Source organism: Sus scrofa, chromosome 7, assembly GCF_000003025.6.
Source record: "Sus scrofa isolate TJ Tabasco breed Duroc chromosome 7, Sscrofa11.1, whole genome shotgun sequence".
Taxonomy (NCBI): domain Eukaryota; kingdom Metazoa; phylum Chordata; class Mammalia; order Artiodactyla; family Suidae; genus Sus; species Sus scrofa.
The window spans coordinates 71,067,690-71,356,047 of NC_010449.5; the positions used below are offsets into that span (position 1 = coordinate 71,067,690).

At 34.2% G+C, this 288,358-nt stretch overlaps 1 long non-coding RNA gene across 1 annotated transcript; it reads left to right on the forward strand.

Moving 5' to 3' along the window:
• LOC102165728 lies at nucleotides 651–169,889 on the forward strand. The gene is made up of 4 exons (XR_002345876.1): nucleotides 651–882; nucleotides 129,266–129,313; nucleotides 129,967–130,067; nucleotides 163,887–169,889. It is a non-coding gene; the product is annotated as an uncharacterized LOC102165728 (long non-coding RNA).

A 288,358-nucleotide genomic window follows, 5' to 3' on the forward strand; every position in this document is an offset into this window, starting at 1 on the left:
AGTGAATATCCACTTTTCCCAAGACTGGTTTTTGAAGAGATTATTCTTCTCCATATGTATGTGCTCTTGGAACCATTCTGAAATTCATTTGACCATATATGTAGAGGTTTATTTATGCAGTCTCTATTCTTTTTCAATGGCTTTATGGCTAATTTTACTCCATTTTCATACTGTTTTGATTTTTGTAGCTTTGTAATATGTTTTCACATCTGAGCATGTGGATGCCTCCAACTTTATTCTTCTTCCTGAAGATTGTTTTGGTTATTTGTGGTCCTTTGTGGATCCATATAAGTATTAGAATTGTTTTTTCTATTTCTGTGACAAATTCCACTGGGATTCTAATCAAGATTATATTGAATCTGTAGACCACTCTGGGTGCTGTGGACATTTTAACAATATTAAGTATTCGATGATGAATGTGAGATATCTTTTATTTGTTTTTAAATTACTTTGATGAATTATTTCTAGTTTTCAGGAATAAGTCTTTTATCTCCTTGGTTAAATTTATTTGTAAGTGTATTAATCTTTAAGATACCATTGTAAGTGGGATTATTTTCTTAATTTCCTTTTCAGATTGTTTTATGTTTTGTATATCAAAAGGCAACTAATGTTTGTATATTTATTTATATATTGCAACTTTACTGAGTTTTTTTAGCTCTCACAGGATTTTTTGTGGAATCTTTAGGTATTTATGCATATAACATCATGTCATTTGCAAACAGAGATAATTGTAATTCTTCCTATGTATTTGGATGCTTAATATCTTTTTCTTACTTAATTTTTCTGACTAGGACTTCCAGTACTGTGTTAAATAAAAGTGGCAAGAGGAGGCGTTCTTGTCTTGTTCCTGATCTTAAAGGGAAAACTTACATCTTTTCACTGGTGAGTGAAAACAACCTGTGGGCATGTTGTGTATGGTCTTTATTATGTTAATTTCCTTCTGTTCCTAATTTGTTAAGTGTTTTTATCATGATATTATTTTTTTCAATCATTTTTTTGCATCTATTGATATGATCATATGTTTTGTTTTCCATTCTTTAAATGTGTTTTTTCACATTGCTTGATTTTAATATGGTGATCCACTTATATTCCAGGGCTACATTTCACTAGATCATGGTGTATGATACTTGAATGTGTGGTTGAATTCAGTTTGCTAATACTCTGTTGAAGATTTTTACATCTATATTCATCAGGAATACTGGCCTCTAGTTTTCCTTTTTGTAGTGTCCTTATCTGGATTTGGTATTAGGGTAATACTACTCGTCTTATAAAATGAGTTTGGAAGTGTTTCCTCCCATTCAGTTTTTTGGGAAGAGTTCGAGAAGTCTTGGCATGAATTTTTCTTTAAATCCTTGGTAGAATTAACCTTTGAAGTCACCTTTTCTGGGCTTTTCTTTTTGTTTTGTTTTCTTTACTAATAAATCTTCTTACTAGTAATTACTCTGTTCATATTTTTAAATTTTTCATGATTAAGTCTTGGTAGATTTTGTTTCCTGGAATTTATCTTGTTCTTCCATGTTGTTCAATTTTTTATGTATAACTTATTCATAATAGTTTCTCAGGCTCTTTTCCTTTATTTAATTGTTGGTTTTCTTTGAGTCTTCTATTGCTTTTCTTAGTCTAAAGTTTTGTCAATTTTGTTAATATTTTCAAGAAAACAACTTCTAGTTTTATATTTTTCTGTTGTTTTGCAACTCTCCATGTGATTTATTTCCATTCTAATATTTATCATTTAATCTGTTTTGTAAGTTTGAGCTCAGTTCTTTTATTGTTCTCTCGAGGTCTGAAGTTAGGTTTTTACTGGAGGTAATTTTTTTATTTTTTAACGTAAGTATTTATTTTCATAAACATTACTAAATACTGCTTTTGCTGCTTCCAACAAGTTTTGGTATGTTATATTTTCATTTTTGTCTTGGAATATTTTTAATTTTTCCTTTTGATTTCTTCTTTCATCCAGTGTTGGTCAAGAGTATGTTATTTAATTTTCACATAAATGTGTTTCCTCATTTTCCTTATATTATTGAATCATAATTTACTTCATTGAATGAAAAGAAACTTGAGATAATTTCAACTGTCAATTTATTAAGACTTCTTTTGTGATATAACACATAATCTATCCTATGAAATGTTCTTTGTGTGCTTTAGAAAAAATACATATTCTTCCCCAGCTCTGGGGAAGAATGCATTGTAAAAGATTGTTGGCTTAGTATGTTGCTGTGTATTTCTCCTTTCATATTTGCCAGTGTTGCTTTATATAGTTGCTCTGATATGGGATATATATATGTTATAATTGTTATGTTTTCCTATTGAATTGACCCTTTTATCATTATGATGGCTTTTTTTCTTGGGACTTTTTTACTTAAATTCTATTTTGTTTGATATAAATATAACCATTCCTCATCTATTCTGGTTACCATTTGCATGTAATATCTTTTTTAATGTCTTTACTTTAAGACCATAGTTTTTCTGTCGTCGTTTTTTCCCTTTTTAGGGCCACACCCACAGCATGTATAGGTTCCCAGGCTAGTAGTCTAATCAGAGTTACAGCTGCTGGCCTACCCCAGAGCCATAGAAATGCCATATCCAAGTTGCATCTGTGACCTATACCACAGCTTCTGGCAATGCTGGATCCTTAACCCACTGAGTGAGGCCAAGAATCAAACCCACAACCTCATGGTTCCTAGTCGGATTCATTTACACTGTCCCATGACAGGAACTCCAGATCATGGTTCTAAAGTCTCTTGTAGATAATGTGTAGGTGGAATTTACTGTTGTTTTATTTCTTTAGCTACTTTATTTTGATCATGGAGTTTAATCCATTTACATTTAAAATAATCATTGATGATAAAGTTTATTATTGCCATTTCATTAATATTTTTTGTCTGTAATACAGTTACTTTTTTTTCCCTTCTCTTCTTCTCTTGTCTTCTTTTCTGATTTGGTGATTTTTTTAAATATTGATATGTTTTGATTCTTTTCTACAGTTATTTTTTGTATCTTCTTTGAGTATTTTCTTTGTGGTTACCCTGAGTCTTACATAAAAGATCTTATAACAGTTTATTTTAATATAATAATATTTTAACTTTAATTATAAACAAAACTCTACACTTTTACTTCTACCCTATTATAACACTTTGTTGTTGATATCATAATTTACATCTTTTTTTTTTTTTTTTTTGGCTGCACCTATGCATGTGAAAGTTCTTGGGCTAGGGATCAAACCTGAGCCTTAGCAGTAACAACGTCAAATCCCCAAATGGTAGGCCACCAGGGAACTCCTGTATCTTTCATATTATACTTACACTACCAGATTTGCTTAAAGTTATTATTGATATCTTTATATTCTGAGTTTTATACCAAAATTAAAAGTACAGTGTTGCTTCATTTTATATTTGTCTATATATTTGTCCTTAATGGTGAGATTTATACTTTCATATGCTATTGTTTTGCTGTTTAGGATCCTTTCCTTTCAATCTGAAGAATATTCCTTAGTAATTCTTGTAAAGCAGGTCTAGTAGTTACAGATTCTCTCAGTTTTTGTTTCTCTGGGAAAGACTATTTCTTTTATTTTCATTTTAAAAAATTTTATTGAAGTATAGTTGATTTATGATGTTGGTTAATTTCTGCTATCAGCAGAATGATTCAGTTGTGCATGTATACATATCTATTATTTTTAAAATTATTTGCCCATATAGGTTCTCACAGAAGATTGACTAGAGTTCCCTGTGCTATATAGCAGTTCTCTGTTGACTGTCCATTTTATATACAAGGGTGTGCATAAGCCATCCCAAATGCCCCACCCATCACTTCTCCCAGCCTTTCCTCATTGATAAGCATAAGTTTGTTTTTGAAATATATGAGTCTCTTTTTTGTTTTTTAAATAAGGTTTTTCATATTTTTTTTTAGATTCTATGAATAAGTGACATAATATTTATTTTGTTTGACTGACTTTACTCAGTATGATAGGTCCATCCATTTTACTGCAAATGGCATTGTTTCATTCTTTTTTATGGTTGAGTAATATTCCATTGTATTATGCACCTCATCTTCTTGATCCATTCCTCTGTAGATGGACATTTAGGTTGGTTCCATGTCTTGGCTATTGGTAAATAGTGCTTCAGTGAACATTGTAGTGCATATATCTTTTCAAATTATGGTTTTCTACAGATATTTGCTAGTTACTTGTTTATCTGTTCTTTTATAGAAAATTGAACTTCTTTAAGACCATTTAAAAAAAATTGTCAGGCAATTTGTAGATCTCCAGTTCTACAAATGGAGATTAGTTACTAAACCTCCATTGGGATTAGTTACTGAAGTTTATTTTATACCTTTGGAGTTATGCTTCCTTATTCTTCATGTTTTTTATAGCTTTGCATTGGAGTATGCAGTTGAAGTAGTCACTTCTTCCAGTGTGTATGGCCTGATTTCAAGAGGGAAAGACATACACAAGATATCTTGGCTAGAGATTCTGGGTATCTCTCAAAATTTTTCTGTGGATATCACCTCTCTACATGCTCCCTCCTGGGGAGAAGTCTTAAGGTGGTATTTTTCTCTTAAACCCACAGATCTGTGCTGAGTCCTAAGATCCACCAGCTCTTCTCTAGGGTATTCTCTAAAATTCCAGGGTGTGGGTACAAGCTCCAATTCTCTCTCTATCATGAAGAAGATGTCTAAGGAACATATACCTTTTCCCTACCTTCCAAAACTGTGCCTGGTGTCAGCCATGACCTCTTCTTTTCCCTAAGCATTACACCAAGATCATGGGAAAATAGTTGGATGCTCCAACATTTTCCCTCTCCTGATGGAGCTATTCTAGTGTTGTGTTCCTTCTCTCAATATCACAGAGTTGAACTGGCTGCTGAGATCCACTCTAGCATCTGAGAACCACATGTCATTGGTGGGGATGTACACATGCCAGCTTCAGGGGCACCTTCAGACTGATTTTAGGGTACAGGGTGGGATAGCTGCTGAAGTATGTAGACAGTTCAGCTGGTAGGGTTCATAGATAGTCTGGCAGTGTTCACAAACTAGTATTTGAGATCCACATGGCAGTTCCTGTGAACTCTTACCTCTTTTCTTTGATCTTGGCTTCCCCAGATAATATAGTTATGCTTATTTCCTCAGAATTCTGGATAAGGTGAGAGACAGAAATAGACCTCTTAGGAAATGTCCTGAAAGACTGAGGAAGTTTGATGCTCAATTCACTCTTTTTGCCCTGCAGGAGAAAATAGCCAAAAGGGTCCCTCTTGGCATTGTACTATGGTGGCTTGGGGGAGGCTTGACATGGGTAAAGTGGAACTGTTCTTAATTTTTCAAAGTGGCTATTGTGTGTGTGTTCTTCTAAATGTTGGAATATTTCAGCTGTGCTCCAGTGCTCTCATAATGGATTTTCAAATATGGAGAGTTGTTAAATTGGGTTTCTGAGGGTGGATGACTGTTGGGACCTCTGTTTCCAACATTTTAATGATTTTAGTTTTTGCCCCCTTTTTAATTGGGTTGCATTGATGATTAATGTATATCATTATTAATCACTTCCAAGTATATATATGTGCTCTTACATTTGTCATTTTCCTTAGTAATTCATTTATATTTTCCCTGGTTGTTTTGTGTTGAAGATTTGAGTTTATTAAAGTTAAATTTATCAAACTATTTCTTACAATTTTTTTTTCTCCTTGTGTCCCATTGAAATTTTTTATAGTCCTAAAAAAAAATTAAAAAAAAATTTTTTTTATAGTCCTGAAATATCAATCTATAAGTTGATTCTAATTTCTTTCATAGGTGTAAAAACTTGGGTCCTCATTCACCTGGATTTTTTCTTTGTATATTGTATATGGTAGACTACATTACATAATACACACAAGAAATTTAGGATGATTAATATCCCTGGCTCCCATCTTCAAAATACCTGCCATGGTCTCAGTCATTTTGACAGCCAAACCTTGCTAAAAGGGTGGTGTTAAATATGTTTGAGAATCATTTGCCCAAGTAATCCAGAGGCTTATGTTTAATGCCAAGATGTGGACAGGTGATGAAGCCTTGAGAAAAGTTAAGATAAGAATTCAGCACGGAGATTCTCATTTAAGGCTGTGATTCTCAAGGGATACAACTTTAATGAAAGACTGTAAAAGGAAATATATCTACACTTCAGTAAAATGGGATGATAAGGAAGGTGGTCTGTTTTGGCTGTGCCCTGATATATTTCCCCTGAGGTTCTGAAACCACATGCCTTATCATAACAGATCTGGGGTTAAATTTTTTAACACTACATGATTTGTTACCCTCTGGGCAAAGAAATTAATGAAAATTTCAGACTAAGACCACTGAGAAATTTAAGGTATTTTTTAAAAAGGAAATGCATAGCTATTGCAGAAGGAAAAACCCTAACCCCCAGTTGCCCAGTATTCTTACTTCAATATTTATTGAAGATGATGCCATTTATAATCTCAAAAATACAATGAAACTGTTAATCTTGAGTTAGAGTATTAAGATACAAATAACATCAGTATTAAACCACCATGTACATCAGAAAATAAGTTGTCTGTTATGCATGAAATAAATACATAAAAAGAAGAAATTGAAAACTTTAGCAAACCCCAGAAATTATTAAAAAGGCATATATAGAAATATATATTTATAGAAAGAAAACATGTAATAATTGGAATTAAAAATCCAATAAATTAAATAATAGATTAAACAGCTAAGAAGAAAATTCATAAACTAAAGAAAGATGGCAGAAAATCATCCTAAATGCAGCACATCTATATAAAGAAACACATGCTAAGAGAAATGAAGAATAAACAGAGGTGGTTTAACATTTGACTAATGTGAATTCCAAAGGGGAAAATAAATAATAGAGAAGAGCTAATATTTGAAGAGAATAAGCAGAGAGCTTTCATATTTAAGATTTACAACACAGTAGTCTGCATCTATTAACCCCAAGCTCCCACTCCCTCCCCCTCCCCCTTGGCAACCACAAGTCTCTGTCTAGCCACTTATGTTGGAGCTTGATAATGTGAGAAAAAAGAATGTATACATGTATGTGTAACTGGGTCACCATGCTGTACAGTAGAAAAAAATAATGTATTTGGAAAATAAAAAAATAAAAATGAAAATGTATCTTAAAAAAAAAAGATTTACGATGCATATAGAGTAGAATACATAAAATAAATCCACAGTTAGATGATCAGAGTGATACTTCAGAATATAAACCAAAAAAAATGTCTTCTTGGAACTAGAGTTAAAACACTGTGCTGTGTTTTAAAATAAAAATTATCCCCTCACCCCCACAAAAAAACTCTCACCCACAAAAGCAGAAGTCAGAAGACAATAGAATAATATTAACAAAGTAATGATAGAAAATGGTGACTTAAATTCTAAGTTTAGTTAAACAGTAATTCAATATAGAGAGCAAATAAGATTCATATTTAGACAACCAAAAGCAGAAAGAATTTGCCACTAACAAAACTTCACTGGAAATACTGCTAAAGCATAAATTTAGGTAAGATGGAATTTCAACTGAGAAGGAATAAATAAGACCAAAAAGTGTTAAACAAATAGATCAGTAAATATGTGAGTGAGCTGATCTAAAGAGAAATCAGTTGTATAAAATAACAATATACTGGACAGTTTAAAACAAAATGGAAATAAAATACTGTAAAACAATAGTAGATAAGATTATGATGATGGTGTAGGAGCAGGTTGGAATTAAAACATTCTAATGACTTTATGTCATTTGGGAGAGAAGAATATCAACCTATTTTCAGTCAGTTTAGAGTAAATTCATAGATATACAGCACAGCTAACTATTGCCAATATCCTGGGAAAATAATATTTTTTAAAATGTGTGTGTACATATGACTGAGTTATTTTTATGCACAGCAGAAGTTCATACAATATTGTAAATCAATTATGCTTTAATAAAATATTATAGATAAAAAGTGTTATAAGTACCAATATAATGCGTATATTCAAATTAACAGAGTGGAAAGATGAGAAATAAATAAAGCAATTAATTGAAGGAAGAGATAAAATAGTAATACAACAAATAAATCAATATATATGTAAACTATATATTATATATAATCACAAAAATATAAATGGACTAATAAGCTCATATCTTAAAGGACTCATATTTCCATTAAATTATTATGTATGCAGAATCTAAATTTTGGCACAAATGAATCTGTTTATAAAATAGAAACAGTCTCATAGATGTAGAGAAGAGACTTGTGGTTGCCCAGGAGGAGGGTGAAGAAAGTGGGATGAACTGGGAGTTTAGGGTTAGTAGATGTAAATTATTTCATTTAGAGTGGATATACAATGAGGCCCTACTGTACAGCACAGGGAACTGTATCCAATCCCTTGGGATAGAACATGATGGAAGATAGTATGAGAAAAAGAATATATATTGTGTATATATATCTATGACTAGGTCACTATACTATACAGCAGAAATTGACACAACACTGTACTCTATACTCTAATAAAATATTTTTAAAATGCAAAAAATTATTATTTGCAGCAGTTATTCCTAATCCATTCATCTGTCAATGGACATTTGGCTTGTTTCCATGTCTTGGCTATTGTGAATGGAGCTGCAATGAACCTGCGGGTGCATGTGTCTTTTTTTAAGGAAAGTCTTGTCCAGATATACGCACAAGAGTGGGATTGCTGGGTCATATGGTAGTTCTATGTATGGATTTCTAAGGTACCTCCATACTGTTCTCCATAGTGGTTGTACCAGCTTACATTCCCACCAAAAGTGCAGGAGGGTTCCCTTTTCTCCACACCCCCTTCAGCACTTATTATTTGTGGACTAATTAATGATGGCCATTCTGACGGGTGTGAGTGGTGGGTGTCTTGTGGTAGTTTTGATTTTCATTTCTCTAATAATCAGTGTTGTTGAGCATTTTTTCATGTGCCTGTTGGCCATCTGTTGGATTAAGAAAATGTGGTATATATATACACAATGGAATACTACTCAGCCATAAAAAAGAATGAAATAATGCCATTTACAGCAACATGGATGGAACTAGAGACTGTCATACTGAGTGAAGTAAGTCAGAAAGAGAAAGACAAATACCATATGGTATCACTTCTATCTGGAATCTAATATAAGGAACAAATGAACCTTTCCACAGGAAGAAAATCATGGACTTAGAGAAGAGATTTGTAGTTGCCAAGGGGGAGGGGGAGGGAGTGGGGTGGTTGGGGAGCTTGGGGTTAATAGATACAAACTATTGCCTTTGGTATGGCTTAGCAATGAGATGCTGCTGTGTAACACTGGGAACTATGTCTAGTCACTTATGATGAAGCATGATAATGTGCGAAAATAGAATGTGTACATGTATGTGAAACTGGGTCACCATGCTGGACAGTAGAAAAAAAATTGTATTCAGCCTCTAGCCTTGGAGCTTCCATATGCTGCAGGTATGGCCCTAAAAAGACAAGATAAAAAAAAATTATGTATTCATTTACTTTGCACTCACTTTTGTGTTCCAACTTTAGCATAATTTATTTTTCTTGTTAGAGTTTCAATAGTACCTATCTACACTACCCTTCTTTAAATATATGCCTAAAAATTTTGTAAATGACTGATAGTCTGAAAGTGCCACATAATTCAACTTTAATACTTCTTGAATGCTACTTATGTGCTACCTAATGTGATAGAAATTTTTGCATGTATATTTTGTTTAATCTGTGCAATAATCTAAAGGCTGATAATCATCTCTCTTGTATATATTAGAAAAATAACATTCAGGAAAATGTGACTTAATCAAGGTCTATTCATTATTATTGTCAGTGTGCTTATCACTGTGAAGACAAGAAAAGACTTTATCTTTTCCCATGACCTCTTAGTTTAAAAGGGAAATTTATAGGCAGTGTGAGAGGTCCTGTGGAATCCCAGAGGAAGAGGACATTATTACTCTATTGGGAAGACTTAGTAAAACCTTCTCAATGGAGGTAATGTTGGATCTGAGATTTAAAGATTGTGTTACAGTTTCACCAGATAAAGGAAGGAAGGCACTCTCTACAGGAAGAGGGTCATTCACATGCATGGCATAGACAATGAAGTTTTTCTATGTAATTAGAGCACCAGTTCTCAGGAGGCAGAATCTTGACAGAATGGTAACAGAGCACTACAAATTAAGTGGAATGGTATTTTGGATTCTATTTTATAAGATTTATATTTTACTGTGTAAGAAAATGAGGAATTATTAAAAGTTTTTAAAATGAGGGATGCAAAAAGATCATGATTAAGTTTGCATTTTAGAAAGATTAGTCTGGGATGGTGAAAATATTGAGTAGAATATGAAAGGAATGAGAAATTTAGAGGCTAGATAAACTATTATACAAGTTGCAGAGGTACAATCAATAGAACTTGTGATTGAATACTTGAAGAAAATGAACAATCCAAGATGACCTAAGGAATCCACACAAAAAAAACATATTTAGAATAGGGTTAGCAGAAAAGGGAGCACCTATATATCTAAGATTGATAGAAATAGATTCTAGATTGCATGTACAGTTATTTTTTCCTTAGATATAACTTTAGTTACTCATAATGCAGTTTGAAAGCATTTCTTTTTAAAAATTTAGAAAGCAACAAATATAGAGGATGATTGTTCATAAAGAAGGTTAAGACATTGCATATGTATTGTGATGTTGCAGATTTTATAGCCCATCTCATATGCAAAGACTATCTAGGCTTTTTATGGATAAAACTATATAATCCATATGATGATGGGCTTTGAAAATTATGATCAAATGAAGCAGGTCTATATAATGGTAGATATTTTGACTAGCTTTTTGTTCTTTTTCTCTCAGAAAATTATTGCATGCATTTCATGATTTTTTATCAATTTAGAAATTCAAATGTGTGTTTCCAACCCACTGGAATTTACTAATTTCTTAAAAATTTCCTTCCCTGAACACTACTAGTATTTTACATTTAGAAAATAATATATTTAATGACTTTATGCTTAATTGTGTGTTTCATCTTTAATCCTAATAGGAATATTTTTTGGGTGGGTTCCTATACAAAGCTCTGCTCTTTCCTACGTATGTTTTGACTTAATTGAAAAGTAAGACATGCTTGTGATATCAAAAAGTATAATTTCATTACACGTAAAGGCAAATTTAGGGAATGGAATTCAACATCAGAATTGGTTCACCAACACACTTCTCCAGAGCGCTTTAACAGTCTTCTAAGAATAAAGTGTCTTACTATGGAAGGATAACTCTTATCCATGTCACTATGGCCACTGGTCTTGGTGGGTAAGGAAGGAGAAAAAACACCAAATATCCTCATGCTCTGGGCCTCTGTTAGATTAGTTCTATTCACTACAGAAACATGGACTAATTGCTGTATGCCAGCTAACTAGGAGATTTGTCTCATTTCTTGGGGAAAATAAAAGGAGTAGGGATGTTTTGAAAACCACTCCTCATAGAATGAAACATAGGGGTGAGGCAGAATCATTCCCTCCTAATGGTTGTTCTATGGTATTTATTACAATTAAAAAAAAAATCTTGGCACATGTAGGCGGGCATTCAAATGAGAGCAGTTGGTTCAAGAACTTGCTGGATCCATAGGATTACCTATGGAAAAAAATTAGATATTCTCTTCCAGACTTAATAAATCAAAATTTTAAGTAGTACCCAGAGGATCTATGCTTTTGAAGTCTCCTCAGAAACTTCTGTTTTAGACAATTACTAATTTTGTATATCAATCTCCAGTCATATAAGAAGACGAAAAACCTTTTCTGGTTATCATTATAATCATTTGTTCTGCCTATAATTACCATAATCGCTATTGTTCAATAATTCACCTTCTCCCTATTGACAAAGTATTAAGAGTTTCCTCTCTCAGACTTCTCCTAAAAATGGATAAAGGTAGCCTAAGCCCAAAGAAAGACTTTGAAATTTATATATTTGTATAGATGTCATTGAACATTCCCAGTAGGTGTTTACATAGAAATGGGATTATTTTCACAGAAAGAATAATAATAAATACACAATTCAGCATTCCTAAAATTTAACCAGTTTTTCATATTATTTCACTACTGAATTAATCAGTTTAATCTTATGGATCAATTCTTGAGTAAGAATTTAAACTAAAATCAATTTTACATGACTTTCTTTTTCTATTCTAAACTACATTTCCAAAATATGAAGCATATGTTGTAAAGAATGAGTATTGATACATTTTAACCTAATATTGTGCTCAATCTTTGATCTTCAGGTTTGAGATATTGAATATATCATTAAGAAAATTTTATAAATAATTTCATAAATTAAATTTTTTTCTTTAATATTTTAAAGACTAAATATCAAGAATGTTATTTGAAATAGCATTAAAGATTCATGTGGCATTCTTTAATTTCATTTTTGTTTAACATATGATATGAGTTGACAGAAAGATTGATGTTTTCTTGAAAAGGCATAGTTTGGGCTGTATTTCTTCTGTCCACATTGTATTATAAAATAACTGTTATGATAAGCAAAGTTTTATTTTACAAGCTGATTCAGATATAAGAAAGGCTCTCTTTAGGTCTTACCTGAGATAATGAGAGAAAAAACTCTAAAAGTGACTTGTCTGAATACAAAATGCCAGGCAGAAATGTGCAGTCAAATAATAAGGAATGAAATTTGAATTATTGCTCTGCTTAAGTCAGAGCAAATATCTGTTTCTAAAATTTTCCTTTTGGAATCAAGCTATCTGTTATCAAGTTAATTCTTTATGGCATATTTTTAATGCAAATAATTTCAAATAATAAAATACATTCAACTATGGTAGGTGGTAAAAAATTACTAATGCCAGCTTTGGTCTTACATTGGCAGTAAGCCTGTAGGATAAGATCAGTTGTACATCCACATTGTTTTCCATAGTGGTTGTACCAACTTACATTCCCACCAACAGTGCAGGAAGTTTCCCTTAAGTGAAACAAGTCAGAAAGAGAAAGACAAATACCATATGATATCACTTATATCTGGAATATATGGCACAAACGAACCTTTCCACAGAAATGAAAATCATGGACTTGGAGAATAGACTTGTGATTGGGAACTTAGGGTTTATAGATGTAGACTATTGCCTTTGGAATGGATAACCAATGAGATCCTGCTGTGTAGCACTGGGAACCATATCTAGTCACTTATGAAAAAAGAATGTATACATGTATGTGTAACTGGGTCCCCTTGCTGTAGTAGAAAATTGACAGAACACTGTAAACCAGCTATAATGGGAAAAATAAAAATCATTATAAAAATTTTTTAAACACATTCATCTGTACACCTAAAAAAATATATATATTATCTTTTTTGAAGCTAGTAGGTTATGGGGAGAAGGTGTTAATATGAATTAAAGGGAGAGAAAAGGGAAACTAAGAACAAACCAAAAGAAATTAGAGCATAAGAAGAAGTTATTACACAAATTTCATTAAAATATAGGTATAACTTTTTAAAGTCAGCAAACTCAGAAGTTAGGTGTAATTTAAAATCCCTCTTTTTATTTGTTCAAAGTGTTAGGACTCAACTGAGTTGCATTTTAGTCATTTTTATTGGATTTTTGAATGCCACTAATATTTTAGGGAAGGGCACATTATATAATAATGGTAATATAAACTTGTCTTAATGAACTTCATGTACCTTCTCTAAATGCAGCTTCATTTTGGTATTAGTAAGAATAGCATTTAATTACAATGATTGAGTCAAAGCCTTTAGGATAAAGTTTTGGCATATATTGGAATGTAAATAAAGATTATTTGTATTATTTTTATTCTGCTAAAAAATGGATATCAAAAGGCAGTGTCAGAGTTCCCGTCGTGGCGCAGTGGTTAACGAATCTGACTAGGAACCATGAGGTTGCGGCTTCGATCCCTGGCCTTGCTCAGTGGGTTAAGGATCCTATGTTGCTGTGGCTGTGGCATAGGCCAGAGGCTATAGCTCTGATTGGATCCCTAGCCTGGAACTTCCATATGCAGTGGGTGTGGCCCTAAAAGAAGAAAAAAAAAAAAAAAAAAAAAACCAGTAAGATTGCATTCTAGGAATTCAATTCTGATTTGTTGCTGCTCATAACTTGTAGGAATTAGCTCCTCATAATCAGGTCAGCAGGGTATATTCACTAGAAAATTCATGGTATATTGACAGTCATTGTTTTTTATTCACAAATAGAAGAGTACATAGGCATTTCACAAAGGAAAGGAACATTTTTGATTTGTGGTCATGGAGGGTGTGGCATAAATGGTCCACTTAGCCCCTGGGCTATTGAATCTGTATCCTCCCGATTAGTTGTCAATGAGATTTCTCCAAGGTCAACTGCTGGGTAAGAAGTTTAAAAGTGCCCTATGATCCATTTATTACATAATTGTTGGGTGGGGTTTTGGGAGAGGGTGCACTTCCAGGGAAAAGGAAAGAAGGCAGGTTGGCTAGGTCTGTGTTTCTTGTGAATATGATAGCTGGGACACTGGGAAGGTAGAATAATGAAATATGTAAAGAGAGGACTCCTTATCTATACAAAGCTTTGAGCAGAATGTCCTAGCTTTGGGATTGCTTATGATAAAACAAACCAGCAGTCTACTGAATTATGAGACATGGCTCTCATATGATTCTCTGGGGTACTGGGGACATTTCCTGACATTAATGCTCTCTGTTGTCTGAGGGCCCTCAAGTACCTCTTAGAGAACTGTCATTTTGAGCACTTGGAAATGCATTCCTGATGCCACAAAAAAGGAGGTGGGAGTCACAAAGGAAGTCTTCTCCTTGCTTCACCCAGTCCTCTTGAATGCCTATATTCTTTAAGTTGTTCATAAATCTTGATACTGGGTAAGTTCTTTGAGCTATGAGAGTCTGATTTGACAAGTTGATCTTTTGTGTTGGCTCAACTGTCAAAAGCAAAATGCTTAGGAGTGACTCCTGCAACATAATTTGCATGGATATTTTTACTCATGGAACACTAGGTTTGTTAATAGCAGTAGATCTTGTTTGGAAAAAAAAACGGAGCATGAGATTCACCACTAATGATAGAGCCTATCATTATTTGATATGCTTTTAATATTTCTAGACCTAGTAATAGAACATAAAAATATTCTCTTAATCTTGACATTTCTCTTGATATTTCTAGACCAAGTAATAGAAAATAAAAATAGACTTGACACATCTATATCCCCTTGCTGATTAAAAATTATGGAGAAGTATATTGTGGTTGCAAGACATATGATCCTTCAAATTTAGCATTTTAATTCTTGATGTTGGTTGGTGCAGTACTTTTGAAGAGGAGACAAAAGAATTCAGACTGTCTTACCAGGAGGAAGGCTCTTGCTCTTCCCTTCTCCCCTCAAAAGAGTAATTCCAATCTTTCTTTCCAAAATCTTGTTCATTTTTCTTCTTTTTTACCCCTTGCTTTCAAATTCTACAACTATCAAGAGAGTGATTCTTTGAGTAAGATGTTCTGAAATCTGTCTGCACTCTGGCAGTACAAGGTGAGGCAAGTGTCAATAGTGCAGGCACTGTGCCTTGAGCAGGGATTCATTTATAATGTTTGCCAATCCTTGATTTAAGCCGATCGACACACGGCAAGGTCAGCTGGAATTAGATAAGACTGTTTCTAAAAAATGTGGCAATGCTACCTTCAAAGATAATCTATAAGCTGTCGAGCAATTCTTATTCTGATTTTCAAAGTCATAGACCTCTCAAAGAGTTAGAAGGGAAAGTAAAATAACTACTCTGATGGTGGAATTTTCAAAATAATTTACACAAAATGATTTGAAACAGCAAAAGATTTTTTTTCCTGTTCTCAAATGTCAGATATTTATACAACAAATCAAAAGAAGCATCTTGGGAAAGGAATAGTGCATATTATTGAAAAGGCTTTTCACTCAGCCTCAAGAGTCTGCTCAGATGATTCCTGTATTAGAAATTCCTTAAAAGAAGAGTCCTTTTGATGTTGGCCTCATCTTAATTAATTTAGAGCAAACCTCTTGAAACTGTAGCAAGTAACAGGAAGGGTAACTTCATAAATAGATATCGAAATTGTCTATAGCCTGCTGAAAATGTACTTTAAGTGGTTTCCTCAGAAATTTACTTCCTTGGAATATACTGAGGCACTTAACTGGTGATCTTTTATATTTTTTTACATTCTGAGAGAGTTGAAAAAGTAACCTTGTGTTTACTTGGTTTAATTGAATAGTCTGTTCTAAAATTTTGTTTCAATTGTTTTCTAACTATTTATGAATTGTGTTTAGTATCAGAATAAGATAGATTTGGTTCTAATCCACATTTGACTGGCTTCATGAAAATTACTTTATCTTTCGGAGACTAATTTTTCTATTCTGAAAATTTATGCTTCTGAAATACTTCCTCATAGGTTTATATGGGATTACATGAGATAAATTAATGAAAATAATATATCAAATACTTAGCACATGGCAAGAAATCAGTAAAAATTAGCATTTATTAGTGCCATGAAAAAATACCTCTTCGTTAAGATTAACACATTCAATAGAGTAGAAACACTGTATTTTTTAAAAAATATATTATTATTATTATTATACTTTTTAAGGCTGTACTTGCAGCATATGGAAGCTCCTAGGCTAGGGGTCAAATCAGAGTTGCAGCTACAGTAACATCAGATCTGAGACGCCTTTGTGACCTACACTACAGCTTATGGCAATGCCAGGTCCTTAACCCACTGAGCAAGGCCAGGGATCAAACCCTCATTCTCATAGATACAAGTTGACTTCGTTACTGATGAATCACAGCAGGAACTCCAGAAACACTGTATTAATTCAGAGTACACTCAGTGAGATCTCGGAAAGATAACATTTGCCAACCCCCTTGATTTTAGGGAAGTGGGTTAATACATTATAGCTATCATTTATTTTATTTTCATTTTTTGGATAATGCTAATAATCCACTGATTATCCCAATAACCAATGCTATAAACATGAGCGTGTATATAAATTTCGTGATGTAGGAGTTCCCGTCATGGCTCAGTGATTAACGAATCCGCTAGGAACCATGAGGTTGCGGGTTTGATCCCTGGCCTTGCTCAGTGGGTTAAGGATCCCGTGTTGCCGTGAGCTGTGGTGTAGGTCACAGACGCGGCTCAGATCCCAAGTTGCTGTGGCTCTGGTGTAGGCTGGCGGCTAGAACTCTGATTTGACCCCTAGCCTGGGAACCTCCATATGCCACAGGTGCGGCCCTAGAAAAGGTAAAAAGACAAAAAAAAAAAAAAAAAAAATTTAGTAATGTATATCATATACAGTAAAAAAAAAAAAAAAAAAAAAAAATCCTCTATAAATTAGGCTACTTTTTTCCTACTCTGGGCTAAAGGATCTTGTCCTGATTTAAGTACAGTAAGTACAGTCCATTACTAAAGGGATTTTTTTTTTCCCTTGGCTGCACCCACTGGCATTGGAATTTCCCTAAAACCTGAGCCTCAGCTGCGACCTATACCACAGGTGCTGTAATGTTGGATTATACCTAAAGAATTTTTTAATCAGGGAATTTATTTCAACAACTATATATTCATTACTTCTTTTCAATTAAATATATTTATCCTGCATCTCTTGTCAGATATCAGGCATACAGTGATGAGTAAAACATGGAAATAATTTGTCAAATGTTAAAAAAAACCCATAACATCCAGACCATTTTATTATATGCATCTAGTATGTATTGTATATAACTGGATATACACTGTATATAAAAAAGTATGAAGTTCTGTTACCAGTTGTTGCATATCCTTATAAGGAATTAATAATGATCTTTATCAGTGTTAGGAAATGGTGTTAGGGGTGTTCAGTTTTTATTCTTTTCTGTATCTTTTTTTCTATGGCTTGAAGTAGTTCATTTGCAGCTTGTATAAAGTGTGCCTGCATTAGCACCTTTTGTTCTGTCCCAAAAAGTTAGTTTTGCATGTCAACTTAAAAAAAAGTCTACGTAATCAGGTAGCTCTGTCTCTAACTCTCTCTGAGTCCTGTTTCTGGCAACTGTGCTGAGAATATTTGGGGGTAGGAAAACTGCACTATATGATTGCACTAATCTTGACTGTGGTCCTAGGTCATGTTCAATGAGAAGGAATTATTTATTAGAGTCTGAGCTAAAAATAAATTTCACCTTTATGAACTACTTAAGGAGACAAACAGTCCTGATTTTCCCAGGGTTAAGGAATTTCCAGTCATATAAGACTTTCAGTTTCGAACCTGGAAAGTTTTGGGGAAATTGAGATGATTTTGTCACCCCAGACATCTGTGACACTGTTTCTCTAGCATTAAAAATCCTTCTGGATATAAAAGACATACATAAATATAAATGTGTTAGTTACTATATGACAAGCATTTTCGGCTCTATCTCATAAAACTTGAAATGACCCTATAAGATGAATGTTAGTGTATTTTTAAATTGAGAAATGTAAAGCTTTGAGAGATTAAGTAACCACTGGCTTTTATCTGTGTATCTATTATGCTATATACTATATATATAACATATATGCAAATATCACATTTATCATACACAATATCTGTGGAACCATGGTTTCATGATATTGTTACCATTGTCATATGCTATTGGAAATTTTTAGAATTTTTTCTTCTTTTTTATGCCTAAGTAAAATTTGGTAAACTGCCTGCTATAATAGCCATCCCCTTTCCTTTAGAAGGAGAGTCTGCCTGCAGAAAAGTATCCCCTCAGTCCCACTTTTTCTAGGAAATTACTGGCCATAGACAACCCTTTACTTCTTATATTGAGGAGTCTTTCCTCTTAAAAATTGTCCCCGGACTGCTTGATTGCCCTATTTCAACCAACTAAAAACCAAACAATGTACTTGAAAACCAGTTAGCAAGTATTCCCAACTTCGAAAGATTAAAAAAATCCTCCCTTAATGGAATGCTTGCCTGATATCCAGTTTTCCTTTTTTTTAATTTGGTAAAATTTATTCTCCTTTGTAATACCTTTGACCCCTTGCTGGAATGAAAGTCATGGCTGAAAGATGTCCTTCTTGCAAATTTATGAATAGCCTTCCTTAATTTTGTCTCGGTCTTATTTGTGTCTTTAAGAAGTAAAATAGTGAGTTCCCAGGTGGCACAGCAGAAACAAATCCAGCTAGTATCCATGAGGATGCGGGGTTTGATCCCTGACCTCACTCAGTGGGTCATGGATCCAGCATTGCCATGAGCTGTGGTGTAGGTCACAGATGTAGCTTGGATCCCACGTTGCTGTGGCTGTGGCATGGGCCGGCAGCTGTAACTTTGTCTGATTCAACCCCTAGACTGGGAACTTGCATATGCTTGCTGTGTGTGGCCCTAAAAAAAAAAAAAAAAAAAAAAAAAAAAAAGCTGTAAAATAAATGAGAAGTAGATTTAGCTTTTTACGTAGTTCCTAATGTGTACACATTTTCATGTTTTTCTGAAATAGACCCAATAAATTACATTAAAGCAACCAACCAACCCCATCTACGGTTCCTTTCTATTTTCTCGAGGTTCTTAACCCATCAGTTGATCATTCTTTACGCCTCACAATCTCTCTATGTCCTATTTGGTTGTTTTGGGAGCACTAGTCTGCTAATGGTCATAGGAAGGATGCTGTGGTGGAGAGTTATGGAAAAGTAGTTTGGTGTTCTCCAAAGTGGTGTCCACTCCATAGAGGAAGGGTTGTGCAAGGGTTTTTTTTTTTTTTTTTAATTGTTATGGACTCATGGGAACAGATATAATACCTGTGCAGGATTGGTAATTTAACATAAATGGTATGTCTCTCCAAGCAAACCGTATTACTTACTGACTAGCCATTTACCTCCACGTGCAAAAACACAATGAAATGAAATTCAAACAAAAAGCAAAATTTGATAATCAGCAAAAAGTATAAAGATATACCTTTCATTTCCTAATGTCTTTTATTTATTGAAATTAAGTAGTTTTAAGTTTGCTGCTTTTTCATAAAGTCACAGATTTAGAGTTTTAAAGGCTCTTCTTGCTTAGGTTTCTCAATGAACAGAGTAGAAAATAGTGGACTAGAGATGCTAAGCTATTTATATAAGGATATAGAATAGAAAATAGCATAGGTGGGAATAGTATTGTCTTAGCCTAGTTCTCCAGAAGAATGGACAGAGAAAGAGGATTGTGAGGGAGTAGTTAATTTGGGAGGTGATTCCAGGGATGAGGAGAGGATTGAGAAGCAAAAGGTTGAAGAGTAGAAAGTTATGCAACATTTCCCAATCCAGTGGGCCACTGTTACAAGTGACTAATTCTTGAACATGTTGAACTGTGTACTCTGGGGGCAAAGAGGGCCAGTATGTAATGGCCAAATGTGGCCCTAAGAATTTAACTCCTTCATAGTTCTTTGATGTGTATCATGAGTGCCAGATTATTTTCCCAGTAATGTCTTGTGCCAGTGAGTCACAGATTCTTGAGAAGAATGTGAAAAAAATAGGAGGCTCAGAGAAAGGTGAAACATAGACTGGATTTATCTGTCAGAAGCTGGTTAAACCTGTGCGTAACTTGTGACTCTAAACCAGGGCTTGGAGTAAGATGTAGGGCTGAGAAGATTTGTGGTGTACAAGAAGTATCTGATCATTATCATAGATAAGTATATGCATATATAAATATATATATATATATATATATATATAATATCCAATGTTATACATCAAACTTTTTTTTTTGTTTATCATGCTGCATATACCGGATCCCCCAAACCATTTTCATTTCACCTATTGACAACTCAGCACATTCTTATTTTGAAATTTGCAGTAGAAATTGCAATAGATTTAATGTAAATCCTTAACTCATGAAGTAATAAAAAGTTTTGGCATTTTCATTGTGTATTTTTTTCTAGATATCAAAATTTGTATCAACTATGGCAAACTGTCAAATATCCAGTGAAATACTTTGCTTATTGATTTTAACTTATGCTGCATTTATTTTGCCAAAGTAAACCTTTAACATTTCTTTGTTTCTCACTGACTTCTGCATATGCTTTTATTTTGTGCAGAAGAGAAAACGCTAAATTGGTACAATCCTTCTAAGTATCAGAAACTGAAGACATTTATCTGTGTCAATTATAAGTGTTTTATCTGTCTAGAGATTCCCCAAATTGTTCAAATGAGACAAGTAAAATTCTCAGATCAAAATCTATATGCAAAAGGCAACCAAGAGCATTATGTTCTATTAGAAATGCAGGTGCTTGACACTATTTAATGGAACACAGTGGTCTACCGCAATGTCTTGACAACCTGACGTGTGCCTCCTGAATAGACTTGTGAAAGTTTAATTGGATAGGAGACTACTCCATGAGGGACCACTAGCACTTTAATAGCTAGCTGCAGACCCCTAGTGAGGTTGAATAATTACAATCAAGGAGCTATAGCCGTTTCCATGACTGCACTTATACTTCTGCAGAAAGGCCCATTTTCCCCTACATGACAGTTCACTTTGTATTAATTATAGATTACATGCTTCAGCCCTCTATCATTATGCTAGCATATTCTCATAAAGGATGGTACATTAACCATGAAATACTGTGTTCATTGCATGTATGACTGTTCAACTCCCTGCACTGGGTGTGTGTATGTGGAAGAAAGGGGAAAAGAGGTCATTTTATAAAAACCATTGGAGCCAGATGAGCAAATAACAAATCAAAAGGCAGTAAAGGAGAGGCTTGCACACTTTTGAACTAAAATGGAGCTATCATGTATACTTTATTCTCTACTTCCATTTTCTAGCCAAAATGCAGCAGGCTTGATATACGGTTAACATTAGATAATTGACTTACTAGAGTTAAGAGTGATCTGAAAAGCTGCTCCTAATTGTCACTCTTCAACCCTCTCTTTTTGTTAAGACCAGAGATCTTGGTCTGGGGAAGGAAACTCAAAGCAGATCATCCACTAAGTGCCCATGACTGAGGTAAAGCCTAAACCAACATGATTTCTTTATGAACAACCTTCTCTAAACTAGGACTTATTATACAGTAGAAATAAAGGGAAGCACGTTTAAGATAAAATACATTCTATGCCAGAATGTGGAGAGAACTGAATTTACTTTCCAGACCATTTAATGGCAATATCTCTGCCCCTTTTACCAAACTATCATTTCTCTTGTATAAAAAGATTGAGGGAAAATAGGGTGATACTGACAAAGTATTCCTAAACTAGTAAGTTAACTATTCATGATAAAATTGAGTCCTGATTTCTACAAATGGAATTCAGTAGATCAATTAGGTTTTCATGTAAATGTGTTATAAGTATTTCAAATATATCTTAGCTATTTCAGTGTAAATTCAATTAGCATCTCCTCAAACTTAAAAAAACACTCCTTTCTTTGAGTAATGTATCATGGTGACAGGTAAGTTGCTAGGTATTTTCTATCAACCTGTCTAATATCTTTTTTTCTTTCACGTTTTTGAATATCCATTTTCCAGTGAGATGTCAAAATCAGGTATTTTATCTTTTGAGAAAAATGATTGGTGAGTCAGCTATTAATTTTGTAATAACATTTGTTTCTTATATCTAGAAAATTGCTGTAACATTTTATCATAAAAATTTTTTGAAAACAGAGAGAGCATTTAATATTGATTTTCCCTTTTACCACTTTTTCCAGTTTTTAAATAATGAATTAATTCATTACTATATGATAGTATAATAAATTCATAGATTTATACATATAAGTAGATAATATTTCAGTCCATCATAGCTTTGTCTCTAATGATGCTCAAAATGTTCTAACTTTGTCCTATAGACACTCCCAAAGTTGTATCACAAGCCACTTGTCTATAAAAACAGTAGTCTTTTGTTACTTCCTTGATATAAAAGAAAGAATCCATGTTCATATTGTAGATTCTTGCTGCAGAGGTGCATATCAGCCATTTTGTATGAGAAGTCCTGGTTCTTTTTAGCTGAGAATGTGCCTAGCAACCAAATCCCTGACAATATGATCTTTGCTGATGTATTTATCATTATTTCCTAACTTTTCAAGTGTACAGGAATAGGATAGCTGTATTTTTTTAAGAAAAATATGCCATAGATTCCTGCACTTTTAGTTGAAACTTATGCCCACAAATATTTTGCTTCATTTCTTTTATTTTTCCAATGGCATTTATTTTCTTATATCTGAAAATTTTGTTTCTAGTTGCATTAACATAATTCATTAACACAATAAACATCATTACCAGTACAACTGATATACTTACTGAAAAAATATGAAGAATTTGAAGGTTTTTTAACTTTTAACAATCTCACTGTCTTATTGCAACTCTTCTCTCTATGCTTTGCCAACCAACTCTGTACACAAGTAGGTTCATTTATTTCATTTTTCTTTAATTTTTAATGTATTTTATGCAGATATATATGTTTGTATTTCATATATGTATAAATTTCACAAATATATAGACACTGATAGGTTCCAAATTTAAATTTGCAAGTTAAACTTTAAAAGAAGTCTAAGTTTTTATGCTTGACCTCTATACCTATACCTGTTTGTAGTCGTCTTCATAAATAACCTTTTTTCAGTGTTTATGTATTTTCATACTTTCTTAAATAAATGATAGCTTATTTTAGCATATACAATTTCCTCTACCTTGGAGTATTTCACTTATATATCCTAGAGGATCTGCACAGCACTAACTTGTTTCTTATTCCTTTTGCAACTGCAGAATATTATATGAATGTTTCATAGTTTACCAATTAGTTCCTTATTGATGAGCTTTTGAGTTATTTTTAATCCTCTTCTATAATGATTAGTTATTCCAGCAAACTTTATTCATCAGTTTCTTGACTCAAAATTCATCCAATTGTTTGTAAAGGCAGTGGTTGGTGAGGTCATCTAGGTTATCTAGATGGTGCGTTTCATTATGGCTTAATGACATGAAATTCAGCAAAGAATATTTCTGTAATCCTTGTTTGTTTTTACATTTACATATTGATATATTTGCTCAATTAGTAATGTAGAAATAAAAACTTCAGAGTTTGTTGGGCATTCTTCCTTTATTGTTATCAGAATTGCACATAGATGATAGCTAAAAGAGCCTATCCCCATTTTTTAATTTCCTAAAGCAGAGGAATGTGAATGTTAGAGAGGAAAGCTATATGTTTCTTGATACAGGGTTTCTGTTTCTTGAGTGGAGAGTCAAAGGATATTATAGACATAATAAATTTCTTCTTTCTTGAAGAAAGTTTAGATAATGTGTTTCCTGCAAAAATGGTTAACCAAATACTAGGAAAGCACTCCCTTTTTTAGATGAAGTTTTGTACTAATGGGTTTGCAAACTGATGATCTGATAGTCTAATTCAGCCTACAAACATAATTTATGTAGCCAAATATCCCATTGCCTTTTGGCAGAGACATTCTCTTCATTGGGTCATAGCCCTTGCTGTTCCCTATTGCTCACACTCTTGCTGCTTCATATATTTATTTTAAGTATCTGGCCTGTAAAGACTTTTGTGTTCCAAAAAAGACATCTGTGTTTATAAAGTATACTTGAAAGAATTAGTTTTTGCCCAGAAAGTGTGAAGTTATGAGATTATAAATTTAGATTTTGCTTTTCAAAACTTGATCCAACTTATTACATAGGACTTAGTGGTGGCACTTAAGGTGTAATTGTCATTGTTTTTCATAGAATTAGAGCCTGAGGGTGATTTTCCTTAAGCATGATGAATACACAATTAGCGAATTCTCTGGTTATTTGGTTATTAGAATGATTTGGAAATGTACTTGTTAAATCATATTTGTGAAATTGATTTTTTTGGCCACATCTATGGCAGGTGGAAGTTCCAAAGCCAGGGACTGAACCCTCACCACAGCAACAACTAGAACTGCTGCAATGACACCAGATCCTTAATGCATTGTACCACAAGGGAGCTCCAAAATTGATTTTTTACTATTATAATTGACATTAGACAATTTTATGTCGGTCACTATTCTAAGAGCTTTGCCTAAAATATTATTCAACCTAGCAAATCTATGAGGTAGTATTCCTTATTTTTTAAGGAAGGGAATAAAGTGTAAAAATCTAGATAAATTACCTATCAGTTGGCACAGCAGAATATTAATTGGATTTGAACTCATGTATACTTAATCCAGAATCCATGCTCTTAGCACATCATGCTGAGACCTCGTCATTTCTTTCACAGTCTCAAGTTAGAATAATTCTGATCAATTCTCTAAACATGCCAGTTTTCTTTCTTTATGGCTCTGCTTGTGAAAACATTGCTATAGCAACTGTGAGGTATGTGATAGGCGAATCTTCACAGATCCGACCCTGTTAATCCCTTCCTTATGTTCATGGTGTTAACATTTTAAAAATATTTCCATTTGGAAAATATAAGTGTTAGCAAGATCAAAGAATAAGAATTAGTTGCCGCACTTACAGGAATTTGATTATTTTACAAAAGCTTCTTGGAAAAAACACATTATGGCTTTCCTCAGAGTGCTCTCTAATTCATGGTACTTTATGTTATGTCCCAATATGAGCATTCTATCAAGGAAGCCCTGGCTCCTGATTTCTCTTTGGACCCATATTTCTTACTATGTCTCCATGTCACCCACCAGACACTGCCGCAACCCAAAGTGTCTTTTTTTCCCCTCTTCTGTATGCTTATCAATGTCTAAAACCATTTTTTGAAGTTTAGGGAACAGTCTAAACTTCATTCTTTTCAAGGCTATGTTATTTTTCCTCTCCAAAAATATTAGGATACATATAACTTATTTTATTCAATTATTTTTTTATCTGACAAATGAGTTTCTTGCATTTTTATTTAACACTTCTCCTCAAAGTGATTGTAGGCATCTTCAGATGAATGGATAAATTTTACACTTACCCTTTATATTCCGCTTACCCATGACTAGCATTGTTACTGTAATGAGATGTATTCACTAAAACATTAGTTTTAATTGAAAGGAAGATTATTTCCCAGTGAGTTGAATTAATTCTATTTCCGTATGGGGGGCAGATATAAAGTCTTGACCACAAATAGAAGATTTGCTTTTTGAAGGTGTGTTTGTGCATATCAAATTATTTGGTTATATATATATGTATAAAATATAATACTATATATTTACACATACTCTTCCAAAAAAGGTATATTTACATAAACTCTTTCAGAAAAGGTACACACACACACACACACACACACACACACACACATCTACCACACACTGTGTGTATTTAGGCACACACACATATACAGACACACGCATATATTCAAAGAACGGTAAAGGAGAATAGAGATTATGCCAGAACAAAGTCCTGGCAACTGAAAAAAAAAGAGCTTTTATAACTTCTTGTGTTGGCTATCTGAAAGAACCCATCTCTTTCCACTCACAGCTGCATTGCTAATTAAATTGAATGGGTTCAATTTTAACTGAACATTAATGGTATAATTGCATTGCTGTAAGTAATTAAAACCTTATCCTACTTATCCTGACAGATGGTTTGGTTGAAAGTTTCAACTGCAAAGGATAAAATTTATGTAAGTGGATTCTAGAGAATAGAATCATTTGCTCATATTTTGATTGCCTGGGAAATAATTCCATAGACCTTTATCCCACTGAACTTTGCTCTATGAGGCAGTTAGTAGATGAAAACTCCTCAACCAGTAGCACTCTATGGATAATCATTTTTTTAAACCTCAGTTGATTTTATCTGTTTTGATGGCTTCACTTATTATGATGGCTTAGGAAATAATTTACCTTTACACTAAAATTGAATCTTAGAATTTAGTTTAAGGTAAATTGTCTTATTTAAAGGAACAGTCAGTTTATTTCACATTACAAACACATTTTTGATTCAGCTGTTCTTCTAACTTGTTTATTTTAAACATGTTAAATGGGTTAAAGGAAAAATATACCTATGTGGTATTAATGAAACATTCCAGTCTCTGTGGAATTTATTCCTCAGTTTCACATGGTAGCAGATTTGCAGCATATCATTAAAGATGTTTTTCTACTTCATCACAGTTATTTTACAAAAATCTTAGATGATTTTTAATGAGACTTATCTACAGAGAGAAAAAGTAATTATAGCAAAGTATATGAAACCTCAGAATTACTTCTTGGTGTGTTGTGAGGGACTCATGTGTAACAGAACCAGTGGCAAATTCTCTCCCTCTCCTGTCTTGTTTTCTCTCCTGGCTTTTCCCCATTTCTTCCTTTGTTCTTCTTGTACTTTAATGAACTGTATCAGAATAAATGCTGAGAAACAAATCATGCCTTCCTCCAGGGACTTCCAGATACATCATAAAATTTGAATTGTGTGTGAAAAAGTGTGAAAAGCAAGAGAGACCATAGTGGTGATATGGCCATGTTCAATAAACACAAAGACTACAGAATTCCTATCCAGATCATTTTACATTTTTGTTCAGTGAAATCCTCTTTATACTTGGATCCAGTTTTCAAAAATCATGTCGAATTCTTGTTCTTGTTTAGACACTTATTAAGAATATCTATTAGAAAAAAATTGAAATAATTTGGCTGTATTTGAGTCATCACCAGGAATATGAAGTTCGAATAATCTAACAAAGAATGGGGTGATACAAAAATAAATAGTTTCTGTTTTAATGTCTTAGTAACTTACATTCTAGTTGTAAAAGAGTCTTTTATAATAGATAATTTCTCAGTATCCCTATAGACAAAAATTCAACATTTTATATTATTTTGCTAGAATTATAGGGGTTAATGGAATTTCTGGGTTATATTTTCACGTGATTATTATCTGAAGCATTTGGAAAAAAAACTGGTAGATGTAATAAAAAATTGCATAAAAATTAATGCATTCATCCCAAAGTATTTCAAAAACCATATGTGGAATGCCTATAATACTACTAAGAATACCTAATTTAATATGCTTGGATTGGGAATAAAATAACCAAATTTAAGCTTTTTTTGTTTCATTTTCTGACATGTTACCAAATAATCCTGTGTAAACAGATGGTAACTCTTTCTGCAGAAGAGGTTTTAGTAATGGGGAATTATCTGTATTTAATATTCTGCTGAAGGCAGAAAAAATGTGTAAATTGACACTACTGTATTAAAGCATCTCAGTTAAGTCCAAGAACAATAATTCAGGCATACTTTTTTTTTTTTTTTTTTTTTAATGGCTGCAACCACGGCATATGAAAGTTTCCAGGCAGGGATGGAATCTAAACTTCAGCTGAGACCTACACCATAGCTGTGGCAATGCCAGATCCTTTAACCCACTGTGCTGGGCTGAAGATTGAACTTATACCTCCACAGCAACCTGAGCCACTGCAGTTTGATTCTTAACCCCATGTGCCACAGAAGGAACTCCTCAAGCATACTTTTATCACAAAATTATACTAGCATCCACAGGCAGATGATTGTGCTCAACATGGCTAATTATTAGAGAAATGCAGATCAAAACAAGATGTTGTCTCACGCTTGTCAGAATGTCTAGCATCAAAAAAGTCTACAAAAATAACAAATGCTGTAGAGGATATAGAAGAAAGCACACCTTGTACACTGTTGGTGGGGACATAAATTGATGAAGCCACTATGGAGAATAGTATGGAGGTTCCTCAAAAAACTGAAAAATAGAACTACCAGGGAGTTCCCATTGTGGCTCAGTGGTTAACGAACCTGACTAGGAACCATGAGGTTGCAGGTTCAATCCCTGGCCTTGCTCAGTGGGTTAAGGATCTGGTGTTGCCTTAAGCTGTGGTGCAGGTCACAGACATGTCTCAGATCCCAAGTTGCTGTGGCTGTGGCATAGGCTGGCATCTACAGCTACGATTGGACCCCTAACCTGGGAACTTCCATATGCTGCGGGTGCAGCCCAAAAAGGACAAAAAGACAAAAAAAAAAAAAATAGAACTACCATATAATCCAGCAATTTCACTCTTGGGTATATATTTGGAAAAAGAAAAATCACTAAATCAAAAAGATACATGTGTCCCAGTGTTCATAGCAGCAATGTTTACAATAGCCAAGACATTTAGCATACCAAGTGCTGATCAAGAATAAAGATATGTATGTATGCAATGGAATATTACACAGTCACAAAGGAGAATGAAATTCTGCCATTTGTAGCAATGTGACTGAATCTAGAGAATATTCTGCTTAGTGAAATAAGTCAGAAAAGAAAAACACTGTATGTTATATTTATATGTGGAACATAAAAATAATACAAATGAATGTACTTGCAAAACAAATAGACTCATAGATCTAGAGAACAAACGTGGTTGCTGAGTGGAGAGGGAAGGGAGAGGGCAAATTAGGGGAATGGAATTAACAAATACAAACTACTATGTGTAAAATATATAAGCAACAAAGATATGTTGCATAGCATATGGAATTATAGCCATTATCTTGTAATAACTTATCTTGTTATAATTTATAATGGAGCATAATCTGCAAAAATACTGAATCACTATGCCGTACACCTGAAAATAACATTGACAATCAACTATGCTTCATTTAAAAAAAAAAGTTATATTAGCTCTCCAACCACCTATTTATTATCGTAATTATACATGAACTGTTAAAATGGCCTTTATGACAGGCGTAAATAATATGTATACCTGAGTTACTTTTCTGGAAGTAGAAATTTCTTGACTGCTTCTCATGACTTGGAGTCTTCTTTCCATGAGCAGTATACTGTTTTAACTATATGTATTTCATTCAGTGTTAGGCCTTCAAATTTTTCACTCCCATACAAGCATGAAGGACAGAAACATTGGCATGTTAGTGTCTATCTTTGTTCCAAAGGATTGTGCTACACTTATTAGTAAAGCAAATAGGATGTGTTTTTACTTCTTTATCCTTGAGTTGAATTGGAGCTATACTTTATTTTTAAAAATTTTATTGGAGTAGAGTTGACTTACAATGTTATATTAGTTTCAGGTGTGCAGCAAAGTGTGCATATAAATATATCCATTCTTTTTCAGATTCTTTTCTCATATAAACTATTACAGAATATTGAGTAGAGGCCCCTATGCTATACAATAGGTCCTTGTTGATTAAATATTTTATATATAGAAGTGTGTATGTGTTAATCCCACCCTCCTAATTTTTCTTTCCACCCCCAGTGTTTCTCCTCTGGTAACCATAAAATTGATTTTGAAATCTGTGAGTCTTTTTCCATTTTGTGTATAAGTTCTTTTGTATCATTTTTTACTTGTGTCCACATGGACATGATATCATATGATATTTGTCTTTCTTTGTCCGATTTACTTCACTTGGTATGATAATCTCCAGTTCTAACCATATTATTGCAAATGACATTATTTTGGTCCTTTTGTGGTTGAGTGGTATTCCATTATATCTTCTTTATCCATTCATCTGTTGATGGGCATTTATTTAGGTTGCTTCCATGTCTTGGTTATTGTAAATAGTGCCGCAATGAACATGGGGATGCATGTATTTTTTTAAATTATGATTTTGTCTGGATGTATGCCCAAGAGTGGGATTGCAGGATCACATGGTAGTTCTTTATTTACTTTTTTGGTGGGCGGGGGGAGCACAACAGCAGCATATGGAAGTTCCAGGGCTAGGGGTAAAATTGGAGCTGCAGCTGCTGGCCTACACCACAGCCAAAGCAATGCTAGATCCAAGCTGAATTTTCCAAGCTGAATTTGTGATGTATGTTCCAGTTTGTGGCAATGCAGAACCTTAACCCACTGAGCAAGGCCAGGGATTGAACCCACATCCTCAAAGACACTATGTTGAGTTCTTAACCTGCTGAGCACTTTTATATAGTTTTTAAAGGAACCTCCATACTGTACTCCAAAGTGTTTGCACCAAATTACTGTCTCAGCAACAGTGTAGGAGGGTTCTCTAGCGTTTATCGTTTGTAGATTTTTTGATGATGGCTTTTCTGACTGGTGTGAAGTGATATCTCATTGTGCTTTTGATTTGCATTTCTCTAACAATTTGTAATGTTGAGTATCTTTTCATGTGTTTTCTTTGTAGAAATGTCTATTTAGATCTTCTGCCAATTTTTATCTGTTTTTTTTTTAATTTAAAGCCACATGAGATATTTGTGTATTTTGGAGATTAATCCCTTGTCAGTTGCTTCATTGGCAAAGATTTTCTCCCATTGTATGGTTTGTCTTTTTGGTTTTTCATGGTTTCCTTTGTTGGGCAAAAACTTCTAAGTTTAATTAGGTCCCATTTTATTTTTATTTTATTTTTATTACTCTAGGAAATTTATCAAAAAGATATTGCTGTGATTTATGTCAAAGAGTGTTCTGCCTATATTTTGCTCTAAGAGTTTTATAGTGTCCAGCCTTACTTTTAGGTCTTCAATCCATTTTAAGTTTGTTTTTCATGTATAGTGTCAGAGAATGTTCTAAGTTTATTCTTTTACATGCATATATCCAGTTTTCCCACACCAGTTATTAAAGAGACTGTTTTTTCTCAGTTGTATATTCTTGTCTCCTTTCCCATAGATTAGTTGACCATACGTATGTGGGGTTATTTCTGGGCTTTCTGTCCTGTTCCACTAATTTATATTTGTTTTTGTGCTAGTATAATACTATTTTGATGACTGCGGCTTTATAGTATATTCTGAAGTCAGGGACCCTGATTGCTACAGCTTTTTTTTTTTTTTCTCTATTTAAGATTCATTTACCTATTTGGGATCTTATGTGTTTCCATATAAATTTTAAAATTTTTGTTCCAGTTCTGTGTTAAAAATCATTTGTGATTTGATATGGATTGCATTGATTCTGTAGATTACATTGGGTAGCATAGTTGTTTTAATGATATTGGTTCTTCTAGTCTAAGAGCACTATGGTATACTTTTCCATTTGTTCCTGTCTTCTTCAGTTTCTTTCATAAGCATCTTACAGTTTTCAGAGTATATGTCTTTTGCCTTTTGATGTAGGTTTAATTCTAGATATTTTATTCTTTTTGGTGTAATCACGGATGGATCGTTTCTTTAATTTCTCTTTCTGGTGTTTCATTGTTAATGTAGGGGATACCAGAGATTTCTGTGTATTAATTTTGTATCTTGCAACTGTACCTAATTCATTGATGAACTCTAGCAGTTTTTTTTTTTTTTTTTTTTGGTAGCATCTTGAGAATTTTCTATGTATAGTATCGTGTCATCTTCAAACAGTGACTGTTTTACTTCTTCATTTCTATTTTTTTTTGTCTTTCTTTTTTTTTTTTTTTGCCATTTCTTGGGCTGCTCCCATGGCATATGGAGGTTCCCAGGCTAGGGGTCTAATCAGAGCTGTAGCCGCGGGTCTATGCCAGAGCCACAGCAGCGCAGGATCCTAGCCGCGTCTGCAACCTACACCACAGTTCATGGCAATGCCGAATCCTTAACCCACTGAGCAAGGCCAGGGATTGAACCCACAACCTCATGGTTCCTAGCCGGATTGGTTAACCACTGAGCCATGACAGGAACTCCCAACTTCTTCATTTGTAATTTGAATTCCTTTTATGTATTTTTCTTCTCAGATTGTTGTAGCTAGGAATTCCAAAATTATGTTGAATAAATGTGCTGAGAGAGGACATCCTTGTCTTCTTCCTGATCCTAGTGAAAATACTTTCAGATTTTCAGCATTGAAAATAATGTTCACTGTGGATTTGACATATGTGGCCTTTATTATGTTAAGGTAAATTCCCTCTATGCCTTCTTTCTGGAGGGTTTATTATAAATTCGTGTTAATTTTGTCAAAAGCTTTTTATTCATACATTGAGATGAGCATATGGTTTTATTCTTCATTTTATAATATGGTGTATCACACTGATTAATTTGTGGATAGAAGAACCCTTGCATGCTTGGGATAAATCCCACTAGATCATGATGTATTATCCTTTTAACATATTGTTGGATTTGGTCTGCTAGTATTTTGTTTGGCATTTTTGCATCTATGTTCATCAGTGATATTGCCCTGTAGTCTTCTCTTTTTTTGTGATGACTTTCTCTAGTTTAAATATCAGGATTATGGTTCCTCACAAAATGAGCTTGGGAGTGTTCCTTACTCTGAAGTTTTTTGGGAGAATTTCACAATAACAAGTGTTAAGTCTTATATAAATGGCTGGGAGAATTAATTTGTGAAGTCATCAATTCCTAGACTTTTGTTTGCTGGACATTTTTTAATCTCAATTTCAGTTTCAGTGCTTGTGATTGGTCTATTCATATTTTTCTGCTACTTCCTGGTTCATTTGTAGAAGATTGTACCTTCTGAAGAATCTGTCCATTTCTTCTAGGTTGTTCATTATATTGGCATTTAGTTACTTATAGTTGTCTCTTTTCTTGCGCTACTTTGTATTTCTGTGGTGTCAGTTGTAACTTATTTTTCATGTCTAATGTTATTTATTTGAGACCTCTCCCCTTTTTTCCTGATGAATCTAGCTAAAAGTTTATGATTATTTTTATCTTTTTAAAGAACTAGCTTTTATTTACATTTATCTTTTCTATTTTATTTATCTTTATTTTGTTTATTTCTGCTTTGATCTTTATAAGGTCTTTACTCCTACTAACTTTGGATTTTGTCAGTTCTTCCTCTAGTTGCTTTAGGTGTAAGGCTAGGTAGTTTATCTGACATTTTCTTATTTCCTGAGTTAAGATGATACTGCTATAAACCTCCCTCTTAGAACTGCTTTAGCTGCATCCCACAGGTTTTGGATTGTCATGTTTTCATTGTCATTTGGCTTTAGGTATTTTTTGATTTCCTCTTTGATTTCTTCAGTGACCCATTGGTTGCTTATTAGCATATCATTTACCCTCTGCACATTGTGTTTTGGGGTATTTTTTTTTCCTTGTAGATGATTTCTAATATCATAGCATTGTGTTTGGAAAAGATGCTTGATATCATTTCAATTTGTTAAAATTTATCAAGGCTTGATTTGTGGCCCAAGATGTGAGCTGTTGTGGAGAATGCTCCATGTGTACTTGAGAAGAATGTGTATTATGCTGCTTTGAGATAGAATGATCTATAAATACCTATTAAGTCTATCTCATCCAATATGTCATTTAAGGCCTTTGTTTCCTTATTGATTTTCTTCTGGATGATCTGTCCATTGATGTAAGTGGGGTGTTAAAGTCCCCCACAGTTATTGTGTTACTGTTGATTTTTTCTTTTATGGTTGTTGCTCTTATGTTGGGTGCATATATATTTACAATTGTTGTGTCCTCTTCTTATATTTATCCCTTGATCATTATGTAGTGTCCTTATTTGTCTCTCATAACCATTTTTATTTTAAAATTATTTTGTTTGATATGAATATTGCTAGTCTAGCTTTCTTTCTATTTCCATTTGCATGTATTATCCTTTTAACATATTGTTGGATTTGGTCTGCTAGTATTTTGTTTAGCATTTTTGCATCTATGTTCATCAGTGATATTGCCCTGTAGTCTTCTCTTTTTTTGTGATGACTTTCTCTAGTTTAAATATCAGGATTATGGTTCCTCTCATTTTCAGTCTGTATGTTACTCTAGATCTAAAGTGGGTCTCTTGTAGACAGCACATCATCTACTAGTCTGTGTCTTTAGGATGGAGCATTTAGTCCATGTACACTTAAGGTAATTATTAGATATGTCTGTTCTTATTGTCATTTGTTAATTGTTTTATATTTGTTATTTTAGGTCTTTTTTCTTTTCTTCCTCTTTTGTTCTGTTCTCTTGTGATTTGATGACTATCTTTAGTGTTGTATTTGGATTGCTTTTACTTGTTTATGTGTGTGTATATAGTAGGTTTTTGATATACAGTTCCCCCAAAGTTTTGATACAGCAGTCTATACACACACAAGTTTTTTTGGGGTTGCTGGACTCTTAATTTCAAACTCATTTCAAATGGCCTGCATTTGTACTCACCTCATGATACTGATTTTGATGTCATATTTGAGTGTGGATGATTTCTGGACTTTACTCTGTTTTTGTCTTTACTAGTACACTTTCCCATTCATAATTTTATTTTGGGTTCTAGTTGTTGCATTTCTTTTCCAAATAGAAAAGTTCCTCTGGCATTTGTTGTAAAATTGGTTTGGTGGTGCTGAGTTCTCTTAGCTTTTGCTTGTCTCTAAAGCTTTTGATTTCTCTTTCAAATCTGAATTAGAGCCTTACTGGGTAGAGTATTCTTGGTTATAGGTTTTTCCTTTAATCACTTTAAATATATCATGCCACTCCCTTCTGGTCTGCAGAGTTTCTATTGAAAAATCAGCTGCTAACGTTATGGGAATTCCTTTGCGTATTATTTGTGGCTTTCCCTTGTTGATTTTAGTATATTTTTTTGTTTTAATGATTTTTATTCTTTCCATTATAGTTGTTTACAGTGTTCTGACAGTTTATACTGTTATAGCAAAGTGACCCAGTCATATATATATATATGTATACACACACACATTCTTTTTCTCACATTATTCTCTATCATGTTCCATCACAAGTGACTAGATATATTTCCCTGTGCTATGCAGCATGATCTTATTGCTTATCCACTCCAAATGCAATAGTTTGCATCTATTAACTTCAGACTCCAGACCATCCCACTCTCTCCCCCTCCACTTTGGCAACCGCAAGTCCATTCTCCAAGTCTATGAGTTTCTTTTCTGTGGAAAGGTTATTTTATGCCATATATTAGATTTCAGATATGAAAGATATCATTGGCATTTGTCTTTTTCTTTCTGACTTACTTCACTTAGTACAAGAGTGGCTAGTTCCATCCATGTTGGTGCAAATGGCATTATTTTGTTCTTTTTATGGCTGAGTAGTATTCCACTGTGTATGTATACAACATCTTCTTAATCCATTCATCTGTCTATGGACATTTAGGTTGTTTCCATGTCTTGGCTATTATGGATAGTGCTGCAGTGAACATAGGGGTGCATGTATATTTTTCAAGGAGAGTTTTGTCTGGATATATGCCCAGGAGTTGGATTGCTGGGTCATATGATAGCTCTATATTTAGTTTTCTGAAGTATTTCCATACTGTTTTTGATAGCGGTTGTACCAGTTTACCTTCCCACCAATAGTATAGGAGGGTTCCCTTTTCTCCACACTCTCTCCAGCATTTATTATTTGTTGACTTGTTAATGATGGCCATTCTGACAGATGTGAGGTGGTACCTCACTGTAGTTTTGATTTTCAATTCTCTAATAATTAGTGATGCTGAGCATTTTTTTATGTGCATGTTGGCCCTCTGTATCATCTTCAGAGAAATTTGTACTCAGGTCTTCTGCCCATTTTTTAATTGGGTTGTCAATTTTTTTGTTGAGAAACAAAAACAAAGCAGAAGGCATAGCTCTCCCAGGTTTCAGGCAATATTACAAAGCTAAGGTAATCAAGACAGTTACCAAAACAGACATAGGGACCAATGGAATAGAATTGAGAACAAAGAAATAAACACAGATACCTATGGTCAATTAATCTTCAACAAAGGAGGCAAGAATATAAAATGGGAAGAAGTATCTGTAGCAAGTGGTGCAGGGAAAACTGGACAGTTGCATGTAAATCAATGAAACTGGAATGCAACCTTACACCACGCACAAAAATAAACTCAAAATGGCTTAAAGACTTAAATGTAAGGCAATACACCATCAAACTCCTAGAAGAGAACATAGGCAAAACATTTCTCTGACATCAACCTTACAAGTATTTTCATAGGTCAATCTCCCAAGGAAACAGAAATAAAAGCAAAAATAAATAAATGAGACCTAATCAAACTGACAAGCCTTTGCACAGCAAAAGAAACCATAAAAAAAGAGACAACCTACAAATGGGAGAAAATAGTTTCAAATGATGCAGCAGACAAGGGCTTAATCTCTAAAACATACAAACAATTTATACAACTCAACAGAAAAAAAAAACAAAAACAAAAACCCAATTGAAAAATGGGCAAAATACGTGAATAGGCATTTCACCAAATGTTTTTTCTCTGCCTCTGTTTTTTTGGTCTGTTTAATTTTTGTTAGTATAATATGCCTCAGCCTGCGCCCCCTTGGGTTTATCCTGTATGGGACTCTGTCCTTCCTGGATTTGAGTGAGTATTTCCTTTTCAATTTTAGGGAAGTTTAAATTGGCCATAATATTTTACAAATCTGGTAGCAAAGGTGCAAATCTGCAGTTCATGCAGCCTGGAGAAGAGATTTCAGATCTTCTTGCTTAGTAGCGGGGTCCCTGGGCCTCAACCACAGTGGGAAACCCATCAGTGTCTGCTCCTGAGACAGCAGAACCACAGGAGCCTCTCCGGGTGGGTGGCAGGCAGGACAGAGAGGCTTAGTCCAGTAGTAGGGGGGCAGGAAAGCAATTAGGGTGTGATTGGGGTGTATAGGCCAGCCCAGGAGGAAGCCTCTCCCACAGCCTGCACAGGCAGGGGCCTTCATGGGAAAAGAGGCTTCAGTGGAGGCCCTGTCCCTTGAAAGCTGCTCACAAATGGTGCTTCACCATCCTGGCGGCCCAGGCTGCTGTCCCCAAACATTCCTGATTGTGGCACTCCACCATCTTGCCCCCCAGCCAACAGTAATCCTCTTCCTGGTCTGTTCTCCAAATGCCATGTTCTAGCTCTCATCCTCCACCTGTATCCTTCACATCCATCCCAGGGACACAGGTGCCAACTCACTTCTGCCTCTTTTTTTTTTTTTTTTTTTTTTTGTCATCCTGTCTAATTATATGGAGATTCCTTTTGTCCTTTTAGGTGTTTGAGTTCTGCCAGTGTTAGTAGTTGTCTTGTGAGGAGTTTTCCATTTGTAGATGTATTCCTGCTGTACTGGAGGGAAGAGGTGAGCTCTATATCCTCCTACTCTGCCTATCTTGATCTTCCTCTCTGAAGCATTCTTAATTCCCCTTTTTCTCCTTTTTGCTTAATCTATTTTCAGTTGCTCATGGAATTGGATTTATAGCAGTGATTACCCTACTTTTCTCTAAATATGATTTGTAAAAAAAATTAAGTCAGTATAATGAAATATTTACAATCTCATGATAATTTACCAACTATCATGAAAAATAAGTCTTTTTCTGAGTACTTACTAGTGAAAACCATTAGTGTTATACAAAGTAATGTGAAGATCAATGCTTGAACTATTGCTTTTAGATGAATCAGACATTTCATTTGAAACCACTTGATCAAAACTCTATTCCCATATGGATTTCACATTTACATAAATGATTGTTTGATAATTTGTACTTTAAAATGTATCATTTGAAATCTATTGTGCACCCGGAAAATATGATGAATTATAAAAAGGCAGTGTTATTTTATTAGTGTTCACATTCTCTGATCCATTTAACTGTTACCTAACATATGCTAAGATCCACCAAGGGTAAAATGGGAACAAGACAGACAAGGCCCCTGCTCTAGTAAGACTTAACTTCTAGTTGAGAATACCTTACCAGGTGTAAACATACAAAGGCTTAAGGTAGAAAATAATGAGGAGGAGTTCCCTTAAATATCTGGAGAGTAATAAAAGGATTCTTTCAGGGAGTTAGGTAAGGTGAGTGATATATATGTAAAGATGTACTGACTAATAATGTCTGTGTGAAGCTAAGTTTGAAAAAAGTTTGCTTGCTCTCAGAGGTTAAGTAAATTGCAGTTCTAATTTAATTAGAAAATGCCGGGAGTTCCCGTCATGGCGCAGTGGTTAACGAATCCGACTAGGAACCATGAGGTTGCGGGTTCGGTCCCTGCCCTTGCTCAGTGGGTTGAGGATCTGGCGTTGCCATGAGCTGTGGTGTAGGTTGCAGACGCGGCTCAGATCCCTCGTTGCTGTGGCTCTGGCGTAGGCCAGTGGCTACAGGTCCGATTCGACTCCTAGCCTGGGAACCTCCATATGCCGCAGGAGCGGCCCAAAGAAATAGCAAAAAGACAAAAAAAAAAAAAGAAAAAAAATGCCTAATGGAGGACATATATTTATATTCAAATGCTAAAAGTAATGATTACAAAATAAGGTAGATGTTGGGAAAAGTAAATGACAAGGTGTAGAAAGACTGATTTACGGAGTTTGAAAAATTTTTTAAGAGAGAATATAGATTTGTTTCACAAAGGAAAATAACAAAACAAAATGCAGTCTTATTTGGGGAATAGACAAATCAAGAAAATAGTGGAATATACAAGGACATTCATTATCTGTGTGTAATTTTCCATCAATAATATAAAATTATCCTTATTTTTCATAAGTGAAAATGACTAGATGGGTCATTCTGTTTTGTTTTACTTCAAAAAGCACTCTTCTAAATCACAGAAATAAATATATTTAAAGAAATTTCAGGGTCTGTAATAAATTATTTGAAAATGGGGATAAATTTGCATAAATTAGTTTATATATAATAAATTTATTGTAATGAAAGTTGCCTTAAATATCTTGTTACAAAGATAGTTGTGTATACTGACCAGAAAACCATTTAAAATATAAATGTGAGCATAATGATCAGAGGTGGGATAGGAGAATATTTTAATTGGAAAGACAACTGTGATGGGTATACGCATGAAAATCACCATAGTTACAGGATACAAAAAGACACTCTCTTTTACAGGAAGAATTAGTTATCAGATTGAAATGGTAGCATTAGGATCAGTTATGAGTGTATTTAATAACACGAGTACATAATGTAATCATGGGTGATCCTAAGAGTAAACAAAAATAGAGCAATTATTACATGGTCACCCAAATTAAAAATTGGGCTAACTAGGCTATCCTCATCAGAATAATCTGTTTATAAGTAGTGAGGATCCAGATATCACCTCAGGAGGAAGAGACAAGACCTATCCCTTAAAAAGAAACTGGCAAGGGATCTCAGGGACTCTGTGTCTACATTTAGCTCTCAAAAACAGGAGTCCAGGTATAATGCCTGAACCATAAGCAAAAGAACTATTAGCAGAACTAGATCAAGTGGTATGGTGGTTGTTGAAAGTGGTAGGGGTCTTCAATCCCAAATAAAATAACAGATTACACTAAAAAATAGCAAATTATTGAAATTTTGAATTTTAAGATTAGGGTAACATTTGACAATAATTCCTAGAATATGTAACTAAATCATCTTGAATACCTGTACTTTCAGATCAGAATTGATCCTAGGAGGTTGTCAAATAATTGTTTTCATTTTATTTTTTATAGGTTATACTCCATTTGAAGTTATAAAATATTCCCTTGGATATACAGTATATCCTTGTACCTTATTTATTTTATACATAATGGTTTCGTACCTCTTAATCCACTATCTTGCCCCACCTGGTCGCCTCTCCCCACTGGCAACCACTAATTTGTTCTCTATATCTATTTCTGTTTTATTTTGTTCATTCATTTATTTTTAGATTAAACATATAAGTGATAACATATAGTATTTGTCTTCTCTGACATATTTCACTAAGCATAATATTCTCTAAATCCATCCACCTTGCTGCAAATGGCAAAATTTATTTTAATGGCTGAGTAATATTCCATTGTAATGATATATCACAATTTCTTTATCCTTTAACCTCTTCATAGATACTTAGGTTATTTTGATATTTTGGCTATGTAAGTAATGCTGCAGTGAACATTGGGATGCATGTATCTTTTTGAATTAGTATATTTGTCTTCTTCAGACATTTATCCAGGTTTGGAATTGCTAGATCATATGGTAGTTCTTTTTTTTTTAATTTTTATTTTTATTTATTTTTAATTTTTTTATGGTAGTTCTATTTTTAGTTTTTTGAGAAACCTCCATTCTGTTTTCATAGTTGCTACAGCCCTGTGTATTCACAGGAATGTACTAGTGTACTAGAGTTCCTTTTTCTCTACATCCTGGCCAACATTTGTTCATTTGTTATTTGTTCGGTTTTTTTAGTAATATCCATTCTGACAGCAGTGATGTGATATCTTATTGTGGATTTGATTTGCATTTCTCTAATAATTGAGGTTGTTGAGCATCTTTTCAAGTGCCTGTTGGCCATCTGTATGTCTTCTTAGGAAGAAATCTGTTGAGATCTTCTGTCCATTTTTAAATTGGGTTGTCTTTTATTTATTTATTTATTTTTAGATACTAAGTTGTATGAGCCATTTATATATGTTGTATATGAACCTATTTTTGGTCATAGCATTTACAAATGTTTTCTTTCCTTAAGTAGGTTGCCTTTTTGCTTTGACAGTGGTTACTTTTGCTATGCAAAAGCTTTTAATTAGGTTCCATTTGTTTACATTTGATTTTGTTTCCTTTGCCTTAGGATATAAATACAAAAAATATTGCTATAATTTATATCAAAGAATGTTCTGCCTATGTTTCTCTCTAGGAGTTTTATGTATTCCAGTCTTACATTTAGGTTTTTAATCTATTAGAGTTTATTTTTGTATATAGTGTGGGAAAATGTTCTAAGTTCACTCTTTTACATGTACTTGTTCAGTTTTCCTAGCACCATTTATTGAAGAGATGATCTTTTCCCCATTGAATATCCTTGCCTCATTGGTCATAGGTTAATTGATCATAAGTGCATGTGTTTATTTTGGGGCTTTTTATTTTGTTTCATTGATTTATGTATCTGTTTTGGTGCCAATATTATACTATTTTAAGAAGTGTAGTTTTGTGGTATAATCTGAAGCCAGGGAGCAGGATACCTCCAGCTCTGTTCTTTTTTCTCAAGATTATTTTGGCCATTTGAGTTCTTTTGTTCTATCTTCTAGCATAGAAATTTGAGTTATTTATTCTAGTTTTGTGAAAAATGTCATAGGTATTTTGATAGGAATTACATTAAATCTAAAGATTGCTTTGGGTTGTACAGACATTTTAATATTAATTCTTCCAATCCATGTGTCACACACAGTGTAACTTTCCATTTATTTGTGTCAACTTCAATTTCCTTCATCAGTTTTTTTGGTTTTCAGAATGTCTTTCAACTCTTAAGTTGATTTCTATGTATTTTATTCTTTTTGATTCAATTTTAAATAGGGCAGTTTTCTTATTTTCTCTTTCTGACACACCATTAATAGCATATAGAAAAACAACAGATTTATGTATATTAATCCTGTATCCTGCAACTTAATTAATTTATTAGTTAGAATTTTCTTTGATGGAGCTTTAGTTTTTTATATATGGTATTATGTCATTTGAAAATAGAGACAGTTTTATTTCTTCCACTTTGGAGGTATTTTTTTTTAATTTTTCCTGTCTATTTCTGTGATTACAACTTCCAAATTTATGTTAAATAGAAGTGGCCAGAGTCAGCATCCTTGTCTTGTTCCTGATTTTAAGGAAAAGTTTTCAGATTTTCATGGTTACGTATGATGTTAGCTATGGTTTTGTCATATATGGCCTTTATGATGTTGAGATATGTTCCCTCCAAACCAGCTTTAATGAGAGTTTTTATTGTGAATAGATATTGAATTTTGTCAAATGCCTTTTCTATGTCAATTGAGGTGATCATGTGATTCTTATTATTTATTAGTGTGTATCACATTGATTCATGTCTAGATGTGGCACCATTCTTGCATCCCTCACTAAATCCCACTTGAACATGGTATGTGGTCATTTTTATATATTGATGAATTTGGTAATATTTTGTTGAAGATTTTTCCATCTATATTCATCAAAGATATTGAGCCAAAATTATCTACTTTTTTGTGATATCTTTGGTTTGGGGATTAGGGAATTGACGGCCTTTTAGAATGCATTTGGGAGTGTTCTCTTCAGTTTGGGGGAATAGTGAGAAAAATATATTTCAGCTCTTCTTTGCATTCTTGGCAGAATTCCTCTGTAAAACTGCGTGGTCCTGCACATTTGCCTCTTGGGGATTTTTTTATTACTAATGCAGTTTCATTACTAGTGATTCATCTATTTAGATTGATTATTTCTTCCTGATTCAGTCTGAGAAAATTGTGTGTTCCTATAAATTTGTCTACTTCTTCTACACTGTCTAATTTGTTGGCATTATGTAGTGTTCCCTTATGATTTTTTGTATTTCTATATATTTTCCTTTATTAGTGATATTTTTCCTTTCCTATCAATTCTTTTTTAGCTTTTTCTTTTCTGCTAGGAGAAGATCCTTTAGTATTTTGTTTAGGGCTGGTTTGGTATTAACAAACTCTTAGTTTTTGCTTGCTTGAGATATTTCTCTCTTTCAATTTTGAATGATAATGCTGGATAGAGTATCTTATGTTGTAGATTTTTTACTTTCTGCACTTTAAATATATCCTGACACTCTTTTGTTCTACAGAGTTTCTGCAGAAAATTTAGCTGCTGTCCTTTTGGGGGTTCTGTTTTATGTGAATTCTAGTTTTCTTCTTGCTGCCTTTAAAATTCTTTATCTCTAACTTCTGCATCTTAATTATGATTTGTATTACATGTGTCTCTTTAGTTCATCTTCTTAGGAGCCTCTGTGCTTCCTGTACCTGGATGTCTGTTTTCATCTCCAAGTCCAGAATATTTTCAGCCATAATTTTGTTAAATACATGTTTGACTCATTTTTCTCTATTCTCAGTTCCTTAAACTGTTCCCATTTATTTTTTTCCCTTTTTTTGCTCTTATTGTGAGATTTCCATTGCTCTCTCTTCCAGATCTCTTACGCATTCTTCTGTATCACCAATTCTGCTATTAATTCCTTCTAGTGTGTATTTCATTTTAGTTATTGTCTTCAGCTCTGATTCTTTTTTATATTTTCTAGTACCTTGTTAAAATTTTCACTGTGTTCATCTATTCTTTCCCCATGTTCAGTTATTGTTATTATTACTACTGCTTTTAACTCTGTATCTGGTACTTTATCTCTATTTCATTAGTTTGTTTTTTAAAGTTTTTTCTTGCTCTTTTGTTTGAAGCAAATTCCTGTCTTCTCATTCCTCATTCCTGTCTGTCTCTAAGAAATTAGGTGAAGGAGTTTCCATTGTGGCACAGTGTAAATGAATACAACCAATATCCATGAGGCTGTGGGTACAGTCCTCAGCCTCACTTAGTGGGTTAAGGATCTGGCATTGCTGTGAGCTGTGATGTGGTAGGTTGCAAACACCATTCAGATCCCACATTGCTATGGCTATGGTGTAGGCCAGCAGCTATAGCTCTGATTTGACCCCTAGCCTGGAAATTTCCATATGACACAGGTACATCCCTAAAAAGCAAAAGAAAGAGAGAGAGAGAGAGAGAGAGAGAGAGAGAGAGAGAGAGAGAGAGAGAGAGAGAAAGAGAGAAAGAGAATAAAAGAAAAGAAAAGAAAAGAAAAGAAAAGAAATCAGGTGAAATGTTTATTTAACCCAGTCTTGAAGGGTTATCTTTGTGTGGGTAAGCCCCTGTACAGTCTGCTTGTGCCCACTGGCTTTAGTGGAAGATCTAGATCTGATGTGAGCAAGAGTCACATCTTCTCCCAGGGTATGCTGGCAGCTACCACCTTGATGAGATGTGGGGTAGAAATGGAATGGCTAGCGCCAGTGCCATGTGTGAGCCTGTGCTTCTCCTATGTATGCTCAGTGAGTGACACCCCCTTAACAGGGTAGGGTTGGGTCCCAAAGTCCTGGAATATTACCTGTGAGGTCAGGTCAAAGCTGGTTCTATGACTTTAAGTATGTGCTTTCCTCCTTCCCAACATAAGCACCTTCAATATGGAGGGGAGCATCATTTGAGCAAGAGGGACTGGAACATGCACCTGGTTGGGCACTTGCTTGGGCAGACCTGGCACACCCATCAGAGTTTCAAACAAATTCCAGTCTGCCTCCTCCAGAAGTGCCAGTAATGGCTGCCCTCACCCTGTTCAGATCTTGTGCTGGGTCTGAGCCAGCTCCATCCTCCCACAATAGAAAACCTTCTCAGCATTGGCAGCTTTCTCCCCACTGGGGAGCTATGCCACAGAGCCAAGGTTAGCATACTGGGCAATGGACTTCTTGGGCCAGGATATATGCTGAGGTGGTCATGGGAAACTGGTCAAGGTCTTGGGCAGTCTCAATCTGCTTCCTCTGGCTTGTTTTGGGAGCAAGCAAGACTATGTGCACTCTTCAAAAGCAGAGTTCAAGTTTAATTCAGCCCCCCTTCCAGTCCTACTGGCTTTTAATCCAGTAAGGGGACTCGTCTTCCTCATGTAGAAACCCATGGCTGGGTTGCCCAACATGTGGTTCAAACCATTTACTTCCCAGGGAGAATCTCCCAGCCTATGTAATGCTCTCCCATTCTGTTCCCCCTCCTAGAAGCCAAAAATCCCAACTTGATTGCCTCTTTTCCCTTCCCACCTGAATCTGTGGCTGTTTCTCTACAGCCATGATTATTAAAAGGTTTTTCTGCCAATATCCACTTTGTTTTCAGTAAGAGTTGCTCCACATGCAGATGTATTTTTGATGTGTTTGTGGGTATGCATGAGCTCAGAGTCCTCCTACTTTGCCATCTTGATCAAGCTTCCATATTGAAGTGTGTTCATGAGCATTTTTGCTTTATCTTGATTCATTGGTGCATCTGTTAGCAAGATGTATCCTAAGGTAATTGTTTCCTTTTTTTTTTTTCTTTCTTTCTTTCTTTTTTTTTTCCCTTTTAGGGATGCACCCACAGCATATGGAGGTTTCCAGGCTAGGGGTCAAATTGGAGCTGTAGCCTCTGGCCTATACCACAGCCACAGCAATGTCAAATCCAAACCATGTCTGCCACCTACACCACAGCTCATGGCAATGCCATATCTTTAACCCACTGATCAAGGTCAAGAATTGAACCTACGTCCTCATGGATATTAGTCAGATTCATTCCCACTGAGTCACAATGGGAACACCTAAGAGAATTCTTCTTTTTAAATTTTTGACTGTCCTGCAGCATATGGAGTTCCCAGGCCAGGGATCAGATCCAAGGTGTAGTTTTGACCTAAGTGGCAATGCTGGATACTGAGCCAGGGATCAAACCTGCAACCCAGCTCTCCCAAGGCACCACTGATCCCATTGAACTACAGTGGGAACTAATTGTTTCTTCACTTTATGCCGTTTCAGCTTATGAAAGGTTTCACAGGAACCCTTTATCTTCAGATAAAAGGGGAAACCTATTTCTTGCTTTGTACTCAGTTGGAATTCTGTAAAATTCCTTAGTAGCTGTAGCTTTTATATCCTTTAATTTCCTAGCAAATATACATCTATGTGCTTAATAGTTCTGGGTAATTTCATAGCATTTATACAGCTCTAAATACTGAGGAAGAAAATCAAAGCAAATATTCCCTAGGAGAAGTTCCTCTAAAGAAAAACACTTTTTCTTCTTGAAATATAAATGCTTTCTCTCTCTTGACCCAGGAGTGTCTTAAGATTTTTTTTAAGGAGAAAAAAATGATTACTGAGATTAATTTTTTGCTATTAATATTTTGTAAAATATAATGAATGCTATTACTTCTTTGACTTCTCTGATATCTCAATATATACAATGTATTTAGTTTGGAAAAAGAGTTAATTCACATTAGGTGCAGGATGTAAACAATTGTAGTCTTACAAATATGTCTCAAGAATACATTAGAAGGTAAATTTACTTGATACATAATTAAGAAATGGGCAATCAAGGAAGTTAGTTTCCCCCCACACCCAAATCAGGAAAAGGGGAAACAGTGTTTTAAACATGTGCTTTAACTGTTCTGAGGCTCCAATTATCCAGATTTTCCTGGGACTTAGTAACAAAGAATGTTTTTGTGAAAACTATGGCTAAATCAACTGCCTATTGTTGCAGTGATTCTGCCTAGCAAACATCGACAAAATATGAATGGCATTTAACATTACACACTTACTTCTTAATCATGAGTCTGCAGGTTAGCTGATGTGACTGCCTCAAGCTGTGAGTTTCTGAGTTTGGCTTTGCCTTTTTCAATCCAGAATGTGGGCTAAAGAAGCAACAGCCACCTGGGACATATTCTTTTCATACCAGAGTTTGGACTTTACCAGAAGAATAAGCAAAAACCTACTCAACTTCTTAAGACTTAGGCTTGAGATCAGCACACTGCCACTTGCACACATATAGAATGAAGCAAAGCAAGTTAATTGCTTAAATCCAACTTCAATGAAATGGAGATGTGAATATATGCTAACCAATAATGTAATCTACAACACTGGTAAAACTGATATTCTAATTTGAAGGGAGATTTCTTTTTTTTATTTACTATATAGGCTGCTAGAAAAGTTAGTAGGTAGGTATACTAGAAAATTTTGTTCTTTGTGCAATAAACTTTTTACTTTTCATTTTTTACTTATAAGATTTTGGTACTTCTTAGATGCATTATTTCTGACTTAGACTTTAATTTAAAAGATTTTTTGATGTAGTTATTTGAATTCAATTGCCTTGAAGTCATCCATTTTTTTTTTCAATCTCTCATTTAACACTGTTAGGTAAAATATAGGACATCTAGTAAAATTTGAATTTCAGATAAACAATGAATACTTTTTCGAATAAGTATATTCTAAATTTGTGTTGTGTACCTGAATTTTAAATGTGACTGGACATCTTTTTTTTTTTTTTTTTTGGTGAATTGGTCAACATACTCCAACTTAATGCATTTGACCAATATTCTTTGGTTTACTTAAGTTTTTACCATGAGTCAGGCACTTCTAAGGATACAGAGAGTACAAGTTCCTGATCCCAAAGCTTAGTGTGGGCAGATAAATCCATGCTTACTTGTGATAAAGTCTGTGAATGGCTTAAATATGAAGAGGCACTTGACCAGAAGCAGGAAGTTTAGTTATATAAGAGGACTTTTTGATTTTTGTTTTTGTGTGTGTTTTTTTTTTTTTGGTGTAGATATTTAATGAAAATAACAGGACAAACTTAATGTCGGTTATAACAAGTACATGAGCCTAATAGGTGAGTATGTTCATGAGAATGAAATAGAATATGATTTCTAGTCTAGAGGTTGTCACTAAATGTTTATATGGCAAGGATATTTTGTTCCTAATTGTTTTAGAGAATGTTACTTTCTTAAATTGCTGAGGTTGAAGAATTTGAGTTCCATAATTTCAATTTCCCTTCTTATTCTTCAGCAATGCCATCTTTGTGTTTCTCCTTACTATGGTTTTTATTACCATTACTATTAGTCCCCACTTTACATTAAGTATAATATTTTAAAAACAATTTTCATTTACCTTATTCAACTGTAGATTATCAACTCTGGAGAAGCAGAGCAGGTGAGTATTGTTATGACATTTTATATTGAATGAATCAGAAGCCCAGAGAATTTTAAAAGACAAACTTTTAGTCTTAAACTTATATGTTTTAAGTCTTGATTTCAACTCAAAACTATCTGATATCATTAACTTTGTCCTTTATCTCATGTTGCAATGTCTCAATTCTCTCATCTCACACTATGATAGTCCTACAGATATGAATTATATAAATATGGGTTATTAGGCAGTATAGAGAATGGCTCAGTTTCTTTTGCTGTACTTGGTCACAGGCACCAAACACAATATGCAGCACTCATCAAAATAATTGAACTTTTATTAGTTTCAACTGCCAATCTCAAAGCAGCTTAGTTGGAACAAGTGTAGAAAGGAGGGAAAGGGTTTGTGATCTCATCAAATTTAATTCTTTACTGGGACAGGATTATTACATTTTACCATCTCCATTGCATTTTTATTCCCCTCCTGGATTTTTGTCTAATGTATTTTATGACGTTATTGCAGAATTGAGATCTAAAGAAATTATCAGAAGACTACCTGTAAAAACCAATTTTGAGTGGATTGCGATACATTGTCTTGAAATTTTATTTTAATTGCTGTCTGTTTTTAAATGAAATTGAGTTCCTCAATTTATAGAAGTAAAATCTAGAAATGTCATCTAATGTGTTTAATATTCAGCAGCATAACTTGATTTAATCAGTTGTGAGTGCTAGACATTCAAATGAATAAACTGCACATACATAATCAACAATATATTATTTCTAATTGAGTTAAATGCCAAAATGAATTTAGTTTATTCTGCAATGTTGAAAATGTTTGTAATTCACTTTGAAATGAATTCTTCTAAACTATGGGTAGAAGTATGAGAAACTAGATTTTGGTTAACCACATAGCACTTCTATTTTTTTCAGAGTGATTTAGTTAGTATCAAGAGCTTAAATTTTATAGAACATTGTGTGACACTTCTGTACATTAAATTGATTATCTTACCAGTAGCATCCATTTTTATTAAGATTCTTTAGTTTATTTGGGCTTCACTTAATTTCTCTTTCCTCCCTCTTCCTCTTCCTCCTTATGAACCTCCCACTTCTCCTCTTCCTTCTACTCTTTTCCTCCCTTTCCCTCTCTCCATCCGTGATCTCTGTATCCCTCTTTCTTCTGTCTATTTCTCTTTCTCCCAGTCTCCTCTTGTTTTCAAAATGTAGGAATTTAAAATATGAAGTGTTTGATCACAGATCTTGAGTTGGTTAAACTTTATAATTTCAGTGTTTGTTTTTTAACTTTTTTAGATTGCAGTATGTCCCTGTAAAAACAGAAAAATTAGATGATTGAGTAGGTCTTCCTCTTGATAAAATATGAATATCTGTTAATACCTACCTTTTTATCATTTGCAATTATTATCCTCCAAACATTGAAGTGGGGCAGACTCATTTCTTATGTTGTTTACAAAATAGTTATTAGCACTGTATTATGAAAGAATGATTCATTCATGAACAAAATGCTTTGAGCTCCTCTAATGTTCAATGTACAGTGGGACACATTGCAAGGAACTTAAAAATTAATAGAATATAGTCCTAAATTCATAAAACTCACATCCAGTATTCTAGTAAGTGCCTCTGCAGTTTGGAAGATAAATGCATGGTAAAAGAGCAGATGTGCCTGTGGAAATAATTACTGATTTGGATAAAGAGGCTTAATGTAAAGGGGGTAGTTTATATAAGTACCCTAGAGAATAACATATGCAGCATTTTTAATTTCACTGAGAATATTTTATGAACTAATGAGTAATGTTAATCAGAAAAAAAATCACTGAGTTTTGAGATATTAGACTATTTTTAAGAAACACTATGAAATTTCCTTTTAATAATTCTTAAAGGTTTATGGATGATAATTATATCTGACATTTATAAATTATTTACTTTAAAATATGTTTGAGTTAGACACTTTGGAAGTTATAAGGTTTATAAAAATGTCCTTTTTTGACCTTAAAGACTTGTAATATCATTTAAAAATACAGAAAATGAAGAAAATACATGATAATTTACATTTGAGTTCCACTAAAGTATGGTGTAAGAAAAGCTGTAGGAGATCATAGTATGGAAAAAATTGGAATATTATTTGCAATGTATTTATTAAGTGTATACTGTGTGCAGTCATTGAAATGGATGACGAAAAGGGTTTTTAAATTTTTCTAATGCACCTTCATCTTATGGATGACTGACTCAAAGATATTTTTCCACCAGCTCCCTATAAAAAAATTTGGTTTTGATATTAATGATAATATTGTCCTATTTAGGCTCTAAAAATCTGCACTGTTCCTAAAATCCTTAGATTAATTATTCCACCAGTCTTTCTTTCACATGTGATAGGAGGAGGTATCTAAATAAAGAAAAAAAAATAACTCTGCTATAGTCATTTTCACAAAATATATAATTTCCTTGGTACAGTAAAATCTCAGAGAAAATACTAGTGAGGTGGTCAGTTTCCTCTCAAGAGGGTGTTCACTGATAGTCCAGTTTTGATCTTGCGATTTGAGGGCTGGGCAGAAAGAGATCTCTTTTTAGAAAATTCAAAGAAAGCTAACATCAACAATCAGAGCTCAAAATGCACCATCTTCAGACTCTAAAATCAGTTACCGTTTTATTGGAGATCCTGATTTTTCTCTGACCAGGTACTTGCATGCACTCTCTTTTTCCATAGGGCTATTTTGAAGGACTCGGCAGTTCTATTTGGCATTCTAACCTGAGGAATGAACCAAGCGAAGAGACCTGTTTTAAGCTTGGTGGAGTAAAGTAGTGAGATAGACTTAACTAAAAGATACGCTAACATTAAGACTCTTATTTGTTTTCCTTCTTTGAGTACTGTCACATTACTCATTTTTTGAAATACTTTAATTTTACTGTTATCATTTAAGAGAATTAAAACAAAATTTTTAAAATGTCATGATAGTGATATTCTAGATGAAACATAACTGTTCCTGAGATTATCTCTTATTTCTAAACAGTTTACCTAGGTACACTTTAGTTAGTTATGCACTGTTTATTACACAAACAACCATTTTTATGCATTTTATTGAAACTTGTTAGATGACTACGATAAAACAGATCTCAAAATAATGGGAGTTCCCGCTGTGGCTCAGAGGGTTACAAACCTGACTAGTATTCATGAGGATGTAGGTTTGATCCGTGGCCTCACTCAGTGGGTTAAGGATCCCTCATTGCCTTGAGCTGTGGTGTAGGTCACAGATGTGTCTCAGATCCCACATTGTTGTGGCCATGGGGTAGGCCAGCAGCTGCAACTCCAATTGAACCCCTAACCTGTGAACTTCCATATGCTGCAGGTGCAGCCCTTAAAAACAAAAACAAAATTGCTCCATACTTGTACTTCATCAAATGGAAATTCCCTGAATAGAATAAACGGCATAACAAAGTAATTTCACCTACTAATTAGTCAGTGAAAATCAAAGGTAAGTGTAGTTGGGTTCTAGTTCTTACTGCATTTATATTAGTAAGCAGTTCTCCTAGGCTTCCATTTTCATCAAGAGTATTACCTGCATAGCTCAAGGAATTCTCAGTAGCAAATGTAATAATGCATGTTGACTTGAAAATGATAAAGTATACCAGATATACATTGCTGCCATACATAGTTTTATGCAAACTGTCTGTGGTATAGATCTTGAGTTAAGGTTTTAATAAATCTTTAACTTGTTTGTCAAGAGACTTACTAAGACCTAAAATGTGTGAATACTTTATATTATAAATTATATGTATATATTATATACATATATATATATATATATATATCCTGAATGCTGCCTTTTAATTTTCTTGCATAATATTACCCTCCTATTCATTGGTATAGAAGACTATAGTTAGTGCTATAAAAGAGATGAGATAGATACAAAACTTGCCTGGACTTTTTTCTCTTAATTATTTTTTAACAACATACAGTGCATTAAAAAGAAACTACTCACCTAACATTATTACTGGCTGTAATAATTAGTAGTGTTAAATAAACTCTAAAGCAATTATATTTATCTTTCTCTCTGGTGGTAAAGTGGGAAGATTTTTCAGGCTCAAACCATATCTAAGAACAAAAGCGTCATTATCTTCACTTATAAGACACTTCTGATATTTAATGGCTACACACACACACACACACACACACACACACACACATTCACATACTAAATATAAATTTAAAATTATTTAAAATTTTAGAAATCATAAACATAAACATAACATCAGCAAACAATACAAAATCTGAAAAAAAAACCACAATAACAAAATCTCTATTGAATCAAAATTTTGTACAAGTAATAGTGAGATTAAATAATCCATATACACGTAAAGTTTAATTTCCAGAGTCTGTCAGCGGTAATTGAAATTCTTGATTCTGATGCCCAGTTATCTTTTTTGCCGTTCCTTCTCATGTGTACCTCCATCCTTTGATCATCCTTTATATGATTATTTTCCAAGGACCCAAGCCCTATTTTCCCATTCATTCTACACTGTCTTTTTCAAAATTTTTTATTATGATTTATTTACAATGTTCTGTTGTACAGCAAAGTGACCCAGTTTATATATATATATATATATATATATATATATATATATATGTGTGTGTGTGTGTGTTTATATATATATATACATATACTTTTTCTCACATTATCCTCCATCTTGTTCCATTATAAGTGATTAGATATATATAGTTCCCTGTGCTATACAGCAGGATCTCATTGCCTGTCCACTCCAAATGTAAGAGTCTTCATCTACTAACCCCAGATTCCCAATCCATCCCAATCCCTTTACTTCCCCCATGGCAAACACGAGTCTGCCCTATATGTCCATGATCTTTTCTGTTGTGTTGATAGATCATTTGTACCATATTTTAGAATCCACATATAAGTGATATTATATCGTGTCTGTCTTTCTCTTTCTGACTTCATTCAGTATGAGAGTCTCTAGTTGCTGCAAATGGCATTATTTTGTTCTTTTTTATGGCTGAGTAGTATTCCACTGTATATGTATACCACATCTTCTTAATCCATTCATCTGTCAATGGACATTTAGGTTGTTTCCATATCTTGTCACATTCACTTTGTGAATAGTATTGAAATGAACATAGGGGTGCATGTATCTTTTTCAAAGAAAGTTTTGTCTGGATATATTCCCAGGAGTCAGATTGCTAGGTCATATGATAGCTCTATATTTAGTTTTCTGAGGTATTGCCATACTGTTTTCCATAATGATTGTACCAATTTACATTCCCACCAACAGTGCATGAGGGTTCCCTTTTATCCATACCCTCTCCAGCATTTATTATTTGTTGACTTGTTAATGATGGCCATTCTAACAGTTGTGAGGTGGTATCTCATTGTAGGTTTGATTTGCATTTCTCTAATAATTAGTGATGTTGAGCGTTTTTTCCTGTGCCTGCTGGCCATCTGTATGTCTTCTTTGGTGAAATGTCTATTTAGGTCTTCTGCCCATTTTTCAATTGGGTTGGGTTTTTGTTGTTGAATTGTATGAGTTGTTTGTATATTTTTGAGAGTAAACTTTTGACAGTTGAGTCATTTGTAAAAATTTTGTCCCATTTTGTGGGTTGCCTTTTCATTTTTAATGGGTTCCTTTGCTGTGCAGAAGTTTTTGAATTTAATTAGGTCTGTTGGTTTATTTGTGTCTTTTTGTCTTTATTCTAGGAGGTGGGTCAAAGAAGATATTGCTGTGATGTATGTCAAAGAGTGTTCTACCTATGTTTTCCTCTAGGAATTTTAGTAGTATCTGGTCTTACATTTAGGTCTTTAATCCATGAGTTTATTTTTATATATGTTAGAAAATGTTCTAATTTCATTCTCTTATATGTGGTTGTCCAGTTTTCCCAGCACCATTTAATGAAGAGACTGTTTTCCTCCACTGTATGTTCTTGCCTCTTTTGTCACAGATTAATTGACCATAGGTATTTGGGTTTATTTCTGGGCTTTCTATGCTGTTCCATTGATTTCATTTCTGTTTTTGTGCCAGTACTATACTGTTTTGAAGACTGTAGCTTTGTAATAAAGTCTGAAGTCAGGGAGCCTGATTCCTCCAGTTCAACTTTTTCTTCTCAAAATTGCTTTGGGCTATTTTAGGTCTTTTGTGTTTCCATACAGATTTTAAAATATTTTGTTCTAGTTCTGTAAAGGATGTCACTGGTAATTTCATGGGGATTGCATTGAATCTGTAGATAACCTTAGGTAGTATTCTTATTTTGACTATAGTGATTCTTCCAGTCCAAGAGCATGGTATAATTTTCCATCTATTTGTGTCTTTGATTTCTTTCACCAGTGTCTTATAGTTTTCAGAGTACAGGTCTTTTGTATCTTTAGGTAGGTTTATTCCTAGCTATTTTGTTCTTTTTGATGTAATGGTAAATGGGATGGTTTCCCTAATTTCTCTTTCTGATCTTTCATTCAGTATCTGTGTATTAATTTTGCAGTCAATATCTTTGTATTAATTTTGCATCCTGTGACTTTACCAAATACATTGGTGAGCTCTAATAGTATTCTGGTTGTGTTTTTAGGATTTTCTAGGTATATAATCATGTCATCTACAAACAGTGATAGTTTTACTTCTTTTCCAGTTTGGATACCTTCCATTTCTTTTTCTTCTCTGTGCATGGTGTCTTTAGTTGAGATATTTAAAACTGTAACTTTGCCAATGACTTCTCTGTTGTCTTTCAGACCAATGTGACTTAAGTTCTTAATATTTCTTTTAGGATGTTCTGTAGCACATTAATATGCCTAGAATGAATGAACTATCCTCCTTTAACTTCAAACTGCTTTTATTTCTGTATTCATATATTCATAGATAAATCTAATGCAGTGGTATTTAACCTGATGTTTTTGATAGATTCATGGAACTCATGAAATAGAAAGAATCTCTTTTAATCATAGGACAAGGGTTAATCACATTCTTAAAGAAATCCATGACCCCAAATTGTTTAAGAACATCTGTGTTACATAAATAAACCAGAAACATTGAACTATTTTACTCTACTTCATATTAATAAATCTCTATACTCCATCAAGTAGAAACATGTATGGATTAATATCTGAATGATCTGTTGTATTTATGTCATCACAGCCTTAATTGAAAATATCCTCACTTCTCATTTGGATTTTTCCAAATGTCTTCTGATCAATCTCTTTATATTTTGCTCCTCCAGTCCTTTATTCTGCTTCTGAAATGCCCTTTCTAAATTTTATATTTGGCTATGTTATTTCTGTGCTCAAAATCCACTAATAGATACCATTTAGCTTTATGAGAGGATTTTAAGTATCAGAAGCTCTGTGATGTCTGAGGTTGTCTCCTTTCCCCCACACTGTCAATTTAGAATCTTTGCAATAATGGGATATAGGTAATAATGAGCATATATATTTCAGGTGAGTTATATTGGGCAAAAAATAAAAGATGAAGTTATTTATATTATTGGACTCTTCCTATCTCTCTAGCTTTATTTATCACCATTCATATTTATACATTCTTTAATCCAGCACATTGAACTTAGTGAAGTTAATCAATTTGACCATATTTTTTCATTGATTTGCAATGTGTTGTTACCTCTGGCATGTCCTTTCCAAAATTGTTTATCTACCTGACTTATAATAGTTCTTTAAATTCCAGGTAAGATTTATTTCCTTTTCTTGTTCTCAGCATTATTTAGGGTGACCGTTTATGTGCTCCAAGAGCATTTTATGCATACTGGTACCATTGCATCTATTACTGTGATGTGATCATGAATTAATATTTTTTGTCCTTCAGTAGACTGTGCAGAATAGAGATCTTTTTATCTGCTGTAATGTTAGCACTCAATACATTTTTGTTGACTGAATTAAGGAAGGAATAAACTTTTGTTCTATCATTTATCAGCTCTGTGACCTTGGATAAAAAATAAACTAAATATACTCTGTGTTGTGTTATCTTTCTCAATGCTATTTTTTTTCTGTCAGTCATATAGTAATAATAATAATGTCTGCTTTAAAGAGCTATTTCAAAACAAATTAGATGATAGCCATCTATTATGTTATGCCATTACTTTCTAATAATGCTCTACAATTTGCAAGTGGTTTTTTACTACAAATTAGAATACATTCAAGATAATTATTTGATATTATCAGTCCTTCATATTCACATATTATCTGGAAGTGTGATGTAGTCAAATGCTAGATATTTGTGAAATGCATACCAGAATGTGCACAGAAACATACATAGAAACCTCACCCATCTCATACATCATGGCGGGGAAAAAATTATAACTGCTTGTCTGCTCTGTTATTGTGTATCTTAAAGTATATTATTTCCTCCTCTCCTTTATAGCTATACTTCAATTTCTTGAAAAGCATGATTATGAAGAAAATGTCAAGTTATTTTTAAGACATTATATATTACTGCATAAATATTTATATAAGAGTAGAGAGAGTTATATATGACTAACAAATGGAAACCGATGTTTACAATGATGTCTTTCTTAACTCTTAAATTATATACTTTAAATGTCAACAACTTGGCCAGGTAAGGAGATCCTACAAACTGTTCCAATTACTTCTGAATATTTGAATTTCCTTATAATTTTGAAAGTCAGCTTCATAAATAGTGAAGAAGTTTCTTTCATCTTAAGTACAGAGACATAAGGAGAAGATAGATAAAATGAAGGTGTTGGGTGAAGTACAACATGAGATAGGAACAGGATGAAGAACTATGTGGGCCTATTGTAGCGCATTAATACCTTGACGTAGGCCATGTGGAAGTATTTACATCATGAAAACTGACAAATGCTAAAATAAGGAATTCCCCTTCTCTCCCCAAAAGCCAGTTTGCCAGCAACATGACTAGCAACTGGGAGAAGAGGAAGGGACATTCTGAAAATGTATCCAAATAGCTTAAATGCTGCTGAATCTGAATTCTAGCAAACTTTGCCAAATAGATACTCTTGGCTTTTCCTACCTATGGATTTGTTGGTAGAAGCTATATAAGCTTTAAAATCAGGAATTGTTTGCCTGGTAATCATATCATAACTCAGACTAAATTATGATTTTTATGCATATGCATGGAAAATAAAAACTATCCTTTTTCTGAAGAGTTACGTAAAAGGAAACGGGGAAAAAAAAATCAACTGAATGATGTATCCTGACCTATGGTGCTAGTAATTACTATTTAGTAAGAAAATTATTTTTTTAAAGCCTTTTTAGGTTCACAGCAAGATTGAGCAGGGAGCATAGAGAGTTCCATGTACTCCTTGCTCCCACACAAGCATAGCCTCTCTCACTTCCAACATCCTGTACCAGAGCGGTACATTTGTTACAGTTGATGAGCCTACATGTCATCATCACCCAAATTTCACGGTTTCATTAGGGTTCATGATTCGTGGTTGTGTTCTTTGGATTTTGATACATGCGTAATTACATATATTACCCAATAAATTATCATATTAAATATTTTCACTGTCCCCCAAATCCTCTACTTCACCTATTCATCTCTCCTTCCTCTCACTGATCATTTTACTGTTTCTATACGTTGCCATTTTAAGAATGTCGTATAGTTGGAATAATAAAATATGTGTTCCCTTTTCATAATGGCTTCTTTCACTTAGTGATATGCATTTAAGTATCCTCTGTATCTTTTAATGGACTGATAGCTCATTTCTTTTTAGTGTTGAATAATATTCTGTTGTCTGGATGTACCACCATTTATTTATCCACTCACCTACTGAAGGACATCTTGGTTGCTTCCAAATTTTGGCAATTATGATTAAAGTTGCTATAAATATCTATGTTCCAGTTTTTGTGTGGACCTAAATCCTTAGCTCATTATAAGGAAACTCCAAGGAGTGCAATTGGTGGATTGCATGGTAAAGACCATGTTTACTTTTCTGAGAAAGAGTCAAGCTGTCGTCCAGAGTGGATGCACCATTTTACATTCTTACCAGCAATGAATGTGAATTTATGTTACCCTGTATTCTTGCCAGCATTTAGTGTTGTTTCTGTTCTGAACTTTTGACATTCTAATAGGTATATAATGGCATCTCATTTTTGTTTTCATTGTATTACCCTATTGACCTATGACATTAAGTGTTTTTTTTTTCATATGCTTAATATCTGTAAATATTCTTTGGTGATGTATCTGGTCAGATCTTTTGCCATTTTAAACATTAGTGTATTTTTAATTTCCTTATTGTTGAGTTGTAAGAGTCCTTTGCATATTTTGAATAACAGTACTTGATCAGATACATGATTTGCTAATATTTTTCCCCAGCATGTTTTCTCCTTTTCTTAATCCCTGACATATTTTACACTGTTTCAAGAATTATATATTTCTACTGTTACAGACAGAAAATGTTCCAGAGTATAATTTTAAAACCTTATTGAATACCAGAGTTTTAAACAAATAGTAGCTTCAAAACCAATTGTTTTTTTCTTAGGTCAAAAAGTGATAAGAATTCTTTGTGCTCAGGAATTTAATGTTCTAAGTTTTAGATTTTAAGATTTCTTGAATAGGTGACTTTTAGATTTAGGATGAGTGTTAAAAAATATGCTAAGGCTGTAGAATACTGACCTTTGAATTAGACAATTCTTTTTTGTACAGGGTTTCTTATGCTTGTAGGTTTAGCCACATTCCTGGCTTTTAGGTACTGTAAACCTCCCACTGAAAGTTGTGACAACCAAAAATTATCTCCAGAAATTGCCAAATGTCTCTTGAGGTATAAAATCATTCCCAACGGAAAACCATTGTTCCAAAGAAACTGTATTTTGCTTACGGCTTATTTTAGAAAAATATTCTTACCTATCACATACAAGAACATATGTAAATAATTTGAGCTCTTTCAGATCTTAAACAGATGTTCTCAATTATTAAGAATAAACCGATTAAAGCATTTAGCATCTCAGAAAAATGAGACTAAAGGGGTTGATAAATTTTGACAGTTATTTTTCCCACAATATACTTTTTTCAGCATTTTGAGATATTGTCAAATAAAATTGTAATATATTTAAAGTATAAAATGTGATGATTCGATATATGTATATATCAAATTTGAAAGACTCCTAACCATTGAGTTAATTAATACATCCATCACTGTACTATCAATAATAGTAACTACATTATACATTAGCAACTCAGACCTTACATTTAAAAAAAAGTTATTAAAGTACAGTTGATTTACAATGTTCCGTCAATTTCTGCTCTACATCAAGGTGGCCAAGTCACATACATATATATATATTTTTTTTTTTCATAATATCTCCCATCATGTTCTAACCGAATAAATCAGACATAGTCTCCTGTTCTGTATAGTGGGACCTCATTGCTCATCCACTCCAAGTGTGACAGTTAGCATCTACTAACCCCAAACTCTCTGTCCATCCCACTCCTGCTCCACGCCCCCGCAACCACAAGTCTGCTCTCCATGTCCGTGGTGTGTTTCCATTTTGTAGATAGAATCATTTGTGCCATATTTTAGATTCCATATAAATGCTATCATATGGTATTTGTCTTACTTCACTTAGTATGAGTATCTATAGTTGTATCCATGTTAGAATTTACTATCTTATAATGGAAAACTTGTATCCTTTTACTAGCCTCTCTCTATTATTTCTGTTCCATAAGACTCTGGCAACCACCACTCTACACTCTGGTTCTATATGTTCATTTTATAAATTTAAGATATCACATTTAAGTGATTAACTATAGTATATGTCTTTCCATGTCAGGCTCATTTCTCTTAGCATAACGCCTTGTCCCAAATGGCACAGGATTTCCTTCCTTTAAGGCTGAATGATAATATTCCATTGCATGTATGCACTGTATTTTCTTTTTCTTTTTTTTTATTTCCCCAATATTATTTTTTTTCTACTGTACAGCATGATGACCCAGTTACACATATATGTACACATTCTATTTTCTCACATTATCATGCTCCATCATAAATGACTAGATATAGTTCCCAGTGCTACACAGCAGGACCTCATTGCTAATCCATTCCAAAGGCTATAGTCTACATCTATTAATCCCAAACTCCAAATCCATCCCACTCCCTCCCCCTCCCCTCGGCAACCACAGGGCTATTCTCCAAGTCCATGATTTTCTTTTCTGTGGAAATGTTTATTTGTGCCCTATGTTATATTCCAGATATGTGATAACATATGGTATTTGTCTTTCTCTTTCTGACTTACTTCACTCAGGATGAGAGTCTCTAGTTCCATCCATGTTGCTGCATATGGCATTATTGTGTTCTTTTTTCATGGCTGAGTGGTATTCCATTGTGTATATATACCACATCTCTCTAATCCAATCATCTGTTGATGGACATTTGGTATGTTTCCATGTCTTGGCTATTGTGAATAGTGCTGCAATGAACATGCAGGTGCATGTATCTTTTTCAAGGAAAGTTTTGTCTGGATATATGCCCAAGAGTGGGATTGCTGGGTCATATGGTAGTTCTATGTATAGTTTTCTAAGGTACCTTGATATTGATCTCCATAGTGTTTGTTCCACTTACATTCCCACCAACAGTGCAGGAGGGTTCCCTTTCCTCCACACCCCCTCCAGCAATTGTTATTTGTGGATTTATTAATGATGGCTATTCTCTCTGGTGTGAGGTAGTATCTCATGGTAGTTTTGCTATGCATTTCTCTAATAATCAGTGATATTGAGCATTTTTTTCATGTGCTTTTTGGCCATCTGTACATCTCCTTGGAATGTTTCTTCAGGTCTTTTGCCCATTTTCCCATTGGGCTGTTGGCTTTTTTAGCTGTTGAGTTGTATAAGTTGCTTGTATATTTTAGAGATTAAGCCCTTGTCAGTTGCATCATTTGACACTATTTTCTCCCACTCTGTAAGTTGTGTTTTTGTTTACTTTTTGGTTTCCTTTGCTGTGCAGAAGTTCGTCAGTTTGATTAGGAGCCATTGATTTGTTTTTGCTTTTATTTCTGCTGCTTTGGGATACTGTATTGTGAAAACATTTGTAAAGTTGATGTCAGAGAATGTTTTGTCTATGTTCTCTTCCAGGAGTTTGATGGTGTCTTGTCTTATATTTAAGTCTTTCAGCCATTTTGAGTTTATTTTTGTGCATGATGTGAGGGTGTGTTCTAGTTTCATTGATTTGCATGTAGCTGTCCAGGATTCCTAGCAATTCTTACTGAATAAACTTTTTCCCGTTTTATGTTCTTGCCTCCTTTGTCAAACACTAATCGCCCATGGGTGTCTGGGTTTATTTCTGGGTTCTGTATTCTGTTCCATTAGTCTGTATGTCTGTTTTGGTACCAGTACCACACTGTGTTGATAACTGTGGCTTTGTAATATTGCCTGAAGTCTGGAGGAGTTATGTCTCCTGCTTGGTTTTTGTTCCTCAGAATTGCTTTGACAATTCTCGGCCTTTTGTGCTTCCATATAAATTTTTGTATTGTTCTAGTTCTGTGAAAAATGTCTTGGGTAATTTTATAGGGATTGCATTGAATCTGTAGATTACTTTGGGCAATATGGTCATTTTTATAATATTAATTTTTATAACCCAGGAGCATGGAATAGCCTTCCATTTCTTTCAGCCATTTTGAGTTTATTTTCATGCATGGTGTGAGAATATGTTCTAGTTTCGTTGATTTGCATGCAACTGTCCAGGTTTCCCAGCAATACTTGCTGAAAAGACCTTCTTTTTCCTGTTTTATGTTCTTGCCTCCTTTGTCAAAGATTAATTGACCATAGGTGTCTGGGTTTATTTCCAAGTTCTCTATTCTGTTCCATTGGTCTGTTTGTCTGTTTTAGTACCAGTACCACACTGTCTGGATGACTGTGGCTTTGTAATATTGCCTGCAGTCTGGGAGAGTTATGCCTCCTGCTTGTTTTGTGTTCCTCAGGATTGCTTTGGCAATTCTGGATCTTTTGTGGTTCCATATAAATGGATTGTTTGTTCTAGTTCTGTGAAAAATGTCATGGGTAATTTGATAGGGATTGCATTGAATCTGTATTTTCTTTATATCCATTCATCCATCCACAGATTCTGAGGTTGTTTGCATGCTTTGACTGTTACAAGTAATGCAACAATGTATGTGGGATTACAGATCTATTAGAGAAATTGGTATTATTTCTTTTCAGTGTATATATAAAGTTGGAATTTCTAGATCACATGGTAGTTCTACTTTTAATTTCTTGAGAAAGCCCCATGCTATTTTACGTGTTAACTTGACTAATTTACATTCGCATCAACACTATGCAAACTTGCTTTTCACCACTTCTTCACCAACATTTGTCCTCTTGTCTGCTTGATGATAGACATTCTCTAGATGTGAGTTAATATATCAGTGTGGTTTAATTTGCATTTTCTTTGTGATTAGTGATGCTGGGCACTTGCATGTACCTGTTGGCTGTTTGTATGTCTTACCTGAAAAAATATCTATTCGTGTCCTTTGCCCATTTTTCAATTTATTTTTTTGCTATTGAGTAGTGTTTGTCCCTTGTTTATTTTGGATATTTACTCCTTATCATATTTGTGATTTGCAAATATCTTCTCTTCCCATTCTATAGCTTTCCTTTGCTGGGCAAGAACTTTTCAGTTTAATGTAGTCCCATTGGTTTTTTTCTCACTTTTGTTGCCAATAAATAAATCGTCACCAAGTCCACCATCAAAGAGTTTCTTCCTTATGTTTCCTTCTAGAAGTTTTATGGTTTCAGATTATGTGTTTAAGTCTTTGATACATTTTGAGTTTATTTTTTTGTATGATCTAAAGAAGGTCTAATTTCATTCTTTTACATGTAGATATGCAGTTTTCCCAGAACCGTTTATTAAAGAGATTATCCTTACTCCATTTTTTATTCTTGGCTTCTTTGTTGTAAACTAGTTGACCATATACATGCATGGGTTTATTTCTGGGCTCTCTGTTCTGTTGATCTGTGTCTGTTTTTATGCCAATTTGCTGTTTTGATTGCTTTAGTTTATAATATGGTTTGACATCAAGAAGTGTGATGCCTCCCATTTTGCTTTTCTAACTCAAAGTTGCTTTGGCTATTTGGAATCTTCTGTGGTTTCATACATATAGTAGGATTGGTTTTTTTTTTTTTTATTCTATGGAAAAATACATTGGAATTGAATTTCAATTGGGATTTCATGTAATTTGTAGATTGCTTTGGACAAATAGTATGGACACTTTAACAATATAAATTCTTCAAATATGGGGACATGGAATATCTTTACCTTTTTTATCTTCAATTTCTTCCATCAGTGTTTTATAATTTTCAGTGTATAGATCTTTTACCTTATAGGTTAAATTTTTCCCAAGGCATTTTATTGTTTTTGATGCAGTTGTAAATGAAATCATTTTCTTCATTTTTCCTTCCAGATTTTCACTGTTGAGTATGATATTTGCTGTGGCCTTATTATATTGAGGTAATTTCTTGTATTTATAGTTTGCTGAGGGTTTTTTAAATTTTTGAGTTATGAAGTAGTGTTTAATTTTGTCAAATGCTTTTTTTTTGCATCTAATAGATGATTATACATTTTCTGTCCCTAATTTTGCTAATGTGGTATTCCACTTTTATTGAATTGTGTATGTTAAACCATCTTTGAATCTCAGGAATAAATGCTTCTTGATCATGGTGTATGACCCTTTTAATATTCTGCTGAATTTTGTTGGCTAGTATTTTGTTAAGAATTTTTACTTAAATGTTCATCAGGGATATTAACCTACAATTTTCCTTTCTTGTATATTTTTCAAGCTTTGGTATCAAAGTAATGCTGGCCTTGTAAAATGAATTTGGAAGTGTTCCTTATTCTACTTCTTGAAAGAGTTTGAGTAGCTTTGTATTAATTCTTCTTTAAATGATTGGTATAATTCACCCATAAAGCCATCCCGTGGCCCTGGAGTGTTCTTTGTTGGGGGGTTTTGGATAACTGACTCAAAATCTTCTATTAGTAATTGTTCAGATTTTCTCCATACTGGACCATGTGTATGGCCTGGAGTGGTGCTCCAATGCCTAATTAAAAACTGCTTCTTTATTTTCTATATTCCTGTAGGACTTGGAATGTACCCCCTGTTAGTTATCAGAGCTGGGTGATTTTGGATCCCAGACAGTCATCAATTCTGGGGTTTTAGATGTACAAACATGATCCTTCCAGAAGGATACTGGCAACCTGTTCTTATTGTTGGATTGAGCTAGAAAAAAGCAGACAGTGCCCATCAACTCTTTGGGACTGTGGGGGATCTCATCAGCACCTAAATGGCATGCTAATCAGAAGCCAAACCCTTAGGCTATAGCTTATAATGTATGCATCAAAGTACTGCTAGAGATGGATGTTTATGCCTGCTCTAGCTGTACTGAGCACTGGATGGATAGCAGTGTTGAGTACTCACGTCCCCATTTACAATTGCTTCTTTACTGTACAGTTTTACCTCAGAGGTATTGCAGGTTCAGTTCCAGACCATAGCAATAAAATGAATATCACAGTAAAGCAAATAATACATTTTTTTTTGGTTTCCAAGCGCTTATAAAAGTTATGTTTACTGTAGTCTATTCAATGTGCAATAGCATTGTCTAAAAAAAGTGTAAAAATACTTCATTGCTAAAATATGCTAATTGTTATCTGACAATGCAAGGTTGCCACAAACCTCCAACTGCAAAAAAAAAAAAAAAATGCAGTATTTATGGAGCACAGTAAAATAAAGTACAATAAACCAAACCTAGTCCTGTGGGCTTTCAGATCTGGGTGTGTTGATGGCTCATCCCTTGGCAGTGAGCCTTAAAAGTCGGAGCACTAGATCTGTGGTCTAAACCATTTACTCTTCAAATAAATATGGGAGTTTGGGGTTCCCTTCCAATTCTGTCATGCTGTGCTGGGAGTGGGGCTTATGGTGTGGGTATATCTCAGCCTTTCCTACCCATTTTCATGTGGCTATTTTCTCATTTTCCTTCTGTATAGGAGGTTTTTTTTTTTTTTTTCTAGTTTTTGCATCCCTTTCAGAGGAAATTTCCTCCATGTATACCTATACAGTCGATTGTCTATGGGAGGTGGAAAATTCAGGAGCCTCCTATGTCCCCACATTGGTTCAGAGTCCCACAGTTCTGATAGTAAGTGCTTGACTTTCATAATAAAGAATATTCTATCCCTTACCTGGCCTGCTTCCTAACTAATATTTCTATAGATGATTTTTCCATTAGTCTCAAGGAAGAAATCAATACAACTAAAATGAAATAAAAACTTATCATCTTTTTAAACCCCAACACTACAAGAATTTATTCTTAATGACAATCTAAATTCTTCTCTTATTTATCATACTATTTGACACATATTAAAAAAAAATACATGGTATTACTTCCTCACGGTTAGGAGCCCATACACTGTCATGGTTATCTCAAACTATATGTAGATATTAACAATGAGACTTGAGAGTTTTAACTATTTCTTGAAACTATCTAATTGCAAAATCTTTCAGAGATAAGGACACTGCTTTGTGGTCATTACTTTCAGTCCAACTAAGCCTTAATTTCCTTAAATTCTCCTTACCAAACATAAAAAGAAAATGATAGATAGGAGAATAATTTAAATATTCCTGTGGTGTTTCTAGAATGGCAGTGCTGTGCATCCTTATTTCACTGTAGACAACAATTCTGTATACCAAGAGGATAATTTTTTTTTTCTCAGTAGACTCCAGCAGATAAATTTTTATTGGTTTAAATAATTCAGCAGCCTGTTATAGTGAAACCACTTCACATTGAGCATTTCCTTGCTCTGTCTTAAATGCACACAGAGATATTCCACTGAATACTACTAATATCTGATGCAAACTGGGGGTTTCCCAGTTTATAATGAGTTGTAGCTCTTTAAGGAACTGAGCCCGTTGCTAAGGGACTTGGTTAAACATTTGCCAGAGAAAAGAAAAGCTAAGTAGAGTGAAGAGTAAAGGAACAAAGAAATAATAGAGCTTTGCTGGTCATTATGTTGATCTGAGAGCTTTCGTAGCACAGCACATCTGGAGGTTAGTTTTCAAGTTGGTCCTTCAGAGACCGTGAAGGAGATTAAAATTTATATAGAGCAAATATAATTATCAATAAAACTTAAGGGGCATTAATAAATTTCCATATTTGGTAACTTTTAATCACCTATAGAATAGAAAATAAAATTATGGAAAATCTAAATTATTTTTGAGACACAAAGGACAGTTCATTTAAAATGTGAAAAAAAAACTTTTAGTGGCACTTGTATAGAGTTCTTCCTGATTCAGCAGCTTAACTCTGTAAATCTTTTCTGACAACTTTTTCTTTGAGGAGGAAGACCATTCACCTATTGGCACCTTGTCCTTGGCTTGGGGTGCTCTCAGTCTTTGTGGCAGCATTCAGGCGCTAATTCTGAAGGATCCATTGCTAAGATGCCCAGAAGCCTGCCTCATACTGATTTTTGGTATATAGTAATTTGCATCTTGTTTAATATTTTTGTACTTGTCTAGTATCAAAGGGATGAATTCCCAAAGGGGAGATTGCAGCAAGCTCAAATATAGCTTATAAATATTTTATTCAACTCATAATTTAATGTGATATCTGGCTTATAGCTCTTGATGCCAGCTTCCTCAGCTTCCCATTAGAATATATAAGAGAGAAGAAATCAACTTTCCCAACCCTAAGGCTGACAGTTTACCTAAGGCTAAAAATCTGGAAGAAATATAAAATACATTGAAAGGAGGTGAAATCAGATTCAGAAAAGTATGTTCAGACCCCTGAGAAAAAGATACATCAGAATCTTCCTTTATTCTCTATATCCTGATTCAGTTTTTATCAACCAGAACATTGGACAGCTATACCTGTACCCCTCAGGAACCAATTCCTGAAGCAGTCTGATTAGTATGGCCCTCTCTGCCCAGCACTTATTTTTAATTGCATTACCAATAGCAAAAATATATTTTCAACTGTGAATTCATAGCACACTGTAAAGGGAAAAGTTTCACTTGCATTCTATTCAATTGTACTCTCCTACCCGAGATACTCTCTGTTGCTAATTTGGTATGTCATTACAGATCATTTTACTATGTATTTGCATATATATGAATATGTGTACATATGTAAACATGTGAAGGTATGTTTTTGTTATTTGTATACACACATATACACAATCATTCTTCGTTGTCATAAGTAAAACTATATAGTATGTATTAGTGTCTTTTTTAATTAATAAATATATGCATATGTATGTATGAGTCTTACAGAATCATTTTTCCAATAGAAAAGAACTTTTGCATAGTAGTCTATAATATTGATTCCCCATGGTTTCATTAGCCTCTTCACTGTTTATATAAAGACTTTAAGGTGTTACTATATTTTTAAAATTACAATTAAAGTGCCTAAGTCATGTGTTGGATCACATGCATGAATATTTCCTTAGGAAATATATCTGTAAACTGCTTTATCAATCTACCTTCACACCAGAAATGGATTATAGTATCCATTTTTCTATGTACTTACCAAAACAGAATTTTATGTTTTCTCAACTTTTGCCAATCTAAAAGCAATAATGCCCTGAATTAATGTCTTTGTCTATTTCTAATGAAGTTAAGCATCTTACCACTGATATTTCCTTTTTGCAATAGCCTGATATATTCTTTGCCTATTCTTTCATTGAATTATTTGCCTTTTTCTTGTTGTTTTACATTCTGCTAGTTATTTTTTATACCAATAAGAAACAGTAATTCTCAGGAAAAACTTAACAGGCAGTGGGAATGTGGTGAGAATTAACAGTGGCACATTATGCTCTGGAAATTTTAGCTTCACATGTGAAACATCACAAGTGGAGATTCAGAAGAACCAGAGTACTGATGGGGCTGAGAATTGAAATGTTTTATGAACTACTTTTTCAATGTATGAGAAAATCAAACAAGAGTGAAGAAGTAGATTGACCAGGTAAAACATATTCATATATGAGAATTCAATAAAGAACTATATGTATACATTTTCCCTCTGGCCATTAAACTAAGCAGGAAAGTCAGCTTTCACAAGCTAATGAAAGTAGAGGGCAAACCATCTTATTTATAGATTGATAAATAAAAAAAGAGTGTGAGGGGCAGAGTAAAAAAACCACAATATTCCAATAGGAATACCAATAAGGACTTAAGTTTTCAAATCTAAAATTGAATTTAATGCAATTAATATATTAGAGACTACTATTGGCTATATCATAATAAAATCAATGTCATCCATATAGGGGGAAAAGCAACATTTTAAAAGTCATTTTTCAGTTTTAATGACAGTGTAGAGAATTGTGATAAAGAAGATAACATTTAAGGAGCACTGAGCTATTGATTGTGGTGGTGGTGAAATGACAGAAGAGCTATACCTTAAATAAATATACTCAAAAGAATCAATTTCGCTCTTGAGTCTGATAATAAGAATAGAGATTCTCAAACATTAGCATGTATCAGAGTTACATTAGAGTTAATAAAGAACACAGAGACATAGGCTCATTGAAATAGGATGGAGGCTGGATCTTGCAGTTTCACCAGTTTTCCCAAGTGATCTGAACATACACCATGCTTTAAGAATAATTAAACTAAGGAACTACAGGGTTTTTTTGTTTTGTTTTGTTTTTCAGAATTTTCTAAGATCTTTTATTGCATGAACACACAAGTTAGTCAGTATTCTAAAGGAAATTTTTAGGTCCGAGTCTGGGTTATGACTGAGTTTCCTGGCCTTGTTTTTTTTTTTTTTTTTTTTTTTAATTACAGTTGATTTACAATATCATGCTGATTTCTGCTGTACAGCAAAGTGAATCAGTCATACATATATGTATTTATATACATTCTTTTTAAAATATTATTTTCCATCATGGTCTATCTCAGGAGATGGGAAATAATTCCCTATGCTATATAGTAGAACCTTGTTTGTTTATCCATTCTGAATGTAATAGTTTGCACCTACAAGCCGAAATCATTTGAAAATGTTAAGGGAATGTGGCCTGGGCTCCTGCTATCTAAATTCCCCACTCATATCATTTAACCCATGAATTTTACACAGCAATTAATATTTTGAAATCCAGAGAAACCCCACTTCATATACTTGGGGAGCTTTGGGTTTCTGTAAAAATAGCAAAAGTTGGCATGAAACATAGCCTTGCCTATAGCTAATCACATACTCAGGAAAAGAACTTTTTGCTGGATGTTTACCTTACAGTTTTCATGAAAGATGCTTTTCCAGTTTATTCATTATGTGGATGTTGTAATAAATTGACATCACAGGTGCTAAAGCTGGCATCTGTTAAAATAATGATGGGAGGGGGAGGGAGTGGGAGGGATCAGGAGCTTGGGCTTATCAGACACAACTTAGAATAGATTTACAAGGAGATCCTGCTGAATAGCATTGAGAACTTTGTCTAGATACTCATGTTGCAACAGAAGAAAGGGTGGGGGAAAAAATGTAATTGTAATGTATACATGTAACGATAACCTGACCCCCTTGCTGTACAGTGGGAAAATAAAAAAAATTATAAAAAATAAAAAAATAATGAATATTGTAGATTATAGAGTTTTAAATACTTTTTGCATAAATATCAATGGGGAGATGGTTAAAAATGCAAATTTCAAGATTCTATTGTCAAAATTCCCATTTAGTAGTCTAGATGGTGCACTCCAGAATCTGCATGTAAGAGAAAAAAAAAAAATCCATAGATGATTTTCAACAGAAAGCCCTGTAAATGAGGAGCTTCAGAAACCAGAGTTGCAGTTCATCTATAAAAGTAAACATTCCAACATGGTAATGAAAAAGTAATGTCAGTGTCTTGCTGTAAAGTTTCTTTTGAGAACTGAATTAGTAATTCTAAGCATCAATTCAAAGATTTTTTTTAACATAGGTAACAGAATACCAAGCAAGAAAAAAAAATATTAAGATTCAGTTTTAGAATATCTAGTATCTTTTTAAATAGAAGCTTAAATAGAAGCTCTAGCTCTACACCATCTAGTATGGTAACCAATAACCATATGTAACTATTTCAATTTAAATTAGTTAATATTGAATAAAATTTTAAAAATCAGAAACTAGTAACACTAGTCATGTTTTAACTGCCACGTGTGTTTAGTGGCAATTTTATAAGACCATTTACATTACCAAAATCCTGTTGGACAGCATTGCAGAAAAAGAAAGGAATAATTAAATATAAACAAACAATTTTTTAAAATACTGAATGGATGAAAATTTGACAATTTTAAATCTAAGAAGTCTTCCTTATAGCTCTGATAACTTTAGAAAGATCTACTCTAAATATAGGCAGGGTATTTTTTTTAAAATTAGCATTGTTTCTTTTGAAAAAGGAATGAATATTAAAAGCATGAAAAACTCATATTTATCATTAATAAATATGAGACAAATGTTGTGGTCCAATGAAGGTTGGAAAAGAATTTCCAGATGCAGAGTGGGGTTAAGAAAAAGATTAGTTTACAGAGACAAGAAACGCTACTAGCACAGTGGGCTGACTTCCTGATGATCAGAGAGAACTGACCCTGAGCACAAGTTCTTCATCTATTTTTATAGCCCAGGAAGAAAGAAGAGAGTAGTGAGCTTACAGTACATTTTCTGATTAGTTGAGGATGTATACTTTCCTGTAGGGTTGGGGAAGAGGAGTTTGCCAAATACCTTTCCTTGTAAGGGGCAGTAGCCAAGTAGGCCAGGTTGCTCAGTGAGGCTCAAGAACTTTGTAACTATTGGAATGAGATGGAAGGGGTGATAAGGATCTGGTAATTTTTATCCCAGCAACACTGACAACCTAAGACTCTTTGAGTTTATCTCATTGGAGAAACCTTTGAGTCCCACAGTTAATTTTGTGACTGTGTATTATTCATCTTATAATTATGAAGTAATGAAATTGAAGACAACAAGCCACAGTAGAATTTGTCCTATTGCATTATTTTATAGTGTTTTTCCCATCATAGCAGGCTCTGATGAATTTTAAGAAACCTTTTATTACATATATACCATAGAGAAAAGTACAGAAATCAAAGTACAAAAATCTCTGAATTTTAACAAAAAGAACTTATTCATTCATCCCTACCTGGATCAAGAAACAGAAGCATATCAGCAACATGAAATTCATTCTCATCCACTTTTTTAGTCACTAGCACTGGGAAAAGGGTCACCAGTAATTTCACTTTTAACAACATTAGTTTTGGCTGTTTTGTAATTTTTTTTAAATATTATTTTTTGAGATTCCTCATGGCATTCCTTACAGTAATAGTTTATATATCCTCATTACTTTATAGTATCCTATTGTATAAATATTTTTTTTTTGTTGTTGCTGTTGTTGTTTTTGTTGCTATTTCTTGGACCACTCCCGCGGCATATGGAGGTTCCCAGGCTAGGGGTTGAATCGGAGCTGTAGCCACCGGCCTACACCAGAGCCACAGCAACGCGGGATCCGAGCCGCGTCTGCAACCTACACCACAGCTCAGGGCAACGCCGGATCGTTAACCCACTGAGCAAGGGCAGGGACCGAACCCTCAACCTCATGGTTCCTAGTCGGATTCGTTAACCACTGCGCCACGATGGGAACTCCTGTATAAATATTTTTATCTAGCCAAATATTATGAATCTCAGTATAAAATATCTTTGCTTTAAATAGCCAGTTGTCTATTGAAGAAATTGAGAGCAGAAATATAAAAGCAAATATAACCTTCCATAATTATTTGGTATTTACTCTGGTCTTTTTAATTCCTTTTTGTATTCTGAATTTGCATCTGGCATTATTTTCCTTTAATCTTATGAAAGAATGTGATAGTGTACATCTGCTCAAAATGGATTATATCAGTTTTACATATTTGCGAAGCACTGTATTTTGCCCTCATTTTTGAAGGATTTTTTGTTGGCTATAAAATTCTTGTCAGAAAGATTTTGTTTTCATTTCAGCACTGTTAAATTCTACCTACTTGCCTTAGGGCATGCATTGTTTCTTAAGAGAATTTAGTCATTTTATTCACTTGTTTGCCTGCATATTCTATGATGTTTTTCTCTGATTGTTTTTATAATTTTCCTTTATTTATTTATTTATTTTTTCTTTTGTTCTTTTTAGATCCATGCCCACAGCATATGGAAGTTCCTAGGCTAGGGGTCGAATTGGAGCTGTAGTTGCTGGCCTATATCACAAACACAGCAACATGGGGTCTGAGTCTCATCTACGACCTACAGCATAGCTCGCGGCAATGCCCAATCCTTAACCCACTGAGTGAGGCCTGGGATCGAACCTGCATCCTGATGGGTGCTAGTCTGATTCGTTTCCACTGCACCACGACGGGAACTCTTATCTTTTCTTTTCAGAGCTCAAATGGCATGTATGTATGATTCTTCATTCTTGGGATTTACTTATTGGATCTACAAATTGTTTCCTCCAACTTTGGGAACTTTTTGGCAAATGATGTTTTATCAGATATTTCTTTTTTCTAATTCTTATTTTTCTGAAACTCTGAGTAGCATTTGTTAAAACTTTTCACTCTACTGCTAATGTATTTTATATATTTTCTGAGTGTTCTGATTTAATATCTTTGCTCCAGTTTAAATTTTTTATTGATCTATCTTCTAGTTGTATAATTCACTCATAAACATACCTAATCATTTTCTAATTTTATATATTATATTTTCTAATTACATAATATCCATATTGTTCTCTTGTCAATACTTTATTGAGGTATAATTTATATATAGTGAAATGCACAGATCTTAATAGATGGTTCAGTGAGTTTTGACAAATCCGCATATGCTTGTAAACCATGACCCATCAAAATATAGAGTATTATCTTCTCACAAATTTCCCCTATGATCTTGCCCATACATTTGTTTTTATGTGGGTTAAGGTAATTAAGTTTATATTTATTTTTTAGATACAATTCCCTTGTGAAATTTTCCAACTTTTCCTTTATATTATACATTTTTTTCCTGCATTTTCTTTAATAGTTCTATTAATGTACTTTGCTAATTCCTATATCTGGTTCACTTGTGGTCTTTTTTCAAAATTTACTTCTTTCGCTTTGTATGATTTTGTCTCTTGACATACCTATTAATTTCCTACTGGTGCTACACATTTTTTTTTTTTTGTAATAAAAAGTTGCAGAGGCTTCAGATGATTTTTTAAAATTTTGCTGGACGGTATCCTTTTATTCTGCTAGCCAGATAGAGACTAACCAGTCTTAATTCAGTTAAGGTTAGACTTAATTTGGTTAAAGTTAGAACTGTTTGATATTGGCCTACAGCTTTGGTAAGACTCAATATACCTCTGGTTTAATGTTAAACTAAAGACATGGCCCCACATACCTTTCGGCTAAAATCCTGGTATGTTCACTGTGTCTCTTTCCTCTGGCGCGTCCTAAACATAAATCCTTGTTTATAGCACTACAAAATTACCAAATTCTCAGTTCCTTTGTTTTTTTCCCAGAGTATGCTGCTTTGTTTTCAGCCTTCCTACTCTTTATGGCTTTAGAATTCTTCAGAAGTCTCTAGGAGGAAAAGTGTCAATGAATTTGAGATCCTCTTATCTTTAATTTTATCTTTATCCCCACTAGAATGTCAATATTAATCTGGTCTCTGTGCTCCACAAGTTACCTACACTTTGGTCAAAGCTTGGTTTCTCAGCCTTTTTTGTCAGAATTTGCAAATACCTCCAAAAAATGATGAAAGAATACAAGCTTATCTTTCACATTTCTTCACCATCCAGAGTCTTGTTCTTTGTAGTCACTGCATCTCTGCCTTTAAGCAAAGCATTTTGTATTTTACTATGCAATTACCCAGAAAAACGTGATTGACAGTTATTAACTCCAAGGAGAATAAAATTGAGGAGACACTCAAGCTGAATGAAAAAGAAAGAATGAATCCAAAAATAGTATGCTGACAATATTAATGAGCAATAAAACTATCACAGCATAAAATGTGTATAATATTTTAATAATATACATATAAAGGTAAAGATAGTTGAGATCATTTTTAAAATCAAAGGCATATTACAGAAATTTTTTTGTAATATGAAAACACAATTTTATAATATAAAGGTACAGAAGTCAAGGAAAAGGTGTAAGTTGGGTGAAATTGTGCTTGAAGTATTGTTTGCTGAGAGGAAGAAGAAAGGCTTAAATGTGTTGACTGTTCACAGTGATAGGAAATAAAGGCATTTTGCCATAAAAAATTAAAAATAAGACAAATGTGTTATTACCATTTCCTCTCCTTCTTCCTCCTGTTATTCTTATGATTACTATTAAGGTTTCTCCTGGAGATTTTTGTTTATCCTAATAGGGGAAAAAAATCTCTAATGGTGGGGAAAAAATAAAATATTTAATAATGTTATTGGTATATCATTTTTTCTTAATGAGAATCAACTATAAAGTTATTAGAAATGATAATATAAAATCACTATAAACAAAATATTTTTTAAAAACATGTAAACAGGAGTTCCCGTCGTGGCTCAGTGGTTAACGAATCTGACTAGGAACCATGAGGTTGTGGGTTTGATCCCTGGCCTTGCTCAGTGGGTTAAGGATCTGGCTGTGGTGTAGGTCGCAGATGTGGCTCAGATCTGGCATTGCTGTGGCTCTGGCGTAGGCCGGCGGCTACAACTCCTATTGGACCCCTAACCTGGGAACCTCCATATGCCACAGGAGCAGCCCTAGAAAAAGCAAAAATACCAAAAACAAACAAACAAACAAAAAAACATGTAAACGTACAAATAGCTTTGCAATATATGAGAAATAAACCAACAGTATTAATTGGAGGAAAATGCTAAGCATTTTAGAAAGAAAAAACCAAAATAATTAGAAATAAATGTTACAATAAATAGAACCATTATATAATTTTATTGTAATAAATTATTTACAGTAAACATAAATAAATGGAGAGACTTACCACTTCAATGAAAAAATTTATGAAGTCAATATTGTGGAGCATCATTAAGTTTGTGATTGATTTATCCATATGGTCAATTCAATTTAAGGATTTGTTATATAATTTGACAAATTGATTTAAAGTTAATCTCTGATTTATCAAGAGTATCCAATACATGGAAAAGAAAGCCTAATTAGGGAACACAATGAAATATCAATAAAACTATGAGTTAAAAATAAATTTAAGAAAACTACACACAATAAAATACAAAAAACAGAGAGTTTTAATACAAGAATACAATGTGAAAATGAAACAGACCAAAAAAGAAAATTTGGTATGTGGGATAGATGGCATTTTGAATTATGTGGGAAATGTTGGCATTTCCCAAAATGTCATTTATTTAACAGCAAAGGTAAACAAGATTATTTGGTATGGTTCAGAGGAGAATAATATTTAAAAACCTTTTGTTATTTTAAATAATATGTAAGAAATTTATATAAAATTGCCTCAACTCACCTATCCCCCCAAAGAATTAATGGTAAATTTAGAACAAGAATTTATTAAGAAGTGAGTTAAAGTTGAAAAAAAGAAAATATTAAATAAGCTATTGTGCAGATGATATGTATATATATATATATATGTTAAAATGAAAATTTGATGAAGTTTTAGAATACTTGCAATGTTTATTAAAAGATGCCATGATGAAGAGCTATCCATTTGGAGAAATGGTAAGTTAGGTACATAATTCAGTATTTATATCAATTAAGTTTAAGAAGCAATAAATTTCAAAAAATATCCATAATATACTATAAGCTAACAAAAACTGTAGGAGATTCTTGTTATAATCTTGGGAAAATATAGTATTTCAACAGACCTGAAACTTATGAGCCATGTACAAATATGTTGCCAGATTTTACAGCAAACATATATTTATTTATTATTTATTTTTGCTCTTTTTTGTCTTTTTAGGGCGGCACCTGAGGCATATGAAGGTTCCCAGGCTAGGGGTCCAATTGGAGCTGTAGCTGCCAGCCTACACCAGAGCCGCAGCAACATGGGATCCAAGCTGCATCAGCAATCTACACCATAGCTTACTGCAAAACTGGATCCTTAACCCACTGAGCAACAGCAAGAATTGAACCCGAGTCCTCGTGGATGCTAACTGGGTTTGTTACCCAGAGTCACGTTGGGAATCCATACAGCAAATATTTAAATAAATTATCTGAGAAAAAATATCATAAGCATAGTGAAAAGAAAAATATAAAACTAGGATAAAATAATTGCCACGCCACAGGTAAACAGAAGAGTAATTAATTTTTGTGTTACATGAAGAGTTCTACATGTAAATAAATAATTAAAAGAATGTCAGTATGGACAAGGGCTATGAAGAGGTTATTCACACAAAAAGTAAAAATGAAAACAAGCATTCAAAAGATATTCTGCCACACAAACAATAGAAAATGCAAATCAGAGTAAGATACTCTTTCACTAACAATATTAGGAAACATTACATTGTTAACAAAAGACAGTTTAGAAATGGTATGGAAACAGGTATTTTGGTGCAATGTTGATAGGGTAGATTATTGTATGCAAAGCAAAAAGTCTTAAAATTCATATATGAGATTGTTTTTGGAGGCTGAAGTAGGTGCACAAACCTAGAGATTTAACTATTTACTTCATACATTCTGCTTAAGGGTACTTTTAAAGTGAGAATTTGTTTTTTCACAGTTAAACAGTTTAAATCTGACAAAATGAGCTTTAAAAAAATGGGTAATAACATGAACAGACTACTCAAAAAATTAAACTTGGTAATGAATATGTAATAAGGAACTAAACTTCACTGAAGATCTATTGAAAGCAAAATAATACAGTTGAATATAAGTTTCAAGTAGCAGTTTATCAAAGACCTGCCAAATCAGGAATTTGTAATATTGCTATCTTGGTGGAAAGAAAGTAATTTTGTTAAAACAGTAAACTCAGTCTCGATATCAAGAAGGCAACTGACAAAATGCATAACAATTAATTTTATTATTGATTTTTAGACTACGTTTTCCTCACACAAAAGAGTGAAAGGAAAATATTGAGATATTTAGTATATCATTTTAGTTGTTTTTGGATTATTATGTAATGACATAAAAATTAAATGACATAAATTTCACAATTTATCCATTTTAGAATGTACAATTAAATGGGTTTTAGTATATTCAAAGTATACAATCGCCACTATTTAATTCCAAAATATTGCTATTGCCCCCAAAAGAAGATTCATATCAGTTAGTACTCAGTCTGAGGTACTAATCTACCTTCTGTCATTATGGACAGATATTTTTCTTATTTTATACTTTCATAAAAATGGAATCATACAATATGTGACCCTTGTATTGGACTTCTTTTTTTTACATAATATTTTCAAGTTCTTTTGATCCTGTGGCATATATCAAAGCTTCATTCCATTTTATGGCTATATAATATTCTAATATATGAATACAATCCATTTTATTTATTCATTCTTCAGTTGGTGAATAATTGGGTTGATTCTGCTATTGGCTATTATGAATATTGCTGCTGTGAACATTCAAGGAACTTTTTTTTACAACAGCTTCACCATTTTACATCTTCACTGGAAATGAATAAGGGTTTCCATTTTACCATATCTTGTATTGTTTCTTTTTTATTTTTATTAGTGTAAAGTGGTATCTCACTGTGATTTTGATTTGCATCTTCCTAATATTAAAAGATTTATAACATCTTTTCATGTGCTTGTTGTCCATGTGTATATCTTTTTTGGAGACATGTTTATTCATGTCTTTTGCCATTTTATAAACTAGGTTGATTGTCTTTTTATTATGGAATTATGAGAGTTCTTTATATGTTATAGATATTAGACTCGTATGAATTGCAAATATTTTTTTCTATTCTGTTGGGTGTTTTTTTTTCACTTTCTTGACAGTGTTTATCTTAGACACACAAATTTTTCATTTTGATGAAGTCCAAGCTATCATTTTTTTTTTCCTTTTGTTGCTTATGGTTTTGGCATCATAGTGAAGAAACTTTTTTCTAAGGTAATATAAAAGTTACATGTAAAATACCTAAGAATAAACCTACTTAAAGAGAAAAAAGACTTGTACTCTGAAAACTATAAGATGCTGATGAAAGAAATCACTTGAATTAGAAGAATCAATATAGTCAAAATGAGAGTAACCTAAGGCAATCTATAGATTCAGTGTGATCCCTATCAAATTACCAATGGCATCCTTTACAGAACTAGAACAAAATATTCTAAAATTTGTATGGAAACACAAAAGACCTCAAAGCCAAATACACACTGAGAAGAAAAAGTAGAACTGCAAGAATCAGGCTCCCTAACTTCAGACTCTACTACAAAACTACAGACATCAAAACAGTATGGTACTGCCACAAAAACAAATGAAATCAATGGAACAGCATAGAAAGCCCAGAAATAAACCCAAACACCTATGGTCAATTAATCTGTGACAAAGGAGGCAAGAACATACATACAGTGGAGAAAAATAGTCTCTTTAATAAATGGTGCTGGAAAAACTGGACAACCACATGTAAGGGAAGGAAATTAGAACATTTTCTAACATATAAAAATAAACTCATGGATTAAAGACCTAAATGTAAGACCAGATACTATTAAAACTCCTAGAGGAAAACAGACAGAACACTCTTTGACATAAATCACAGCAATATTGTGTTTGACCCACCTTCTAGAATAAAGACAATAAAGACACAAATAAACCAATGGACCTAATTAAACTCAAAAGCTTCTACACAGCAAAGGAACCCATTAAAGAAATGAAAAGACAACTCACAGAATGGGAGAAAATTTTTGCAAATGACTCAACTGATAAAGGTATACTCTCCAAAATATACAAACAACTCATACAACTCATAAAATAAAAACAAATAACCCAATTGAAAAATGGGCAGAAGACCTAAATAGACATTTCACCAAAGAAGACATATAGATGGCCAGCAAGCACATGAAAAGAATGATCAACATCACTAATTATTAGAAAAATCAAAATGAGGTACCACCCCAGACCAGATGTACAATTGTTCCAGCACCATATTTTGAAAAGGTTTTCTTTTGTCCATTAAACTTCTCAAAAATCAGTTTACTAAATATGCATGTGATTTTTAGATACTCAGTTCAATTCCATTGATCCCATATCTATCCTTATACCTTTACTACATTATTTTGATTATAGTAGTTTTGTAGGAATTTTTGAGGTCAACAATTTTGATTCTTCAAATGTGTTCTTCATGTTCAAGATTGTTTTGACTATCTGGAGTCCCTTTCACTTGCATTTGAATTTCATGATCAGATTATTTTTCAAAAAATCCAGTTGGAATTTCAATAGGGATTGCACTTAATCTGTAGAACCATTTGTTCTATTGCCATATTAAAATTTTGAGTGTTTTAATCCATGAACACAGTCTGCCCCTGAATTTATTTCTTTTTTAATTTCTTTCAACAATACTTTATATTTTTCAGTGTATAGGTATTGTACTTATTAACTTTATTCCTAAGCATTTTATTCATTTTTACATCATTTTCATCATTTTCTTTTCTTTTCTTTTTTTAAATTTAATTTTTTAATTATTTCCCCCATACAATTTTTTTTCTACTGTACAGCATGGTGACCCAGTTACACATATATGTACACATTCTATTTTCTCACATTATCATGCTCCATCATAAATGACTAGATATAGTTCCCAGTACTACACAGCAGGACCTCATTGCTAATCCATTCCAAAGGCTATAGTCTGCATCTATTAATCCCAAGCTCCAAATCCATCCCACTCCCTCCCCTTCCCTCTTGGCAACCACAAGGCTATTCTCCAAGTCCATGATTTTCTTTTCTGTGGAAATGTTTATTTGTGTCCTATATTATATTCCAGATATGTGATATCATATGGTATTTGTCTTTCTCTTTCTGACTTACTTCACTCAGGATGAGAGTCTCTAGTTCTATCCACATTGCTGCAAATGGCATTATTTTGCTCTTTTTATGGCTGAGTAGTATCCATTCTGTATATATACCACATCTTCCTAATTCAATCATGTCAAAGGACATTTGGTATGTTTCCATGTCTTGGCTATTGTGAATAGTGCTGCAATGAACATGCGGGTACACGTGTATTTTTTAAGGCAAGTTTTGTCTGGATATATGCCCAAGAGTGGGATTTCTGGGTCATATGGTAGTTCTATGTATAGTTTTCTAAGGTACCTCGATACTGTTCTCCATAGTGGTTCTACAAGCTTACATTCCTACCAACAGTGCAGGAGGGTTCCCTTTCCTCCACACCCCCTCCAGCACTTGTTATTTGTGGACTTATTAATGATGGCCTTTCTGATGGTATCTCCTGGTAGTTTTGATTTGCATTTCTCTAATAATCAGTGATGTTCAGCATTTTTTCATGTGCTTTTTAGCCATCTGTACATCTTCCTTGGAGAAATGTCTCTTCAGGTCTTTTGCCCATTTTTTCATTGGATTGTTGGCTTTTTTGCTGTTGAGTTGAACAAGTTGTTTGTATATTTTAGAGATTAAGCCCTTGTCAGTTGCATCATTTGAAACTACTTTCTACCATTCTGTAAGTTGTCTTTTTGTTTTCTTTTTGGTTTCCTTTGCTGTGCAAAAGCTTGTCAGTTTGATTAGGTCCTATTAGTTTATTTTTGCTTTTATTTCTGTTGCTTTGGGAGACTGACCTGATTTCTTATTTTAATTATTAGACTATATAATGCTGGTGTGTGTGTGTGTGTGTGTGTGTGTGTCTGGATATTTATAATTTCTGAAAATAAGATTATATCATCTGTGGAAAAAAATACTTTTATTTATTTATTTCTATCTGGATGATTTTATTTTGTTTTAGAGCCTAGATTCTCTGTTTAAAACTTTCAGTATGGTGTTGAATAAAAGGGACAAGAACAGATATCATGTTTTGTTCTATGTGGGAAAATTTTTGTTCTTTTATCATTAAGTATGATGTTAGTTATAGGTTTTTCATATATGTTTTTTATCAAGTTAAGTAAAATCTCTTCCTAGTCCTAGTTTTTTCATTGTTTTTATCAAATGATGTTGGATTTTTTCAAATGCTTTTCTACATCTATTGAAATGATTGCTTTTTAATCAGTATTCATAAGGAATATTCATCTGTAGTCATTTTTTTTTCCCCAGCTTCTCCTGTGACTTCTTCTTTGATCCATTCACTACTCAAGAATGAGTTACAGGATTAATAATAATCACCACAAATGAGATATGTTGAAATCCAAATATCTGCTTTCACAAAATGCGACCTTATTGAGAAACAGGGTTGTTGTTGAAGGTAATTAGTTAAATTAAGATGAGGTCATACAGAGTAGGGTGGGCTCCTAGTCCAAGGTGATCAGTGCACTTATAAGAAGATAGCCGTATGAAAACAGACTTATAGGGAGAATGCCTTTTGATAATGAAGTATTTATTGAAGGTAATAGCTGCAACTAAAGAAACACCAAAGAATGGAGTTCCCATTGTGGCTCAGAGGTAACAAACCAGACTAGTATCTATGAGGATAAGTGTTTAATCCCTTGCCTCACTCAGTGGGTTAGGGATCTGGTGTTGCCATGACCTATGGTGTAGGTTGCAGATGTGGCTTGGATCCTGCATTGCTGTGGCTGTGGCTTAGGCAGATGTGACCCTTAACCTTGAAACTTCCATATGCCATGGGTGCAGCCATAAAAAGAAAAAAAAAAAAAAGGAAAAGTAAAAAATTGCCAGGAAACCACCAATCACTAGAAAGATGCAAGGAAGGATTCCCCTACCGTTTTCTCAGGAAATATGGTCCTGATTTCATATCTCTAGGCCCTAAAACTGTAAGACAACAACTTCAGTTCTTTTAAGTTTGTAATACTCTGTTACAGCAGCCTAAAAAACTATTTTAGAACGTGTTATTTATTTATCTTTACAATCTTATTAAGGAGTAATTAACAAATATCATTGTATATATTTAAAGTGTGCAATGTGATGATTTGGTAGACATAACCCATTATGGAATAATTACCAAAATCAAGATAACACATTCTTCACCTCACAGTCAACTCATGTGTGTGCAAATGTGAATACTTAAGATTTATTCTCAACAATTTTCCAGTATGCTATACTGTGTTATTAACTATAGTCACCATTCTTTATATTAGATCATCAGAACTTATTCTTATAACTGAAAGTTTGTACCCTGACCAACAGTTCCCATTTCACCCTCTCCTCAGCCACCATTCTGTTTCTATGAAATTGGTTTGTGTCGGAGTTTTTTTGTTTGCTTGTTTTGTTTTTCTTGTTTGGTGGGTTCGTTTTAGAATCCACATATAAATAATATAGTATTCTTCTTTGTCTGACTTAATTCACTTTTTATTGTTACATACTTTTGATGTGTTCATCCATTTATCATTATATAATGTTATTCTTTGCTTCTCATAATGATTTTTGTCCTGAAGTTTCATTTGTTTGGTATTAGTATAGCCACATTAGTTCTTTTAGCTACGTTTGCATAGAATATCTTCTTCTGTTACTTTACTTTCAATTTATTTGTACCATTTAAAATAAAGTGACTCTTTTGTAGATGGCATATAGCATATTTATCCAATAGTTGCAGTGAATAAAAATTAACCAGAACATTTTATATTCAATTTCATAAATATTTGTATTGTTTGTTTTAATCAGCATTGATTATATTTATAGTAGGAAAATTAAAGATATTTCCATTAAAATAAACAGCTTCTAAAAACACAGGAAAAGAAAAAAGCAAGATAATATAATACAGAGAGCAAATGCTTGGAAACAAAGAGAGAAAGCATGGATGCAGGGTAGGAGCAACAAAGACTATGACAGATTTTGGGACCAAGTGTTCACACAAAAGCAGGAATACTCACTGTTGGCTAATGCCAAGGGAGTCCTTTATGGGGATCTTCAAAAGTAAATTTTTGGAATGTGAACAGATCTGCCACCTGGCCAATGACTGAAAACTTACTAGTTACAGTGATTAAAATGATAGGAGTATGTGTTTTATACCTATATTACTACTAATATCAAAAAAATCTACCTCTGTGATTTTTCCATTCCATTTTATAACTGCTAAAGATCTTAAGGGGATAGGTAACCTTTAACACTTGTGAAAAATGTGATGTTCTATATGGGGAGAATTGAACAGGTATGAGCTTCTAACTTTCTATATATTTTTGATATAATAGAAAAATAACTCTGGGTTGTTATAGGCTTGTTAATGAAGAAAAGGTATCTGAAAGTGCAAGTATATTGACTATCTACAAAGCCAGATGTTCTTTCTACTATTATGTTGTATACTTGATTTTTACCACTGCCATTTAACATGTTGCTACAAAGAATTTCTCAGATGAGTTTTAAATAAAATGTTATCTTTAATTTATTTCTTATATATATTAGTTGGTAACATTTTCAGTTTTAGGAATTAAAGGCTAGTGGACAAAAGACAGAAATCCGACATGTTATCTGATGCTAAAATTTTCCTGAAGTTTGTCTTATATAGATATATAGTCATTAAGGGGTAAAATATGTTATTGAACATTAAGAAAACTTACAATGGTAAATTTTACTATAAATTATAGAGTACCTAAATACATTAAAAATCATAAGCAATAGTATGGAAAATATCCATATAATTGTTATAATTTATTAAAATACTATAACAATTAAACAAAACATAGAAGTAGAATGTTACAGTAAACATTCAAGTTCTCTACTTTTCCCTTCTTACACATTATTCCTACCACCCTTAGAGGAAAACATTCTGATTATTCCTTTGTATACTTATCCAGTCCATTTTAAAATATGTATATTTATACCAGTTTTTCTACTCCTGTCTTCTACTGTTCCAAAAGCTAATCCAGGACACTGCATTTAGTCATATAGTCATGCATTAGTCTTCTTGCTCTCCTCATCTCTGTGACTATTTTTAGTTTTTCCATGTTTTTCATGACCTTAACACTTCTGAAGAATACTGATCTAGCATTTTGCAAAATATTCCTCAGATGTAAACTAAGTTTCCTCACAGTTAGATTGAGGTTATGAGTGTGTTTTTTTGAAAGAAAATGTAAAAGTTATCTATGTATATTATTTGCATTTTTTCTGTAATGAATATCTGTCTTTCACATGTTTATTAAATAATTTATATCAGGTATGCACTCATGGGTATTATTTTGTTATTTGGGATATAACGTAATGCCTTTATTTGGTTTGTTGACAAAATTGTTCTAGATTTTGCCATTGTGAAGTTTTTTTAGTTTGGCTCTTGTCTTTTTTTTTTTTTCTAAGTATTTCCTTACTTCCTGGCAGTACAAGATATCTCAAAATATCTGTATTTCACCTTCCACAGTGCTAGACTAAGCGATTTCTGCAAGAAATAACTGATTCTAAGCTTTCTTATTTGAAAGACTCATGAAATATATTTATTAACCCATGAATACACATCAGTTAATATTTGTGAATCTGTATAGATATTAAAGTAAATATGAATTCCTCTTGGTTTCTCCAACTTTAATATAGTTGGAACCACAGTTTTCTTCTAGCCTTTACCTAAAGTGGTCCCTGCTGACTTAGACAAAAATTCATTTCTGTGAGTTAATGTGGGGCAAAACCATGATTAAATTGGCTTCAAGAGAAAATAGAAGAATTAGATACAATGAGTATACAAATCTTTATTTCAGCTATATACATATTTACATTAACTATAATGCTACAGTAACATGATTATCTCAAAAAGCAGTGGAAAGTGTCTTCAATTATTTTAAGTGCTTTCTAAAAATAATGCCACAGATTTAATGAAAGCACTAGTCTAGACAGTGATTCAGGTTTCCCTAAATGAAGTAGGAAGATTTGGCACAAGCTTACATGTGAGTTTAAGTTTGGTGCTTAACTTTGAAACTAATGGGGAGAGGGAATTTTCCTCCTCTAAGCATCTTGAGTCCTTGTGGCTGGACTAATAAAATTGACACAAGACAGATTTAAAGGAGAAACAAATTGTGAGCATGGAAGTCTCATAGAAGTGGGACCTAAGAAGTGGACAAAGCAGGCAGCTTTTATATTTTTATAGGCAGATAATGAATTTGAGAGAAATTGACAGAAACAAAGAAACTTAGGTTTGGGTGCTTAATTAGTAAGGAATTTAAACAAAGTCTGGACTTGGAATCATAAATTAAAGAGGCAATAAAATTTGTTTATATAGTCTTGTTGGCCCCCAAATCTTTATCTCTGGTGATAATGGTGTCCTATCTCCAAATGCAGGGAGTATACCTTTCATATGACAGATTTATTTCCTGCTTTCAAGGATACAAGAGTATTAAAATGTCCCTCTTATATCAGCTCTTTCTTAAGGAACCTTAAATCAAAATAACAAATATACCATTGAGGCACAGTTTGGGTTGGCCAGCCCTGGGCTCCAACAAAGCCCTACCTAAGAAGCTTTTCATTGAAATAGGTTATAACCAACATCAAGTTTATCTTGGTCCAATTCATAATTTATATATTACTTTGATATCTTGGTCACTATAGTAATGGAAGAAGTTTAAAGTGAAAATAGATAAACCGGAAACAGTCAATAATTGAATTTTGCAAATATGGTCAGGTACTGATTATATGTGACAAGTACAACATTTAATTTCAATTACATACCTATTTTATAAACCATTCAAACCTTTATTTAAAAATAGTGAGTCAAGAAAAATTAAGTGGATATTTCAAAATAATTTCCAATGGTAGTTTACAAATTTTTGCAGTTTTTTTTCAAGTTATTTAAACTACAAACAAAAATAGTTCATCCATTTCTTCCATCCCTAAACCCCCAATGTCCTACCTCTGGCAGCCAGCAATTTGTTCTCTGTATCTATGAGCTTGATTACATATATAAATATATAAAAGAGGTCACATGGTGTTTTTCATTCTCTGAGTTATTTCACTTAATGCCATTGAAGTGCATCAGTGCTGTTGGTGCAAATGGCACTTAGATGTTTACATATCTTGGCTATTGTGAATAATGCTGCAATGAATATGAGGATGCTCATTAAATTTATTTCAGAGTTAGATTGTGGCTCAGTGGGTTAAGAATCCAACTAGTATCCATGAGGATGTGTGTTCGATCCCTGGCCTCGCTCAGTGGGTTAATGATTCGGTGTTGCTGCAAGCTGTGGCATAGGTCACAGTCATGGCTTAGATCCTGCAGAGCTGTGGCCATGGCATAGGCTGGTAGCTGCTGCTCTGAGTCGATCCCTAGCCTGGGCATTTCCATATGCCACAGGTGTGGCTCTACAAAGACCAAACAAAAAAAATTATTTCATTTTTAAACTTTCCATTAATTGCTAAAGAGTTGAAAACGCATAGTTTTATATAATCTTTATAGTATTACTCAAATCACGAGTATCTCTCAGATGCAAAATATGATATTTCTCCCCAGTATTGTGGTGTTACTACATTCTATATAAATAAAATTGAAGGTTAAAACATTTTATGAAACATTGAAAGTAATAATATAGGAGTTCCCGTCATGGCTCAGTGGAAATGAATCTGACTAGCATCCATGAGGATGCATGTTTGATCCCTGGCCTTGCTCAGTGGGTTAAGGATCTGGCATTGCCATGAGCTGTGGTGTAAGTCGCAGATGTGGCTCAGCTCCAATTCGACCACTAGCCTGGGAACTTCCCTATGCCACAGGTGTGGCCCTAAAAAGACAAAAAAAAAGTGATGATTTAATAATTTTAGGGCATTAGCAGTATTTACACTTTAACTTTCACATTGAAAATAAATATATGTATGAGAAATATGATTATATTAAGAGCTTTGAGTGAACACCTCTTATTGCTAACTCATTGTATTTGGTCGAGATACATTATTATCCTGATGTATTCATTTTTAAAAAGGAAAGCTGGGTCAAAGATTTATAAATGACTAAGATTCTTTATTAGCTAAGTCTAATAGATACACAGTTGTGCATATTTTCACTCTTCTGTGTTTAACCTCGTGATTCATCTATTTAACTAGAGTTGATTTATAAAATGAGACTGGGAAATTTTTTTCATGCCTTGTCTGTTCTGAGAGGACTAGCTTTGAATCCCACAAAATAACTCATGACCTCATCCTTAAACTACATATAGTAAGCTTTCTGTATCCACAGACATGAAATCCACAGATATGGAGAGCTGAATGTACTCATTGTACTGTGCCATTTTATGTAAGGAAATTGAGCATCCTCAGATTTTAGTATTCATGGAGAGTTCTGGAGTCAATTCCCCATGGATACTGAGGGATGACTGCATATAGGCATTTTATTGCCCTTCCCTTTATTGAACTTCACAGATATTGTGTGTTTTACAGATCAAAGGTTTGTGGCAACCACATGTCAAGCAAATCTATTGGCACTGTTTATTCAACAGCATTTTCTCACTTGGTGTCTCTGTGTCACATTTTGGTAGTATTCACATTATTTCAAATGTTGTCATTATTATTATTATATCTTTTCAGCAATCCATGACCAGTGATCTTTGATGTTACTACTGCAAAAATATCATGAATCACTGAAGGTTCAGTTGAATGTTAACATTTTTAGCAATACATATTTTTAATAAGATATGTGAATTCATGCTTAATAGACTTGAGTATAGTGTAAACAAAATTTTTATATCCACTGGGAAACCAAAAAATTCATTTGACTCACTTTACTGTGACATTTGCTTTTCTGCAGTGGTCTGGAACAGAACCGACAATGTATCTGAGGTATACCTGTACAAATAGAACCATTCTCAAAAAGACTGAATGCTGGACAGCTCCTTTGAGCTATATGTGAGTCAGGATAGTGATTACTATATGTTGGGGAAAAAAGAACAGGCAAATCAGGAGAAGAACTGCTCTAATTGATTATTGATCCACACATTTAAAATAATGTTTTTATAATGACATAGAGATTCTTAGTATTCTATATGCCTTGTGACTGATGCTTTAATTCCAGATGTTGCATAAAATAATTACTGTGGGCTTGTTAATGCTATGCTGAATTTTTAAACTATTTTTGAAAACCAAATTTTAAATTTGTGTATTTTTAAAAATCACCACTATGAAGAGAAAGATGCATAGTTTTATAATGAAGATCACACATGTATACACACACACATTTTTCCCTCAGAAAATTCAAGAAAAGATGGAATAACAAAAGCTTCTTTCATGAAACACTCATTATTTTGGCATCAATGCTTCAGTAATTCCTGATGTTTCTCCTGACAATAACTCAGATTGTTGCAATGAAGACTGTATGTTTGATTATTTGGATACCTGTCATGCATAACTGGAGGGCGGCTGTAAAAAACAGGATTAATCAAAGTAGGATTATAATTTTCTGCAACACCTGTTTCGACCAGCTGCCTCTGATTGTAGATTCTATTCCTCTAGTCCTCCCAAATTACACAATAAAGCAATTTGGAAATCAGTGGAGAGTCCAGTGTCACTGTGCCAGAATGGAAGTCAAACATTAGAGCAGAGGAACCTCTGAGCTACCTGATTTAATTTGTTTAGATTACTCCAGAAAGAGAAGAGCAAGCAGATGATATAATATATTGGAATACACCAAAAAGCTTTTGTTTTAAATTTTTTATAACATTTGCTTATTTGTTTATTGTTAAATTCAATTTGGTTTGAATTAACTTTGATCTCTTGTGAAGTACTATAAGGATATAAGTGAAATACACAACACAATTTCCATTTTGAAGAAGCTCACAGCATTGCTGGGGAAATAGTAATTTAATAGATATATCAAATATTCAAGTTCACATGTACCTAGAAATGTAAAAAGGAAACAATGAGTGATGAGGATAAATAAGTAAGATTCCTTATGTAAGGAGCACATTGTGTCTGATCTGCCAATGAAATGGATGCAGTGTCACAAGGAGCATCTCTTTGGCTCCTGACACCATAATTAAGGGTTCACTGTCACAAATAATTTAAAGTATATTAAATTATATGATGATTTCTGCCATATATGTGATCCATGGTATGTAATTCATATTTGATATATGTGTTTATAAAAAGAGGTATATGTATATAAAAGTGGCAGAAGTAATATTCATATATTTTAATTTTAAAAATTTTAAATATTTACATTTAATAAATTTTCAAGTCCCATAATGTTAAAATGTCAATCTTAAATTTATCTTGATTACTGGTTTTTTTTTTTTTGAGTTCATATCTTAATCTGGAAGGAAATGAATATTAACCATTTTTTTCTGATGAACTTCATTCTTTTTTTTTTTTTTTTTTTTTTTTTTTTTTTTTTTTTTTTTTTTTTTTTTTTTTTTTTTTTTTTTGAGTTCTATTATCTGTAACCTGGAAAGGAAATGAAAAAATAAAAAAATAAAAATAACCCAATTCTTTTGTTCTGAAATGAACTTCATTCTTATTCTTCCCTATAGTTTAAAATATGGACTAATATAATTGACTCTTTTAATATGATAAAAATGCTAATTATCTAGTTAACAAAAACAATGATTGGCAAAGAAATAAATATATTCATCTACTGAGCTAAGAATATTTTATTTATCTTATTAGATTAGTATTTGATGTCTTCTATTATAAAACTGTCCTTCATTTCTGTTTATTAGCCTCAAAGGATAAAAATGAAGAATTGTCTTTAGCATAAATGCAGTTAGTATTCTTATTTGCTCTCTATAGTTGCAAGTGCCATGGACTGTGAATAAAGTTAGTTGTAATAGTTGTAAATTGAAAACATAGGCTTGCAGTTGAAAAAATAATTTAGAACAAAATTCAGAAAACAATTTTCATCTCTATTTTAAAAATTAGATTAATGATATCATTTTAGTCATTTAAGTTTTCTAGTTTATTTTATTTTGTTTTTGTTTTTGTTTTGTCTTTTTTTGCTATTTCTTGGGCCGCTCCCACGGCATATGGAGGTTCCCAGGCTAGGGGTCGAATCGGAGCTGTAGCCTCCAGCCTAGGCCGAGCCACAGCAAGGCGGGATCTGAGCCGCGTCTGCAACCTACACCACAGCTCGCGGCAACGCCGGATCCTTAACCCACTGAGCAAGGCCAGGGACCAAACCCCCAACCTCATGGTTCCTAGTCGGATTCGTTAACCACTGCGCCACGACGGGAACTCCTCTAGTTTATTTTTAATATGAACAATATGGACTCCATAGTATACTTCTAACTTATAAAAACTTTTGTCAATTATTTTAAAATATGAGTTTGAGAAACAGACTATTACTGAAACTGTCTTGAACCAAGAATCAGGAACATAAAATGTTTGGACATGCTTAGGTAACATACATAGCGCCTAGTCGTTAATTATACAATTGCCTTAGGGAAAACCCTTGTATAATGAAAATAGAATTGCACCCAAAAGTTGTAAAACCTCTATTCATTCAGCAGACATAGCAGAAAGGCACAGATATTTAGTGCCTTTCATGTACAATGCACTTAGTCAAGGCAATTTGCCTATGTGTTTGCGTATGTGTGTATGAACTTTGGTTTCCTTCTGTATGAGGAAAAAAAAAAAAAGGGATTATACTTGAATGGCTCTAAAGTTGCCTGAATTTTATAAAGATGAATTTGAAAAACAGTAATCTTTTAAATCTTGTTGACAAATTAAATCACAGTTATGTTCTACCCAGATATATCTCTCAAAAATGCTTATTATATTCTACTCAGGGATTCAGGAAGAGAGAGACTATATTAAATGAGTTTCTAGAGTAATATGCAAAGGAAATGAAATATAGAATATTGTATGTGTATGTGTATCCATGTGTACATACAGTTTAAAACAATCATTTCATTGATATATTTTCTTATATTTATTTAATCATCATATGTTGCCTGTAACCAGAGTGTTTGGTCCTGCTAAATAAAAAAGGCACTATAGATTGGCTCCAATACATAAAGCTCAAACAGGAGGATGTCAAATGTGATGGACATGTCTACTAGTTAGATCATTCCTATAGTCTTCAAAAAGAGTTACTTCAAAATTTCTCTGCTTTTGGGTTTCTAACCAAAATAAGCTATTGACATTCTCAACAAATCACATTTTTTTCATTTTCAGTGAAAATTAAGATCTATAAGGTAAGCATTTTCTCAGATCCCTAGAATTTTCATGCTGTGTTCACATAAAAATATTTCTCTAATTTCAATGGTTTTAAACTTATTCAAATTAATCTAGCATAAAATCTTTTTTTTTTTTGTAAAGGTAGTCCAATACTTGAAAAAAGCATCAATCTTCATCATTCCTCAAAAATCTTAGATCCTAGTCAATATTTCTTTTCAATATTTCTTTCCTTTTTGTGGTTTGCTTGTATGTTTTTAAAAAAATTGTGATGGTAAAATATGTATACCATAAAATTCACCATTGTAACTATTTTTTAGTGAGCAGCTCAGTGGCATTTAATACATTCACACTGGTGTGCAATCATCACAAACATCTAGTCCATCTCCAGAACTATTTCATCTTCCCAAAGTGAAATTCTATACTGAACAAAACTCCCATTTTTTTTCTCTCAATCCTTGGGTATTACCATTCTCCTTTCTGTCTCTCTGAATTTGTTTAGTCTGGGTACCTCATATAAGTGAAGTCATAAAATATTTGTATTTTTGTATCTGCATAATTTTACTTGGCATAGTGTTTTCAGTGTTCATGCATGTTGTAGCATGTGTCACAGGTTTTTTTTTTCCTTTTTAAGGCTGTATAATATTCCATTATAAATATAAACCACATTTTGTTTACTCACCCTTTGGTGGATACTTGTGTTGTTTTCACATTTTGGCTATTGTGAATAATCCTGCTATGATCATGGGTGTACAAATATCTGCCCAAGTCCCTATTTTCAGTTTTGAGGGATATACATCTGGAATTAGAATTGTTGAATCATATAATAATTCTAACTTTAATTTTTGAGGAAACCCTATGTCATTTTCCATGATTACTCCCGCATTTTATATTACCCAAACAATCCAGAAAATATTCCAATTTCTCCACATCCTTGTCATTTTTCACTTTTTTATTTTTAATGATAGCTATCCTAATGAGTGTGAAGTGGTCACCAACACTTTCTGACACAAATTTGTTGACTTCAGTGTCTATTTAGATCATCTTTTAAAATAACTATACTTTTATTTCCTTCAAGAGATTTTAACTTCTTTCTTTAGCTTCTCACTGTTATGATCCATTATTATCAATGACTACAGCTTAATATGATCTTAGTCTAAATATGCCAATCTCTGGTATTTTGCCTCCTGCCTTTTCAGCTCACTCCAAGTATTTCAACTTCTAAAATCCTGAACATAAAATTTTTTATTTTATCATCTTTTCCCTGTCCTCATCCTTTACATAGTCTCATTTTTCTTCTTCCTTATCTTCAATTTCATAGATAAGAATTTATATCATCCATGGTATGCATATTTTACTTGATCTTTATTTGTTTTGTAGTTCTTACTTGACAAAGCCAAAACTCTGTAAAGTCAAACTCCCTGCCTACTTTGTGACTGTATATGGGAAGTTAAATATGACTAAGATAAAACATACAGTCACTTTCATTGGTCTGACTTTAAATTTGTGAATTCTGGTTTCAAGTGGACCATTACAGCTACTTGTCAAACTACTTGTTTCCTCTGTCCATCTGTTTTTTTTTTTCTTCTAGATGACTTATAACTTACCTTCTCTTTCCCCAGAGTTATAGTATTTGTCCATCTTCATGCATAATTTATGACTTTAATTCTTATTTTATGAAAATCTAATAGATTAGTTCCTACTGCTATATGTACTCCATATGTGCATCTCTACCCATATATTCTATATGGCCTCATGGAGAAATTCCCTTTGCTAGTATTCCAGGTCAACATCTTCACTACCATGCTAAATCTTCAATTGTTATTTTCCCCTCACAGTAATCAGTTATTTTCCCTCAAAATCTATTACTTCTCCCATATTTAAAAGTGACAACATACATTTCTCTAGTAACCCAATACTATTTCAACTACAATCCTGTGAATCTTGTGTTTTCTTACAACAACGAATTTTTTGAAAATTCCCATAAACTATGCTTCCACTTGACTTCCCATTCACTTATTTTTTTTTAATTAAAGTATAATTGATTTACAATGTTGTGCCAATTTCTGTTGTATCACATCCCCCTCTTAATTCTAATCAAGGAGTTCCTGTCGTGGCGCAGTGATTAACGAATCCGACTAGGAACCATGAGGTTGGGGGTTTGGTCCCTGCCCTTGCTCACTGGGTTAATGATCTGGCATTGCCGTGAGCTGTGGTGTAGGTTGCAGACGCGGCCGCGTTGCTGTGGCTCTGGTGTAGGCCGGTGGCTACAGCTCCGATTGGATCCCTAGCCTGGGAATCTCCATATGCCGCAGCAGGGGCCCAAGAAATAGCAAAAAAAAAAGACAAAAGAAAAAAATTAATAATAATAAAAAAAAATTCTAATCAAAATTTGCCCCATCGTTTTTATCGAGGTTACTGGTCAATTTTGCATTGCTAAATGTGTAGTAGTTTTTCAGTCTTCATCTTGTTTAACATAGCAGCAAAAAAAATGACAAAACTGATCCTCCTCTCAATCTTTTTTTTTTTTCCTTTGGTCTTTTGGGGGCCATACCAACGGCATATGGAAGTTCCCAGGCTAGGGGTCAAATTGGAGCTGTTGCTCCCAGCCTATGCCACAGCCACAGCCATACCAGGTCTGAGCTGCATCTGCAATCTACACCAGAGCCCATGAGACACCAGATCCTTAACTCGGTGAGTGAGGCCAAGGATTGAACCTGTGTCCTCAGGGACTCTGGTCAGGTTCATTACTGCTGAGCCAGGATGGAAACTCCCTCTCATTTGTGAAATACATTTTCAATTGGATTTTGGTAGACTTGCCAAGATTGAAAATTCCCTCTTTGGATGCTCCTTATCAGTCTCCATTGATGATAGTTCCTAATCTTCATGACCCAAAACATTTGTATGACCCATATATCAGGTTTTAATCCCTTCTTTTTATGTACTCTTACTTTGTTTATAATCTTATTCAATGGTTTTAAGTACCAGCTACATTCTGATGTGTGCTACGTTTTTATCTCCATCTTTGACCTCTCCCCTATACTATAAGTTTGTGCATTCCGCTAAAGAAAAATAAATATTGACTTGATATGCTTTAGACTGAGGCAAGAATAGTCATGAACACCCCTCAAGTTCTACCTTTTGAAGATTCCCCCTCTTACAGAAATGAGAACTCCCTTCTTTCTGATAATTGGGAACAAATCTTAGATTTATCATTTGAGTGTTTATCTTGTATTGAACATCCATCCATCAGTAAACCCTTAAAACATATCAGAATGTGACCACCTCTCATAATGTTTACTCCCATAACCTGTATAAATTAGTAATATTTTTTGATAATTGCAACACTATTTTTGATTTATTTCCATTCTCCCTCCCTTTTCCCTTTAAGATAAACCATTCACAGTTGTTATTTAAAAACACAATCCAGGTCACTCTCTACTCAGATCCCTTTAGTGGGAAGTGGGATCCTGGTATAATATAGTTGGAAGCTTGGCAAGTATTTTCCATAAATAACTATAAATCTGGACAGAATTTTCAGAAACAGTAATTTTAGTTCTCTGGAGATTGGATAAAGTCAACAAGAATTTTAGAAGCATTTATTCATGAAAAATTATTGAAGAGTATCTGTAACTTTCTTAACTGGTGCTGCTCCCAGCCTCACCAGCAGGTAGGATGGTAGTGTGAGGCATGCTGGGAAAGCCAGCAGTTTTACTGTTAGAAGGATTTCACTTAACTTGGAACAGGAAGAAAAACAACAGGAGTTCCTATCTTGGCTTAGCAGTTAACAAACCATAAGAAGGATCCTTGAGGATGTGGGTTTGATCCCTGGCCTCTATCAGTGGGTTAAGGATCTGATGTTGCCATGAGCTATGGTGTAGGTCTCAGACACAGCTCAGATCCCACATTGCTACAGCTCTGATTTGACCCCTAGCCATAGGTGCAGCCCTAAAAAAAAAAAAAAGAAACAAGCAAAAAACCCAAAGAAAGCATGTCTGGTGACATTATTGGTAAGAGATGAAAAGTGTTAAAAAAGAATCATGTGGAGATTTCGGATGTGGAAAATACAACAAATGATATTAAAAATTTAGATGTGTCTTAATATCAAATCTGAGATATCACAAGGTGGAATAAGTTAACTCAAAGACAAATAATTAAAAATTATTTAAATGGCCAAGAGAGAAAAGAAAGAAAAATAAACAGGGCCTTAGAGAGCAATGAGATATGGTCAGCATACACAATACATGCATTAGGAATCCAATAAGAAGAAAGGAAGGGAGAAGCAAACTATTCAAATAAATAATTGCTGAAATGTTCAAATTATGATTAAAAATTAGTCTATAAATGCTAAAAATTCAGCAAACTCAAAGAAGGATAAAAATAAAGCGATCCACATGTACACATAATACTTGACTGTTAAAAAGAGAGAAAAAAAATAGGATAGAGAATCTTGAATCTTTCCTTTTCAAAGGGAAAACAAACTTTCAGAAAGAATGAAGGCCTAAGAAAGTGGAATAAGTGAGTTCCTGTCGTGGCACAGTGGTTAACGAATCCGACTAGGAACCATGAGGTTGTGGGTTCAGTCCCTGCCCTTGGTCAGTGCGTTAATGATCCGGCGTTGCCGTGAGCTGTGGTGTAGGTTGCAGACACGGCTCGGATCCCGCGTTGCTGTGGCTCTGGCGTAGGCCGGAGGCTACAGCTCTGATTAGACAGACCCCTAGTCTGGGAACCTCCATATGCCGCGGGAGCGGCCCTAGAAACGGCAAAAAGACAAAAAAAAAAAAAAAAAAAAAAAAAAAGCGGAATAAGAGTTCAAATTCCTGAAAAAAAAAAGTCATTTTGGAATTCTATATCTAGTAAAATTGTAATTCATAAGTGAAGATAAAATGCATTCTCAGGTAAACAAAGACTGAGGGAATTTTTTATGCACAAACCTACCTTACAAGAAATACTAAAGAAAATCCCTGCTCCCAAAATATTCTTACTCTAGGTATCTACACGATTTTCATTAAGTATTTTTTCAAATGCCACATTCATAGTGAGGTCATGCCTGGAAAATTCATTTAAAATTACAATATCCAACCTCTGACATTTCCTATGCCCCTGCTTTACATCATTTAATCCTGTGCACTGCTGCCGTCTTGCATACTCTGTTTTATGACTCTCTCCCCAAATAGAATATGCACACTCTGAGGACAAGCTCTTTGTCTTTTTTTTTTTTTCCCACTTCTGTATACCCAGGAAGGAATGCTACAATATAAATGTCTGTTTATTTGTATATTTTTTTTCTATTCACCTGTATGAGTCATGCATTAAAAACAGATTGGTACACTCAAAAAGTTTAAACCGAAAATAATTTAACAATAGGATAAACCAATTATAGTGAGTAAATCACATTAACAGAACAAGTAAGAGGAAGTTCCCTGGTGGCTCAGTGTTTTAAGGATCCAGCATTGTTACTGCTGTGGCTCATGTCCTTGCTGTGGTTCAGGTTTGGTCCAGAAACTTCCTCATGCCATGGGTGTGCCCCCCCCAAAAAAAAGAAGAGAGAGAGAACAAGTAAGGGATAATGACCCAGAGATTAGGAACAGTAGGAAGTAGTTACCACTCTTATGGCTGAATGGACAAAGGGAGGGAATGACATAATGGAAGCAATATGGGATTACAGGTACAAAAGATCTGCCCAACAAGAGTTGTAGATACTTCTAGAGACCTGATGGACTACAACAGGAGAGGGCAGGTAAATATGCTAAGTGTTTACTTCTCCCTTGTTGGATCTCCAGCTGGTGACTTACACTGGCAGAACCTCATCAAAAACTTAATATGGGTGAAGTAGTCCTCCTGGTCATAGAAGAGGTAGAGAAAGGTAGAGAATGAATTTTGAGGAACAAACCAAGAATACCTATCACTTTATCTTTCCAGGGGATGAGTAGGATCTTATTGGCAAAGAATGATTTTAAAAATCTGATTATGAGGAGTTCCAGTTGTGGCTCAGCTAGTTAAAGAACTGGTATTGTCTCTGTAAAATTATAGGTTCAATCCCTGACTTTGCTCAGTGGGTTAAGGATCCAGCGTTGTCACAACCTATGGCATAGGTTGCAGATGCATGTGGATCCAGTGTGGCTATGGCTACGTTTCAGCAGCAGCTCCAATTCTACCTCTAGTCTGGGAATTTCCATGTGCTGCAGATGTGGCCATAAAAAGAAAACAAAAACAGACTGTGAACATCTTGAACTTTCAAATAAATGTATCAGATTTTAAAAATGAATGTATCAGAAATTATTCATCTGAATGAATATTGATGGCTTCAAAGTAACTGCCTTCTAAAACTATATGCTTACTCTAACAATCATCTCTTTTGTCAGTTTTTGATAATTTCTTTTCTTGTGTTTAAAAAAATCAGTTTTATTTCATTTGAATTTTTAAAAGTTAAAAGCATTGACTTAGAGGATAAATTATTTCATAAGGCCATAACATTTTATTAATAAAGTTATTAATTATTAATTAAAATAATTTCATTTTAAGAAATTATTTTTATGGCAAAATTTTGTATTAAGTAAATTGTGGTAATGAGATTGTTTCTCCAAGTCCCATGTAGAAGAGTTCATTCTATTTATAATTAAACTATTTTATACTATATAGTCATACTATATGAGAGAGTATGCTATCCACAAAATATTTTAATTCACTATATATATGTTTACATGGCAGAGGGGTCTAAATTATATTTATATTAATATGAATTTCCAGTTTCCATATTCATGAAATTTGGACCAGTATTCTGATTTGAAGTGTCTCTTGGTGGTAACAAGTAGAATCACCTTATTAACCTTTTAGAATTCATTAGTGAGATAATATAATTAAGAGGTATTTTGATAATTAATTAAATATGTATTCTCTAGGTGATTTAACCAACAACCCATTTAAAAGATGAATTGTTATATCTCAATTAAAAAATACATTATTTTCTTTGTACTACTCTAAAGTAAGAAATAATGTTTGTCATATGATAAAAAATTTAAAAGGCAATAGACTTGTTCAATATTGTTTCTGCTGCTTCCTAGCTATACGATTTTGGTTTGTGGCTTAACCCTCTCTAAAACTCAGTTTCCATATCTGTAAAATGAGAATAAATGACATTTTATGCCTTGGAGCAGTGTAGGGATTAAAGCATATAGTAAATGTAAAGCTCTCATAGTACTGCTTGATTTTTAAATTCATCTTAATTTTGTGAAAAATGCAGAATGGTAAATATGTCCAAACCCACAGATATTAGACCATCTTGTATAATCATCAAAATACTGATATTTATCTTCTGAATATCCTTTCTTTTGTAGTTTCAATTGGGTTCAACTTAAATAACTACTAATTTTTTGTCAGTAGCATAAATTTAATTTGTGAGACTGAGTGAATAAATTTAATAACAAATTCACTTTTTTTTCATTGAAGTATGGAAAGATTAGGTAGATTTTATTTATTTAATCTATTCTATATATAAGTTTTCTTTAAATGTATTTTCAAGATGAAATATCTTTATGACAAAATTGAGCTTTCAAAATAAATAATTATATATGCAATATAGCATCGTTAAAATAGCCACAGAGTAAGAAACCATTTTGTTTAGCATTTAATTTTACTTCTTCTACTTTACTTCAGACAAGTTATAAAACATCCTAGGATTCAGGTTCCTTATTTGTAAAATGATAAGTTGATTTCTAAGCCCTCTTTCTCTACTAACATGTGTAGTCATCAGGAATATGAATTTTAGATGCCAAGATATTCTAAAACTGTTACTAACTTAAGTAACTTCTAACAAGTGACTTAAAATAGCTGTCTAAGCCATGGGTTCTTTATTTGTGAAATGTGATTACTTACATCTCAATCACATTGGTTTTGAGGATGAAATGGAATTATATTTGGAGAATTTAAAGTGGTTCATGAAACTTAAGTGTTTTTTAAAATATCCATTATGATAATGATAATATACTGACTCCATCAGCCATGACTTTTTGCCTCCATTTTTTCTGTCCTCGACAGAAGATGAGTAAAAAGCAGAAGTACTCATTCTTTCAGATAGCCCCAAAGTAAATGAAGTTGGTGAGTTATCTTTAGGGTGCCATAGGTTGGACAGTTATAAAGTGTGGTATTCTTGGCCTTCAAATCCTGATTTTTTGGTATGGTAATGGAAATGATCAAATGAATTTTACTTGATAACTGACCATCTTTTAATTTATTTCCAGTGGTTATAGTTTTCAAATTCTTTTTAGCAAAATCATTTCATAAAGACATGAAAAGCAGTGGTAATAACAGCCATTCTTTATGAAGCTGCACATTTAGGGGAAATATCCAGATTCCCTCACATCGATTGCAAGATTAGTAACAAGATTCTGTTGAATGTATGTTCTAATGTTCATCTCTATGTCTATAGACAATAATGAAAATAACCACAATAATGCAGAAAAATAACTTATTTCCATGAAATACATAACCACTCCAAATCCTCTAGAAATTTTATTATGCCTTATTGTTCTAACTACCTTAATTATTACAAGTCTACAGCTGCATAATAACCAGGTGACTCTAAGACACGTATGTCATCTTCATTCATCATTCACATCATCCTTGAAAAATATGGATTGCCATGAGTTAGAGATTGATTATAGTTCTAGAGACACAGTGAATATGTTTTGACATAAATATTTATACATAAGCTTAAACATACATATCTGTATTGCTTTCCTCTCTTCATACCCAGTATTATATTTAACAGATTCTTATAAAGGTGAATTTTATGTGCTTTATCATTCTTTATAAAAAATCAGATTTTAGAAGTTTGATTCTAAGGAGCTATAAAGTTTCATTTGGTTATTCATTAGATGAGTATCACTATTATGTTTCCTATTTATTTTGTGGATTCTTCAATGTAACTTCTGGGAATCAAGCTTTTTCTATTTCCTATACTCACTCTTCAAATTAATAAAAGGTTAATAAAGGTGTTCACAAAATCCCAATTCTAATTATTTAGTTATCAGTGCCACTGATTTCCTTGGAGGCTACCAAGGTAACTATTTCCTTTCTTTATTTTTACATTAAATATCATTATAGTTTTTCTAAACTCTAACTTGTATTTTTTAACAATCTCTAACACTTCATTTATTCTTTCAGAAACTTTGGAAGCTGTATTAAGCTAAAACTTTCAGGGTAAATTCTTCTAACATAGCTCTGTCTTATGTAGATTATATATACATCTGTCTTGTCTGTTTTCTGATCTCATCCCATTGTCATTATGTTGTTGATACCTGGTAGTTTTCTTTCTTTGAAGTCTACTTAAATATAAATTTAGTTACTTCAACTTTCTTTGATGAAGATTTGCATTCTTTTGCCACAAAATAGGGTATCTCTTAGACCTTTCATCAGCACCTAATACACGGCCATTAAGAAAAGTTTGTACATTTTGTTTAGAGGATCTTCAGGTTTCATAACTGTCATGCTAGGCCATATTCTACTTTTGAGGATTTTCTAAATTTGAGTTGCTTTTGTCTTGCCTGCTTTTATGGCTTCCACCTTCTCCTCTCATACTCTGATGAAGGTGAAAGAGTTTTCAGGTCCCATCTCTCTTCAGAGGGGCTTCTTACCCTTCAGAATTTCATTCATATGTCTCCTTCACCAGCTCATTTCTCTAATATGCTAAAATGTTATAATTTGTAGATTCTATATGATTTTTCTTGTTAGAGGGAAAGAATAAGTTTCTGTGTGTAGATTGTTATATCCACAGTGGAAGCAAATATGCACACAAAAATATTCTTTCAAAGTAAAATTGTAATGTTATGTATTAAATTTGAATCAACTATGTTATCTTAGTAGTCTTCTATTCTCATATATTAAAAAGTTGAAGATAATAACAGTAAAACTCAAGAAATTTTACATTCATAAGAATTCCATCAGCACCTTCAAATCTATTTGTCAATAATATTAACAGCTAACACATCTGAAGTACCTACTGTTTGTGACACACTGTACATACTACATTAACTAAAAGTATCTTATCTCATCTGATACTACCAAAGGTATTCCTATTATTATCCTAACTTGAAACACTGAGGCTTAGGGTTAGCAAACCTCTTGCCTACACAATCATTAAGTGGCAGAGCTGGGATCTGAATCTGAAGATCTCCAGACTCTAAGTATAAAATAAAGAATATTGTCAAGCATACAGAGGAAGAATTTTGAAATGGAGGTCCTTGATTTGGACTGAAGTAGTATTGGTACAGAGATACTTTTATATGGTTAGTTGAGCACCAAGTCTTTCTAGCAATGCAAGATCTGGGCATTTTATCCTCATGTCCCTTCCCAGATGCCCAAAGCAGTGGGCAACTGGTATTATAATACATGTATTCTCCCAGATAAAGGGGGAAGACAAAGTTGTAAGAAAGCCTATTCTTTATTCTAACTAATGTATTGGAAATTTGGCTTATTATCCTTAATTTTTGATTCATTAAGATAAATATTCAAGTCATTTAGCTGCCAAACATGGACAAATAATTTTTTAAGGCAGTTATTTTCAAAAGTTTATGTATACTAATAATGGTAAGGTCTTTACTCATGATCCATTTCTCTTCTAAACCTGTAAATACCTATATAATAAAGGCTTCTGGAAATACTGGTTTGCTTTTCATAAATAGTGCATTATCCTGCTCCACTGAAGTTCATTATCAAAGTGCTGATTGCAACCCACTGAATTTATTTGTTAAAATTATTGAAATACAATTGACCTGTAAGCTTAAGGTATACAACATGTTGATTTGATGCACTTATATATTACAATTATGATTACCATCATAGTATGAGATAAGACCTCTGTCACATCATATAATTATTCTTTTTTGTGTGACTAGAACAATTAAGAAGTATTCTCTTACAAACTTTGACATTTATAATACAGTACTGTTGAGCATAATAACTATGCAGCGCATTAGGTCTACAGACTTATTTATATACTATTTGCAAATTTGTTCCCCTAATGAACATCTCCCCAATTCCCTCACCCAAGTCCCTCGCAAATACCACTGTACTTTCTGTTTTTATGAGTTCACACTTTTTAGATTCCACATGGAGGTAATATCATAGAGTATTTGTCTTTTTCAGTTTGACTCATCTCACTTAGCATAATGCCCTCAAGGCCCATCCAAGTTTCAAAAATGGCAAGACTCCCTTCTTGCGGCTGAGTTAATATTCTGTTTTTGTGTGTGAATATATATGTATACATACACACACACATACATATATATGTATATATGTGTGTGTGTGTATGTATACATATATATATATATATATATATATATATATATATATATACAGTCACTTTTTTTTTTTTTTTTCTGCTTTTGCTTTTTCAGGATGCACTCACAGCATGTGGAAGTTCCCAGGCTAGGGGTTGAATTGGAGCTACAGCTGCCAGCCCACACCACATTCATAGTAATGCAGGATCCAAGCCGTGTCTGCAACTTACACCATAGCTCATGGAAACACCAGATCTTTGACCCACTGAGAGAGGCCAGGGATTGAACCTGCAAGCTCATGGATACTAGTGGGGTTCATTTCTGCTGGGGAACTCCCTCAGTCACCTCTTCTTTATCTACATCCATTGATGGACATCTAGGTTGTTTCCATATCTTGGCTATTGTAAATAATAGTGCAATGAATAAGGGATGTATTTATCTTTTCAAATTACTGTATGCTTTGGATAATAACCCAGAGGTGGAATTGCTGGCAGTTCATATGGTAGTTCTTTTTTAAAAATGTAAGGAACCCACACTGTTTTCAATACTAGCTGAAACAATTTGCATAATCACCAACAATGCACAAGAGCTCCCTTTTCTCCATATCTTTGCCAACACTTGTTATTTCTTGGTTTTTTGATAATTGCCAGCCTAAAAGGTGTGAGGTGATATCCATCATGGTTTTGATTTGCAGTTCCCTAATGATAAGTAATGTCTAGCATCTTTTCATGTACCCTTTGGCCATTTGTATGTCTTCTTTGGAAAAAATGTCTATTTAGTTCTTTCACCAATTTTTAAATCTGATTTTTTTATTGAGTTGTCTATTTTTTGTTATATATTTTGGATATAACCCCTTATCATTGTTTGCAACTATTTTCTCCCATTCTGTATGTTTCCATTTCATTTTGTTGATTATTTATTTTGCTGTGCACAATTTTTTTTTGTTTGTTTTAGGTAATACAACTTGTTTATTTTTGCTTTTCTTTGTCTTTTGGTGTCATTTCCAAAAGAATCTTTGCCAAGATCAATTTCTAGCAGTTTCATCCCTGTATTTTCTTCCAGGAGTTTTAAGATATCAAATCTTACCTTTAAAACTTTAATTTATTTTGAGTTAATTTTTGTGCATGATATAAGACAGAGATTCAGTTTTATTTCTCTGCCTGCACCTGTCTAGTATTACCTACAGTTTTTTCAAAGAGGCTATCCTTTCCCCATTGGTCCCCATTGAACCAATGGTTCAATTATTAGTTGACCATATATGTGGGAGTTCTGTTCTGTTCCATTTTGTTTCTATTGCTAACGCCACATAATTACCCTTATAAAAATCCTCATGTATAGTTCACATATAATTAACTTTCCTTCCTCTATTATTCCCCCCCTTCCTTCATCCCTTCTTTCATTTCCTTTCTGTGCATATCATATATTATTAATGTTATCCAGTTTATCAGTTTGGCTAATGTAGGTGATCTAACTACACACAAAGTTGCTTTTTTGCTCAGTTTTTTTGTCCATCTTTGTATCCTTCTCTCCAAAACTTTCCCTCTCTCAACTTTTGTTCATTGCTAAACATATAGGAAAAAATACTACTTTTTCTTTGTAAAGTGACCATTCGTTGATCAAAAATAGAGTATAAAAAATTTAGGGGCCAACTGTGTTTATTTTGTTCATGTCACTGAGAAATATGCTCAATTATAAAAATTGTTTGTATCACAACTCTTGAATTTATATTTTCTGAGCAATTTTTTTTTTCTTTTTACAGCTGCACCCATGGCATATGGAAGTTCCAAGGGTAGGGGTCTGATCAAACCTGCAGCTGCAGCCTACATCACAGCCACAGCAACACCAGATCTGAGCTGCATCTGCGACCTATGCTGCAACTTGTAGCAATGCTGGATCCTTAACCCACTGAGCGAGGTCAGGGATTGAATCCACATACTCCCAGACACTATGTCAAGTGCTTAACCCACTGAGCCACAATGGGAACTCCTGCTGTGCAATTCTTAAAGATAAATTTCACAAAATATAGTTAGCTATAACTTTGTAAAATTTTGGTGAACCATACTTATGTGTGACCTTCAATAATATGGTAATTTATTTAAATGTGCTTTAGTAATTAAGAATATTTAAAATAAGAGTGCACTTAAATTACTCTTACCAATTATCTATATAAGAAATTATTGAAATGATCAATTACCATAATCAACAATCATTACTGAAATAAGATAATAACCATCTTCAAAATACCAGCTGCCTGAATTTTTTTAATGTTCTTTGGGGATTTAAATTTGTTTCCTAAGCATTTCCCTTTAGAAGATTTATGAACCATAGTATCTATACCCTAACACAAATGAAATATTCTAATAAAGTCATTATCTTTTATGTAAAAATAATACCATGCCAAAAAGGAATGTATACATTTTTTTGTGTCAAGTATGAGTTTTAGCCTCCTTATACTTGGGCAATAGAAACTGAAGAAATGACAGAGATTCTAGTCCCATAACCTCCCCAAAGCTTTCCCTTTAGGCAATTGTTGTAATTAAAGGAACGTTGCTGATATTTTTTTTTCATGGAGTTCTTCAGAGACCTAAATTTTATGACCTATATCAGTAGCCACTTAGTTACTTTTTTTCTTAGTCAACGACTTCAAAATTTTTTCTGAATATCTAGTGGAATATCATTCTCAATGCATTGTGTTCTCTTAGTGACTGTTATTACTATTATCATAACAAACAGTCTTTCATGAATTCCAAAACTAATTATATTCCCAACTAGCTTTCCTATTCTGAGCTACCCAAGTTATCATTTACAGCCTATCTTCTTGACGTTTCCTATTTACTCAAGTTTTTAAAAATCTTTAATGATTAAAATAACTCAATAGTAGATAATGAACCAACAGTGTAGCAAACAAGTATCATTCTAGATATTTAAAACAATGCAACTCCAAGGACAGAAGGCTTCCAAAAGTATTGGAAAGGAGTAGAACTTGTAAGATATCATCAGAGAATACCACCTGATAGCTACAAACCAGAGCTAAAAAGTTTCCAGAGTCCCCATACTACCATTTAAAACCATCTTTTAAGAACCTAGGTGCTGAATCTGAACAGGGTTTTTAAGTGTGGCTGCTGCACTTTCCTCCCTACTCTCACATGTCTACCTTGACAGCTGGCATCAGGAACAATAGAATATGGTTTCAATTTCACTTCCTAATTCTAAATATTACACAATATCTCTAAGAGGTAAAACTTATAAGAATTAGATTTGCTAATTTGTGAAGATAAGAAAAATATGTAACAGTTGAAAAAACTGCCCTAGTAAGGTAGAGCAATGGCCAAATTGAGAAAAAATGAAGAACATAGGGTCAACTGGAAATGTATTTAATGGGCATTCCTCTGTGACGTAATATGTCTAGCTCTGTTATGTTCAGCATCTGTATTTTATTGTCGTAAGATTAATGGGCTGAAAAATTCATGCAATGAATCAGTGAATATGGTATATTGACATAATTTTTTTATATGCCAATGATATTGCTATTTAATATAATAAAATATGCCAATGATACTAGCTTTTTAATATCATAAAAAAAGAGTATCATATTGGAGTTCCCATTGTGGGAATGTATTCTTATTGATGCAAGTGTAAATGTGATTATTTTCTTAATATCTCTGATAGTTTGTTATTAGTATATCAAAATGCAACAGATGTTTGTATATTTTGTATACTGCAATTTTATTGAGTTTTTTTATTCTAATATTTATTCCAGTGTCCCTGAAATAAATCCTACTTGATTATTGAGTTTGATCTAAATATATTGTTGAATTTGGTTTGCCTATATTTTGTTGAAAATTTCTGCATCTATGTTAATCAGGAATATTCTTTTTCTTTTTGGTATTCTTATCAAGTTTTGGTATCAGGGTATTGCTTACCTCATAATATTAGCTTGGAAGTGTTCTTTTCTGTTCTATTTTTTGGAAGTGTTTGAGAAGAACTGGTATTTTTCATTTTTGAAAGTTTGGTATAAGTCACCAGAAAAGCTATATATATGGTCTTGGACTTTCATTTGTTGGGAGTTTTAAATTACTGATTTAATCTCCTTGCTAGAAATAGGCCTTTTGAGATTTTATACTTCTTCATAATTCAGCCTTAGTAAATTGTGGGTCTTTAGGAAAGCATTCATTTCCTTCTGATTGCAAAAGATGTAGGTGTAATATTGCTCATAATAGTCTGCTCTGATCTTTTTTTTGTTCTATGGCACCTGTTGTAATGTCTCTTATTTATGATTTTACTTATTTTGAATCCTCTCTTTTCTTATTGATGGGTCTAATTAAGGATCTGTCAATTTTATCTTTTCAAAGAAGCAGCTCTTAGTTTCATTGCTTTTGTCTGTAGTCTCTATTTCACTTATTTCCACAGTGTCATTATTTCCTTTTTGCTACTAAATTTGGGCTTTGTTCTTTTCTGATTTTTTAAAGTGTAAAGTTAGATTGTTTATTTGAAATTCTTCTTGTTTTTGAGGTATATTTCTATGAAATTTTCTCTTAAAACTCATTTGCTGTATTGCATAAGTTTTGGTATATTATATTAATCTTCATTTGTTTCAAGTGATTCTTCAAATATCTCTTGATTTTTTTCTTTGCCCCACTGGTTGTTTAGTAGCTAGATGAAAGTTTGCTTTTGAGTTTATCCTAAATATTTATTTGCCACTGTATGGCAAAATAGATAGAAAATTTTATCTATCATATTAATTTTAGTGGTACATTACTTAGCATGAGAACCTATAAACAACTTAAATGTTCAAACAACTGGACTGCTAAAATAAATAAAGGTATATTCTTAAATTTATGAGATGAATTTTTAAAATATTTATAAAAATTTTATTGTTAGCTTAAATTGATGAAAATAAATATTCCAGATTAAAATCTAGATGAGATGAAAAACCTAATCATGAAGGAAGGGTGCTACATAGTCATATGGTAGAATGTGAATTATGAGATAATGTGTGTAGGAATGTTGGCTTGTTTTCACAAAATGAAACAAAACAAAGCTAGAGGTTCTTTTAATTGTCATATCTTTGTCAACCTTGTGAAGGTGAAAACAGCATCACTTTTTAAAATGTATTATTTTTATTTCAATTTTTTTACTGAAGTATAGTTGATATACAGTATTACATAAGTTACAGGTGTGCAATATAATGATTCACAAATTTTAAAAGTTATATTCCATTTATAGTTTTTTTTTTTTTAAATCTGTTATAGTCCCTATGTTGTACAGATGTCTTAGTAACTTTATACCTGATAGTTTGTAAACCTGGACAAGTCATGTATCAGTTACTTCAAATAGAAAATCTCAGTTGCAGTAGACTGTTGACTTTACAATTGAGTTCTAAGTTCCAGGAGATCTATGATTCTAGATTAGAATAACAACGGCCTTGGTGTGTGTGGGGGTGGGCTAAGGTTGATGGGATAGAGTGATTGACATTTCCATTTCCACTTCAGCCAAGACAAGTAACTTTTACTCATTTATATAGGATTTTTCTTTATATATGTAAGGTTTTTTTGGGGAGGATGGTATATCCATCCTCCCTTCAAATAATAGTCAAGAGTACAATGATGAGGATACTGGTGAGAGATTTCACACAAGAACAATTTTTATTCCTTCTTGAAAGTCATTCTAGCCCATTTCACCTCCACTCTAATAACTTATCCAACAGCTTGCTGAGCCTAGCCTGCCGATACAGGGATACTTACATTTTTGTAATTCTCTTCTTTTATGTTTTCTTGAGCTCTCACCCTCTGTCCCTCCATTTCTGTGGTCTCCTCTTTCTTTCAGTACAGGTGAAGGTAATTGAACTTATTAGTTTTTCATCATTTTATAATATAGGAAAATCTGAAGTTCAGATATAAGCCCCTTTTGCATCTATTTTAGTAGTTTTTCCTTCAATCACTCTCGGATTTTTATATCTATTGTTATGTTTTAATTTTTATTATTTTTTATCATGAAATATAATGATAAAATCACATAATGTAGTAGTGTAGGATTTCAGGGGTACTTTACAAACCCTTTTAGTCTGAAAATTAATATCCTTAAATTCTAGGAAATTTATCTAAACTCTTTTCTTAATAACTGCTACTCCTGTATATCTGTTTTTATATTTATTTCCTTTTATTTAGCTTTTGATACTTTGGGACTGATACTATAATTTTAAAAATTTTCTCTCCTGTTTTCCATTGACTTAATTATTATTTTAATTTTAAACATTTTTTTTTCTCTTCACTATTTTCCATTCTTCAATGTGTATAACAGGGCTTGTGAGTGGAAGTTTTTATCATAGCAATTTTTTTCTGATCCTTTTCACTGGGAGTTCTAAGAATTCACTATCTTCTTCAAAAAGAATGTCTCCAATTCCCACTTGCAGGATATAAACATGGCTTCCAGAATTATTTGAACATAATGGGGTAAATGACCAGGTGTTTTAGTATTAGGAGAGTGGGAATTAAATGAGCTTTAAATTCCACCATTCTTTGTCTGTGAATACTTAAGCTAGGTGACTATAGAATTATACTCATAGCAGAAATATGATAATTAGAAATTGTAGTCATTCTGAGAGCAAGAATAATGCCCTTTGAAATTGAATTTGAAGTTATGTTGAGAAATCAAGTGAGACTATCAATAGGCTGGAGTTAAGTATGGGTATGTGGGTCTTACTTACAAAGGACTAATTTTAAAAAGATGGCTATGCTCATCATTAATTACTATGGTTATCAAACTGTGTGTGACTGTTTTAACATCTAACCATATTGCTTTTCAGTAGATGCTAATGTATTTTTTTTTTTTAAAAAGCATGCCTATATATATATCCTGAGGGCCTTTAGGAGATATTTCTCAGAGTAGTATCTTTATCTAATTATACCAAAACTATGAAAATACTAGAAACAATGTTTAAGATAGAAATGTGCTGGCAAATTAGTGCAAAGACTTGTCCATTTAAGCTATTAATATGAAGACTATGGAGCCTTATTTTCACATGAAATGTTTAGTAGCATCAGAACATCAGGGCGGCATGCACAGAGGGCATTCTTCCTCAGCAATGAGGATTATCCTCTGCATTTGGCCACTGCTACAGTTTAGATGTTTGCTGTGATGCCATCTGTTAAGGTTGATTGTGCAGTGACCTTAGGCAGTCTGAAACCTGTTCAGTTGAGCCCATATATAGCATTCTGGGTGGGAACCAGGAGGACAGATGGTAGGGTTGGAGATGAGGAACTTGTTTGTTACAGCTGATGAAAATCATTCTTCTTGCCAAAGCCATTAAATGTGATATCCTTGGCACAGCATTTCTCAACAAATAGAGTGTCCCACTTGGTGGGTTAGCTGCAGGTGAATTGAAGCATGCAACAGTCTCTATTTAGGTTTGCCTAGTTCTTTACTTTTTATCTCCGATTTCCTAAGCTTAAGTCAATGTTTGGAAGCAGGGCACTCTGTGCTGAAGTTAAGTATGGCATTTCACATATGTAGTTTTTAAAATATACGTATATAGGAAGTAGTGCATGGTGGGCTATAATTCTGCAGCTAATTAAAGGAATTTATAAATATCCTTAATCAGATAACATCAAATAGAGAAGAAAACCTTCCATAAGACAATAAAAACTTTAAGTAAATCAACTCACTTTTCTTATCCATAGGAAGATTTTCAGTGTCAGTTGCTTAGGAAAATGTATTAAAATTATTTTATAGAAAATACACATGTAGATGAGCAGACAAGATAATTATTGCAAAGTGGTTTTCACAACCTGGAAAGCAGAAAATTTTGCCACCTACATAGGCTTCCCTCTCCATATTTGACAGCTCTGAAGATGTTACTCACTTGTAGAATTCTTATCTAACCTATGTAAATGAAAGAGTAATTTTAAAGCATTCTCTTCAGCAAAGGATGTTCAAAAAATCAAATTCAATATGAAAAAAAGGAACAATATATGTTACATCAACTTTTGTGGTATTAAAAAGAAAACAAGGTCTAGAAATGCCTTTCACTAGTCACATGTGTTTCCTTAGAAGTTTCACCTAAAGTATATCAGTCATATATCTTATTTTAAATATAGTTTAGGAAGTAGTATGAAAGCAGTCTGTGGGTAATATATTTCAATAGTTTGTATGTAAAAATATACATATGGCTACCAAAGAAATACTTTGTTTTATAATTGCTTATATAAATCCTTTTGTGTATATTGTTTGTCAATCATGTTTCCTTTTGGTTAACATATCTCAGAGACATTCCTGTCACCAAATTGAGTCCATACTTCATTCTTTTGAAAGGATGCATAAATAGCCGCCATAGTATAGATGTCTTGTGATTTATTTAGTCAGGTCCATGTGAACGGACGTATTAGCTGACTTCAGTAGGTTTTCTTCTTCCTTCGGTTATCATTGACCATGTTGTAGGAGTATTCTTATATAGGCTTATTGTACCCATTTTTGGATATTTTCTAGAGAATATATATAGAAATCTGATTTTGCTGTGAAAGAATAGGTGAACATTGAATATTAATATTTCCATATCTCCTAGCAAAGGGCTTTACCAATTTTGACTTTCAGCAACTGTGTATAAGATTACCAATTCCTGCAAAGTTGAAAACAACTAATCTCAAAAAATATTTTGATCTTTGCTAACTAGATGTATGACGAATATGTATATTCATGGTTTTAATTTTTATTTCTCTATCTATATGAATATGTTGCTTTTCCCTCCTTAATTGATTAATGTGAGAGAGTACTCATTTATTCATTAGTATGTGTATCTATTCAATAGATAGCTATTTACTACTCATTTTGTATTAGGCACTGATTATATTACAGTGAGTGAAGATGAGACAACACTTGACTTCGAATTTAAAATACAATGACAGGAGTTCCCGTCGTGGTGCAGTGGTTAACGAATCCGACTAGGAACCATGAGGTTGCCGTGAGCTGTGGTGTAGGTTGCAGATGCGGCTCAGATCCCGCGTTGCTGTGGCTCTGGTGTAGGCTGGTGGCTATGGCTCCAATTAGACCCCTAGCCTGGGAAATCTCCATATGCCGCAGGAGCAGCCCAAGAAATAGCAAAAAAAATAAAAATAAAAAAAAAATAAAAAAAAAATACAATGACAATTTTAAAAGTAAATCAATTTTAGTGATAATTATTATTTTATAAAAAATAATCTCCAAGTCTGTGGTTGTTTCCATTAATCATTCATTTATAACTGTGATTGTGCTATCTTGATTTAAGATATTCTGTGATTTTCAGAGTTCCCGTCGTGGTGCAGTAGTTAACGAATCTGACTAGGAACCATGAGGTTGTGGGTTCAATCCCTGCCCTTGCTCAGTGGGTTAAGGATCCAGCGTTTCTGTGAGCTGTGGTGTAGGTTGTAGATGCGGCTCAGATCCCATGTTGCTGTGGCTCTGGCAGAGGTCGGCGTTTACAGCTCCAATTAGACCCCTAGCCTTAGAACCTCCATATGTCCTAGGAGCAACCCAAGAGATGGCAAAAAGACAAAAAAAAAAAAAGATATTCTGTGATTTTATGTTCTTTAGAAATAACAAATTCTCTATTTTATATCTTATTAGTACAGTAATTAATGACAGGTATTTCTTGCTGTTTTGATTTTTATTATTTTTTACAATCTAAGTTTATGTATTTTATGTTCTTTCTCTAGTTTCCATAATTTAAAGCTTTATTTTTCTTTTGTGTTTTTTACTGTAAGCTTATTGTTAAAAATAATTTTTTAATCATGAGTTTTTTCATTGAAAATTTATTTAGTCCTCTAAATTTTTAGTAAATTTTGTGCTTTGGGTCTCTCTAGAGGTTGTACTCACTATGTGTGCCCAGACTGCAGTCTAAAGGGGCTAAAGGAACAAATACAAGAAAAAGGAAGAGATGAACACTACACTGATGCTAATAACCCAATCTTTAACATATCCCATAACTCTGCCTTATTCTAGTCCTCAGAAGCAAGTCACAATATCCTGTTCATTAAGTACCAAGAGGTAGGGATCATGAGAACCCATTCTTGAGGATACCTTCCAAAATATATATCAAAATTTTGCTTTTTTGACTCCTGTGAAAATAGGTTGGAGACATTGTGCTCCTTTACCTCTAAATATTTCAGCATGTAATTCCAGAGACGGAGGACTTTCTCTTATAGATCAATATTTACACTATCAAAATCAGAAAATTTGATATTAATAGAGCAGTGTTATCAAGTATCTCAATAATTTCCCTTATAGTGCCTTTAAAAAATACTAAATAATGCAGAAATCTAAGATGTAAAATTCATTTCAGTCATGCCTGTTTAGTCTCTTCTAATCTATTATACCCTTCCAGTTTTTTCTTTGACTTTCTTGACTTTGAAATTTTGAGGAGTACAGGCCAATTACTTTGTACATTGTCCCTCAGTTTGGTTTATCTGCTGTTTCTTTTTCATTCATTTCAGGTTGAATAAAATATTCCAATTCCAATTCTTGCCAATATGCATTTTGGCAAGAATACCACAGAGATGGTGGTGTTTCCATTTGGAGACACATGATATTAATTTGTCCCAGAAAATTAATGATATTAATTTTGGTAACATTCTTAAGGTGAATATTTTCAGGTTTATCTGCAATTTTATTTTTTCATTTCTCTAATAGATAATTTGTGGGTAGCTATTTTGAGACTAAGTAAATATACTGTTCTTTATTCAGTTAACTCACGTATTAGGTTTATCATCTTTTGATGGCTCTTTCACTTTTTCTACTACTGTATTTAGTATTCTAAAATATTCTACAGTAAGAAAGAGTATTCTTTTCTCCCACATTTAAGTGGTATTTCATGCATTTCTTTATGTTAGGTTGGATTCATGCATTCTTGTCTTGTACAATGGGTTATCATTCATTAGGGTAAATATTTAATCAAATTTCCCCAATTTTACGCAATGGAAGCTCCATTCAATGTTACTTTCATATCCTCTGTGTACATCTACATCATTTTTGGAGCATTTTCTAGTTTTCACATACAAAAAATTATTCCAGGCTCATTTTATACTTACCCTCTCTTCCAGGCCTAAATCAACTGGTTCTCAAATCCTTGTTCATTTTTGTGAAATGTAGTTTTTAATTAAGAAAAGCAAATGATTTTAACTAAAAAAAAAGTTTACCCAATTGTCCGAACCCTTACCCCCCACCTCTTGCAACCACTGATCTATGTATCAGTATCTTATCAGTATCTATGAGCTTGTTTTTTAAATCAGATCCACATTTAAGGCATATAATTCAGTATTTGTCTTTCTCTGATTTATTTCTCTTAGCATGAGGTCTTCAAGGCCCATCCATGTTGCAAATGGTAAAATTTCATTATTTTTTATAACAATGACATTCCATCATCTGTGTAGAATATTTTGAAATATTATTCATTCACATAATAGAATGTTATTTAGTTGTACAAATCTAAAAAAAAAGTGAACCTTTCTACAGAAATGCATGGACTTGGAGAACAGACTTGTGGTTCCTAAAGGGGAGGGAGTGGGAGGGACTGGGAACTTGGGGTTAATAGATGCAAAGTATTGCATTTGGAGTGGTTACACTATAAGTTCCTGCTGTATAGCACAGGGAACTATAGTATCTAGTCACTTTTGATGGAACATGATGGTGGATAATGTGAGAAAAGGAATGTGTATATATGTGTGTGTGTCTGTGACTCTGCAAAGTGTGGGTCACTCTGCTGTACACTAGAGAACTGACAGAATACTGTAAACCAACTATACTGGAAACATTAAAAATCATAATAATTAAATTCCCTAGGAGACTGAAAAAAAATAAATTTAAAGAATAAATAAATGCAACACTACATGGACCAATAGCAAAAGAAAAAATAGGTAATTAGTAAAAAAAAAAAAAAGATTCAACACAGAGTAAATTTGTCACAGATTCTTAAATATTTAATTATCATAGAAAGTGTGTGTTGAAGATAATGTCATTCAAATCATTAACTTCATAGATGTAGAAATTCAATGTAATAACTTCTATAGAACAAGGAAATGTTTGCCATGAGAATTCAAATTTCTTAAGTGAAGAATGGTATTCTAAATGATATTGAGAGTTTTAAAAGTTGAAACACATAATAAAATAACAATAACCAATATAGTTCAAAAACTTTACACTTTGCAAGCTTTTTCTAGTTAGTACACCTAGAAGATATGGCTAATCTTCTGTACTTTATACATGTCACTATTTTGTTAACCTTTTAAAACATATTCCACTGTGCTGTAATGTATTTGTCTCACTCTTTTTAATTAATACCAAGTAATATATTATTTTAAAAAATAAAATTAAAAATTAAAATTAAAAATCTCATATTTACTGACAAGAAATTGGTTGCACAATTTCTTTATTCATTTATCAATGTACACTTTGGTTTTTTCCATACAATGTCAATTTTAAATAATGCTTCAATTGTTACTGAACACAAGTTCATGTGTCCAATGCAAAGTGGGGCGGAACAAACTGAAACGTTGGTGTTTGGAACAAACTTTATTAGAAGACTGTGCAAGGAGACAGGTGGCTTGTGCCCCCAGATCCCTTAACTCTTTGAAGTTCAGCAAAGCACTTTAAACGCAAGATGAGGGAGGGGCATGGTTAGTTGTTGCAGACTTCTTGCTGCAGGAATCCTTTGTTCTTGCTGTGGTCCACATAGGTCAGGTTATGATGTTCTTATAAACCTCTAACAAGACAAATGTTATTCTCTATTGTGCAACTTTTTTATCTCTATGTGAATGGACTTTTAAAGGTCAAAGCCCTGAGAATAGGCTGCCCTGTATATTTCAGCTTATAGGCAACATTCTTTTACAAAAGATGCAGAACTAGCATGACTAAGCACAAGCAAAAGAACACAAAGTTTAAAATAAAAGGAACAGATTCAATATGGAGTCAGATTTGTTCTCTGTAACACCTTGAACAAAGTGGTATTTATATCTTTTCAAATCAGTGCCTTCTTTTCTTTGAATAATACCCAGAAGTGGAATTGCTAGTAGTTGATATGGTAATTTTATTCAAAAAATTTAAAGGAACCCATACTGTTTTAAATACTGGCTTAACTTCTTTATAGTCCCACCAACAGTGACCAAGAGCTCCCTTTCTCTTTATCTATGCCATATCTTGTTATTTTTTATCTTTTTGATAGTAGACACTCTAACAAGTATGAAGTGACATCTCATTATAGTTTTGCTTTGTGTTTCTTGATGATTAGTGATGTTGACTACCTTTTTATGCATCTCTTGGCTCTCTGAATTTCTTCTCTTGAAAAATGTCCATTCAGATCCTCTGTCCATTATTAAATCATATTCATTTTTTAAATATTGTGTTGAATTAGTTCTGTATATATTTTAGATATCAATCCTTTATCAGACATATGGTTCACAAATATTTTCTCGCTTCCATAATTTGCCTTTCATTTTGTGGAAGATTTCCTTTTCTATGAAGAATGTTTTTAGTTTATAGTACCACTTGTTTATTTTTCTTTTATTGTCTTTGCTTTTATTTTTGAATCCAAGAATTCATCACCAAGAATAATGTCAAGGAATTTACCACCTATGTTTTCTTTTAGGAGTTTTATGACTTCAAGTCTAACATTCAAGTCTTTAATCCATTTTGAGTAAATTTTTGTGTATTGTATACGATAGAGGTCCAGTTTCATTTTTTGCATGCGGCTGTTCAGTTTTCCTAATACTATTTATTTAACAGACTGATCGTCCCCATTGTATATTCTTGGCTTTTTCTGGGTCATAAATTAATTAACCATATATGCATGGTTTATCTGAGATCTTTATACCATTGATATATGCATCTGTTTTTTTTATGCCAATATCATATGCTTTTAATTAAAATGGCTTTGTAATGTGGTGTAAAATCAGGGAGCATGATGCCTCCAGATTTCTTCTTCTCTTGCAAGATTGATTTGGCTATTCAGAGGTTTTGTGGTTCTATAGAAATTTAGAATTGTTTTTTCTATTTCTGGTAAAATATAATTGGAATTTTGATAAAGATTGCATTAAATCTGTCTATTGCTTTGTGTAGTTTGGACATCTTCATAGTATTAATTTTTCTAATATATAAACATGGAATACTTTCCATTTATTTATGTCTTTATTTCATTATTAAATTTATTTTGAAATATTTTATGAATTGTTTTAAATGCATTTTTCTTACTCTTTCTGATACTTCATTATTAAAGCAATGCAACATATTTTTGTGTATTGATTTTGTATCCTGCAACTTTATTGCATCCATTTATTCAAACTTTTTTTGATTGATTTCTTAAATTTTTTAAAATATGTATTATCATGTCAACTGCAAATAGGGAAAGATATACTTTTTTTCTTTCCAATTTGGATGCTATTTCTTTCTTTTCCTTGCCTAACTGCTCTGTCTGGGACTACCAATATTATGCAGAATAAAATTGGTGAGAATGGTATCTTACCTTGTTCCTGATTTAAGAGGAAAAGATTTTAGCTGTCATCACTGAGTATGATATTAGCCATGGGCTTGTAATAGATGGCCTTTATTAATGTTGAATATATTCCCTCTATACCCACTTTTTGAGATTTTTTATCACAAACGGATGGTGAATTTTGTCACATGGATTTATTGTACTGTTTTACCCTCCTACCAATAATATAAGAGATTAATCTATATCCTCACTAAAAACTGTTCTGTCAGTACTTTCAATTTATTCATTCTTGAGTGCATGTTGTTTTAAGTCTTTGTGGTCCTAATTTGCATTTTTTTGATTGCTAATGGTATTTAATATCTCTCAATGTGCTTATTGGCCATTCATACTTTTTTTTTTTTTTTTTTTGTCTTTTTGCTGTTTCTTGGGCTGCTCCCTCAGCATATGGACGTTCCCAGGCTAGGGGTCGAATCGGAGCTGTAGCTGCCAGCCTACGCCAGAGCCACAGCAACGCGGGATCCGAGCAGTGTCTGTGACCTACACCACAGCTCATGGCCACACCGGATCCTTAACCCACTGAACAAGGGCAGGGATCGAACCTGCAACCTCAGGGTTCCTAGTCGGATTCGTTAACCACTGTGCCATGATGGGAACTCCCCCATTCATACATTTTTACTTGTGAACTGTTTGAAGTCTTATAAACTATTTTTAATGAGTTATCTGCTTTTATTAATTTACTTGTGGGCATAATCCATATATTTTGAATATAAATCTTTTGTCAGATACATATGCTGTAAATATTTTCTCCTTGTATATGGCTTGAGGTAGTGGTTGACATTCTTCCTAATAATAATAATAATAATTATGCTACAGTAATTTATCATTTGGTGAAGACCTATTATATACCAGGAGTTTGAATAAATACATTAGACACATTGTGTCACATAATTTTCACTATAATATCAAAAATTTTTTGATAATTTAGTTGAGAACATTATTTTTCTTATTAGTAAAAATTTGTTTATATTATTTTACTCATCACTTCTATATTTTCCATAATACTTTTTATTTTTAAAATATTAAGTTTATATATATATGTGTGTGTATTTTATGTGTATATATATACATAATATAATCATTTTGAGATTTTTTTCTCTTTCAGAAATGGCTAGCACATGAAATTTTCATGCTCATGCTTTTTTAAATCTTTCTTTTCTATGTTCTGAAATAGTTTATGATTTCATCTTCACTGCTTCCATTAAGTGTTGTTGGTAAAACTCCATTGAGTTAATTTCTTCAACAATCATGGTTTTCTTATGTGATCCTATTTTCTCAGTTTTCCCCCATAACTTCTCTTTTTATGTGCATGCAGTTTCACTTTGAATCTTATTGAAAATGTTCATTTTAGGAAAGTTTTCTTTTTCACTTCTTTTGTATTTTCAAAAATGGACATTTGTTAGGATCTCACCACTTAGGCCTTCCTTTTAAACTCCTCAATCAGCCTGCTACCTTTATTAGAAAAGGGTCTGTGATTGCATGGAATTTGGAATTGATGTGGATTTTCTTAGAGTCTGAATCTTGCAAAGGTAAAGTGAAAATAAGGCAATTTTCTACTGATTGTCCATCCATATATTTTATAGTCTTTACTAGGGAAGGCATAGAGGATACTTATATAGTATTTTTTCTTCTAGATTACCATAGAGGCCTAAACTAAATAATGTGTATTCCCTCTTTAACTGTCCTTATCAAGCAACATCCATGGGCAGGTTGAATGTTTACAAGAATGTCATTTATAATATGTGAAAAATGTAAGTAGTATGGAAGTAAAATATAGAATCTATCCAAAATAGTGTGCTTAGAATCGTTGTTATAGATTCAGGTGCAACAAAGTCCAACAGATCAAATATTTGCATCCCACTCCCTGCTTTATTTTATTATTCAGTTTCCCACTCCCTGAACTTTAGGTTTTGATTTCTGACATTATGTTAGGAAATAGCAGAAAAACACTTCATTAGTGTTAGAAAAAGATGCTCTGCTCAGATACCATCTGGGATGGTTAGGCTCTCTTCCTAAGGTATACAGGTTTGAAGTACAACCTAGATTTCAGCATCTACTCTGACTTGAGTCGGCACTTTAAAATCTAGTAGTGGGGTCTTTCCATTTTACCCATAGTACCAATACTAATTTTTAAGTATGTTATTTTTTCTCCTTAGCTGATTGTTCAGTCTCTCATTCTGGATTAATTTGTCTCCAGTTTCTTGAAATATCAATATTTAGATGATATTCTCTGGCTTCTTGTTGGAATATATAATTTGTCCTATTAAGTTTGATCATTTAATTGAGATTTAAACACATGAACTCATCCTTTGATTTTGAATTGAAAATACTTTAAGAAAACACATAGTGCATTTTATAAATATTTGGTTTTTGTAATAATTATATTTTTGAAAGTTTTGGACTCAAAGTTTGCCTTCTGTATACTATCATATTTTCTCATGAAAGTAGTGGGTTTTTTAGTGACTCCTTGGAAAAGGAAGGCTGTGCTTACCTAATTTCAGTTTATAGTTAAATAGGAGATTTGTGTAGCTTGAATATTTCAAACTTAAATGTAAATAATCTTTACAGTAATTTTGCTTTAATTATTATTTGCTTTATTTCTAAGTGGTGAGACCAGAAAGCTGAGAAAAGTGAGGAGGCAATTGGAACTACAGAAGTGTGTCAGTCTCTGTTTTCTGGGCTTTGTGTGAGCACTCACTGAAAGAGCAAGACTTAGTAGGATTGCTCTCTGTTCATGATGACCCTCAGCAGAAGAATAATATCTGGGATCATAGACCTCTGGAGGGATCTAAATCTTATTAATGTCCAGAGACAACGAGAATTGTGTATCCAAAGAACTCTGCAACCTAAACCTAACCCTCTGAATTACAAGATGTCAGCTAATTGCTACCAGAGTGTCTAGTAATGTAATTTGTAGCTATCCTGCTTATTCACACTAGGATGGATACGCATTAACCCATTATCAGCTGTTTGAATATAATCTAGCTGCATCAGTTATGCCAAAAATTCCTTAGAGGTTCTTGTGGATGGCACTGTCACAGTTCTAGCTCCTAGAAACTACTTGTGTATTTGGCTGCATTGGCAATAAAATATAGTGATTACATAGAACAAATTCTGTTAAAACAAGCACTGCATCAGAAGATAAAAATGCAAATGCCATGAGAAACTGCTAAGAAAATGTGACAAATTTCAATAAGAGGCTGTTTATTATTATAATAGAAGCCCTCAAGAAGAATTATTTTATTCTTTTCTACTTTGTGGGATTACCCAGTAAAAAAGGTTTGAGGAAGATGGAAATAAACATGCTTAATTCTTAGAACAAATTATTATTCAAACATTAAAATAAACATTAATCAAGAAAATTAAAGAAGATTTAAAGAAATGGAAAGATATTCCACGCTCCTGGGCTGGAAAAATTAATATCATAAAAATGGACATACTACCCAAGCAATCTACAGATTCAGTGCAATCCCTATCAAATTACCTGTGATATTTTTCACAGAACTAGAACAAATAATCCAAAAATTTATCTGGGACAATTAAAGATATAGAAATGCCAAAGTAATCTCGAGGAACAAAAACCAAGCAGGAGGCATAACTCTCCCAGACTTCAGGCAATATTACAAAGCTACGGTAATTAAGACAGTGTGTTACTGGTACCAGAACAGATATACAGACCAATGGAAGAGAATGGAGAACCCAGAAATAAACCTAGACACCTATGGTCAGTTAATCTTCAACAAAGGAGGCAAGTATAGAAAATGGGGAAAAGACAGTCTTTTCAGCTAGTGATGCTGGGAAAACTGGACCGCTACATGTAAATCAGTGAAACTGGAACACACCCTCACGCCAAGCACAAAAATACACTCAAAATAGCTTAATGACTTAAATGTAAGACAAGACACCATTGAACTCCTAGAAGAGAACATAGGCAAAACATTCTCTGACATTAACCTTACAAATGTTTTCTCAGGTTAGTCTCCCAAAGAAACAGAAATAAAAGTAAAAATAAACCAATGGGATCTAATCAAACTGACAAGCTTTTGCACAGAAAAGTCAGCCGTAAAAAAAAAAAGATGACCTACAAATGGGAGAAAATATTTCCAAATGATGCAATTGACAAGGACTAACATATACAAAATATACAAACAACTTATACAACTCAACAGAAAACAACCAAATGTCAAATATAAACATTTCTGAATAGACATTTCTCCAAAGATGTAAAACAGTTGGCCAACAAGCACATGAAAAAATGCTCACCATCACTGATTATTATAGAAATGCAAATCAAAACTACTAAGTGGTACCACTTCATAGAATGGCCATCATTAACAAGTCAACCAATAAAAAATGCTGGAGAGTGTGTGGAGAAAAGGTTACCTTCTTAGACTGTTGGTGGGAATGTAAATTGGTAAAACCACCATGAAAAACAGTATAGAGGTACCTCAGAAAACTAAATACAGAACTACAATATGACCTAGAAATCCCACTCTTGGGCATATATCCAGACAAAACTTACCTTGAAAAAGACACAGAGTAACTTCTTAATAATTATAACTGCCCTACTTTGGAATGGACTGTATTTTTAGATAATCATGAGCAACATGTTATTGGAAACATCCAAGCAGAGAATGGATGCCATTATGCTTGGTATATTGCTCTACTGGACTCTGTAGCACTGTAGAAGTTCAGCTCTATGACCTCACATGTCTTTGCTAGCTCAAATTCTCTGTGGTTCTATTTTAAAAGCCTTTGAAGCTCTGCTATTTATCAGCCAACGAAATGAGTTCTTGATAGCCTGGAAGGATTTAAATCTTTTCTTTTTAGAGTCCTTTATATATAGAAGGAAACAGTTTAAGAAAGATTTCCCCTTTCTTCACAATTAAGACAAAACTTTTAAAACCCAAAGGAAACAATTCAAGGTAATAATTTTTGGAAATCATCACCTGTTCATTACCTGGCTTGGCCATTAGTTGAAAGAACTTGGCCAAATTACCTAACTTGTTTTTCCCCTAGGATCTAAAATAAAATAAAACTGATATAATAGTATTGTTATTAGGACCAAAAGTCATAATACATGTAGAACTACGAAGATGTCATTCAATATACAACAGATTCAGACTAAATGATAAATAAGGAAAGGGCTTATGTTATAGTATATTATCATTTTAAATTGTATTTTAATGTTTGAATAATAATTTGTTCTAAGAATTAAGCATGTTTATTTCCATCTTCCTCAAACCTTTTTTACTGGGTAATCCCACAAAGTAGAAAAGAATAAAATAATTCTTCTTGAGGGCTTCTATTATAATAATAAACAGCCTCTTATTGAAATTTGTCACATTTTCTTAGCAGTTTCTCATGACATTTGCATTTTTATCTTCTGATGCAGTGCTTGTTTTAACAGAAATATATTGTGATTTTGCAAAAAAAAATACGTTTTAAAAGATGAACATCGTTTATTGAGTAATATTCCATGTTAACAATCTTGTAATTTTTGAAGTATAAGTTTATTTAAGATCTCACTAATGTTGGTGGCTTTCATATAGTTCTTGTAATGTTAAAGTGATCCTATATTGCTAGTGTACAAATAATATTATTTTAATCAAGTGCTCATTAATTTAAAAAGTATTTTAATCAGCCTTACACTATTTTTCTTTTCAAAGAGTGTAATACATTTATACCTAGATGTTTATAAATGTGCTGTATATTCATAGGGTAAATCATTATTATCATGATATACTTGTACTTAAAATACTTATGGATTAAATTTTGTAGTATTTTTTTAGAATATTAATATTTATTTTTCTTTTTTATTTTTGCTTTGGATTGTGTGAGCATTTAAACAATATTAATCTTTCCAAACTATGAGCATAAATAATGAAAAAATTAATCTTTTCACTAATTTTTATTTCTTCATTTTTTATTTTTTAAAATATTTTCCTTTTACGGTTGTGCCTGTGGCATATCAAAGTTCCAGGCTGTTGGCCAAATTGGAGCTGCAGTTACCAGCCTATACCACAGCCACAGCAATGTGGATCCAAGCCATACCTGCAACCTGTATCACAGCCTGTGGCACTGGTTGATCCTTAACCTGCTGAGTGAGTCCAGGAATCGAACCCACATCCTCATGGACATTATGTTGGGTTCTTAATACACTGAGCCACAATGGGAACTCCTCATTGGTGTTTTATAGTTTTTAGTGTACTGATCTTTCACCTTGAATTTACTAGTATTTTATTGTTGTTGTTGATAGTACCTTGTTATATATAGAAACACAACTTTTTTTGCTGTGGTCAGAAATGATGTTTAATATGATTTCAGTTTTCTTAAATTAGAACACTTATTTTATGGCCTAAAGCATAATCTTTTCTCTAGAATGTGTGCTTGAGAAGAATGTGTATTCTGTTGTTTTTGATGAAATATTTTCTTTAAATATTGATTAAGTCTTTCTGATTTACCATGTAGTTTAAGACACTTTTCCTTATTCATTTTCTGCTGGGGTGATGTATCTATTGATGTAAGTGGGGTGTTAAAATTCTCTGCTATTACTATGGAGATTATAAATAACATACTATTGAATAACCAAAGATCAAAGAAGAAATCCAAAGTGAACCAAAAATACCTTGACACAAATGAAAATAGAAATATAATACCCAAAAATTTAGAGGATGCAGGAAAAGCAGTTCTAACTGGGAAGTTTGTAGCAATAAATGCCTATGTCACAAAACAAGAAAAATCTCAAATAAAAAGTATTATTTTTCCTTCTTAAACTAGAAGAGTCAACAAAGGCCAAAATTAGTAAAAGGAAGGATATAACAAAGATCATTGTGGAAATATAGGAAGCTGAAAAAATAAAACAGAATCAAAAAGTGAAATTAAGTGCAAGTTCTTTGAAAAGATAAACTTACAAACCTTTAACTTGACTCACAATGAAGAAAAGAGAAATTCAAATAAATCAGAAATGAAAGAACTATCACAACTTATATCACAGAAGGACAAAGGAGTTTAAGAGACTATTATGAACAACCTAGAAGAAATGAGACAATTCCTAGAAACATGCAACCTATCAAGACTGAATCTTGAAGAAAGAAAATCAGAACAGACAAATTACTAGTAGAGATATAATCAGTAATTAAAAACCACTTCCCAGAGTTTCCATCTTGGCTTAGTGGAAAGGAATCTGACTAGCATCCATGAGGATGCAGGTTCAGTCCCTGGCCTCGTTCAGTAGGTTAAGGATCCAGTGTTGCTGTGAGCTGTGGTAAAGGTCGCAGACATGGCTCAGATCCTGTGTTGTTGTGTTGCAGGCTGGTGGTTACAGCTCCAATTTGACCACTAGCCTGGGAACCTCCACATGCCAAGGATGTGGCCCTAAAAAGACAAAAAATTAAAAAAAACCCACCTCCCTGCAAAAAAGTCCAGCACCAGATGGACTTAACTGATGCATTTAATATTGTCTCAGAGTTCTCTTAGACCGTCTTCATTTCTTCTTTCTCTTTTCTGTTCCACATCAGTGATTTCCACTCGTCCATCTTCCACCTAGCTTATTCATTCTTTTGCCTCCTGTACTCTGCTGTTGGTTCCTTCTAGTGAATTTTTTATTTCACTTATTTTATTTTGCATCCCTGCATGCTTAATCCTTAAATCTTCTATTTCTTTGCTCAGTGTTTCTTGTAATTTATCAATATTTGTCTCCAGTTTATTTCCAAGATCTTGAATCATATTTACTATGATCAGTCTCAAGTCTTTTTTTCATGGGGGGCTGGTACTCTCCAGATCACTTAGCTATTTTCCTGTTTTTTTTTTCTTTTTTCCTTATATGAGTCATAATTCTCTTCCTTTTCATTTTGCATAGATTTTTGGTGTGGTCTCCTTTTCTGCAGACAATAGGGTTGTAGCATGTCTAACTTCTGATGTTTGCCTCCCTTGTGGCTGAAGTTGGTTACAGGGATTTGCTGCAGGCTTCCTGATTGGAGGGACTGTTGCCTGCCACTGATAGGTGGAGCTGATTCTTATCTTTCTGATGGTAGGGCTTTGTCTCTGGGTATGATTAGAGGCAATTGTGTGCCTGGGGTGTGTGTGTAGGGGGGCTCTTTAGGCAGACTTTTGGCTGATAGGTGGTGCTGTGTTCCCACCCAGTTCATTGTTTGTCCTGGAGCTTCTCATCCCTGATGGGTAGGGCCAGATTTTTCCAAAATGGCTCATGATTACTACCAAGACCTTTGCTTCCAATGCCCTTCCCCTTCAATGAGCCACAGTCACCCCCTGTTTTCCCAGGAGATCCTCCAAGAATTGCAGTCAGGTCTCACTCAGTTTCCTATGGTGTCTCTGCTTTGCCCTGGACCCAGTGCACATGAAAGCCTAGGTGAGCCTTTCAAGAGTGGAGTCTGTTTCCTCTAGTTTGGTGGAGCTCCTGTGCACAAGTCCCACCCTGTCCTTAATGCCAAATGCTTCAGGGGCTCCTCCTCCCAATGCCAGCTCCACAGGCAGGGGAACCTGACTTGGGGCTCAGAACTCTCATTCCCATGGGAGAGCCTCTGAGATATACTTTCCAGTCTGTGGGCCACCCACCCACTGGGTATGTGGTTGCTTATACTATGTAATCACCCCTCCTACTTCCAACCCCTCCTATGGGGTTGCTTATACCATGTAATCACCCCTCCTACCATGTGGCCTCCTCTTTATCTTCTGGAGTAGGATATCTTTTTTGATAGTTTCTAGTCTATTAGTTGAAGCGTATTCAGCAGTTGGTTGTAATTTTGTTGCTTTTATGAGAGAAGGTGTGCTTCAGTCCTTCTACCCCACCATCTTGAAATACAGTTTTTATTTCTGGAAAACAATGTCAAAATTGGAAAAATGAATCAACTTTTAGCTGGGAAAATGAGATTTTTCAAAGCTCAGTCTCACTGTTGATAAATATTAAATTTAACCACATTATGTAAAAATATTTTGCACAAAAATAAAGCATTTATATAAGTTGCAATGTCACTCAGAAAGTTCTGAATGCTTTTAGTCAGTAGTTCTTGATCTCTACTGCATCAAGAGATATTTAGAATTACTGACTAAAAGCATTTAATCTGTATTTAATATAGCACACTACAGTTTGTGAATCTTCCTGAAGCACAACTTTGAACTGTTTGTAGTAGTTAATAATTACTTTAACCACCATGTTGTAAGTTTAATGTAAATAAGTTCCCAATTAATACCTTAGGTAAAATAACTTTGCAATATATCACCATCTCATATGTAAGGTAAAAAGATATATAATGCAATAACTTGGTCTGTGGTCAGGCTTCCTAATTTTAAAGCAATTATACGTAAATTTTATGGTGTATCCTAACACAAAAATAGGATTAACAGTTTTGTCTTTGTCAAAAATAGGTTAATTGTATGCAGTTGGTATCTAGATTGTTTTTAGCTATGAAAGTAAAGAATTTATGAATCAATGATTTTATACAACTTTGTCTTTATGTTCATAAACACATCTTCAGTAAGTTAAACAGCAGTACTTCTAGTTATATTCATATTTGCCTATACTTGTTACTGCTTTAGTCTAGGGAATTTTATAAAGTCATATTGTAAAAAAAGATTCTTATGCTTAAAGAAAAGATTGTTCATAACTTTCAAATTGAATGTACATAACTCACTTTCAGTATTCAAAAAATACAGAATCATTAAGAAATTAGATAGCTACATTGTTGGCTAAATAGTGACATAAATACTTCTATATGTTTTATTTAATAGTCAATATGATATGTAATATCTATATACCTATCAAGGTATTTGTCACAACTTAATTTTGATGAGTTTTTAAAAATTTTTTCCTACCTATGCCCTTTTGGTAACATGTGGGATATCATAAGCACATATATCCATATTTATTTTCAAGTTTTGTATTATAGACAGGGGATGCCAATTCAGGAATAATTGTTTAAAAGAAGAATATAATAATTGGTGGGTACCTGTTGAGAAAAGTTACTATTTTTTTTTTTTGTCTTTTTGCCTTTTCTAGGGCTGCTTCCCTCAGCATATGGAGGTTCCAAGGCCAGGGGTCTAATTGGAGCTGTAGACGCCGACCTCTGCCAGAGCCACAGCAACGCAGTGGCTGAGCTGAGTCTGCGACATACACCACAGCTCACAGCAATGCCGGATCCTTAACCCACTGAGCAAGGCCAGGGATTGAACCTGCAACCTCATGGTTCCTAGTGGATTCATTAACCACTGCACCACAACGGGAACTCCAAAAGTTACTAAATCTTAATAGGTTCTGTTAATGTGCTAAAATACACCAGCATTTATCACACATTTCTACTGATTTAGGAAATATTTGTTTGAAATTACAGAAAAAGCTAAAATAATTCCATTTAAGTTTTCTTCTTATATTTTCTATATAAGTTCTCTTCAAATTGAAATTTGATTTTAAGTTTAGGTTAAAGTACTTTGATTTTCACTTTCCTCACTAAAATATCTGCAGTTTATGTTTGACAAAGACTTTGTAGCTGATCACTTAATGGCCGGGTCTTAAAAAGAGTTTTTTCTTGAGTGTAATATTTGTCATTCAACAAATTTCCCATCTTAACTACGTCCGAAAAATTCCACCTGTTACCGCATATATAAAATACATACTTTTCAATCTTCTTACTAAGTGATATCTATCAATTTTTTACTATTATAAAATTATTTCAATACAAGACTATAGGAGAATTTTTTTTAATTTTTAATTTTTACATAATTTTACAGAAAATCTCATTAATAGTACGGAGTACTCAGTTTTCACTTTTCATTATGTCATCTGCTTTAGGCTTTTTAACTTTTCAAGCATATGTTTGTATAACATAATTTTTTTGTGGGGTGGGCTACTGTCTACCTTGCAGAAATGTAAATTACTTCCAATTGAAAATTAGACTCCCTTCTCTTTTTTTTAAATTTTTAATTAATTTTATTTGTTACTTAGTATAATGTTTTTTTTCCATAATAGCTGGTTTGCAATGTTCTGTCAATTTTCAACTGTACAGCATGCTGACCCAGTTACACATACATGTATATGTTCTTTTTTCTCACATCATGCCCCATCATAAGTGACTAGACATAGTTCCCAGTGCTACACAGCAGGATCCCATTGCTAATCCATTCCAAAGGCAATAATCTGCATCTATTAACCCCAAGCTCCCAGTCCATCCCACTCCCTCTCCCTCCCCTTCAGCAACCACAAGTCTATTCTCTAAGTCCATGATTTTCTTTTCTGTGGAAATGTTTATTTGTGCCCTATATTATATTCCAGATATGTGATATCATATGGTATTTGTCTTTCTCTTTCTGACTTGCTTCACTCAGGATGAGAATCTCTAGTTCCATCCATGCTGCTGCAAATGGCATTATCGTGTTATTTTTTATGGATGAGCAGTATTCCATTGTGTATATATACCACATCTTTTTAATTCAATCATCCATTGATTTTTTTTGTGTGAACCAGAATAAGTTGAATACATGACATCCTTTTATTCCTAAGTACTTCATTGTATCACTCCTAAAACTGAGCAAATGTCCTACATAATCATGATAATATTATCAAAATCAGAAATTTAACATCAGTACTGTACTATTATTCAAAGACTGCATTGACAGTTTGTCAGTTGTACCAATCATGCCCTTTACAACAAAATACAGAAAAGGTGTTAGATTCCAGTCATGTGTCTTTTGTCTCCTCTATTCTGAATCTTCTTTGAATATCTTGACATGGACCTGTTTAAACAATAGGGTGTTCCCTGGAGGCCTAGTGATTAAGGATTCAGCATTGTCACTGCTGTGGCATAGGTTTGTTCCCTGGCTGTCCCAGAAATTTTCCCATGCTGTGGATGTGGCAATAATAATAATAATAATAATAATACCAGGAATACACGTCAAATATTTTGTGCAGCTGCTCTCAATTTAGGTCTGCCGAATGTTTCCTCATGATTAGCTCTAGTTTATGCCCTTTTGGCAAGTGTACCACAGAAATGACGCTGAGTTCTTTTTAGTGTATCTTATCAGAAATCACTTGCTATCAATTAACCTCATTGTCACTAAAATCAAATTTGTCATTTGGTTATATCTGCCAATTTCTTCTTTACTCTGTCATTAACAGACATTTTTGGGACGATATAATATCCTGTCATTATGCAATACCTTTCCACTAATTATTGCATCTGTGGATGATTCTTACATAAATTATGATGATGTTTGAAAATAATATTACTCTTTCTACATTTCTTAGTTGATTTTCTACTGTTAGGAGGAGCTTTCCATTTACCATTATTGACTTATTAATTAATATTTCTATAGACTCATAGATTCTAATTTTATTATGTAAGGTAGAGTATATTATTATCATTTATAATTTTGTGGCTACAGCTATCTCATATTTGGCCAGTGATAACCTGTATAAACCACCTCCAGTGTCCTATTAAAATATACTTAATATTTGTTTCTTTACCTAGTAGTACAGAAAAGCATTTCAGGCTTATCTTATTCTCTCTCTTCCAAGTTCTGGTGTCAGTCATTGCTCCAGGAAGCTGTGAACATTTTAATGGAAGTGAGTATCAAGAAAATTCATATATATGTACACTTTATGTACTCATTGCTACTGGATATCACTGTTTCTATACCCTCAGAGTATAGAGTATATACATATATTCCATATTTATCTGAGACTCATGCTGAAATCTTCAATACCAGTTCAACACAGCTGCATTCTTTCAACTTCTATTAAGTTCCACCTTTGTATTATTTTCCCCAACAGTAGAAAACTGGTACTCATTACACATGAAATATTTTATTTGCTCATTTCTCAAGTATATTAAAAATGCTTTCTGAACTGCTCTTCCATACTACTGGGGGAAAAAAAAAAAGAGAGGGAGAGTGAGAAAAAAGCCTATGAATGAGAGTCACTATTTGTTTAAAGTGCTTTTTAACGTTATCCAGAGGGTCTATTGTCCAGATTTTTTTATAGTTATTTGAATTGTATTTATTTTTTATTTACTTTAGTATACTTATATTATTTATTTGAAATGTGGTTGTTTTCACATATTCAGTTTTGTACTCAAATTTTGGCTTTTTTTCCCCTATTGTGTGCAAATATGTGAATGGGTACGCAAGTATATAATAATATTACACATGAGAAGTGGTGATTGTAACTAAGTTTAATTTTTATTCCCCAAGTTTTTACCTTTTTTTCCTTTCTACAAGCTTTTTCCTATTCTACAGCTAAGAGGAAGAGATACTGTTTTCATAATAACAACAAAAAAAAAGATGAAAAATTGAAGATCGGCTTTCCACAGAAGATCTAGGTAAAGTCATATAACCATCCTGTAGTTCATATCCAAAAATTACGGGTCTGAATTTCTAAAATTTTATTTATATGCAACATTTTTATTGAGATAAGGTTCATATACCATGCAGTTTAACACATTAATTTTTTATTGAAATATAGTTGAATTACAGTGTCATGTTAATTTTTGCTTCACAGCAAAGTGATTTAGTTATAAATATATATACCCTTTTAAAATATTATTTTCCATTATGGTTTATCATAGAATATTGTATATAGTTCCCTGTGCAATAGAGTAGGACCCTGTTGTTTATCCATCCTATATAAATAGCTCATATCTGCTAACTCCAAACTCCTACTCAATACTCAGTCTTCTTCCCAGCCTCTCTCCCTTGGTAACCACAGGTCTGTTCTCTAATAGTCTGTTTTGGTTTCATAGATAGGTGCATTTGTATATATTTTAGACTCCATATATAAGTGATATCATGTAGTATTTCTCTTTCTGATTTCACTAATTTCTAGTTGCATCCATGTTGTTGCAAATGACATTATTTCATTCTTCTTTATGGTTGACTAGTGTTCCATTGTATATATACACATCTTCTTAATCCATTCATCTGTTGCTGGTCATTTAGGTTGTTTCCATGTCTTGGCTATAGTGAATACTGTTGCTATAAACCAGGGCTGCATGTGTCTTTTCAGATTATATTTTTGTCCATATATATGCCTAGGAGTGGGATTCCTGGATCATCTGGCAGTTCTATATTTAGTTTTCTGAGGAACCTTATAGTGGTTGTACCAATTTACTTTCCCATCAGTAGTGTAAGAGATTTTCTCTACACCTTCTCCAACATTTGTTATTCAGGGACTTAATAATGGTGACCATTGTGACTGGTGTGAGGTGGTACCTCATTGTAACTGCCAGACTGTTTTAAAAACTACCTCTATTATTTTACATTGCCATCAGCAGTGTATGATGGTTCCAGTTTCTCCACATATTTGGCGGCATTTTTAAATCTATTTTTTATTATAGCCAACATAGTGGATATCAAGAGGTGTTTCACTGTGATTTGCTGTAATTTTTTTAACCTGATGTTGAGATACTCAATTTGGAAATCTAAATTACTGCTACTGGATATTACAAAGTTCTTGTCATTATAGCCTTAGACTACAGGTATAATTAGTCTACATTCTCTCATTAAATTTGTTTCAGGGTAACCAGTAATGTCAAGATGAAATCTTCATGTATTTGAATTGTAAAATGAAAAAACAAAAAATTCTCCAATAATATTTGAATGATTAAAAGATAACTAAATATCTAGTGAAGTAACTAACACTTTTTTGGTATTGAAATAAATTTATTAAACCATTGGATTTCATTTTTTACTTTTTAATTGAAATGTAGATTATTTAAATGTTTTGTTAGTTTCAGTATATAGCAAAGTGATTCAGTTATACATATACATATAACCATTCTTTTTCAGATTTTCCCATATAGTTTATTACAGAGTATGAGTAGTGTTGCTTATGTTATACAGTAAGTTCTTTTTTATTATCTGTTTTATATATGGTAGTGTATATATGGAAATACAAAACTCCTAGTTTATCGCTCCCTATCACCTTTCCCCTTTGGTAACAATAAGCTTCTTTTTGAAGTCTGTGAGTCAGTTTATCTTTGTAAATAAGATCATTTGTATCCTTTTTTTATATTTCACACATAAGTGATATCTTTATGATTTTTGTCTTTTTGCATCCTACATCACTTAGTATGATAATCTCCAGGTTGATAAATGTTGCTGCAAATTATTTTGTTCTTTTTATTGCTGAATAGTATTCCATTTTATATATGTACCACATCTTCTTTACCCATTCCTCTGTTGATGGACATTTAGGGTTTCTTCCATATCTTGGCTATTGTAAATAGTGGTGCAAAGAACACTGGCTGCGTGTATCTTTTCAAATTCTGATTTTCCCCAGATATATGTCCAGCAATGGGATTGATGGATCATAGGGTAGTTCTTTTTGTAGTATTAAAGGGACATATATACTACTACAAATCTCCCTAAAAAAGTCCAGGGCTAGATGGCTTCACAGATGAATTCTACAAAACATACAAAGAAGAACTTATACTAATACTTCTTAAAATCTTCCAAAAGATTGAAGAAGTAGCAACACTCCCAAAGACAGGCTAACAAGTCACCATCAGACTAAAACCAAAACCAAATATACTACCAATAAGAAAAAATATAGATCAATGTCTTTGATGAATATAGATGCAGAAATTCTCAACAAAATTTTAGCCAACCAAATCCAACACACAGACAAAAAGACCATACACCATGATGAAGAGAGATTCATCCCAAGTTCACAAGGATGATTCAACATAAGCAAATGAATCAGTGTAACACACCACATTAGCAAAAGAAAAGTTAAAAAAAGTCATTTCAATAGATGCACAAAAAGAATTTGAAAAATTTAACATCCATTCATGATAAAAACTCTCACCAAAGTGAATATAGATGGAAGATACTTCAACATCATAAAATCCATTTATGATAAACCCACAGCCAATTCAATACTCAGTGGAGAAAAGCTGAAATCGTTCCCAATAAAATCTGGAACAACACAATGATGCCCACTTGCACCACTCTTATTCAATATAGTATTGGAAATCCTAGCCACAGAAATCAGACAAAAAGAAGGAAATAAAAGGTGTCTAAATTGGAAGAAAAGATGTAAAATGTAAAACTGTCACTGTATGCTGATGACCCCAAACTATGTATAGAAAACCCTAAAGACTCCACAAAAAAATTACTCAATGTGATCAACAAATTCAGCAAAGTAGCAGGATACAAGATTATCATTCATAAATCAGTTGCATTTCTGTATACTAATAATGAAATATTAGAAAAGGAATATAAAAAACAATATATTTTAAAATCACACCAAAAAATAAAATACCTAGGAATATACCTGACCAAGGAGGTAAATGACTTATATGCTGGGATCTATACAACATTAATAAAGGACATTAAAGTGGATTCAAAGAAATGGAAAAATATCTCATGTTCTTGAATTGGAAGAATATTGGTAAAATGGCCATATTTCCCAAAGCAATCTACATATTTAATGTAATCCCTATCAAATTACTCATGTCATCTTTCACAGAACTAGAACAAATAATCCAAAAATTTATATGGAACCATAAAAGACCCAGAACTGTCAAAGCAATCCTAAAGAAAAAAAGAAAAGCAGGAGGCATAAACCTCCCAGACTTCAAAGACTTCAGACAATACTACAAAGCTACAGTAATCAAAACTGTATGATACTGGTATGAAAACAGACATATGGATCAATGGAACAGAATAGTCCAGAAACAAACCCAGACACCTATCATAATTAATCTTCAACAAAGGAGGCAAGAATATAAAATGCGAAAAAGACATTCTCTCCAGCAAGCGGTTTTGAGAAAACTGAACAGTGGCATGTAAATCAATGAAATTAGAACATACCCCCACAACATGCACAAAAATAAACTCAAAATGGCTCAAAGACTTAAACCTGAGACATGACATCATAAAACTCATAGAAGAGAACATAGGGAAAATATCTTAAACTGTACAAATATTTTCTTAGATCAGTCTTCCAAAACAATAGAAATAAAAACAAAAATAAACAAATGGGACCTAAAATTGTAAGCTTTAGCACAGCAAAGGCAAGCATACACAAAACAAAAAGACAGCTTATAGAATTATAGAAAATAGTTGCAAAGATGCAACTGACAAGGGATTAATCTCCAAAATATAAAAATAACTCATAGAACTCTAAAACAAAGGAATAAACAACCCAATTGAAAAATGGGCAAAAGGCCTAAATAAACATTTCTCCAAAGAAGACATACAGATTGCCAATAGTCACATGAAAAAATGCACAAAATCACTAATTATTAGAGAAATCCAAATCAAAACTACAATGTGATACCAGCTCACAGAGGTCAGAATGGACATGATTAATAAGTCTACAGTTAAAAAATGCTGGAGAGGGTGTGGAGAAAAGGGAACTCTCCTACACTGTTGGTTGGAATGTACATTTGTACAACCACTATGGAAAACCTATGGAGGTTCCTTAGAAAACTAAGTATAGAACAACCATTTGATCCAGCAATCCCACTTCTGGGCATATAGCCAGACAAATCTATAACTTAAAAGGATACATGCACTCCTATATTCATAGAAGCACTATTCACAATAGCCAAAGCATGGAAATATGCCTAAATCAACAGATGAATAGATTAGGAAGATGTAGTACATATATACATTGGAATACTACTCAGCCATAAATAAGAATGAAAAAATGTCATTTACAGCAACATGGATGCAATTAGAGATTATCCTACTAAGTGAAATCAGTGAGAAAGAAAAAGACAAATACCATAAGAGATGTAGAATCTGAAATATGGCACAAATGAACCTATTTCCAAAAGAGAAACAGAATCACAGACATACAAACAGACTTATGGTTACTATAGGAGAGGGAGAAGAGGGGAGTGAGTGAGGCGAACTCAAGTTTGGAGTTAATAGATGCAGACTAATGCCTTTAGCTTGGATAAATTAGTTCCTTCTGTTTAGCACAGGGAACATATTCAGTTTCCTAGGATAGACCATGATGGAAAATAATATAAAAAAAGAATGTATATATATATGTATGACTGAATAACTGCTATACAGTAGAAATTGGTACATATAAATCAACCATAGTAATAAAAAGAAAAATAAATATTTATACATATTTGAGGCTTAAGGAGAAATTTTTGTTATCAAATGCATGTAAAAATTGGGCCACCTGTTTGTTTAGCAACATGTAATTTTTAGCCACCTCCATATATGTTAAGTACAACATGCTATAATCACAGCAAACTTCTGATTTTCAGAAACATCAGGAACATTCTTTCCTTTATGACTTCTTATGTGTACTTTACTCTTGTAATTGCTTTAATTATCATTCTTAAATTCTTTCTGGAAAACTCATACATATCATTAAATGCCATTTAAAAATTCTCTGTGGAGGCATCATTGAATCTCCCAAGTATAGTTAATTGCCCTGTATCTGGCATTTATGTCTCCAATTCAAATTTCTATCACCTAAGCATGGAAGAAAAATGTTATGCTTTGCTCCATACTTCTCATCACAGTTACTTAATAAATAATGAATTAAAAAATTTTAAAGGTAACTGAGAATGTAAATAGACTTTTGGAAGAAATATTAGGCATAGCTCTCTTACTTCAAATTTTAACTATTATGAATATAATGAAGTTCTAAGTAAGAATGTTCTTACATGTTATAGCTGTTGCTATATTTGTCTTTCTGTAGAAATTGTAAGCATGAATTTACTCTTGACATGAACTAACTCAAACATTAAATAAAGAATAATATTCTACATCTCACTAAAACTAGAGAAAAGAAACAGTTACAGATTAGCTCTACACTTCTCATATACTATACAAATACATTAAGGAGAATCACAGCTCTAATTTTATCATCTGCTTCTTACATTCCTATGCTAACAAAATTAAGTGGATGCTATTAAAAAAATCTAAAAGGTTTAAATTTGGGTACAATTTAAATTCATAGAATTAGAACAGATTACTCCCCAAAATAGAAACATGGGTATATAGATAATCAGTTCCAAGTAATGGGAAAATCAAGCCTTTTAATTTTAAATACAAAAATATTGGCTACCTTCTCCAATGATAAGTTTGTTTCATGGGGAAATTTAGTTTCACTTTAAACTGATTTCTTTTTTTTTTTTTACCACTCCTGCACCTGTGGCACATGGAAGTTCCTGTGCCAGGGGTGAAATCAGAGCTGCAGCTGGGGCTTATGCCACAGTCACTGCAACAATGGATCTGCACTGCATTTGAGACATATGCTACAGTTGAAGCAATGCTTGATCCTTAACCCACTTAGCCAGGCCAGGGATCAAACTCGTATTCCCACAGAGACAATATAGGGTCCTTAATTCCCTGAGCCAAAAGGGGAACTCCTAAACTGATTTATTGCTACAGATGAATAATAACATATTATATACCTAGGTACCAAAATTACATTTTAAAAATTATTCCTAGGCAACCAATGTAAACACACCTTTTATTTCACATAGTAAACCCAAAGTTTAAAGGGAAGACTTTTGATTGCATTAGATATATCTCAGTGCAAAATATCATATACATAATAAAGATTGACATGAAGGCTAATGAATGATGAAAAGGGTTATATCTATTGTGCACCCAAGCATTTCCATAGAGTAATAACAACTTAAATATCTATACATGGACATTTTAATTTGTTATCAATTAAAAGCCATTTTAGTCAAATTGCTATATATAAAACCTATACACACACACACACACACACACATATATATATATATATACACATGAATATACACACACACATGCATACATTCAGAGTCAAATGCCTATAACTCATTTGTAGGAAGGAGGAGAAAAAAATGTGGCTTTTTCTTATCTAGTTCCAAACAGATTCTCAGGCTTATCACCTCTGTGAAAAGTGAGATATTAGGCTGTCTTTAAGTCCAGCTTGGAGCACTAGCATGGGGCTTTTCTCCCCAGGCAATGGGTCAAAACCTAGAGATAAGTGTCAGAAAGGACAGAGAAAATTCAAGAAAGCTGAAGATATTGAAAAGAAGTTGGACTACAGAAATCTTTGGAGCTGTGAACAAAGGTGGACCCAGGCTATATTGAAGATCACTATTTACCCTGGTCCCTAAGAGGCCAAAAGACATTGAATGGATATATTGAATTTTCCATGTGAATGGGAACTAATGAAATCAAGGAACAGTGAAAGAGGGTATTCCCTTTCTATCATGATATAAAAATATTACATCAAAATTTTATTGATGAAGGCAGTAAAAGAGACGATAAGTAAGAGTAGAATAAGGGATTTCAAAAATTAGAGGGAATATAACAATTAAATTTTGGTCAATCATTACTTTTTAAATAAAAGAATAGTAAAACAATACTAATAAAAACTTTTAAACATATAGTAAGGTGGTAGAAATAAATTTAATGTGTATTGTTATGTGACATTTGAAAGGTTTGAATTTTCTTACAGAGGATATCATTATATGACATTGAAAGGTTTGAATTTTCTTACACTGCATTAATAAACAAAATGTGGTCCTGTACTGTTAAAAAGGAAACACTGAAAACAAGATAGTAGAAATGTTGAAAATGAGGAGATATACACAAACCCCTAGCTCCTATGATTTTTTATTCTTTGAGATATATTTGATAAACAGTATCAGAAGAAGATATGATTGAATAATTCATGGTACATTGATATCATGGTATGTTGCATCTGTTACACAAAATGATAGAATGCTATATTACTGACTGTAGGATTTTACCTAAATATTTTAGTAAGGAACATTTTGAAGGATTTTACCTAAATATGTTTAACATTTAGCACCAAAATATATAAATATTAACAAACCTTAACAGAGAAATGGGTAGCAATAAAATAATAGTAAGGGAATTTAATATCCAATTTTATCAATGGATAGATCATGCATAAAAAAATCAATGAAATATATTTATCTTAAATGACATTTTAGACCAAATTGACTTATTAAAAATTCATAGAAAGGCAAAGAGAATACACATTATTTTCGTGCACGTATGAAATATTTTCTAAGACAGATTATATGTTAGGCTACAAAACAAGTCTTAATACATTTAAGAAGATTAAAACCATACCAAGCATTTTTTCTTACCAAATGGCATGAAACTAGAAATCAATCTTCCAACTTCCAAATGCATTTTACATTTGAAACACTTCCAAATGCATTTCACAAGGCCAGCATTACCCTTGGTACCAAAACCAGACAAGCATGCCATAAGAAAATTACATGCCAATGTCTATAATGAACACAGGTGCAAAAATTCTCAACAAACATTAGTAAACTGAATTCAATAATACATTAAAAGGCTCATATACCATGATTCAGTGGGGTTTATTCCAACTATGCAAGGATGGTTCAACATCCATCCATCCATCGATCAATGTGATACACCATATTAACAGAATTAAAGATACAAATCATATGATCATCTCAATAGATGCAGAAAAGACCTTATATATCTTTTCATGATAAAAATTCTCAATAAACTAGGAATAGAAGAAATTACCTCAATGTAATCAAAGTCATATGTGGCAAGTACCCGACTAGATGACAAGCTAAAAGCTCTTCCTCTAAGATCAAGAACAAGATAAGGGTGCCCACTATTACTACTTCTAGTCTACATAGTACTGGAAATCCTACTCAAAACAATTAGGTGGGGGAAAAGAAATAACAAGCATGAAAATCAGAAAGGAAGAATCACAACCATCACAATTTGTAGGTGGCATGACATGATATAGAGAAAACCCTGAAGACCCTACCAAAAAAAAGTGTTAGAATAAACGAATTCAGTAATCTGCAGGATACAAAAACAATTTGTAAAACTATGTTCCATTTTTACGCACTAATGACAAAGTATCAGAAAGAGAAATTAAGAAAACAATCCCATTTACAATTGCATCCAAAAGAGTGAAACATCTAGGAATGAATTTAACCAAGGTGATGAAAAACCTGACCTGTACTCTGAAAACTATATTAATGAAAAAATGAAGACATATAATCTGAAAGTTATTCTATGCTCATGCATTGGCAGAATTAATGTGTACAAATTTGTATACTACTACTACTCAAAGAAATGTACAAATTCAATTAACTCCCTTTCAAAATTTAAATAGTACTTTTATTTATACACAATATTTGGGACTCTTCTTCTCTTAATCTCTATGTTTTCAGGTCACTCCTTCTCTAGCTATTCCAGTTACCTTGTTTTCCTTGTTCTGGATTTTCAGATATGAGGCATATAGGGTATATTATCTGAGTTTTAGTCATCTGCATCATGCTACAACAGTTGTCTGTCTTCAGGTCCAAAACAGGAAATGCACCTTGTAATAGTCCCTTTTCCAAAATGTGGACTCCTCTCCAAAAATCTACCTGCTTTTTAGTACTAGGAAGTTTCATTTTGTATTTTTTGTCCAGAGTTTTTATTTGTTCTCTTCTGAAGAATTGCTCTGTTAGGAATTTATTGCACGATACTGGAAACCAAAATCTGGGAACAATTCTTTGAAACTATCTTTTCTAGAGAATATGGCATTTTCCCACATGAATTATATAGGAAGTAATTTAAAAAAACTAGTATCATTTTCTAATGCCTAAATTGACCAGTGTTTCATATCTCTTGTAAGGTAATCTGTATATTGATTTTTTTTTTTTTTTTTTTTTTTTTTGCCAAGTGGCAATAAGAAATAGTAAAGCAATGGCAATCTGGAATGATGACAGTTTTGCTAATTCATTTGCTTTTTGAATAAATGTAATTATAGTCTCCTTAGCATAGAGCTACCTATATTTCTTTGGAATAATATTTCAATTCACAGTTTTCTACAGTAGCTTAAATAGTAAGCTTTAAGATGAAGCACCACAAACACCCCAGTGTTCATTGCAGCACTGTTTACAATAGCCAAGACATTGAAGGAATCTAAATGTCCATCTACAGCGGAATGGGTAAAGAAGATGTGGTACATATATACAGTGAAATATTACTCAGCAATAAAAAAGAATGAAATAATGCCAATTGTAGCAACATGGATAGACCTAGAGATTATCATACTAAGTGAGGTTTATTAGACAATGAAAGGCAAACATCATATGATATCACTTATATGTGGAATCTAAATAAAAAGGATATAACCAAACTTTTGAGGAACAGAAACAGACTCACAGCCTTTGAAAAACTTATGGTTACCAAAGGGAACATGTCAGGGGGAAATGGACTAGGGATTTGGGATTGGAATATGCACACTGAGGTAAATGCAATGATTGACCAAAGGGAACCTGCTATATAGCACAGAGAACTCTACCCAATATTCTGGGATAATTTATGTGGGAAAAGAATCTAAAAGAGAATGGATGTGTGTACACATTCAACTGAATCACTTTACTGCACAGCAGAAATTATCATGACATTGTTAATCAACCATAATAAATTTTAGAAAGTGAATAAATGAAGCATCACAAACATACTGCAATTTAGATATTCCATTTACCTACATTAATATAAACCACATACAAAGCTGAACTGAATATATTCAAAAATACATAGGTGAATGTAAAGTGATATAAGAAAGAGTTCTTGATGTATTACCATATTCTCTAATATTTAGACTCCTCTAGTATTATGTGGTGATAGATTGAAAAGTATCTGGAAAATAGATATGATTTTCAGTTTTCATATGTAAGTGGATTATTGTTAATAAAATATGAGATTATTTTTAGTGAACATTTATTTTTGTCCAATATTAAATTCTACAACTATATATACCAATGACTGTGTTTAAATTTTATACAGCTAATTTTCAGTTTTCTAGAAAATTATTCCTTATAATAATAATTTCTTCGTAATTTAAGAAAATGAATCAAGATTAAAAATGAAATGATAAGCCATATTTGAGCATAAGAAATTAAATTGAATTAGTAAACTTAAGCTATCCTAATAAAAATGTTTTCAATAAGCATTTCCTCTATTCTATTTAATTCTGTTCCAGTGAAATACAAAGTAAAGGCAGAATCAGATGATTTAAAACCATTAAGTGGGAAAAAGTCTGCTCATTTTTACTTGAGGTTGGAATTTTTAAACTTTATTTAAAATTAAAGATTATTTATAATATTGTGAGCAAGAAAATAATTTATCTTCTCGTTAAATAAGATCCCAAAGGCAGTGATGAAGTTGGATGAAAAATTGTTGCTTTTAGTAAGAGCTTTCTAAAGAGTAGACATATATAAAAGACAGATGGGTGAACTAACTGAACTAAGTGTATTTGCTCAGATATTGGTTGGCTGTCAGCCAAATACATTGACACTGGCCACCAAGTGCTAAGACCATGGTTTAAACACTCCATAAGTAAAATGGCAATGTATTGTTTTAAGACATAAATTGGGACAAAGCATGTAATTTATAGCATTTTTTTCAAGTGGTGGTTTTAGCTATGTCTCAAATGTGGCTTTTGCATTAAAAATTTTTTTTTAATTGCACAAACAAGCCCTTTACTTTGCCATTCCCTACTGTTAATATGCAGAATTTTTCAGCTCACCAGGAATAGAAATTGAAAAACATAAAAACTGGCTTTTTTTGTTGTGGTTTTGGTAGATGTAAAAATGAAAACAACCCAGCAATGAAAATAAATTGGTACAATTGGCCATAAGGTAACAACGGCACAAAGGGAATAGAGAATATAAATTTCTGCTCGAATTGATATAAGAAAGGCTAAATAGTCAGATAGACTTCATCTTCACTATAAGCATTCTTGCTAATTGGAAATAGAGTTTAAGTTGCTTGGAATAAGGTCAGGTTATGTGATCCAAACATAATGGTGTATAACACTTGAAAAAAACAATCTGCTTTCTAACATGGCAAGAATGATTTGCAGTTAATAATAGAGGGGAAAAGGCCAGTCTTTTCAGATACCCTTGACTTCACCTAGGACAAAAAAGAAATCGCTTCTGCTTTTGTGAGCTACTTACTTTCTTCCTGGTCATTATTGCTTAGTTATATTTTAGTGATGAAATCTATCATTACTGACTTTATTGACATTAAAGTTGATTTATTTGTGTGCCTGGTGAATAAAAAGAGCATTATGTCTGCATTCATATTGCTGAGTACTTGAGAAAACAAGTGTAGCTTCAACTTAATTGTCTTTTGCTGGTTCACTTACTCTCTAATCTCAGTTTGAAAACAAAAAGTACCAAATCAAGTGATAGCGGAGAACTACTAGCCTTAAACTGTTTGCTTTTTGTTATTTTTGTTGTTTGATGTTGTAGATCAATCAAGGAATTTAAACTCATAATTTTAAAATATTACCACCAGAAAACCATACTTATTTAAAACAGAAATCTATATTTTAACTATTTGTCATTTGTTCCTTGGATTTGATAAGAGGTAAACACAAAATTGTGATCAAACATCCCAATTTCTTTTCTTTTTTTTTCCTACCATTTTCCAAAAAAAACCCCAAATAAACCCCACAATAAAAAAGGCCAATTTTGAGGTTTCAACTTCTGTTCTTCATGTAAGTAAGCAAATGAATAAACTATTACTGAAATTTTCATTGTCTAGAGTAGGATTATTAATCTGTCAATTATTGGATTATTGTCTAATTGGATATTTTATCTCTTCCTATTATTTTTTTTTGGGAGGAAAAAATATTTCTAACAATATGCTTAGAGAACATAATTCCAAAACTAGCCAGTTTTGGAAACACTGGCAGATTTCATAACATATATGACAATGAAGAAAAATGATACTATGTACAGAAGTTATTTAAAAATATTTTTAGATTAAAAGGGAGGCACTGGAATAACTGGGATAGCCATTAGGCCATTGTATAAGAGTAACCATCCCTGTCATCCCAGCTCCCTCCCATTTTCTTATATAGGCTTTTCCTCTACTAAAATTTATTCAAATGTAATTCTGACTTGGCATCTGCTTTTTGATGGACCAGGACCAGCTCATCTACCATGCAGTATTGATTTCAAAGTCCCTAAGGGAAATCAAAAAACTAGTAGTGATATTAAAAAATATTAAACAACAGTTACAGAACAGGCAAGCAAGTTAAAGTGGACACCAACCAATCAAAACAAACACTAGCTGTAAAATATTCTGATGGCTGAACTGGTAAAGAATACCTTAAAAAGGAATACATAATACTGTGAGATTTTAAAATAAAAATGAGCAGGAAATACCGAACTAGTATTCATTCAAGTGACAGAATTTTATGCAGAATACCAATGTTAGTTTTGCATAATATCAATACATTTTAAGGAAACACTCTGGTAACTTGATTTTACTATATATTCTTTTATATTGTGCTTTAAAGTATCTACATTTAGTGACTTATTAGTTATTTCCCTATGCATTCATATATGTCTTCATTATTATATGGGAAAAAAGGAACAAGAACAGGAATGAATAAGAAAAATAAATTGGCTGCTTAATTGACATCAAAATTCATTCTCTTAAATCTTTGTTTACTCTTCAGAATGAAGCTGCCCCAATTATATAAATTTCTAACATAATTTCAGTTTTTGTTGAAATTTCGATTGTCATAAAACCTGAGAATTAGGCATTCACAATATTCTGTAATAAATAGAGCCCATGTTGTGAGATTAGATAGAATTGGATTGGCCATGCCAAGTTTCTTAGCTTCTCTATGCACCAGTTTTCTCTAAGTAAAATGGGGAAATAATATAACATGTTTTTTGGATCTGTTTTGAAGAGCAGAATAAGACATAATATTCATTTAACTTATGCTAGCTGTCATCATCATCATCAACAATATCATTATCATCAATCATTACATTAAGCCATCTAGTTGAAATATCACAAAGGATATTAGTCATATTTGTCAGAAATCTGAAATTCTTAGCAAGAAGCAACATTCTTGACTTCATTTCAGCAGGCTAGGGGAATAGCTACTCGCAATTTGTAAGAGGCAATAAAAGGGAAGTTCATTTTCTTCTATTTAGTGAACACTTTCTTTCACTTAAAAGAATTCTTAGTTAATTTACAAAGAAATGGTATTACAATTTTTATTATTGCTGGTTCAGACTTAAAAATTTTCCAAGTGATCTATGTCTGATTAAGGGAAATGGAGACTGGTGTTTTTAAAATGAGTTTTCTTAGACAACTCAAAAAAAGTTTGGGGAGTTCCCTTTGTGGCTCAGTGGTTAATGAACCCAACTAGGATACATGAGGATGAAGGTTCCATCCCTTGCCTTGCTCAGTGGGCTAAGGATCCGGTGTTGCCTGTGAGCTGTGGTGAAGGTCGCAGATGCAGCTCGGATCCTGCGTTGCTGTAACTATGGGGAAGGCGGGCGGCTACAGCTCCGATTTGACCCCTAGCCTGGGAACCTCCATATGCCATGGGTGCAGCCCTAAAATAGCAAAAAAAAAAAAAAAAAAAAAAAAAAAAAAAAATTGGTAGGTTTATTATTTCATGGCAGCCAGAATACTAGAAAATATAATCTTCCTCATAATATGTAGAAAATGGCTCATAGAAAATTATTTTTACAATGCTGGTATTTTGTAGTGCTATCATCTATAAATATATAATATTTACAGATATTTACACATACATAAATATATAAATGAGTGGGATGCATGGGCTTTTAAACAAGGAAAACACAAATTTGAATAATAAATATGAGTTTTTCTATACTTATAAAGGCTAGATCTCTTATCTTTTAGAATTATGCTTATGCTTTAATCTAAAATTAGTCTTAATACTTGACAAGGGCTACCCATGATCAAAATCTTGTTTAATCTTGAGCCAAAGCCCAAAGGTAGAATCATGTTCTAGATCATCCCTTTAAACTTAAAGGAGATTATAAGGCTGTTCAATTGCAGAATGATATTGGGCTTATAGAGTCCAAACTCAATAGAACCAGTTAGAGCCCACTGAAGAGGTTGCAAAATCGAGGGTGACAACTTGTTTGCTGGAGCTTCTCACTACTGCAACTTGACTAAATTGCTCCAGCTCCCCAAAGGTTGATTTGATACTGCCTTAACCTATAAGGAACCAATTACCATTTTCTCTAACATAATTTCCCACCTGGAAAATGAGAAGCTGGGCATGTCAGTAAATAGGCAACCAAAGCAAACATGTATAACAAAACAACAATCAATATTCACATTTTCATTAATTTATCCAATAATTCATGCAAATAATTTTGGACATTTTATATATGAAAGCCACTCTGTTGGGCACTGGTATGTCTTTTTATTGGAACTGGCCTAATTTGTATTGCTAATCAAACAAACAAAAAGAACTTAAATGAATGATGAGGTAAGACATATATACTGCAAACGAGGAGTAGTTGGAGAAGTCTGTAAGATAGGTATTTAATGATGAGAGGAAGAATACATATCAAGAAGACTTTGAAGAGTGACATAAGAAAGGTAAAAATGTAGATATGAAAGGATAATCTAGATTGTGAAATATTGACAGTGTGGATATTAATGCATATATGTCTACTGGATATATCATTTGATTGAAATACAAAATGCATGACACTATGATTGATCATTAAGGATTTTATTCAGAAGTTCCGGTCGTGGCTCAGAGGTTAACAAACCCAATTATCATCCATGAGGATGCAGGTTGGATCCCTGGCCTCGCTCAATGGGTTAGGGATCTGGCATTGCCATGAGCTGTGGTATAGGTCGCAGATGCAGCTCAGATACCACTTTGCTGTGCTGTGGTGTAGGCTGGCGGCTACAGCTCCTATTCAACCTCTAGTCTGGGAACCTCCATATGCCATGGGTGTGGCCCTAAAGACAAAAAGACAAAAAAAAAAAAAAAAAAAAAGGATTTTATTCAAGCTTCACTATCATCCTGAAGTATCACAAAAAATACTAAAAACTGTAAGAATTCTGTATTTTGTATACTTACAATGAGACACAAAAGGCTTTTGTAGACCATATTAACTTATGCTTTAGAAAGATTAATCTTGTAGCAGTGTGTTGGATGAAACTGAAAAGGGCAGAAATTAGAGGTAAGAAACATAGGAAAGTAATTATTTCCTTGTTTTGACAAAAACAAGGTTTAAACTTGGGTGATGGAAATTCCATGTTTCATGGATTCACATTTTTATATCTTTGAAAAACAATACAGCTGGTTTTTGCAGCTATATAAACCATTTGTTCTCTTATAAAGTATTGGCATCTAGAATAATGATTTATGTGCCTATATCTCCTAAGAGTAAGTGACACTCTCTAACCACTGGTCCATTCTCAGCCCTTTCTCCCTGGCTACCAGGAGGAAAAAGATTCCATCAAATCTTTCAAGTTCCTTCTAAGCACTGGTGAATGTAGACCTGGAGGAACAGTACTGACATGCAACTAACTATAAGACTCAGATTCAAATGCACTAGAGAAACAAAAGAGATTGTTATCCTGAGATACTACAGATTACTTTTGTTGCAGACTAGATTTAAACATTTTATAAATAATTCAAATCATGGTCTCATCTTATACATGTGAGGAACAAAAGAGATTGTTATCCTGAGGTGCTACAGATTCCTTGTGGTGCAGACTAGATTTAAACGTTTTATAAATAATTCAAATCATGGCCTCATCTTGTCTATGTGACATAATGCACCTGCCAACTCCTCTCAGATCTTCCCCCCAGGTTCCCTTCTGGGGAAATCTTGACAAATATAGCCTGATTTTAATATTCCACACATTATTTTTGTTATAATTATGTAAGAGGTATAAGGAAAATAATAATAGAGTTCTGCCTGTTTAGTCTAGTCTTGGATAAATTCAGCTTCATTGTGCAAAAGTCCAACTATGTTTTTGGTTTATCCAATTGAAGCATGAAAAAATACACACATTCTCCTTATTTTTCTATTTCTATACATGGTCTTGGTGATGTACGTAATTCCCTGCAATTCACTGATGTCAAAAAGACTAACCCTGACATATTCCCCCCACTCTAATATAACAAGTTCAAGTTTTGAATACTGTGTCCACCCTATGTTTAACATACCTTTAGGAATAGAGCCAATTTTGACTTTGTTTCATTTATTTTCCTTATTTTATTGTCACCTCTGATTACCAACATAAGAACGATGCTAATATCCTATTTTAGAATTATTCAAAATAAGTTACAGAAAATATACTCCAAAGAATTCCCCTGACACCTCTGGAAACAATATCTTTTGATTATCATAAATAATTTCAACCCACATTTATTTTTCTCTCATTGTTGTCAGAGTGACAGTCACATTCTCTCTAAATTTCCTCTAAATTTACACTCTCCACTCTGCTTTAGTAGATGGATTTTATCATTTACTTTTTGTTTTAGGTTACTCTAAAGTTTCAAAAATGTTTTAACCTGGACAATTAAAATGTCCTATTTTAAGATAGGAATAAAAACAATTTCCAGGTTGAACACTTTGCAATTTATTACATTATATATTCCAATTACCTCTTACTAAGAAGAATACCTAAGTAGATTTCAATTAAACACACAGGAAGAAAAGTGTTACTGGCAAGCACCATTTTGGAACCCTCCCTCTAGCTTATTAGTTAGTGCCAGGCTGGACCTGACCCTGCTCACCACATCCCCTAGGGCCACAGCTTCTCTAGGATACATCTCTGTCTACCAGAGGGCCCAGGTCCCATCCAAGAACTGCAGTGTAACCGCACTAGCTCTCAGCCCCAGGGACCTAAAGGCAGATCTACCAACCAGAGGGCCGTGGATGGTACTAGCCCTGGAATCAGCTCACCAACCAGTGGTCAAGCAGCAGCCCCAGGACATTCTCAGCCCCAGCTTGTCCACCATTGGCCTACACAACTCTGAGAACTCTAGGATCACGTAGCCAGAAACCATAGAATTCAGTTCTGCCCACTAATGAACTACAGTGAGACCAGGACACCTTAGGCCTTGACTCTGCCCACCCTATAGTGGGCCAAGACAAGTTTTATGACACCATAGACCCTGCGGCCATCTGTATTAGAAACCAATGCTGCCCACCAGTAGGCTGACACCAGCTTCTTGACCCCTGGTCCTGGCAGCCAGAGACCTCAAGACCCAGTTCTGACCATCAGGGGGCTGGCACTGACCCCGGAATCCAGCTTCAACCACCCAGGTGTGGGTAGTAGTCCTGGGACCCTCAGGAACCTGTAGCCAGAGAGGGTGGGCCTGACTTTGCCTGCCAGCGTAGCAGTACTAGCCTTAGGAATGCTGGTGCCCAGGCCTCATCCACCTGCAGGCAGACACAAGGTCTGAAACACTTTGGACCTCTCATCCAGCTGCCTGGGATATAACCTACCCACAAATGGGACAACACCACCTTTAGGATGCCCCAGACCATGTAGCATATCAGGGACCTGCTTCACCCACCACCCACCAGCAGGCTAACACTATATCCAGGAACCCTGGTACATAAAGACATACTCTAAAACATGGATCTACCCTCCAGTAGGCCAGCACTAGCCCTAAGTCACTTCTGAGCGCTGGAGCCAACTACAAAATGAGCTGACCTTACCTGGCAACTAACAGGAGTGGAGTCCAGCTATGCCTACTAGACCACCCACAGTAATCAGCTTGCCATAGCAGAAGGACCCACTCACCTGCATAGGAGACATCTCTAGAGCATTTAGGTCTGGTAGCCAGAGAGGAGTGCATTGTCAGGATGCATAGGACATCTCCTACAAAAGGCCACTTCTCCAAGTTGGGTAAATATAACCAGTTTAACAAATACATAGAAATAATATAGAAAATTAAAATAAGGTGACAGAGAAATATGTTCCAAATGAAGGAAAAAAGATAAAATTATAGAAGAAGAATTAAGTGAAGTGGAGGTAAACAATCTACCCAAAAAACCGTTGAACATCCTGAAGATGTTCAAAGAATTCTGGTGAAGACTTGATGAACAGTGGAAAGTTAGAATATTTAAACAAAGAGTTAAAAAATATTCAGAAGAACCATCAGAAATGAAGAATGCCACAAATGAAATGAAAAGTACACTAGAAGGAATCAAGAGTAGATGAGATAATACATAGTAGATTATATGATCAGTAAGCTGGATGAGTAGTAGAAATCCCTGAAACAGAAGATGAAAAGAAGGGAAAGAAATGAAAGTTTAAGAGACTCTGAACAATACCAAGTATGCTAATATTCACATTATAGGAGTCTCACAAGGAGAACATATAGAGAAAGGGCAGAGAACATATTTAAATACATAATAGTTGAAAATTTCCCTAACTTGGGAGAAGAAATATATCCAGAGCCGGGATTCAGAGCCTTAAACAAGATTAACCCAAAGGGGACCACATAAAGACACAATGTAATTAAAACAGCAAAACTTAAAGAGAATAGTAAAAATAGAAAAAGTAAAGTAAGATGTTACATACAAAGGATATTCTATAAGACTAAAAGCTGCTAAGATATGGCAGCAGCCTAAATACCTATCAATATGTGAATGAATTTAGAAGATATGGTATATGCACACACACACACACACACACACACACACACACACACAGAGTGAAATATTACTCAGCCATCAAAAAAATCATCTTGTCATTTGAGACAACATGGGTGGACCTAGTGGGCATAAATGCTAAGTGAAAAAAATCAGAAAGACAGCTAATGTATGATTTCAGTTATATGTAGAATCTAAAAATATAGGGACATATAAAACACAATGGAAGCAGAGTGCTATACAGAGTGTAGAATAGTGGTTATCTGTGGAGATGGAGGTAGGTATAGAAAGAAATAAGTGGGAGTTCCCGTCGTGGCGCAGTGGTTAACGAATCCGACTAGGAACCATGAGGTTGCGGGTTCGGTCCCTGCCCTTGCTCAGTGGGTTAAGGATCCGGCGTTGCCCTGAGCTGTGGTGTAGGTTGCAGACGCGGCTCGGATCCCGCGTTGCTGTGGTTCTGGCGTAGGCCGGTGGCTACAGCTCCGATTCGACCCCTAGCCTGGGAACCTCCATGTGCGGCGGGAGCCGCCCAAGAAATAGCAACAACAACAACAACAACAATAATGCTGAGGGAGCGGCCCAAGAAATAGCAACAACAACAACAATAACAACAACAACAACAAAAGACAAAAAAAAAAAAAAAAAAAAGAAAGAAAGAAATAAGTGAAAAAAATTAGGAGGTACAAACTTCCAGGTACAAAATAAATCAATTGCCAGTAGAAAATGTACAGTGTGGGGAGTATAGTCAGTGGCTAAGTAGTATCTTTGTGATGACATAACTAGACTTACCATGGTGATCATTTTGAAATGAAAAGAACCATTATGTTGTGTAACAGGAACTACAATTCTGTTGTAAGGCAATTATACTTAAAAACAAGCAAATATACATACAAACTTACAGAAAAATAGATTTGCGGTAACCAGCGGTAGTCAGTCTGGGCAGTGGGAACTGGATGGAGACAGTCAAAAAGTACAAATTTCCAATTGTAATATAAGTACCAGAGAGTTAATGTGCATAATAAATATAACTAACAGTTCTATATGTTATGTATGAGAGGTATGAAGATAGTAAATTCTAAGCAGTCTCACCACAAGGAAAAATTTTTCTGTATCTAATTTAATTATGTATCTAAATGAGATGATGGATGTTTATTAAATTATTGGAATAATCATTTCATTATGTATGTACCTCAAATCATTAAATGATACACCTTAAACTTATGCAGTGATGCATGTCAATTATATCTCAATAAAACTAGAAGAAAATTTATGTTTGAGAGACCAATAAGTAATTCAAAACACAAAACAAAAATAAAATTATATTGAAATCACAATGGAAAAGACAAAATTTAGATACAGATTCAAGAGACCATATAAAAAGAAAGAACAAAAATAAAAGGGGAAACCATACATAAAATGTAATTTCTCTGTGAAGAACTCTCTTAGAAACTGATTTTGTAGATCAAAATGGCTTACTGAGATCCGAAGTATTGATTGATAAATATATACTTCAGGAATTTTTTTTTATAATTCTGGTATATGCCTGTCTGTGTGTGTGTATATCCATTATATGCATATGTATGTTAATATATAGCCAGTACAGATTTCCTACAAATAGAAAATAGACAGTATCAAACTTCTCTGCAAATCTAAAAAACTATTTATAACAATTACTAACTATTGAGAGAACTCCATATACAGTCCATAAATCATTCCTTGTTGAAATAAAAGATATAAATAGACATGCAAGGGCCCAGAGAATACCTCATTTATTTCATGTGGGAAAATTCTTGATACACAATTCTTACCTAACTACACATGAGTTGGACCAGATACTTTGAGGTAGAGACGGCGATAAGACACTGGTGAATTATATAGTTTTATCTAAATCTGTCAGAGTATATTGAATTAAGTCAGGATTCTTGAAAGGAAAGAAACATTTTAAGAAAAATTCTAATAATAATAAGTACATTAAACTATCTCAGGATCATAGGAAAAATAACATACTTCAAATGTCTCATTTGTAAAGTGTTAGAGAAAAGTAGGAGAACATATTCTGAAAGGATTATTTTATTTGGGGAGGAAGCAAAAAGAGCAAATAGAGTAGAACACTCACAAGGGGGGAAATAATCAGTATCTTCTTACTATGTAATGGTAGAGAAATATATATTTTATAACCTCATATACTTCTCTTAATTAACACGGGGTAATTCAAGGGAACAACTTGATCAACTCAGTAAAGAAAAAAATTAAGAGAGTAAAGGAAAAAATCCTAAAAAAATACTAAGAAATATACAGTAAGAGGAAATGAATTCCCTTAAGGTAAATAAAAGTTGGCTGAAATTTCCAATTGAAATATTGGAACTTTGAGTTAAATTTAAAGACAACCCAGCTCTAAGTAACAGACTTAAAGAGATACAGAAAAGATGAAAATGAAGATGTGGACAAAGAGGTACCAGTTAAATGCAAAAAAAAAAAAAAAAAAAAAAAAAAAACCCAGAAGCAGTGATATTGATATTAGATGAGATCAAATCAAAATATAAATATGGGAGTTCCCGTCATGGCGCAGTGGTTAACAAATCCGACTAGGAACCATGAGGTTGCGGGTTCGGTCCCTGCCCTTGCTCAGTGGGTTAAGGATCCGGCGTTGCCCTGAGCTGTGGTGTAGGTTGCAGACGCGGCTCGGATTCTGTGTTGCTGTGGCTCTGGCGTAGGCCTGTGGCTACAGCTCCAATTCGTCCCCTAGCCTGGGAACCTCCATATGCCGCAGAAGCGGCCCAAAGAAATAGCAAAAAGACAAAAAAAAAATATATATATATATATATATAAGTCTTTTTCATTAGTAATAAACATTATATTTGTTAATTCAACAAATATTTACTGAGCACGTATTATAGTGCTAGGTCATGTTCTTGGCACTGGAGTTACATCTGTGAAACATATCAAAGAAACAAAATCTATATCCTCTTAGAGTTTACATAATAATATCATCATAAAGTGGATTAAAGATCAAAAAGGAATTTGCTTGTTTTTACAACAAAAAACGTGGAGGGAAGGTAGAGCTGACATAGTTTCATGGATTCATGAAAAAAATAAAGTATTATCTCAATAGATGCAGACAAACATTTGACAAAATTAAAAATCTTTTCATAATAAAAACTTTCAACAAACAGTAAAAATTACCCCAACATCATAAAGACCATAAGTGACAAACCCATCATGAACATTATACTTAAAGATGAAAGGCTGAAAATTTTCCTCTAAGATGAGGAACAAAATAAGAGTGCCCACTCCCACCACACCTATTATGCATAATACTAGAAATCCTACACAGAGTAATTAGGCAGAAATAAACTAAAAGGCATCCCATTTGGAAAGGAAGAACTAAAACTGTCATTGCAGATGATGACCTTATCTAGAGAAACCCCTAAAGACTCCACCAAAATTTCCTGAAAACTAATATATGAACTAAGTAGAGTTGCAGGATATGATGTAAACATACAAAAGTCAGCTGAGTTTTGACACATTAACAAATAATTATCTTGAAAATGAATAAAGAAAACAATCCCAATTGCATCGAAAATAAAAATAAAATACCTAGGAATAAATTTAAGCAACTAGGTTAAAATACTGTTCTCTGAAAAACATTACATTGATGAAAGAAATTGAAGACACAAGTAAATGGAAGGATGTCTCATGTTCATTTTAGAAGAAATAACATTATTAAAATGCCCATACTACCCGAAGCCATCTATAGATTCAATGTAATCCCTACCAAAATTCCAATGACATTTTTCACATAAAAAAAAAATCTTAAAATTTGTATGGAGCATTGAAGATCCCTAATAGTTAAAGCAATCTTGAAAAAGAATAAAGCTAGAGGTATCACATTTCTTGGTATGAGACTAAGTTCAAAGCTATAGTAATAAAAAAAAATTACAGTACTGACATTAAAAACAGATACATAGACCAATAAAATAGAATCAATAGCCCAGAAATAAACCCATACTTTTACAGTTAGCTAACTTTTGACCAAGGCAGCCAAGAATACTCAAGGGAAAAAAGATAGTTTCTGATAAATGGTGTTGGGAAAAAAAATGGATAATCATATGTAAAAGAATGAAACTACACCTCTATCTCATACCATTCATGAATATTAACTTGAAATGGACTAAAGGTATTAATATCAGGTTTAAAACATAAGATTTCTAGAAGAAAAATTCCTTTGACATTGGTCTTGGTGATGATTTTTTGGATTTATTTGTGTACACCAAAAGCACAGACCAACAAAGCAAAAAAATACATAAATGGCACTACACCAAACTAAAAAAAATGTTTGTATAGTAATGGAAACAGCTAAATGAAAATATTCCTATAAAACAGGAAAGAAAATCTGAAAACCATATTTATGATAAGGGATTAACATCCAAAATATATAAGGAACACATACAGCTCAGTCACAAAGAAACAACCTGGTTTAAAATTTGACAGAAGACTTGAATGGACATTTTTTCCAAAGAAGACATACAAATGGCCAATAGGTATTTGAAAAGGTGTTTAGCATCACTAATCATCAGAGAAATGAAAATCAAAACCATAATGAGATATCACTCATAACTTATAGAATGGACATCATAATAATTTAAAAAAAGAGGTTACAAATATTGCTAAGGCTGTGGTGAAAAGGGTACCCTTCTTCAACACTGCTGGTCGGAGTGTAAATTGGTAGAGCCATTATAGAAAACAGTATATAGTTTCCTCAAAAAATTAAAAATAGAACTATCATATGATTCAGAAATCCCACTTCTGAGCACATATCCAAAGGAAATAAAAGTCAATATCCTTAAGAGATATCTGCATTCCTATGTTACTATGGAATCATTAACAATTTATATGGAAATAAAATCTCTTGTCTATTTATGAATGGATGAGTGAATAGGTAAAATGATAGAATGATAGAACAATAGAATGATAGATAGATAGATAGATAGCCAGCCATATGGAATAAATATTATCCTGTCATAGAAGGAAGGAAATCTGGTCATTTCAACAACACGGATGTAGCTGGAAATCATTACGCTAAATGAAATAGGCCAGATACAGAAATACAAATACTGTATAATTTCACTTAGATGTGGAATCTAAAAAAGTTGAACTTATGGAACCAGAGTAGAACTGTAGTTGCCACGGAGGAGAGGAAGAAAGAATGGGGAAATGCTGTTTACTGAATACAAACTTTCAGTTATAAGATGAATATGTTCTGGGGATTTAATACATAGCATGGTGGTTATACTTAATAATCTTTTATTCTATACTTGAGAGTTGCTAAGAAAGTAAATTTTAAGTCTTCCTCACACACACAAAATGAGGTAACTATGTGATATGATTGATGTCTAATATTGATTGTGGTAAAAATTTCACAATGTATATATTGATATTAAATCATCACATTGTATACTTTAAAAAATTACATTGAATAGCCTAAATATATACAATTTTTGTCAATCATACCACAATAAAGCTATAAAATACAGTATTTTCTTCATAGGTGCTTATAAAAATCTATAAAACTATCAAAAAACTCATTTTTTTATTAAAGTATAATTGATTTACAATATTGTGTTAGTTTCAGGTGTACAACAGTTACATATTCATTCTTTTTTCAGAATCTTTTCTATTGTGTGTTATTACAAGATACTGAATATACTTCTCTGTGCTCTATAGTAAATCCTTGTTGTTTATTTTATATATAGAGTAGTATGTAATTGCTAATCCCACAGAAAACAAATTTATGGTTACCAAAGGGAAAGTGGGGGGGAGGGATAAATTAGGAGTATGGAATTAGCAGATACACTCATTTTTTTTTAAGCAAAGATTTTATAGCCCTATTCTCTGAACACAACCAGATATAATCAGAAGTGCATAAAAAAGGCAGACACAGAAAACTTTACTAATTGAAAATTAAAAGTAACCCCCTACGTAACACTTGGTTCAAAGCAAAAATCAAATAAGAAAATAGCATATCTCTGAAAGCAGTGAAACAAAATTACATGCCAAAGTTTATAAAATAAAGATCAGCCTATACTCAACTGATGTTTAATTTAAATAAGTGCCTTCGTTATTAAAAATGAGGAAGTCTTAGTGTAAAGGAAGCTGGTATTTGTCTTAAATTTAAATTACAACAAATAAGCAAAATTTAACTAAGAAAGATGATCTATTAACTTTTGAAAAAATACACTAGAAACAGTAAAACAGGCAGACAAAAATATTATGTATGAGAGATTAGCTAATGAAGAAAAATGGGACTGCAAGTATTTTGGAAATCAAAGGAAAGGAAAAGTCTGAGAAGTATCATAGAAAACGAGCAAAAATCACAAAGCCAAAGAAAGAAAGGGGAGAAGGAGAGGACAAAAGAAAGGCAGTCATAAGAGAATAGTTTCATAGTTTCTTGGGGGTGGTGTGGTGTGGACAAGAGAGTTTAGGGATATTATTAGAGGAAATTAAAGCCTATGGGAAAGACTCTGTAACAAAAAACTCATAGTAATTTATGAAATATATTTATACTAGTAGTTATTTTATGATGGATTAAAAATACATTTTTAATGAAAGAACACCATTTTCACAATTTTTATACTTAAAAGTTAGTAGGGAACCTTAGCGCCTCCTTCCTCCCCAAGATATATTTTGTTTCATGTATTGGCAAGAATTAGGGTGATAGTTATCGTGCCTTTATTTTGGAAAAGATAATAAGATTTGCTGAAGAAAGATAATGAACAGAATGATAACACTTTTACCTAATATATGTATATTTCATAAGAATAGCTTTATCAATTCATTTTTTATGAATATTTTTTTAATGTTTCAGAATAATCAACACATTCCTGACATGTTAACTACAACTAGAGTAGTCAAGGGAGGAAGTGAAATGATCATTAAACATTCACTGACCAAAATCAATTAGTCTACCTACCATATTAATTAGATGGCTGGCCTTGTGCAGTCAGCACCTCTTGGTACCTACAGTGTCAGAGAGTGGGATATAAGGAAAAAATATGGACTTGGTTGTCCAGCTAAACTCCTTGGAAAATGCTGGCTTAGCCTCTGAGAAATTGAACTTGAAAAATATGAAGTATAATTTATGAGTCATATTTTCTTTATCTTGAAAGATAATGACCACATCAGAGAGCAACTGTGAAGATTCAAGTGCTTGATCTGTTTTCTTTAGCACATAGTAGGTGCCTAATAGAGGGTAATGGGCCTTTTTCCCCTGCTGGTATATCAGTTAAATTAAGAATATGTCATTGGTAAAGATTTGGGTTTTCACAAAGAAGGAATTTTATAATAAAGAGGAATGACAATATGTCCCTCTATCTATATAAATTTCTATAAGTTAATAATATAGATAATGAAACACAGTGTCTGCATTTTTGTGGGATCATTCAGGGAAAAACTGATTTGTTTCTCAATTGCCCTCCTCAGTTCTAAGTGTTCTGAATTCCTCTCTTTGCTTCTTTTAATACTGTATTGTCAGTTAAAACCAACTTTCAGCCTTCTTGTTTTTGAAAGCACTGCACTGCATGAGACTGCACCAAAACCCTGCCTGCCCTAATTTGGTTTGGTGTCAAGGTTATCTTAGCATCAACTGTGCTGTCATTCCTCTTCCTAGACTTACCAGACAAAAATCCTTTAAATGCATTTATTAGACATTGGGTAATTAAGTAATCTATGAGAAAGAATCCTGCCTGACATTTTGTTCTCTGTCTTGGTTGAGTTTCTCTGATGCCTTCCTTTAAGCAATCATTCATCCTTTATCTTTCAAGAGTTTTGTGGAGACTCTGCATAAGAGACAGTGTATATAAAAGAAAATTGACATTTTTAACTCAACTGCACAACTTCTGTTAGTCTTCCTAATCCAATCTTAAAAGGATGGTTTACTTTCTAATTCACATGAACTTTTTAAACAGTATTGTAAAGAGAAATGAACAAAACTGGTTAAATTACAAGAGTGAGCCAGTTTCTTATAAGAAGTTTTCCAGAAAGTTGAAGTCTTAGTTCATTTCTGTGGGAATTCAAAAACACTCATGAAGATGCCAGGGAGGGAAAATAATTCTTTGCCAGTAGTACAGTGATATTAACAGATAGCTGTTCCAAGGGTCAAATATGAGAGTTTTACAAATTTTTTCATTGTATTTATATATTGGCAATGGTCCTATAACAGAGGCTATCAACCTCATAGCCCTCTTTGTAATCTCAGGTCTGTGATACTCACCAGGCATTATTCATTGGCAAGTTAGAATGTTGGGTGAAGTGTTGATGAAAATCCACGGTAATAAAAATCTCACAGATGTGAAGTCAATTACACTATCAAGTGAAGTTTGTTATGAAGAGATACTTGTTATTAAAGTATCCACGCCTCAACAAGGCTGACCTTCTCAAATGCTAGTATGTCACAAGGCATGAGATTTAAAAAAAAAAAAAATCCAATAACAAGTTTCCCCACTGTGGTTTCAATTGCCTTTTCAGATCTCCCACAGTGTTCTGTTTCAGTCTGAGATAATGCAGACAGTTCTGGTTCTCAGAGGGTCAAAGTGGCTTATATTTACACTAGAATAATCATGGAAAGAATTTCTACCTTGATCAAGTTATCTAGATATATTTTTACTGAAATAGTCCACTTGGTTTGCATAGACAAAGGTTTAAACTGAACAAATTGATAAACTTTTCATTTCTGTATTTATCCTACTAACATTCCTCATGTATGCCAGGGGATCAAAAAATATTTGTGCCATTCCGTTGAGGAAGTTCACAAGAAGACTTAGCCATTTGACATGTCATGGTACTGCATTAAAACGGGAATGATGGAGCATGATAATGTGAGAAGATAGAATGTGTACATGTATGTGTAACTAGATCACCATTCTGTATAGTATAAGAAAAACTGTATTGGGGAAATAACAATTAAAAATAAATAAATAAGAGAGAAAAAAAACCAGACATATATACACAGCAAAATGGACATGTCTTTTGTTTCTCCTGTTTGAAAAGAGCTTTCTTTCAAAAGCTGTGTTAAACAAAAAAATGTGATAGGGTATTTTTGAAATCAGAAAGTTGTCAGGTGTTGCTTGGAACACCTTGACTTTTACTCATCAATAGTATTTACATGCTCCTTTTCAGTACCACCTTAACAAACCAGTGTATGTATTTATAATAGCTTTCAATTTACTCTTAGATCCCAACCATACTCTAATCATTTGGAAGAGGGAAAATATTTTATTTTCTTACATTTTTCAAAATATCATGCCTAGCCCACAACAGTTACTTCAATTTTTAACATATTATCTTAGCTCTTAAAATTTAGAATACTATTTGTCTTGGTGGGTTTGGGCTGTGCTATAAAAAGATACCATACATTGGGTGGCTTAAAAAATAGATATTTATTTCTCACAGTTCTGATGGCTGGAAAGTCCAAGATCAGGGTGCTACAGATTAGGTGTCTTCTGAGAGCTCTCTTCCTAGTTTATAGACCATTTCTTGTTTGTATCTCACATGGTGGGAAGTGGAGTGGAGAGAGTGAGCTCTTGTCTTTTTCTTCTTATAAGTACACTAATCTCACCATGAGAGCTCTACCTCTGTGACCTCATCTAGACCTAATTATTTCCCAGTGGTTCCACCTCCAAATACCATCACTGGGATTAGGGTTTCATCATATAAATTTTGGGGAAGAACATAGTCATGCAGTCCATAACACCAGTAGATTAGTTAGAGTGGGATGTTGGATACATCTAGATTTGTGAACGTGTTTCTGTGCTATTCTTTTTTCTCAGAAAAGTACAAAGCATGAAGTAGACTCCTCAGTAGACTGTAAAGATGTAGCCGGTTTGAACTCATCGGATAATGGGACTTTATTCTCTCTCTCTTATTAAATCCAAATGACAATGGATTCCATAAGGCACTAACTAAGCCTGACAAAGTTTTATCCACAGTTGTTTAACCTCAGAGAACAGTGTTTCTCTCCAGGCTATAGTTTCATTGCTGCTGCTGTTCACTTTCTTGTGCTTATTCTCCAATTCTTATAAAATGACATATTCTACATGTATAATCATGAAAAATTGAAGGTAATAAATTTAGGCATACAAAAATATCAGTCATTGTCTTGAGCTATACAGTTACTATTGTCTATACAAAATAAAAATGCAAAAAAAAATTTAATTTTTAACTGTCCATGACTTTTTGAGTCTGAACTTTGTTTCTGATCAGAAGTAAGGGACATATTCTTGCCATTTTGGAGCATGCCCAATCTGATCCAGAGATATTTTACTATTTAAATATTTAGGAGATAAAAGATACTTTTGATTTACTAGAAGTTTCAGCAGTTGTCAATCTTATTGAGACATTTTGACCCAAAGTAAAAAAAAAAAAAAAATTTCCTAAGTCTTTTGTGAGTATTCCTCTAAGATTGAATTTTAAATGGATAAAGCAATATAATAAGCGAAATAAAATTTCACAATGAAAGAAAAAATTGAACTTGAGAAAGAAAAAAAAAAAAATCAAGATCTGAATGCAACTTTGCAAATACCTCCTTATCTGGGAAAACTAATGACTTGTGCCAGATGAGGAATAAAGAATTTCAACTTCATTTATTACTGCAGTTTACCTCCTAAAGGGACCACAGGCTGGTTTAACATGCAGTCAGTTACAAATGCAACATCTATAAACAAAACTCAAATTCTCCCAGATGAGACATTCAGATAAGGATTCAGGTAGAGAGTGTGAGGAGATGTACACAGCACCTCGTTCCTAATTCAAAGTAATAGTTTGACAGAGACAAAATCCCTTTCACATACAAAAGAAACAAGTGTTAAAAGAGAAAATAGGAGGTATGTATCTATTTTTCTGTATCTAAAGATGTTTAATAGAAAAGTACTTCTATATTTTTTTAGGGGTTAGGAAAAAACAAGTTATGTGGAAGTTAATGTTATATGTAAAATAAAGAGGATCTTGGAAACATTTGTATCTTATTTAATCCTTATACATCTTCAACTTGAACAGCTATGTGGCTGCCATTTTGAAACTAATGTCATCAATTATAAAATTGAAAGGAGTTGCTAGTCAAGAATTTTAAAATGCGTAGAATTATTTTTAAAGATTATTAAGATAATCATGATGATGAGAATGACTTAATTTTTTATTTAATATACATTAATTGATAGTGAATAACAATTAGTAAAAACTCATCTCTTTCTATTGTTTATTTCTAAAGGATGAAAAAAGTTCAGGAACTTGAAATGAAGAACAAAGTTTAATTATTTGTTATATGATCTAGACATTGATGACTAAACGTATACCAAAATCACAGTACTTTAATTACTTATGATCCTCAAAAATTGGAAAAAGTAAAAAAATATATATGTATGTATATACATTTATATATATATTCATTATGTATACATATATGTGAATCCTATCATACCAAATAATAAAGATAGTTTTAATAGATTTGTTAGCATGCTTTTAAAAGGGAATATCCAATTTGAAATTAATTAGGAATACTGTTTCATAAATTAATTCCCTACTCATAGTTTCCTATGTTTCTAAAACAGTAAAACCAATTTAACTATATCTTCCTGAATTCAAATCTGATAAGTCTGAAGGGAAAGTCAACTCTCAGATAGAGGCTGTTAGTCCTAAATTAAATTGTGCTGAGACCAGCACAGCTTTTGGTGGGAAGAGCCTTTGAAAAATATAATACTGGTCATCTACAGAAATTGCCAGCCCATCTTGACACACAACAACAGGGCTGGTCTCACAGGTGCTTTTTAAGAAGCCCCTGGCTGTAATGGAAAGACTTGATTCCAAGGTTGTCTCATCCAGAAACTAAGATGCTTTTATTTTATTATAGCTGAGAGAAGCTTAGTGTCCCTTCTAACAAAGATGGATGTTAATCTCAATTAGGAAGATAGTAAAATCAATCTGGGGAGAAGAATTTGACAGGTTAGTTTTCACTGAGAGTTTGAGGTAGTAAACTGTGGAATAAGCAGGAGTCTAAGGAAACAAACAGTCTCAGATCTTTTTCTCTAACCTACCAGCTAAATGTATCCCTTCCATATATTTCTCAATCCACAGAAATAAAAAGTAAAGAGGGAAAGAAAATTGCACAAATAAGCATTTGAGTTCAGGGTTTTTTGGTACTTCGTCAGACAATTTTTTATGCAGTATATTTTTGTAGGCATCTTACATATTCCATTGTATATTTTTAAGGCTAAAAGGAACAAGAAGTTGTGCTTTTACTAACCCTCTAAATCTGGCTTGTGAAATAATTTTGATATTTAAAAACATTTTGAAATGTTGATGTACAAAGTATATTAGTGTAGTTGGTCAAAAAGAGGAACCTGCAAAATTTCTTCGAATTCTATCAAAGTAGAGAAAGCAAGCCTATTTATTCTGTAGCACTGTTCATGTCACTGTTTGCTGATTTGCATGCTGCAGGAGCCCTGCATCACAGACCTCTGTATTTGGTGAATAACAAAGCCCTTTACCTAATTGATCTTATTTTCATCAATGGTCAGGATAATATGAAAATAAGTCATTTTTAACCAAAAGTCTGAGGCGTCCAACTTGGAAGAGTAGCCATGCAGCATACTGCCACAAGGTGGGAGTAAAACGTTTGATTGGCTCAAGAACTGGCCTTTGCTTCCCCCCCACCTCACACCAGCACAGTGTGAACAAAGACATAAAATCGGCTTGCTTTAAACTTGAATGAAATAACACTGGTTATTTATTCCTTGCCACTAATATGCATACCTTGAGAACTGGAATGTCTTTTTCACAAAAATTTGAAGATCAAATATAATAAATATCGATGAAGGAAGTGGTTTAATTCCAATTTCTTCATCTCCTCTATTCCTTACCAATCTTAATGCCTTTTCCAAACTGTATTTTCAGAACTATAAGTAAACCATTTGAACATAAGTTCTACTAAAACATTCCTCATTTTTTATACATGATAATGAATAATACTAATTACTATACTAATGAATATTTTGAAGATAGCCTCCTCCATAAATTTTTCCTATCATTTTATATCTGCATAGTAATGAAGGCAGCTGTGTAAATGGGAACAATAAACTAAACAATCCTAGAAAAACATATAATGATCTTGACCTTTCTAAGGAGTTGAATGATTTAAATGAGTTTTTAAATATTGCTTATTCTAGAATAAATACAATGCAGGGCCACTGCATACAATTCTATTGCTTTTGCTTGCTTTGTGTTTGAATAGATTGCACTAGTTTTGCTTTGTGTGATATGCGATTATTAAATTCACTTTGAAATACTGGATTCAAACTTGGCAATATCATTTGCTTATGTTGAGGATGTAAATATAAACACACACATGCCCTTTGAGCTAGAGTACCTGACACTTAGGCTAGCAAGATGAGACATCTCAAAGCAGCTGAGACTCACCAAGGTGACAGTGACACCCCCATGGGATCCTTACTGGTGCTGAATGGAAAGGGCTGCCATACTCCTTAAATAAAAAGACACAAAGATTGAGAAAAGGCATAAATTGCCTTGCCAATTTCAATTTCTTGCCTCCTTCTGCATATGAATAAAGAATGGGCTAGTGGATGGAACTCTTTCATTGCTACTGATGTTAGATTTTCTGGAAAGATTTACCCTAACAGGTCTTTATATACTACAGAATTGTGAATATACAACAAATCCAGAACCACATCACTTACATAATTTTTCAATTTCCAGTACCAATGATAACAATGGCAAGGAACACAAAGCAGTGCCTAAGGCCATGAAATTGATGTTTGCCAAATGGATGTGTAGAAACTCAAATAAAAAAATGCACAGGTCTCAAGCATAAATTTTGCTGTCTGAAGTCTGAAAGAATGTTACAGTTATATATTAAAAAAGTTTTTTTGACTGATTGAATATTTTAAAAGTATGAGATATACAGATAAAATCTATTTACATAATGAAAAACCACTTAAGTATATACTAGGTGATTTCAGATGTACTATAAAAATCTATTTGAGTATCTCACGGTTAATACTCCACAAAATTACTGAGTACCATGGTCTCACAATCTAGTAGATGTGATCTATTCCAAGACCACTGTTTTCCCCCTTAAATATGTTTTCTTAGAGAATCGGCTGATAGAAAATCAAGGAAGGAATTCCCATTGTGTCTCAGCGGGTTACAAACCTGACTAGTATCCATAAGGATGCAGGTTCAATCCCTGGCCCGCTCGGTGAGTTAAGGATCCAGTGTTGCTGTGAGCTATGGCGTAGGTCATAGACGTGGTTGGATCTCATGTTGCTGTGGCTGTGATGGAGGCATATGGCTACCGCTCTAATTTGACCCCTAGCCTGGGAACTTCCATATGCCATAGGTGTGGTCATTAAAAAAAAAAAAAAAAAATCAAGAAAAAAACGATTAACTTTAAAATTTTAGTGAGTGGCTAGGTTTGATTCTAAGTCACTCAGGAAGGATAAAGAGCATCAAGTGTTAGCAGTTATTTACAAAGGAATATTATACTGACTTATGAGTGCTTCCTAAATTCAACCCATTCTCTGGTACCCACTTACCATATTTACTGACCCTAAAATGTCATTAATAATAAGGTGTACCATTATTTTGTGTCAACTAAGAAAAAATATTAAAATGCTCCATCATTAATTGTAAGGTGAATCTTAATTTCAGATATGTGAACATGTAAAAAGAAGAAAGAAATGAAAGAAGGAAAGAAAGAAATGCCTTGGAAACCAAGAAGTCACATCACTGATACAGCCTGAAGTACAATCAGACTTTGTTGGATTGTTCCAAAATCTCCCATATTTTATATGGAGCACTTCATTGGATAAGAACTAAAATGGATTTGGGCTGAAGTTTGTGTGAAGTAATGGAGCATAGATTGTTCAGTGAGATTTATATTCATTTTCATTTAAAATTTTACCTTTATATCTTCAAAATTAAAATTTAAGAAAATAATATAATGAAATGTCCATGTGTTAAAAATTTCCATACAAGAATCTAAGTTTATGTAACTAAGTAAAAAACTCGATTGTAAGACACAATTTTAATGTACTTTAAAAACATGATGGTCTTGGAGTCAGGGGATCTCAGATCTAGAAGAAGCCACAAAGGGATAGTACCTGTCATACTTACGCTTTGTAGTAAAGGCTTTTCCAGTGCTACTTTACATGAATGCGTGATCTGTTTAAGCTGTATCATTATTTCTCTTATGTCAATTAACCTGTTATCTACATTTTAAAATTCCAATTACTTATTAATCAAGTAATGTATCACCTAATGAAAGTGATACATTTAAGAAGGAACAAAAATATTGAGTTTTTAAATTACATGCCTTGATATAAATTGCATTATACATACCAAAGAAAACTTGTACTAGATTAGCTGTCATTTAATTGGTTTACCAAGCTACAAATGATTTACTTTTATTAATAAACTCCATAACAAACTACTAGAGCCCTTGTATCTACCTTGTCATAGCTAAGTGAAAAGTCAAAAGTGGGAGAACTAGGCAGCTGAGTTAATTTGATTGTTACTGCTATTTTTGGCTTGGATTTTGCTAAGGTGGCTAAAAAAGAACCCAATATTTGTCTCAAGATGTTAGAGAAAAAATAACTCACATTTTATATCACTGATATTAGTGTTTTGACTTTTTATGTGAAGTAAAAAATATTCTTTATAGTTATTAAAATATCTCTTAAGACATTAGGTTATTTTCCCTAGCATTATAATTGATTCATCCACCAGAGGATGCAATAGAGCTTTTTGCAGATGAAAGACAATGGAAAAGAGCAAGTCTGCAGAAAATGAGAAAGTTAGCTGTCTGTCTATTATGTTATATATCTATCTATACAGATTCGTATGTAGAACAGATCAACTAATAAATAAAAGCCAAGTGACAACTCCCTCAGATATTAGATTTTGCTTAATCTAAAATTGCATGGAAAATGAATTAGCAAAACAATCATCACATAATTATTTTAAGTTCCATTTCAGATATCAGTTTCTTTTATGGCCAAGCTTGACTTACTAAAATTCCCTTTATATTTTTCACTCATTTGAATTACCAGAGATGTAATTTTTACATGAACCACATTTTGTCTCACTAGCAATTTCTAGCTCCTGTGGTCTGAATGTGTGAGACACATTATTTTTTGAAGCATGAGGACCAGAGAGTATTTCCAGGGTACCTTGGGAAGATATTTAAAGAAATCCTTTTTTATTTCTTCTCATGCAAAGTATTTGTGAATAAATAAACATGTATTTGTTAAAAAGAAAATAAAAAATTTGGTCCCAGCCCATATTCTCAAGTCATTTCCTTACTGTAAATTATCATACAGATTGAGTTGTTGGTATCAAAGCCTATTTGAATTTTTTTTTGGTAAAAAACTCACATCCAATTCAACAGGAGATATAAGATACATTTTGTGCTTAATAGTGTTTCTCTTTAAAAGTGCCTCTGTAATGAGCAATGGAATGAGAAGACAAAAAACTATCAAGTAATACAACACCTAGACACAAATTACTTTAATCAGAAATACTGCTGTGGACAAAAAAGAAATCTAAGACCGGAAGCGTTAACTTTATGTATGTACACAATAGCACTTTTGGATAGTTCCCAAAGGCACAGGGCTTACTACTTCCAAAAAGTACCCACTATTAAGGTGACATAGGTCTTGTCCCTTGAGCCTCCTTAAAGAAACAACAACTGTTCAGTAGCAGTGTAACAGATGTTAAAAAGAATCATTAGCAATCTAAATGTTTTTCTGAGCAGATGTCCCACTTCTGCTGTTGCTAACTTTGCGGGGAGTGAAGTGGGATGCAGTGAGGAGGGGGGGAAGGAAGAAGAGTTGAAAGGAATCAATAATAAGCAGATCTTCATAAGAATTACTTATCTAATTATATCAAAAGGAGGATTGAGGTGCTGTGTTTTTTAATTGCTGCTGCTTGATGAAGAAAGAAGGTAAACAAGCCAAGGGAAGAATTAAACTCACTTTGCTCCATTGACTTGGTGCATAGCTTTGGATCAATGTATAACAGAGAGACAAGCAGTATTATAAAGAGATTTAATTGTAAAATTGCAATTGTGCACTTTTCAATACATATCAATAGGGAATAAGAAGGAAAAAAGAATGAGTGAAAAGAATGAAAATAAGGAAAAATCAGTCCACCTACAAGATGAACCTATAAATGGGATAAGAGAAGTTATTAGATGAGGTGACTGTGGTGGTAACTTTATTTCCTTAGGGGCAAAGTAAGGAAGATTTTTCTCAGGCATTTTTCTTTTCCTCTGAAATACCTCAACTGGAAAGAATTCTCTATGTAGAGAAATTTATCCTCAACCAAGTCTTTCTGTATTTTGAAATTTCCTTTCTTCTCTACAAAGACAGAAAATAAATATACATGTTAATTAATTATTTGCACCTTCAAAACACCATCCCTTTAATGTTTGAGAGTAAAGGGAAAGAAGTATTAGAGGAATATAATCTTATAATTTTATCTTTCAAATGAGTAAGCAAAATAATTATAGGCTATTGTAAACTCATGGTCATTAATAATATAGGAAACTCAGTGAAAGTATAAATTATGCATTTGATATATTTTATGCACCATGAAATGTACTGGTTAACAGTTTGATGTTGTCCATATATACTCAGATTTCTGATTCAGTCATTTTAACAAAATATTTTACAACACAAAATTATGTGACAGCAATATAAATTACTTCCACGATTAAAAAGACATTTTAATACACTGAAAATATGAATTTAGTTTGCATTTGTGAAAGCTGAAAAACCCAAAGGCAAATCCCAGTTCTGTAACATAAGTCAGATGCTACCATTTCACTTTTTTGTCTCAATAATAAAAGGTGCCAGGCCACAGAGCCATGCTAACATTGTATTGGGGGAACAACTAATTTTAAACATCAGTTTTGAGTGGCAGATGACATTTACTCAACAAATGCTCATTGGAAACCTATTTTAAACCCAACAGTGTGTTAGATGCTAGAAATTAGAAAGATTAAGGAAATGTTACTACTGAAAATTAGTTTATAGTCTAACAAATGAGAAGCTTAGTCCCTAAGCAAGATAATACTATATATAAGTTATGCACCTAGGGATTTAGTGAGCTCTGACAATGCAACAGAAGGTTTGTTCCTACTAGAGCCAGCGAGGAAGGACTGAGAGAGCAAATGAAGTTTCATTTCTGGTAGTCAGCTGCATTAAAAGTTAGCTGAATTGTGGAAAGTTCTTAGAAATCATCATAAATAACATTAAATTAAAATGCATCAACAAAACTCATCAAAATATAATCTTTCCAAAGCCAAGTGGAGCTTGTTTCTTCTCAACATTGAAGTCTCCAGTAACACTAGCACAGTTTTGCAAACTGCCATGATACAAGGAAGCATTGGTGACATACAGGTGAGATAACTTCATTGTTTGAATTACCAAATCCTCTAAGATTTGCAACTTTGCTATATCTGCAGTATTACTATCCATAACTTAGAAAGGATAATGCAGAACCAGTCAGTTACTCATCTAATGTGGAATCTTAATGTGACATGATTTCTGAAACTGATATATTACTATACATAATTGGAGAATAATTTAACATTCTTAAGAATAGTGCATTTAATAAAAACCATTGTAATAATAACAACAGAAGCAAACACAGATATAATATTTGGCATATGCCATGTATCTTTCTTTATAGATAATAACGCATTTTACCTTCATGACAGTCCCATAATATAGGTGGCTACTATTATCTCCATTTTATAGATAAGTAAACTGAAGCAAAGAGAAGTTGGTCTTACTTGTTCTAGGTCACCTAGCTAATAGATGGTAGGGTTATATTTGAAAAACTCAACCTGGTTCTAAAGTCTGTGGTTTTAACCATTCCACTACATTTCTCTGCTCACTAAAAGATATAGGAATGCAAGTGGAAAAATATTTCTTTTCAGGTAATGCAGGAGAAAAAGGCAGGGGCAAGAGGAAATCTTCAGCCTATAATATTAAGTCCCACAATCTCTCTTAACCATCATAATTATTTAAAATATAAATACAGTAATGCAATATGTCAATAAAGGAAGGCCGTTCTTAGAAATTTTACATCAGTTCACTAAAGAAAGAACATAATAAAATACACGTCCTTTCAAAGTTAAAATTTGTGTACAGGCCCTAAACACTGTTTCTCTTCTCTAGTCAGAAATTCTTGAAAAGAAACTTTGGATCTTGAGATGAAAAAAATCTATTAGGTCATCTTGTCCATCTCACCGCCAGTAGAGAATTGTTCCCGACAGTAAAGAAGTTAACTTATTGACAGCACTCTTTAAGCAGCAATTTACCAGGTGAATCCCTAAAGGCAAGAATGACTTCTCTGGTTTATCTTTGCCTTCTTATCATCAGTATAGTTAGGAGACCCATTCAATCTTCTCTGCTGGATGAGGAAAGGACAGGATTCTTGAAAATGTTTCTAAACTGCAGTAGATTAGACATATAGCTAATAGAATTTTGATAGTTTAGGCTTGTATCACTGTTCTTCCTTCATATTTAGGCTGCATATGCATGCACATGTGTGCATGTTCATGTAAGAGATAATGACAATGGAATTCTACAATATCAAATTTTATTTTATAAATTGTTTAACATTCTGTTTAATGAATAAGAAAGTATGTGCAATGAGCTAACAGAAAATATGGGAAAAATGTGTGATCCTTAAATGTATTCAAAATAATGAAATCTCATTGTCAAAAGTGTATATTTTAACCAATGTCTTATTCCTTAGAATGATATACTTAAAAGGTAAGAAATGTACCGGGTCCTTCTTTCAGTTCAACATTTGTGCTGCTGTCATCATTTTCTCTATGCATATTCTATGGGATTATTTTGTACAAAACAGTTGTAAAGAAAATAGGTTTGTTATCAACAGTTCAATTAATACTAGTCTCTTTAAATTTCATGCCATTTTAGAAAAAAGGAGAGAGTACCTCAATCCTCTTACTGGATAGCCTAAGTTTATTGTCACTGTTTACATGTCTTATTTTAATTCTCACTCCTCTTCAGAAATTTGTGTTAACAAAAGAGCTAATAGTCTGTACAGTGCAAGAAGCAGCTATCTATCTATCTATCTACTGTCCAAATTGCCAAAAGGTCATCTTGCTTCAAAATATATTCTACTACCTATTTTTAAAGTAATGCATTATATATCTAAACACCACTGATAAACACAAATATTGTACATTGATCCCACATCCTCAATTATGGTAGACCGCTCTGTGACATCAGCAGAGAATGAAAAGATATCAGAAATGACAGAAGGGAGATGGATGGATGGAGCAAAAGGAAGATATGGTCAAGAGGTTCTTCTGAAAAACTTGTAGTTCAAATGAGTTTCAGAGGAAGGAGAGGAATGATGAATGAGCAAAGAGGGAGAAATGATAGTGTTAAGAACAATAAACAAAAACCAACTTGCTTGTATTTTATCCATACTTTGACATGAATGCCAGGACCTAGAGCCATGAGATGGTAGTCAACAGCTACTGATGTTAGAATGAAGGTTATGACTCTTTGGGACCCAATCAAACTGACAAGCTTTTGCATAGCGATGGAAACCAAAAAGAAACCAAAAAGACAACTTACAGAATGGGAGAAAATAGTTTCAAATGATGCACCTGACAAGGGACTAATCTCTAAAATATACCAAAAAACGCCAACAACCCAATTGAAAATGGGCAAAGGACCTTAAGAGACATTTCTCCAAGGAAGATATACGGATGGCCAATAAGCACATGAAACAATGTTCAACATCACTGATTATTAGCGAAATGCAAATCAAAACTACCACGAGATACCACCTCACACTATTCAGAATGGCCATCATTAATAAGTCCACAAATAACAAGTGCTGGAGGTGGTGTGGAGAAAAGGGAACCCTCCTGCACTGTTGGTGGGAATGTAAGCTTGTAGAACCACTATGGAGAACAGTATGGAGGTACCTTAGAAATCTATACATAGAACTACCATAAGACCCAGCAATCCCACTCTTTGGCATATATCCAGACAAAAGTCTACTTAAAAAAGACACATGCACCTGCATGTTCACTGCAGCACTATTTACAATAGCCAAGACATGGAACAACCCAAATGTCAATCGACAGATGATTGGATTAGGAAGATGTGGTATATATACATAATGGAATACTACTTGGCCATTAAAAAGAACAAAATAATGCCATTTGCAGCAACATGGATGGAACTAGAGACTCTTATCCTGAGTGAAGTAAATCAGAAAGAGAAAGACAAATAAATACCATAGGATATCACTTATATCTGGAATCTAATATAAGGCACAGGGAGCCTTTCCACAGAAAAGAAAATCATGGACTTGGAGAATAGGTTGCCAAGGGGAAAGGGGAGGTAGTGGGAGGGACTGGGAACTTACGGTAAATAGATGCAGAATGTTGCCTTTGGATGGATTAGCAATGGGATCCTGCTGTGTAGCATTGGGAACTCTGTCTAGTCACTTATGATGGAACACTTAATGTGAGAAAAAAGGATGTATACATGTATGTCTAACTGGGTCACCATGCTGTACAGCAGAAAAAAATATATAAAAATAAGTGATAAAAAAACACTCAAGAACTGAATAATATTACAGTGACTATAACCTGGAATATCTCCCATCTATGCGTATATTAAGACTTGTTTATTGGAGCAGGATTTTACTTGGTTTCACCTTGAATTTCTCTTTCATGACATTATAAACTTATAGTCTAATTGTACTTATTAACAATTTCATGCATATATGACATTGTTTCAGAAAATGGGTAAGGATTTTGATGTCATTGAAATATATGTTTCTCAGTGGTTATTTCCCCAAGTTTTCTAGGGGTTATTGCAACAGAAATATCATTATCATCTCTCTGTAGTCTCTGCACTACTGTTGATCTAAAGCAGAATGATGGCAAAAGGGGGATAAGCTATAAATAAATTTGTGATATCAGTATTTACTACCGTTCATATTTTGGGAATGATCTAGAAGAAGGGAGCAAAGACAGCTCCAGTTTCTCACCTTAAGTAAATTGCCTATTGTTAAGTCAGTATCAGTAAGTGAGGTATTTTTAAGTTAGTAAAGAAGGAGGTAAAAAGTACCTAATATCATGTTATATACCATGAATGTGAGGCTCCTAGAAGATAATCTAGATACAGTTTTTTTGTGGATATTTTATGATGGTACTGAAAAAAGAAATGGTACTAATTTAGGAATCACCAGCATACAGGAAAACATTGAAGGTATGTGAGATATAAGGCAGTGTATAATAAACCATTACAGTGAAAATATTTCAGATTAAGTTTCAGTGTATTAATAAGCATTCAGCTTCAAGTAAAGAACATATACAGGCTATATCTGACAATTTCAATAACTGGCAGGTTTTCACAATTTTTTAAAAAGATTATCACCCATAATGCTTTTAAAATCACAAATTCAGTAGAAATTCTTCCAGTGTTCACTTTGCAAAAGGGAAAATGATAGTTATGTTTCTGATCATGTTTTGGTGACTAATGGGACTTGGCACACATTTTTTATTTCTGTAGTGATAGGACATGTCACTGTGCTTTATTTGGAATCACTGAAACTTTGTATTTGCCACTTCAGCCTATTAAAAACCCATGGGGGAATCCTCCATGTGATGAATTAAATGTGGGGAAGGAAAGCAGTGCAATGACCAAAAACTCTTAGAATTTTGTCACTTTGTGCTCCTGTATTGCTTGCCATCCATTTGAAAGAGGGTTTTGGAACTGCACCAAGGTTAACTCTTAAGTGAGGGCATAAATCCAATTCCTGTTCCCTCTAGTTTAGATTCTAATGAGGAGAAGGTATTTGTTTTTAAAACGATTCCTATTGGAGGAGACTGAGTTCAACTGCAGACTTTGCTTTCTAGGTAAGAAGTCAGATTCTGCTGCTAAGAGAACAGTGCCAATACAGGTGACCTCCCCAAACACTGAAGGGATGCAGCACTTTAACATTTGCTGTGTGACTGTCGGTTCAAAGAGCCCCCTTTTCAATATGCTCAGAGATTAAATTCCAGTTTTGAATTTGTTCTATCCCTCTGAATTAGAGAATCGACTTACATTTGTCTGCTGAAATGAAAGTCAAAGTATTTACCAGATTGAGCAGTACAGCTATAGCTGGTTCATCTTAGTATTTTGCTGATGCCACCATATACGGATCATTGGTCTTAATCACTTTGTGCTCCAAGTATGGCTCCATTACTAAAATTTCTTTTTTGCCATTTCTTGGGCCGCTCCCATGGCATATGGAGATTCCCAGGCTAGGGGTCGAATCAGAGCTGTAGCACCAGCCTATGCCAGAGCCACAGCAACGTGGGATCCAAGCCACGTCTGCGACCTACACCACAGCTCACGGCAGCGCCAGATCCTCAACCCACTGAGCGAGGCCAGGGGTTGAACCTGTAACCTCATGGTTCCTAGTTGGATTCGTTAACCACTGAGCCACAATGGGAACTCCTAAAATTTCTATAAAATATGGCATTGTCATATTGATCCATGAAACTATGTATACATCCACATAACATCTACTAGTTTAAACATGGAAGGGTGGTGAAGTCCTTACTCTTGATACAGACATAAACTGACAACAGACCACTGGTATGGCTCATCTTGCTTAGGGTCCCAGAGCCAATATTTGGGAGACAACAACCCACTTCTAAACTTGGATTATTAGGTTTCTTAATATTATTAAAAGCCTGTTCAACTAGTTTATGGTAGAAAGTTGTGCCCAGTAGTATATTTGCTTAACAAGTATGTGAGCAGGATAAAAGGTGAGTATCTTTACCAAGTGTTTCATCTTTTTAAGCATAATATCACTAAAAAAAAGGAAACGACATTTCACATGATCACAGGCAGGCATTACATTTGTATTTTAAGTTGTCAATAAAACAAAACAGTTGTTATGTGACAGCACAGCATTTTCAGTATTAGTGTCCTATTCCTTCTTAAAACAATGCTCTTTTAATCTAAACTTTTGTGAACCCTAACAGGGGTACCTAACATATGAAATGTGAGCACATCATTTATGCTCTAGCTAACTTGTAGATACTAAACAGCTACTAAGAAGATGTCTGCCTGTATCCATTTCCTTTAAAGAGAAAGAAAAATACCTCTTTTTAAATGTGTTTATTTCTCATCATTTTTACAGATGTAAAAACAGACTATGTACTATGAAGCCAAGTATTTTTTATTCTGTCCAAAATAATTACCCAAATTATAAAAATTCTATTTTGGTCAATTTGCAAATACCGTGAGAATAAAAGTCAATTATATTAAATTCTGTGGTTTGTGTTGTAATTGACTTCCAGTTGGCAAATACGCGTTAATAGTAATTAATTATAATCAAAAAACACAGTTACCTATCAAATATGTCGCTGATTAACTGAATTTGAATATCCGGAAAGTTTAAGATTCACTAACATATTCCACATTTAATTAAAGAGCACTTTTTATGCATATCTTTGAACATTATGAGTGTGTAGATTCTATGCTTCTTTTTTTTAAGAGAAAAACTTATTGCCTTTCTCCTTACTGATTTAATCTGACAGTTTGTGTAATAAAGATAAATTTTTTTCTTCTATGTTCTTTATACATACACTTTTTTGTTATTTTTTCAAAGCAGATCATTTTATATTTATTTCTTTTTATATGGTAGGGGTTGCTCTGTATGAGAGTCATTTGTGTCATTGAACAAATGTGTACCTGTGAATCCAATCTGGAGTGAAAGGGAGGAAGAGCACAAAAGGGAGAGAATATAAAGCGTATCTGTGTGGAGCAGAGGACAATCAATTAGATTCATTATCTGCTCTACATTCCAGTCACTTCTTTAAAAGAAAGAGAGTACATAATACCATGGCAACAGTTAGACCTGCAGTCTGTTATGGTATATAATCATTAAGAGGTCTTCAGCCTCCCCTGAAAATAGATATGAAAAAAAAAAATCACAGTGGTTGCACAAACTCCCTACATTTATGCTGATTAAATGACAAGTTTGTAATTTACAGGTGTCTTATTGCCATGGGAATGCAATCATACAATTCCATTTTAGAATTCAAGGGCTTTTGAAACATGCTGCATGATTGTTAGCCAGGCTGCAAGCTAAGATTAAATTGAAAGGGTGGCATGTAGATTTTAGAACATGGTGTTGACATTTACTGGCCAATCACATTTTGCAACACTCCTGCATGACAGCAGATGTTGACCTTTCAAGCTTTCCCTATCTGCTTTCACGCATTACCTGCAGAAATTAACATAACGCTGCTTCCTGCTCTATGCTGCTATTAATGTCATCTGGGAATTGAGATTCATGAATTCAGTTATTACCCAGGCTTGAGACCCGTTTTATACTCTAAGCACAGAACTAACAGCTCCTGGGAGCTGGTATTTTTGGATGTTGCGTCAACTACCTTTGTGGTTGAGGGATAGCTGGAAGCGATGGAGTAAAAAAATGTCATAGGGAACAAGAGGAGAAATAGGCAAAGGAGGACAGTTTCAAGGAGAATGCTAAGGGCCAAATAATTGCAAATATATGGAATAGGAGAGCTTAAAACACGAAAAGGACACATTTTAAGTAAGTCAAATAATGGCATGAGTTTCACTTCTCTTGTTAACTGAACCATGAAAATGACACCCCTTAGAGTCTGTATGCAGTGAGCTCCAGGGTTTACTCCACAATGCCTGGGGCCTCTATTATCGATGATTTAGGAGGGAAACAATCTGAGGTAAAGCTGTCATAGGTAGCCCTTAGGACTTCTGTTCATAATTATGAGCCAAATTCTGTAGTGCTTCCTTCCAAATAAAAATCCTAAAATTCTCTATTATCTTGTCAGATATTTTTTGTTCCGTTTTTCCTAAACAGAGAGACTCTGCTTCTTAAATATTTGGAGGGGACTATTCAGTGGCGGAATGAAATTCTGACATATATTATTTTCTGGGAGAGGGATTAGCACCTCTTATAAGTCTTATTAACATAAATATCATTACAATAAATTATATCTCTAGAAATTGGTAGACAAAGATATGACATTGTCAAAATTTGCAGACTGTAAAGGAGGATTCTGAATTTTGTTTAACCTTTTCTCCAGGTTAGCTGTATGGATTTAGTAAATTTCCTGTCTCTCTGTCTTTTAAAGTCCTTGGAGAGCATCTATGAAATATCTTAGTCACGGTTCTGTGAATCTAGTCCTTTGAGATACAAGCAGATGCATTTATCTCAAATAGGAATTGATTAACAGAGCTCAAGATGTCATCAATGAGATATGCATATATAGGCTACTTCAATGGCATTGCTCTGACTTACCCTCCAGCAAACATTCTGTGCTGATTTGCATGTTTCAGCCACGGTGAATTTTCCAGGGGTTTGTCTGAAACCAGCACCTCTTACTGTATATATGAAATATACAAGCAGCATGATTTGAAAGGCCAAGAGCCACCCTTAAAAATATCTTTCCAGTTTAATTTCTTTGTGCTTGAGATTCTGTGTTTTGAAATTTATATGTATTAATGAATTGTTTAATACAAAGAAATGCTCTTGGGATAGGTGATAACAGTGTTAATAGTATTTTCCTGTAAATACACTGGCCTGGTTTCTTTCTTGTTTGAGAGGAAGGATGAGTACAGATACATATATCCAAATGCCAGATGGATATTCCAACTGAAAATCCTATAAGCACCTCAAATTAAGGATGTCCAAATCTGAACTGGTCATTTTTACCCCCAACCACTGAATTTACTTCTCTTCCTATACCAGAGAATGTGAGGTACACTTCCAGCTTTTTATACATTATACCATTTGGATTCTGAGAGGAATTGAAAGGATTTCAATTACATGATAACACCAGCTTTAAAGAAAATCATTCTGAGGGGTCCCACTGTAAGGATTTGGCATTGCTGTGGCTATGGCATAGATCATAGCTATGGCTTGGAGTCAATCCTTGGCTAGGAACTTCCATATGGCACAAGTGCATTCAAAAGAAAAAAAAGAAAACAAAAAAAAAGCAAAATGAGACCAAGTTATAGGGTGAAGAATTGGATGGAGATGAGCCAAGCATAAGAAGAATACAGGTAAGGGAGGGACATCTAGACTGTTATTGTAGTAATCCAGAATAGAGTGGTGATCATGAGAGGTGTTTAGGCTTAAGACTTATTAAGAAAGACTGAATAAAAATTGATAATATATATAAAGGATGATATGGGTGGAGGAGGAGTAGGATATAACTTTCTAATTTTTACTTCTAAAATATAGTATCTGCTGGTATTTCTCATTGAGGAAGAGAACACATAGCAAAACAGGTGTGGGGAAATATGTTCAGCTCATTTTTAGACATATAGTTTTGAAATCCTATAAGCAAACCAGCTGCACCTTTCTTTCAGCTTCTCCAGCCACATATGTGTTTTTCACAAAACACCACATAAAATGGAATCTCTAGCATTCTTTCTGTTCATGGTCCAAATTGGAACTTGCTTATTCCAGAGCCTTCTAGAAGAGAGCCGGTGGAGCAAAGAAGGGCTTGGTTTGTAAAATACTAACTAGTTGGGCCCAAGTCCCTGCTCTGCCTTTTGCTTACCAAGTGATCTTGGATGATGCACTTTGCATTTAAATTTATCTTTAAAATGAAGCTGTTAAAACCCATAGTGGTTTTTATGGGTTTTTACATATAATAAACATTCAAATGTGGTAATTTCTATTTTTAATACTTATTTTATTCTTACTCTGTTTTGTTTTGTTTGCTGCTTTTGTTTTCAGGCACCATCTCACCATTGACTTTTGCAGATGGTACAGTCTTCCTGGATAAGACCATCTATGCTCCCACAGGTTATCTGGGAAGTTTGACACTATTGTAGGACCCTCAATACATTACTGCTTAGTTACCCTCAACCCACAAAATAATGCATTAATGGGACTGGATGGGAATTAATCTGTGCAACTAGAGATCAAAGTAAGTATATGGGATACTGTAAATGTAGATTCCTAGCCCATTAAAATTTGACTGGTTTTTGAATCTATCCAAATGAGAAATTATGCTTCTGTATGTGAGTTTAAATTTTAATGTTGTGGTTACAGTTTTTCCTAATTTTTTTTCTGCTAAATAGTACTAAGAAGAATAGAGAGAACATCATTTTGTAAGAGGGACATGAAGATATTCTTTAAATTTAGAATATTGACCAATTTTTGATAAAAGACCAAATTGACAATTTGCCTTTAGAAGCTTCTAAAACATTTCTTTTTATGCAAAAGAGCCCCTCTTTACTTTTCTAGACCTCTTGATCAGGAATGTCTCACAAGAGAACTTGATTTTGGAAGGCAACTGATAAAGCAATTAAGGCAGAGCTTTAGATAGGTCAGTGTTTCCTAGTATAAAAAACAATCAGATTTGCATGATTTATCTTCAGAGTGGAATACACTAAGAAGTATTTATGAACAAAGCCCAAAGTGAGAATTTACATAAAAATAAAGTTCTTGTATTAAATTTTCAAAGGAAAATTAATTTTTGGAACTGAATTTCCAAACTGTCTCACACATACAAATGTTGAAATATAGAAAAAAAAAGAAATATAGTAAAAATAATTTGTATGGAACAAGTATTTATTCAGTGCCTATTATATGCCAGGTGGTAGAGAATGTAAATCTCATTCATTCTTCCCACATTTCTTCATTCTTAGGCAGAAGATACAATCCACATTTATATTCTCTTTCCCATGCTGCTTCTACACAGTCTACTCTCTTACTATATTCACACAAAATCTGATCTCCAAGATTGCCCATGTTTTATTAAATAGATCTTAAATATCGACGCCTATCTGCAGTCTCTTTTGTGCATTGTGTCTGCCATAGAGCCAGTTCAACTGGGCAGAGCCTGACCTTTTCCTTCCTCTTCTCTGTTCCCTATCATTCATGCACAATAGTTAAGAGGTCATGTCAGAATTTGCTTAGACTTGGCTATCTTATTGGCTAGAGAAAGGGGAATGGAAAGTATAGCAATCCCCACTCCAGTTTTATGGAGGCTCTGCATTAGGAGAGATTGAATACTTTCCCAGCCTTAAAGTATTTTGCTTCCATTTTATTATTGCGCTTTTTGAAAATAGCTTTCTCCATAGGGAGCTCCAAAAATAAAAGGGTTAAGTGGTAACGTCATAAAACATCTCCTAAACTTTTTATCCACTGGGTTTTATCAAGTGTTAGATGGAGATATTGAGGTCTAGAAGGCACAGAATGGTAGCTTATTCCCAAATTTTCCTACTTTTTTTTTTTTTTGGTCTGGAAATTATACAGAACCACACACTAAAATTGGAAAAAACATAAACTACATCTTCAATTAAAGTGCATGAGGAGACTCACTCTATAATTTAAATCTAAGTATGGTCAAAAACAACCAAGCACAGGACAAATGATGTGGGCAGTCATAGTTGTGGGGCCGTGTGTGAGGAAGATCAGGCTATGTGTAGGGGGCTCGGGTTGATAGCAAATATACTCTCCTAGAAAATATGTAATTTTTGAGCCTCACGTGTTGTGAGGGAGATTGAATCAAACAGTGTTCAATTTCTGGAGAAGTAGAAGCAGAGAAGAGAAAGTAAGGGTCAGGGGTCTACAGTTTTGTTCATGGAAGAAAGAAATGACTTTGAAAGCAAAGGGAACACCTGGAAGATAGCAACTCTCCCCTTTTTCAGACAGGGCTTGTGCTAACTTGGGGATGGAAGGTCCCCCAACCAGAGCAGATCCTGAGTGAGAGGTAAAGGTTACAGGTCAAACAGAACAGCCATCAATTAAAGAAGAGTTTTGGATATAGTGAAAGAATTGAGGCCTTCACCAGAGAAACCTGATAAAGTTCACCCTTCATCCTTTCAATAACATTTTATTAATACATGACCCAGGGAAATTCGACTAATTCAAATACAAGTAACAAAAGTATAAATACATTATTTCTAAAAAAAAAAAAATAGGAGTAGTAGATATGAAAGCAAAACTTACTAAAAAATTATTTCATATGAAAGGCATATAAAAGGTATATACCAACTATTTCAGTGCATCTATATATATATATATATATATATATATATACACACACACACACGCACACACACACATATATATATTTCTTAGTGAAATCATTACTAAGAATTGAGTCTTTAAAATAGAAATATAAGTACTCAGAAAAGATATGGCTAAATAGCAGAAAGAAGAAACCATTAAATTTTACAAAATAATTTAAAAAAATTAAAAGGTGACATTTTTTCAGAAACTGCATAAATTCAAAGTGGCAATATGGAGAACAGACTCCTGAAAAGCACAGGAAAGAATGTGCAAGGTAAGACTAGAAAAATTAACAAAATGAAACAAAAGAAGTGTATAAAGGATTGGTGGTTAGGAAGGATATGAAATTCAGAATGTAGAATATAAGTGAAGAACATGGATCTTGCACACAAATGGAATCTACAAAGAAGCAAATGAAAATAAATGTAATTCAAACATTTCCCTAAAAATGAATCTACATATTAAAAAGTCACAGAAAAATAAGCAAGATGAAATACATTCTAGTAAATTTATTAGGTTTATAAAAGAGGAAGAACCATTTGGGCAGCAAGAAAAATAAAATAAAATTCACTTGCAATGTAATTAAAATTATCCTGACATCAGATTTCTTCATAGCAACATTCAATATTATAAGACAGTGAAACAATCCACACATACTAAAGAAAGAAAATGTGAGATTTCATAAGCAGCCAATCTCTCTTTCAATCATATAAGCCATAGACAAACAGTTTTGAGCCTAGAAAAAATGGAGACAAGAATGATAAAATATGGTATAAATATTACTCATTCTACCAATTGAATAATTTTACTACTAATATATGATGAAAGAAATGGAGGAAATTTGTCTCATTTCGAGTAACTGGACATCTGTAACATAAATATATCTATGTATAAACCTCATATCATTTTAATGAAGATATGATTTAAGGTGAAAATAAGTGTAAAATTTTAAGAATATATAAAACACCAGGAATAATTATTTTATTAGCTAAAATTACATAATTAAAGAAAGAAAAAAGAGAGGGGTATAAAATGATTCAAGCTAAATTTGCTGTTGATGTTGGTCTATTAAGAATGTAATACTGAATAACAGAAGAAAGAAGAGGTCTGGTTTATTATATATGGTAAAAGACTATGTATAGACACACATGCATATGTATGCATAAACAGAAAACAAAAAATATGATAGAAATAAATTCAAACATATGTTATATAAATAAATGTAAATTGGGTTAATTTGTACATTATAACAAGATATAAAACTAAATTAAAAATTCATCTCACTACTAAAGTGACAAAACAATATAATTCATAAATGTTAAAAATAAAAAGAAGGCAAACATATACCCAGTAAAAGTAAATAAAAAGTAAGTTGGTGGAGTTGCCATTGTGACTCAGCAGAAACAAATCTGACTAGGATCCATCAGGTTGCAGGTTCTATTCCTGGCCTCGCTCAGTGAGTTAAGGCTCTGGCATTGCCGTGGCTGTGGCATAGGCTGTTAGCTGTAGCTCTGAATATAGAGTCCTAGCCTGGGAACCTCCATATTCTGTGGGTGCATCCCTAAAACAAACAAACAAAAAGTGAGTTGGGGCTACATCCTTAAAATCAGATACAGTAGGAGTTCCCGTCGTGGCGCAGCAGAAACAAATCCAACTAGGAACCATGAGATTTCAGGTTTGATCCCTGGCCTTGCTCTGGGGTTAAGGATCCAGCGTTGCTATGAGCTGTGGTGTAGGTCACAGATGCGGCTCAGATCTGGCGTTGCTGTGGCTCTGGAGTAGGCAGGCAGCTGTAGCTCTGATTAGACCTCTAGCCTGGGAAACTCCATATGCCGCAGGTGCGGCCATAAAAGGACAAAAAACAAACAAAAAAAAGTAGCTAAAATCAGATACACAGTAGAATTCAGTCCCAAATGTGTTAAGGGAAAAGGAGAGCACTTTATAAAGTAATATATACATTTAATAATAAATATATAATATTATAAACATCCACTTCCCAAATAGCATAGCAAAAATACTAAGTTCCAAATATTTGATAATAAAACAATGATGAGTTTCTAGGGAAACAAAAAATGGCCTTTAATTTACTGTTGAGGTGAATTTCAAATACTACATTTTCTAATTGAGATTAATTTGGCAAAAACTTTTAAAATTCCAATTACACTTTCATTTTTACTACTAGGTATTTATGCTACAGATATGTATTCATACATGAAATAATTTATCTATAATTATATCTATAATTCATTGTTATATTATTTGTAATAGCAAGAGACTGGAAAAAATTCAAGTACCCATTATTTGTAACTGGTGAAATAATCTGGCACATAGGAAATTCTCTAGGGAGGATATGGAACATTTTCTAGTGTATATATGGTTAAGCGAATAAAAAAAGATCAGAATAGTGTGTGTGTATATCCATGTATGTGTATGAAATATCTTACAATTTCATAAGAAAGAGGGAGACTAGAAAAATATATTCACATATTTTCATATATGCTTCAGAGGGATACACTCATATACTAATCAAATGATTATCTATGGAGTTAGAAACAATCTAAATAATCTGTCAATTATACATGGAGGTGATTATTTATGGAGTTAGAAACAAGGGGGATGGTGCAGGATGAAGCTAAGACTTTGCAATATATACTTTTCTTATGCCATGGTACTTTTTGAACCATATACTGTATTACTTATCTTGGAATTAACCTAAAAAAGAAAAAGCAAAATAAAAAGTATTGCACAGTTTAGGGGGATCACTAAGACACATATTTGCTTTTTTAACAGCATCTGTGTAATAAGGGAAAAAAGAAGTGATTATAAAACTTATACATGGTGAAACAAAGAACAAAGTTTTATGAAATTTCATAAGATGGGTAGTCACATCTGGGTAATGATAATAAAAATATTCTCATAGGGAAATTAGCATTTGAGCAGGCCCAGCTTCATGGAATAAGATATGTGCTATTATTCAGAAGAGACCTGAACTTGGTATAATGCTCCATTATTGCAATCTGGAAATTCCAAAAAAGTTTTAAATAAGGGGTCCTATATTTTCATTTTGAACTGGACACCACAAATTATGAAGCTAGTCCAGCACTGGAGACAGAATTTGTACTTAACATTTCCTGTTGTAATCCTCTCAGCCCTAGGGTTTCTGAGAAAAACTTCCAGTTCAATGGAAAGTTGTGATATAAAGAGAAAGCAAGCATATGAGATATTATAATTCACATTACTTGCTAATTCTGTTTATTATGACTTATACTTTAATATATGATTCTTGTTTTAAAATCTGCCTTACCCCATTCTATACAATACTTATGTAATATGACATAGTAAATGACTATAAAAAAATATCCTAGAGGAAACTGTCATTCTAACAATGGATATTAAAAAGCAAGAACTCAAATTTTATACATAGGTGATACACAGGGGCAACAATAGGACTGCAAGAGGTGGGTCTGCTGGATTTCTTTCAAAGTTGTATTTACCTGTGGTCAAGACCATCTTTAAGTTCCCTTCAGGTTAACTAAGCTTTAGACAGGCTTCTTCCAGATCTGGACCACGGACTTCACTTTTCTTAGAGAATTTACTTTAGAAAGGTTGTAATTATAAATTCTTTCTCTACTCCTCTAAGTTGTAAATCTTTTTAAGAATTTCTTGCCTGTTATACAACCCAGAAATGTCTTTCTCAAGGACCCCCTGGACCTCCCTTTAAATATAAACATCAGGGAGTTCCCGTTGTGGCGCAGTGGTTAACGAATCCGACTAGGAACCATGAGGTTGCGGGTTCGGTCCCTGCCCTTGCTCAGTGGGTTAAGGATCTGGCGTTGCCATGAGCTGTGGTGTAGGTTGCAGACGCGGCTCGGATCCCGCGTTGCTGTGGCTCTGGCGTAGGCCAGTAGCTACAGCTTCGATTAGACCCCTAGCCTGGGAACCTCCATATGCCGCGGGAGCGGCCCAAGAAATAGCAAAAAAGACCAAAAAAATAAATAAATAAATAAAAATAAAGGAGTCCAGGGCTCCTTTAAAAAAAATAATAAAATAAATAAATAAATAAATAAATATAAACATCAAGAAAGAGAGATCCCCTATTTTCCATTTTCTATATGGAATGTCTGGCTGCAAGTTGTAAAACTATTTTCTTTTATGAAGACAGAAGAAAGCTTACTTTTCCTTTGGATAAAGCCCATTAGCCACAAAGATGACTTGTGATCACCCAATACCAGCTCTTACAGATTCTCCAACTTTTTGTTTTGGTGGAATTGAGCTCACACTCAATTCTGATCTCTAAGCTCTACTGTAGCATCCATGAGAAAAGTCTTCTTTGTCTGCTTAATTCTTTCCTCTATCTGGGTAATTTCTCCTTTGACACTATATATTTTGCAAACGTTGAGAAAAATGTCTGTTTTCTATGTTGAAAGGGAAGTGGTGATAGAGTCGACAGTTTTGTAAAGCAATGTGGAAACTGGGCTAAAATTTTATCCCGGTACCTGATAATTCATTCCTTTGAGGGCACTAGGGTGAGATTCAGTTTTAATGGATCTAATATGCTAATAATTAAGCAAGTAGTTTATCAGTAATACAAAATAAGGCATCCACAATGTTTATGTTTCAAAGTAGATTGAAAGTAAAATGAGATTAGAAACATTGTCCCAGCCTTTATACAGATGGCCCCTTTCCTGGTCCTAGCAGCCTCAAGATAGATCAATGAGTTTTGTTTCCTGGCTTGCTCTCTGCCAGCGGTTGCCTGGTGGTGATTTAGCTTTCCTTTTTGTGCTTGATGTGATGCCATATTTTTCTTAAAATCCTCTACATCTCACATGTGATTTTTCAAAGCATTCGTTTTTCATTCAGTGCTTTTGCAGGCCCCCCTCCATTTTAAAATGCTGAGTATTATCCTCACTGCTCCAAAGAAATGGACCTCATATTTCAACACCTCATCTAATAGGATTTTTGTTTCTGCTCTGATGAAATGTGGCTTAGATGTATTTATTTTCTATACTCCTCTGCTTGCTGGAAAAGTTCATACTAAGTAATGTGAATGCATTCTTTGTTTCTGTATTGAAGAGTGTTTACAAAGAAAAAAATAAAAGAGGGCCTCTGTATGCAAATGGAATCTTTGGCACAGAGTTCCACCTAGTTAAACACCTAAATATGCCCCCTGCAGAAAAGTAGGTGCTGAATTGTGCACCGATGTCCTTAAAGGCATTAATTAGACCTTTAATTTTATCATGTGGGAAATGTGCTCAAGTCAAGAAACACCTGGTGAAGACAAATACGAAAGGAAACAATCAAATTAAAGTGTCTTGATAACAGCACCGAAATATTAAACAAAATGCATTGTGATTAAACAAACAGGGAACTACATACACAGAGGAAAAGGAAAGAAAACTCATACAGAGGCTTCTAACTTCAAGTATAAAATAGAAATGCGAATTGAACTACTAAAGTATTCCCAGAAAGGAAAAAAAATGCCCAGTTTTTTGAGGCAAAATTCACCATTAGCTCATGGAGAAAACATTAATACCTGGTATTGAATGGATTTTGGTGCACTCCTTAATTTAAATGGCCTTTTTAATGAAAAATTTACACAATATAAGTAGATGAGTCATTCCTACTGAACTTCACTAATATAGAAATTTAAGAAATTCTTCAAGGCCAATCATTCATGGTAATTAAATATTTCTAAATACAGTAACTAGTCAGGACAGAGTAATAGTAGAACTATTTTTTAATGACAGGTATATGCAAATATATACCTATGAGTATATATACATAGATTGTATGTATACATTACACATACACACATATGTGTATATAATTATTACTGGTTTTCACTGGGGAAAGAGTATATTTCTGCATATTATTTGATGCTCTAAATTGCCCCTCCCATAATCTACAAATCATTTGTAAGGCATTTCTACTGAAGGGCAGAAGCCATTCCAGTACTGGTACTCCTTAAATTACCTCCAATAAATGATAGTAGGGAAAGCACACAGGTATGAATCATAAAGTTCCTTCTCAGAATGTACATTTAGCACTCTGGAACTGTGAAATACAGACTACCACATGTCCTAGAAGTTAGAGAATCCCCTTATTGAACTTAGGATGTGGTTTTCTTCATTTTTTAAATTCATTTCCTTAATTTTCCCCAGAAGCCATTATTCCTTTTGTTAATTTATCTAAAATAGTGACTTCAGTAACCTCTTAGTATTGCGATTACTATAAGAGAATTATAGAACAAATGGAAATGGAGAAAACTAACATGCCTCATCTCAGAAAATAGAATTTGTAATCCTGTGTGAATAATATCTTTCGGATATTTGGATATTAGTAGGAAAACCTATATTTTAATATAACATGTTATTTTGATTGCTGTGTCATTTTTAGTAAGGGAAAAAAATACCTCTAAGCATGAACACACAGTTTTCCTTAAAAAGCCATATAACAGATACTTGAGGCTCTGAACCCCAGACCTGCTTTTGCTAACATTTGTTTGATTGCGCCAGGGATGTGATGAACAATGATGTGGGAAAATCTAGTTTTTCAAGTGATTCATTGCTTTGATCAAGTTGCTTTCCTAAAGACAAATCTAGCAGAAACTGGCTTAAATATCAATGTGTTAGATTTAAGTCTAAGTATAAACCCTCTACCAAAGAAGTCTACAATTTTGTTTTATTTCTTAATTGTAAATACATTGTATCCTTGAACAAAATTCAACAGACTTAAATATCAAGCCCTACCTGACTTTGTTCCTTTCTACTCCCCTGTCTTTCACTTAATACTCTTTCACTGAAACCTTTGTTTCATGATTCTATCTCATTTGCCCTTATTTAAATTGCCTTGGTTTAGCTTACACATGCCACTCCATGTATGAATATTCTCTCTACATGGAGTTAGTAGCATCATGAATGACAATACTAACTTCTTTTCATCCCACAATATTCTCTTTACAAGCTAACTCCACTGGAAAGAAATAATGTTTACAAGCTTCCCAAATTGGGTTAGGCACTTCTCTTGACTCCCCCCCCAACCCCAATCAGATTATTTATGGCTTTACATCTTATTTACAACAAACTAACAAACAAGAACTTTTAATTTTAGAACAGTTTCTGATTTAAGAAAAAACTTTGAAGGTAGTACAAAGAGTGTCCCCATATACACACTAAATTTACTCTATTTTTAACCTCATATCAGTATGGTTCATTTGTGATAACTAATTGACTATTATTGACTAAAGCCCACACTTTAGATTTTCTTAGTTTTCTCCTGGCGTCTCTTTTCTGTTCCAGGATTTTATCCAGGATACACATTACATTTATTTATCATACATCCTTAGCCTCTTCCTGGCTGTGACAGATACACAGGCTTTCCTTGCTTCTGATGACCTTGGCACTTTTTGAGAAGTATTGATGAGGTATATGACAGAATGTGCCTCAGGTGAAATTTGCCTCTCATTTTTCTCCTGAGTAAACTGGGATTATATATTTTTGGAAGGAAACCCATAGAGGTAATGTGCCATTTTCATCACATCAAATCAAGAATACATACTGTCAATATGACACCACTGTTGATGTTAAACTTATGATGTGGTTGAGGAAATATGAATCAGGTTGCTCCAATACTCAAGTTACTCTTTTTTCTTCTTTCCAAACTCTGTGGAAGGAAGTCTATCTGCACAACCCACACTCAAGGATAAGGAGTCATGCTCCATTTCCTTGAAGGATGTGGCAGGTACAACAAGGCTTCCCACAGATCTCCAGAACTATAAATACATTTTACATGATATATTTAGAGAGGAATTAAAGCTCAAATGGATTTCAGGTTGTTAATCAATTGACCTCAAAATAGGAAGAGTATCTTAGACAATCCAGCAGGGCTCAATTAATCCATGCATCCTTAAAAGTGGACGAGAGTCAAAAAAAGAGATGTGAGTTTAGGAGAAGAGCTATTGACATGCAGTGTTGCTTGCTTTGATGATGGAGAAAGGGGATAGAAGCCAAGGTATGAGTGTGGCTTCCAAAAACTTTAAAAAGCAAGGGAAAGGATTTACACTTAGGACCTTTGAAATGGAATGTAGTCCTGTTTACACCTTGAATTTCACCTGGGGAGAACTTCATTGAACTTCTAACTTGCAGGACTGTGAGAACACTGGAGTATCTATATACCTGTTATTTGAGATTTTTGTGCATGGGAGAATTATCACTTCTCTAGTTACTTATTTATGCAGTTATTTACATGAATGTAGACGTAGATATTTACATTTTGAGTTATAATAAAACACTATTTTATTTGTTTGTCAAACTTTCCAGTTTTTATCCTTTGAAGCTTTTTCAATCAGTTCCTATATCCCTTTGCCATGCTCCCATTAGTGTGTGTGTGTGTGTGTGTGTGTGTGTGTGTGTAAGTGTGGGGTGAGGATAAGGGTGTGCATATGTGTGTTTGGCACTTCCTCATGTCAGGAAGTACAAGAAATTTCAGGTTCCTCTTACATATATCCTATCTGAATCTTAGGATCAGCCATTCTTACAATGAACCCTGGTTCCTTTCACTGTAGAACAGTATTAAAATCAAGAGCTGGAAGGAAGATGTGCTTGTTGTTCCTGGGGTGTCCTTCCTTCTATGTTCTCTGCCTGACAAAGGATTTATATGTGTATATACTAACCTGTGTATATACTCATATCTGTAAATATTACTATATGTAAGCATCTATATAAGGTGAACATGAATTCATACCAGTATCTTCAGCCTAGATATATTAACACATGATTTTTCTAGCCCTTTCCCACTCCATCAGTGAGAAACCCCCATCATCCATCATCGATTCACGTACTTCTTTAATTCTAGTACATAAGTCTATTCGTATCAGAATTGTTAACTTATATTCTCAGTGGAAAAGAAAATTACCAACTAGAGTACAGTGCTTATGTGTAGTTTATTTTGCATTGAGTCTTAGAGATTCTACTCATTTCCAACGTTACTTATCTCAGCACTTTATTCCCCACCCTGATCTGTGAGGTGGTTTCAGATATATTTAAGTGAATGACCTTTTCAAATATAGCATGGTAAAACTGTATGAGATACTCTTACACTAAAAAAATATATCACTCATTGATTATCTGAAATTCAAATTTAATTCTGTCATGTTTTTATTTATTTATTTTTTATTTTTTTAGGGCCGCACCCATGGCATATGGAGGTTCCCAGGCTAGGGGTTAAATTGCAGCTGCAGGCCTATGCCAAAGCCACAGCAATGCCAGATCTGAACCCCATCAGCAACCTATACCACAGCTCATGGCAACACTGGATCCTTAACCCATTGAGTGAGGCCAGGGATCAAACTTGAAACCTTATAGTTCCTAGTTGTATTTGTTTCTGCTGTGCCATGATGGGAACTCCTGTCATGTTTCTAATATGGCATTCCTATCCATTCTGTTTCGGTAATGCCTGATATGTATTAATTGTACCTTCAATTTCTACCCTGAAATTCAAACCCCCACCCTAATAGTATCTATAAAACACTAAATTTTATGACATATGACTGAATGCAACAGGGAATCCTGACTAAAGACAGGGAAATTACTTAAATGTGATTTTCCAAAGTCTTGCAGAACTAGACTTTTTTAAAAAACAAACAAAAAAACATACCCAACCATAATTTTATCTATTTAGATATAAGATAATTATCAAGGAAATTAAAGAACTGCTTTCTTGACCAAGATATATGCAAATATGTAATATTGGTTGTGAAATAACACAAAAGGATATAATAAATTAATATCCCTAGATGAAGTTTAAACATAGCATAGGTCGTTAGAGTTAAAATTATTAAAATAACACAAAAGCTTTTCAAAGCATAAATTGATTGGTGGGAAAGTTTTCCCATTAAATAAGAAAGAATGTTAATAAAGTTCCCCAAAAATGTTTTAAAGCTTATTATTTCAAACATTTTGAAATAAAGCAATTACAACATAAATCCCTTTGTAAGTGAAGGGAATCAGGTGGAAGTAGGGAAAGTTATTATATTTTTAATGGTGTTAAAATAGTGTTTTGAATTCAGCAGGCTTTGGTGGCTTTGCTATTATTGTTCTAAGAAACTGGCTGATGTCATATGACTTTTAGATATTACTTTTGACCATTCAATGAGATGGCCTAAGACGCCTGAGAATGAATGTAGGTGACTATAAAATAGGAGTTCTGGTTAAAAAAAACCCCACTAAATTCAATTAATCAATGGATGTATCTGATCTGCAAAGATTTAAGCACAAAGCAATATAATTACATGCTAAAAAATAGAAAAAGCAATGAAATTTCAAATATATTTGAAGCTAAATAGAAATGTATCATGGATATTCAAAAGTTTTATCTGACTATATATTTCATTTTTTCCCCAATCACATGTTCTTATCTAAAGAAGTTTATTTGCTTTTTGTCATTTTAAAATTATTCTTGTTTTTTTAGATGACATCTAAAAATAATCAAATTGAGCAATCACATCTAAAGTTTTAAAATGTTCCATTTAAAATAACCTTTTCAATAATTCACTTACTTACATTTGCCTGTAAAATTCCAACATTGTGCAAAACAAACTGCCCATTTATCTTTCCCAGATGGAAAGTTGAGAGAGACTACTATTTAATGGCAGAATAACGGCACTTTTAACTTTTTTCTTTGACCTCATTATCTGTGGTGAGTCAGTAAACAATTTTTTTTAAATGATTGCTTTTGTTGTTTGATACAGGTATTATGTCTTTCTGATTTCTATTAATAGAGTGTAAGTGGAAGCAGCTAGGGACTACACATCCATGCTGTTGAAAAATATTCACTTTTTTCCTCCTTTTATCTTTGTTAAAATTGAAATACAGTTGATTTACAATGTTGTGTTAATTTCTGGTATACAACAAAATGACTCAGTTATACACACACCCACATTAAATGCATATAAAATATTTGTTTTCATTATGGTTTATCACCAAATATTGAATACAGTTGCCTATGCTCTATATAGTAGAATCTTATTGTTTATCCATTGTATATATAATAGCTTGCATCTGCTAATCCCAAATGCCCACCCCCTTCTTCTTGGTAACCACAAGTCTGTTTTCTACATCTGTGAGTCTGTTTCTGTTTCATGAAAGTTCAATTCTCTCATATTTTAGATTCCACATATAAGTGGTATCATACAGTATTTGTCTTTCTCTTTACATCTTCCTTTACGTAGTATGATAATCTCTAGTTCCATCCATGTTGCTTCAAATTTGTTCTTTTTTATGGCTGAGTAATATTCCTTTGTATATATGTGCCACATTTTCTTTATCCATTTATCTGTTGATGGACATTTAGGATGTTTCTATGTCTTGACTATTGCAAATAGTGCTACTATGAACATAGGGGTGCATATATCTTTTTGAATTATATTTTTCCAGATATATCCCAGAGTGGGATTGCTGGATCATATGGCAACTCTATTTTTAATTTTTTCAGGAACCTCTATTAAATTTTTTATAGTGGCTACACCTACTTACATTCCCACCAACAGTGTAGGAGGGCTCCCTTTTCTCCACACCCCCTCCAGCATTTGTTATTTGTAGACTTTTTGATGATGGCTATTCTGACTGGTGTGAGGTGGTATCTCATGGTAGTTTTGATTTGCATTTCTCTAATAAACAGGGATGTTGAGAATATTTTCATGTGCCTGTTTGCCATCTATGTGTCTTCTTGGAGAAAAGTCTATTAACTTCTTCCCCCATTTTTGACAGGGTTGTTTGTTTTTTATTGCTGAGTTGCATAGCTGTGCCTATATTTTGGAAATTAATCCCTTGGTTGCATCATTTGCAAATATTATCTTCCATTCTATAGGCTGTCATTTAGTTTATTTTTTGTATATGTGTAAAGCTGTTCTAACTTTGATTTCCATGCAGCTGTCCAAATTCCCCAATACTATTTGCTAAAGAGACTTTTTTCCCCGTTTTATATTCTTATCTTTTGTTGAAAATTAATTGACTGTAGGTGTGTCAGTATGTTTCTGAGCTCTCTATTTTGTTCCATTGATCAGTATGCCTGTTTTTGTGCCACTACCACATCACTTTGATCACCATAGCTTTGTAGTAGTGTCTGAATTCTGGGAGTGTTATTCCTCCTGCTTTATTCTTTTTCCTCAGGATTGCTTTGGCAATGTTTGTACATAAATTTCATGATTATTTATTCTAGTTCTGTGAAAAAGTCATGGGTAGTTTTATAGGTATTGCATTATATCTGTAGATTACTTTGGGTAGTATGGCCAGAAAAATATTCACTTAAATATTAAGGGCACTCACCAGATTTCCAGACTAGCCATGTTCTTTCAACATATTGAATATGTTAAACAAATTTTAAAGACTTTTTTTGGATGTTATTATTCAAGATTGAATTATGTCCCCCAAATATTCATAAATTGAAGTCCTAAGTCCCCTACTACTTCAGACCTTCTTTGGGAAAAGTATCCTTGTAGATATAATTAATCAAAATGATTATATTAGAGTAGGATGTGGCCCTAATTCCATAGGACTAGTATTCTTATATGCAGATGGTCATGTGAAGACTGAGACACAAGAAGGAATGCCCTGTGAAATCAAAAAATTGCAGTGATATATTTACAACCCATTAGTTGTAAGAACAACAAAAATTGCCAGCAAACCATAATCAGCTAGGAAGAGTCAGGAAGGAATCCTCCCCAGGTTTCTAAGGGAGCCTGGCGCTGCCAACATCTTGATTTTTGACTTATATCTACAAGAGCTGTGAATTGATAAATCTGTGTCTGTAATAGTTTATTATAGCAGTCCTAGGAAAGTAATTTGTGTCGGTATATTATGAATGGGTTTTTGGGCTTTCTAGTCTTACCACTGTATCTTCACATGGATAACTACACTAGATTAGTTATTACAGCCTTATGATATTTTTATATCTGTTTGAGTAAGTCCTCCAACCTATTTTTTCATCTTCTTCCTCAAGAGAAAGCCTTTCCTATTCTTGGCCCTTGAGGATTTTCTTTAAATTTTAGAGTCAGCTTTTCAAGTCCACAAAAAGAAGCCTATTGAGATTTCAATTTAGATTTCACTGCCTCCGGAGAAAATTGGGGGGAAATTGATAACTATACAATATTAAATCTTCCACTATAAAAAAAACTAATTTTACTTTCAGTTTATATCTTCTTTAATGTTCTATATTTAAATAATTTTCTCATGTATGACATTTGTTAAACTCACTTCTATGCAATTTATAAAGTTGATGCTAATTTAAAAAAAATCTATCTTTTATGTTTATTATTAATAGGTGAAACTGGATTATAGAAATATAGTTGATTTTTATTTACTGACTGTATATCTTAAAATTAATACCCTTTAGGTATTATTTTTTAAATTTATTTAAATTCTTTTAAGTTCATAAATTTATGTTCCAAATGTATATTTGATTTTCTATGAATCCAGTTATATTACCTACAAATAACGACAGATGGTTTCTTTTTTCCTAACCCAAAGCTTTCCCTTTTTTTCTTTTCTTAATGTCCTGGCTCCTACCTCCATTACAATGTTTAATGCACATGATGTGAATAAGCACCTTTGCTGGACTCTTGACCTCAAAGACAAAGATTTCAATATATGACCATACCTAAACTTTTCTCTCCTTTTGAAACTATTACATGTATTTCCAATTCTTAAAGTTTTAAAAGTGGCATATTACTGTTTCCTGCATGCTTTCACACTAATATGTATTTTTTAAATACTTTAAATAGTTCATATTCTTTATATTATTCTGATAATTTCAGTACCTGAAGTTTAAGGATCTATATTCATCCAAAGTTGAGGTTTTTTTTTTTCTTATTGTTCTCATTCTTAGTTTTTCTTTTGTGCTTACTGATATTTGACTGTGACCTGATGATTTTTCTTTTAAAAAACATTTGTAGGTCTGACCTCTTAGAGACCTGAAATCATGGTTTATCCTTTGAGAATGATTTACATTTGTTTCTTTCAGGCCCCTGGGTACCTGGAACCACTTTAAACTAGAAAAAAAATGGCTTACATTTTTTAACCATTTAGAAAATATTAATTAGGACTTTATGTGACTTCCACTGGTCAGTAAAATATAAGCAAAAGTGACCTATCACTTCTGAGCAAAAGCTCTCAGAGCAAGATCACAATCTGCCCTATCTTCCTTTCCCTCTGTCACAATAACCAACAATGTTTCTGACTGACCCTGCTCCATCAGCCTAAGTTCCAGTAGGAAGAAAACTTGGGTACAAACTACATTCTACCTAAAATGCCCATGTAGTGTAAGAAATCTATCTCCATTGATATAAGCCATGAGAAATTTGAATTGATTTGGTACTACCATATAACTTAGTCTATTCTGACTAATAGAGGCAGCTACTAAGGTCAATAAACAGGCACAATGGGATGAGTCTTGTTACTCTCTGAGGTGAGAGTTAATAGACCTCTTGCTATGATTTGGAATTATTCCATCTAAGTACAACTGTTTATGAGAAGATTGCTCCCTGAGTCTTGATGTTGTGTCATAAAATGGAGCTCCCAGGGCATGATTTATGGAGCCTAGGAGACTTATATGTTGCTCACAGGCAGGCTTTTAAAGCTGGAGAACTGCACTGCTCTTCCTGGGTGGTAGCTCGCTAAGGCTTAGCTCAAGAAACCTTCTTAAGCTTCTTCTGCATTCCTTAAGGCAGAGGAATAAAGCACAGAAAATGTCAATTACTTTGCCATTAAACAAAAAGGCATACTAATCATATTTCCTAACTTTCCATATAATGTCTCCCTAAAGCAGATAATCATCTATGAAGAGTAATGTCTAAACTATAAAACATTCATTTTTCTTCATGTAAGTATCCCATTTCCTAACATAATACTCTTTAAATCTCTAATTTAAATGAAAGTCTTTGGGAAAATTATTATCCTAAACATAAGCATAAAATATAAACATAATTTATGCTCAAGATATAAAGGGTCTTTTCCATTTTTTGGCACTTTCCTTTTTATTCCAATCTTTTCCTTTGCATCTATAGCAATGGCAATAAAAATCTGTCAATATATGTGATATATTTCTTTCTTTCGTCAGTGGCATGGCCTGCCCTTTATAAAAGGTACACAATACCTAGAATCTTAAGTACTGTGGCAGTCTGTGACCTCCATTCAGGTCAGTTTCAGGGATGCTTTTTCCAGATGGTTCTTTGAATTCTACCAGGCAGACTGGCACCCAGCCAGGAGAAGTCTATTCAGCTGTAGCATTAGACATCATCACTGGCTGCAGAATCACGGTGCTTCTTGTGGAGGCTGTCAACTGTCACCTTTTCCAAAGACCACTTCCTATATTGCTTTTGTTAGCAAAAAAATAAAATGCAAGTCATGCCTATTAAACATAAGTGAAATTCAACAAATGGCTTCAGTGATATGATGAAAATATCTACTCCATGGATGATATTTGAAAATAATAAATAGATGCAGAATGTAGCTTTTGGGATGGATTAGCAATGGGATCCTGCTGTGTAGCACTGGGAACTCTGCGTAGTCACTTATGATGGAACACTTAATGTGAGAAAAAAGAGTGCATACATGTACGTGTAACTGGGTCACCATGCTGTACAATAGAAAAAAATATATACAATAAAATAAAATAATATAAACTAAAAATGTGGATTAGAAGGTAAAATAAAAAATGACTTAAGAGAAGAGGGTTAAATCCATGTGTGTGAAAACACCTCACTATTCTTTCCTTTAAATGTAATCTGTGTCACAGGTGTAATTAACCTAAAATTCACTAAACTGGAAGAAATGATTCTGAAGGAAATGGTGTGAATAGTTACCCATCTTTATAGAGTTAATGTGTAGAAAAATCCTATACTTATTTCTTGTTTACATTTCTAACTAGGTACTACAATAATGTAATGAACAAAATCTGAAGAGAAATAAATTGAATTTCTAGGCCTAGAATTTTATATATAGTTTTATTATTTCTTCATTAAAATATATAGGTTTCCTAGTTTTAGATTGGATGAAAAGTTGTATACATGTACATATATACTATATCTATACTCTCTCTATATATACACATTATATATATTCAAATATTAAGCAGTAATAGCTATTAATTAATTAGGTTTTCTTAAGCATCAGACATTGTACTAAGCATGTTTTAGCTCTGTATTGGTGCAGAGACTCTGAAACCTATGTTACCTTTATCAAATTGCTTACTTAGTGTGATTACCATATATGACACATTCTGTGATAGCTGACTATGAAAATTATAGAGCAAATAAGAATGAGTCAAAAGGAAAAAGAAGAAGCTTCAAAAATGTGTTTCATTTTGTTATTATAAAAGACCATTTCTATAGACACTTCATTATTATAGTCCTAATTGAAAACTCTTTTTTAAATGCTTATTTTGAAGTCAAGATTTACATGAAGAAAATTTCCCAAGTAGACCTAATTTTTTACTTACAGGTTGGCAAACTAACTTCCTATGAATTTGCATTATAATAATATTCACCAGCTTCAGGATAAATTGAATGTAAGCCAAAGTAGTCAGTTAATCTCAACTCTATCATAATTTTTAATAACATAAAAAAGTAAAAATTTCTTCATATCTCTTTAAAATGGTATATTCTTGATGGGCTGAAGCTTATTCATCTGTGTCAGCAGTGTTACTAAAGATAGGAGAGTACAAATCATATCCTTGTTCAGTCACATATAGGCATCTAAGACAAAGATTTGGTCTTTCCAAAAAGAAACTGTGTTGTTTATAAAAGTTTTAATTTAGAAGGGCTTATGGTGACTACGTAACACTGATATAGGCAATTGTAGAGAGACAAGAAATTGTGTCTTTGTAATTCTAGTTCCACCATCCAACCTGGTTTGGATGGTGTTAATACTAGGAGCTGGTATACATGCCAAATGTACAGATAATGTAATGCCAGTAGATGCTACAACTGTCAAAATGGCAACCAACATTCATTTGGCTATCGCTATTAACTCTGCCAACTTGCATTCCTGCCACTCTCCAGATTCTAGTATCTTTCCTAGGAAATGTACTGTTCTGTCTATTTCTCTGCTCAATAGGCTGGAGCAATTGGTGGTGGAAAGCAGCACCAGGAGAATCATTTTAAAGTTCTAGCTAAAGAAGGGGAATGTAGATGTAAAAAGAACTCAGACTTTGGAGTCTAAATTTGTAATTAAGATTCCTGTTCTCACACTTTAAAAAAAAGTGTGACTTTGGATCTACTTGTTTGAACTACTGGTGCTTCAAGTCCCTCATCTGTACAATGAGAAAATATATTTATCTCACACTGTTTCCATGACAGATTAAAAAAAAAAAAAAAGAATATTACCTAAAAGTAATTGATATGCAAAACCAGTAATTCTTTCAAAGCAATCATGATGCCAGTTCTTTAATATGCCCCACTCTTGACCTGAAACATTATCAATCAAAGGTAGATATTTTATAGAATATATTTTTAGGAAAAATTGTAAATTCTCTAACAAAACAAAACAGGGATTGATAAGTTTGGGGGTTCATTTTTCTTTTTTTGTTTTTTATTTTTTATTTTTTGGTTTCTTTCTGGAAAGAAGGGTGAAAGAATAATGAAAAGGCAGCTAAAAGCTGGAAGGAGATTGGATCTCAGATTACAAAATAGATGAGGTAAATTAGCGATTTTTCTTTAGATAAAATTGTCAAGTATTCCTGTTAAGTTTTTTGTTATAAACCTTTACTATATAGGATATTGAATAAAGTTTAAGACACACGTCTTCCATGAGTATATACGTTTATGTGTGTTCATATGTGCACAGAAAGGAAAAGATTTCATTCCACATCTGTGTTTATGCAGTAAGGAACAGTGACACATGTGGGATGATGAGATATCCCTAAACTGAATTACTTTACACAAAGGAACATCTTGGGTACAGAGGTAACTGTGAAAAAAAAAAATCTTCACAGAAATCTTACATGAGTAATGGAATATACTTTGCAGTAGCTATCTCTAAATAGCAGTTTAAAAGCCTAGGTAACATTGAATCTTTTGAGGAGATTTTTCTAAATAAAGATTCCAGGCCTCAACTCAATTATCACAGTTGTGTGCAAGCAGAACCTAGAAATACAATATTGACTTAGCAGAATTAGACATCACCAGTGAAAAGACGCTCAACATCACTGATTATTAGGGTAATGCAAAACAAAACAATGAACTATCACCTCACACTTACCAGAATTGCTATTGTCAAAAAGTCTACAAACGGAGTTCCCATCATGGCACAGGGGAAACGAATCCGACTAGGAATCATGAGGTTGCGGGTTCCATCCCTGGCCTCACTCAGTGGGTTAAGGATCCGGCATTGCCATGAGCTGAGGTGTAGGTCGCAGATACAGCTTGGATCTGGCATTGCTGTGGCTGTGGTGTAGACTAGAGGCTATAGCTCTGATTCCACCCCTAGCCTGGGAACATCCATATACCGCAGGTGTGTCCCTAAAAGACCAAAAAAAAAAAAAAAAAAAAAGTCTACAAACAATGAATGTTGGTAAGGATGTGAAGAGAAGGGAATCCTTGTACACTGTTGGTTAGAATGTAAATTGATGTAGTCACTTTGGAAAATAGTATAGAGGTTCCTCAAAAAACTAAAAATAGAACTGCCATATGATCCAGCAATTCCATTTCTGGGTATATATCTGAATAACATGAAAACACTAATTCAAAAATATACATACACCCCAATGTTCATAGCTACACTGTTTATAATAGCCAAGATATGGCAGCAACTCAAGTGTCCATCAACAGACAAGTGGATAAAGAACATGTGATATCCAATACCACCTCCAGTACTCACACAGTGTAATATTGCCCTGCCACAGAAAATAATGAAATACTTCCATCTGCAGCAATGTGGATGGACCTAGAAAATATTAGGCTTAGTGAAATAAGTCAGAGAAAGACAATTACTATCTGATATCACTTATACATGGAATCTAAAAAATAATACAAGTGTTATAGAAAAATAGGAACAGACTCTTGGATGTAAAAAACAATTAGTTACCAGTAAAGAGAGGCACATTAGGGGTATAGGATTAACAGATACAAACTATTGTAGGTGAAACAGATAAGCCAACAAGGATATAAGCACAGGGAATTATACCCATTATTTTGTAATAACTCAATGTAGTATAAACTATAAAAATGCTAAATCTCTATGCTTCACATCTGAAAATAGTATAATACTGTAAATCAACTATACTTAAATCAGTCAGTAACTTCCTTGGTACTTCTTAATGTTAATATAGTCTCACTTATATAACAAAAATGTATCAATCATCAATTATCTATAAGGAGAATAAAAGACCACACATAGTATTAAAGATAGGTGGGATGACACAAGGCAGTTATTCCTGATCAAAAATTGCATAAGTGTTCTATCTCTAATATTTCAGAAAGCTGTTGCACTGAAATATATTCTAAATTCTTAAGTCCTGGTAGCCAAACAATCAGGGAAGTACATGTCAGAATGTTATGTAGTAATAATAATAATAATTCTGGTGATGATAATCCGTCATCTAATGATGACACTGAAGATGTTACTGGGCAAGAAATGGGGGAACCCTAAGGAAAGTGATGATAATGAGAGGTGGAAGGTGGAGGGTTGGAGAGAGAAGAAGTTACAAATAGAAACTGAGAAAAAGTTACAAGATTCAAGAACTCAGAAAGAAGGTACCAAGTTTTAGTCTATTACTGGAGTTTCTATTTTCTACATTTAATGTGAAAATTGATGGGAAACCACAAATGGTTTGATAAAGTATTAAGAGTGTGTTCTGTAGACAAGCATGTAGAAAATGATTCAGCTTTCCAAAGGAAAAAAAAAAAACAGAATGCTACTAGGATTGTACAATTAAATAAATACGAGTGAGATAAAATGATAACAATGGAATTTTCAGAATTAATTCATCAATTAACTATTCAAAGGAAAGAATAGGTCATTTACCCATTTAAATGGTACTTTCAGGCATAAGAAAATAATTCTGGTCTTTTAATCTGGAAACTCAAATTTTGTCCCTACTCAATCATACATATTTTCACATGAAAATTAATTTTGCTATACCTAATGTTGATTTATTGTTGTTTAAATAGAAGAGCCTTTTAGTTCTAACATTGTATATATAAAGTGGTAAAATTACAGGACAGAAAATTTTACATGTATTAAAAAGTGGACTTTAATTATAATGTACTAATATTTTCATTACTTGTGTTGAAAAATACTAATATAAGATGTTAATTATAGGAGAAATTGAATGTGAGGTATACCAAAATACTTTGTACTGTCATTTCAAAAACCATATAAATCAAAAACTATTCTAAATTGTTTAATTAAACATGATAGAGAAGTTAAAAAAGAAAAAGAAAATTAACTCACTTTAAGAAATTACATTTTAAATTTAACTATTAGGTAATAGCCATATTCTAGAACTTTGCCAAGTGTTACATATTTTATTCCATTCAACCAGCATCAAATTCATGAGTCTGTATTAGTTTGGTAGTGTTGCCATAGTAAATACTATAGACTGAGTAGTTTAAAAAAACAGAAATTTTTTTTCTCACATTTCTATAAGTTAGACACCAAGACCAACAGGAATGGTTTCATTCTGAAGATTTTCTCCTTGATTTGGAAATGGCATTCTTCTCCCTTAGTCTTTGCATGGTTTTCCTTTTGTGTGTGTCTGTGTCCTAATCTCTTTTATAAAGAAATTATTGGTGTAAATGTAATTTGGTGCAACCACTATGGGGAACAGTATGGAGGTTCCTTAAAAAACTAAGTGTAGAACTACCATATAATCCAGCAACCTCACTCCCACACATATATACCAAGAAAACTCAAAAAGATATATGTGCACCAATGTTTATCCCAACACTATTTACAATAGCCAAGACATGGAAGCAGCCTAAGCGTACATTGGCACAGGAATGGATAAAGAAGATTCAGTACTTACATACAATGGAATATTAATTGGCCATAAGAAGAACAATATAATAACATTTGCAGCAACGTGAATGGACCTAGAGATTATCCTACTAAGTGAAGTAAGTCAGAGAAAGACAAATATCAGATGAGATCACTAAAATGTGGAATCTAATAAAAAAAAACTTATTCACAAAATGGAAACAGACTCAAAGATTTTAAGCCAAACTTATGGTTACCAAAGAGAAAATGTTGGAGGAAAGGACAAATTGGGAGGTGGAGATTGGCATATACACACTACTATAGATAAAATAGGTAACTAACAAGGACCTACTGCATAGCATAGAGAATCCTAACTCAATACTCCGTGGTGGCCTATATGGAAAAATAATCTATAAGAGAAAAGACACAGATATCTAGATATCTATATCTATATCTAAATATACAGATACGATTTGCTTTGCTTTACACCTGAAACTAACATATTATAAATCAACTATATTCTGATAAAATTTAAATAGGAAAATAAATTATTCATACTGGAGTAGTGCCCATTTAATGACCTCATTTAGCTTTAATTACCTCGTTAAAGACTCTAACCCAGAGAGTTCCCTTTGTAGCTTAGTGGGTTACAAACCAGACTAGCATCCATGAGGATATCAGACATCGCTGTGAGGTGTGGTATAGGTGGCCGATGCAGCTCAGATCCCACGTTGCTGTGGTGCAGGCCGGCAGCGGCAGGTCTAATTTAACCCTAGCCTGGGAACTTCCACATGCCACAGGTGTGGCCCTAAAAAGAAAAAAACAAAAAGCAAAAAACAACCAAAAAAACAAACACTGAAGCATTGTCTTTGAAGTAGATGAAAGGATAACATGTTCAAAGAGAGATTAGTTTTAGAGATGAAACAAATTAATTTATGGAAACATATATACGGGCGTAGAATCTTGTAACCAGGAGATAAGGTGGTCAAGTCTGTAAAAGTTCTCTTTTGATTAATATCTTAATTCTCCTTAGTGAAGTACCAAACACTATCATCAGCTGACAGGGGATAACAAGGTGTCAGAGATTTGAGAGCAAAAAGAGAGTTGTGAAACGGTTATTTTTGTGGAAAGCACATTAGAACATTAGTGCATCAGTACATTAGGACTGTGTACCACCATTGACAGGTACCATTAAGGTTCATTTGAGGTTTGTGTTCATGACTTTAACTTAAGAGCAATCAATGTAGCTATGTGATTTCTCTAGTTCCATTTAACTGACTGAATGCAGAAATTCAGTAGATGGAGTTGGGTTGTTTTGTCCAGACAAGTAGCAGAGTGTTTGCACTGATTTGGGGATTTAAACTAGGAAAAAATGGGGGACGAGGAAATCAAGGGACTATGAAAGGGTGATAAAATTGGAAATAGTTGTGGATTAAGTGATTGCTGAGGATGGATTAAGAGAGAGAAAGTTTCTTGATAAAGAAGGTGGTGATGTGAGAGAGGGATGTTTGGATTTGAGATTATGGAGGGATGGAATTCATTAGAAAATATCAAGTCTAAGGTATGAACATGGCTTATGTGAGATAGAGAACAGTCATTGGAGGAGAAGGGTTCAAAAGGTTGATAAGCAAGCAGTCAGTATGTGAAGATCATCAGGAATTGAGAGAAAAATCATGTTGATGAGAGCACAACTGAACCAGGACCAGGCTGGTAGGTAAACGCCAGTAACAATGAGGTATAATTACTGATAGAAACTTTTGACATGATATGAATGTTTGTGGGTCCAGAGATGGTGTTGTAGACCTAGACCCCAGTGAATATGGTCTCCTTAATCACACTGTGGATGATCTGATGAATGTGGCAATGGGTCCGACTGGACAAGTCTTTGATTATTTTATTGACCATTTTTATTTCCCATGACAAAATACAGAAATATATAATTGGTGTCCCAAGGCCATGAATACCTTCTAAAGGCTTACAAAGCTTAAAAAGTCCTACATTTTGTAATAACTATTACACTGTTCTGGTTCAGACCCCTTTCAGCATCCTAATATCACATAGCTCATAATTAGTAGTGGAGGCTGCTATTCAGAGAATAGTCTAAGTTTTGCTGCTTATCATTGGAGTCCTATACAGAATTCTCACTCATATTCCAGGAAATACAAAAACAAACAAACAAACACATAAACAAAAACCCAAAAAAAAAGCAAAACCCATTTGAGGACAAAAATCTAGACTAAAACAAAGAAGACACTGTGAGAAATGGAGATCTCTGACTACAGATGATGCGTCAAAACAAATGAACAAAACTTGATTTTATACTTCCATTGAAGCAGTCTCACTAGTCCCTACTCAAATCCAAATCTCAACAACATTTGGCTCTTGCTGTGATGAACTACTTCACCCCTAAGCCTTTCTTAAACTCTCTTTTTGCTTTACCTTTCTGGCAAGATAAACTCTCCATTTCCCTTTCCCTTCCCTCCCCATTAACTCCTTCCAGTCTTTCCATTTATCACTAGTTAGAGCTGCATCAAGTTAAATCCCATTGAGCCCAAATATTTGATCTGTAAAATCTGTGAAATTATTCATTACATGAAAATGATGGCATGATTTAATAATGGAAGCAAAGCACCCAACAAAGAGCCTGGCCCATGAAACACACAATTCTATTTTCCTTTCCTTCCTTTGTTTATTTTCCTTTGCAGTCAGTTAGGTGTAAACATCCCCCATGTCTCTGTCACACCTGTCTTTTTCAGAGAACTGAGTTACTTGAACAGCTTAATTATTACATAAATATCAATGATTCTTAAACCTACATTGCCAGTTTTGACCCATAAGCTTTAGCCCCATAATCTCTTATCATTTGTAAGATTTTCACTTTCATACACCAGTCATCTTCATATTAATATTAAAAGTCAAATTAATAACATAATTTCACTCCTTTCAAATCAGTCCTCTTTCTCTTGTAAAGAGCTTATTTTTCTCAGTGGCACTCTCATACCTTACTTAACTCAGGCTGAAGGTCTTAGGTAACTTTCAGTTCTAAAGATGTGATGATTTTAATGAAAAAGAAGAGTGGTAGGATAGTTAACTTACATTTGCAGAAAAGTTAAACTTCCATTTTAATGAACATTGAATGTTCAGGTAAGTCAACGATTGAATGAAAAGTTAAGTATGGAAGGAGTACCTCATTTGAAGTGAAGAGATAACTCTGATACACTGCCTTTTAAAATATATGCTATCTCTTGAAGAACAGGGGGAAAAAGGGTGCCGCAGAGCAAAACAGATACCCTGCTGAAAAGAATATCCAAATTCAGAAATGCCAGGCTATACAGCAGTAAATACTCTGAAAAGACAATTACAGATAATTTAGAGGTATTTTCTAGTTTGTTGTGTAGAGCACACAATAACAGAGGCTTTGTGTGCATTTATAACTGCCTGGAGAATAGACTGGAGTAGAATGGTAATGTGTGTATATTATAACGAGCAATTCTTTTGATAAACCTGGGGAGGAAGATGGAGAATTAGAGAGGCAAATGAGAGGGCTTCTGTGTGCTGGGAATAGCAGATGTACGGTGCCACTATTGCTTCCATTTGGATAATAGGGCTATCTCTGACCGCTGTTATCTACTCTCCGGGCAGCTGGATAACAGGACAAAGGTAAAACCACTCTATTCCTGCATGACAGAAAAGTCTTTCTAAGCGCTTTCTCTAACAGCCATTGAGTCTTTCCAAATTGCAGTGAGAAACATCACTCATCTAGTACAAGCCTACTTGCCATACACAGTAGCTTTGAACAATTCCAATATATTCTCCTGAAACATACAGACATGTGCTCACTTCTTCACAATGCTCTATCATTAAAGGAAAGTCATGGAAGATAAAATGCAGAATAGATGGACCTATAATGTATAATAGCAGGCATCTCTATAATAGCCAAAGTGCTGCATATATTAGAAGTCATTTTCTGTAAGAGCTCACAATGAAAAAGAAGGGAAATTATAACATGAAAATGAAGGTGCAAAGTGGGTGATGCTTTAAAGCCAAGATGTACTGTTACATGTCATTGGTTGACCTCCCCTGTTTCTTTTTTAATGCAGAGTGAAAACTTAAAACATTTAATAAAAGTGACTGAAATGAATTCAAACTTTTTTCTTTTATTTTTCCCCCCTCCAACCTTATTATTTCTTCCTCCACAATGTTTATGGAATACCATATTTGGGAATGAGATAGGGAAATATTAATTCTTGTCCATATACATATTTATATGTATATATACCTTTATGCATAATTTATATACATGCACATCAACATTGCCCATTCATTTTATACACACAGAGATACACACTTTTTTGTGTGATTTTAGGAAAAAGAATGCTACAATGTAAGTTGAGCCTAATTAATACAATTGGACATTAGTTATTTTTTTTAATTAGTGGTAATAATAAGGGAGAAGCCACTACTTACAGGGAAATAAATAGAAAGTACTTTATAAATTTGAAGGTGTGTGAGGCTATTTGGTGTTACATTTTTAGAGAAGGCAATGTGGTCCCAGGGCCAGTTCAGATGGTCATCTAAATGAGGTGACTAGTAAATGTGATGTCATCTGCATTTAGAGGTTCATGAAAAAGCAAGGTTAGAAGGTACCAATAGGACTATAATCAGTAATCTATATATTTTTATTGCTTAAGTATATTATGATCACTTTTGATTTTACCTCTACATAGAAAAAGGTGAGATTATTATGGTTCCAATCTGAAACCACTATATATTTTGAATAACCATCAATAGTATTATTTACATATTATGGTCAACATTCTTCTGAAAATAAATTTTCAAGATTTTAAAGAAATCTTACTTTTATAATTATACTGTGTCTATTTATTGCCTACTGCTGAGACAATCTATTTTATATATCCCCTTTTATTTTTCTCTATCTTATTCTTCCTTTATGAAATAAAAAAGAATAGCCATGAGATCAACTGCTTTGGACATTGATCTTAACTGCATTTGAGAATGTTTACATTTTCCTTAGTCAATCAAATCACTCCATACCACAATTCCAATGAGGAATCATGTTATAAAACCAGACAATGTGAGTTAAGCTTAAAAATTTATTTCGTATCTAAAAAATTGGTGGTGCCTTCAAAAAACAACTTTTTAAATACTACACAAGCTCTTACATTAAGAGCAGGTCAGTATTTGAAAATATATATTCTTTCTGAATTTGGAAACTTACCTTCCACTTTTGTTGTTTAAACTCTGGCAAAATATTAAGAAGCCTCTGTTATTAGAGAAGACTCATGTTGTGGACCCCACTTCATCAATGAATGACTTAATTACAGTTTACTAAGAAAAAAAAATCAATCATTCCTAATATATATATAGTGGATCAGTGTCTAGTTTATAGAGTGTAGGTGATGAACTCAGAGGGTGGTTAAAAGTGAAAACAAGGGTCCATTAGTTTAGCTACAGAGAATCTGTATTCTTTAACAATTACCAAGTTTTTAACATCTTCACCCTAAAATTAACTAGCCAATTTCCAAACCTGTCACCATAAGTAATACTTATGATTCAGATTGCCTCTACCTTCTTCCACTTATGGCAAATCTACTCACTAGCATGCCCATGATATTTAAAAATTCCATCCCTGTAAAAACTGAATAGTGATCATGATCTTTCGACACAAAGACCACTAGGAGTTCTGACTAGCACTCAGTCATTCATCGTTTCTTAATCACTTACTATTTTCTGGGGACTGAGCTGACAGGACTCCAATTCTAAAATAGCAGATTTATTCTAATCTCAACTTTATAATGTAGAGGGCTAATTACTTGAAGAGATACTCACAAAGAGCTATAGACACAATTTTAAAACCACCCTGGATTTCTCAGGCATAACTTCTTTCAAGAAGGGACAGCAACAGATGTTAGCAGGGTATGATTAGCCAGGCTGGAAGAGAAGTTGGGAAATGGATATTTCAAGTGGAGGAAACAGTTTTGTGTACATGCATGTATACACATATTTTTTCCTTTTGTACCAGGAAAACATAGATGACTGGATCAAAGTAAAGGCTGTTGAATACCACAAAGCAACTTAGCAGCGGATCACATGTGTCAGTTTCCTCGTGGGCAACACAGTGAGGGTCAGATGTTCACCTGTGTGTGCAGAAAGAAACCTAAAAATTATGAAACCCAGTGTATAAGTGATAGTTCATATATCTGCCCCTTCTTTCCAGAGAGAGAGAGCAAGAATTAGAGACTTATTCTGGAATATAAACAAATCTTTTCCTGTTAGGGGGAAGAAGGGTCTCTGGAATGTGAGCAAATGGCACTGAGGAAGATAAGTCTCTAAATCTCTTGGAGCAATATATTATATCTAGCTTCTAAGGCATGGCTGCCATTCAGTAATCCTTTAACCTTGTTTTGCAGTGCTCTGCTTAGAAATCCTGGACTGTGTAGAAATGTGAAAATATTTGTGGAGAACTGTCCTCTCAACAGTTTTGCCACATGGTGAAAGACATGGAAGCTTGACATGGTGTTTATATTTAAGGAAGAGAATAGATTTAAATACTGACACAAATGATCCACAAGGTTTTTATTCCACTGTGAAATAATATTTGAAAGGAGAAAAGGAAGTTTATTTGACTTCAAATTAGAGAACATTTTTATTAATGTCATGATATTTTCTTATCTTTTCAAGTGAGTCAGTTACTCTATATAATACATAAACACTATCAGCCCAAATGATGCCTTCATCTTTGTGTACCTAACAAGTTAATTTTAAATTTACTTTTTATTTAATGACAGCAATTCTCATAAGACAATTGAAAAAAACATGATGTCATTTAATAAGTGAAAAGTTGAGAAAGGGAGAAATTCAGCCTGTGAACACTGGCTGCGGTAGTTCTTTACTATTAAATTGATAGGAATTGTATTCATAAAGCTGTCATGGTAAATGCAGGTATAAACTGTTAGCCTGGACTCCTTGATGTTCTTAGATCTGGCTTTCTTAGAAGATAAGGCTAAGATGTTAGCTATGTTACCAGAAGTATTTCCTTGACCCAGGCTGTGTGTTAAGAAAGGAGTGATGTTAGAGGTAGGAAGCAGGGTAGAATTATGATACTGAAAACCAGCAGACATAAAAGAGATTCTGACCTGAGGCATTATAACAGATAAGGTTATACAGAGGAAGCCATATCTCTGGGCAACAAGGTAAAGAGCAAAAGTTTAATCTTTACATCTGCTTTTTTTTTTTTTTTTCAACCCATTCTCAATTTTCTTTTCCTGAATCCATGCACTATTTCTGTTTCTTTTTATACTAAGATGCAGCAATGCTTGGGTAAAAAAGAGCATAGACCTTGCCTTTGTACTTAGATTTCCTATCTATGTGACATCAGTGGGAGTATTGATCACGTCTTCTAAAGTTGATATGAGAAGCAAACAGGATAACAAATATGTAACCAATATGCTGAATGAACACAACTCATGTGGTACATTATAAAGAACCACATTTTAATCTATAACCCTAAAATTGTTCACAGGGGTCCAGTCCGTCTGTTTCCCTAAATGAAAAGTTGAAAAAGGCCCACAATTTTGCTGTTTTCTTTAAATCAGTGGTTCTTATTGCTGGCTTTAAAGTAGAATCATCAGAGCAATTAAGTCAGTTTCTAGGTAAAGGGACCGAATATATGTGGATCTTAAAAACTCCCAAGTTGCTAAGATTGAGAACCATTGTTTTTACATAATAAATCATCTACCTATCACTTTCATTCACAAAATATAATTTTGATTCTGATATGAGAATGCACAGTCCAATATATTACTCAATATTCTGAACTGGATTTAAAGTTAAATCTTCTCTCCTCTTCTCATTTGATCTGGATATAAATGAGTAACTGAGTAGGGAAAGGGTTGTTATTTCTTTTATATCCACCTCCTTCCCCACTCCCAAGGTATTCTTCCCGACTCCTCCAGGAGTAGAGGGGAAGATAGGTGGTAGGGAAGCAACATTCTGCATAGACTGACATCATGGTATGGCCCTAGCTTGTTGTATCATGTTAGAGGCTTGGCAGGTATTCAAAGCTGGATCGTCTCTGTCAGTTATGTCATGATTGGTCAGAACAGATACATTTCTGGTCACTTGCTAATTTGTAATTTCCTTTCTTCTAGCCTCTATCAGTTAAGAGTTAACTGCTTTCTAGCCAAAGCCCTTTAGGCAGATTTTATAATGATGCCACACAGTTTCTAACTTATTCCTGGTTCTCACATATTTTCTGTGATATACTCAAACATTGTTTGCTCTGATAAGCCCCACTGGCCAGGCCCATCCTCAGTTCAGCCATTTTTTTTTTTTGAACTGGTCCATTAACATGGAGCCAGTTTCTCTCTGACTTTGAATTATCTAGGCAGGAATCAAATACCAGGTTACCCTTTATCCAAGTATTAAGGGGAAAATGTCAGGCTGAAACTCCTCTCACAGGTTTGAGGTGAGATCTAGGTAAACTCTACCCTTTCCCCTTGGGGATATGTATTACTGGGAACCAGAGCACATAAATTCCAAAAATCTGATTCACAAATCCTCCTCTTAATTATCGCTTCCTCACATTTACATAGTCTCAATGTGGATAAGGGTTTAAGAGTTAATCTTGTGCATTTTTTTTTTAAGGACATGTTTTTTGAGCACTAATTATTTTTTTAATATTCTTACTTTAGTATGGTATTATATTATAGAAACTAACCTGTAGATTTCTAGAATTCCTACCAAAATTTTCATTTAAACTCCTATAATGTATGGAAATTTATTAACAAATAATGTCATCAACAAATTTTAATTATTGACAATAATCATACTTAATATTATATTTTATCAACTTAGATACTGAAAATATTTGCATCATGAGTACGACTATCTTGTAAAATCATGGTGCTAGTGCCATCATAGGAAATAATATAGAAATGAATAAGCTTTATCATCAGAGGTTTATAAAATTCACCCAAAGATTAAAGGGTTAATATTCTGACACACCAGGCTTAGCTCTTTGGGAATCTCTTTTTGTTATTGAGTATTCCCTCCAAATATCACTGCTACCATGACATCCCTGCCTTGCCAACATAAGAGTAACCTGCCATTTTCATAGGCATTTTATAGACATTTTTATAAAATATGTAAAAATCTTTCTAAGATGTGAAGGTAAATGGAAATAAAATATCCACATGAGTTTTTACCGTGAAAAAGAAAAATTAGGGTATGTACAGGTATTTCTCTGAAGCATGGATGGAGGAAGCCTTCCAGGATTTATGTAAATTTGCCTAACCAGCTGCCTCCTTTTCCTAACTAGTTGATCCAAAAGTAAATTAATGTTATGTAAAGAAAGAGTAAAGGAAATAAGAATCCATTACTGTATACTTTGATATGACCATAATATTCCATATTAATCACTTATGGACTTGTACCAAGCGCAATTTGCTTTCATAATTAACTTTTTTTGTCCTTTCATAGTCTTTTTTCAAAGAAAAAATTTTTTTCTTTGGACTATTTTCCAGTTTATATTTTAAAAAGACAAAAAGGATGTTAGAAGATGAACACATAACAACAAGGTTGATATCAATACATTGTTAACATTCATGAAATTGTATTTGCCAGTTTATTAGTGGGAGGTCAAAATGGGTTGGACTAGATGGCAGAAAACAGAGAGAGCAATGGAGAATAATTAGCACAGGCACAGATTAGACTAAAAATTAATGACGCTAAAAGTGGTCACCATACAACCACTCTTACTCCATTTTGGAGGCATTTTGTTGGTTTGTAGCACTTGTTTATAGCGTCAGATCAAGGAGAATAAAGTAAGAAAGTAGAAATCATGTCTATAAAATAGTAACAAATACATAGGTTTTATTATTTTTTTTTTAGGGCCACATGTGTGGCGTATGGAAGTTCCCAGGCTAAGGGTTGAATTGGAGCTGCAGCTACCGGCCTATGCCACAGCCACAGCTATGCAGGATCCAAGCCACATCTGTGACCTACACAACAGCTCAGGGCAACACCAGATCCTTTAACCCACTGGGAAAGGCCAGGGTTCAAACTTCATCCTCATGGATACTAGTCAGGTTCCTTACCCCTGAGGCACAAGGGGAATTCCTTAGATTTGATATTTACATAATTTATTGAAGAGTGTCCTCTTTTTTCTCTCCTGGATTACAAGAGAAGTCACATAGCTATTATATAACATTTTTACAACTTATTTCTTCTTAACCCCTCCACCCTCAAATAAGGGTCCTTTACAAATTACTAACAGCCAGCATATTTCTATTTTCACTGCTCTTGAAAGCAGTGATACTTTGCACATGTTAATAAGTACAGTGAATTAATAAGCACATGCCATTGTGTCATATTAACTATTCATATTGTCACTTTATAATTTTCTATTGTCAATATTTCAAGAGTTTCTCATTTAATTTGTTGGTTTTCCTTTGGTGGATTTTTGCTGTCAAGGGTATTATGAGACAATGTGAATGGTTATTTAATTCATCACTAGGAATGTTTTGTATGTATAATTGACTATTGAAGTTTCACTGAAATAATAAGTAAACTCAGATACTTCCCTCCCCCCTACTTCCTCTTAGATGAACAGGAAAAGAAGATCTAGAAGCTAAGTATCCTTTCAAGTTTGTATCAGCATCATTTTAATCATGGATTTTTTTCTGCTATAGTGTTATTCTCTCATTATTTTTCAAGATGAAGATCAACAATCAATAACCACCCAATGCACAGTGTATGGAGTGAGGCTTCCTATATGCACCCAACTTTCTATCTGGGCATGTCTTTCTGATGTCCAAGTAGAAACAGGCTAACCAGTGTAGAACTCTCAGTCTCAGGACCCAAAACTCACTGTGTGCTCCTTTCACCTGAGAGCTTTGCCCATCTAGGGGAAGGCATTTTCTTCCATTAAATATATAAACCTACATTTGTAAGGTCATCACAACAAATGTAGAAAAATCTTTTGACAAAATCCAACACCTATTGGACAGAGCGGTCTCCTGAAAGTGGACAGAGAGGGAAGAGGGAAGATACCTCAACATAATAAAGGCCATATATGGCAAACCCATTGGGAATGTCATATTCATACTTGATGATAAAAAGCTGAAAGCATTTATGATAAGATCAGAAGCAAGACAAGGATGTACACTCCTACCATTTTATTCGACATAGTTTTGGAAGTCCTAGCCAAGGAAATACTGACAAAAATAAAGCAAAAAAAAAAAAAAAAAATTGAAAATGAGGAGTTTCTGTTGTGGCTCAGTGGAAATGAATCTGACCAGTATCCATGAAGATTTTGATCCTTGGCCTCACTCTGTGGGTTGGGGATCTGACACTTCCATGAGCTGTGGTGTAGGTTGCAGATGCAGCTCAGATCCTGCATTGCTGTGGCTGTGGTATAGGCTTGCAACTGTAGCTCCAATTTGACCCCTAGTCTGGGAACTTCCATATGCCATGGGTATAGCCCTAAAAAAATATATAAAAAAGGAATAAAAAATTGAAAATTAGGAAGTAAAACTGTTATTGTTTGCAGATGACATGATACTATACATAGAAAATCCTAAACTGTTAGATGAACTATTAGATCATTGAACAATTAGAGTTCATCAATGAATCCGGTTAAATTCCAGTATACCAAAATTAATAAACAGAAATCTCTTTCATCCTTAATACTAACAATGAATGATCAGAAAGATAAATTAAGAAAACAAAGATTTACCACTATATCATAAAGAATAAATTACCTAGGAATAAGCATACCTAAAGAGACAAAAGACCTGTACTTTGAAAACTATAATATGCCAAGGAAAGAAACCAAAGATTACACAAACAGATGGAAATATATAATAGGATCTTGGATTGGAAGAATCAATATTACCAAAATGACTAAACTACACAGGCAGTTTAGAGATTCAGTACAATCCCTATCAAATTACCAATGGCATTTTCCACAGAACTAACACAAAAAACTTTAAAATTTATGTGGAAACATGGAGTTATCTTCATGGCTCAGTGAATCCATGAGGATGTGGGTTTGATCTCTGGCCTTTCTCAGTGGGTTAAGGATCTGATGTTGCCATGAGCTGTGATGAAGGTCACAGATGCATCTTGGATCCCACATTGCTGTGGCTTTGGCATAGACTGGCAGCTGTAGCTCTGATTTGATCCCTAGCCTGGGAACTTGCATATGTCATAGGCATGGCTCTAAAAGGCAAAAACAAAACAAAACAAAAATTTGTATGGAAACAAAAAAAACCTTGGATAGCCAAAGCAATACTGGTAAAGAACAACAGAGAGCTGGTGGAATCAGGCTCCCTGACTTCAGACCACAATACAAAGATACAATAATCAAAATAGTAGAATGCTGGCACAAAACACAAATATATATCAATGGAACAGGACAGAAAGCCCAGAAATAAACCCACACACCTATGATCAATTAAACTATGACAAAAGAGACAAGAATATACCTGGAGAAAAGAGAGTTACTTCAATACATGGCGCTGGGAAAACTGGATGATACTAAACATCCCCTTACACCATTCACAAAAACAAACTAAAACGGATTAAAGACATAAATATAAGACTGGATTCTATAAAACTCTAAGAAATATATAGGCAGAACATTCCTGGACATAAATCGCAGCAATAGCTTTTTGAGTCCACCTTCCAGAATAATGAAAATTAAAACAAAAATTTAATAAATGGGATCTAATTTGAGTTCCAGTCAGGCACAGTGGAAACAAATCTGACTAGGAACCATAAGGTTTCAGGTTCCATCCCTGGCCTTGCTCAGTGGGTTAAGGATTCTGTGCATTGCCGTGAGCTATGGTATAGGTCACAGAAGTGGCCTGGATCTGGCATTGCTGTGGCTGTGGCTGTGGCTGAAAGCTATAGCTCCAATTACACCCCTAGCCTGGGAACTTCCATATGTTGCAGGTATGGCCCTAAAAATCAAAAAAAGAAAAAAAAAGAAAAGGATATAATTAAACATAAAAGCTTTTGCACAAAAAAAGAAATAGACAAATGTGGATTGGGAGAAAATCTTTGCAAACAAAGTGACTGACAAGGGATTAATTTCCAAAATGTAAAAACATCTCATGCAGCTTTATATCAAAAAAACAAACAACCCAATCAAAAATTATCAGAAGATCTAAATAAACAATTCCCCAAAGAAGATGGACAGATGACCAAAATTCACATGAAAAGATGGTCAACATCACTAAATATTAGAGAAATAGAAATCCAAACTAAAATGAGGTATCACCTCTCACCAGGCAGAAGGGCCATCATCAAAAAGTCTACAAACAATAAATGCTAGAAACAACACTGAGAAAAGGGAAACAACTATTGGTGGGAATGTAAACTGGTGTAACCACTATGGAGAACAGTATGAAGTTTCCTTAACAAACTAAATATAGAACTAAAATGTGATCCAGCAATCCCACTCCTGGGAGAAAATCATAACTGAAAAAGATACATCACCCCCATGTTCACTGCAGCACTATTTACAATAGCCCAGACATGGAAACAAACTCAATGTTCATCAAGAGGAGAGGTCTTGCAAGATGGTGGAAGAGTAAGAGGACATGCTCACCCTCTCCCACAAATGCATTAAAAAAATACATCTACATGCAAAATGATTCACACAGAACATCAAATGAATGCTTGCAGAAGAACTTAAACCTCCAAAAAGGGCAGGACACTCTTGACAGAACTGTGTAAAACAAAAGAAAAAGATATACATAGAGAGAACAGGAGTCAGGATGGGTCTAACACTCCTATGAGGGAGTTGTGAAGGGGAAAGGGAACCTACACCCTGGGAAGCCACCTAACCAACGGAAAGATCTGCCGAGTTGGAGGGAACTCCAAGAAGCCGAGAAAAGCACAGCAGCAGGGCTGAGATCCAAAAAGCAGAGTGAGAGATGCACAGACCATCTGAACAACTGGCACAGACACCAAAGAATGAGATGCTCAGTGAGGGCTGGGTGCTGAGACTTAGGCTCCGGAGGTCAGCCCTGGGGAGTGGGCTGGGGTTGGTGGTGTGGAGACAACCTAGGGGACTAGGGAGCAATGTGGTGCTGGTGGGGGAAGTGGTACACTAAGGGCCTGGACCCACAGGAGAGTCAAGGTGCCACTGTTGAGAAAGGGAGAGGAGAGGCAGGCCCCCATAGAAAAATCCTTGGGCTCCAGTGTGCATGCTTGCCCAACGGATGGCAGAGAGCTGAGCACTCCTTCCCAGCACCTGAGCCCCACCCACTCAGATCTAGCCCTGACAGCACCCTCATGAGCTCCTGGCACCCTCACCCAGCCTGCGTGGATCCAGCCCACCTTCCCACACTCCTGGGCCCAGGCCCTGCCATCACAGAGCCAGGCCTGCCAGACCACCCTGGACCATGCTAAACTACATTTTGGCTTCCCCAAATTCACAGAAAAAGAAAAACACGAGCAAGATGAAGAAGCTCAGAAACCATTCCCAGTTAAAGCAACAGGAAAATTCACCTAAAGCAGTCAACAGTGAAACAGACCTCTGCAGTCTGACAGGCTCTGAGTTCAAAAGGGAGATAGGGAAAATACTGAAGGAATTAAGAGAAAATGTGAACCATAATGCAGATTCCCTCAGAAAGGAGCTAGAAAATATAAGAAGGAGCCAAGATAAACTCAAAAATTCATTTGCAGAGATACACACCGAGCTAAAGGCAATCAAGACCAGAAGGAATAATGCAGAGGAACGAATTAGTGATGTGGAAGATAAGATAATGGAAATCACCCAAACAGGACAGCAGACACAAAACCAAAAGAAAAAACATGAAAGCCATATAAGAGACCTATGGGATGATACAAAGTGGGCCAATCTCCACAGAATAGGAATTCCAGAAGGAGAAGAGAAAGAAAAGGGGATTGAAAATATAGTTGAAGAAATTATGGCTGAAAACTTTCCAAATCTAAAGGATACTGATATCAAGATACAGGAAGCACAGAGGGCCCCAAACAAGTTGAACTGAAACAATCCCACACCAAGATTATATTATAATAAAAATAGCTAAAGTTAAAGTTAAAGAGAGGACTCTAAAGGCATCAAGAGAAAGGCAAAATGTCAGTTATAAGGGAACACCAATAAGGCTATCAGCTGATTTCCCTGCAGAAACACTACAGCCCAGAAGGGACTGGCAAGATATATTTAAAGCACTGAAAGGAAAAAATCTGCAACCTGGAAGACTCTATCCAGCAAGAATATCATGTAAAATAGAAGGGGAAATAAAGAATTTCTCCAACAAACAAAAGCTGAAAGAACACAGCAATATGAAACCCATTCTAAAAGAAATATTGAAAGGACTTCTCTAAATTAAAAAAAAAAGAAAAAGGAAGAACTAGGATGGAGGAAACCACAATTGGAAAGCAGTTACTTAAGTAAGCCAGCATACAGATGTAATCATGAAGATGTTAAAAAAAAAAAGATGACAAAATCATACAATGTGTGAAAGAAAAATAAGAAAATATAGATTATTTTTTTATTTTAATGATGTGTTTGAGCTTATATGACTATCAGGCTAAAGCAAGCAGATATAGGAAGGGGTTAACATACTTAAAAAACAGGGCAACCAGAAATCAAAACTGAACACTACTTCACAAAAAATGAAAAGAAATATACTCAAGCCTAAAATAAATGGAAACCATCCAACCAAAAAAAGAAGAAAAGATGAACATAGTCAACTGGAAAACAAGGCTTAAAATGGCAATAAATAAATATCTATCAGTAATCACCTTAAATATCAATGGACTGAATGCTCCAATCAAAAGACACAGAGTGGCTGATTGGATAAAAAAGCAAAACCTTCAATCTACTGCCTGCAAGAAACACACCTTAGGGTAAAGGATACATATTCACTGAATGTGAGGGGATGGGAAAAGATATTTCATGTCAATGGACAAGACAGGAAAGCAGGAGTAGCAATACTTGTATCAGACAAAATAGACTTTAAAATGAAGGCCCTAAAGAAAGACAAAGAAGGACACTATTTAATGATTAAAGGATCCATTCAAGAAGAGGATACTACAATCATCAATATATATGTCCCTAATATAGGAGCACCCAGATACCTACAACAAATACTAACAGACATAACAGGAGAAATCGATTGGAAAACAATCAGAGTAGGAGACTTTAACACCCCACTCACATCAATGGACAGATCCTCTAGACAGAAAATCAATAAAGCAACAGAGAGCCTAAAGGAAACAATAGAAAAATTAGACTTAATTGACATTATCAGGAAATTACATACCAAAAAATCAGAATACACATTCTTCTCAAGGGCACATGGGACATTCTCAAGAATTGATCACATAGTAGGGCAAAACGCTAACCTCAACAAATTTAAGAGTATAGAAATTATTTCAAGTACATTCTCTGACCACGATGGCATGAAACTAGAAATCAACCACAGGAAAAGCTATGAGAAAAAAACCTACTACATGGAGATGAACTAACATACTACTAAAAAAAACAATGGGTCAATGAGGAAATCAAGAAGGAAATTAAAACATACCTCAAGACAAATGATAATGAAGACAAACCACTCAAAATCTATGGGATGCCACAAAAGCACTGCTCAGAGAGAAGTGTGTAGCAATACGGGCCTTCCTCAAAAAAGAAGAAAAATTTCAAATGGACAACTTAACCCACCACCTAAATGAATTAGAAAAAGAAAAACAAGAAAGCCCCTAACATCAGCAGAAGGAAGGAAATCATAAAGATCAGAGAGGAAATCAATAAAATAGATATTCAAAAAACAATATAAAAAATCAATCCAACCAAGAGCTGGTTCTTTGGAAAGGTAAACAAAATTGACAAACCTCTGGCTAGACTCAGCAAGAAGATGAGAGAAAAACCCAAATAAACAAAATAAGAAATGAAAAAGGTGAAATCATAACAGATACTACAGAAATAAAAAAACATAAGAGAATACCATGAACAATTATGTGCCAACAAATTTGACAACCTAGAAGAAATGGACAACTTTCTAGAGACTTAGAGCCTACCAAAACTGAATCAAGAGAAACAGATCAACTGAAAATACTGACACTAGAAATGAAATTGAATATGTCATAAAAACTTTCCCTACAAATAAAAGTCCAGGACCAGATGGCTTCACAGGCAAATTCTATCAAACAACCAAAGAGAAACTTATAGCCATCCTCCTTAAACATTTTAAAAAGGTTGAAGAAGAAGGAACACTTCCAAAGAAATTCTATGCTGCCACTATCACCCTAATTCCAAAATCAAAGACACCACCAAAAAAGAAAACTATAGGTCAATACCCTTGAAGAATATAGACACAAAAATTCTCAACAAAATTTTAGCTAACAAAATACACAACACATCAAAAAGATCGTACACCATGACCAAATGGGATTCATCCCAGGTGCACAAGGATGGTTCAACATATGCAAATCAATCAATGTCATACACCACATTAACAAAAGAAAAGTCAAAACTGATATGATGATCTCAGTAAATATAGAAAAAGCAGTTGACAAAGTCCAACATCCATTCATGATCAAGACACTAGCCAAAGTGTGTACAGAGGGAACATTCCCGAACATATTCAAAGCCATTTAGGACAAACCCACAGCAAATATAATACTCAGTGGAGAAAAGCTGAAAACCTTCCCACTAAAATTGGGAACAAGACAGGGGTGCCCACTCTCACCACTGCTATGCAACATAGTATTGGAAGTCCTAGCCACAGCAATCAAACAAAAGAAATTAAAGGCATCCATATAGGAAGAGAAGAGGTAAAACTGTCACTGTATGCAGATGACATGATACTATACATAGAAAACCCTAAGGACTCAACCCCAAAACTGCTTGAACTGATCAACAAATTCAGCAAAATAGCAGGATATAAGATTAACATTCAGAAATCAGTCACATTTTTGTATACTAACAATGAAATTTTAGAAAAGGAACACAAAAATATAACACCTTTTAAAATTGCACCCCAAAAAATCAAATACCTCGGAATATACCTGACCAAGGAGGTAAAAGATCTACATATGCTGAGAACTATAAAACGTTAATCAAGGAAATTAAAGAAGATGTAAAGAAATGGAAAGATATTCCATGCTCCTGGGTTGGAAAAATTAATATTGTAAAAATGGGCATACTACCCAAAGCAATCTACAGATTCAATGCAATCCCTGATCAAATTACCCATGACATTTTTCACAGAACTGGAGCAAACAATCCAAAAATTTATATGGAACCACAAAAGACCCAGAATTGCCAGAGCAATCCTGAGAAACAAAAACCAAGCAGGAGGCATAACTCTCCCAGACTTCAGGCAATATTACAAAGCCACAGTCATCAAGACAGTGTGGTACTGGTATCAAAACAGACAGACATACCAATGGAACAGAATAGAGAACCCAGAAATAAATCCTCACACCTATGGTTAATTAATCTTTGACAAAGGAGGCAAGAACATAAAATGGGGAAAAAAAGATAGTCTTTTCAGTAAGTATTGCTGGGAAACCTGGACAGCTGCATGCAAATCAATGAAACTAGAACACACCCTCACGACATGCACAAAAATTAACTCAAGATGGCTGAAAGACCTAAATATAAGACAAGAGACCATCAAACTCCTGAATGAAATGAGTACTATATAAAATAAACCCAAGGAGGAACACCGAGACACATAATAATCAAACTGACCAAAATTAAAGACAAAGAGAAAATCTTGAAAGCAGCTAGGGAAAAGAAACAAAGAACATACAAGGGAACCCCAATAAGGTTATCGACAGATTTTTTAGCAGAAACTCTGCAGGCCAGAAGAGAGTGGCATGATATACTTAATGTGATGAAAGGAAAAAACCTCCAATCAAGAATACTCTACCCAGCAAGGCTCTCCTTCAGATTTGAAGGAGAAATAAAAACCTTCTCAGATAAGCAAAAGCTGAGAGAATTCAGCAACACTAAACCAGCCTTACAACATATACTAAAGGAACTTCTCTAGGCAGGAAAGAAAAGATCAGCAACAGGAAATAAAAATTCCACAAATGACAAGGCTCACCAGTAAAGGTATATATACAGTAAAGATACGAAATCATCCATGCACAATTATACCATCAAAATCAGAAATCATGAGAAGAGGTGGGCACAAGTGCGGGACACTGGAGATGAACTTGCAATTAAAAGAACAACAACTGAAAACAATCTCATATACATATAGACTCTTACATCAAAACTTCAGAATAACTTGCAAACCAAAAATCTACAATTGATACACAAACAAGGAATCTCTGGAGAAGAACTATATCTCATAGTAAATAAGTGCATAATCCACCATGAAGGGGGTCATTTGACATCATTCTTGGAATGCTGAAGTCTTCTTACATCTGATTCTGATTTCCTCTCCATCAAAGAACTTATGATAATTATAATTAAATAATGCCACTGTACAATTAAATAATACAGTTCTACAATTGTATTAATAACCATTTCTCTCCATGGTACAATGTAAAGTCTACAATGTTTTGTTTATCACCTCACCTAGAATGGTGTAATGCCTTTATTGAAGAATCAGTGAGATGGAACAAATTGTGAGGACATATTTATATAGTCATACTGCTTTTTAACCAACTTATGCATTTTATATTTTACGTATTTTCAGAGGGTGTATTATTTTTGTTATGCTTACCAGTTAAGTTATTCTTTTTACTATGCTATATAAAATATTTAATGGTATATAAGGCTTTCTTCTTTATAAATTTTAGTTGCATAATATACACAATTTTAATATAATGCTAATTTTTAAAGAAAAATTGAAATGTAATAGATAAAACTAAGTAGTAAAGATGAAAGCCATAAAATTGGGACAAAGTATAGAATAAATTTCCTATTTGTCTCAGCATATTTTCCATTCCACTTCTCCAGTGGGAGTCGCTTAATCTGTTTCTTAAGATCCACGTTATAATAATCTGTGTGAATGTAATTGTGTGTAAATGTATGTATTTTATTCTATAAAAAAATAAATAAATAAATAATTTTAAAAAAACAAACAAACAACTCCTGGAAGAGAACACAGGCAAAACATTCTCTGACATCCACCTTATGAATGTTTTCACAGGTCAGTCTCCCAAAGCAATAGAATTAAGAATGAAAATAAACTGATGGGACCTAATCAAACCGACAAGCTGTTGCACAGCAAAGGACAAAAAGTAAACAAAAAGATGACTTACAGAATGGGAGACGATAGTTTCAAATGATGCAAATGACAAGGGCCTAATCTCTAAAATATACAAACTCATACAACTCAACAGCAAAAAAGCCAATAACCCAACTGAAAAATGGGCAAAAGACCTGAAGAGACATTTCTCCAAAGAAGATATACAGATGGCTAAAAGCACATGAAAAAATGCTTAACAGCCCTAATTATTAGAGAAATGCAAATCAAAACTACCATGAGATACCACCTCACACCAGTCAGAATGGCCATCATTAATAAGTCCACAAATAATAAGTGTCGGAAGTGGTGTGGAGAAAAGGGAACCCTCCTGCACTGTTGGTGGGAATCTAAGCTTGTAGAACCACTATGGAGAACAGTATGGAGCTATCTTAGAAACCTATACATAGAACTACCATATGACCCGGCAATCCCACTCTTGGGCATGTATCAGGGCAAAACTCTACTTAAAAAAGAAACATGCACCTGCATGTTCACTGCAGCACTATTTATGATAGCCCAGACATGGAAACATCCCAAATGTCCATCAACAGATGATAGGATTAGGAAGATGTGTATATATTTACAATGGAATACTATTCAGCCATAAAAAGAACAAAATAATGCCATTTGCAGCAATGTGGATGGAACTAGAGACTCTTATTCTGAATGAAGTAAATCAGAAAGAGAAAGACAAATACCATAAAATATCACTTATATCTGGAATCTAATATAGGGCACAAAGGAACCTTTCCTCAGAAAAGAAAATCATGGACTTGGAGAATAGACTTATGGTTGCCAAGGGGGAGGAGGAGGGAGTAGGGTGGATTGGAAGCTTGGGGTTAATGGATGCAAACTATTGCCTTTGGAAGGGATTAGCAATGAGATCCTGTTGTGTAGCACAGGGAACTATGTCTAGTCATTTATGATGGAGCATGATAATGTGAGAAAATAGAATGTGTACATGTATGTATAACTGCGTCACCATGCTGTACTGTATAAAAAAATTGCATTGGTGAAATAATTAAAAAATTAAATTAAATTAAAAGAAAATTGTTCATCAACAGATGAATGGATTAAGAAGTGGTACATTAGACAAAAAAAAAAAAAAAAAAAAAAAAGGAGTTCCCGTTGTGGTGCAGTGGTTAACGAATCTGACTAGGAAACATGAGGTTGCGGGCAGTGAGCTGTGGTGTAGGTTGCAGACGCGGCTCGGATCCCGCGTTGCTGTGGCTCTGGAGTAGGCCAGTGGCTACAGCTCCGATTCGACCCCTAGCCTGGGAACCTCCATATGCCGCAGGAGCGGCCCAAAGAAATAGCAAAAAGACAAAAAAAAAAAAAAAAGAAGAAGTGGTACATATATATATAATGGAATACTACTAAGCCATAAAAAATGAAATGATGTCATTTTACAGTAACATGGATGGACATAAGATTATTATACTAAGTGAAGTAAGTCAAATACAAATATCATATGAGGTTATTAATATGTGGAATCTAATAAAAATGATACAAAAGAATGTACTCACATAATAGAAACTCAAATATTTTGAAAAAAACTTATGGTTACCAAAGGGGAAACATATGTGGGGAAAGTTTGGAGTAGCATATACACAGTACTATATACACAATCAATAAGTAACAAGGATCTACTGTATAGCACAGGGAAATCTACTCAATACTCTGTTATGCCCTGTTATGTTCTCCTATATGAGAAGAGAATATAAAAAAGAAAGGATACCTGAAGCTAACACACATTATAAGTCAACTATACTCCAATAATTTTTTTTTAAAGTAGCCATGTTGAGGAAAGATCTTGTTCAGTTTCTCCAACTATCTTTGAAAAGAGTAGAGGAAGTCCTATTCTGTAAATTCCTTTAACACCACTGCTTCACAGACATATATTAAATTTAATAATGTAAAAAATTTCAAATGTCTATTAAATATTCATTATTACAGAATTAATTGACATATGGATAGTTGAAAAAATTCTATCACTTATCTTTTGGATAGGTTAAACCTAAACAGAACCATATGAATACGAATTTTGTTATATCTAAAATGAAGATTTAAAAATGCATTTAGTTTTAAATATTTAAACAATGTGGATGTTTATTACCCATGTAACTGCTAGAAGATTATCAAAAGGAAAAGTTCAAACCCACATTTCAAACATATCATTAAATGTTTTCATTTTCTACAGTATTTCATAATGATAGAAATATTTTTGGAATGCATTTTCTGCATCCACATAATTTTATCTTCTTTGGTGTAAATGTCCCAGATAGATGTCTAATTTTCTATAGGAATAGTCTAATCTTAAAAAAATAAGGATGTGCATATTAAGAAAAGAATAATAATAAATTTATATTAACTTCATATCATAATACATATCTTCACCAGAAATTACGAGAAGGTGTTTGAGGAAGCCCAAATTTTATAAACATAATTTCTCAATTGGAGTCATTCAGATATGCAAGTTTAAATAAACATACATTTAATGGATACCATGTTTCAAGCTAGGCTTGGAGGGTACAGCAATAAACAAAAAAAGTCTAATGTGACAGTTAAAATAAGCCTTTGGTGCTAATAATAGAGAACATAGATAATGGTAGCTTAAATAGAAAAATCTTATTTTCAAATAAATTTGTGAAATACATATTTTTTGTCCTCATTTTATGGATGAGAAACTGAACCTTAGGAAAGGCATTTGCCTCTACATAATAGAAACACCACTCTAAAAGCTTTGGGTGTTGATTTTTTTCAGAAAAGAAGAGGTCGGGAAGGACACAGGGGTGAAGGCCCTTGTTTGAGGAAGTCTTCAAGGATTTAGTCTCCTTTTATCTCTTTTCTCCACTATTCTTAACATTCAGTTTCTTCTTCATAGTTGCTAAACACTGTTCCTCCCTTAGATATAAGACCAACAGTATAGGAGTGAAGAGGAAAATGAGAACTGATAGAAGCAGAGCCTCTGTGAAGAACATAAACACTTTCCGGAAATTTAGCTGACTTCTGCCATTGATCTCATTGATTAAGAATGCATTACAAGGAGTTCCTATCATGGCTCAATGGAAATGAATTGGACTGGTATCCATGAGGACTCATGTTTGATCCCTGGCCCCGCTCAAAGGGTTAAGAATCCTGTGTTGCCATCAGCTGTGGTGTAGCTGCAGACAGGCTCAGATCTGGGTTTGCTGTAGCTGTGCCATAGGCCAGAGGCTGCAGCTCCAATTCAACCCCTTAGCCTGGGAACCTCCATATGTTGGGAAATGCAGTTTTAAGTTGAGTATGATGCTTTAATCAAAATCAGCATTCTATTAGCAAAAAGTGGGGAGTGATATTTAGTAGGCAATAGCAGTATATCCTTTGAGAGATTAAGAAACATACCCCTGGTACAAAACTGTGGAGCTGACAGCAGTCAAACATCAAGAAATGGAGCCAAACTCATTACTACACTGAGCAATCCAATTTTTCCACACCCTCATCAGCATTTGGTGTTATTGTCATATTTTAACCGTTGTGATAGGTTTGTATTGAGGCCTCAACTTGGTTTAAATTTGAATTTTAATAATGGCATATGATGTTGAACATCTTTGTATGTGCTTACTTGCCATCCATAATTCTTCTTCGTTAAAATATCTGTCCATTTTCCAATTAGATTGTTTGGTCATGTAATTTTTAATTTATTTAAAGTCTGCAGGAAAACACAGGGATATACTTGCAGAACCAAATACAAACAATGAAGATTATAAATGCATTTACCATTATCTCCCAATTTTAAATATTTAATGTTTCAGTTTTAGTGATATATTCAATAATTTATGGAGCCTTGAGAATAGTCTTCAGTGCAGAAATCCTCCATACTACCAATTTAATAAGTTCAAACTACCTTGTAAAGCTACAGAGCATTTTTGGTATTCTTTTGATCCCTAGTTCTCTTACTACAGCTTCTGGTTGGCTGGACTTTATTTTTCCTCTCTTGGATTCCTTGATAATTTTTACATTTGGAAATGCTTGTTCGTCCGCTTTTTCCTTTATTGACAGCTTTCCTGGATACAATACACTTGAATCATACTTTCCTTTACAACAGTGACTCATTAACCATTTAGACATTTACCTATTTAGACACTGACCTATTAACTTCAGAGGGTTAATGTGGCTGTGAGGAACTTTCAGATTACCCTAATTTTTCTTTCTCTCTTCCATTTGTTGGCTTGGATACCTGAAGATTTTATACTTTTGAAGTTGATTCACATTAGTAGGACATATCTCAAAGGTGGTCATTCTGATGCAATATTTTCCAGCAATAGTGATGATACCTTCTTATCTGTTATTTTTATTCTATTGAATACCAGTAAAATTATCTGCTATTTTAACCTGGGGTTTATTTTCAGTTTTAAATTGTTGTATTCTCCTCAACAGAAATTTCACGAAACCTTTCCTGAATATCATCTTTTGTACTCCATATTATCTTTTCTTATTTTAAAAATCTTTTTTTTACTATGTTATGCTATTTGCCTCAAAACTTTCTTCATTGTAAGTAATTTGATTTTGAGTTCTATCTGTTTATTTTCTATTTTTCATTCATAGTCTTTTAATTTTTTACTTCTATTTTTACATAGAGTTTGAAATCATCCATGGGCATCCACTCTTTGGTCTCATATTCTTTCATTTAATTTTGAATTATTTAATTGAAAACCTATTTTCATAAAATTCTTTGAGTACTTAAAATTCTTTCTTTTTTTGTGTGTGTGTGTCTTTTTGTCCTTTGTAGGGCCACACCCACAGCACACGGAGGTTTCTCAGGCTAGGGATCTAATCAGAGCTGTAGCCGCAGGCCTATGCCACAGCCACACCAACGCCAGATCCGAGCTGCATCTGCAACCTACACCACAGCTTATGGCGACACTGGATCCTTAAGCCACTGAGCTAGGCCAGGGATCAAACCCACAGCCTCATGCTCCTAGTCGGATTCGTTTCCGCTGTGCCAGGATGGGAATTCCATAGAGTACTAAAATTCTTGAAGATGTTTCTCATTTGAATTGTATTTTCTTCCATAATATATTCACAACAAATTGAAAATTTCACTATTTGCTTGCTCTGTTACTTATTTTTCTCTTTAGTATGTTTGCATAGATGCCATGTCACTTTTCCCTATATTGCTCATGCTTAAAATTAACAGCCTCTTTCCAGATATTCTTTTTATTGACATACTGCATGTAAATTTTCACTGACCTCCTACTTTCTCAATTCTTTATCTTCTCTTAAAGTCTAAAGTTTGAGCAATTGGTACCTGGGCCTTAAAAGCATGAATGTGGTGACGAAGAAGACTCATCTCAGTCAGCTTCGATGGTCACACATACAGTCTCTGCTCTGTCCTTCTCCTGTATGCATATTTTGAGGTGCCTAAGTTCATCTCATTCTCCCTTCACATCTCCTTCTTCAATATGGAACACCCCTGTCTTTAAGACTTTCTAACAATCTTTGTAGTAATCTAGATAACAATCTACATTGGCTTTTCCCATAGTGCCATATTAGTCTGTTCCTCCACTTTCTCATTTCTCTTCTCCCTTTTCATCAGCAACTTCCAACCACACATGAAAATGTAACAGGAGAAATGTTAATAAAAGGTTATTTATAATTTTATATTAAAACTTCAGAAAGTGTTAACACAAAAATGTAAATGACCTGCTGCAGGCATACCAGGCTAATCAGTGTTTAGTGTGAAGCACAGAGATGAGAGCAGTGACTGATGTATAGTTTCCCCTTGCACCTTGCACTCTGGAATTTAGCATTTGCTTTTGATTTATTTTCAAGGCAGGAAGTAGAGATAAGAAGGAGGGTCCAGATTCTTCCAGATGTCTCTAGCCCTCACTCAAGGATCAGGGAGCAGATATAGGATAATATCAATTCCCAAGTATATCTCTTTGCATTAGGTATTCTAGGAGTGGGAACACACACACATACATTTGAATGGGCCAGTGGCCTCTCTGATCCCAACATAAAGCAGGCTAAGGTCAATAATTTATATATCTCCTGACCTCTATAAGTCCCTACTTTGATTTGTGGATGAGGGTGGTATTTTACTTCTTCAAGGATTAGCATCAGTTCAGAGCCAGTATTTAATATAGTCCAAAGACCTAGTTATTTACCTTACCCTGGTAAGAGTTATATGTCCATTTGGGGAAGGCTGGGGGAAGAGTCAATTTTACACCTGTATCTATGTTGAAGATCCCTTCCTGAAAGACATAAGCCTGCCCCTTTGTTTGAATCTATAAATAGTTTAAATTTAGAAACTGGGTTAATGACCATGAATTCCCATTCTGGGACCTGAGTTAGCTGTCTGTCCATCAGATCTAGAAGTTTGCTGCTTATGTGTGTTAAACTAAACCTTAGTAGTCTGCCCTCTATTTTATATCTATGTTCCTCTTGATCAAATAGTCATCGCTATAGATCCTTTCTGCTAAGAGTTTCTCAACCTCAGTACTATTGATATATAAGATCAGATAACTCTTTGGTGTGTGTGTGTGTGTGTGTGTGTGTGTAGCGTTGTCCTATGCATTGTAACATAGTCAGCAACATCTTTGGGCTCTATTTAGTAGATGCCAGTTGCACTCCCCCCACGACACCACTTCATTGTGATAACCAAAAATGCCTCCAGACATTGCCGAATGTTCCCTGAGACAAAAATCTCCAGCTGAAAACTCATTTTATGTCAAAACACATTCTTTGAGAAGGCTATCTGCCTTGCTTCCGAGAATGAACAGCCACCTACTTGGCCTCGACCATTCTGGGATCACATAATTTCCTCTGGAAACCCAATTAAATTGTAGACTCTTCCACTAACATCTTTTGCCTAGAAGAATTTCACCAGAAAGGATTTCTAGAATGCTGGTACTCTCCTTGCTTTTATATTTCTTTATAACTTGAAGGAAGTTTACTTTGACTAATCTCTAATGGGAGAGTGCAGTTTGGTTAGGAGGTAACTATATAAATAGCAATGGTGAGCAAATGCCCACACTGTAAGCTGCCTATGGAGTGGACCATGTAGCTAGGACTTCTGAGAGAAGACTTAGAGCCTGAGAGCCACCCCTGCCAATAGCCATCAAGAAAATGAGGTTCAGCTCTACAACCAGGAGGCACTGAATTCTGCCAACAACCTGAGGTGTGGAGGAGAACCCTGAGATTTGGATGAGAATGCAGCCCTGCTAACACCTGATTTCAGCCTTTTGAGAACCTTAGCAGAGAACCCAGTTATTCTGTGCCCAGACTTCTAACCTTAAGAAACTGGGAGATAAATTGTTCTTGACTTTTATTTGTAGGGAGTGTTTTTATGACGTATTCATTTCTAGTAATTGGTCTGTTTAGTTGGTCTATTCCTTCTTGATTCAGTTTTGGCAGGCTGTAAGACTCTAGAAAGTGTCCATTTCTTCCAGATTGTCAAATTTGATGGCATATAATTGTCCATAGTATTCTCGCATGGTTTTTTGTATTTCTGCATTATCTGTTCTGATTTCTCCTTTTTCATTTGTTATTTTGTTTATTTGGGTTCTTTCTCTCCTCTTCTTAGTGAGTCTAGCCAGAGGTTTGTCAATTTTGTTTACCTATTTAAAGAACCAGCTCTTGGTTTTATTGATTTTTTTCTATTGTTTTTTGAATCTCTATTTTATGGATGGAGCTAGAGACTCTCATACTGAGTGAAGTAAGTCAGAAAGAGAAAGACAAATACCATATGATGTCACTCCTATCTGGTATCTAATAAACAGTACAAATGAGCCTTTCCACAGAAAAGAAAATCATGGACTTGGAGAATAGACTCGTGGTGGCCCAGGGGGAGGGGGAGGGAGTGGGAGGGTTTGGCAGCTTGGGGTTAATGAATGCAAGCTATTGCTTTTGGAATGGATTAACAATGAGATCCTGCTGTGTAGCACTGAGAATTATGTCTAGATACTTACATGGAAGCATGACAATGGGAGAAAAAATTATGTATACATGTATGTGTAACTGGGTCCCCATGCTGTACAGTGGGAAAAAAAAAAAAAAAAACGTGCTGAGGAAATAACAATAAAAAATAAAAATAAATAAATAAAAAAAATAAATGGTTCTTATTTCAAGCCACACACATACACACACACACACGCACCCCCCCACCCCCCACCAAGAATCAGCTTGGACAAACGGTTAAAAATGTAGATCCCTCAGCCATTTTTCAGGAGATTCTGAGTCTTTAGGATTCTTAGGTTTGAGAGAGGTTCAGGAATCTCTATTTTTTAAAATAAACATATTACCCATGATTCTGATGAACCTGGTCAAATAACCATATTTTTTAACAGATACATTATTTATCATTATAATACTCAATTCTTATTTCCTAAAAATAATGCATGTGGTTCACATTTAAATTTAAATTAGAGCCTCTGGAGTTTAGGAACTGGGATTCAAAGAAACATAAAGAAAATGCACATCAGACATAAGAGCAAAGAAACAGCTATCTCTGGTGTCTTACCCTCTGTAATTTACAAGTTGGTACCAATGCTGAACCACATAGGGTATTAATTTTGGCACTGGATTTTCTCTGTTAACACATTTTATCCCTTCCGGTCTCATTTCTGGGTCATCCCTCACTAATCATATTGCATTCCCACTAGACCTCAGGCTCTGAGAGTCTGGAAAACTGCTGGGAAATAGAAAGCGGTGATCCCTGAGTACATACTGTCATCTGGGGACTTTAGGCTGATTTCTGAAGCTGATCATCCAGATCTAATCTACTATTATTACTCCACAACTTTTTTTACTCTCCCTTTTTTGCCATTTCTTTTTTGAGAATCTTTCATACACAGCTACCATTTCTAATTGGCTTATTCTCTCCATGTTTTTCAATTCAGATTTCCTTAAGAGATAAGAATTGATTAGTTTTTATGTTGTTGTAGTTTCTTCCAGAAAACCTCAGTTCATTCTCCTTTCTGTATGATTTCTACCTCTGTAGCAAGAACCCAGGGATAATATAATAATCTCTAGCTAGAGCAAAACATTCACATAGGGGCCATACATTTCATAGTGGACATACATTTCATAGCGGACAGGCATGGACACTCAGAAACCAACAGCATATAAGAGCACTTCAACTAAAAGTCAAATTTACTCATGAAATCAGAGGAAAGGAATATGCAGTAATCCAACACTTTTCCTTATCATTTTTTCCCCAGCTCATTCTTAAGGCCAAAGTCCAATGTCAGAAGAACATTCTGAACTGAATTCAAGCAGAATGACAAATCCTGTTAGCTACTGAGTCAGAAAGCTTCACACAAACTTAAGGTCCAAAAGCAAATGTACTACTGTATGTCAGTATGGAACCAAGCAAGGGCGGGAAGGTAAAAGCAAGTATATGGACAATTATCAGGCATTTTTCTTTTCTACCCATTCAAAATTGGCAGGATTTCAGTTGAATATTAAGGAAGACATCTTTAATTTTCTTCACTAGAGGAAAGCGGATGTAAGCTCACCAACAAAAGAAGTTTGGGCGGGGGGAACCAGAAACAAAGAGAAATAAAATGCCTTTTAATAACATTTTTCCAGATAGGACTAAAATGAAAGATTATTTTATATTATGCAAATAAGAATATGAAACAAAATTATATTTGAAATAATTGAGGATAAACTTTTAGATTAAAATTTTGTTTTACCACATTTAGAAGATTCCCTCTATTTGTGATTAAGTTCTGATTTTCCTAGTCAATGAAATATTTGCACAAGTATATGAGAAATGCATTTATATGAAAGTATTACAAAGCTTCAATGACACCTTGTGGTCCATCTCCCAAAAGGAACAAATCAACATTTTAAATTTCACAGGCATTGTTACTGATAACACTTCTCAGTTCAAAAGGGAAGAGAATTAATGAGTTTGACAAGCTCTTCCTCCATTGATAAGGGACAAGCAGGAGAAAGAGATTAGAAATAAAGTCAGAATATATCAAGTCTCCAAAGAGGAAATATTTTCATCTGTAGATTAGATTATGACACTGATATGGAGCAACTCTACCATATAGGTTTGGCTGAGGGACCAAGGGAATCTTTTGAGTACAGAACCTTTGGGAATAAAATTCAGGAAAGTGGCCATGACAACTATCTTTCCCTTTTGTAATCTGTCCTTTGTTATTGTGTTTAGATTGATAGTATGCTTTCTGCTAGACCAGTGGCCTATGTCAACAGACCAGGGAGATAATACCAAAGTGAGATTTTGAAGACAGGCAAACAAAATGTGCAGCAGATGAAAATGACAAGGCAGTGCTGATAACTGGCATAGCAAAATGAAATCCATTCCCAGTGTCCCTTAACAATAAGTGTAGTATCAAAACACTCTATTCCACAGGCATGTTGGTCAAAGTTGATGAGAAAAATCCAAAGCTCTGATAATCTTTCTGCTAATAATAAATTCATAGGTGAACTTACAGCCCTAAATGAGGTTATCTCCTTTTCTTCATAAAGTCGTATTTTTTAATCATAATTTATAGGAATGTCACTTAAGTGTTTCAGCAAAATAAAGTTCAATTTTATGATATGTGATGCATGTGTTAATGCAAGAGTGCAAGAGTGTTGCATATTAAGAGGAATTTGCTGCACATATTTTTGAGAGCCTTTCGAAGTTTAGACTTTCTGTTACATATGCTCCTCATTTTTAACCAAAATGGAAAACCATTCTACAGTTGTTAGTTGAACACCTACTATGTACAGAATACTGTGCTTGGTGATGTGAAGGTTGTAAAGATAGCCTTATGACATTAATATTTCTAGTACCTATAGGATTATTCATTTGTGTTAAAAAATAAAACCTTTTCAATGCACTTCAATATACCTGCCACACTTGTGTATTTGAAATAGGTTGCTACCATGTAGTTAAGTCACATAGCAACAATTTAAAAAAATTATTTGAATAGACAGGAAAAGAAAAAACTCCAACTTAATAAATTGTACTTATTTTCAACTGAATTTGCAGTTGTGATCCTCCAGTACAAATCTAAATTTTTATTTGCCTATACAGAAGAGAGAATTCGTCCTATTTTTAAACATAATAATTATGACAGAAACTCTTGCTTTTTTGTTTTTGAAAATGTTCCACTGTGGAAAATTTGTTAAAATTTTCCTTAAATATCATATTTTATTAAATGTAAAGTTGTCAAAAATAAATGGTGTGAACTATTATTGGTTGTAAAATGCTTTTTGAAATGAGTTGTGCTCTATTTCTTCTTTCAGAAGGATGACTTCTCCATTTCAGTGTGTACAAAGCCCATTTTCTTCCTAGTCTCCTGTTTTTTCCTTTTGCTATTTCCACTAATATTGCCAACACCAGAGAAAGTTTGTTCTCCACTTTTTGGGTTGCACTGGGGCATTTTGTCCCTTCATATACAATGAACTTTTGTGTTTCATTCTGAATTAGAAAAAAAAAAAAGTGTGGCAACTGAAGCGTAAGAAAACAATCCATAGTTTATTCTCTTTTTCTCCAGCTACATGAACTATTACATATGTACTCAGGCCTCTGATCTAGAGATTTAGAAAACAATTTAATTAGAACTGATATTTTCTAATAAAATGAAATCTAAAATAAAGAGTATTTTTGTGCTGAATTTGTAGCCAAAATCAATAGGAAGAAAAGCTGAAGTAACTTGATATAATACTAAGTATTAAACAAAAGCAACAAGAGCAATAGAAAGGCAGTGTCTAAAATATTACATAAGAAAATCTGAACTTTCTGCTGTGGCACAGTGGGTTAAGAATCCAATTGCAGTAGCTTGGGTCGCTGTGGAGTCTTGGGTTTGATCCCCAGCCCAGTACAGTGGGTAAAAGAATCTGATGTTGTTGTAGCTGTGGCATAGGTTGCAGCTGCAGCTCAGATTCAATTCCTGGCCCCGGAACTTCCATATGCTGTGGGTGCAGCCATAAAAACAAAAACAAACAAACAAAAAGAGAAAATCTATAAAAACTTTAGAACAATCAGCTCCATGGTGAAAGAGCCTTAGAGATATTTCAGACTGCAAACTACAAATATTCAATGCTGTATTGTGCTCATTTTATGACTGGCTCATTCCCAAATTCCTGATTCTGACAGATAATCTGATGCTGATTTTAATCACACCTCAGTCTCTGTGGATTTAATATTTGAATTTGCTCCCATTACCATTTGAACCTAGTTTCTTACTTCATTTACCTGCACCTTCAACTCTCCTGGCATAACATGTGCCATTGCTTAGGCAACAGTTTCAAAGCTCACTGAACAAATCTTTTGACCACAACTCCAAAATACACATATATGAAGGGGATTTGTAATCCATTACCAAAGGAACTAATGAGTAAGCTTGTAGTTTTTTCCCTAAATAAGTAGCAAGTATTTATTGAATGCTTTCTGTCGTAGGTGCTAGGATCATAAAGATTAATACTGTTATCAGTTAAAATAATTTTGATTGAAAAAAAATCAACAGAATGTGATTTTTTTTAACAATAAGGGGAGATTATTGGCATATTTATATTGCAAAGTCTGTATGTAGAAGTAACTGAAGGGGAGAGTTGATCCAATGGTTTACCATGGATCAATTATATCTCTCTTCTTTTAAATCTTAGTATTAGATATACTCATAGTTTTATTTTCTTCGTAATTTCAAGATAGCTTCCAGTGGCTTTCAGGGGAAAATGTTCCCTTTTCCTGGCAGAAAAAAGAAAGGGCTTTAAAGTCAGTACTGCTAGTTAAAGTCCTGAGTCTGCTGACAATGTCTTAGGTCATATTTCCTTACAGGGGTCACTAAACTACAATCATTGAATAAAATCCAGTCAGTGATCTATTTTGCCATGGAGAAAATAAGAACGATTTTTATGTTTTCAAATGATTTTAAATAAAAAGCAAGACCCATATGCAAAAGAGAGTTTGTGCTTAAGTATTCATTACACGGGCCTTTTCAGAAGAAAAGTTTGCAGACTTTTCCCTTGAACAGTCAAAGTGGTTATGTAATGTGGTATATTTATTTGTTTAAGATTGGGGCATATGCCAAAATTTCAGTAACTTATGTTGATCACGGTGTTGAGTTATGCTGATGGTGACTGGAAATCAATTCCATAGATACTAAATGGCCAAATTAGGAGGACAGGTATATTTCCATGTTAAAAGTAAGCATATACATGATGGATAAAAACTAAAAAGTTGTAAACCATGCCACCCATGGAGGCCATGTAGTGGTAGAGACAAAAAAGAAAAGCAACAGGTACAAAATAACACACACAATGCTAGAAGCAAAATTATGATGCATAGTTTTGAGACACAGATGAAGAAACAAAAAATTTCATATAGATGATACAAGCAGATTTCATTTGGGGAGAGAGGTAGTTCATAATAATAAGGATGAATAATAAAGATATGGAAAATTCAAAAGAAATCTTGAGAGATACAGAAGAGAGGATATAGAGGGAGGTCTAACATACATGTAGCTAATGATCTGTATTTGCAATATATAGTCTTCTAAGACATCAGATCCAAAAGCTGTAACCTGATTCTGTTTAACAGAAGGATCAAAGAAGAAATCCAAATAATATGGACTGTATCTTTGGTTATCTTTGAGATCTGGGTAGACAGCTGAAGAATCTGTGCATACACAAATTTAATCTCTTAAGAATTTCAAAGAAAAGAGAAACTAAACGATAGGTTATATTAGTGATGTCAAATAACGTTTCAAGCATTAAAGTTGAGGTGACTGAAATCATGGTTTTCATCAGGAAATAGAGAACTATTAAAAGAAATATATTAAAGTTGAGATTATTATATAAGAAATAGAGACTACTATGAAAGAACAGAGAATTCTATAAAGAACTAATGTCTAGGAATTGAAGGGACTTTCCTCAAGATAATGAAGGGTGTTTTTTTAAAATCTAAAGCTAATGTCATAGTCAATGGTAAAAGACTAAAAGCTTCTTCCCAAAGATCAGGAATAAGACAAATATCATCACTTTCACCACTGCTATTCAACATCATATTGGAAGTTCTAGCTGGAGTATTACACGAGAAAAATAAATTAAAAAAAACATCAATATTGGAAAGGAATAAATAAAATTATATCCTTTCACTGATGGCATGATTCTGTATTTAGAAAACTCTTAGGAATCCACAAGAAAACTACCAGAGCTAATAAAAAAAATCAACAAAATGCAGGATACAAAATAAAGACAGAAATGTCAGTTGTGTTTCTATGCACCTATAGGAACAATCCAAAAAGGAAATTATGAAAATAATTCCATTCATAACATCCTTTAGAGAATAAAACACCTAGGAATAAATTTAACCAATGAAATGAAAGACTTACATACCAAAAATTGAAGAAACTTGTTAAAATAAATTAAAGAAACCCTAAGCAAATGGAAATACATCCCATGTTTATGAATAGGAAGACTTACTGTTGTTAAAATACCCATAATACTTAAAGCAATCTTTTTTGTGTGTGTGTGTCTTTTTGTCTTTTCTAGAGCTGCACCCGTGGCATATGGAGGTTCCCGGGCTAGGGGTCTAATCTGGAGCTGCAGCCTCCGGCCTACACCAGGGCCACAGCAACATGGGATCCAAGCCGTGACTGCAAGCTACACCACAGATCACGGCAATGTCGGATCCTTAACCCCACTGAGCAAGGCCAGGGATCAAACCTGCAACCACATGGTTTCTAGTCGGATTCGTTAACCACTGCACCATGAGGGGAATTCCAGAGCAATCTTAAATATTATTGCTTTAGTGCAATAACATTTAATGCAACTAAATATTCAGTGCAAGTTTCAATGCAATTCCTACCAAACTTCAAATAGCCTTTTTCATATAAATGGAAAAACCAACCTTCAAATTTGTATGAAATCCAAAGTGGCCCCAAATAAATAAAACAATCTTGAAAAAAAGAGAAGAAAGTTGGAGGACTCACACTTCCTTATTTCAAAACCATACAGCCACAATAAGATATTGTGGTATTGGCATAAGGAGATACACACAGACCAATGGAATAGAACTGAGAGTCTAGAAATAAACTCATACATCTATAGCCAATCATTTTGACAGTCATGCCTAGCACATTCAGTGGAAAAAGAATCTCTCTTCAACATATGGTGCTGGGATAACTGAATTTCTACATGCAAAAGAATCAAGTTGGAAACCCATCTTTCACCATAAACAAAAATTATAAAAATTAATTCAAAATGGATCAACAATCTAAATATGAGCTAAAACTATAAAGTCTAATAAAAACATACATATGGACAAATCATCAATTTGGCAATAGATTATTAGGTATGATACCAAAAGCCCTAGCAATAACAGAAAAATTAGATAAATTGAACTTCAAAATTAAAATATTTTGTGCCTTAAAAGATATTATACAGAAATTTAAAGACAACCTACAGAATAGGAGAAAATGCTCGAGAATTATGTATCTTATAAGATATATCCAGAATATATAAAGAATAACAATTCAGCAACAAAGAAAACCAACCCAATTAAAAGAGGGCAAAGGACTTCAATATATGCGTCCTTTTAGAAAATATACTAATACTCAAGAAGCACATGAAAGATGCTCAAAATCCTTAGTCATTTGAGAAGTGCAAATCATACCCACAGTGAGATATCACCTCACACCTACTAGAATAACTATAACAAGAAACAGAAAATAACTAGCATTGGTAAGGTGGAGAAATTGGAATGCTTGTACATTGCTGCTGGGATTGTAAAATACAACAGCCACTGTGGAAAACAATTTGGTGTTTCCTTAAAAAGCTAAATATAGAGTTATCACATGATCCAGCATTCCACTGTTAGATATCTACCTAAATGAATTGAAAATGGACTCAAAGAGATAACTGCCTGCCAACGCTCATTGTAGCATTTTTTACAATACGCAAAAGGTGAAAGAATGTAAGTGCCCCTCAACAGATAAATGGATGAACAAAATGTGGCATATAAATACCATGAAATATCATTTGGCTGTAAAAAGAACAAAGTCCTGATATATACTACAACATGGATAAAATTTTAAAACCTTATGCTAAGTAAATGAAATGATCCAAACACAAAAGGGTGAGTCTTGTATGATGCTACTTATCTGAAATATCTAGAATAGAAAAAATTGTATGGACAGAGTGTAGGCTAGAGGTTAATAAAAGCTGGGAAGAGGAAGAATTGCAGATATACTTAAGGACTACATATTTTCTATTTGGGGTGATAGAAAAGTTTTGAAAATGGACATTGGTGATGGTTGCACAACAGTGTGAATCTAATAAATAACACTGAAATGTCTATTTAAAAATGGCAAAGTAGAAAATTTTGTGTCTTATATGGTTTCCTATAATAAAATAATAAAAAAAAGAACTAATAGGAATGTGTTGGCAGACTCACTGCAAATATAATCAAGTACATTTTTGACATTTTCAAAAGTACTTTTTTTCTGTTCATCATTATATTTTGCATAATATATGCATTGTCACTGCAAGACAATTAGAAAAGTCAGATAAAGTAAAAAGATATGAAATCAACTGGAATCTCATTTCCATGAATAACTGTATGTGTACAGAAGTTTTGTCCTTTTTTTGTGTGCGCACACACACACACACACGCACACATGAACCTATAAATCCTGGGACTCCATATGACAAAATTAACAGGCAGATCCATATTTAATGAAAAAATTTTGATTTCATGAATGGTGAACTTTGAAGAATTATGTAGCTCTTTACTGATTTTATTCTTAAAATGTCCTGCTGGGGGCAGGGAGGTTCAGAGAGAAATACAGAGAGCTTCCTATAAATCCTCAATAAGCTGTTTTCTATTTCTGGTATTTCCCAGTCAGGAAAACTGCTGGAAAGCTCTTCTGTGCTCTCATCCATCGGGTTACCAGATCAATCTATCATTCCATTCCTTAATTCCACATTTGCCTTCGTGTGCCCCACAGTCCTCCTCCTGGCTGGATGTGGCTGCTGAGAATTTTAGTTCTCATGACCTCTCTGCCTCTGTCAATTTAGGTTTAGCAGGGACTTGCCTTTTTAAGTTACATCTGACTGTATCTCTTTCTTCTTCACAATGTGCTATTAAAGTCACTTATTGTGTCATTTAAATGTCCTTATTGAAATTCTTGGAGTTGAGAACAGAGTCAAAAACCCAGGGTGCGTTAAAATTTATCACCTATACATCATAGATTTATGTTTCTTTAAGTTGAAGCATTTGCTGCAGCTGTTGAGTTCTTTCCGTCAAGATAGTAAGTACATAATTTTAAGCCCCCTCAAGAAACTTATGTATAATTTGCTTATTTAGGTGGTTATTCCCCAGTGTCACAGTAAGTAATGGAGGAAAGTGAGAAAAAACACAGAAAGACAATAAAATTTTTTTTTTTGGTCTTTTAGCTTTTTTTTGGGCCACTCCTGCAGCATGTGGAGGTTCCCAGGCTAGGGGTTTAATTGGAGCTGCAGCCGCTGGCCTACGCCAGAGCCATAGCAATGCAGGATCCGAACCGCACCTGTGACCTACACCACAGCTCACGGCAACGCCAGATCCTTAACCCACTGAGCAAGGCCAGGGATCAAACCTGCAACCTCATGGTTCCTAGCTGAATTCGTTAACCACTGCGCCACGACAGGAACTCCTAAAATATGTATTATTTTATCAAGTTATTTCTTTGAGCCACTGAGACAGAATCCCCACTGGAAACTCTCAGAGAAGCTTTGTAGAGCAGATACCATACTTTTCCTACAAAGCAAGACGGTAGCTGGCTTATTTTTCATTTTCACACTTCCAGTCCTCACTCATTGAGGATTGTGCCTGGAAATGAAATACTTGGCATTTCTGTGATAGTATTAATATGAGTTGACCAATCTCATCTAGCACTAGAGAAATCCCCCAGACGGACAAGCAAAGAGATATGGGGACTTGAACTAGGAAGCTGTCAGAGTGCTATCAAAGGTTTCCACCCCTACTGGCTAACTCAGAAGTGATCTGAGGGCACAGTGAGTAAACTCTCAGTAGGAAAGTGTCTCTACACAGTCTACTCTGAGCCATCCTTCACTGCTACACTTCTGGCAGCTTTGGAGTTCTTTCCAAAATCAAAGTTTGAAAATTTCAGGAGTGAGCATTATATTAGTCTTAACTATGTGGGTAGCCCATGAAAACTTAGAGATGATTATATAAGCAACCAAAAGAACTTGGTGTATGTACTACATGACTACTGAGAAACTGAAAATTAGCAATCTCCAGTTTCCAACTTAAACTCAGGGCTGATTTTTTTGGAGCTTTCAGATTGAGTTCCCCATTCACCCAACAGTACTGCACTTGTGTACTTCCAGTCTCATGACATTGGGGCAGATATGCATTTTCTTCAATGTTCCCAACTCTGTCTTGACACTACAAGTAGGAGCTTCATCTGTGGGGTTAGGTTATAGAGACCAGCCAATGCTACTCTTTTCTCTTCCTCAAACTTGATTAACAAACATCAGTACGAATCATAAATAGGAAGCCCACATTTTGAGACAAGTTGGTCTACCACTAGGGCGATATTATCTATTTTTACATACATAGCTGAGCTCAAAAGAGAGTAAAAGCATCCAGAATCATAAAGGCTTATATTTTAACCTCCATAAATTGCTGGGAAAAACAATCCAAATACTGAAATAGAAGAGAAGGACTTCTAGTTTCATCTTAAACATGTAACAAGCTTAAAAAAAGTCACTCTCATTCTTATAACAAAAAAAGCTGGGCAAATTAAAAACCAATGCCTTTCTTGTACCCAACAGAAAACTAAAGTTTAAGGGAAAATTTCCACCCCAATAAACTGGAAAGATATCCAGGTACCGGCAGATACAGGAAATGAAATCTGCAAGTCTGCTATCATGGAACAGGAGTCACTATAGCAGAAAATCATTGGCAGTAACAGTAAAATTTCAAAATTGAGGTATTGCTAGAAGCTCAGAGTATTAACTAGCATGAGTGAGAAACTCCTGGAAACCATAGTCTTAGGGGTGCAGCCACAGGTTCATGGGAATTACCTTCTAGAATTCTACAAATTTCAGTGAGAATTAAGAAATATATCACTGTGACTCTGGCAGGTGAGGAAGGGAAGATTATTATAATGAAATAGGCCCAGGGCTTTCACCATAAGAAATGCCTATAATCCAGTATAAAATACTTTAGTAGAGCCTTATCAGAACTAAAGAAAAGGTTCATTCACCAAAGCCTTCCTGTCTTTCCTAAAGAAAGAAGAAGAAGAAGAAAAAAAAGTCAGTTGGAGTCAAGACTTCAAACAAATAAACTGGGATTATTGAAGCCAGTGAAAGGAATAGGGGTCATAGAGGAAAATGACCTTAGCCACTTGGAAAAACACTTCCCTATATCACAGCCCCAAGACCCAAGCCTACTAAAACACTGAGATTTAATAAAATGATTATAGAATATTTCTCTTCCCCAAATATTAACACATCAACAGGGTCCTCTTATAATAACAGTATTTTTCAACTGAAAGGGTTGCAAGAGGAGAGCTTATAGCAACAAAATGTTAAGAGGAGAGACGAAAACGCAGACATTGGTAGTGTTTGGAGCCTCTGTAACCTATAGCTGTAGAAAACATTAAACGCAGCCCAAATCCTGCGTAGATTAACATAAAATTTTATATAAGAGGCATATCTGCTTGAGTTCTTATTATTTAATATGACATTTTGCTTTTGATAAATAATTTAAAAGAATGCCTGAAGATAAAGAAAAAAAAGCAGTCTAAACATAGAAAACAAGGATCAGACCTAGATTCAGATAACATAAGCATTGGAATTATCAGATAGAACAGTTAAATGAACTATGATTAATATGATAAGGACAATATTGGAAAAAAAAGTAGACACCATATAAGAGCAGGTAGGTAAAATAAACTGAGAGATGAAAACTATAAGCAAAATTCAAAAAGAAATACTCGGGGAAAAAAAAAAAAACAATAATGGAAATAAAGGGAGGCTCTGATGGGCTCATATGTAGACTAGACAAAGCCAAGAAAAGAACAAATTAATTTAAAGATAGGTCATTGGAAACATTCTAAACTGAAAGGCAAGGGAAAAACGAGGTGTAGGGGGTATGACTGAACATCCAAGGATGATGAAACAACCTCAAAACATGTAATATATGTGCAATTGTAATACCAGAAGGAGATAAGAAAGAAAATGGAGCAGAAAAAAATCTTAAAAGTAATAGTAAGAACTTTCCAAAATTGACAAAACATCAAACCACAGATCCAAAAGGCTCAGAGAAGTCCAAGCAGTATAAATACCAAACCAACTCAAATAAAAAAATAGGCACAGCCTATTCAAATGCAGAAAATCAAAGACAAAGAAAAATTTGAAAGAATTCAGAGAAAAAGAAGAAAATGTATCCATGGAGAAAAACAAATAAGAATTACAGTGGGTCTCTCATTTGGAATCACAAAAGCAAGAATAAAGGGAAGTTAAATATTTAAAATGTTGAAAGATGGAGTTCCCGTCGTGGTGCAGTAGAAACAAATTCGATTAGGAACCATGAGGTGGCAGGTTCGATCCCTGGCCTCGCTCAGTGGGTTAAGGATCCAGTGCTGCTGTGAGCTGTGGTGTAGGCTGGCAGCTATAGCTCCGATTAGACCATAGCCTGGGAACCTCCATATGCATGGGTACGGCCCTGAAAAAGACAAAAATAATAATAATAAAAATAAAAATAAAATAAATACAATGTTGAAAGACAAAAGCTTGCTAAGCTAAAATTCTATATGCAGTGAAGTTATCCTTCAAAAATGGACAACTACTTTCTTAGGCAAACAAAGCTGAGGGAATTCATCACCAGAAACCTGCAAGAAATACTTAAAGAAGTCAGAAGTAAAATCATATAGGTGAGAAATTTGGATCTGTATAAAAAGAACAGCAAAGATGAAATAAAAGAAGGTTAAAAATTATTCATAATTTATTTAAAAGATGAATCTGTTTAAAGTAATAATAGTAATGTTTTACTGGGTAATTTTAGCACATGGATAAGTAAAATGAATGGTTCAGTGTCATGTGGGATAGTTGGGAGGAATTAGAAATATGTCACAGGTATAAAATGTACAGTCAATAATCCTGTAATATCTTTGTATGGTGACAGAGGGTAACTAGACTTATAAAGATGATCATTTTGAGATATATAAAAATGTTGAATCACTGTATTATGTACTGTGAACAATCATAGGGTTGTAGATCAGTTATACTTCAAAAACAAACAAACTCATAGGAAAAGAGATCATATTTGTGGTTACAGAGATGAGGGCAGCAGGAGGGAGAAATGGATGAAGTTAGTCAAAATGTACAAACCTTTAGTTATAAATAAATGCTATGGATATGATGTATAACATAAGGATAATTAACAGTGCTGTATGCTATACATAAAAGTTAAAAGAGTAAATCCTAAGAGTTCTCATTACAAGGAAAAATATTTTTTTCAATTTAATTTTATATTTATATGAGAATGATGAACTTCACTAAATTTATTGTGGTAATCATTTCTTTAACGATATATGTAAGCAAATCATTATGCTGCACACTTTAAATTTATACAGGAGTTCCCATCGTGGCTCAGTGGTTAACGACTCCAACTAGGAACCATGAGATCACGGGTTCCATCTCTGGCCTCACTCAGTGGGTTAAGGATCTGGCACTGCTGTGAGATGTGGTGTAAGTCCCGGATGCTGCTCAGATCCTGCATTGCTGTGGCTCTGGTGTAGGCTGGTGGCTACAGCTCTGATTAGACCCCTAGCCTGGGAACTTCCATATGCCGTGGATGTGGCCCTAGAAAAGACAAAAAATTAAAAAAAATAAATTTATATAGTGATACCTGTCAATTATATCTCAATAAAACTGTAAGAAAAATAAAAGTGATTTAGCTGGACTTGATAATTGATTAGCTATGAGGAATAATAAGATTATTAGTTTAACTACTTAAACGTTTTCCTTAAATCAACAGGTGGTAACAGTTCCTAGGATATAAAAGTTACTGAGATGAACCAGGATTGGTATAGATGGTGATTAGCAATCAAGAGTTCTGTGGTACACACACCAAACTTGAGATGCTTATTACATATCCACTAAACAAACTGACAAACCAGTTTTATGTAGGAATCTAGAACTCGGGGCTTAGTGGTTGGTACCAGAACTAGAAACAGATCCCTTTCAGTCTTGTATGCTTACTCTTTTCAAACTACAGTGAGAAAATTGTCTTAAAAGACAAGTTTTGTGTCAAGAATGCTTTTCTAAAAGCCAATAATTTCCTTTGCATTTTTTTATTAATCTTGCTTTAATCTAAAGTAAGAGCTAAGAGCTAACTCATTCAAGACTGGTTTCCTGCCAGCTAGCCTCCCAGAAAAAAATTCTGGCCTTCTCCAAAACTTAATAGAATGTGGTTATGACTCAGAACGTAGACCCCAAGCCCCTGACCATGTCGAGTAAGCCTAACAGTACCCTTATCTCTCTTTAGCCAACGTACAAACAGCACATTGAAATAATGCTAACGCAAAAACTTTCCCATCTCTAACTGTTCCTGTATCTTGGCCTCTTTAAATAAAAAAGCCAGAGCTCCAAGTTTCTTTCCCAATGCTAGGCATCTATGTTGTGCCCTAGAATGAAGGGCACTGAATACCTGCTCTGATCATTCTATGAGTTAACCCAAATAAAGCCTCACCTACCGGGTCTGATGTATTATGTCAGGTCATTTACTGTTAATTGTATGTGATAGAGGTAGAGAGGTTATAGAATGTAAGGTAAGGGGTTTGTCCATCTAGCAGAAGGAAAGAATGAGAAATCTTCTTGCAAAGAAGAGGAGATCAGATATAGGGCAGAAGAAACACGTGTTTTCTGACTTCCCACAATAGGCGATGAGTAAAGAATGAGGCAGTGAGTGGTGGAAATAAGGTTACAATTGAAAGAAAAAGATACGTTCAAAGAATTTAAAGGAATAGGGTTTGTTTTTCACTTTTCTGAACCCAGATAATTTTAAATTTCTTTAGACAAGCAAAGTATCCAAAAAGATATTACCTCAGATAAAATGTTGGAAATGGGAGTTCCCCTTGTAGCACAGGGGAAGTGAATCCAACTAGTAATGATGAGGTTGCAGATTCAACCCCTGGCCTCGCTCAGTGGGTAAAGGATCTGGCGTTACTGTGAGCTGTGGTGCAGGTCACGGACATGGCTCAGATCCCACGTTGCTGTGCTTGTGGTATAGGCTGACGGCTCAGCTTCAATTCAACCCCTAGTGTGGGAACCTCCATGTGCCACAGGTGCAACCCTAAAAAGCGAAAAAAAAGGTTGGAAATGAAACAATGGCAAAGTTAGATACCAGAGAGAATTATGATAACCCCCCAAGGTTCTCATAGATGGATTAGCCCCATGGAGTTCCCTAGGTTCCATAAAGACCTAGGGAAGGTTTTGCAAGTAGATTCAGACATAGTGAGCTCCCCTCATTTGTCTCCAATTCCATGAGTCCACCCAATGAAGAGAATCTAAACAGAAATTGTGGGATGTACTTATTATTAGGAACAAAGAGTACAAAGAATTATAACTTAATCAGAGTCTTAATATAAGGAAACTAGCAGTGAATTTCCCATAGATTATTCAGGGTTTTAGTAATAAAGCCCATCACCAGTGTCAGGTACCAGATCAAGTATGGTCACCAGCAGCCACAGCCAGTGGAATGCAGCTTACATGTTTTTAGCAACCACAAATTTTAGATAAATGCAGGATGACATCTCTCAAACAATGACTAATGAAGTTCAAGAGAACACACCTGTATCTGAGTTCTCTCTACATCAAGGTTTTATACATAAGTTCTCACCTACATCTGCATACCAACTTGGATGGGAGAAGGGTAGACAGGGGAGAGAGGAACTTAGAAAAACTTAATAAGCTCCGTAAAATAATAAGTTCACTATTTCCCCCATCCTGTATTATATTAGACTCAGTCTTTTCACTTATTTACACTACTTGCCTGGCTCTTGTAGGAGTCTAAATTTGTGGACTCTTGACAAAGGCTGTCACTTATGTGTTAGTGTATCTCTGCGCAATTTTTAGTCCAATCCTGGTGATAAATCAAAATCCTATACTGAGTTCCACAGCATAGCACTTTCCATTAATTTCAACTTTCTCAGAAAAATTTATTTTGTACCATATTCCCATAGCTTCATTTATCATATATTCTACAGTAGCTGCTAGACACAGAGGGTATTAAGTCTCTTCTGTGGGATCATTTAGTGGTTTTGACCTATTATGAGAATGTGACAAAGACTTTTCTTATCATAAAAAGTAGCATATTTTTTATTATAAAAATGTGTCATTTGAGGTGTGGGCAAAAAACAATTTCCATTTCATGATTTTATAAGTAAGATTTTTTTATACTTAGTAAATATATTTTCATAACATCAGCTTAACCTGATCTTTGATCTGAAATATCCTATTCTAGACCATAGTATTAACAAATATATTTATTGCTTAAATAATTCTGATTCCAACTCCATAACCAACTCTGCGAAGTCTCTCTGATTTTTCAGTTGTATTTCTAAGAGCCTCAATATTATGTATCTATTCAACCCACACTTCTTTTCACCTTGAGTCTTTCAATTAGGAAGTCAAAGTCAAGGACACTATTAAGTCTAAGGTTAAATTTTTAACCTACAAGGTGTCTGAGCACTACTTATGAGGTGTTAAATTTAGACATTAGTCCCCCAAACATAACTCAAACAAATTATAGGGTCCTTTTGCTAACTTACAGATCTATCCAAAGGGTACACGTGTCTGACTGTACCTTGAAGGTTAATTTAGATAGTAATGGGTTTTCTTTAAGGGTCCAACTAACTTGCATGCTGAGTGTGCTAGAAAAAGCTTCCTAGATATTATATACAAACTTAGTTTCTTCTTCCAAAGTCAACATTTATGGTGACTACTTATTTGTTTCACTCTGGCAAACCATGAAATTTCTTACCACCTCTAGTCACTTCTTAATTATACCTCTTCCATTCTTCATGTCATGCTGCATCCTTCCAGGCCCTCATCTCCTTGACACCACTTTACCAGGCCACTGTAGTATGACAAAAGGATGTGTTTTGTTTTGTATCACCAGGTATTATCCTCCTATAATTGGTACTTGACCCAAGGGCAATTAATGCAAATTCTGGGGTCATTGGAGCTGACAGTGAGAAAAGAACTGCTAGGACTATTAAACAGAAAAAAAAAGGTTCATACAGAAAATGGATGGTATCCAATAAGGAAAAGTTATGAGTAAGATTATTGAAAAGAAAATGGTACCAGCAGTTAAAGAAAAGGAAATAGACCACAAAGACAGAGAAAATATTTTAAGATGTTGGTATGTTTTTCTTTCTCTGGCATCTCCCTTTTCCTTACCTCTATTCAAGCAAATATATAGCTCTGTGTATATTACTTCAAGAGAGGTATGGATCTCAAAGGGGAAGAAGGAAGATATAGCTTAGAGATACACATAGGTTTTAGTTTTGTTCTTTTTCCCAAAAACTATATATAAGAAGAGCTTTGAGAGTTTGTTGGAGGAGTTAGGGGGAAAGGAATATACAGTGTGAGTGAAATAGTTTGGCTACAAAAGAGAAATTATATGTATTTATGCAATAAAGTAAAATAAATCTCTATCTCCTCTTATTTTAGGTTATATATATAGAGAGAGAGTTCTCTCCTTGGCTTGTCAATGGCTGCCTTCTTTTCTTTTTCTGTCTTCCCATTGTCTTCCCTCTGTGCTTATATCCTTAATCTCCTCTTATAAGGACACCAGATATATTGGATCAAATCTCACCCATATGACCTCATGTTACTTTACCCACCTTTTTAAAAGTCCTGTCCCCAAATATAGTCACACTCTGAGGTACTGGAGTCTAGACGTTCAACATATGATTTTGAGGAGAGATACAGTTCAGCCCCAAAAGGTAAATGCTATGGATCCTAAGAGTAGAAGAGCCTTTGTACTGAAAACAGGCAGTGCCACCAGAGAATACACAGACCAAGCACCAGGAAGGATATGATTTGACAGACAAGTCCATAGATACAAAAAAGCCTTCTGCCACAAGAGTGGTTTGCCATCAGCAGAAGGTCAGGATATGAAGGGATCTAGGTATCAGTGACTGTGGATGTCCCAGTACTAACTAGATGATGGATGACTGAGGGCCCCTGTTTCCCTTTCTCTAATCTCTAGAGAGAGCACTCTGGACTGTAACATAAATGGGGAAACAGAACAGATGTTTTAAAATTAACATATTTAAAATAAGTTATATTTCCCCCAAGTGAATGGCAGAACAGAATCAAAATTTAAGTTGTTTTTAGAAAATACAACCATGGTTCTTTTAGTTCCTACATTTAGGGAATGAAATTCAAATCTGCTACCATAATAGACTTCTTTAGTGTTCTGAAGTAACTGGGTAGGTTTCTAGTTCTATAACCAAAGGAGTCTAACCAAAACAGGAAATGAAACTTACTAAAAATTGCTAGCTATAGAAGGTAGTAAAGTGGACAATCAGGAACCCTCCCCAGCCCCCCAGTCATCTGCTGACATATGTGATGCAGTAACCAGCAATTAAACTGCTCACTTGCAGTGTAAAGGATCTTGTGCCCATGGAGCATTGAGTGTAAGGTTCTAAAGGATCTTGTAGCTAATGTTTTAGAGAAGTTCCAAGGAATAAGGCATGCTCTGGTGAGAAAGGGATTAACTGCAGACCATGTTGCCTGCTGGAAGCAGATAAGAAAAGGCAGAGATAACTTCTGACTCTGTTTATGAACATATTTCCTGCTTGTAGGCAAATTCTGAAATCATTAAAAACTCAGAACAAATCCAAATTATGCACATTACTGAATTCCAGCAAATTGCTACTTTTGCTGCAGTACTTAAAATTGAATTTCTGGTATGTTGAAGGCTAAACTCTTAGCAAAGACAGTCATAGGAGGAGCTGCACCCATCCAAACTCCAGATTTTCTTAAATCTTTCTATCTTAACCTACCTGTGATGTTAGGGAGGATGAGCACAGTGAAGGAACAACCATTTTTCTCTTCCAAAACAGCAACAAACCCATCCCTGATAAATATAAGCATCACCAAATGTATTGGTTATGGCTTGAATATAATGAATGCCAAGACCCAACAGTCAAATATAAAGACAGACTCTCTGATGCTGTTTCTCTAAATCCCATCCTTGTTAAAAATTTTGAATTATTCACCATTATTGGAAAGATGGAGCTTTGAGGTCTGGGTCATCCCTAAGCAACATGATAATGCAGATATAACACTCCAGACACTTCATAGCAGTTATACTTCAATGATCAAAGGAACATGATTATGTGATACAGTTTAACACAAAAAAAAATCTACTCATATATTTACCCAAAGCTTTATCAAATCTTAGGTGTTCATCAATTTTTTTTTTTGACCAGGTTTCAATAGATGCTATTAACAGCCAAAAAAAATCACAGCTAGCTGTAGAGCCCCATAGAATGTGGGAGAATTACACTCTGGACCCAGGGCAGACTCCACTGTCCCACTCCACTGAAGCAAGGCAATGATCTGACACCCACGGGATTCACCAGTTTAATACAATGTCTCAACATTCAAGAAGGTTGATATTAATAATATTAAATAGGGATTGCATTAAAGGTGAATTCTTTTCCTTTGGGACATAAATTCAGGTAGTTTTCTTTTATACTTTTGAAATGACATTGTACTTTCAGTATAAAAGGTATATTAGTAGCAGTTAAATTTTCAATTTAAATATCACCTTTAGACAAGGTATGGAGAGTATAATAAAGGATAGGAACATAAAAAGAAGAGCTATGGGCAGATTCTGGAGAGTGTGGACTCTGAGACTGACAGCAGATATTCACCTAACCTGTGATTTCTGATATCATCACAGAGGTAGCCTTGGACTATTTATCTCTGGAGAAGAGAGAGCATTTTAATGATAGGTAGATATGTGAGCAAGGATATTTAAGGGATTATCTTTGTGAGATGCATAATGAATGCATATGGACAAAGGAGAACCATTACCTGTTTCCTCTAATGCCTAAACAAATATATTTTTCACCATGTAACTGAGTATCCCCAGGCCATAGCTGATTTGACTAACAGTTGGGAACATGAACCAAGCAGAGTCAATCTACTGGTTGCCTTGTGACTTGTGACCTTGTGTAAAATATGCAAAGATGAGGTGGGTCAACCAGATTCTTTCTTTAGATTTTGGATTTGAAAAATAAGAAACTGGCAGTAGCAGAGTGACTAGAAGTATAAAGATTTTGAGGTAGAAAGGGTGTCAGGGGAAGGACTGTCTGCAGGTATTCAAGGCTTCGTGAAGTCAAATGCAAAGGAGCAGAAAGTACAGCTAAGAAGAGAGAACCAGTTGGTGTAGAGAGGAGGGTGTAGCAGGGAGATAAACTAAAGCAAAGAGATGTTAGAGAGGCTGGGCCAAACAACTGCTAAGCTACCCGAGTTTTTCAGTGCCATTTCTAGTCCACATGTTTCCTTAAAATAACTTCATAGCTCCCCCACCTCTACCTACCTTTATTGAGATCAGATTTTCCCTTTCTTCTGATTTTCTCTAAAAACTAAAGCATACCAATTAATGATCTTTTTCTTATACAACCACATAGAGTAAATGTGCTTTCATGTCAACATATACATATTTACTACTCATTAAATGGTTGCTTCTCACTCAATTTTGATGTTTTTGTCAAATTCAAATTTGTGGAGCTGAGAGAAAATTTTCTATATCCAACAGCACAATTGGACACTCAGAATGGAAATATAGTAATTAAAAGGAAACAATAGATGACGTTCAGTGATTGAAAGGAATATATCATAGGAGAAAAGCTGTGAAAAAATACTTGTATATTCAAGTCTTTACTAGCCACTGTGCCCCAACCTCACAATAAATCAAGAAAGTTTTTTATTTCCTTAAAAAGCAAATATAATTCTATACTTAATATCATGACTTAGTGAGACAGATCCATGGGTCAAATTGCATGATGTGAGAATTATCAAGTTCTAACAAAACACATGAATCAGAAAGGCTAAGTGCAGTCTATATATTATGAAAATATCAACCCTATGATGCATAGACCCAATATTTGTTTGAAATATTTAGGTTAGAATAAAAGAAAAAAAAAACAGGAATATGGTATTTTGATGATAGTTATATATGATTATTCCCTAAACAATATAACACAATTTCAACAGATGGCATATAGATATTATATTGTTAAACTTCTAAATATTATTAGAATTATTCTAATATTACTAGAATTATTACTTTGGTAAAACCAAAACAAAAATTATATTTTTACAGTCTAAAGAGAGTAAAATGGTGCTGTTTACTTTCTCAAAAAAGAAGAAAGATCCCAAAATGACAACTTAACCCTCCACCTAAATGAATTAGAAAAAGAAGAACTAAAAAGACCTAAAGTCAGCAGAAGGAAGGAAATTATAAAGATCAAAGAAGAAATCAATAAAATAGCGATTCAAAAAACAATAGAGAAAATTAATAAAACCAAGAGTTGGTTCTTTGAAAAGGTAAACAAAATTGACAAACCCATGGCTAGACTCACTAAAAAGAGGAGAGAAGGAACTCAAATAAACAAAATTATAAATGAAAAGGGAGAAATCACAACAGATACTGCAGAAATACAAAAAACCATTATCAGCATACTGTGAACAACTATATGCCAACAAGTCTGACAACCCAGAAGAAATGGACAACTTTCTAGAGACTTACAGCCTACCAAAACTGAATCAAGCAGAAACAGACCAACTGAACAGACCGATCACTAGAAATGAAATTGAGAAGTCATAAAAACACTCCCTACAAATAAAAGTCAAGGACCAGATGGCTTCACAGGCAAATTCTATCACACATATAAAGAGGATCTGGTGCCCATCCTCCTTAAACTTTCTCAAAAAGTTGAAGAAGAAGGAATACACCCAAAGACATTATATGATGCCAACATCACCCTAATTCCAAAACCAGAGAGAGATACCACCAAAAAAGAAAACTATCACCCAATATCTTTGATGAATATAGATGCAAAAATTCTCAACAAAATCTTAGCCAACCAAATCCAACAACATATAAAAAGGATTGTACACCATGACCAGGTAGGGTTAGTCCCAGGTTCACAAGGACGGTTCAACATATGCAAATCAATCAATGTCATACACCACAATAAAAAAATAAAAGTCAAAAATCATATGATCATCTCAATAGATGCAGAAAAAGCATTTGACAAAGTCCAACATCCATTCATGATCAAGACACTAGCCAAAGTGTGTACAGAGGGAACATTCCTGAACATATTCAAAGCCATTTAGGACAAACCCACAGCAAATATAATACTCAGTGGAGAAAAACTGAAAGCCTTCTCACTCAAATCTGGAATAAGACAGGGATTCCCCCTCTCACCACTGCTATTCAACATAGTTGTGGAAGTCCTAGCCACAGCAATCAGACAAACAAAAGAAATAACAGGCATCCATATAGGAAGAGAAGAGGTAAAACTGTCACTGTATGCAGATGACATGATACTATACATAGAAAACCCTAAGGATTCAACCCTAAAACTACTTAATAAATTCAGCAAACCCTAAAACTACTTAATAAATTCAGCAAAGTAGCAGGATATAAGATTAACATTCAGAAATCAGTCACATTTTTGTATACAAACAATGAAATTTTAGAAAAGGAATACAAAAATACAATACCTTTTAAAATTGCACCCCAAAAAATCAAATACCTCGGAATACACCTGACCAAGGAGGTAAAAGATCTACATATGCTGAGAACTATAAAACTTTAATCTAAGAAATTAAAGAAGATTTAAAGAAATGGAAAGATATTCCAAGTTCATGGATTAGAAAAATCAACATTGCAAAAATGGGCATACTACCAAAAGCAATCTACAGATTCATTGTAATCCCTATAAAAACACCCACGACATTTTTCACTAGAACAAACAATCCAAAAATTTATATGGAGCAACAAAAGACCCATATTTGCCACAGCAATCCTGAGAAACAAAAGCCAAGCAGGAGGCATAACTCTCCCAGACTTCAGGCAATATTACAAAGCCACAGTCATTAAAACAGTGGTATCAAAACAGACATACCAATGGAACAGAATAGAGAACCCGGAAGTAAATCCTGACACTTATGGTTAATTAATCTTTGACAAGGGAAGCAAGAACATAAAATGGGAAAAAGACAGTCTTTTCAGCAAGCATTGAAATTAGAATTTGCATTCAACTGCATGCAAAGCAATAAAATTAGAACACACCCTCACAACATGCACAAAAATTAACTCAAGATGTCTCAAAGACCTAAATATAAGACAAGACACCATCAAACGCCTGGAAGAGAACATAGGCAAAACACTCTCTGACATCAACATCATGAATATTTTCTCAGGTCAGTCGCCCAAAGCAATAGAAATTAGAGCAAAAATAAACCAATGGGACCTCATCAAACTGAAAAGCTTTTGCACAGCAAAGGAAACCCAAAAGAAAACAAAAAGACAACTTTCAGAATGGGAGAAAATAGTTTCAAACGATGCAACGGACAAGGGCTTAATCTCCAGAATATATAAGCAACTTATACAACTCAACAGCAAAAAAGCCAATCACCCAATGGAAAAAGGGGCAAAAGACCTGAATAGACATTTCTCCAAAGAAGATATACAGATGGCTAGCAAACACATGAAAAAATGCTCAACATCGCTGATTATAAGAGAAATGCAAATCAAAACTACCATGAGATACCACCTCACACCAGTCAGAATGGCCATCATTAAGAAGTCCACAAATAACAAATACTGGAGGGCATGTGGAGAAAAGGGAACCCTCCTGCACTGTTGGTGGGAATGTAAACTGGTACAGCCACTATGGAGAACAGTTTGGAGATACCTTAGAAATCTATACATAGAACTTCCATATGACCCCACAATCCCACTCTTGGGCATCTATGTGGACAAAACTCTACTGAAAAGAGACACATGCACCCTCATGTTCATTGCAGCCCTATTCACAATAGCCAGGACATGGAAACAACCCAAATGTCCATCCACAGATGATTGGATTAGGAAGAAGTGGTATATAGACACAATGGAATACTACTCAGCCATAAAAAAGAATGACATAATGCCATTTGCAGCAACATGGATGGAACTAGAGACTCTCATACTGAGTGAAATGAGCCAGAAAGACAAAGACAAATACCATATGATATCACTTATAACTGGAATCTAATATCTAGCACAAATGAACATCTCCTCAGAAAAGAAAATCATGGACTTGGAGAATAGACTTGTGGCTAATAGACAGGAGAAGGAGGGATCGGGAGCTTGGGCTTATCAGACACAATTTAGAATAGATTTATAAGGAGATCCTGCTGAGTATCACTGAGAACTATGTCTAGATATTCATATTGCAACAGAAAAAAGGGTGGGGAGAAAAAAATGTATACATGTAAGAGTAACTTGATCCTCATGCTGTACAGCGGGAAAAAATTAAAAAAAAAAAATTGGCGCTGTTTAAAAGTATTGTCCAAATCAAAGGGGCAAATAGAGGGTAAGACTCACTTTTTTGTGATAATGAGATAATCAGTAATAGATGAAAAAAAGAATTATCCAATATTGTTTCTAAGAGAATAAATTTCAAAATTCAAAGTATAGAACAAGCTTATTTCAGAAGCACTTAAATCCATGAGAAGTGCGTAAATAAAATGAAAGCTCCAAACTAGCTTCAGATTCCCATAAATTTTATCACAGACAGAATATTCCTTTATGAGAGTTAAACTATTGTGAGCCATTCTAAAAGAATCACAAAAAGCAGCAGTGTTTGACAACTGGTATTTTAAAAAGTTGTTTTACTTTCCTAAATGAATGAAAAAATAAATTCTCAAAACTCTAAAATAGTGAACTGCTACTAATACTATAGAATATTTTAATGGAACATAAAGAGGATATGGTTTAGCAAAAAGGAAACAGAGGAAATAAACAAAAGCAGGCCATGGAGAGAGGATACCTGCCCTCCAAGAACTGGCTACTCCAAATATTATTTTCCCTGTAATAAATATAACTCTGGTATCAAGTTTTCTCATCCATAAAAGGGAGGAAATAATAGTTCACTAAGTCTCAGATTTGTGAAAACTATTAAGTAAAAGAATCAAGGTAAGTTGTCTAAGACAATGATTTATAAGCAATAAATCATTCAATGAATTTAAGCCCTGGCTACAATTATGTTACTGTCACCACTACTAGCACTATCAACATCGTTACCAACTACTGCCAGTACTACTACTACTATGGTTGTTAAAAGTATTAAATACTTGGTACTAACCTAGATTTTTAAAGTAATAGCCATAAAAAACATTTTTTCCTTTGAGTTATGATTCTATTCCACCTGGAAAATGGAAATTATACTACCATAAAGGCATAATATATGTAGATTTAGCAAGGCATATGCCCAAATTTCTCAAAATATCCTTTGTGAAGAAGTATATATATAGCTTGGATGACATATAGCTAAGCTGAGTTGTTAAACTTACTTGCAAACCCAAGAATGCAAACTAATGGATCAGTGTCCATCTCAAGTTGTTTTAAATGCTATAAAAAGCAAATGCAAGCTATGACTATAGGGAGCATTTCCCTAAAGTTATCATAAAATTAAATCAGTGGTGTGTTCACTAAAAAGAGAGAGAGAGAGAAAAGGCAAAAAAAGAGGGGAAAAGAGTGAAAGGAAGAAAGGGATAAAAGAAAGAGAAAGGAAAGAAAAGAAGATAGGAAGAAATGAAAAAAAGTAACATCTTAATATGTGGAGCACTTGACAATTATGATTGTTGTAATTAAACTCCTATGGCCTCTATTAATCTACCAAACTACCAACAGGACCTTATTGAATGAGGTGTTGTGAAGAGATGCTTATAAATAGTTTTCGTGAGCAAATATGAACTGGCAATAATAGCACATTGATAATTTTAGTCTTCCACAATAAAATTCATAGTTTCACCAATAGCATTTATAATGAACTTACTAAATCCCACATACAATGTATTCTCTATTTATGCTCATGAAAAAATAGGAAATATAACCATCAACATCTTCATTTTATAAACAAAGAAAATAGAGATACCCAAATGAAATAATTTTCCTCAAGCCACTCAGTCAGGTGAAGTTAAGAGTCAACAGCTTGTACATCCAAGCTAAACCTTCTTTTTTTTTTTTACTTAAAATTTTATTTATTATTTATTTATTTTTATTGTTATTTCCCCAACACATTTTTTTTCCAGTGTACAGCATGGTGACCCAGTTACACATACATGTACACAATCTATTTTCTCACATTATCATGCTTGGCCATTAAGTAACTAGACACAGTTCTCATGCTACATAGCAGGATCTCATTGTTAATCCATTCCAAAAGGAATAGTTTGCATCCATTAACCCTGGCTCCCAATCCACCCCCACTCCCTTCCCCTCCCCCCAGGCAACCACAAATCTATTCTCCAAGTCCATGATTTTCTTTTATGTGGAAAGGTTCCTTTGTGCTGTATATTAGATAGCAGATATAAATGATATCATATGGTATTTGTCTTTCTCTTTCTGACCTACTTCACTCAGTGTGAGAGTCTCTACTTTCATCTACATTCCTGCAAATGGCATTACTTCATTCTTTTTATGGCTGAGTAGTATCCCATTATGTATATATACTACATCTTCCTAATCCAATCATCTGCTGATGGACATTTGGGTTGTTTCCATATCCTGGCTATTGCGAATAGTGCTTCAATAAACATGCTGGTGCATGTGTCTTTTTTAAGGAGGGCTCCCTTTTCTCCACATCCCCTCCAGCACTTGTTATTTGTGGACTTATTAATGATGGCCATTCTGACTGATGTGAGGTGGTATCTCATGGTAGTTTTGATTTGCATTTCTCTTATAATCAGCAATGTTGAGCATTTTTTCATGTGTTTGCTGGCCATCTGTATATCGTCCTTGGACAAATGTCTATTCAGGTCTTTAGCCCATCTTTCAATTGGGTTGTTGGCTTTTTTGCTGTTGAGTTGTATAAGTTGCTTGTATATTTAGAGATTAGTCCCTTGTCCGTTGCATCATTGGAAACTATTTTCTCCCATTCTGTAAGTTGTCTTTTTGTTTTCTTTTGGGTTTCCTTTGCTGTGCAAAAGCTTGTCAGTTCAATTAGGTCCCATCGGTTTATTTTCATTCTTATTTCTGTTGCTTTGGGAGAATGACCTGTGAAAACATTCATAAGGTGGATGTCAGAGAATGTTTTCCCTATATTCTCTTCCAGGAGTTTGATGGTATCTTGTCTTATATTTAGGTCTTTCAGCCATCTTGAGTTAATTTTTGTGCATGTCGTGAGGGTTTGTTCTAGTTTCATTGATTTGCATGCAGCTGTCCAGGTTTCCCAGCAATACTTACTGAAAAGACTATCTTTTTTTTCCCATTTTATGTTCTTGCCTCCTTTGTCAAAGATTAATTAACCATAGGTGTCAGGATTTATTTCTGGGTTCTCTATTCTGTTCCATTGGTCTGTCTGTCTGTTTTGATACCAGTACCACACTCTCTTGATGACTGTGGCTTTGTAATATTGCCTGAAGTCTGGGAGAGTTATGCCTCCTGCTTGGTTTTTGTTTCTCAGGATTGCTCTGGCAATTCTGGGTCTTTTGTGGTTCCATATAAATTTTTGGATTGTTTGCTCCAGTTCTATGAAAGACGTCATGGGTGTTTTGATAGGGATTGCATTGAATCTGTAGATTGCTTTGGGTAGTATGCCCATTTTTACAATATTAATTTTTCCAACCCAGGAGCATGGAATATCTTCCATTTCTTTACATCTTCTTTAATTTCCTTGATTAATGTTTTATAGTTCTCAGCATATGTAGATCTTTTACCTCCTTGGTCAGGTATATTCCGAGGTATTTGATTTTTTGGGGTGCAATTTTAAAAGGTGTTATATTTTTGTGTTCCTTTTCTAAAATTTCATCGTTAGTATACAAAAATGTGACTGATTTCTGAATGTTAATCTTATATTCTGCTACTTTGCTGAACTTGTTGATCAGTTCAAGCAGTTTTGGGGTTGAGTCCTTAGGGTTTTCTCTATATAGTGTCATGTCATCTGCATACAGTGACAGTTTTACCTCTTCTCTTCCTATATGGATGCCTGTTATTTCTTTTGTTTGTCTGATTGCTGTGGCTAGGACTTCCACAACTATGTTGAATAGCAGTGGTGAGAGTGGGCATCCCTGTCTTGTTCCCAATTTTAGTGGGAAGGTTTTCAGCTTTTCTCCACTGAGTATTATATTTGCTGTGGGTTTGTCCTAAATGGCTTTGAATATGTTCAGGAATGTTCCCTCTGTACACACTTTGGCTAGTGTCTTGATCATGAATGGATGTTGGACTTTGTCAAATGCTATTTCTGCATCTATTGAGTCATATGGTTTTTGACTTTTGTTAATGTGGTGTATGACATTGATTGATTTGCATATGTTGAACCATCCTTGTGCACCTGGGATGAATCCCACCTGGTCATGGTGTATAATCCTTTTTATATGTTGTTGGATTCGGTTGGCTGAAATTTTGTTGAGAATTTTTGTGTCTATATTCATCAAAGATATTGGCCTATAGTTTTCTTTCTTGGTAGTATCTTCTGTTTTGGTATTAGGATATTGATGGCTCCACGGGATATCTTTGGGAGTGTTCCTTCTTCTTCAACCTTTTTAAAAAGTTTAAGGAGGATGAGCATAAGTTCCTCTTTGTATGTTTGGTAGAATTCACCTGTGAGCCATCTGGTCCTGGATTTTTATTTGCACGGAGTGTTTTTATGACATATTCAGTTTCATTTCTAGTGATCGGTCTATAGATTTATTTATTTTTTACTCAGTTTTGGCAGGCTGTAAGTCTCTAGAAAGTTGTCCATTTCTTCTAGGTTGTCAAATTTGTTGCCATATAATTGTTTATAGTATGCTGGTATGGTTTTTTGTATTTCTGCACTATCCATTGTGACTTCTCCCTTCTCATTTCTTATTTTATTTTGGTATTTTTCTCTCCTCTTCTTGCTGAGTCTAGCCAGAGGTTTGTCAATTGTGTTTACCTTTCCAAAGAACCAGCTCTTGGTTGGATTAATTTTTTATATTGTTTTTTGAATATCTATTTTATTGATTTCCTCTCTGATCTTTATGATTTCCTTCCTTCTGCTGATGTTAGGGGCTTTCTTGTTTTTCTTTTTCTAATTCATTTAGGTGGTGGGTTAAGTTGTCCATTTGAAATTTTTCTTCTTTTTTGAGGAAGGCCCGTATTGCTACACACTTCTCTCTGAGCAGTGCTTTTGTGGCATCCCATAGATTTTGAGTGGTTATCATTTGTCTTGAGGTATGTTTTAATTTCCTTCTTGATTTCCTCATTGACCCATTGTTTTTTTTAGTAGTATGTTAGTTCATCTCCATGTAGTAGGTTTTTTTCTCATAGCTTTTCCTGTGGTTGATTTCTAGTTTCATGCCATTGTGGTCAGAGAATGTACTTGAAATAATTTCTATACTCTTAAATTTGTTGAGGTTAGCGTTTTGCCCTACTATGTGATCAATTCTTGAGAATGTCCCATGTGCCCTTGAGAAGAATGTGTATTCTGATTTTTTGGTATGTAATTTCCTGATAATGTCAATTAAGTCTAATTTTTCTATTGTTTCCTTTAGGCTCTCTGTTGCTTTATTGATTTTCTGTCTAGGGGATCTGTCCATTGATGTGAGTGGGGTGTTAAAGTCTCCTACTCTGATTGTTTTCCAATCGATTTCTCCTGTTATGTCTGTTAGTATTTGTTGTAGGTATCTGGGTGCTCCTATATTAGGGACATATATGTTGATGATTGTAGTATCCTCTTCTTGAATGGATCCTTTAATCATTAAATAGTGTCCTTCTTTGTCTTTCTTTAGGGCCTTCATTTTAAAGTCTATTTTGTCTGATACAAGTATTGCTACTCCTGCTGTCTTGTCCATTGGCATGAAATGTCTTTTCCCATCCACTCATGTTCAATATATATGTGTCCATTGTAGGTGAGTTTCTTGTAGGCAGTAGATTGAAGGTTTTGCTTTTTTATCCAATCAGCCACTCTGTGTCTTTTGATTGGAGCATTCAGTCCTTTGACATTTAAGGTGATAATTGATAGACATGTAGTTTTTGCCATTTAAACCTTGTTTGCCAGTTGATTCTATATTTCTCCATTCTTCCTTTCTTTTTTCGGTTGGATGGTTTCCATTTATTTTAGGCTTGAGTACATTCTTTTCATTTTTTGTGAATGTAATGTTCAGATTTGATTTGTGATACCCTGTTTTTTAAATGTGTTAACTCATTCCTATAACTGTGTGCTTTAGCCTGATAATCACATAGGCTCAAATACTTTATCATAATAATAATAATAATAATAATAATAAAATAATAATAAATAATAATAATACTAAAAATAGAATCTATTTATTTCCTTACTTCCTTACCCACATTGTACGATTTTTATGTCTTTTTTTTTTTTTTAACATCTTCATGATTACATCTGTATGCTGGCTTATTTAAGTAACTGCTTTCCAATTGTGGTTTCCTCCATCCTAGTTCTTCCTTTTTCTTTTTTTTTTTAATTTAGAGAAGTCCTTTCAATATTTCTTTCAGAATGGGTTTCATATTGCTGTGTTCTTTCAGCTTTTGTTTGTTGGAGAAATTCTTTATTTCCCCTTCTATTTTACATGATATTCTTGCTGGATAGAGTCTTCCAGGTTGCAGATTTTTTCCTTTCAGTGCTTTAAATATATCTTGCCAGTCCCTTCTGGGCTGTAGTGTTTCTGCAGTGAAATCAGCTGATAGCCTTATTGGTGTTCCCTTATAACTGACATTTTGCCTTTCTCTTGATGCCTTTAGAGTCCTCTCTTTAACTTTAACTTTAGCTATTTTTATTATAATATAATCTTGGTGTGGGATTGTTTCAGTTCAACTTGTTTGGGGCCCTCTGTGCTTCCTGTATCTTGATATCAGTATCCTTTAGATTTGGAAAGTTTTCAGCCATAATTTCTTCAACTATATTTTCAATCCCCTTTTCTTTCTCTTCTCCTTCTGGAATTCCTATTCTGTGGAGATTGGCCCACTTTGTATCATCCCATAGGTCTCTTATATGGCTTTCATGTTTTTTCTTTTGGTTTTGTGTCTGCTGTCCTGTTTGGGTGATTTCCATTATCTTATCTTCCACATCACTAATTCGTTCCTCTGCATTATTCCTTCTGGTCTTGATTGCCTTTAGCTCGGTGTGTATCTCTGCAAATGAATTTTTGAGTTTATCTTGGCTCCTTCTTATATTTTCTAGCTCCTTTCTGAGGGAATCTGCATTATGGTTCACATTTTCTCTTAATTCCTTCAGTATTTTCCCTATCTCCCTTTTGAACTCAGAGCCTGTCAGACTGCAGAGGTCTGTTTCACTGTTGACTGCTTTAGGTGAATTTTCCTGTTGCTTTAACTGGGAATGCTTTCTGAGCTTCTTCATCTTGCTCGTGTTTTTCTTTTTCTGTGAATTTGGGGAAGCCAAACTGTAGTTTGGTATAGTCTGGGGCACACTGCGGTGGCGGGGTGCTTCCTGCAGGTGGACAGAGCTGGCCGGAGTGTGCCGTGGCAGCAGGTTGCTTTCCGAGGGTGGATGGGGCTGGTTGGAACCCGCAACTGGAGCAAAGTGCTTCCTGAGGGCAGGCGTGTCTGGCAGGGGTTCACCACGGCATTGATCGGCTTCCCAGTGGGCTGTGGGGCCAGTCCCCCATGGATGGCAGGCAGCTTTTGGCCACAGGGGGTACTGGAGGGGATGTGCTGAGCACACTCTGCTCTCTGCTAGCTGGCAGGAAGCAGGAACATTGGGGCACAAGGAGTTTTCTATGGCGGCCCACCCCTCTTTCTCTCCCCTCCCCAACAATGGTGCCTTGTCTCTCCTGTGGGTTCGGACCTTCTCTAAGCTTCCCTCTGTCATGTCTTTCCACTCCCCAGCCCTTAGCGTGTCACTCCCTCAGCCCACAGCTCCCCAGTCCCTTAGGTTGTCTCACCTCCAACCCCAGCTGGCTCCCAGAGACTGACCTCTAGAGCCTAGGTCTCGGCACCCAGCACCCATCAGAGCATCTCAGTCTGTGTGTCTGTGCCAGTGGTTCAGATGATCTGTGCATCTCTCACTTTGCTTTTCAGTTCTAAGACCTGCTGCTGTGCTTTTCTCAGTGTCTTGGAGATCCCTCAAACTTGGCTGATCTTTCCGTTGGTTGCGGCTTCCCAGGGTGTAGGTTCCCTTTCTTCTTCACAGCTCCCTCTCAGGAATGCTAGTCCCATCCAGATTTCCCTTCTCTCTCTCATCTCTTTTCTGTTGTTTTACCCAGTTATGTCAAGAGATTCTTGCGGTTTTTGGAGGTTTAAGTTCTCCTGCCAGCATTCAGTTGATGTTCTGTGCAAGTCGTTTTACATGTAGATGTGCTTTTTTGTTGTGTTTGTGGGAGAGGGTGAGCCTGTCCCCCTACTCTTCTGCAACCTTGCCTCGATCTCCCCCAAGCCCAAGCTTCTGATCACACCACTCAAAGTTTCTCCATGCTTATCACAATTTGGAGTTGACAGAATCTATGAGATACCCCTACATTGTAGTATATAATCAAGTGGTCCTGATAGGTCATAATTATGAACGATTGAAAGATAAGTTTAAAGAGTGACACATATTAAGGCAAGCATACATTAAAAATGAAAATTGTACAAATATGGGGTGAAGAAGATATCCTCTAGAAATTCATGTGAAAAAGTTGTATTTTCTTTCAAATCAATATGAATCAGCCAAATGATAAGATAATGTAACAAAATCATTATCATTTTTAGTGTTTTTAGTACAGGTTGCACAAAAGAGACATTTACTGTTGAGTACACTTGGAGTATTTGTGGGACATGCGGTATGTTTTAGTTGCCATACTATAAGAATTGACAAAAATGCAAGAGAAATGGAAAGGATGTTGGTCTGAACAACTATGTCCTGTAAAGAATAGCTTAAGAAGGGATGTCTATCTTAAAAAAAAAAAAAAAAAAAAAAAAGCTCCACAAAATCCTTATGGGATCATGATAATCATTTTCAAATATGTAGTTCTAGAATATAGAAGAAGAAAGAGATCAATTCTACATGGGTTAGCAGAGTTTAAGAAATAGATTCTATAGGAAGGATGTTTTAGGCTTATGATAATGAGGGGTTGAATATATACATTTATCTAAAAATCACAAAGAATTATCTTAAAGGTAACTAAATTCCTATTCCTATTTGGGTTCAAACAAAAACTGAAGTCAAAACAATGTACTAGGTATTCCTGCAATGGATAGGAGGTTGGAATGTATGATTTCTATGATCCTCCCAGCATTAGCAGAATTGGTGCATTTTCAATGGGTTATTAGTAAATGTATAAATGACTCTGAAATGGATAAGTGTGATGGCTGTATATTTAATGAACCAAGGAAAATATGATCCACTCATGCTTAGAAGGGTCAGATGTGACCATTCAGGCAAAAACTGGTGGCATCTGTTCCCAGTTCAGAATTTTACAAGTACTGAATATAATCACTTCTGTGATACATTAAATGAATGTGCAATGCTCACTGGTCAAAGTTATAAGAACAGTTATATATCAAACTTTTCCCTCTGTTAAGCCATACAATAGAGTTGGATCATTGAGATACTCTTAATGAGATCCTAAAATTTGGCCTGAGGCTAAAACTGACACTGTATAGATGACATCCTAATTATTTGACATATGTGAAGGATGGACAAGCTTTAATGTAATAATAGTTTATTGTAGGTAAATGAGCATGTGGAAGTACAGTTCAAAAGAGGTAATTATTTATTTATTCTGATTAAAATCAGAATATTTTATAAAGGAAAATGACTTGGAAATAGTTTTTATTAAGGTATTTTGTCATGTTCCTGGGGCACGAGAAGTCCATGAAGGGAAGATGTGACCAAGATGGTGAAGTAGGAAGACACAGAACTCAGCCCCTCCCCATTAGCACACCAATATTACAAGTTTTTACAAAGTAACTATTATGAGAAAGACCAGCAGACTGTTAGAAAACATCATGTACAACTAAATATATAAAGAAGGAACCATAAGACAAGTAGGAGGGGTGGAGATGTATCATAGTCAAGACCCAAAGCCTTGAGTGAGTGTCCTACACATGGAAGGATAATTACAAAGCATATGTTCTCCCAGGGAGTGACAGGTCGAAGTTCCCCATAGAGATCCCAGTCTACGGGTCCTAAACTAGGAAGATAGGCCCCTAGAACATTTGGCTTTGAAGGCCAGTCATGCTTAATTTTGGGAGAGCCAGAGAGACAGGGAAAAATGAGACTCCAGAAAGAAGGATCAAGATGGCAGAGGAGTAAGACGTCATGTTCAACTTCTCCCACAAACACATCAAAAAAACACATCTACATCTAAAATGATTTGCACAGAACATCTACCGAATGCTGGCAGAAGAATTTAAACCTCCAAGAAGGGCAAGAAACTCTTGACATAACTGGGTAGAACAAAAGAAAAAAAGAGAGAGAGAAAAAAAAAATTGGGTTGGGACCAGCATTCCTGAGAGGGAGCTGTGAAAGAGAAAAAGAACCCATGTCCTGGGAAGCCACCTAACTGATGGGGAGATTAGCTGAAACAGAGGGACCTCAAATTTGCCCAGAAAAGCACAAAAGCTGGAATGAAGAGGGCAAAGTAGAGTGAGAGCGGGACAGATCATCTGCACCACCTCCCTAGACACCACAGCCTGAGATGATCAGGTTGGAGCTGGGCACTGAGACTTAGGCTCCAGAGGTCAGTTCCAGGGAGAGGACTAAGGTTGGCTGTGTGGGGACAGACTGAGGGGCTAAGGAGCAGTGTGCCACAGGCAGGAGAGTGGTGTGCTACAGGCTGGGGAGTGAAACGCCATGGCAGGCAGAACCCGGGAGGAGGTCTGGACCCTCAGGAGAAGCAAGGAACCATTGTTGGGGAGGGTGAGAGAAGGAGGGGCAGACAACCACAGAAATCTCCCTGCTTACACACCATAGAAATCTCCCTCCGGGGCACCTCTGGTTCAGGCTATGGGTGGGGAGAAGCCACTAGCTCAGGGTACAGGAGATGGGCGCTTTTGTGGGCTTTGGGTAGCCAGGCACCTCTTGTGTGTGCTAAGGGCAGTGTGGGACTAAAAGCGACATGGTGTCTCTTGATATATAGGCAGCAAGGACAGATCACAGTGGTCATCTCAGAGGCTAGAGGAGAAGCGTGGCCGGAGGTAGGTGTGGCCCACCTCCCACTAGGGATCCGTGAACAGGGATCACTTGCAGCCCCAATCACTTCAAGGGCACCACAGAGGAGGGCACTGTGACCTAACACCACCTGTTGTTGCTCCAGCACCCCTGGGGGCATGCCAACTCTGCTGCTGCCACTGCCAAATGCTCTGGGCAGTTCCCACAAGCTGGATCACTGTCACTTCCCAGGACACTGCAACCAGAAGCAGCTGGCACATTACCTCCTGTGTGGGCTAAGAAGAGTGGGGTGCTTCTTGCATGGTCTACAGGTGGCAGTAGCAAACCACCACAGTTATCACTGATTCCAGAGGTGGGCATGGCCCACTACCACTAGGAGTCCCTGAATAGGCGCCACCTGCAGCCCCAATTACCTCAGAGGAGGCATTGAGATTGAACACCACCTGTTGTTGCTCTCACTCCCCTGGGAACTCATGCACCTTGCTGCTGCCACTGCCAAATGTTCTGGGCATCTTGTCAATCTGAATAAGGCTCATTACCACTTCCCAACGCCTTGCAACTAGGAGTAGCCTGCCTCACCTTCCTGTAGGTCCTAACTGCTATTAAAAGCCCAGAAAACAGGCACTGACTACATGCCCTACCCATTGCCTCCTCCCCTGAAACACACTCAGCACCCTGGGGATAATAGCCTACTCACAACAAAGAAAGAGACAGCAAATATCCACATTCCATGCTAAAAATAAATGGTAACCCCCCACAAAATAAAAAGGGGTGCTCTTGCATAGAAGTAGCCCTCCAAGCTTCCCTAAACTCACAGAAAAAGAAAAACATGAGGAAGATGACAAAGCTCAGGAACAGGAGAACTCACCTGAAGGAGCAAACAATGAAACAAACCTCTGCAGTGTTACAGATACTGAGTTCAAAAGAGAGATAATGAAAATACTGAAGGAATTAAGTTCGAATATCATGGAATTAAGAGCAGATATGAACAATAATGCAGATTACTTTAGAAAGGAACTAGCAAATATGAGGAGGAACGTGGAAAATTATAAAATTCATTTTCAGAGACTCAAACTGAGCTAAAGACACTAAACAGCAGAATGAATAACACAGAGGAATGAATTAGTGACTTGCAAGATAGAATAATTGAAATCACCCAATGAGGACAGCAGACAGATAACCAAATGAAAAAACATGAAAACAATATAAGAGACATATAGGATAATAAAAACTGGGCCAATCTATGCATAATAGGAATTCCATAAGGAGAAGGAAAGGAAAAGGGAATTGAAAACACATTTGAAGAAATTATGGTTGAACACTTTTCAGAACTAAAGGGAACTTATATCGAGATACAGGAGGTACAGAGGGCCCCAAACAAGTTGAACACGTATAGGACCACACCAAGACATAATACAATAAAAAAAGGCAAAAGTTAAAGATAAAGAGAGGATTCTAAAGGCAGCAAGAAAAAAAAAAAGCATTAATTATAAAGGAATCCTCATAAGGCTATCAGCTTATTTCTCTGCAGAAACACTACAGGTCAAAAGAAGGTGGCAAGATATATTCAAAGTTCTGAAAGGAAAATTCTGTAACATAGAATACTCTATCCAGCAAGAATATCATTTAAAATAGAAGGGGAAATAAAAAGAAATTCTTCAGCAAACAAAAGCTAAAAGAGTACAGCAATACTAAACCCATTCTAAAAGAAATACTGAAAGGGCTTCTCTAAATAAAAAATGGAATAAGAAGAAATCACAACTGGGAAACAATTACTTAAATAAGCCAGCATACAGATCTAAGAGTGAGAGAAAAAAAAAAAAAAACTACTCTAATAATAATGATAAACACAAGGTAAACACAAGGAACAGCAAAAGATGTTAAAAAACAGACTTAAAAAATCATAGAATGTGGTGAAAGAAAGTAAGAATGTGTTTGAGCCAATATGACTATCATGGTAAAGCAAGCAGATATAGGAGGGGGTTAACATACTTAAAAAACAGGGTACCACAAATGAGAACCAAACATTACATTTGCAAAAACTAAAAAGAAAATACAAAACAATAAAATAAGTGGGAATCATCCAACTGAAAAAAAGAAAGGAAAGGAGACACATAGAATCCACTGGAAAACAAGGTTTAAAATGGCAATAAATACATATCTATCAGTAATTACCTTAAATATCAATGGACTGAATGCTCCAATCAAAAGACACAGTGTGGCAGATGATAAAAAAGCAAAAACCTACAATCTGATGTCTACAAGAGACCCACCTTAGGGCAAAGGACACATAGTGATTGAAAGTGAGGTGATGGGAAAAGATATTTCATGCCAACAGACAAGACAGGAAGACAGGAGTTCCAATCCACACATCAGGCAAAACAGACTTTAAAATTAAGGCCATAAAGAAAGACAAAAAAAAATGACACTGTTTAATGCCTAAAGGATCCACTCAAGAAGATATTACAATCGTCAATATATATGCCTCTAATAGAAGAGCACCTAGATACTTACAACAAATACTAACAAACTTATAAGGAAAAATTGATGGGAATACAATAACAATAGGAGACTTTAACACCCCACTCACATCAATGGACAGATCCTCTAGACAGAACATCATAAAGCAACAAAGATCTTAAATGCTAAAATAGAAAAGTTAAACTTAATTGATATTTGCAGGAAATTACATCCAAAAAAATCACAATACACATTCTTCTCAAGTGTACATGGAACATTCTCAAGAATCGACCACATATTGGGACACAAAGCTAACCTCAACAAATTAGAGTATAGACATTATTTCAAGTACCTTCTCTGATATGATAAAAATGGCATGAAATTAGAAATCAACCACAGGAAAAGATATGAGAAAAAATCCTGTTACATGGAGACTAAAAAACATGCTATTAAAAACCAATAGGTGAATGAGGAAATCAAAAAGGAAAATTAAAAAATACCTTGAGAAAAATGATAATGAAGACACAACCATTCGAAATACATGGGATACTGCAAAAGCAGTGCTCAGAGAGAAGTTCATATCAATATAGCATTCCTCAAAAAAGAAGAAAAATCTCAAATGGACAACTTAACCCACCACCTAAATGAATTAGAAAAAGAAAAATAGATGAAACCTAAAGTCAGCAGAAGGAAGGAAATCATAAAGATCAAAGAGGAAATCAATAAAATAGAGGTTCAAAAAATGATATAAAAAATCAATCAAACCAAGAGCTGGTTCTTTGAAAAGGTCAACAAAATTGACAAACCTCTGGCCAAACTCACCAAGAAGAGGAGAAAAAAAATCCAAATAAACAAAATAAGAAATCACAATGGATACTGTAGAAATACAATAAATAAATAAATAAGAGAATATCATGAACAATTATGTGCCAACAAATTTGACAACCTAGAAGAAATGGACAGTCTCTTTTCTAGAGACTTATACCCTGCCAAAACTAAATCAAGAAGAAATTGATCAACTGAACAGACCAATCACTAAAAATGAAATTGAATATGTCATAAACACTCCCTACAAATAAAAGTTCAGGGCCAGATGGCTTTGCAGGTGAATTCAACCAAACATTCAAAGAGGAAATTATACCCATCCTCCTTAAACTTTTTAAAAAGTTTGAAGAAGAAGGAACACTCCCAAAGACATTCTATGATGCCACCATCACCCAAATAGCAAATCCAGACAAAGATGCTATCAAAAAAGAAAACTATCAGCCAATATCTTTGATGAAAACAGACACAAAAATTCTCAGCAAAATTTTAGTGAACTGAATCCAACAACACCATGACCAAGCTGGATTCATCCCAGATTCACAAGGATGGTTCAACATATGCAAATCAATCAACATCATATACCACATTAACAAAAGAAAAGTAAAAACCACATGATCATCTCAATAGACACAGAAAGAGCGTATGACAAAATCCAACATCCATTCATGATAAAAACTGTTACCAAAGTGGGTATAGAGGAAACATTCCTTAAACATAATAAAAGCCATTTATGACAAACAGGCATCAAATATAATACTCGATGGAGAAAAGCTGAAAGCCTTCCACTAAAATCTGGAACAATACAAGAATGCCCACTCTCACCACTGTTATTCAACCGCAATCAGACGACCACAAGAAATAAAAGCTATCCAAATTGGAGGAGAAGAGGGAAAATAGTCACTGTATGCAGATGACACAATACTATATAGAGAAAACCCTAAGGAATCTACCCCAAAACTACTTGAACTGATCAACAAATTCAGCAAAGTAGCAGGATATAAGGTTAACATTCAGAAATCAGTCACATTTCTGTATACCAACAATGAAATATTAGAATTCATTCATTAGGAATGCAAAAATACAACACCTTTCAAAATTGTAACCCCCAAAAATCAAATACCTTGGAATAAACTTGACCAAGGATGTGAAAGACTTATATGCTGAGAACTATAAAACATTATTCATGGAAATTAAAGAGGATTCAAAGAAATGGAAAGATATTCCATGCATGCTCCTGGGTTAGAAAAATTAATACTGTAAAAATGGCCATACTACCAAAAGCAATCTACAGATATAATGCAATTCCTATCAAAACACCCATGACATTTTTCACAGAACTACAACAAACAACCCAAAAATTTGTATGGAACCAAAGACCTAAAGTTGCCAAAGCAATTCTGAGGAACAAAAACCAAGCAGGAGGCATAACTCTCCCGGATTTCAGGCAATATTACAAGGCCACAGTCATCAAGACAGTGTGGTACTAGTACTAAAACAGACAGACATACCAATGGAACAGAATAGAGAACGCAGAAATAAACCCAGACACCTATGGTCAATTACTCTTTGACAAGGGAGGCAAGAATATAAAATGGGAAAAAGACAGTCTTTTTGGAAAATGTTGCTGGGAAACCTGGACAGCTGCATGTAAATCAATGACACTGGAACATAGTATCATACCAGGCACAAAAATAAATTCAAAATGGCTTAAAGACTTAAATGCAAGACAAGATACCATAAAACTCCTAGACAAGAACGTAAGCAAAACATTCTCTGACATCAGCCTTACAAGTATTTTCTCAGGTCAGTCTCCCAAAGCAACAGAAATCAAAGAAAAATAAACAAATGGGACCTAATCAAACTGACAAGCTGTGGCACAACAAAGGAAACCATAAAAACAAAAAGACAACTTACAGAATGGGAGAAAATAGTTTCAAACAATGCAACTGACAAGAGCTTATCTCTAAAATATACAGACTACTTATATAACTCAACACAAAAAAAGCCAACAACCCAATTGAAAAATGGGCAAAAGACCTGAAGAGACATTTCTCCAAGGAAGATGTACAGATGGCCAACAAGCACATGAAAAAAGGCTCAACATCCCTGATTATTAGAGAAATGAAAATCAAAACTACTATGAGTTACCTCCTTATACCAGTCAGAATGGCCATCATTAAGTCTACAAATAACAAATGGCAGAAAGGGTGTGGAGAAAAGGGAACTCTCCTGCACTACTGGTGGGAAAGTAAACTGGTAAAACCATTATGGAAAGCAGTATGGAGGTACCTTAGAAAACTATATATAGAACTACACACGACCCAGCAATCCTGTTTTGGGGCATATATCTGGACAAAACTTTCCTTGAAAAAGACACATGCACCTGCATGTTCACTGCAGCACTATTCATAATAGCCAAGACATGGAAATAACCTAAATGCCCATCAATAGATGAATGGATTAAGATGTGGTACATATACACAACAGAATACTACTCAGCCATCAAAAAGAAAAAATAATGCCATTTGCAGTAACTAATGGATGGAACTAGAGACTCTCATACCAAGTGAAGTAAGTCGGAAAGAGAAAGACAAATACCATATGATACCACTTATATCTGGTATCTAATATATGGCACAAATGAATCTTTCCACAGAAAAGAAAATCATGGACATGAAGAACAGACTTGTGGTTGCCAAGGAGGAAGGGGAGGGAATTGGATGGCCTGGGAATTTGGGGTTAACAGATGAAAACTATTGCCTTTGGAATGGTTAAGCAATGAGCTCCTGCTGTATAGCACTGGGAACTGTATCTAGTCACTTTCAATGGAGCATAATATGAGAAAAAGGAATGTATATGTGTATGTGTGACTGGGTCAACTTGCTGTACAGTAGAAAATTGACAGAACACTGTAAACCAGCTGGAAACAAATAAAATCATCAAAAAAAAAAGAATAAAGAAAGAAACAAAACTGAGACTCCAGTCTTAACGGCCACAGAAAAATCTCACATGCTCCAGAAGCAGGAGAAAAACCAGTAATTTGAAAGAAGCGAGGGTCAGACCCATATGCTTATCATAGGAGAACCTAAATACACAAAGCAAATATTAACAGACATAGAGGAAAAAACTGCCAGTGACACAGTAATAATAGGGAACTTTAACACCCTGCTTACACCAATGGACATGTCATCCAGTCAGAAAATCATTAAAAACACTAGCTTTAAATGACACATTAGACCTGACACAATTAATAGGTATATACAGAACATCACATCCCAAAGCAGAAGAATACATTTTTTTTCAAGTATACACAGAGTATTCTCTAGGACGTCACACATTAGGACACAAATAAGTCTTGGTATTTAAGAAAATTAAAATCATATCAAACATCTTTTCTGACCACAAAACTATAATACTAGAATTCAAATCCAAGAAAAAAAACTGCAAACAATACAAACACCTGGAAACTAAACAATATACAACTAAACACTTTATACGTTATTGCTACTAAATAACTGCCGAAGAAATCAAAGAAACAATTAATAAAACCTGGAGACAAATGAAAATGAAAAAACACGAAATTTATGAAATCCAGCAAAGAGCAGTTCTAAAAGATAAGTTAATAACAATCCAAATTTACTTCAGGAAACAAAATATAACTCAAATAAACAACCCAACCTTATACCTAAAGGACTAGAAAAAGAAAAACCAGTGAAAGCTAGTAGAAGGTAAGAAATCATAAATATCAGAGCAGAAATACATTAAATATACACTTACAAATGGAAATTATTAATAAAAGTAAGAGCTGGTTCTTTGAAAATATAAACAAATTTAGTAAATTTTTATCCAGACTCATAAAGTAAATTCCGAGAGGGTCCAAATAATAAAATCAGAAATGAAAAAGAAGTTACAACCAATACCACAGAAATACAAAGGTTCAGAAATGATTACTATGTATGAACAATTATACAGTATTAAAATGGACAAACTAGAAAAAGTTTATAAATTCCCATAATGCACAATCTCACAAGACTGAACCAGCTGAAATAGATAATAAAAACAGACCAATTACCAGCAATGCAATTGAATCAGTACTTTAAAAACTCCTAATAAACAAAAGTTGAGAACAATATGGTTTCAAACATGAAGTCTACCAAACATTTAGAGAAGAGTTAATACCTATCACTCTCAATCTATTTCAAAAATCTCCAGAAGGAATACTTCAGACTCATTCTGAGGCCAGCATCACCCTGATACCATAACCAGAAAAATATATGAAAAAAGAACTGAAAATTACTAGCCAATATCAGTGATGAATACAGAAGCAAAATTCCTCAAAAAAATGAATTCTGAATTTGAAAATACATATACCATATCATATACCAGAATCAAGTGGGATTTATTCCAGGGAGGTAAGGACCTTATAACATTATAAATCAACCAATGTGATACCCACATTCACAAATTGAAGAGTAAAAATCAAATGATCATCTCAATTGATGCAGAAAAGCTTTCGTCAAAATTCAACATCTGTTCATGATAAAAATTCTCAATAAACCGTATAGAAGAAACATATTTTAACACAATAAATACCATATATGACAAGCCTAAGCACATATTTAATTCTGAAAAGTTGAAAGCATTTCCTCTAAGATCAGGAACAAGGCAAGGATGCCCATCCTTGCTATTTTCATTCAACATAGTATTGGAAGTCCTCAACAGAGACTCATACCACATAAAGAAATAAAAAGAACAAATTGGAAAGAAAGAAATAAAACTATCCCTGCTTGCAGATGACATGAAAATCCTAAAGCTGCCAGCAAAAAACTACTAGAAAAAAATTTGCATGTAAAGATATAGGGTACAATATTAGTATATATAAATTTGTTGCATTTCTAAATGCTGACAATCAACTATTATAAAGAATAATTAATAAAACAATTCCATTTATAATTGCATCTTATAAATGCCAGTATTCCTGCTGTGGCACAGTAGGTTAAAGATCTGACATTGTCTCTGTGGTGGCTCTGGTTCCATCTCAGGCCCAGCACAGTAGTTTAAGGATCCATCATTGCCACACACCTCAGATTTGATCCCTGGCCCAGGAGCTTCCATATGCCATGACTGTGGTTAAAAAAAAAAACAAAAAAACAAAAAAACAAACCTAGGAATAAATCCAGGACACTTATGAAAGAAATTGAAGATCTGAAAAAAATGGACAGATATTCCACCCTCATGGATTAGAAGAATTAATATTGTGAAAATGACTAAAGTGACTATACTACCTAAGGCAATCTACAGATTCAATGCAATCTTTATGAAAACACCAATGGCATTTTTCATAGAACTAGTAAAAATAATTCTAAAATATATATGGAAACACAAAAGATCCCCAAATAACCAAAACAGTCTTGAATAAAAAGGATAAAGCTGGAGGTATCAGGCTCCCTGATTTCAAATTACAAAGCTACAGTAATCAAAACCATATGGCACTGGCATACAGCAGACACATAGTTCAATGGAACAGAATAGAAAGTCCAGAAATAAACCAACACTTATACAAACAATTTACAACAAAGGAGAGAAGAATATACGAACAGAAAAAACAATTTCTTCAATAAATGGTGTTAGTAGAACTGGAGACCAACATATAGGTAAGAATTAAGTTGGACTACTTTCTCACTTTATGCACAAAAATAAATTCAAAATTAATTAAAAACTTAAACATAAGACCTAAAACCATAAAACTTACAGAAGAAAACTTAGGCAGTAAGGTCTTTTTTATTAGTCTCAGTAACATTTTCTTTTTTTTTTTTTCTTTTTTTAATGTCTCCTCAGGAAAGGGAAACAAAAATAAAAATAAACAAATATAACTACATAAAACTAAAATGCATTTGCACTGAGGGAAACTATCAACAAAACAAAAAGGCCACCTACTGAATGGAAGAAGATATTTGCAAACAATGTATCAGATGGTGGGCTAATAAAAAAAATGTACAAAGACCTCATAAGACATCAAAAAATAAATAATCTATTTTGGAGTTCCCATCGTGGCTCAGGGGTTAACGAATCCAATTAGGAGCCATGAGGTTGTGGGTTTGATCCCTGGCCTTGATCAGTGGGTTAAGGATCTGATGTTGCCATGAGCTGTGGTGTAGGTCACAGATGCATCTTGGATCCCACATTGCTGTGGCTTTGGCATAGACTGGCAGCTGTAGCTCTGATTTGATCCCTAGCCTGCGTTGCTGTGGCTCTGGTGTAGGCTGGTGGCTATAGCTCCGATTTGACCCCTAGCCTGGGAACCTCCATATGCTACAGGAGCAGCCCTAGAAAAGACAAAAAGACAAACAAACAAACAAATAAATAAATAAATAAATAAATAAATAAATAAATAAACTATTTTAAAAATGGTAAGAGAAACTGAATAGACATTTTTCCAAAGAAAATGTGTCAACAGTGTCATGAAAAGATACTCAACATCACTAATCAAGTGGGAAATGCAAATCAAAACCACAGTGAGACATTACCTCATACCTGTCAAAATGGCTATTATTCATATGACCACAAATAACACATGTTGGCAAGGATGTGGGGAAAAGGGAACCCTCCTGCAGTATTGGTGGGAATATAAATTGGTACAACCACTATGCAAAACAGTAATGAAATTCCTCAAAATTTAAAGATAATCTACCATGTGATTCATCATTTCCACTGCTAGGTATTTATCCAAAGAAAATAAAAGCACTGCTTAGAAAAGATATATGCACTCCTAGGTTCACTGAAACATTGTTAACAATATCCAAGGTAGAGAAACAACCTAAGTGCTCATCAATATCTCATGTGGATATCCAGTTTTCCCAAAACCATTTGTTTAAAAGACTCTCCTTTCTCCATTGAATAGTCTTGTGACTCCCGAGGAAAACTATTTGAACATATATATTAGGGTTTATTTCTGGGCTCTCTCTTCTATTTAATTGGTCTCTATGCTTGTCTTTATGCCATAACCATACTGTTTTGACTACTGTAGTTCTATCATAAGTTTTGAAATCCAGAAATGTGAGACCTCCAACTTTGTTCTTTTCCAAATTGTTTTGGTCATATTAGGCCTTTTGAAATTCCATAGGAATTTTATGATGGATTTTCTATATTTGTAAATAACTCAATTGGAATTTTGTTAGAAATTGCATTTTGAAACTGTAGAGCACTGTGGCTAATAATGATGTATTAATAATATTAAGCATTCAATCTATGCACACAGGATGCATTTCTATTTATTTGTATCTCCTTTAATTTCTTTCAGTAACATCTTTCAGTTTTCATTGTGCAACTATTTTGCTTTCTTGGTAAATTTTTCCTTAAATATTTTATTATTTTTGCTGCTACTGCATATGGAATTTTCTTAATTTCCTTGTTGTATCTTTCATTTTTAGTGTATAGAAACACTACTGAATTTTGTTTATTGATTTTATGTTCTGCAACTGTGCTGAGTTAATTTATCAGATCTGATAGTTTTTTGTGGACTCTTTTCGGTATTCCACATATAAAATCACGTCTTCTGCTAACAGAGATAATTTTACCTCTTCCTTTACTATTTGGATAACATTTACTCATTTTTCTCATTTTTTTCTAATTTTTCAGACTAAGGCCTCTAGTACTAGATCGAAAAGAAGTAGTGAAAGTAGGCATCCTTGTCTTATTCATGATTTTTCAATCCCTGAAAGAATATTTTTGTATAGATGAATCTTAAGTGAAATAAAATGATATAAGTATAAGGCAAAAAATTTAAATAGGATACAAGTATTTTTTGAACTAATGAAGAGTCATTAATCTAAAAGGACAGAGGACTCAAAAGCTAATGTATTACAATAAAGCAAATTCCAAGCAGTTTTACATAAGCCCCCAAGATTTTGCCTTAGAATGCATTTTATAAATATCTACCTTCAAAAAATTTTATTGGTATAATACTGGGTTACTAAGAGGTTATACATTTGCTGATGTTGCTCTTGTTGTTTTTAACTTTGAAATAGCACTCAATGTGATTCAGATATATTTGGTAAAATGTGACCTCCCAGGCACAGGCACACAGTGTACATATTGCATTTGCTGAACCATTCAGGTGTGTACTGAGATTCATCTTACTTCCTGGGAAGCAGGCTCATTCTTCAGGGAGAAATTTTTTTTCACTTCTGTTAAAAGCCCTGTGAATCTAGCTAGATAGTGCATCAACTGGTGGGTGGCCATATAAGATATTATTAAAATGCATTAATTGCTATTATCGATATGATTTTATGTTTTCACAAACTCCAAAGCGTGTATGGCTATGTGTATGCATATAATGCCTCAGCATCACCACTGACATATGTGAATGTCATAATTTGAGCAATTTTATTTAAAAATGTCATTATTAAAAATATCTTCCTTAGAAGAAGGATTACAATTTAGAGTTAATGTAATTAAATCTTTAGAATTAAATGAAAATGAAACTCTGGAGTTAGCAAAGCATGGTGAAAAGAATGATTTGAGAGAAGATTAAGATGGTGGAATAGAAGTACTAGAGCTCATCTTCTCTCATAAAAACAACAAAATTACAACTAAATGCTCAACAACCTTCAACCAAATGGACTTTCAAAAATATATCCTACTCCAGAAGACAAAGAGGAGGCCACATCAAGACTGTAGAGGGGCAAATGTGCAATATAAGCAAAGCCATACCTGCTGGGTGGGAAGTCCACAGATTGGAAAGTAACTATCACAGAGACTCATCTACAAGATTGAGAGTTCTGAGCCCCACATCAGGTACCCGCTCCTGGGGATCTGGCATTGGGAGAAAGAGCCCCTGGAGCATCTGGCATCTAAGGCCAGTGGGGATTGTGTGCAGGAGCTCCACAGGACTGGGGGAAATGGAGACCCCATTCTTGTAAGGTGCACACAGGATTTCATATGCACTGAGTCACAAGGCAAAGAAGAGGCCCCATAGGAATCTGGGTCAGACCTGACTGAAGTTCTGGAGGATCTCCTGGGAAAAGAGAGGTGACTGTGGCTCACAGTAGGGGAAGGACATTGGGGACAAAGCTCTTGGGAATATTCATCAGTGTGTGTTCCCCTAGAAGTGGCCATTTAGGGAAAATCTGGCCCCACCCATCAGTGCTGAGAAGCCCCAGGCCAAACAATAATGGGTGGGAACACAGCCCCACCCATTAGTAAGCAGGCTGCCTAAAGATCCCCAAACACACAGATGCCTCTAATCACACCCAGAGACAAAGTCCCAACAACAAGAGGGATAGGAATCAACCTGCCTAGTGGGCAGGCACCAGTCCCTCCTAAAAGGAAGCCTAAAGAAAGTCCCCATATCAACTTCAGCTACAAGGGGAGCAGACATCACAAGTAAGAGAGACTACAAGTCTATGTTCAAAAGGAGACCACACCAAAAACCTATAAAAATGAAAAGGCGGAGAACTATAACCAGATAACTAAACCCCTCAAAAACAGCTAAGTCATCTGGAGACTATCAAACTCCAGGAAAAAGACTTTAGACTGATGATGCTGAAGATGATGTAAGACATTGGAAATAAACTGGAGGCAAAAACTGATAATTTATAGCAAATGTTGAGCAAAGAAATACAAGATTTAAAACTTAAGCAAGCAGAGATGCAAAATACAATAACTGAAGTAAAAAATTCATTAGAAGCAACCAAAAGCAGAATATAGGAGGCAGAAGAATAAATAAGCAAGGTTGAGGACAGATTAGTGGAAATCACAGATGCAGATCAGAAAAGAGAAAAAGGATTAAAAAGTAATGAAGACAGTATAAGAGAACTCTGGGACAATGTCAAAGACACCAATATCTATATTATAGGGGTGCCAGAAGGAGAAGAGAGAGAGAAAGGGACAGAAAAAATATTCCAAGAGATAATAGCCAAAAACTTCCCTAACATGGGAAAGGAAGCACTCACTCAAATCTAGGAAGTGCAATGTGTACCATATAAAATAAACACAAGGAGGAACACCCTGGGACACATATTAATCAAACTGACCAAAATTAAAGACAAAGAGAAAACACTGAAAGCAGGTAGGGGAAAGAAACAAATAACATACAAGGGAACCCCAATAAGGTTATCAACAGATTTTTCAGCAGAAACTCTGCAGGCCAGAAGGGAGTGGCATGATATACTCAATGTGATGAAAGGAAAAAACCTCCAACCAAGATTACTTTACCCTGCAAAGCTCTCAGTCAGATTTGAAGGAGAAATCAAAAGCTTTACAGATAAGCAAAAGCTAAGAGAATTCAGCAACACTAAACCAGCTTTACAACAAATACTAGAGGAACTTCTCTAGGCAGGAAAAAAAAAATAAATGATACAAGTAGAAACAAAAACACCGCAAGTAGAAACAAAAACACCGCAAATAGAAACAAAAACACCGCAAATAGAAACAAAAACACCGCAAATGAGAAGCCTCACCAGTAAAGGCATATATACAGTAAAGGTAGGAAATCATCCACATGCAAATTAGCTATCAAAATCAGAAATCATTAGAAGAGGGTACACTGGAGATGAAATTGCAATTAAGAGACCAACAACTTAAAACAATCTTGTGTGTGTATATATATACACACATACCCTTATATCAAAACTTCAGGGTAACTGTAAGCCAAAAATCTACAAATGATACACACACAAATGAGAAAAATCACTCAAATACAACACTAAAGATAGTCAACAAACCAAAAGAGGAGAGAATAGAGAGGAAGGGAAGAGAAAAGAGCAACAAAAACAAATCCAAAACAGTTAATAAAAGGGCGATAAGAAAATATATATCAATATTATCTTAAATGTAAATGGACTAAATGCCCCAACCAAAAGACATAGACTGGCTGAATGGATACAAAAATAAGATCCTTATATATGCTGTCTTCAAGAGACCCACTTCAGCTCTAGGGACACATACAAACAGAAAGTGAGAGGATGGAAGAAGATATTCCATGAAAACAGGAATCAAAAGAAAGCTTGAGTAGCAATACTGATATCAGAAAAATTGACCTTAAAATAAAGAATTTTATGAGACAAAGAAGGACATTACTTTAACGATTAAAGGATCAATCCAAGAAGAAGTTTAATGATTGTAAATATATATGCACCCAACATAGGATCACCTCAATATATAAGTCAACTGCCAACAACCTTAAAAGGAGAAACTGACAATAACACAATAATAGTGGGGAACTTTAACACAGCACTTGCAGCAATGGACAGAGCATCCAGTCAGAAGATCAGCAAGGAAACACAGGCCCTAAATGAAGCATTAGACCAGATGGACTTAATAAACATTTATAGGACATTCTATTCAAAAGCCACAGAATATACATTCTTCTTAAGTGCACACATAACATTCTCTAGGATTGATCACATTTTGGGCCACAAATCAAGTCTCAGTAACTTTTAAGAAAACTGAAATCATATCAAGCATCTTTTCAGATCACAACGCTATACAAGTGGAAATTAACAAAAGGAAAAAAACTGCAAAAAACATAAATATGTGTACACTAAACCACAGCAACATGTTCTCATATCTGCCCCCTAGAGTAATGATGATAAAAACAAAAATAAACAAATGGGACTTAATTAAACTTAAAAGTTTCTTCACAGCAAAGGAAACCCTAAGCAAAACAAAAAGACAACCCACAGAATTGGAGAAAATATTTGCAAATGAAGTGACTGACAAGGGATTAATCTCCAAAATTTATAAACACCTGCAGCTCAATACCAAAAGCAAACAACCCCATCGAAAAATGGGCAGAAGATCTAAACAGACAATTCTCCAAAGAAGACAAACAGATGGCCAAAATACATGTGAAAAGATGTTCAACATCTCTTATTATTAGAGAAATGCAAATCAAAACCACAATGAGGTACCACCTTACACTGGATGGAACAGCCATCATCAAAAGTCTACAAACAATGGGAGTGTAATTTGGTGCAATCACTAAGGAAAACAGTATGCAGATTCCTCAGAAAAATAAAAATAGAATTACCATTTGTTCCAGCAATCCCACTCCTGGGCATCTATACAGAGAAAACCATGACTTGCAAAGATACATGTACTCCAATATTAATTGCCGCACTCTATACAATAGCCAAGACATGGCAACAGCCTAAATGTCCATCAACAGAGGAGTGGATAAAGAAGATATGATACATATACAATATGGACTATTACTCAGCCATTAAAAGGAAAGAAATAATGGCATTTGCAGCAACATGGATGGACCTAGAAATTACCATGCTAAGTATAGTTAGTCAGACAGTGAGACACCAACATCAAATTCTATCACTTACATGTGGAATCTAACAAAAGGGACACAATGAACTTCTTTGCAGAACAGATACTGGTTCATAGACTTATGGCTTCCAAAGGAGACAGGTTGGGTGCTTGGGGGATGTGCTGGGGTTTGGGACAGGAATGCTCTAAAATTTGGTTGTGATGATTGTTGTACAACTATAAATGTAATAAAATTCATTGAGCAATAAAAAAAATTTAACAATTAAAAAAAGAAAAGAATGATTTGACTGAGCATATTATAAGTGCCAGTAGACCTTATTTACACACTTGAATACTTTACGATTCCCAGAAGGATGCCTGTGTTGCAGGAATGCTTCACTGGTTGATGACTATTTAAAGTATTAGGCTCTTTCTCCAAAAAAAAAAAAAAATGAAGTTCCCGTCGTGGCTCAATGATTAATGAATCCGACTAGGAACCATGAGGTTGTGGGTTCAATCCCTGGCCTTGCTCAGTGGGTTAAGGATCCAGCATTGCCATGAGCTGTGGTGTAGGTCACAGACGTGGCTCTGGCATAGGCCGGCAGCTACAGCTCCGATTGGACCCCGAGCCTGGGAACGTCCATATGCCACAGGAGCAGCCCAAGAAATGGCAAAAAGACAAAAAAATAAAAATAAAAAAATTAAGTATTAGGCTCTTTCTCTATTGACATAGTTTATAAGAGGCCCCGCATTCACATCATGCGGTTACATGAAAGTTAAAAAAAAAAAATCACCCTTCTTGTTTATTTAGGGAGTCCTTACCAGCACAAAAGAATTCATTTTAAAAATTATTTGTCAGATGTTTTAATCAGTTAACTATCTCCCTTAAACATTCATAAAATTTACTAATAGATCCCATCTCCTCTGAAGAGTACCTGACAAGAAAGCTTTCCTCATTAAAATATCCAAAATCTTACATCGTAAGAAATGGTACCATTTATTTAAATATAATTCAATGCAATTCTTTAGATACTGGACAAACTGACACAGAAATAATAATATAATAAAGAAATAAATACCCTCAAAGTCAATAATAGAAAAATTAAATAAAGCACAAAAAAGAAAATATTGAAAAGATTAAATTAATATTATGAGAGGGGAACAAAAGTGTCCTTTTATCAAACATCCTGAGACATGGATATGCTACTTAGGCATTTACATAAGGTAAAACTCAACTCCCAAAGAAGACCCTGATCTTCTGGCCAACACTATCATGTACCTGTCTATAAAAACAAATACAACCATGTAGATAAAACCCTGGTCAATAGTAAATCACGTTACAAAGATGGTCACTTATGATTACGGTTATGATTATGAGAATCTGTCCTTAATGGATATATCACATACCCTCTCTTAAACACAACAAGGAAATGAAATGCATCATTTCTTAATGGCCCAGGGAAGGTATTTTTTAAATGACAGTATTAATCCAGAACTTTTGTTTCCTGTCTGCAGAGTGCAAGTCAGTGGCATTTGGCTAGTTACAAAGAAAGGAACACTGAGATGTTACATTAGTATCTCCCCTAATATTATTACCTCCAAAATTTTTTTAAGGTATCTTTTTTCCATTTTGATTCTTCTAAATGAGTAATTTTATAGTAAGGCAGATTTTCAAAGGTCTTGGTGGAAAACTATAAAATAGTGTAAACACTTATTCATGTCATGAGACAGGGCAGTTTCTTTAAGGAGAAATCCATTAAGTGCAAATATTATACTGCTCAGGGAAAAAAATTTCCTGTAACAACATCACCTCGTTTGCTTCCCTGAAGAGGTTTGATGTGTCAATATGCCATTTTTGCATCCTATTTTGAGATGAAAAAGAAATTAGTCTAATAAACTGACGTAAATATATACAACATCATACATAACTAGTCAGCTTTGTAAGAGTCTATACCTTTAATTTGCATTAACACACTGAATGTTTAAGATTAGCACTTTTTGTCACGACCATATTTTCAGATCTATATAGATAAAGAACTTCTGGAGTTCCTAATGATTATGCCTTTACTATTCCTTATGGAGGTCAAAATACTCTATTTTTTTCTCTTCTCTTTTCCCAAATACTGCTTTTATGCCTTTTTTTCCTCTCAAAGACCAGAGCTAGATCTCACACAGTCCATATTAAACTAGCCTTCCCTAAGAATAAATAAATACAAAAAAAAAGATAAGAAAAATCTAGATAAAACTTTTGCACTTGGAAAATTTCCACTGTCTGTGGCAACTTAGATGTATAGAAAATAACAAGAACAAATTAATTAAGAAATCAATGAAATGGATATTTACACTTTTGAGTTTCACATGTGTTAGAGGTATGGTGTGGAACAAGATGCCAAGTGTTATTTTCTCAAAAGAAGCTAAAAGCATTACAGTAACTATAAATCAAAAGCTTGGCTTTTACAGCTGCTAGGGCCTAACTTTTAAACTTGCCATTTACATAGGATTTTGCCCTTTAAGTTTACAACCTGATCTAAATCATATAGAGTCTATATAATTGTAATTTAGTATGAGTTCACTTGTTTCTTCCACAGGTTGAGACAGGCTGTGACCTAAAACCCTTTGCTGCAGTGGCTGCAATGCTTGTACCTAGACAAACATCAGATCTTCCAGCAACAAAATATAAACAAACTATAATGGACTAAAAATAACTGCAGGCATGTGCAGTTGGACAAATTATGGGCAAAAGGAACCAAAAACCTAAAACCAAACTGCCTCTTCTGAAGAGTAAGCAAAAGCAGGGTGTCTGAACCAAAAGCAGGGTACTAACCCATGCCGTCTGCAAAGTCCACCTAAGCTAGAACCTGGACCTGCCTCTAGCCTTACCAGCCCAATCCCTCCAATGAGCCAGGGAACAAGCAAGGGAACCTGTTGTTTGTTCTTGCTCCCTGTTGCTGCAGCAGGGGCTCCAATAAAACCTTGCCTGACTTTTCCTGTCTGGTCTTTTATCAATCTGATCACATGAATTAGACTTTGAAATACATGTTCTATTTACCACATATGACACCCTTGAATTTCAGTTCTATAGAAACAAAATCTCCGTATCACACTTTACAGCAGACACTCATTTTCTGCAAAAGAAATACAGTACTACACTGCTCTAATACAAGATTTTGCTTAGGGAGCAACATATATGTGAGCCAGCCTTTTTTTTTTTTTTTTTTTTTTTTTTTTTTGCACTTTTCATTTTTTCATTTGAAGATTGCTGTAGAACTTTAGGAGACACACTCTCAAATAATATAATAAAAAAATTACAGCTATGTAAAAACTTTAAAATTTTAATCTTTTTTCTCAATGAGGAGTAATTATCACCTTTTGCTATGTGACATAAAATCTTGACAACTGCACATTCAAGGAAATTTTAGTTTTCGTTTTACTAAATAATGACAAGCCATGTTCAGGCCGGTACATTTTTCTTTCTTTTCGTAGTCACACTTATGGTATGTGGAAGTTCCCAGGCTAGAGGTTGAATCAGAGCTGTAGCTGCTTGCCTATGCCACAGCCACAGCCATGCCAGCCACAGCTATGCGGCAATGCCAGATATTTAACCCACTGAGCAAGACAGGTATTAAACTTGAATCCTCATGGACACTATGTCAGGTTCTTAACCCACTGATCCACAATAGGAACTCTTTGTACTTTTTAAAGTACTCTCTAAAATAATTCTCAAAGACTCTGCTTTAAATAATAGTTTACAAATTCTTGTGCTTCCCTCAAACACGCGTCTTTATCCTACCATAGTGACTCTGTAACCAAAAGTTTTGCCTTGTGTAGTTAATTCTTTATCATCGTTTATAAGTGTTAAGATCCTAATACAGGAGTTCCTGTTGTACCTCAGCAGTAATGAATTAGACTTGTATCCATGAGGATAGGGGTTTGATCCCTGGCCTTGCTCAGTGGATTCCAAGGCTCTGGCATTGCCATGAGCTCTGATGTAGGTCACAGACATGGCTGGGATCTGGCATTGCTGTGGCTGTAGCATAGACTGGCAGCTACAGCTACAATTCAACCCCTAGCCTGGGAACTTCCATACACCATGGGTGTGGCCCTAAAAAGACAAAAAAAAAAAAATCCTAATATGGTTTTATAATTCATTTTAATGATTACAGAATTTCCCCACTATTTAAGCCAAGTAGAACTGTAATAGGGAAGAATAAACCTAACTCCATACTGCATTTTTTTTTTACTTTAATCTTTATAATCTATTGCTGTTGCTACAAAAGTTAATCATGAAAGGGATGTTGTCTATAGCTTAAGTGTTCATAATGGCCCATCTCCTGGAACCCTGCCTCTCATGCCTGAGTTTAAGCTAAAATAACTGTTTAGCTCACAGGAAACATCCTGACCAAGCTGCAGGAAAGAAGAAATTAACACATCTCCTCCAGAGTCTGGCCATTACCAGGAAATATATGCAACAACTTACTGCCTTTTTTTCACTTTACCTTCTCACTTCCTACTCTGTGCTCCATGAAAGAAACTAGCATTCAAACCTGAGCAAGATATTTCTTTGGGACACTAGTCCACTATCTTCTCAGTCTGACAGCTTTCCAAATAAAATCATATTCCTTCCCCCAGCACCTCGTCTCTCTCGATTGACTGGCCTGGGCAGCAAGCAGTACCAGCCTGGATTCAAAATAGAGTAAGAAAACTTGTTAGTTGTGGATTTGATTGATAGTGCAGAGTACTAGTTCAATGGGAGCTTCTGGGACTAGCCAGGAGCTTCTGGGACTAGGGTGTGGCTGGATTTGTTGGGCGTCATATAACATGCAGCTGCTGCATGTATGTGCTTGTAGGTAGAGCACAACTTAGGGAACTAGATAATACGAATTCACTACAAACTGGCAGAAATTCAGAAATTGGACTCCATTTTTAGGAGATAAGAGATTGGTGGATAGAAGATAGATGACAGGTGGCCAATGGCCTGCTTTTACTTGACTTTCATAGAAATTGAAAAAAAAAAAAAAAAAAAAAAAAAACCTAGCATCTAGGAAACAAACACGTGTGTACTAAAAAATATTTAGAAAATATTTTAAAACAACATTTGCAACTGTGACAGGAAACTGATATAATTGTTTTATCAGTCATTTAGGGCTTAAATATAAGAGGTTTTTTTTCTTTTTAGGGCCACTCCTGTAGTATATGGAGGTTCCCAGGCTCTAGGGGTCAAATGAGAGCTGCAGCCACGCACATGCCACAGCCGCAATCACACAAATATCAGATCTGAGCCACATCTGCAATTTATGCCACAACTCAAGGCAATGCTGGCTCTTTAATCCTCTGAGTGAGGCCAGGGATCGAACACACATCCTCATGGATACTAGTCAGGTTCTTAACCCGCTGAGCCACAATGGGAACTCCAAGCATGTATTTTTAAAATCGAGCTATTGTCCTTTATAATTAACCATGCAAAATGTCACTTAGACATTTTATTTAAATTATGTAAAAACTTCAAACCACTAGTTGTCCTTGTACAAATTATTTTATATCCTTAAGGATATTCATTTAGGAGTTCCCACTGTGGCTAGGTGGTAAGGAACCTTACTAATATCATGAGGAGGAGGGTTTGATCCCTGACCCCACTAAGTGAGTTAAAGATCCGGCATTGCCATGAGCTGTGGTGTAGGTCGCAGACGTGGGTCAGATTCTGCATTGCTGTTGCTGTGGTGTAAGCCAGCAGCTGCAGCTCTGATTAGACCTCAGCTAGGAACTTCCATATGCTGTGGGTGTGGCCATAAAAAAGACAAAAAAACAGAAGGATATTTATTTAAACACATATATTCAAGAATGCAGCACTTAAAAATTAGACATTTTTAGAAAGATGGACAGAGTAATTTTTGGTTTTGTGAAAAAAAAGATGTCAAGTATTTTTTAGTAGACAATTTAACTGACTTGTATACAGAGAGATTTAGATTCATGAAAATGAATTAGCATTTTATGAATAGTTAATTTAGCAACTGATGTGTAATTGATAAGTATTAGAACTGCATTTTTTATTATATGAAATTAGAATGTAATCTAAGTAGATTACACTGAAACTCTCTGGTTATTGGGTCTAATAAAATCTTTTGAAGTGAAGTAGGCTTAATGATGACCAGAAAATGAAAAAAAAAGGTAAAATGTTCTTTGAATTACACTGTGGTTTCACACAAGTTTGAATAAATTGTATGGAAGAACTCATCCCTACCATAGTTCCATGTTATTTAACCCTGTGGTCCACAGAGAATGCCAGTGAAATTGGTTTGGTAAATGCTTCTATGACAGGCATATCAACTGGTTATTAATTAGCTAATGATGGGAAAAAATAGAACTGTACTGGGATTCTATTAGTATTTTGTACTTCGTTGGTGGCCAACATATTTAGATTCTTACTGTGAGATTTTAAAGCTATTATTAAGAGGATATGCTCTTTTTCCAAATCTGGAGTTGGTCAGTTCAGTATCTGGTTTATATACATTAGGTTATACTATCCATTTCCACTTTAAAATGGATAGTTTCTAAGGTTCTTAGGTAAATGTAGATGCTCAGAATTTGCATAATAAACTTCCTTTTCTTGAACTAATATATCCCCTGTATCCTCTTTAAGATGCTCATGATTTGAAAACACTGAACATTCCAGGATTAAAATATTTATTTAGTTCAGAAAAGCATAATTCAATTTCAAGAATACTGAGACATAGTCAGTGCTCTGTTTTATCTAATCCTCCCCAAATATGGAAGGCATGAATGTCTTCAGAGTTGCTTCTTTGTTTTCAACTTTAAAGGTAGTTTAAATACTTGCATTAAAAATGTCAAGAAAGCCAAAGTCACTGAATTGATTAAATCTTTGTTTTTGTTAAACAATAAAAAGGTCTTTGTTTTTGCTATAGTGGGCAGACACAGTCATAGATATTCAAATGAAATTCATTGCCTTTCCCAGAACATTCAATAGAAGACTATATTAGTCTTACCTCATGTGATATATCTTTTCAATTAAGACTGTACCATGCTGGACAGGCCATCACTCTCTTCGTTTTCAGAGATGTGTTTTCTTCTATTTTATTGACTGAACTACAGTCAAGCTTCCTGATTTCTACCTCCTAAAGCTTTTTGCCTTCCTCTCTCATACTTAATTTCATTCTGCCACAGCTTTAGAATATGAGCCTTTCCTTCTTCTTAAGGCCAAGTCCCCAATTTAGCTCCTTGCTTTTCTCCCTATATCCTCCACAGGATTACACTAGCACTCAGCACCTTTCTTATCTTTGACCTCTTCTCTCATGGCTCTCTAAATAACCACCATCTACCACTTTAGACTCAACAAATGAGCAAAACCCAGCAAAGCCTTCACTCCCAAGCCCTCAGTAACCTAAACCATTTAGTTGTTATTCAAGTGTTTTCAGAGTTGCTTACACATAGACACAAATGTGTTTATGGCTGGGGTGGAGGGGGGAAACCCATATAATATTTATTTACTGTTATTTTTTTTCTTTAGTCTTATAGAGTCAACTTAAAAAAAAAAGAAACAAAACTGTTTTTAACTTGCAGACATAGAGAACAGATTTGTGGTTGCCAAGCAGGAGGGGGTTGGGGAAGGGATGAGTTTCGAGTTTGGAATTAGCAGCTGCAAACCATTATATGTAGAATGGATAAATAAGGTCTTACCAAATATATAGTATTTAATATACTATATTCAATATTCTATAATAAATCATAATTGAAAAAATATGAAAATGAGTATGTGTGTATGCATATGTATTTATATATATATATATCTGAATCACTGTGCTGTATAGCAGAAATGAACACAACACTGTAAATCAACTATCTTTTACTAAAAGAAATTTAAAAAAATATTTTCCAAAGTTCAAGTCTTCCCTAAACCTTCTTCAAAGTGTCTTTATCATTACTTTATGATACAAGTAGATTCATTTGTCATAGTCCACATCCCTTCTTGGATTCCTCCTGACATCTTTGCCAATTTTGTTTTAAATTTGCATACCATAAAGCTCACTGTTCAGTCCTGAGGGATTTGACAATTTATTTGAGTCATGTTTCTACCACCACAGTAAGATATAGAACAGTTCCATCACTCCCAAATTTTCTCCCATGTTACTTTTGCAACCAAGACCTCTCTACTCCGTACCCCAGCAATAATGAATCTATTTTCCATCCTCACACTACTGCTTTTTGAAAATGTCATATAAATGGAATCATACAACATGTACTCCTTTGCATCTGAGTCATTTCATTTAGTAAAACGTATCCAGTTTTCTATGTTGACGAATAACTAGTTCTTTTATTTATTGCTGAATATATCCAATGCGTGGATATAACATGGTTTCTTTATACATTTACCTGATTAGGGGCATCTGCTATGTTTCTATTTAGTGGCAATGAGGAATAACATTAACATGCATATGTGTAAAACTTGTTGTGTGAATAAAAGTTTTGACTTCACTTGTATAAATACTTTACCATGGAATTCTCGACAGTAGAGTTAATATATGTTTAACTTGTAAGAACCAGCTAAACTGTGTTCTAAAGTAGCTATTCCATTTGCATTCCTGCCAGCAATGTATGAGAAGTCCAGTTGTTCCACATTCTCTTTAACACTTGGAAGTTTTTTTTTTTTGTTTTGTTAATAAACATGGCTCCTTGATGAATGATGCTTATGTGTATATCTGAATAATTTCAGTGAAATGTATCTGCTCAAAAGAATCCTGTGGTGGAGCTCCCGTTGTGGCTCAGTGGTTAACGAATCTGACTAGGAACTATGAGGTTGCTGGTATTGTCCCTGGCCTGGCTCAGTGGGTTAAGGATCCGGCGTTGCCGTGAGCTGTGGTGTGGGTTGCAGATGCGGCTCA